The sequence below is a fragment of the Rhipicephalus sanguineus genome, chromosome 11 (assembly GCF_013339695.2).
Source record: "Rhipicephalus sanguineus isolate Rsan-2018 chromosome 11, BIME_Rsan_1.4, whole genome shotgun sequence".
Classification (NCBI taxonomy): Eukaryota; Metazoa; Arthropoda; class Arachnida; order Ixodida; family Ixodidae; genus Rhipicephalus; species Rhipicephalus sanguineus.
The window spans coordinates 121,008,348-121,280,008 of record NC_051186.1 but is presented as its reverse complement, the minus strand read 5'-3'; the positions used below and the strand labels follow the sequence as shown (position 1 = coordinate 121,280,008).

General features: G+C 47.1%; 5 protein-coding genes across 9 annotated transcripts in view; 2 read left to right on the top strand and 3 right to left on the bottom strand.

Annotated features, from left to right (window-relative positions):
- The first annotated feature begins 31,212 nt into the window (after nucleotides 1-31,212).
- Nucleotides 31,213-74,192, top strand: LOC119375591 (kanadaptin). Its single transcript, XM_037645808.2, has 15 exons — nucleotides 31,213-31,818; nucleotides 34,854-35,055; nucleotides 36,982-37,118; nucleotides 37,745-37,910; nucleotides 40,494-40,613; nucleotides 41,488-41,548; nucleotides 41,935-42,077; nucleotides 42,747-42,907; nucleotides 45,724-45,796; nucleotides 47,906-48,095; nucleotides 53,089-53,179; nucleotides 58,471-58,774; nucleotides 62,630-62,703; nucleotides 69,834-69,909; nucleotides 73,852-74,192. Exons 1-15 carry the CDS (start codon nucleotides 31,408-31,410, stop codon nucleotides 73,899-73,901), a joined length of 2,259 nt encoding a protein of 752 aa, XP_037501736.1. The 5' UTR covers nucleotides 31,213-31,407; the 3' UTR covers nucleotides 73,902-74,192.
- A 3,810-nt stretch (nucleotides 74,193-78,002) lies between these two features.
- LOC119375589 (sphingolipid delta(4)-desaturase DES1) lies at nucleotides 78,003-115,165 on the bottom strand. 2 transcript variants are annotated; one of them, XR_007417959.1, is made up of 6 exons: nucleotides 115,001-115,165; nucleotides 84,365-84,687; nucleotides 82,518-82,725; nucleotides 81,436-81,647; nucleotides 79,186-80,840; nucleotides 78,003-78,856 (listed from the first exon to the last, which is right to left on the bottom strand). XR_007417959.1 is itself a non-coding variant. In XM_037645807.2 (5 exons), the coding sequence occupies exons 1-5, from the start codon at nucleotides 115,080-115,082 to the stop codon at nucleotides 80,610-80,612; spliced, it is 1,056 nt and encodes a 351-aa protein (XP_037501735.1). In that variant the 5' UTR covers nucleotides 115,083-115,165; the 3' UTR covers nucleotides 78,003-80,609. The 2 variants fall into 2 exon arrangements, 1 of the variants encoding a protein (XP_037501735.1); XM_037645807.2 differs by having other exon boundaries at nucleotides 78,003-80,840.
- Nucleotides 115,166-115,411: 246 nt separating this feature from the next.
- On the top strand, nucleotides 115,412-157,521 carry LOC119375588 (transcriptional repressor protein YY1). 3 transcript variants are annotated; one of them, XM_037645803.2, is made up of 8 exons: nucleotides 115,412-115,912; nucleotides 123,170-123,296; nucleotides 125,599-125,694; nucleotides 129,735-129,792; nucleotides 130,710-130,868; nucleotides 144,799-144,968; nucleotides 145,396-145,482; nucleotides 154,008-157,521. In XM_037645803.2, the coding sequence occupies exons 1-8, from the start codon at nucleotides 115,435-115,437 to the stop codon at nucleotides 154,075-154,077; spliced, it is 1,245 nt and encodes a 414-aa protein (XP_037501731.1). In that variant the 5' UTR covers nucleotides 115,412-115,434; the 3' UTR covers nucleotides 154,078-157,521. The 3 variants fall into 3 exon arrangements, with proteins under 3 accessions (XP_037501731.1, XP_037501732.1, XP_037501733.1); XM_037645804.2 differs by having other exon boundaries at nucleotides 115,413-115,912; nucleotides 123,176-123,296; XM_037645805.2 differs by lacking the exon at nucleotides 145,396-145,482 and having other exon boundaries at nucleotides 115,413-115,912.
- Nucleotides 157,522-209,381: 51,860 nt separating this feature from the next.
- LOC125760413 (uncharacterized) lies at nucleotides 209,382-210,223 on the bottom strand. Its single transcript, XM_049420494.1, has one exon. It carries the CDS (start codon nucleotides 210,044-210,046, stop codon nucleotides 209,522-209,524), a length of 525 nt encoding a protein of 174 aa, XP_049276451.1. The 5' UTR covers nucleotides 210,047-210,223; the 3' UTR covers nucleotides 209,382-209,521.
- A 58,863-nt stretch (nucleotides 210,224-269,086) lies between these two features.
- Nucleotides 269,087-271,661, bottom strand: part of LOC119375640 (mitochondrial basic amino acids transporter) — a 131,003-nt gene continuing 128,428 nt past the window's right edge. For both annotated transcript variants that reach the window (XM_049420295.1, XM_037645862.2), the window contains 2 exons: nucleotides 270,379-270,701; nucleotides 269,087-269,411 (listed from right to left, as the gene is read on the bottom strand). In XM_049420295.1, coding sequence (XP_049276252.1) covers nucleotides 269,102-269,411; nucleotides 270,379-270,701 — 633 coding nt within the window. In that variant the 3' untranslated portion in view covers nucleotides 269,087-269,101. The remainder of the gene's footprint in view (nucleotides 269,412-270,378; nucleotides 270,702-271,661) is intronic.

The window sequence follows — 271,661 nt, the reverse complement described above, 5'->3', positions numbered from 1 at the left end:
CGCAATTTGCAATTGCAAACGACGTTGACGGAGCACGTGCGCACTTCAGGGACATGCGAAGGGGGGGGGGGGGGGGGGGGGGGGAGAGAAAGAGAGAGAGGAAGCGAGCTTCGAAACAGCTGCGTTTGAAAAGTACGGAATGAAAAAAAACATATATAAAGAACCAGCATTTAATAAACGCATCGCCCCACACCTCGTAAAATGAGCCCGCATCTGGAAAAAGGAAAACTCGCGAACGCTTAACGAGGCGCCTCTGGGAAGTGTGAATAATAAAGGACGAAGAACAGTGCGTCGTTAAACCGAAATCCTGAAATGGCGCGACGGGCGCCTATGAAACGATTCCTCGAGAGCCGGCGTCAGAACGGGCATCTCGAGCTTGTGGGCTCGCGATGACACTCGCAAAAAAAAAAGAAAAAAAAAATCCCGAAGTAATTTCCCGTAAGGAGGAGCGTGATGGTACGCGAAGCATTTAACCTGCAGCACGGCGGGGACGTAGTACTGTACGGGGGTGACTATTTGCACGCCAGTAGCTCTTGGTCACGTGACCTGAGCATAAACGTCACATATGGCATCGTACCGTCGCCTTACAATTTGATGGGAAACTTTGTGCGCAAAAAAAAAAACAAAAAAAAAACAAGACAATTCAAGTCCATTTTCGCCTTACAATTTGAATCGATAATAAATGTTGGGGTTTTACGTCCCATAGCCACCACATGATTATAGGGGACGCCGTAGTGAAGGGCTCACGGAAATTTGGACCGTCCGGTGTCCTTTAACGCGCACTTATGTCGCACAGTATAGACGTGTCTCTAGCATTTCTCTTCCACCGAAATGCGACCGCCGCGACCGGGATTCGATCCCGCGACCTTCGGGTCAGCAGTCGAGCACCATAACTACTAGGCCACCGTGGAGGGTATACGATTTGAATCAAAGGGGAAAGTTCTGCCTAGCGTTGCATAAGTACCGCTGTTTTGCCAATGTCACGGGTTGGCCCGCGTAACTGGGTGGTGAGTAACCTACGCCATGCCGCTTTGATGACTTGAGAAGAAGAAAAAAAAAAAAAAGACAGCGCAAAAGAAACAACGACTGGCCTTTAAAAAAAAAAGAAACGACTGCCACGCTGCAAAACTGCCCATTTGCACTTACAGGCATGCAATATTGTGCTTTCGTCTCTTCCTCATTTCTTTGGTGCTAAAGTTTTTCTTTTCTTTTTTTTTTTTTCGTTCTCAAGTTAGTCAACATGACCCAATGCTAGTATTAGGCCGGCAAATACAGTATGCTTCACATAAACAACACACTTTTGCTCAAAGCTAATCGGTGTTCTAAAGCATACATCGCCTTAAATATATAGTTTTGTACGATAGCTTGTGTATCTTTATTTATATAGTTAGATTTTTTTTTCTCGCCAATGGAAAATGTATACTGATATGCTGACTTACACGCTGCTTCTGAACAGTCAATTTACTACCGGCAGAAGTCCTCGCATTAACATTGCGAGCGCCGAAGGCACACCGCGATGTGGTAAAACATATACGTTTACACGCGTGCCACAGTGACACGGGCCAAAAACCGACAACAAAAAGTACAAACTGCTAAGCGAGCCACTGCGCGAGCCCGTTGTGCGTTCGAGCAAACGTAGTGTGCGCCTCCGGGTGTACGATCCAGTACATGCTTCGTTATACAGAAGAATGCTCCGTTAGAAACCAAACGCCCAGTTAAAATGAATCGGTACCCCGAAAAAAAAATAAAGAAAGAAAGAAAGAAAAAAGGCAGCGTGTACCTGTTTACTGCGCGTCGTCTATCAAGAGGGTACGCGTACACCAACAGCACTTATCGCACCGTGGTCTCCGTCTCCCGTGAAGCAGTAATGCCGCGTCCACACCCAGTGGCCGCGAATAGAAGTGGATGACCGACGTTGTTTTAAGTGAAGCATTATTCGCCTACCCAGACCCTTAACTATAATAACAACACGTAAGAGTATACTTCACTAGGACCGAAGTCGTCCGCAGGCATTCATCTTTGCGCACGTAGCTTCAGGTCGCTTTTAAACGAATGACGGTAAGCGAGGGTCTGTACGTGATGTTCAAGATGAACTTTACTTGAAAACGTGTTTTACTAGCGAATACACTATAGGACACGTACACGAGAAAAAGGCGTTAGACCCGGACGATCGCCGGACTTTCAACGGCGCTTTATTGGAACGTTCACTGCCGCACAAAAACATACAAACCGCGCACACTCATCTCCTCACACGACACGTGAAATTAATATAGCTTTTTATCTATATGCGCTACGTATAGGCACTTTCCTTGGACGCCAAACACACGAACGTATCGCTGATTAGAGGTGTGCACGGGCTCCGGGTAGCCCGAAAGCCCGAGCCCGACCCGGCCCGCGGGCCGGGCTCGGGCGGGCCGACGCATTTTCACCTCGGGCCCAAACCGGGCTCAGGCTACTTGGAGTTTTATCGGGCCGGGCTCGGGCCCGGCGCAAAGCCCGACTCAAGCCCGAAATATAGAGAATGAGCGGGAATTGTTTTCCAGCATGCATACAGCGCCTTTTCCGCGACCGCCTTTTACCGCTTTTCCTTTTCATTCGCTACTTTAAACAAAAGGGGAGCTCTCGATTATCTCTCTATGGAATCGTCCGCCTGTCCATCTGAAGTTTTAGTCTTCTGGAAAAACAAGCAGCAGAGATATCCCAAGCTTGCCAGGCTGGCAAAAAAGATATTAGCAATTTCGGCGACGAGTGCAAGCAGCGAACGCAACTTCAGTTCGGCGGGCTACATAATGCAAAAAAGCGCCGCACTTCGTTGAAGCCGGAATCGTTGGACTGCTTGCTGTTTTTGCACGACAGTTTGTAATCTGCGTAATAGAGACTGTTCGTCGTGTGTCGTTTGATCATATTCGATATGCTCAATAAAATATGCCAAATTACCGGAAAACGATGTTTTGTTTTCGCAGCGAACCTTCAGAAAGCCGGGCCGGGCCCGGCATTGTGTTTTCGTACGTCGGGCCGGGCCGGGCGGGCTCGCAGCCTTTTGCCGTCGGGCTCGGGCGGGCCTTCGACAAAGTCAGCGGGCCCGGGCCGGGCTCGGGTTCAGAAATACGGCCCGCGTGCACAGCTCTATCGATGATACCCTTATCTTTCTGATTTACAATGCGAAAGGCTGATGTCACACTACAATATGAAAGGTATAATGTTCCGCGCTGCATCTAATAGAAGTGAATGACGTTGTTGTTGTTGTTGTTGTTGTTGTTGCTGCTGCTGCTGCTGCTGCTGATGATGATGATGATGGTCGTGTCGTCGTTTACAGCGAAGCTCTATTTTGTCATATACCAGATGTTGATTACCCTTATTGCAAAACAAGCTTTAGTAGAACAGACTTCATCTTCAACAATCAGCGCAAGAACGGCCAAGGGACAAGAAAGGGAACATAGACGAGCGCTGTCTTCCAACTGAGGGTTTATTGAAAAAACGCACATGTGTATATGTCATCATACGACGTCACGTGAGCGCTCACAAAAATCGCGTAACCATCGTGAACAGGTTAAGCAGAAAACGGTTATCGGACATGACGAAATACATAATGGCTGAATGCGCAGAAAGGCCACCGAAAAGCATATCAGTGGTGTGGATTGTAGTTTCCGCTGTCAAGAAAAGCCAGATGGAAGAAAAGCCAGTTGAAGATGGATTACCAACTAGCCCAATCTCAAACTTTGCTTCAGTAGAACAGAATTCATCTATTCCCTGATATATCTTCCCTACACACAACAGCCTCGAACAGGAGTGAACACAAATGTTTTTATTGTTTAGTTTATATGGAGCTTCCTTTGCCCGTACCATGACCCTTAACTGTACCAAGATTGCAAACCGACTGAACTGGAACAGGAGTCATCCGTCCCGCGCTCTAGTAGCGGCATTTAAGGTTAAGGAACGGGGCAATATTAACCAGCGGTGCGAGACACGACTTAAAAGAAACCTCAGGTGCGGTCAAAGTAAATCAGTATCCCGCCGCTACGCGGCGTCAGCGTAGCGCTGCAGTAGTTGCTTTAGGACGTTATAAACGCCGTCAATCAGGCAATCATTCTTGCCGCGCATAGTTATACTAACGAAAAAAACTAGGCGGGGACCAGTAAGCGACAACGAAGAAAGACGTGGTGGCCGACAGCCAACGCAATCTCACCACCGAGAAGCGAGAGCAGTTAATCGTTTTGCGCCGCACCGAAACGTACCGTGACTGATAGCTAGCGGTTATGGTTGAACACGCTGACGGAGACGGATCACGCTGCGACCCGCATAGCGCTTATAGACGCTATATACTGTTTCTCTCTCTCTCTCTTTCACCGTGTCTGTTTCCATCACCGTACCGCGAATTACGGTGCCAAGGCGTATAAGTGAGATATGTAGATGTTAGATAAAATACCCGTTCGGTGCAACCGCTGATCCGCAGAAGAAGACGCTACCAAACTTCCGCTTGTTGGCGCAGTATCATGGAAGAAAGCAGCACTTGTTGAACAAGGTCACAAGAAGATCGAAGTCGTGGTCTTCTTGTGTCGTTTTTCGACCAGCGCTATTTTCCTCCACAAGATGTTAGCAGAGGCAGGAAACTAACAACAAATATTTAATAGCTGTATATTTCAGGTAGCGCTCACGCGAGACACGCGGGTTCGATCCCGGTCGCGGTGGTCGCCTTTCGATGGAGCCGAAATGCTACAGACCCGCGTGCTGTGCGATGTCGGCGCACGCTAAATAACGCCAGATGCTCGAAGTTTCCGGAGCCCTCAGCCACGGCGTGCGCCATAATGATATGGTGGCTTTGGCACGTAAAACCACATAATAATAATTAATTGAGGAGGGCATGCGTGTCAAAACCACGTGGTACACCGGATCAATTTCGGCCACCTGGGGCTCTCTAACGTGCACCTGAATTTAAGCGCACGTGTGTTCTTTGCATTTCGCCCACATCGAAATGCGGCCGCCGTGGCCGGGAGTCGAACCCGCGCCATCGAGCTAAGCAGCGCGACACCCTACGTGCTAACACTGCGGGCGGCACGTAAAATTCCAGAAATTATTATTATTCTATTCGTTATGTTCTTTCCTTTATATTTTCTTCTCCTGTGCCGTCAGCGTGTACTTGTATACATATCCTATTACTCATACATGCGGCGGATCAGATTATTTTTTGAGCATGTGTCAGTGTTCTTACACGTAATCCTGGTCAGTGTTTTTATTCATTTATTTTATACGCGTGCTCGGGCAAAAGCGCGACCGACGCCATGGCAAGTACTTAAGACTTATACAGTTCTTTACCCCGCAAGGCCCAGCTATATATGTGTTTCTACAACGACAACGGTTTTAAAAGGCATAGACATTATAAACAAAGAACGGTATATGCATGCAGTCTACCCGTGTGGCAGCGTAACCGCGAGCCGCCTGGAAGCGTGATTAACACTAACCACTTCCACTGCACACAATTAGGTCACCTGAGCACTAATTTTAACGGGTTACTTGCACCTCAACATATACACGAGACCGTTGCCAAAACTTCGCCGAGCAAATAGTTCAATTCAATGGATTCCGTATCGTAAGTGCATACGTGCCTTCGAGCAATCAACGGAATCGAGAATTTCAACAACATATTAAAAATGCCTTAACATTTTTTCCTTCCGTACGCAGTCACAATGCGATTATCTTCGAGTGCCTTCTCGACAGAGATGATTAAATTGGCGCTGCGGCGGCCACCGCTGTATCATTTAGCGGGAGAGATTACAGCCGCGATTGGGCGGGCTTCAAACAAAAATAAAGCGAAAATAGAGCAAGTGCAATTATACCGACAACCAATCTGGCGGTAAAATGGCAAGCGCTCTCTCGTTTTGTGCGGGACCGCACACGTATACAATTGCCCCGATATCCCTCAGCGCAATGTCCTTCGTCGTTGTATCAGTTTGTGCCCATTTTTGCTGATATTTTTATCGGATCGAGCATAAACGGCTATTACACTTCGATCACAACGTCCTATGAGGTCGGCGAAGCCATGACTACGGACAAGCATTTAGGCAGCTTGCGGTGCTTATGGGTGTGTGGTCGTTTTCCTCATCCGACAAGATCAAACGCGAACAACCGAAGGTGTACGACAAACCGTCTATGAGAAAAATGGCGTGCCTTCCATCATTTATCACTGCATCAAACCTTGAGCACATTGCTTCTTGTGTCCATACATCTGTCCCCACAGGGCCACGCACAACACCGCTATTATACCGCTGTGCAACTCCTTGTTCCCTGGGCTTGCGTTCGAAGGCGATACGTATATATCTTCGGAACGGGTGTACGCAACGGTATAAAACACACCACGGGTAACTGCCACTCGATCCGCAGCTTTCTCTTTATTTTATTTTTTTGTTTGTTTGTTTTGCTCGTGTTTCTAGCGCATAAAATACGGGGGAGCACGGGAAAAGCTATATAAATTAACAAGCCTAAACTGACGTTAGTTGTCCCATTACGCTTATTATACCATCAACTTAGGTTCTTTATCATCGTTCTGGCTCTTAGTACCAGACTGCATTTCTGACCTTGAATTACAGAACGAACGCGACTATAAGCTGTATTGTTCGCATTTGTTCGTATTTTAATGCGTCAAACTTTTGTTGTGCAGTAAGCTGTCGCGGTTCAAAGCGTATTTTTCCTTGCCTCTTTTTGATATCTAACGTAATGTTCGTACGTTACCGCACATGTTACTGTAGCTTTTTTTTGTCCTCATTTCTTCGTGTATTTGCACCCGTTCCATTTGTTTTCAAATTACTGCACACGTTTTAAACATTTTCTAGCATTACCCCCCCCCCCCTTACGCAATGCCTTTAGGGGTCTGCAAGGCACCTTTTAAAAAATAATAATAAACCTTGTGGTATACAAAAACACCTTTTGGCTCCCTCGACAACCGCCGTCTTTTCTTCATTAATCGAGGATTTGCGGTTTTAATCTCCCACGACCAGTCGCGAAAAAAAAAAAATGACGCTTAGCAAAACGGCAGGAACATTTGTTGTCGGCTTTCTGATCTCGCTTTATATATACCCATATACGTATACACATCCGGTTGTCAAAGCAATATTAACTGGAAGAAAGCGCATGCGTCGTCCTCACTTTTCTTTCTTTCTTTTGCCCCTAGTTCGGTGCGCAGGTTCTCCATCACGACTTGACTGTTACAACTTGACCCAGCTCACCGCCTTGTTAAACTGAAACGAGTCTGCAGACTTCCATTCACGAACAACGTTCTTGAAACCCTTCAGCTTTGCGAAATCCATACAGATTTGAAAGCCAGACGCTGCGCTGCCCGTAACCGGCTCCTTTCCCGAGAGGTCTCACGTCATATATATATATATATATATATATATATATATATATATATATATATATATATATATATATATATATATATATATATATATATATATATATATATACGTTTACAACAGTCGTAAATATACAGACGCCCGGCGGCAACCAAGTACATTTACACGCGTGTGCCCGACGACGTGGAGGGAGAGCGCAAGCTGTAACGAGCGCGCCAGCATAAACCGACCAGTTCTCTCAAGACTTTAGTTAGTCGTACTTGACGGCGGTCCTTTTTTTCCTTTTTTTACTCTATACCATCTGAAGTACACCGTCTCAAGGACGACTCGACAACTTGTCAGTGGCGCCGAAACACTCGCTCACACTCACTCCAGCCCTGTGAACATGGATAAGTGCGAGTGGACGGTGAGTTCTGTCCTTACGACATCTCCCAGTGAAGAGCTAGGTGTCCACCGGACTCCTTGCCTGGTCAACTTCTCTCTCCAACTACTCTCTCTCTCTCTCTCTCTCTCTCTCTCTCTCTCTCTCTCTCTAACTCAATCTCCACCCATCCGTCCTTCTACGAAAGTCAAGATTTTAGGGGAGTTACTAATTAGTTCATCAACTTTCTCCTTCGTTTTTCTAGCATAATATCGTATCGTGCCTCGGAATTCTACGTGGTTATACTTTATCCTTTTTCAAGCGAAATACGGCGTTTTGAGGTGAAGTCGAGGATTACGAAGTGACCTCGAAAAAGTCCCGTGTGCATGAGCAGTCGTATAACATACTTCGCGTTAAAACAGGGGCGGCGCATTGAATATAGCCAGCGTCCAGTGAGGGATTTTACAAGGGCAATTTTATCGCTATTTCCCGTACAAAAATGTATGTAGATCGTCTATAGACTCTGTATAAATGTATAAATGGGTTTAGACAGTCTATACACCGTCTAAATCCATTTTTGTAAGGGAATTGTCTGCCTAAATGTGTCTCGGAGGCTACGCAAAGGGCAATGTTGTCGCTGTGAACTACATAGTTATTAACGTGCCTAAAGAGCTCGCTAAATTAAGCGACTTTCTCGCTAAGTTAGCACCCCCGCTGAACGGGTTGTTGCCTAGCTGTCTGCCCGCATCTTCAGAAGCAGTTCGATCTGTCGAGTGTGCTCCGACGTCAATGTTCCAGATCTCAGTCGCGACGTAGGGCGATTCCGTCGTGACAGCGTTAACATCACCAACTGAAACGGGAGGTTAAAACCTCTTTTATAAATACGCGCTACCAGTTAAAGGAAACATAAAAAAAGCGAAAGCAAATCTAGGTCAGGTTAGAAGAACATATACTCCGTTTCATACATCAGGTGCAATGCTACGGAAGCTAGCGAGACTTGTTGCTGTAGATGCGTTCGCACTAAGAAATAGTACAGTGAATTTACCACCCGTACTGTGCTCTTCTTTTTGTTCATGGGCTGTGTAATAAAAGAAGGTGATTTGTGTCCAAGAAATAAACGAACCCCGTTATTTACACATGTCGGTAGTTTGTTCTGGATCGATCAGCGTCTCTTTCTTTTTTTAACACGAAAGTGTTTTATGCCGGGGTCCACCAAGTACATCCGTCACGGATATGACGTTGATAAAATGGACACCAACGGGTGATAAAGAAATCAAGAAAAAGATACCCCGCTGGGAATCGAACCCACGACGTTACGGCCGCGACAGCAAGCGCCCGACGCGGTACCCACTAAGCCATCTCGGGAGATGCTAGGCACGGCGCGAACGCGCCTTATATCTTTCACACATTCTCTTTCGCGGCGGGCGGAGCGGGGCGGTGCCGCCGTCTGTGAGAGGTGAAACGAAGTAATACTTCACGATCGACACTTACTAGCGCTTACTCCGAGATTGCACGCGATATCTGAGGTCATGGTTAAAGCGTCTCGATACCAGAGAGGTAGACTGGCCGCGCTGGCGTCGCCGAGGCACCCTTGACGCAGTTACGTCGGTTACGTTCTTTGCCTTTGGCTTCGTGTTAGCGTGCGTCGGCTCATCGGAGTAGTGCATCTATAGTGTACTAGTACACTATAAGTGCATCTTTCACGTGCACCAACGGGATTTCTCCGCCGCCGACTGCTTCAATTGCGAGAGCACCGACTAACAAAACTGCGGCAAGGACGCGATTTCGACGGGCGAATGTCGTGCCTTGGTGGAGCGAAAGCAGCGCCTGCGAGACAGAGGCCAGCGGGACGCACGCGTTTGCGGCTCAGGCTACGAACCTCTACCTTCCGTGTTACTGAAGCGCAGTGCGTGTTATGTATGCATGAGCACAGGCGTCGGCTACCCATTACTAGAAAGCGCACACCGTGCCGTTTCTCTCTTTAATTGACGACGCTTTGAAGAAGTGCATACCGGGTACCAGTGTTGATTATGAGCTTGTTGATATCATCCTTACGCGGGATTCACGATTCGCTGTGTCCAAATATATGTTCACACCGTCAGCTACAACAACAGTTTAATCATGATCATGGGCGTTAGTCGTCGCGATAGAGAGATGCTGTCAACATGGGTGCATCCACGTCAAACGGTGCTATAGCTGCCAAACACGAATAGACGTTGTACAAGCTCTGATAATCATTACACAATAAGCACTACTTCTGTGAAGACACGTTTCACTTTCGTGTTATACCGATTCCTATGACGGAGGGATCAGCCATGTTTTTTTGTGTCATGGACTCCGCGATTAGCACTGCAGCGCGCAGCCGGAACTGATCGCGGAGGCGAAGCAGAAGACACGCGGATTTACACATTTTGCTGGCCGAACTTCTTGCATAGCTTCCACAGCGTTGCACCTGATGTGTGAAAGGGAGTAGAGATAGTTACGCTTGTAGAATCAGAGGCGCATGTTTTCCCTTTGCCCGGGCGAGGCGACACCGCTGGAGTCGACGGATGGGACGGGGGGAGGGGGGGGGGGGTAGTTGAAAGTGGGGTGTTGCTTACTCCGTCCCCATCTAAAGAGTGCGTGCTATTCCCCTCACAAACTTGTTATTATTTGTAATCAAAATGTGCAAGTCTGTGCGGGGTGCGTTGAAGCGTTATACTACATGTCTAGCAAAATGCGGCTACTAATCGGGGCTGCAAAGGTATGCAGGGTGTGGGGCTCACCACAGACGCCTCTTCGTAGTATAACAAATAACGCGTGTCACTTTCACAGAAGCAGAGTACAAGATTACACGTGGGCACACGTAAGACCGATTGAAAAATGAATGGCGATGCAGTATCAGTAGCAGAAGGAGAGAAAGAAAATGACAAAGCCAGGAAGCTCCCGACACGGAAGATAATAACTGCCAGTCAGCGCACTTTGTTTAGCAGTCATCATCACCCGTTTCCGCCGCATGCACACGTCGTCTCTCTTTAATTATTCACCGTAAATGCCATCAATGCACGCTGTCGCGCGTGACACGTTTGAGGTGTATATCCGACGAGCAGGCCTACAGCTTTTCCATCTTACCAGAAGAAGCTGGAATTATGGCTGATGGCTGATGTATCAAGGACATCGTTTTTTCTCACGCTTATTTTTTTAAAAGTTCATTATTTTTATCACTGATTCATTAGCTCGCAGGAAGCTGCGCCTTTGTTATCGCCGGTATCACAGCGCGGTTACACGGAAGATAAGAAATTTAATAAAGAATTGGAGGACAGATAATTCCGGCATCACAATGCGGTCCCAGCGAGATCAATTATGTCGTTCCTGGCGTGACGAGCCCGTCATTAAGACACATCGTATGTAGGCGGTAGCGGCATTCCGGAATTGTCGCGGTTAACGACGGCTCTGTTGAGTGACTGCAATAAAATGGCCCATAAAAAGCTATAGGGGCCGACGACTGCCAGCAACGTGATTGGATCCGAGGACCGCATACGTAGTTAAGACGTTCGCCGTGCCGCTGGGAGCCTCATAACTGTATCGCGATTTCGGCAGGCAAAACACTTGAATTTGATCACCTTAATTTTTTATTTGCCTCGGCGTTTTTAGTCCAGCTGTCACCGCTGCTTTCTTCTTTTTTTTTTTTCAAAGTACGCAGTGTTTCCGGGTGTTGCGCAATCCCATGATGTCGCCGTCTTCTTTGACTCAGTGTAAAACGATCTTGCTTTTCCTGCAATTATTTTAATTCAAGTGTACATGAATCATCCGTGCCTTGTTTGTTTATCCATGTGAAAGCTCTAATGAGAAATACAGCATAAAGAAATGAAAATGAAATGAAACTGAAAGCTTCTGTGGACATCGGAGGAGTAAAAAAAACGACTTAGGTGAAGAATTCAGAACTTTTTTTACTGGTTATGTGGTAGCCGCTTAAGAGGCGCTTCCAAATACAAAAAAAAAAAAAACCAAGTGCAAGCTCCAGATGTCTCTCAGATGTTTTAGGAGCACGCATATCAGTCAGCAGAAGGGTTATAACTGTACACCCGCGATCGGCCGCTGCAATTAACCAACAAGCTTGATCGACACCGAACTCGCATTCACAAGTGAAACGCTCAGCAATCTCAAGAGAGGTGTAACTCCAAAATCTATATCACCTTTGGTGGGAATATATATATGAGTGACGAACCACAGTGCGGGACCTATGTCCTTAAGGAGGTGACGTCGTTTCAGGACTGCATCCGACCACGTACCATGTAATGTCAGAGACGGTTCACGTGCGAATATCCCGCTATCGGACACAAATATGATTAGATCATTTTCCTTTACCGCGCTTTTGCCCAAGTACATAGGCCTAGGACGCAATGTATAGATGGTAACTATTAATCCAATGCTAACATTGCAAGGTGCATACATCACCACTTTTTTGTTGTTTTAAAACGTTGCAAATGTGAATACATGAATGAATGACTAAATCTGTCGGTAGCACGACATCGACGTGTCCTGCGTACAATTTCGACAAATTCTTTATTGTCGACTCATTTCATTCAGAAATGGCCCTATGAAATAGCACCTTCAGAGATTGTATCATATGGGGGGAGAGGTCAATACAAACGCGGAGTGTCGTAATCATTACAATTGTCGACTCAACTTAACCGCTTCCGTATATAGCATTGCCCAAGGGTGAATCAACCATATGTACAGTCCTGCTGCCGACACAATTAAAGGGCTTTCTCTCGGTTGCACATTCGCTCCGAGCTACGTGCGGTGCCCCTTCACATCCAAGATGCATGTGCAGCGGCGCGGAAAATTTGTTCTCTTTTTTGTGCTTTCTGTCTCACTTTCCGGCGCCAGTGACTAAGTGCGCGTCGCCGGCCGCTGGCGCGCAGATAGCTGCAGCATAGCTCCGCGTTTAAAAGGATTTCCAAGGCGACAGAGAGAGAGCAAGCAGAGGAAAGGTAAGGAGGTCAACCAGATGAGTAAGTCTGTCCGCTGTCCTGTCGGTGATTCATTTTTACTGTTTTATTAAAGTCATTTTTTTTTCACTCAAAATGTTTTGAAGTTCCAGGGACCTCACGGGCGATGCCGTGGAGGTTCGCGCGCGAATGTTGAAAGTGATTTTTTCCTGCTAGTAAAAGTAACCTAATACTGCAAAACAAGAACATTTATTAGGAAAATAAGCTAATAATAACCATAATGAAAAAAAAAAGAAAAATCATATCGCCTTAGCATGAAATAAAAATACGGTTTTTTGTTGTTGATGTTATCTTACTAAACCGTTTCCGTATAGTACCATGGCCGCTATTTAAACGTTCGCGTAACGTTTTCCAGCGTAGTAAGACTACTTCTGTCTCGCGTTCTTTCGTGTTGCTGTTCTTCGAGCTAACTAAACCGTTCTGCGCAGGTTGCTTGGACAGTTGTAGGTCTTCCGTATCAAGGATGGCGACGGCAACACCCAATGTTTATATGTGACACGCTTTTCTATAACCGCCAAGAAAACATCGGTGCCTCCTACGAGCAAAGCGTTGCAGCCTACTATACACCACGATATGCCGCCTCCGTACACATACTAAATGTAAACAACAAGGGCGAGGTCTATACGACCTCGTTTCCGGAAAAGAAAAAAAAAACTAAAAAAAAACTGAATTCCCGAACAGAGGCGCAAAACGCGAGTCAATAGCCGGTGCTGACATGTAACAGCATGTGTTTAACGTCTGTCCTTCTCTTTTCGCTATAAACGCGGGTCAATTAATAATTATCCGACTAAGAAAAAGGGCACGACTGGCTATATGAGAAAAGGCCTGATACATAAGCGCCCATCTTCAACGAAAGATCGCGATTTATTATCGCGATGCGGGGAATTTCTTATATAGAGTTGAAGCTGAGCATCGAGGAAGAGTACCGAGTACGTCAGCCATATCTGCTCTGAACCATATAAGCCATATCAGTCACCTAGAATCTCCCATTTACCTTTATCCCAACTGCGAGAAGTAGCAGGCGCTGTGTGACACACACACACACACACACACACACACACACACACACACACACACACGCACACACACACACGCACACGCACACACACACACACACACTTCCGACCCACATTCCACCCGTTATCTCCAATAAAAGCTTATAGGTCTAATTAGGTAAGTGTCCCGTTAAGACGCCCGCATGCCATGCTCTAGCGACAACGCGCGTTTCCGCATAGGCGGAGATTAGCTACACTGCCCGACGACGGAGAGCGTGCGGATTAACGGTTTCGAAAGTGGAACAAAAGAGACTCTAAGCGACACGGGCCGAGGAAATGAACACAAAACAAGTAGTATGAGCGGTGGTTTGAGGAAAGGAAAGACGCTTATTTCTGAAACCCAAAGCAACACCACCGCACCCAGAACATAGCTTTTTTTTCTCTCTCTCTCTCTCTCTCGACAACCAAAAAAAGCCAGCGCCAGTCGGTCTTGCGCAACTGGAGAGAGATCTAGCACTAAGGATTTGGCAGACGACTGAATCGCTGAGATGATCGTGAAGACAGTGCTTCTGTTATAACAGTGGATCATTCTAACACCGTCCCGTCGTTTTCTTCTCGTTGTTTTTCGTGTTTTCCGATGGTTTTCATCCGTTTTTGAGAAAGTACCAACTCGCCCAGTTCAACGCCTTGTTACTACAAAAAAGAAAAAAAAAAGACAACGAAAACGTTCCCGAGCCCTGTAGCCAAAAAGGATGCGGCGAATCGTGAATAGTTCGCACGAAATGCCGCCGCATTTACCCGGTGAAACCAGTGAAAAGAGAGAGAGAGAGAGAGAGAGAGAGAGGGGGGGGGGGGGGGGGAGAAAGAGAAAACATTCACCGTTTCATTCTCTTCGCATCGAGTGACGCGCGCATGCTAAAACAGCAGCGACAAAAAGAAGCCCCGCGTCAGAGCGAAACAACAACGAGTCATTACAATAAATTAGAATAATAATGATAAAAAGACGCAAAAGAGAAAGAAAAAGAAGCTACACTTGCAGCTGCTGCTGTCCGGTTACGTATATATGTGCTACAGCTTTCGCCGGTCGACAGCCTTTCTGGGCTGTCATGCACTGAAAAATACGCACCCAACCCTAAACCTTTCTTTCTCCGCCGTTCTCCGAAGAACGCGGTATGTATCCGCTAAAGAAGAAGCCCCCGTCACGCTCCAAACGATGCTCGCTTTCGTGCGAGCACGTCAAACACGAGGTTCGCACGAAAACAGCGAGAACATATAGAAAGGGAACTTACTCGACGAAGACGCAGCCGAAAACGAGGATCGAGAAATCGAGTCGTCGATTTTGAAAATACCGTAAAACCGCAGTGTTTGTTCGTGGTGAACCCAGGGTTAATGCAGCTCTAAGTACAATTCAGACGTATGTCTCACAGGCTCGACTGCATCGAAGTTGAGGGTTTAGCGAGAGAGAGAGAACAAAACATTTTTAATGAAAAACCCAAGCGCCGCGACCGCGTAATTCTTACAAAAATATATTTATAAATTTTCATATTTATATATAATATGCATTATATATTTGTAATATTATATATTACAAATTCATTTTTTAAAGGGAAACGCCTCGGCCGAGCGTCAACATGCGAACGAATGCAACAGGATTGTAACTTCTGGGGTTTCACGCGCCAAAACCACGATATGATTACGAAGAAGCATGTCATAGTGGAGGGCTCTGAAAACTTCGACCACATGGTGTTCTTGAACGTGCATTGACACCGAACAGTATACGGGTCTCTAGCATTTCGCCTTTATCGAAATGCGTCCGCCGCGGTCGGGATCGAACCCGCGACTTCCGGGTCAGCAGCCGAGCACCGTAACCACTGTATATACCACCGCGGCCGATAAACACAACAGGATTAAGGTCTTTGGTGAAACTGGGCGCCTCCGAAAATGCGGGGCATCAAACGCGCTGATTCAGCACACGGGGGGCTTGTAATGCCTTGGACATAACGTCAAACGTGCAGCTTCCCACCGTATACTGATGCTCCAACATGGCGGCCATAAGACGACGTCAGTGTATCACATTCAAATGCCACTAGCAACCTGCTAGTGCCACCGAGACGCAATCGAAATGCTGCTGATGTTTGTGCGAGAACTTAAAGCAGAACTCCCCCTGACCAAACAGGTGCAGGCTAGCTACTGAGTACCAACATAGCTGGTCCTCCAACATGGCGGCTAATAAGACGTGAGTGCAAGCGCTACAAGCAAACAAGCGTTGTGGTAGTCCCACAGATTAACGGATAGAAAACTAGAATGCAATCCTTGTACACAGATAAAAGGAACAGAAAGCGGGGAATGGAACAGTTACAGTTCGTAGCAAACGCGTGCACATCACAAAGTCAACGAACAGCTGCAAAGAGTTCAAGTAGCAACTGTTGTGGGTATACTACAACGCACGCGTCGTCCAAGGGCGATACAGTTCAACGGAACCGTCATGAGTCGTTCGGTAATCCGTTCTGCAGCCAAGGTCGCCAGACTGCTGTGACAGACGGCTGCTGTACGAGCGGACGTTCGCACGAAGAGCTGTTGCCTCGGGCTATTGTAAATCACCGCAACTCATTCGTTCGCCTGATTGAATGACGGCCGCTGTTATTAAAAGGAACTGTTGCCGCCTGACCATGAACACTGAGGTATCGTACTTGCAGTAGCGAGCCACACTATAAAGAGCTCGGGGACGCGTGTGTGTAAATATTCGAAAATTTGGAATAACCAATCGAGCTCCCTGCTTTGTCAGGTGTATCGCACTTCTTTTTTTACGTCTTTACGTTTAGATGGACACCTAACAAGACCCAGGACATTCGAAAAAGAAATAATGAAAGAACGTTTGTAACACAAATACCAACCACTCAGTCTTCGAATCAAATAATCGCTATTACGGACGCATTTTTCCAAAACCTTATCACGTGCGCAGTGAAACACAAAATTGGACCAAAAGCGCGATAAACTTAATCGATATAGAACACACTAAGTTAAGCAGTGCAACAAAGCTTTGCAACGTGCAACGTGAGGACGCAAACCTGCTAACGTTGCGTCATACTTCGATGTGAATTTTTCTTGTGGAGAAAAGTCGACAAAAAAAATAATAAAACGAATACTACATATTCAATGTTCTCGTTAGCACCTGAAACGGCGAATACCGTCTGCGAGCGTTTTGCTACAAAAAAGTCGGCGACATCACAAAGAGAACAACGGTCATGATATACGACACGAGGTTTATGTAGCACGTTTCTAAAGAGTCCGGAGGTGAAGAGAAAAATAAACATCAAATGCAACCGGATAGCGCGTTCATATATGAAGGCGCTGGCATGAACGATCGTGTGTAATGCTCCTGTCAAAAAACGGGCACTTTCAAAACTCAATACACAGGCCGAACGCCTCTCCTGCGACGTCATTTGCAAACACGCCAGACTTCGATATCAAAAAAGAAAGTCTGGGAAGCGAATGTACACCGGAGTGTTAACACAGTGGCGAGCTGTCAACACTCTCCACAACGACCGCAATCAAACACAAAAATTTTAGAAAAAACTGTTCCGCGCTTTCGGTTCCGTTTGTTTTACAGAGTTGGGAATCTGTTTCCATAAAAAAGTGAACAGTAAGACCGAAAAAAAAGTCATACCGGTGTTACACGGTGCACTGCTGATCGCGATTAAGCCCGATCTTGATCAAACCGCTCAACAGTGATTGGATCCCTTCTGCAGCTTGCGTAAAGGAGCAAATCATGATAGAGAAATTCGATCCGAATCAGGTCCGATCGTGATCAGAAGTGACCGTTTGACACCGGTGTTACTTTATAGTTATTTATAGCGCAGATCAAAATGAGCAAGTCAGACATCAAAGAAACAACGCGAGTGAACTCAGTAAATTTGCAGCGCAATATTGAAACCTAAACATGGAAACAACGCAAGCGATACCAGCAAGCAACAACAAAACCCAGTTCACTGCTAAACACTCGCACGGCGCGCGTTGCGTCAACCAAGTTTTATAAAGCGGCTGAAAACGAAACCACTCCCGATTTTGATTTCAAGAACCGCATTCTAACTTCAGTGCCAACTTGAAACACCTGGGCATACAGAATCTTTTTTTAACTGACACAGAAATCACCCCACTCGTAGTGAATGACACTTGTAGCCAGTTCGGGTAACATGACAGAAAGGCAGGGGGGCGTAAAAGTTGGCGCTCTGCCCAAGGCTGATCGGTGGTCACATATGTTCTAATACAGTTCCAGACCGGCCGGAATCGATTCTTTAGAACAGCCGGACATGTTATTTCGACTGGGTTCCGCATTTGCTCGTCTATATCGACTCCTCCACGGCCACTGCGGTGACTTAAACACGGAAGAACGCAGCCACGGAAAAACCGATTCTTACAACACAGTCGCCAATGCTACCGAGCACGCTTTCACACTTTCGTTTGAAACCAGCGTTCGGATAGCCCGCTTAGGAACTGTGCTTTTGATTAAAGAAAAAACAAACAAAAAAGAAACGGTTTCGAAACACGGATCGACGTAAGAATGTGTGAACGGCGTGACCATCGGAAACCGAAGATCGTGAAGCGGCGTCTTCGACCTACTGACGCGGAAATGCTACCCCGCGTTCGTTGAAGTAAAAGAAAGATACGAAACAGGGGCAGTACCGCGTTGTCGGTGGCAGTTAAGAGCACTGCTATCTCTCAACGGTCGCGATAACAACGGTAAAAAGCGGCCGGCACTAAGTCGCAGGCGCGGATACGAAAAAGAAAGCTACACGCCAGCGTAAGCGCCGATCGCCGCAAACCGAAGCACAGTTTTGATTTCTTTAGCGCGTGCGCTCGCGTGTTTCCGCACGTATCTGCGTCTCCCCGTGCGGGTGTTGCGAGCTAAAAGATTTGTGAACTGTCGGGTACGATAGAATGCGACAGTAACGCTAAGCGCGAGGTGTAAAAGTAGGAAATGTGAAACACACCGTCGTCCACTTCGACGACCGACTCACCGAGGGGATCCATGTTTTCCATGATCACGCCGCCGATGCGGCTTTCCGTGCCGTAGCGAGCGTCGAGTCTACGCACACCGTCGCAGCCTTCGCGTTTTCGCTAAGCGCTAAGCGTTCACCCTCTGGTTCACCTTCGTGCAGTGTTCGCAACACCGAGATCACTGCGCGGTACTGCTCGTAATCCGCTCTACTGGCATGACGAGCTCTCACGAGTATTCTTCGCGCATCAGCCACATCACAACAGACCACTGCCTAGCGACCTTTCACAACTGGCGTTATGAAACCAGGCTCAAGCATATCCGGTGGTACACGCAGTACACGTAACGTTGTCAGAGCCGCAATACCAGCAATACCGCTTGGTAAAAAAAAGCCTCGAATACTTGCCTTCGCTTCCACAGTTAAAATCTCTGCCAGCTCAAAGCACAAGAGACTGGGCAAACGGATAAACGACGCACAAACTCGCGCTTTCCAAGCGACGGTCATACCAGAGTCTTAGTTACAAATCTCTAAGGCTACGCTTTATGACGCTGTTTACGTCAATAGCAGAGAAGTCTACGTCATAGCTGCCATGTTAGCAAGTACTTTTGAAGTCAACCGGTGGTGGTGCTTCGAGCGCAGTTGCGCGGCAAAGAGGCGGGAATCTGCGAAGCAGACGACAGCAGCGCGCCAAGAAAGCCAGACATGAGTTCTCGACGCAAGGTGACCGTAATTATTAATTATACTAGTAAAGTTAACGTAGAACTCGCAACATGATCTAGTCACCGCGTAGCAGATTGACAGCAGTATGTGTCGAGCAGCCTAGACGTGACATCGCAGATACTTAGCGCGCGCTTTTTTAACGCGCGCAAGTAATCTTCAGCATTTATGTTTGTAATTGTCTAATTACTCTGTTGCGATGTTGTTGTGGTCTTACAGCATAGGAGCAGCGCAACTGCACTCGGCGGCGACCAAGACAAACGGCGTGTGAGGAACTCACGAGAAAAGTAAGTAGAACAAAAAAATCGCTCATCATTCAACTCGCTGCAAGGCGCACAACCGTACCGATGACTCTGATGATCCTAATAGCTCGTTAAGCACGTTTGTAATTAAATGCTGCTTTGAAAATTGCCCAGACATGAAGCTGATAAGCGTCATTTTATGGAATGTATACTCGACGAATCGGCCGGATCAATGTCTGTTGTGAAAATCTGTATCCACGTGTTGTCTTGTTGCCCTTGCAGATTACGTCACAGAGCTATGATGCGGCGCCTTGATGAGCTTGTCTCCCTCGTCCCGTTGGACAGAAACGTCTACAAAACGAGGGTAACGCGCGTTTTATTCGTTTTCGATATGCATTTGTAAACTCGGTCGTCTTTTCCATTTTAGTGCACTCAGGAGTGTACATCTTTTGCAAGAGTGCCTACATATTGAGCTTGTATAACGTGCGTAAAAGTAGCCGATTTTCGGCGCTCCCGCTGTGTTTATATCGCGCGAAAAGCCGGAAATGTGGGAATCTTTCAGAGCAATCCCTCCACCTGTCGAGTATTGACCGTACTAAATGCAAGAGTTATTGTTTCTTCATTGATCTTTCACAGGTGGCGCCACTTTTTAAAGGGCTAACTATATAGTGAACTAGAATACACTAGGTTATATTCCAGTTCACTATCGCTAACTACAAGCTGCTCGTGGCTTGATCGCGACATGCTCCCCAATTTGGTTACATGACATACCTCTCTAGAAATACCACCATTTGTAATCCTCACAATCACAACTGCTACAGGGAGCGCCAATTCGCAACAAAGCTATATACCTAGGCAAAGTTATATTAGTTACCTCCCATTTAATGTCATTGACATTTATCAGTATAGTGTGCTGGGTTTCCAACTAACTATAGACCATGAGAGAGGTAACTCTTTATTAAAGGCAGCGAATTTAGCCTGCGTATACAAGTTGCTGTCTTTTTGCTACTCTGCATGGGGAAGGGGATTGGGAGTGGAAAGACAGGAAGAGAGAGGTTCGAAAAAGTAAAGTGAAAAATCTTCAAATATGATAAAAAATAGATAAAACTCAGACTGAGTTTCCTGGGCGGGGACGTGCGCTGGTAGTCTTTCATTGTGTGCATTCAAGGTGCAACTAAAGTTTGTAGATAGAAATTGCATCGCACGCCTATATTGTGCAAGGCAGGCTCAAGGGCCTAATACACAGACAAATGATAAAGTTCTCTGTGTGATTGAAAGCATGCAATGTTCTAAACACTGCTTATGGAAACGGCTTACTGTACCGTTTCGGTCAAGCGGCAAGTCCATACTGCAACAACTGTGGCTCAATCAAAACTATGGAACATATTTTGTTCGAGTGTAGAGCGTATGCCGATGTGCGTGTGCTCTGTAACCCATGAAAAATAGGAGAAATGACAATTGCCTGCAGCAGTCAGGTTGATCTGGTCAGTTAATTTCTGGTCTTGCATCCCTTTCTGTATCACATATGGAGGTATTGTCACATGTAATAATAATAATATCTGGGGTTTAATGTCCCAAAAATGAGAGACGCCATAGTGGAGGGCTCCAGAAGTTTCGACCGCCTGGGGTTCTTTAACGTGCACTTAAATCTAAGTACACGGGCCTCAAACATTTTCGCTTCTATCGAAAATGCAGCCGCCGCGGCCAGGATTCAATCCCGCGACCTTCTGGTCAGCAGTCGAGCGCCATAACCACTAGACCACCGTGGCGGGGCGTATTGTCACATGTAGCTTAGGCACAAGTCTGTTTATAATACATCTACATGTAGACCTGAGGTAAATAAGATGGGGCCTAGCTGTCTAGCAATTGGAAACACATTGCCTTTCCCCTCCTCTTCAGGGTAGCCACACCACAGTAGTGGTTCTTTATGGATATAATCAACGGATACCCATGTATTAGTTATGCAGAATTCTGTAAAACTTGTTTGCCATATACATAGAGTACAAGCTAATGCTAGGATAGTTTATAACTAATAAGTCTATTTCATGTTTTGTCTTGACAGATTTTATTCAACGAACTATGAATTTCAAGGAGTCAATAGGGAGCTACCAAGTTCGTTCGTTCACATATAAGTACTAGCGCATGTACCAGAAGCACCATATACAATGTTATTGGCCTTTCTTCAATTCACGTGCATGTCTCTTCAAGCGATCATGCTATTCTCTAGGGCTGTGCACTCTTTGTAAAGTTCATATTCAAGCCACGAAATGCTATTCTTCTCTGCAGGCGTCCCAACTCAAGAGGACGATAGAGTACTTCTACTACCTGGAGGACACGGTCCAATCCATCTGCAAGCAGCGAGACATTCCCTTGCCACTGGACTACCAGATCTTCTTGGCCAATCGAAGCTGCCTGTCGGAGGAGAGCTGCGGGTGTCCCACAGCCCTTGTGAAAAGGGCGGTCGCTTCAATAGTAATGCATTCCTTTCTTGACTATTTTCTCTTAAAGGGACACCAAAGAGAAAAGATGATTCTTCTCTTGTTAGTAAATAACTCTTTAATGGTACCAAAACTGCCAAAACCACCACGCTTGCCATGACAAGATGCTTGGTGAGAAAACGCACGAAAAGAAAATGTTGGTGGCGATGCCACCCTGAAATTCTTGCACTAAATGCCGTGACGTCATAGAATTTGACGACGTCTACGAGGCCCAACGCAATTCCTAATCAGTAAAAATGAAGCAGATAAAAAGCACCAAGTTTCAGGAAATTTTGTCGAGCCAGTGTGGCCAAAAGACGAAAAATATGCTTTGAAATTCGTGATGTCATGTGTGCCGATTTCGGCACGAAATTTAGAAATGAAACTTTGACGTTGATTTACTGTTTATATTAATCCTATAATTGTGAAATTAACGACATTAGAGTCCTTATAAACTACAATTTACCAATCTAAGCCGACCCATTGCTTCACTTTAGTGTCCTTTTAAGGCGCAAACAAATCTGAGTAACGTTCAGATTTGCTTGCACCTTAAGATTGCTATTTTTTGTGAGTGTGTGTTTGAGGAAAGAACACTGGAACATATAAGTGCTGTCGTTTTGGCTAGAACGACAGCGCTGCGTGTAATGTTCAATCAATCAACTTTATTTTGCATCTCTGAGGGCAGGGATGGCACAAGTATTTTTTTACTGGGTGGCACCCACGACAATAAGTAAGTTTCGTCGTGTGGGACAGGGAGGCAGGGAACTTGCACATTGTGTTTTGACTGTGTTTGCCCTTGGAAGGGTGAAGGGGAGGCAGGCAAAATTTGGGGGTGGGGGGGGGCTCCCCTGTTGCCGCCTCTGTCTGAGGGGTTGTCAGAAATGTTGTCAAAAAGGCAACAACCACTCTGGCCTCAAATAGTTAATATTTCAAAAAGACTTTTAAAAAGTGTGGCATGGCATTCATTGAACCTCAGTCTAGTGAATGAGTTGTCTATGACATCTGTGTCTTTCAGAAGAAGCTGTGTAAGCACATAATAGTAGAAAGAAGTGATTACATTAGACAGCTCAACATATAATTATCCATAGTTAGGTATATGTTCTTATCAATTTCCGGGCTACCGCTGTAGGTGTTGTGTAAAAGCTTTAACCAGATTATTTTTCTTCGTGTGCAGTAGCTTAGTATGAACCCTTTCCAGAAGTCATGAGTTTGAACTGGGCTGGTTTTTGTGGTTTACCCAGGAACTCCCCTACACACAAACGACGCCTAGCGAAAGCAACGATGCGGTCGTCCCGGACACGGAGTTCCCGCCAGACATTCCCAGCAGCCTTGAGCCGGAGACGGGAGAATGGGAACGTTATGTGAGTGTGGGGGAATTCCCCATCACAGAGGGAGCGCCTTGGCACCCCGTTCTGCGGGCGAGTTCTTGCACAAGACGTTTCGATGGTGAAAGAAATGTATTAATGCCGCCAAGGATGGCAGGGCTTTAAGCAAAATGATCAGCCACGGCACTAGCCATCGTATTCCCAGTGCATCAGCATTTCTGATGGCCACACATAGCAAGGAAGCACCGTCGTCTCTGACAAGTGATAGTTTGAAGGTCCCGTGCGCCAGTTGTTTCGCTCGAAGCACTGTTGATAGTGATGCAATACAGTAATGCATAAGCGCAGTTGTGTAGTTTTATTTCTTATTTTGCGGGCTTTCTTTAAATGCCTCAAAAAATCACCACGCTGCATATAAGTTGCCACAAAAAAAATTGGATTGCTCATTCTGGAATGCCCTCTATGACGTAACAAAATGCACTTGGCCCTAAAGTGAACATTAAAAGTTTTGCATAATTGATCTTAGTTATTCAACTAATCAGACTCAATATAATAAGTACCTTGACGAGTGACACATGATGGCAAATTACCATTGATTTCATTCAATTGTGGTTAAACACTTCTTTTCAAATCCATAGCTACGTGAAACACCCTGTGTGTGTGTCCCTCTACTGCATAAATTATGAGAAGGTCATTTGAAAAATCATCTTTTTTCATAAAATAGACAAAGAAGAACATATGCAAAAATTTTCAGATTCATTGCGACTGTATTACTGAAGATACAGGCTTGTGCCAAACATGGCACACCATGCAGATAGGCAAGTGATATTGCTACCATGGTTGAAAGACAAAATCTCACTGATTTTAGTCTTTTAGCATGATGTGTGCAATAACGCAAAGCAGTTGTTTCCTGCGTTCAGGCATAATAGAACATTTCACTCAGTGCATCTGACTGCCGACATCTATGTGCAAGATGGCCGCTTACACGTTTGCCTGCTCGCATGATGTCGCCTTGTTATGCTTTCCTGCTTGAATTACCAACCACCGACTTCGACTGGGAGCATCAGTTGCCGAGGGAATTGAAGAAGCTAAATATCAACTTGCATTGGTCAGACCTCACATAATAATACTAATGTCATCAATGTGACAAACGATGGTCAGGTACTGTTGCTGGCACCTTAGACTTTCGTGAATTATCTCAAAACCTACCACCACGACCTAAATCGTGCCCAACGGAGCTGAGCTGCGTGATATCAGAGGCCTTGCTTTGTTTATGTTTGTATTGTGCAGCACAACATAGATATGGCAGCAGATTGCACATTTCCTCACTGAAAGGCATTCTGTGCCAAATATATGGCACATACCGATTTCCTGCTGTATACCGTAGGGAAAATGAATTGAGAAAAGTACTAATAACAAGCACGAATCTTTAAGGCTATGAGATATGGCAATATAATTTTTTCATGATTCTGCAGCGAAAAAGAGGTTGCGAGAAAAAAAATATCAACCGCTGTTGTTCGCATGCCGAACTTACATGTGCACAGTGAAATCTATTTCACATCTGTTTTTCACACTGCTCCAGGGATGGCAGCTCTCTTTTATATTTAGTGCGCATAACTATGGGTAACTTACACTACTCTTGCAGTGCCACATTATCAACTGGGTCTTTTGCGCTTGCAATAAAAAATGTTAATCGGTACGTGCCAAATACGGGGCGCCATGCAATAGAGGGATTTAATTACGAAGCGTGTACACTTAAAAAAAAAAACGAAACAAGTTAAATGTGGTGACTTTTTTTCAGGGCATATCCAAGGAGGATTGGATGGCTGCAGGATCATCGCAGCAAAATACCCCACAGTCACCTGACCGCGCAGTCCCAACAGTGCCAGAGAAGACCTTCGTGGAAGTCATCTGCAGTGGCTTCACCTCAACCCCCTTGATGGAAGCACCCGAATATTTCGTCATCTCTCCCAGTGGCGATGTGACGTCCTTGGGAAAATTGCCCTCACAGCCTGAACATTGACACACATGACAAAATGTCCAAATCCACATTGTATGCAAATGGACATTTTAATCCTTCCTTCGTAGTGTTTAGCGAGTATTTTTGTATGCTGGTGTTTCTACCCATGCTGTGCGGGTACAGAGAGTTGTGTTTTTCTTCTAACAGTTTTAAGGAATGTTTACACATAGCTTATCACTCCTTCATTTCGTTTTTAATTGAAATTTTGTGATGTGAGATAACATTTTTCGTATGCATCACCCATTTAAATAGTTTTTCATTAAAATATTAGCACTCTGCATCATTAATTAAATGAGTAATTGCCTGATTTATCTAGGGATTCTTAATTTTAGAAAGGCTGAGACACGTTTTTGCGGTATTTTTGCTTCACTCGAAATTACCATATATTCTCGCATATAACCCACACCCAGACTTTAAAAGCACTTTTTTTTGCTCTTTTTTGTGCATGTTATGTGCGAGAAAATATGGTATTTTTCTGAGAAACTCGCGCAATGTTGCCAGGTGCTTTTTACCAAGAGATGTGAACCGAGTGCAATAACAGTGCCACAATGTTTTATTTACTTGAAACAAGGTATCTAGACTTTCAGAATTTGCTTTTGCAGATTTTAGAACAGAAAACATGTGCCACTGTAAAGCATCGCAGTGTGCTTGCTATGTACATGTACACTGTTAAGCCACTTGCTATAAAAGCCAAAGCAGATGTGTCAACTGTAAAGCTGTGCACCACAAGATTTTGGTGCAATAGCTAGTGAACTGGTTCTCATTACATAGTGCAGGCCATGCTCGTATTTTTAGGTTACTGTACAGCAAATTTTTTTTTTATATTTTTAAACATTTCGATGCGGAGATTTTATTCAGAACCTTTTTTATCTTTAGATTGTTATGCCATTTGTTACAGTTTAGCTTTTCTTATCTTCAGATTTTATCGACACAGATGTTTCTAGCGTTAGAGTTAGTTGTGTGATGTATGTTTGCAATGTCTACTGAATCACACATATTTCTATGCATTCTACGTTCTATATTGATCTGTGATTCCACTTGTTGTACAAAGGCATCATGGATCAGCTTTACTCTTCCTCACGTCAGCATTCTTCATAGAGAGTCAACATTTTTTTTTTAATACCTTTAGCAAGATGCAAACTCGTACCGTGTTGACTTGCATTACATTTTGCTGCATGGATGTCTCTCCATGTGGCACGTTTCATGTCTATAACTGAAGGGAACGAATAACATTTGTTGAAGCATTCATTAGATTAGGCATTGCATAAGTAGGCAATCAAAATATCACTGCAGATATAGTAAGGCAGTGGTGTGATACATCATTACCGGATTTTCAAGCTGTTGTAACGGTGTTTGATTGTTGAATGTGTCTTCGCGGTTTTTTGACGATCATTCCTAGGCTGCTGGTTGAGTGTGCACACATTTCAAGTTGTTCTTCATTGATTACATTCATGGTTATATTTTTAACTTTTATTTATATTTGAATACCTACTCTATTTGTTCCTGTTTAATTGTTCACTGCTCATGGATTGTTGCTCAAAGCATTCTATATTTATATTTAAAGAGTATTTAAGCATAGAAACCGCATATATATATCTCTAACATAAATTGCATTATATATAGCTGGTTGAGTATACATACTTTTTAAGCTACCTGTTTCTAGTCGATGTATTCCTTGTCGGGAACCTGTGGAAGTCCGGTTTTTTTTTATATATCTTGCCAGCTGGTACAAAAATTTGCTTTCATGACATCTGTTTTCTCAAACTGCATAAAATGCACTTTGAGGTTACGACGGTATTTTTGTTGCCCTGCATACTGAGCCTGTGACTCCATAGGTGTTCGGCATGATTGTTAGAAATAGATAAACTAGCCCATTTTCTGGCAGTGAGACAACTGTTGTACAAGTTATGTTTCCTCAGTTTCCTGTTTGAGATAATTTATGAAATGTTGGTTGCTATTTATAGGATACTGTATAATTTATTTATTAGAAATAAATCTGTATCTGGGTCAAGCCACTCTTTCTTCTTCGCTCTCCTCTAACATTTTACATGTACTAGGAATATTATCCAATTCAATTTGAATTGTTGAAAGAGCACACAGGTGCATGATCTACGATGGTGACAGTATTTCGGCATTCCAAACAAAACGGTCGAAAAAAAAAACGTGCTTGTTTTTCTAGTAAGATGTCAGCTGAAAATTAACTTGCGTTCTTTAGGCATGTGCGAGTATTTGAGCGGATGAGCATATATTAGACCGCACATAATTCCCTGTAAAGGTGGTTTCACTGCAGTGTAGGAGTGCTATGCCGTGAAAACATCTATTCAGAAAAAATCCGCACTGCCGCGAAGCCCCACTTCAAGGTTAAATGAACATAGTACCCTCGCAACGATTAATCGTTTTTTAAGTTTAAAAGATTGTTATACAGGCGTATATGTGCTAAGTAAAGTAAATTTTAAACCTTAACATATTTTACCAGTTGTGACTTGCATCCTACTGAAATTCAAATGTTGCTACTATTCAAAGTTGCTTCCACTTTACTACGAACCAAAGAAGTGACATTCGCACATGCCTTATTCCAATTTTTAAAAATATTTGCAGGCTAGTTGGGTCATGACAAACATGCTCATTTTTCTTTATAACATGTGGTATATACTATTTGAGCTTGAAGCGATGAAGAATCCTTTAACAGGGGTCGTCGCTGGAGCCAATGTTTCAACAAGACCATGTGTCAAAACGCTGGCTCTTGCTCCATGTTCAAGGATTTTTCATCTATTCTACTGCGCGAGAATATAAGTGAAGGCATACACTTCGGAGCTGCACAGGCAACAAATGAAACTTATTGCACAGGTTCTTAAGAAAACATTCTCTCCTTGCAATAAGTAGTTTTCAATGAGTTCCTTAAAGTAGTGCTAAAAACAATTTTGTATTTGAAATTTGCTCAATAGGAATAGTATGTACTGATTTACTTGCCTAACATGTGAAATAACGCTAATGCAACTTTCTTAATGTCATTAAGTTTGCTATATTATTTCTTCCCCAAACTGAGTTGTGTTTACGATCTATGCAAGTTTGGTCCATGAACTGTTTCGAGGTTGCGACAACCTTTTTTTTATTTATCTTTTGATATCAGGATCCTTCTCACGGAGCAGATCTTTCTCCAAAGTGTCGAGTCATTCATAGCAAAGACAATTACATTGGGAAGCCAAAGAATCTTTAAGGAAAGAGCTTTAACAAACCTCGACATAAAAAATTTTCGTTTGAAAAAAGAGAATGTTTAAAACCTCAGAGACAAGATTGCCATTCCAATCCTACTTGCCTTTAAAAATTGTTACTCGAAATTTTCCAATAGTAATTCATGTTATCATCATCACCAGCCTGACTACGCCCACTGCGGGGCAAAGGCCTCTGCCATATGTTCCACCAATCAACCCGGTCCTGTGCTTGCTGCTGCCACGTTATATCCGCAAACTTCTTAATTCCATTTGCCCACCTAACTTTCTGCCTCCCCCTTGCGTATTTGCTTTCTAGTGAAATCCAGGCTGCTACTCTTAATCTTGCCTTCATGCTACATGACCTGCCCATGCCCATCCCTTCTTGATATTTCAGCTAAGATGTCCATTACACCCATTTGTTCCCTGTGCACACTCGGCTTTCTCTTTGTCCCTTAAGCCCAGGTGAAAAAATTCGAATTGGTTGTCACTGGTTCCAGCTGGAACCAGATGATTTTGGTTATGGAACAATTCCCAGTTGGAACCATTGCCAACAAATATCAATGACACAAGTACCAATGACCTGGGGCACACACTACATAATCAATCATGAGCCAAATATTTTCACGAGTATATGAATGTGTCAATTTGAGGACACATACAAATCGAATCTGCGTATGATATCAGCCGAACTGAAAATTTTGACTGGCAACCAAACTATTTCAATAAACAAGTATTGTTCATGACAGTGTTCCAATTTTTAACCATAGTGCAAAGAACCTTTGGCGAAAGAAATATATGAACTGACCATAAGCCATCAAATTTCGATTTCTCTGTTAAGGCACTCATTGATGGCTTCCAAGATGTGGGAACATAGCCCGTGTTGCAGTACCTGACTGACTTGTGCACTCGATCATCTGCAAGGCCTTATTTCTGAGCCGTATGAATTCTACATTTAATCCTGGGTGTGATTAGCCTGCGGTGCAGGTGGTTCTACAGAAACAAAAAGGTTTCTGCTAAATGCACTAGTATATACTTTCTGGCTCCAGGCCATTTGGTTTAATTCATTTCCTGACCAACTGGTTCCACCTTGTTACCAGACCGACTTGTTCTAGGCTGTTCAATTCTAGACCATCTGGAAACTGGTTGTTTCCAGACCGACTGGTTCCATCTCCAGACCAACTGGTTCTAGCTGGTTCCATTTCCAGACTGGAGTGTTTCCTGCCGGGGACAACTGGAACCAGATGGTAATTACCAGCTGGTTCCAGTTAGAACCAGCTAGAAACCTATCGAATATTTAAATCTAGTGCTCCTAAATTTCACCGGAAACGTGTAGACAAGCTGTACTCACTCATGTCACGAAAGGGTTAAACTAAATGACGCTTTAGCACAAGGAAAAGAGTGCTACCGTTCTCTTATGACAAAAAGGAATACACAGTAAACCATAAAATCCACAAAAATGAAAGAAAAGTAACCAATTGTGATCCTAAACAAATGTACGCGATATTGCAAATTGGTTGTTCTACTGTAATTATTTTCTGAACATAAGTTTCGAGGATTTCTTTCCGCGGTGCCAATAAAGATGGCCAGAACACAAAAAGAATACTTTAGAATTTATGTCGCCGCATTGAATCAGCAGCGTCAGGTGTTCCGGCCAGGCCAGAATTCCTTGAAAAAACATCACAAGCTGCATTTTCACCACCGAAAATGATCGAGGTGTGTGTGCGCCGTAGCGGAGTGAATTAAGCGCGTTGCGCGCTTGCCTTCCGTGAGCACGCGTATATGGTATGCGCAGCGAAGGTCGTAATTAAAAGGCGGCGCCCGCCTCGTAGCTGATCAGCCGTTGGTGGTTACATAGCTTGGCAAGCCGAGTTGACTGGTCGCTTCTGTTATTTCAAAGAAATGCGTTCGCTCATTTCTGTTTGCACTGTTCATCACGCGCTGTGAATCAAAGCCAACGTTCGCCCCGGTATTCTCGTGAAATATTATATGTTTGTCCACTGCAATTTCAAGCCCAACGAAACAACAATTCTCACTTTAATGGATGTTTCACGCGTTTAAACCGCTATCACCTTTCGGGCAAAACTGTGGCGTTTATGGCGTCATTTCATTGAACCGAGAATTTGTGTGAATAACCGCGTGCTGCCAGCTCCAGCTGCAAGCGTACATGGAATAAATCACACGCGTTGCTTGAACGTATTGATTGTGGTATTGATCTCTTAAAGCTTTGTTGTCAAATATATAATCGTAAAGACATTATTCCGCGCAGCCGTCAAGAAAAACCGAAATCAGGCGTACGCGCACGTGCTCTTTTGTTCGCATTTACAACCGGCGATTTATGAAAATATTTCGAATGACGGTGTAATTTTTATTGCGCGAGTAGTACAGTGCTATTCTGAAACGAAAATCATTCTCCACGCGCACGCCGACGTTGAAGCACTGAAAACTCTAGTAACATCATTATGTATGTACGCTGCAGCACGACGGTGAATCTGTCGGCGAAAAATACCTGCCTCAGGCAACCTTCGCATTACCCAAAATGGCCGCCTCTAGTTGCGAAATTAGGGCGATCTCGCATCAACGCGTACTCGGAACGTTAACTGCCGTAGTTGTGCGTCCGGAGCAACGATCTGAGCGGTTTGGCTTCGCAATGATAGCTTGAGCCAAGATAGTCGCATTCACCCGCAGGGCCATCGACGCCAAAAGTGTGCGCGATCTTTCGCAATGGACTCCGAAGTGTCAACAACGACCGAGTCTTCGCAACTAGAGCACGCCGACGAAGAAGCGACGGCGGTCGCGGACAGCAGCAGCGTGCCAGTGCAGAGCGACAATGGAGCCGTCAGTTCGTCATCAGCGGGTGACAGCAATCCGGAGCCGATGCAAACCGACGGCGAACCCGCCGATGGCTCCGAAGTGTCGTCGTCCAAGACGGACTCGTCACGCGCGTCGTTCAAAATGCCGCTGATCGGACCCAGACCGGGAAAGCAGAAAGTGCTCACGACGGGCATCAAGCCTTTGGCGCAGTGCATCGAACTGCCAAGTCCTTCGTCGTCTGCAGAAAGCGGGGAGCCCCAGGAGACCGCGGAGTCCGCGACGTCGAGCTCGAAACCGACACCTACTGATGCGCCGTACAACGTGTGTTTGTTTACCTTCTCTCTCCTGCTGCTTGATTGGTTACGTGACACGCAGAAGCACGGTGATCCAGGTTACACACACACGAACGCAACTAAAACAGAATTTATCATTCACTGTTCACACTTTTATCGATGTTGGACGCTTACTTGACGAGATAGAACTCGAGTATATTAATGTGACCTAAGTATGTGCAATATGTCGCGCAATACTTTAAAGAATGTGTTGGTGCTCTTGTGCGCACTAAAATGCGATAACTCGTTGAAGCTGGGTCAAAACACTTTACATTTGTGTTGAAAAGTGCCTACGCCGCCAACTACAGGCAATAATCTATGCACTGAACTGCTGTGCAGATACTGCCTGCAAGCGCACTGCGGCGTGCCCCGCGTGCAAGTGCAGCGTAAAAGTACGCGCACAACGAGAAGTATCAATCATTTGACGATCTGCGCTGAAGTTGAGCCTAAAACAATTCCGCCGAAGTCTGCACGGTGGAGGAGTGCAAACGAAAGAACAATTGTCATCTGAAACTTGTGTGAGCTTTTTGTAGGTACGCGACATCTTCATGTATATAATAGTAATTTTCCACCATGCTGCTCAAGTCTTATGCTTCATCTATGGCGTCATTCCATCGTAAACATGCGTTAAAGCTACTTCACCTGCTGTAAAGATTTTGCCATCGTTGGTAGACTTGATGCAGCAAGCGTTAAATACGCAGCATCCTCGAAGGAGAGAGAAAAAGTTGTGTGTACGCCACGTTTACTTGCTATAAAGTCAAGAGGATATAAGTAAATAAGGGACACCCGAAGGTTCTAGAAGACATAGCTTTGCACCAAGCAACATTTTGCCTCTCTCATTTAGGATACGTTTTGCACCTGACATACACTTCCATAAGCAAAAAACAGGGCAGCAGTTGCAAACCAAGAACTAGGTGTGCATAACAGAAGTACAGGGCTTACAACTACGGTGTGTTATCTGTAAAACGGCAGGTGCAAGTGTGATAACAAGTGCGAGAAGTACAGAGCAGCTCGAAACAAAAACATATGCAGTCAGCATGAGTGACACAAAAGAGTGACATGAGCTGATTAACCAGTGTCAAAACCCAAACAACACCAGAGATAAGTCGTGGCTGACACAGTTCTCACTCCCGGCACAGATAGGAGGATGTGTCGTTTGTCTTTTCCATTACTCCACGCGCTCGCTTGCGCTACTTTCGCTAATCATTGATAAGCATCTACTTACCCACCATTCAGTCGCTAAGACAGGGTATTCTGTAAACAATCATAAAAAAAGTTCTCTGTGAGCATATGAATAACCACTGCTTGTTATTATCTCTTGCAAGCTTTATTCAACCTGGTCCCTATATTGTTAATCGGACACACAGCTTTCTTAGTTAAATCTTTACTTGTAGCTAATTGTAAAAATGTCACTGCAATTTGTAAATGTGCATTATATTTTTGCTTTGAGGGACAAGTGATTCGAAAATGAGCTGGCTATTTAATTGAGTTTGAATAGCTGAAGAAGGTGGTTCTCCGAACATGTCCGTCCTGCTTGCTGTGCTACAGCACGAATGAGCATCCAGGACAATGTAAAGATTGTGTTCCGATTCTTTTATTTTTTTGCTTCGTAAGTGGTGGTGGTGGTCTTTCTCATTGCGGCGCGCCGCCATGCTTTGGTGACCAAAACCAGTGTTACCTACAAAGGGAAGAAAAGAAAAGGAAAAGTAATAGTTACTCAAACAGAATATTAAAGTGAAAAGATCCAAGTGGCATTTCACCCATGTTGCCAGATTATCAAGGGCAGCTTTCCATGTGTAGCAGACGATGAGAACGTAATATATTTTTGCATTATGCCTCCTAAAGCCCTATGCAAATGTGCAAAATTGGAAAACTGAACTATAAACCCTCTTGTGGTTCAAGAGAAAATTAATGGTGGAGAAAGGAAAGAAACAACATATAACTATTGCTTAATTCTTGTTTATACAAATACATGCTGTGCCCAAGCTGGACATTACAGTAAAACCTCATTACAACGCATTCGCATCTGTTGCGGAAGTGTCTTTGTTATATCTGAAAAATCGTTATAAACGTATATTGCTCGCACTGTCTGCGTGGCAGGATTATTCTCGCTTCACTCTGTTTCAGCCGATAAATTGTTACATCTGTGTTCGTTATGTCGTGCTTGGACTGTATTATGGGGTGGCAAATCGCGTAAAGACGTACAACACGTCTTGGGTGAGGAGCTTGACATGCCCATTTACTGGCCGAATGTATTCTAGACTAGAACGAAACTCGCATAAACAATCTTCAAATTTTGATTGCAGAATTGGTTAATTCTCCTTTTTTTGCCTGAATACACAGCTACTTAAGCTTTCCATTCCCCCTGGCCTCTACAACCAATATGTACACCCCCCTCCCCCACCATGCACACACATGAAAATGAAAAGCTGCACCTCTCCCTGCAAAGCTAGATCTAGTACACATGCACAGATGCCCAAGAAAGTGGATGAAAGAATGGCTCACTTAGTGCAACATTGCACGCATAAAGTGCAATATACCATATCTTCTTGCATATAACCGGCACCCCTAACTTTACAAAAAGGAAAACAAATATGCATATATAACCCCAGCATATAATCCACAACCCCACTTTTTAAGTGCATTTTTTATTTTTTGGTGTGGGTTATATGCGAGAAAATACGATGTGTATGCAGCTCCCACCTATGAGAAGTTTTTGCCATCCACCTTCCTTCATTTCCAATTGCCTTATCATTTCTACGTACCATTGTAAAAAAAAAAGAAACAGCAATTCAAATTTTGCTTTCCTTGGCTCTCTTGTCTATTGGATTCATGGGGTCACTACCATTTTATGCAACAATTTTGGTCCGTGTTTGCGGAGTCTGACTTGCAGGATCGCTCGATCATCTCTCATTAGATTGTTTCTGTGCTGAAGCAATACCTCGCCTTGATAATGCCTGCTCAATGACTCGTACATGTTTGTCTGCTGGAAGCGACTTTCTACAACCTCTTTTCTGTTTCCAGGAGCCTCCTTGGAGTGGCGTTCCAGACCGGGAGTACAAATTCCAAGTACTCAAGGCGGGTGTCATCGTGTCAAACTTTCCACTGGACAAGCCTTACATTGTCATTGGTCGCAAGGACGATTGTGACATTGTTCTGGAGCACCCGTCCATATCGCGATACCATGCTGTGGTGCAGTTCAGGACTGGGGAACCGGGAACGTCAGGTGTGCAACAGATTCGTCTCTTTTTTTTTAGATCAACCTTGATACGTGTTCTCTTTTCCTCTGCAAGCTTTTGTTTTCTCTTTTGCAGTGTTGGCAGCGCCATTGTGTTTCTGCCATTGGTGCCTCTTGCTTCACTTAATGAAGTGCTGTAGGCATTCCTGGAAAGGCGCTTCTGCCTAATTTAATGCAATGAAGCAACAAATTTTCGAACCTTTGCTATCACTAACCTAAGCTAACCTAAGTCAACCTGAGCATTGTTATTTAAATTGGATAGAAAAGAGAGATTCACTCACTTGGTCTTTCCTTCTGATTTGGACTTTCCTGTTCTGTTTTTTTTTCTCGGAGTTACGCTGTTCTTTAGCAGCAGTATCTTTTCCGTTGTCGCGTGGAAATACACGATCATATTTTCCTCAATTTGGTCATAATTTCTGAGTGGCTGGCCTAATGATATTTCTTTTACCACAAAGCGCTGCATTGTCTTTTAACTCTGAAGTCGAATTCTTTGTTTTGTGCCGAAAATCAGTTACTATTACAAATTTTGTGGTTTACTGTTGCAGGTTGCTAAGATTTCATTAGTTGCTGTGTTCTACTAAGCAAAATCGCCTGTTTGAAAATGTGTTTGAAGGGACACTAAAGAGAAACAATGAATCGGTTTAGATTGATAAATTGTACTCTGAGAACTCTAATGTCATTAATTTTACCATAGGTTCAATAATAGAGGAGAAAATCAAGTTCACAGTTTAATTTTTTAATTTTGCGCTGTAATCTCCGTGCTTGGCGTCACAGATTTCAAAGTATATTTATCGTATTTTGGCACCATTAGCTCAACGAAGTTTCGTCAGACTTGGTATGTTAAAGGGACACTAAAGGCAAATATCAATTTATGTCAGAGGGAAAGCCCAATGTATGACAACTTCTAAAAAGGCAATATTATCAACAGCAGTGCCCTACTTACCGAGAAATTAAGCTAAATGTATCACACGATGAGCGCCACGAGTGGGACATTTTCGAAGTGATCCCGATGACATATGGAAGTCGGCCTACAATAAATCACTAGTAATCAAACTAGCAGCAGTAAAAAAACATTCCGAGCATCAAAAGACGTAATAAAATGCTGTTTGTTTGTTTCCGCTTGATTCATGGAAAACAAAACCTCCGTGGTGTTGCCATGGGGAACGGCGCGCGTGGTTCAAAGGTTTCGTTTTCGCCGAACTGTGCCTTGCCCGTCTCAGTGGTAGTTTCGGGATCGCGTACAGCCGTGCGTGTTTTGCGTGCTCGTGAAAGTCGCTCTGACAGAAAGTTTGACAAAATGCCGCATGCGTGTGATATTGCCGGATGCCCGAATGGTGCACACCGCCAGTGCATGCCGCCGCTCAGTAAAGGTGGGCAACGTTGGGCACGGCAGCAGTGACGTGTGAAAGACCGATTTCAGGCGAGTGGTTTGAAGTGCGCTAACACGATGCGGACCACTAAAACGTGATTTTATTTCAAAATAAGCACTTCCTTGGCATAAAAGCACTGCGAGGTTTCTGGACCGCTATTTCAGCAATCATTGTCGACTTAATATTTGCCTTTAGTGTCCCTTTAAGTCTATGGCCCCCTTAGAGGACAATGTACTTCATTTTTACCGATTAGGAATACATAGGCCCTAATAGGCACCGTCAAAATGTGTGACGTCATGGCGAATTGTGCGGAAACTTTAAAGTTGCGTTGCCACCCACATTTTCTTTTTGCACATTTTCTCGCTTACTAAGCGTCTTCTCGCGGCAAGCGTGGTGTTTTTGGTATCGTGAAACAGTAGTTTACTAATAAGTGAAAAATCGTTTTGCTCTTTAGCGTCCCTTTAAGTTTCAGAGGACTTGTTCTGTGGGGGTTGTTGTAAACTGCTCCTCACCTAGTAACACTTTTCTTCTTGCATATTTCTAGGTTTCTACCTGTACGACCTCGACAGCACACACGGCACGTGTGTGAACAAGCAGCAAGTGCGAGCTCGTTCTTACAAGCGGCTCCGAGTTGGGTACATGGTCAAGTTTGGTGGCAGCACAAGGAACTTCATACTCGAGGTATGGAAGCACTAATTTTTCACTTGTTATGACTCAGGGATTTCAGTGGCGGTGTTGTATGCAAAAAACCGAGCGCCGGTCAGTGTGCAGAAATGCAGTCTGGGAATGTGCGCCGGCCACATGCATATTTGTATGCGCCATTTTCCAATAATTGATGCTTTCTCGATCGCAAGCTTGTCAGCGATCAGCTGTTTCTGATATGGCAATCAGATCTTTTATCGAGCTGACTTGTCATTTCATGTGGCCACATTTGATTGTTGCCTGGATATGAACGCATGACCGTGGTTGTTGCCTGCAGCAACTGAAGCGTTGCGCGGCTAAGCACGTGGATGATGGTCTCATTCCCAGCGTGGAGGAAGGAAAAAGTTAGGAGAGAGCGTTGTGTAATGCAATAGAAAGAAAGAAATAAAGAAAGAAGGAAAAGTAATTCATTAAGCATGCACATGCTAAGCTTAGCTTGTCCCATTTTCCCGATAGGGCAAGGGCTCCTGAATAATTTTGTGTCGTGTATAAGAAGAACTTTGGAAGTAGGACATTAGAGCTTTACTATATGCGCATAGCCAACATAACGGAGTTGGGCTACATTACCGTTGCTTTTCTGCAATGACGAATCTTATCTGCTCCAGGGACCAGACGATGACCAGGAGGACGAATCCGACCTTACGGTCACGGAAATAAAAGAGCTGCGCAAAAAGCAGGAAGAGGAGGCCCGGCAGAGGGAAGCCGAAGCCAAGGCTAAAGCCGAAGCCGACAAGGCCAAGGAAGATGAAGGTGGCGTTGACTGGGGATTGGGTATGTAGCATCAGTGTGTATTGGATAACTTGAACTTGTTCGGAATTTAGGGTGCTTAAAACAAGAATGTACAACTGGAGCCTTGTGCTCTTATCCTCAATAGTAAAGTGTATTACGAGGGGCGTTCAATAAAGATTTCCCCTGACTGACTTCTATTTATTGCAGGATGCTGAAACTGCGCATGTGTAATGACATAAGTCACTGTAGGTCACGTGCCAATGTGCAACTCTAAACTAATAACGGTCTTTCTTTTAGAGGTGCTGAAGTGGTGTGACGTGTGATAATGGATGAAGTGGAATACAGAGCAGCCGTCAAGGTCCCGTACTTGAAAGGCCGCACTCCAAGTGAAACATCTGATAAGATAAAAGAGGTTTATGGGGAGGATTCCACATCATATGATGTAGTGAAGAACTGGCATCGTCAATTCAAATACGGTCTGATTTCAGTGGAAGCGGCTCCGATTGCAGGGCGACCCCACTCCGCTGTCGATGAACACACCATCCAGCAAGTGGAGGCCGCCATTTTGGAAAATCGCCGCGTTAGCGTTCGAGACCTAGCCCAACATGTCAAGATTAGTGTGGGGTCCATGGAAAAAAATCATTCAGGACCATCTTCATAAGCGTAAGGTATCCGATCGCTGGGTTCACCGGCTGCTCACACCTTTCCAAAAGCAGGAACGAGTCGAATGCTCCCAGGCTCTTTTGACCATGTGCCATGGAAACCAGCAGGACTTTTTCAACAGACTGATTACACAGGATGAATGCTGGGTTCATCACTATGATCCGGAGACTAAAGTCCAGTCGATGCAATGGAAGCACTTGGACTCACCGCCTCCAAAGAAAGCACGCACCCAGCCCTCGGCGGGCAAGGTCATGCTCACAGTCTTTTGGGACCAGCACGGAGTAGTCTTGATGGATTTCCTAGCAAAGGGTGCTACGATTACTGGGGCATACTACGCTTCTCTGCTGCGGAAATTGCGAGAGACCATCAAAAACAAGAGACGTGAAATGCTCACCAAAAGCGTCCGCCTTCTGCACGACAATGCCCCAGTTCACAACTCACATGTTGCCCAGACGGAAGCACGCTCCTGCGGCTTTGAAATTCTACAGCATTCCCCTTATTCACCTGACGTCGCACCATCGGACTTCCACCTCTTTCCAAGATTGAAGTCATATTTGAAGGGCAAGCATTTTCCAGATGATGAGACTGATTTCTCAAGTTACAACATGGCTTTTGCAGCAACCTGTCGATTTCTACAATCGAGGTCTTTACAGTTGCATAAAAAGATGGGAGAAGTGTGTGTCCCTGGGTGGCACGTATGTAGAGAAGGACTAATAAGTCTGCAAAGTTTCGTCGCCCTCCGTCCCCAGGAAGTGGGTCAGGGGAAATCTTTATTGAACGCCCCTCGTAGAGGCACAAAAATAGGCCTCTTAAAGTTTCACTGTATCAATTTGAACAGAAGTTAGTGTAATTGCTTAAGTTATGTCGACAACCTCAACATGTGTGAGTGTCACTTCTTGATCATGAAATGCTGACCTTTTTATGGGTGTCACGCCACTACCTGAATGCTTGTGACTTAAAGAAGTTGTCACATTGTGTTGTCTTCTTCCCTGAGACAAAGGGTTGCAATACGTATTCTTTTACCATTTCTTTTATAATAAATTAAATATTGCAGGCTATTTATAGGCATATTTTTTGTTGTGATGTTGTTGTGTATCATGTGAAAAAGGAAGAGATTGATCACGATAGTTTTTTGTAAAAATATATTACTTATGAAAGGTGAAAGTTCGGTGATGATCAGGAGCAAATTGCTTATTTTTGGTTAGTCATGTTTTTTCAGAAGTTGATTGAAGTGAAAAACTTAAAACAAATTGTGGTGAAGCATGCAGTTTGCAATGCTATAACTATGTAGGATGAGCAAATATTGCATTCTAAAAATCACACCTGATGAAGCTCTTAAAATGGCTGAAATAACCATGTTGATTTGCAGTTAAATGCTAGACGGTATTGCATCAGCTGTGGAAGCTTAGTGGGAGACTCATTCACAATATGCGCATAGTTATGCACGAATTTCACTCGTTATATAACAAATACCATATCAAAATTTGGATAGATGATCGAAGTTCATGTGAATATAACTAAAATATAACACTAAACATCGTTTTTTACTCTTTATTCTAGTGAGTTCTTGCTATTTCATTAATCTGAATAGTCAAGTTAAACAAGGTAGTTTTCATCTGTGTGTTTTTTAGCGTTCTAGGAACTACGTGTGTCATCACACTGTATACTGGTATTTGGCTGTCACTCAGAAATGCCCTTGCACAAAGGTTGCTGCTTCTTGGGTGTGCTGGAGTTGTATACTGGTGCTGTTGCGCTTTCAAAGTTAGAAACAAAGTAGGGCACACAGAAAAACAAGCGAAAGATTTCAACTAATATTAATTGAAAATTTTTTTGTTTTCATATACAGCCTATACATCATCACCCGCCAAACGAAGCGTCCTGTTATACTGTGAGGTTGTCGTATTGCTGTAGTACTTTTGCATGACACTGCGTCTGACGATAATCCCTGTTATGGCCTTTCAGGAGATGATGCGGAAGACGAAGATCCATCGTCTGAGAACCCATTTGCACTGGCAGGCAACAACGAAGACTTGTACATAGACGACCCGAAGAAAACTCTTCGGGGTTGGTTTGAACGTGAAGGTAAGAATGCTGTTGATGGCATCCGTAGTGCATTGAGCGCAGTACTTGTGCAGTCCTTCTTCAGAGTTCGAGAATAGCTTGAACTTTCTATTTGTGTTCTTTTTTCTGTTGTTTCTTTAGATCATTTGTTGTGCTCTGTTTGCTTAGAACTTATAAATGTAGACTGACCGCTATGCTATGTATGCTATGAAATTACGTGTTTTTTTAAAGAAGATTCCCCTGACGGTTGTGGAGCACTGGGACCTGTGGTTTCACTAAATTGTATCCCATATGGCCACACATTTAATGCTCAATAAGTTTCAAAATCATGAAAGAAATGAAGCACCATGTAGTAATTTTTATATAAGGTGTACAGTACTCACGGATTGAAATGGGACAGTTTAGGGCTAAGTAACGCACATACATATTTTCGTTCCCACAGTCTTCCCTTATTCTGTTCGGGTCATGTTGGGTTATATCGGGTCGTATCGGCGTAGTTTCGACTTGAACATGTATATCAAAGCCAACATTATCATTAGAGACCAGATTCGTGGTGACATGACGTGCTTATCTCTAGCAATTGTGCATACTATCGTTATACTAAAAAATTTCATGTCGCATTTCAACCCGTGAGTACTGTGCATTTTTCCTGTACTATATACAAAAGGGATATAAGCATCACAAAGAGGACAGTGTTCTTATCACTGAGTTGACCAAATGAACAAGTGATCTATCCTGACGACAAAAAGAAAACTAATAAAGGCAGTAAAAATGCTGAGCGTGTTTTCATCACATGTGAGGAGATGAGAGTGTCCTCTCATCTCTTCAGTTTGTCACTTTGGAAACATACTCTAACAGTGGCATCACTGTATCCCTTTCTTTTGAAAATTTCCAGGATATGAGCTGCAGTACAACGTGGAAGAGAAAGGCTACAGCCATTTTGTCTGCACTGTTGAGTAAGTGTGTGTTAAACATTGAGTACTGTGCATTTAAAGCTGTGCATTTTAAAGTTAAAGCTGTTTTTTTTTTTGCTGCAAGTTGAAAGCAGACATATCCATGTCCATGTCATTCTTCTGTTTTGGTGTTTTCTTTGAGGCAGAGTGATCTTTTGAGTTATGCGACAAATCCAAAGCGTTGAGTGTCACAGGCTGTATTTTCTGATAATGCATCCCGAGAAGTTGATTTGGGGCGGGCCTCAGCTCTCTCCTAGATAAACTTTGCTGGAATTCAAGTAAAGTTGTTTTATTTTGTTGTTTGTCTTGGCCAGTCTTGGACAGCAACTGCTTGGTAGTAACATGTTGCCTTTAGTCCTTCACATATCCACCTGATGCTTCCTTTACAGGCTGCCCATTGACACTGCAAGTGGAGCCCCAGCCATAGCCGAGGCATCAGTGAAGGGCAAGAAGAAAGAGGCTGTCATCGCATGTGCACTCGAGGCATGTCGGATTCTGGACCAGCACGGAGAGCTCCGGAAATCTTGCCACGGTGAGTGTGTTATGGCACGCTGTACTTGTTTTTAATCCTGTTTTTTTGCGACTTGGCCAAATTAAACTCGTCATGAGAAGTTGCGTAGATGCAAGGCAGCATGCAGTGTGATCCGAGATGCCTTCGAACCATGAGACAGCCACCGAGACCCCTGCATTAGCTGCACCTCTAAAATTTTGCAAAGTTGCAATGATGTTTTGTTGCGTTTCCCTTACCGCAAAATGTGTTAACATTATATTTCTCAGCTTTCGAGAAAGCTTTAATTATTTCTTGATGGACAAAAATTTGTGGAATGGCAGCGCATTTTTGTGCACACATTGTGAACAAATACTACTTCAAAACGGGCGGTAGTCTTGGGATTTTTGCTAGTTGTAAATGCTTTGAGCTTCGACTTGCTCCAATTTCACAGTAGCTGTGTGTTTCCTAGTGCAACCGACTATAAGGTCTGTTAATCAGTTCATTTGATTAAGGGAAAAGTGTGAAGGTTGAAAGGCATGGGCACTTTCTGTCTGTTTTATGTTGATTTCGAGTAACTGTTGATAAGAGTGTTGTTTTGGAACACGTAGCATGACCATGCTGCATAGAGCATGGTAGGAGAATATTGTGGGTGGTGTTATGATAAATGCCATGCTCAGTATGAAGTAATTAAATTGATTGATTTGATTGTAGAGGCTCGCAAGAGGAAAGAGAAGAACTGGGAGGAGAACGACTTCTACGACAGTGACGAGGACACCTTCCTCGACCGGACGGGCACCATTGAGAAGAAGCGCGAGATGCGGAAGAAGATGGCACGCAAAGAGGCCCCGGAGGTCGACACGTACGACACCCTGGTGAGATATGACTTCACGCAACCTGTTCCACTCTGTTTAAAGGGGCCCTGCAACACTTTTCCAAGTACTAATTATCGAATAGCTCCATTTAAAGGAGTTTATTGCCTCACGAATCGACTGCCGCAAGAACATTAAAAATCCGTCAAATGCGAGCACAGTTACAGGGATCTGTCGCACGCTCTAAGTGCTTTCTCTCTCCTTTTGTACCGTCGTGCCCGCTGAAAGCGACACAGGGGAGGACGACAAGGGGGTAAGAAGCTACATCCATTCGCCAGTGCACGCCATGACCTTGAGCGCTTTCTTCTTTTTTTTTCTTCGAATGCAAGGCATACTTTCAATGTGATTGTGAGTGTATGCGCGGGCACGTGGAGGTATCTCGTGGCGGCTGCGACAACTATGCAGCTCGCAATGCTCAGATCAGCCAGTGGCCGTGGACTTCATTTGGGTTTATGGTACGATCATTTGTCGAGAGAAGAGCGAGCGATTTCTAGCTGACTTTGAAAATTAATCGTAAATTCTGCGTGCTGCGCTATAATTAGGCCTGGGTGAATACTCGAGCGAATCATACAGTATTTGAATTCGGTTCGATTCGAATTTAAAATATTCGAAATTTCGAAGTATTCAAAATGAACGAATAGGTGTAGTATATTAGTCCGCTTGTAACTCCCCTTTAAAAGTGGTTTCGCTGCAGTGGAGGGGTACTGTACTATGAATACACCTTTTCAGGGGAAATCCGCACTGCCGCAAAGCCCCGCTTCAAGGTTAAATGAACATGTCACCCTCACATCGATTCATCATTTTTCAAGTTTAAAAGGTTTAAAAGCTTGTTGTACCGCCTTATATGCTCTAAGTATAGTAAATATTAAAACGTAACGTATTTTACAGGTTATCACTTGCATTCTACCAAAAGCCAAATCCTGCTACTATTGAAAGTTGCTTCCACTTCTATTGAACCAAAAAGAATGACATTTGCACATGCTGTGCTACAATTTAAAAAAGACATCGTGCAGGTTGGTTGGGTCATGACAAATATGCTCATTTTTCTTTATAATATGTGATATATACTATTTGAATTCGATTCGAAATTATTCGACCAAAATCACTATTCGCTTCAAATTCGCTCTGAACCTAAAATTTATTATTCGCACAAGCCTAGCTATAACGTTTGGCTCACATGTTCTCAGGAGCCTTGACTACTGATCGACAGTGTTTTCAGACCATGCTGAAAAAGTGTTGCAGGGCCCCTTTAAGAAATGACATCAGCTGTATCATTGACTTCTCGTAATTTGTACAGTTCCACTGATATCTTCCTCTGTGAACATGCATCAGCATTCGTGACTCTGTCTTCATTCCTTAAAGGGACACTAAAGAGAAACAATGAATTGGTTTAGATTGATAAAGTGTGCTCGGAAAACTCTTGTGTAGTTTATTTCACCACCATAGTTTTATTATTAGAGGAGAAAACCAAGTTCAAAGTTTCATTTTTAAATTTCGCGCCGAACTTTGTAATTCATGACGTAAAAGGTTTCAAAGAGCATTTAACGTGTTTTGGCGCCACTGGCTCGACGAAATTTCCACAAATTCGTTATATCAAGTCTCTGGCCCCCTCAGAGGACAACGTACTTCGATTTAACCGATTAGGAACTACGTAGGCCCAAGCAGGCGCCGTTAAAAATATGTGACGTCACGGCAAATGGTGCAGGAATTCCAAGGTGGCGTCGCCACCTGTATTTTCTTTTTGCGCGTTTTCTCGCTTATTAAGTGTCTTCTCGCAGCAAGCGTGGTGTTTTTGATATCATGGAAGACTACTTTACTAATGCGAGAAAAATCGTCTTGCTCTTTAGTGTCCCTTTAATTGTAAACTGGCATCAACAGAAATGACAGTGCAACATGTGATGACTTTCCATGGTAAAAGTTGTGTGTCGTGCGACCTTAAAACTGTGTTGCGTGACTGTTGCTTCACTTTTTCTGGAAGTGATGCGACTTCCACAAGAACAGAATTCTTGATGAAACTGGATATATCGAAGGCAGATATATAGAATTATATACCATGCAAAAGTATAGCACTGCACTTCACATTACACATATTGTACTCCTATTCATGTCAGCATTTAATATGTCTAATGTTACAACGCACTATGCCTTTACAAGTGCACATCTACAGCTAACCTGCGTTCGCTTGGCTCATCGGAAATGTTCAGGCCAACAAAATGTCATTGTTTCGGCAGGTTCTGTCAAACAGGCCATTGAATCTAAGGGGCAGCGCAAGTGATGGAAGAAAATGAGCCATGTTTGTGTCATAATAGGAATGGCTCGTGAAGCAGGGATTTTATTTGCGCCTCATAAAATTGAATTTCTTTCGTAAGCTTCGCTACAACACAGCTGTGTAATGAGGTGAAGAAGACAAACACTGGAGGGTCCTATTGTCATGCATTGAAGCATACTAGCTGTGGCCGTTCGTTGTTAGAAAGAGGACTGTGACACCGTTTCAAGAATACGAATGGATTCCTGGTCCAATGCACATTCTGCTGAAAAAGACGTGGATGGAAAGTGAATAATAAGTAAACTTTTATGCCTTCAGTGTGGCCTTAGAGCAATAATTTGGTAAATTCCTGCTTTTCTTGGTCTCACAAAGATGTCCGAGACATCTGAGCTTACATATGTGCTTCAGATAGGCATATTTTTTATACTGTACCTCCAGCTATCAACATATCAAACTATTTCGTCGTGCCTTTTGAGTTCGCAATATCTGGTTTTGATTGTCTGAGCAATGACCTCCTGCTGTTTGTTGAGTGCGCATGTGTGTCTGCTTGCAGTTGGAGAAGCTGCGGATCGTTGAAGAGCAGATTGGACAAGTCCAGGCCAAGCTGGAAGAGAGCAAGAGGGCGTGTGAGTGGTGTTTTGATATTCACTCTGTAAGCAAGAGGTTCGGCCTCATTGCCAGTTGTGTTGTGTCTGTCCCTATCTTCACAAGTGTTTTATATTTGTTACTCTACAGTGACATGTTATCAGAGCAGTACTTAGTTGTTATGGCACTAGTGCACATAAATATTCAGAGATGGCTTCTTGTTTGTGTGGGCTTATTACTAGAAAGCTTTAAAATACGGGCCCCAAACGTTCTGGGGCTCCGAAGAAGTAGTGTCAATGCTCATCCACATGCACGAGGTGCGAACTGCATTTGGGCTTCACTATTTCTTGAACTTAATAAGGAACCCAATTACCAGTTTCAAAATCATTGCGTCACCAACATGGTGGCACCCGTCGAAGCGACAGTTATCGTTTAGGATCAAACTGGCACAATTTCTGCATCGCTTACGATGCTCTTAATTAACAAAATTCAATGTTGGTTATCACTTTCATCTCATGCAGATACTAACAAAAGATTCCATGATAAATTGCAGTCGTTTTTATAATTGCTTGTCGATTCAAGAGCTCGTAGCGTAAAGTAGCTGGCATTTGGATTGTCTTGATTTTTGGTGGCGAATAAACGAGATACAACCAACTGTTGATGATTTGTCAGCAAGTTAATTACCAGTCAGCTATTTTATTAAGCATGTAAGTGAGTACTTGTGCTGAGGGTGATACCCGTATCAGCCTTAATTGCTCGTCATCGTAGCTAGGCTGTCTATCTGCTGTAGTGTTGCAAGCACAAAGCACAAAGAGTGAGCACAGAGCCATATTTTAAAATTTGTACCTGCTGCATGACCCAAAGCCAGCGCATGCAAAGCTCATTGGGGACCCAAACATTTGTTGCCCCTATTCTAAATATCTTTACGGTATGGTTGATTACGATACATTCGCCAGTAAAGGAATAAACTAGGGGTGTGCGAATATTCGAAATTTCGAATATTTTTCGAATAGTGTTTGCTATTCGATTCGATTCGGACTGGAATTTTACTATTCGAACTATTCGAACTTCCTCAAAATAAATACAGTAAACGTCCGATTGAAAGTGACCCCTTCAGATTTTCAATATGCCTCACCTCATTACATTCTCGTATTGCGGCAAAGCTGCCTTTCACGCTCCGTTACGGTCGAACTTTGCCAAGACACAACGTCCGATTGGAAGTGGTCACTAGATTTTTAATATGCTTCACCTCATCACACCCCGGTATTGTGGCAAAGCTGCCTTTCAAGCTCCGTTACGGTCGAACTTTGCCAAGACACAGTCAACGTCCGATTGGAAGTGGTCCCTAGATTTTCAATGTGCTTCTCCTCATCATACCCCCTTATTGCGGCAAAGCTGTCTTTCAAGCTCCGCTACGGTCGTAAATGTATTAACTCAAGAAAACGCTGGTTCCAACATGGAGATGAAAGATGTGGCAGATGTGGGGGCTCAATTAATGCTGTTTTGGACCTGAAATTTGGGCAGGAAGTCCGAAAAATCGGAAGCCGAAGCTTTTTAGCATCCAAAATTTCAGACGTTCTTATATATTGACGTCTACGAGGCAGATTTGGAACTCCGGACTTGAAGGGAGCACACCGTTGTCCGCCTCATCAGTTGGGCTTCCACAGAAGTTGAAAGAGGAGGAGAGGCTGAGGAAATGGCATCTTTGCTCATCACGTGTAAAGTGTTATTGGCAACACTTTGGTTGAACCAAATCATTTACATAAATAGAATTCGGCCTCTACATTGCCTCATTCTTGATAAGACAACTATGAAACACTACCCCGCCAGTGCTTCATCAACCTAGCGAAAAGAAACACTTTCATGTTGCTATCTCATAAGAATATGCTTAGGAATCCTTTCCAACTTTTTTTTTCTGCAATTTCGCTTCGAAGTATTCGGAAAAGGTTCTAGAAATATTAGAAAAATATTCTATTTGATTCGCACTCACACTTCAATGTTTGAATTCGCTTTGCACCCAAAATTTTGCTATTCGCACAGCTCTAGAATAAACGCGAACCATTGCCTGTTATATATATATTTTTTTCAATAGTTTGCCCTTAGGCATAATAAGCCTCCTAATTGATAACCACCTTGTGATGTGTGCACAGCCGAGCGTGCCGAGAACGAAGCCGACGACTCGCTGGAGGCGTTCATGAGTGCGCTCAAGTCTCGCTCGCTGGAGGACAAGACGCAGAGGTCGAGGTGGCGGCAGGAACTGGCTGGCCTGCTGCAAGAGCGGCTCAGGCTCACACGCGTTGCCAACATTGCTAAGCCCGCCCACTTGCCACCGCTGACCGGGTGAGTCGAAAAAGAGAGATGAGACAAATATATAATTATGCTCATAAAGGCAACCTAGATTGGTTGGAGTACTTCATGCAGCACAGTGCTCATGGATTGAAACGTGGCATCATTTTTTTTTCAGTATGACGACTTCTATGAACAATTTCTTGTGATAACCACGTCATGTTGTTAGGACTCTGGTAACTAAAGATAATGTTGGCTCTGATGCAAGTGTTTGTGTTAAAGTTATGTCGATATGGGATGAACTGCAGATGCTAGAAATGAAAATGCATGCGTTAATTAGCCCAAAATTTTCATGTTTCAGTCTGTGAGTAGTGTACTTTGTGGGGTCTGAGGCGATATACCGCCGCCGCCCTCGGAACACACGGACACAGTTCACGCGGTCGGGCAACAAAACGTGGAGGTTTATTAAAACACTTCTTTACATATATGGCGAGCTCGCCGGCCGAATTAGTAAACGTAACACGCTAACAAGGAATACTGGGAAACATATAACACACTCGAGACAACGTAAGACACATTACAATATAACATAAGACATACAATAAGACATACAATAAGACAACATAATACAATACAAATGCAAAGGCGGCGCCGCAGATGTACGACTCACTACGAGGGCCCGAGGGAAGCGAGCCTCGGTACCGACCCCCACGGACCTCGCGGCCGTCGTCCATCCGCGCGCACAGCCACACCCCGAAAGAGAGATTCACTGCTGTTTCTATGCGCCGGCCTAAATTCGCGGCGGCGATGCCGGCGCCACCGTGCTAAACTCGGATTACAGACAGCGCATCCCTGGCCTTGGACGAAGGTCTCCGCTTACGCACAAAGCACGTGCATGCAAACACAGCGGCCGCGCCCAAGTTACGGCAGGCGCCTTTACAGAGGTGATATAGCACCCCCACATCCCCCCAACCTTAAATCAAAACCATATCCCGGAAAACTTAAAAAAAAAAACGAACTGCTACACAAGCTCTACGAAAGAACAAGTGGCGTAAACGTCCCTACAGAATGTCCGTGCACCGCGACACAGCCGCTGGTCGACACCGCTGCGCTGGCTTGACCTCAGTCCCGGAACCGCAAAGGTAACGTGGCCGTCGGCGCGAGAGAACGTTGCTCGCACCGACACGTCTTCTGGTTGCGGGCAGCACTCAACGAGGGCACTGATTTGAAGGCAGCTACGCAGGTCACGGGATGTCGGCCATCGGTGAAGACGATGTGCAGCACACAGCCATCCGCGGGTTACAACTTCCAATGTGTACACTCTCGAAAGAACGGTGCAGTCCGGCTAGCAATGACATCGGCGGTGACTGAGCGACAAATGCAAGTGAACGGTCGCCCTTTTTTAGTTTAATCGTGTGCGCAAGCTAAAATGAGGGAAGCAGAGTGCAACAACTCGATGCCACGATCCAACGGGTTGTGTCTCACGTGCAACAGGCAGCTAAGCAAAGCCTTAGGCCCAACGACTCGCTCGACACAACCGGCATCCAAAAACAAGCACTCGCACAGGCGCAGAGGAGGCAGCCGCGAGGAGACATCAGCTCTGTGAGGTGGCCCTAAGTGCTCGCTGCACACAGCAGCTTACCGAGCGATCGGCGTCCACCGTCCCGGACGATGTCACGATGCCCCGGCGTCGAGCCGCAATGCAAGCAGCAACGACACCCGTGGCCCCTGGCCACCCGGCTACACAAGCCGCGACTCCCAGAGTCAAAGAGACAGAAGATAACTATTTACAGAAAATTCGGACACCCACGAGGCTTCCGTACTCACTCGCTTTGGGCTTGCCTACCATCCACGTTCTCTATGCTTCGCTCCCCAGGATGCGGACCATGTGACTCTCGTACCGACACTCAACGACCTTCTTAAAAATAAAAATGAACCGCCTGCGAACAGATAAAAACTTAGCGTGCCGACAAGTTCGAACACGCCACAGCAACCGATCTCATCACTCTCAAGAAAGCACGCCGCCGACGCTAGCGATGAAAATCCCTCCTTAGGCTTACTCTAAGCTCACATAAATGTTGCCTCGAACCGCGAAAACTGTTGTCCGATGCTCCAAGAGCCCCACGTTGGGCGCCAGTGTGGGGTCTGAGGCGATATACCGCCGCCGCCCTCGGAACACACGGACACAGTTCACGCGGTCGGGCAACAAAACGTGGAGGTTTATTAAAACACTTCTTTACATATATGGCGAGCTCGCCGGCCGAATTAGTAAACGTAACACGCTAACAAGGAATACTGGGAAACATATAACACACTCGAGACAATGTAAGACACATTACAATATAACATAAGACATACAATAAAACATACAATAAGACAACATAATACAATACAAATGCAAAGGCGGCGCCGCAGATGTACGACTCACCACGAGGGCCCGAGGGAAGCAAGCCGCGGTACCGACCCCCACGGACCCCGCGGCCGTCGTCCATCCGCGCGCGCAGCCACACCCCGAAAGAGAGATTCACTGCTGTTTCTATGCGCCGGCCTAAATTCGCGGCGGCGATGCCGGCGCCACCGTGCTAAACTCGGATTACAGACAGCGCATCCCTGGCCTTGGACGAAGGTCTCCGCTTACGCACAAAGCACGTGCGTGCAAACACAGCGGCCGCGCCCAAGTTACGGCAGGCGCCTTTACAGAGGTGATATAGAACCCCCACAACTTGTTACTACTACATGTTACTGCAGTACATGTTACTGTTACCTTGTTTGGGTAGCTCTATTATGTTTTCAAATTTAGAGACCTTTGTGCATTGTTAAATTATGAGACTGAAGCCACCATCACGAAAATCTTGTTGAGATGAGTGGCTTTATATGCTACCGAGACCAAGAGTTACTCAACAAGGAATGTTGCTTGGGCCAGTGTTTCAATAGAAAAAACTTGTGTCTCTCTCGAGCCTGGTATTCTGAGAGAAGAGCGGGTATGTGCACAATCACCTGACAAAGAGAAATCTATTTGTTGAAAGATTGGCTCCAGCAACATTTCTTATTTCATGGTTTCTCTTCCCTTGAAGCCTCCTTCTTCCCCTTAACTTGTGTCTTGTTCGCTTTCTACAAGTGATGCACAAAAATACTGTGCTTGATTTGTAGGCTATCCAGCAATAACGTGAATAACTTTCTTCGGCTTTTTCCTGCTTTGATGATGGTACAGTGCAGTCCACTTATAACGATATCGAGAAAAACGAAAAATATGATCGTTATAACCGGTGATCGCTATATCTGGACTGCCGTCGAAAAAAAAAAAAAAACGCGGGACGTATCTCTGTAGCTCCGATCCCGAATTTACCACTTGCACTAAAGAATAGATGTTCTAGAAAGCAGGATGTCAAAAACAAAGCTTTATTTGAAGCTCCAACGAGAGTGTCAAGCTTTAGGCGCACCTAAATAGTCTCAACATCTCAACATGGTCTAAAGAGTCTTGAAGTATCCGTGCGCCATTGCATGATGTACGAATGGTGCGTGCCGTTAACCACCGCGGCGGCAAGAGCGCACAACACGCAAGCACCACAAAAACTGCACACGCCGGCCAAAGCTCGGTTCATGTAACGGAACATCACGAAACTTCATAGCAAGGCCGGCGACTAGGACGGGCTCCTGTACGGCGGCGGCGGAGCACGGCTGACATAACGACCACTCCGATAAGTCTCAAGAGCGAACAATGACCCGCCAACCACAACGGGAGACTTGCAGCTGTCCGCCAAGCATAGTGTGCCTGCACGGCCAGCCTGGTGCCTGCGCTCGACACTCGCTTCGTGCTACAACGGAACTTTCGAGGAATTCAAACCTAGCATCGCGGCGCGCGCGCGGCCTCCGCGGCCGGCGCGGGGCACACAGCTTTGTCGGCACGGAGAGGCGGGCCCGGCAGGCTGCCATTGGCTGCTTTAACTTTGAATCTCCATCGACCCTAGCGCCAATTTCGCCTTCAGTTACCGCCCCTTTCAAGCGGCCGCTAAACTAGCAAATTATTCAAGATGGTGTCGGTGACGTAATTCTTTGGGACGCCGGAGCGGCGCGGCGCGCCAACTTGCTTTTCGCCTTTTTTTTTTCTTTTCTTCCTCTCCTTTCGGTGCGATTGTGGGCCGCGCGCGAGCGGCGAGACGTGAAGCGGCTAGGGCCATCTTGTGGTGCGCTGCGCAAGCTCGCGATGGCGCTCGGCGCGTGGGCTCCGCGGGCGGGCGCGCGGCGCACGCAGCGCGGAAATGGCGGCAGATACGAACTCGCGTAGGTGAACGTTTCGCCCCGTCTCGGCATCGTTCGTTTCAGGGGAACTTGGAAACGCATATGTAACGATTATTATACACAGAAAATGCCGGCCAGACGGCAAATTTCGATCGTTATATCAAATATGCGGCCAATAACATATCGTTATATATGGTTTTTTTCCTCATAGACTTAATGCATAAAATGACACACATAACTCGACCCATCGTTATAACCGATATATCGTTATATGTGGTATCGTTATAAGTGGACTGCACTGTACTGCTCTGCTGAATGCATGTGCTCTCACCCAATTCAGTTGTGGAGTCGACATATTCCCTTCTAAACACCAACTTAGTCTTTTTTAAGATATGCATGCTGTCACGCAAAGGCTATGTCATGTCTGAATGTTTAGACACTTTAGTTGGTGGTTGTGCAGTGTTGCATTTCTCTGCCGCGTGGGCCGATGATTTCAGGGTGCATTAGCTTCTGGAGTCCGCCATGGACCTCTTGTTGAGATGTCCCATTTCATCTTGCTAGCTCAATACAGCTTTCATAAGAGCAAACAACTGGTCAAGTTGGTACAGATATGCAAGAGATATAAGCAGTGCTAATTGTAACACAGAAGGTAGCATTTGCCTTCTTGTTTTATGTCTTCGTTAAGCATTGCGCTGCTTATTTTCATCAACACAGCTTTACTTAGACCAGCTCCCATGGGGATTTGGATCTGAAAAAAAATATATTTTTCTTGGCTAGAAACTTACTTTTGACTGGCATTCACTCGCAGTGGATTGCTAAAGCCACAAGCCAAAGGTGAGGAGCAAGGTTCAAAGAAGGTTCTCCCAATGACGGGGTCCCTCAAGAACAGGAAGAAATTGGTAAGAAAACTTGTGGACTCATGTGCTTTGAAAAAAAAAAGTGGAATCAGAAATAGAATGTTACGCTTGTTATAGGTGCAAAAATTTGGATGACACTTGAGCTTCGCCTTCAAGAGTAGAACATGATAGCATAATCGGGCCCTGTGCGCATCACCTTCAACCGTGCTGAAAGGAAAGGAACGTTCGTGCGTGCAACATTGGCCGTTTTAAACTATCCTAGAATGTCTATTCAATGTAGAGTTGCTAAGTACCCACCACACAATAATTCCTTCTTTTGCAAATTGGTGAATTACCCACTAGTCTAAGGTGCCGCGTGCACCCTGCGCAGCTGCAGACCTTGTAATAGGTGGCCAGCTTTAAACCACCCATTCGTTGCGTAGTTCACATTTTTTTTTACACCTGGTGCGACTGTACGATTCTGCCACGCAATATTACATGTGTTAAGGATACTCCACCCACTACTTGACATTCTTATAGCTTTTTTTTAATGAAGTAGTTTCAAGCACTGGCATGGCTCCATGGTAAAACACCTGCTTGCCATGCAGAAGGCCTGAGTTCAATTCTCGCTCGGGCCAAAGATTTCTCATGATTTATTTATTTGCATCTATGTTGAATTTTCGCTCATCGACAATGCTGATTTTTCGCTCACAACCAGTGATGCCGACACCGCAATTTCTGCAACACGTGCTCTTTAATGCTGTCATGTTAATAATCATCAGCAGTCTTAAATCTAGTAAGGCACGTGTTATCATGCTAGGAAAAAGATAATTGTCAGGTTCTTTCAGTGACAGGAGACTACAAGTGGCAACACTGTCTCCTGTGGTATGGCATTTGGAGCAGTGGTTATGGCAATGGACTATCATTGGCTCACTTGACTTAACTGTGGATGTTTAGCGTGTATCCACACAATGGATGGCTCCACGGAAATCTCTTCCGTGGACGATGGTTCCGCCGCCCGTCCGGCTACAAAGCACATCCAGATGGCGGATGAAGCGAGTAGAAGAACGCGCCGGAGAAAAAAAGCATTGTGGCACCGTCTGAAGCAAGAGCTGCCCGCTTCGAAGCTTTAAAACTTTCGTGACCGCAAAAAAATCAGTTGTTTTTGGCTAGTCCAGGAAATATTTTTTTCCTGCCACCGAAAATAATTTATTATTTGATTGATATTTGATTGATTATTTGATACCGTACACTAAAGTGTAGGGTATCAAATGATATAGGAAGAAATGTTTTTTCCAACAGTATTAATTAGAGCTGTGCGAATAGCAAAATTTCGGGTGCGAAGCGAATTCGAATATTGAAGTGTGAGTGCGAATCGAATAGAATATTTTTCGAATATTTCTCGAATATTTCTATAATATTTTTCGAATACTTCGAAGCGAAATTGCAGAAAAAAACATTGGAGAGGATTCCTAAGCATATTCTTATGAGATAGCAACATGAAAGTGTTTCCTTTCGCTAGGTTGAAGAGCAATGTAGAGGCTGAATTGTATTTATGCACATGATTTGGTGCAACCAAAGTGTTGCCGACAGCACTTTACATGCGATAGGAAAAGATGCCATTTCCTCAGCCTCTCCTCCTGTTTCAACTTCTGTGGAAGCCCAACTGATGTGGCGGACAAGGGTGTGCTCCCTTCAAGTCCGGAGTTCTAAATCTGCCTCGTAGATATCTATATATAAGAACATCTGAAATTTTGGATGCTAAAAAGCTTCGGCGTCCAATTTTTCGGACTTCCTGCCCAAATTTCAGGTCCCAAACAGCATTAATTGAGCCCCCACATCTACCACATCTTTCATCTCCATGTTGGAAACAGCGTTTTCTTGAGTTAATACATTTGCGACCATAGCGGAGCTTGGAAGGCAGCGTTGCCGCAATGCGGGGCTGTGATGAGGTGAAGCATATTGAAAAATCTAGGGACCACTTCTAATCGGACGTTGTGTCGGCTATGTTCAACCGTAACGGAGCTTGAAAGGCAGCTTTGCTGCAATACAAGAGCGTAATGAGGTGAAGCATATTGAAAAATCTGAGGGGTCAGTTTCAATCGGATGTTGACTGTATGTCTTTGGGAAGTTCGAATAGTTCGAATAGTAAAATTCCAGTGCGAATCGAATCGAATAGCAAACACTATTAGAAAAATATTCGAAATTTCGAATATTCGCACACTCCTAGTATTAATTCCAAACAACGTATTTATTTCGAATATAATAAAAAAAATATCAAAGAAAGAAAAAATGCATCAAAAAGAAAAAAGACTCATAAGAACATCAATGCTACTATGCTAAGAGTAAACATTAAAAAAAATCGAAATATACGTTTTGAACGCAAAGCCCTTGTAGAATAATAGTGGAAATATAAGCTCTGTAAGTACAAAGATTATTTACATAAATACGACAATATAGACACTAGTGCCTATCATGCCAGCGCGCGATGCAGTTTCTCGACGCGGTGAAACAAAGGCTGGTTGTACATGTTTCGGGAAAAAAATTTTTTTTTCTGTTCAGCTTTCCTAGCATAGTTTGCAGTTCTGGTATTTTTCAATTTTCCTGTGTATTCGTTGAAATGAACAGTGTAGCCTGTTCCAAATCTGCAAAGATCCATAATTGTACCCTCATTTGACCCCTTTCTCCCTCATATACTGCCGATTACCATACCGACCTTCAGATTTCACCATTTTCTCATCCACTGAAAGGTTCCGACGGGGTTCAAAAATAGCGTAGAAGAATCGTTCATGTGTTGCAATGGAGAAGACACATAGTGAAGCTTTTCGTGGGATGCGACGGTCATCTTCTTCAGATCAGAGACACTCAAGAAGCCTTGAACCTTTTCCGTGGCATCACTGACGGTGGATGAAGGCCTGGAAACATGTGTCGTCGACACCAACACCAATGCAAGCGCAGGACTTCTACGATTACCATGTACACATGGAGTGCGACGAATTTGCTCATCTTCTCTTCAGTAACCTCCCTCCACTGATCCGTCCCTCTCACTGTATGTTGGCTTTTTGAAAGTATGCATCCACGCATACTTATCTGTGTGGTTGCATGTTTCTCTGACGACTTCTGCGGTAAAAAACAACACGAAGACGCCGCCATGCAGCACACCGGATCGTTGGGTCAAAGTCCTCTCTGCGCTGTCTTTGGGAGAGAACTGTGCTCTTTCTGCAGCCAGCGCCAAATGCCCCTGTCTGAATGAAGTTAACACCTTGCAGATAAGAGCTATTATTTTTAGTAAGCACCGGATATGTTTACATCGGTGCCCGGCAGCGATAAAACAACCCGAGGAGAAGACGAAACTTGCCGCCGGATAGCTGCTGATGTTCCGGGGAGGTTTGACGCACTTTCGCCGTCCGTACTGAAGCCTGGCGAATCGAAGTTGTCTTCCGTCGAAATTCGCCGTTTCTGTGGAGCACCCGCGAGCGACGTTGACGCGAAGTCTGAAACAACGAGCACTCACCTACCTGACTGCGAACAAGTTTTAAAAATCTCCCCGCGGTGGAAAAAGGAAACTCGCAGGCAAACCTGATAAAAAACATCTTATTTTACCCTTTGTATTGCGTTAGCTGTCTAGAACCGCTCAGAGAGTGCCAAAACTTGAACTTGAAGTTATCGATAACATACTATTGATGGGAATAGGTGCGGTTACGAAAGTGTTAAGCTCTTCGCCGTGCATTGCGTGGCCTGTTAGTTTCAAATTGATGCTTGTATTTGCTTTATGTTTGTGTCTGAAAGCTTTGACGGCAGAGTATTCATGACGATTTGCCACTGCTTCCGAGAGCCGTACTCGCATTCACAGAGCTGTAATCTTTGCGAGTGCCTCTATTGGCAGAACATGACCTTGGAGATTTGCAGTGGCTCAAGTGCTAGCAAGTCTCAGAGGCCATAGTGTATGAATGTTTGCTTGTTTCTTTTCTCTCTAGATGGCGCAAAGGGTATAGGAGCTTTCATGTTTTTGGCTTTGTACACAGTGCTCTGATGAATAGTGTTGTGAATGTCCTCACTTTCATCGCAAGATTACAAATCACAAGTGACATTTGGCGGATACGTCGGCATTCACAGTGACCCTGACTTGTGCGGCAACTGCTTGATCAAAACTGGTGTTTTAATTGAGCATCCCTGCCTGCGGCATGGCAGCATGTTTGGCAGTAGGCTGACTGTTGCTGTCGTCCGTAGACGCCGACGTGCCCCACGCCATGCACAACAGATGCATTCCTGAAGGTTGTTGTCGCGAAACCTATACACGTGATAATGCGGAATAAATACTAGTACTTACTAGCATCGTAGGGCCCGTATGTAGGCCACTTCGTGTTCATTTCGTTTACAATGCGCTCCCGTATAGTTTCCTTCACTCTTGTGTCCGCGTACTCTGTGAGTGAACTGCTTAATGAGATAGAGAGAGAGAGAGAGCAACTTTATTAAAAAAAAATGTCCGGCGAGTTCTTCGGGGATTTGGGCTAATATCCCCACCTAGGCATCGGCCACGAGCCCTTGAGCTCTGGCGGCTGCCTCGGCCCGCTGGACGGCCAAGAGTTGGTCCTCAAGGGCGACCAAGCGCACTCGGTTCAAGGCTGCGTCTCCGTCTGGAACCCCACCTCTGTCACACTCCCATAACATGTGTTCCGGGGTAGCCCTGGCCTCGCAAAACTTGCACCTTAGATGCAGAAGAAAAAAAGTTGCGTTGTCGCACGAGTTCATAGTTGTAGTTGTTTGCATTCGCCTAGGTCGAGTGAACAGCCCACGCAAAAGCTCAGAACAAAAGGAGAGAAAAATGAAAGAAAGGTCGCGCCCTTTGCCAGACCCTTCGTCGGCTAAATCTGTGAGACAAGGCAAAAAAAAAAGCAGCGCTTGTTGCCAGACTTATAATGTCACTCTCAGCTGTGTTACTGTGTTAGACGCCAAAATCTGGATCCGAAAAATAGCTTGGCATTTTCCGTCCGCGAGGTTTGCGGACACAGGATGGATGGCACAAATCTGTGACGTGGGGTCACGTGATGCACTGTCCGCAGTGGAAAAGACTGATTTAGTCCGTCGTGTGGATACACGCTTAGGATGATACAGCTGCTACTTGTACAGGTTCTTTGGCAAGAAACCTGCAATAAGTGCAGTTATTTTGCCTTACTGGGCCTCTGTGTGTACAAATATTGGTTATTAAATTCAGAAACAGAAAAGACAAATTGATTCATATTTAACTCTTCCAATGCTATTTGTGCAATGTGTAGTGCAGCGCACCTTGTAATCGGACCTTAGTTTCAGTGCACAAAACACGGGAATGTAATTTAAGAAAAATCACATTTCAGGTCATGCCGGAGCCCGAGAGAAGGGTTGTTGCATGCTCGTCTAGTCAAGACGATGAGGAGGAAGAGGAAGAAGACGACGAACAAGACGAAAAAAAAGACGGAGCCAAAGATGGTGCAGGTGCCAAGTCCGAGGCCGAAGCTAGCCGCAGCACGGACGTAGCCATGGACGAGACGTCGGATGACAGCAAAACGCCCTCGAGTCAAACAACGGATGAGCAGGTTGAGAAGGACGCAGCCAAATCCGAAGACAAGTCCCCATCCAAAGCCAACATGGAGGAAGCAGAGAAGAAGCCGGTCATCATTGGTAAAGTGAATTTTGTTTGAATGTGCACAAACATCCAAGCACACGAGGGCTCAATTTTTGTTAACCGTAATCAGAATGATGGCGAGTAACAAGGATAGCATAGGAGAAATTGTCTTGTTTCTACTTAGTCGAATAGGAAAACAATAAAGAAAAAAATTCAAAGGACAGTAGACTCTGATTAAGTGGAACCTGAAGGGACCAGGAAAATATTCCATTTACTGAAAGATGAACAGGGGTGCAGAATACAAGTACGGAACCAATCATATCATAGGCAGTTGTTCCATTTAGGCAGCAGTTCCATTTGAGAGAGTTTCATTTATTGAAAGTCTACTGTAGACCAAAGAACCAACTGACTGCAGGTGGGTGACAAACGCACGTCTTTGCACTTCACGCGCAATGCTCTTACGCTTAAGCTACCACAGCGCTGTTTTTCTGGACAACTTTTTTGTGTGTTTATGTAATCCTGGAAAGTGTTAGCCAGCGCCACCACTTACAACCATGGCGGTGGATGTGGAACACTCCCGTGTTTTACAGGAATCGTGTAGTACGTTAACTTTTTGAAAGTGACTGACTTATAAATGTGCGTATGCTACCTGAAGGCATCAGAGCTGCTGAAGTCGAGACCGTCAGTGTATGTATAGGTTTGTATCTTACACATCACAATGTACTTTAAGGGGGTACACTGCTCTTGAAATTTTTTTATCTCTTGGTTGATTTTCATGAAACTTGGTGAGTTTCAGAAAGCTATGGAATCAATTGGAATCGCTTCCATAGCTATGGAAGAAAAGCTGTGGAATCAATTTCAAGCTAAGATTTCACTCACGAATGTCCGACATACCATAACTTTTCTTTAAATGGGCTTAGAACATCCGTTTTTGTTGCACTGCACACAGTTCCGATTCCAAATTATTGTGATATGCCGATTTACTTTGTAACTCTCTCTTAATTTAGAAAAAAATCTTGCTCCCCAAAAGGCACATGAAATATATTATATTTTAAAAAGAACACATTATACTAGAAAAATAACTAAAATGTTAGGCATTTTTACTAGAGGTGTGCGAATATTCGAAATTTCGAATATCTTTCGAATAGTGTTTGCTATTCGCTTCGATTCGCACTGGAATTTTACTATTCGAACTATTCGAACTTCCCAAAAACAAGTACAGTTAACGTCCGATTGAAAGTGACACCTTCAGATTTTCAATATGCTTCACCTCATTACACTCTCGTATTGCGGCAAAGCTGCTTTTCAAGCTCCGTTACAGTCGAACTTTGCCAACACACAGTCAACGTCCGATTAGAAGTGGTCCCTAGATTTTTAATATGCTTCACCTCATCACAAACCGGTATTGCGGCAAAGCTGCCTTTAAAGTTCCGTTACAGTCGAACTTTGCCAAGACACAGTCAACGTCCAAATGGAAGTGGTCCCTAGATTTTCAATATGCTTCACCTCATTACACTCTCCTATTGCGGCAAAGCTGCCTTTCAAGCTCCGTTACGGTCGAACTTTGCCAAGACACAGTCAACGTCCAATTGAAAGTGGTCCCCAGATTTTTCAATATGCTTCACCTCATCACACCCCGGTATTGCGGCAAAGCTGCCTTTCAAACCCCGCTACGGTCGCAAATGTATTAACTCAAGAAAACGCTGGTTTCAACATGGAGATGAAAGATGTGGCAGAGTTGGGTGCTCAATTAATGCTGTTTTGGGCCTAAAATTTGGGCCGGAAGTCCGACAAATCGGACGCCGAAGCCTTTTAGCATCCAAAATTTCAGACGTTCTTATAAATCGACGTCTACGAGGCAGATTTGGAACTCCGGACTTGAAGGGAGCACACCCTTCTCCGCCACATCAGTTGGGCTTCCACAAATGTTGAAAGAGGAGGAGAGGCTGAGGAAATGGCATCTTTGCCTATCACATGTAAAGTGTTGCCGGCAACGCTTTGGTTGCACCAAATCATGTACATAAATAGGATTCGGCCTCTACATTGCCTGATTCTTGATAAGACAACTATGAAACATCACCCTGCCAGTGCTTCATCAACCTAGCGAAAAGAAACACTTTCATGTTGCTACAGCATAGACCGCTTATAACGTAAGTCGCCGGAGTCGCGAATATCCGCACTATAAGCGGTACCGCACTATAACCAAAACAACATTTTTGAAAGGTTGCACGTGTACAAAACATGACCAACAGGCAGGCGCGCGATTCCGACTATCGGGGCATGCGACTGGGGCGTAAGTTTGCATCTGCTTACATTTGAAAATGTTGAACTGTTAGCGTCCGCGGACCTGCGGTGCCGACATAACGAACACGGAAAAAATGCGCCGTCACGGGAAGTCGCCGCGGTAACACACTGCGCGTCCGCGATGTCGAAAACGGTGGCGACCACAAACCACCACTCGAGTGTTTTACACGCACGCCCGTGTTTTCATAAAAGATGTAAGTCACCCTTTCTAAATACAACACTTGCAAATTGTTTCATTGACTCGACACCAAACCGCAACTTCTGTAGTCCGCGGCCGCCGACATGGCAGCTAGCGCTCGTTAGGCCTAGCGTGCGCGTTGCAACTTGGCATGCCACCGCGAGAAGCTTGCCCTGGGCAACACGGAGATCGGGAGTAGAAGAGATTGCACTCGCGAGCTAAACCGAGGGCATCACGCTTGAAACGAAGTTTCAGTTCGCGATCGGGAGAACAGCCGCGGCAACTATCCCGAAAAAGTCTTTCAAGCTTGTAAGTCCGCCTGTTGGTGGCAAAGGCGAAAGCTCAATCGCGTCTCAAAGCATTGTTACTTGCGGGGGAATCGAGGTTGCACGCGCGATATCTGCGCTCTACGACGAAGCAACGACGAAGCGCGCATGTCAAGCGGCCGAAGGGGGCAAAGGCTTCTCCGTCGGCCGCGCAACCGCTCCCCCTCCTCACACCACGCACCTGCGCCGGGCTGCTGTCCCCCACAGCCATCCCTTTTTTTTTTCTCCCCCCACTCCTTGTTCGTTCGTTCCGCGTCCCCTCCTCCTATGTAATGCCGTCGCCGCTCTCTCCCCCGCCGGCGCATCTCCACTGAGAAGCACGCTCGCACCCTCGCATCTCTGAGAATGTCACTTTTTGTAAAGTCACTTTTTGTAAAGTTTGCGCAAAAATCATCGATAATCTCTGAGAATGTTCCGGCAGCCGCATTATAACCGGTCTTTCATCTCGGGGGTCTGCACAATAAGCGGTATGCGTATACATGGAGTTCTATGGGAGGGTAAAAGGGAGTCAGAAAAAAACCGCATTATAGCCGGTACTGCACTGTAAGCGGTTACGTTATAAGTGGTCTGAGCTGTATCTCATAAGAATATGCTTAGAAATCCTCTCTAACTTTTTTTTCTGCAATTTCGCTTCGAAGTATTCGAACAAGATTCTAGAAATATTCGAGAAATATTAGAAAAATATTCGATTCGATTCGCACTCACACCTCAATATTCGAATTCGCTTCGCACCCAAAATTTTGCTATTCGCACAGCTCTAATTTTTACTTTTATTGCACAACCTAACTCGGTTATGCTCACATGCACATTCTCGTAAACTAATCAAGTGAATTGAATTTATACTTTTGGTACTTTCTTTTGTTTCTGCTGTCACTTCTTCATGTGATGGCAGCACAATCTCAACTTCTAGAATTACTTTTGGTTCCACACCATCTGTTTGGCAGGAGAGTGTTGCTAATCATTTATTGTAATTTTGATGCGTGAACAATTTTCGCTTTAGGATCTCCTCCTGTATTAGTCTTTCTTTATAGTTCTCTTAATGCATTATATTAACAAGGCAATTGGTTCCTTGAAGAGTGATATGATATAAAATTGCTTTCTAGGTCCCGAGAGGCCCCCCATGGTGCTGGAGTTTGTCAAGAAGACGTCCAAGATCATTCGGACGCCTGAGAAGAAGGCAAGTTCGATGTTCATTTTTTGAGCTACAGAATGTCTTGGTTTAGCGCCTAGTTATTTCGGGCGTGGAGATTCTGAGTGGTTAAAATAAATGTCTCCTTCCCCTGTTGTTAAAACAAACATCATCTTACCCCACGTGTTGCCCCATTTAGCTTTTACTAGTGACAACCAGAATGTTTCAATCTTGTCACCTGTAAAGCTTTCCACATTCCTATATGCACGCTGTAGTGAAAAACATTGTTTGATTACCCACTGGCACTGCGTTTCAGTATGTATATGTAGGATGATTGCTTGCTGGGTTAGTTGGTTCGTTGCAACTCGTGTAAGAGCGCAAAAAAAACAACTTGGAGGACGCTTGAGCTTCGCTTTCTAGAGTAGAACATGATATCGTAATCGGACTGCGTTATTATCTCACTAGCCTGGCTTCGTGTCTCAATGGAGACCTAAACCGTGGGGAGAGCCAAAGTACGGATGCCGTCTGGGTCCAATATTCATGCATGCGGCACTACGAAACATGGCTACACAGAGGGCGATGACGTTTAATAGTGTGGCTGTTTAGCGACCGTGGGCCCTTTTCACCTTGCGCCATCTCGCTGGATTTCTGTCAAGCTGCTGAAAAACCTCTGGAGATGTGCGTACCATCAATGCTAATTGGTGTATATGAATAGCTCGCCATTAGTATGCTAGAGGGTGTACGCGCGGTGGCTGAGTGGCTAAACGCATCACGCCACGGAGGTAAGGGTCGCAGGTTTGAATCCCTGGTCCCACTCGAACCAAAAGATTTTGTTCTTTCTTTATTTGCATCTACCTCGAATTTTCGTTCACGGACAATGGTGATTTTTCGCTGACAACCAAAAACGTCAACACTGCCGACACTGACATCAGAATTTCTGTGAAACGAGCTCTTTAACACTCTTGCTTTGATAAAGGAAAGGACGACAAAAGAGTGAAAAGAGCGCCGTCTTCAAAATGTGTGTACAGCTAGCATGCCAGGTATTATATATGCACACATGCTGGCAAAGCGGATGTGTACATATACCTGGTATTATCAGTACAATAAACATTTGGAAGTCAGTGCTCTTTTCACTCTGTCTCTCTCGTTGTCCTTGCCTTTATTATTTTTTTTTTTGCACTGTTGCACGAAATGTACATGCAGTTGTCAAAAAGCTCTGCTTATATTTGTGTCGCACTTGGAGACAGGAAAAAATTAAGGAGGGAGCATGGTGCAACATGATTGAAGCCACTGTGCACAAAAGGATTTAGTGCTACTGCTCCACAGGAAGTGCTGTGTCACCACAGTGGAACAAGTGCACATTGAGTGAAGTCTACCGCGAACCAGCATTCTCTGCCCTTATGCTCCATCTCATGTCACACGTTAAGGTCATACTGCGAGGAAAAAGCGAAGGAAACTGCATCGTGACAGTTTGCTTGCCAAGGCGGGATGTGTGATCTCGTGCTTTCTCCTACCTCATTTCTTTCTCCACTGGGTCACCTGTGTGACACCGAGGAGATGCTGTGTGACAACTGAAAACAATGAAGCACCGCCTTTCCAGTGTCGCCGTGAAAAAAAAAAGTCACAGTTTCGCCGCAAGGGCGAAGCAATGAATGCGATAGCAAGAAAAGCGGCCCGTGATGGACGTGCTGCGACTACCGTGCGTCCATCATTACCCGGCAGCTACTAGACAGTTTTAATTTCATGTACGTAGGGACTTCTCATACGCAAACGTGAAAAGTACACGTACGTTACGTGCACGACATCTGAAACGCTTTTAGCTACACGCACGCGACGCGCAGTGAGAGCTACCACGTAACTCGATCTGCTGAGAATCATGAACACTGCGGTAGTTTGTTCGAGCGCCCGCGCGAGCAGACAGCGGAAGGGCAAGGTTCTCGCTGCGCAAATATAAGAAGAAGCGAGAGAGCTGGCCGACGCCTTTAAGTGCGCCCGCGCGCTCCTAGCGCCATCTCGCTGGTAATGAAGAAACGCTTATAAGCGCCTCCGTCTCGGAGGATTGCAAACGGTAAAGGGTGTGTATATAACGCTCGCCGTTAGCTGCCAGAGGGACGTACGCTTTGTGCAGTAGTGCTTAGCGCACCGCGCTGCGAATTCAGAGGTCACTGGTTCGATTCCGCGCTTCGGAAGCATTTTACTGATTTATTTTTCTTTGGGATATTGATGTATACAGGGCTGGGCAAAGATACTTTGAAATTGTATCGCGATACGATACAAGATACTCAGGCAAAAAGTATTGGAGATACAGATACAAGATACTGCCGCAATAATTGTATCCGATACGATACTTGGCAATTGTATCTTAAGATACTTCGATACATTCTCAAATTTGTTATTATAGATCCATATAATGTAGCAGCAAACACCTATACGCGAAAATGCCTGCTTGAAAATTTCTTAACTGTGACCTATTTTGTTTCAATTGAATGAAATGTCTTTAGTATCTCAAAAGTTTTGCCCTTCTTGCTCAAGGTACATTAGTTTTCTTCCAAAACATCTTATTGGAGCTTGTTTTAGCTTCTTCACAGGACAACTCTTCATACATTTCGCTGACTGCGGTTACTGCTTGTCATTTTTGCAATTGATGGGAGTCGCTGCTCAGCTTGCTGACGAGCTAGCGGGTTGCCATGTAATCACAATAACATCAATAAGAAGCCTTCGCACGACGGCGCAAATACCGGTGTGGAGTTTTACCTTGTCCGTAAAAGACACACAATACCGTATATCCGGACAGGTGTACAGCAGCAACAACGCTGGTAGCGACTTTTTTTTTTTTGAAGGGGGGGGGGAGGGGGAGGGGGGCGGGAAAAGCAGGGTGTATACGGAGTTTGATACCCTTCGCTAGTCGAGCGGCCGGCACACATGACCGTGTCCGTCCCATTTGCTTTTACTTTTTAACTATGTTCGTGAGCTACACTGGCATGACTGGTCTCAAGCATTTCTTTCGTGAGGAACATGTGGTCCCCATGTGCTGAAACATAACCGTGGAACAAAAACTCTATATTTCAATCCGCGTCCACATTTCGCTCGTTGTGTACATCGGTATCGATGTTTCTCGAATCCTGACTCCAAATACCCTTCAGAAATGACCTATATATGAGATATGGGGAAGGCTTCCTTTCAAATGCCAACGTCATTTTATTCAAACTCTCTCCGACCCCATCATCTTCACTGTCACGGACCTTGGAGCTCAATTTCGCGATTGCGGCCCGCTGGCTATAAGCTGAGATTGAGACCCCTGGTGTATACGTAGATGACGTAAAACTACAATGAATTTCACACTCGTTGTAAATATTTCTATCAGGTTCACTTGCGCATTTCATTTTTTTATATTCTTTCTTTTTATTATTATTTCCTTCCCTCTCTTCTTTAGTCTGTCAATCCCGTTCCCCGTCCCTACACAGAGTAGCATGCCAGCGGTCTAGTGACGCCAGCAAATATCTCTGTTTTTCCAATAAAGTGTCTCTCTCTCTCTCTGCAGTGAATTTCCATGTTCTATTCACTGCTGGCGTAAGGGATTCTTTGTTGATGTACTCACTAACGTGCAAACTTTTAGCAATTTTTCTTCAACGAGAGAGCATGTGCAACACAGAAATGTCTCAGACGTATTGTATAGTTGCACAAAGAGCCGCAGGACATCGCCGCTATTCGCGCTGTTGCCGCTTATAGCTCCCATAACGTGGCGATTAGTAATACGAAAAATATTTAAGGCCTAAAACAGGAAAACAAATATAATTTAAATAGAGAGGTGGTTGTGTATCAAACATTCACATTGAATGAGTACAGAAACACAATACAGCCGGCGCCCTTAGTAGCTATGAGCATGAAGTATCGTCAACTTACCTGTTGAAACAATAGAAATTTCAGTGCCCATGGAGAATTGCCTGAAATGGCTCATTGGAACGCTCATGAGTAAAACGGAGCATTCAGTAAAACAATGTTTCTCGGATACCCTTCCTAACATCTTTAAGATGGCTCCTAATGATTTTCATTATTATAATTCAAACTCAATTTCGCTATTTTCATACGCGGTAAGCAGAATGTTTTGTACTGTATACTCAAGGCACGCCCACAAAATAATATATTTGTTTTCAAAATCGCCTTGGCAACGTGTAAATGTGGAAACAGTCGTAGAAATAAAGCAGACATTTAGAAGAATAAAGCAGCAATCTTATTTTTGGAGTTCGTTACAAACGACATACTGCAGTGACCAGACCGGAAAAACAGTGCAGAGACCTAGGTTATGTATGTGATGCAAAATGACAGCTAAGAAAGCACTTGTGCTAATAATGAAATTATGGTTTCATAAATTCTTTGAATAAATGTAGATGGAAGTGAAAAATACGGTAAGCCAATATATTTTCTGTTAGGTAAACGCTTGCTCTATTAGATCTAGCATCAGGCAGTGGTACAAAAGTTGTTAGAATCTTATTTGCATATAAGTTAATTCATTGCATGCAGGTCAAACTTACATCCACGAGATCCTTCAAATCGCTGATATGTAAAATCCACGCGACGCAAAGCAACCCCATTCTTGCACGCATCACATTTCGTTACGGAGCAAGACGCAATAGAATCTTCAATAACGGCACTGTAACAACATCGGAATTTGGGCGACAGACGCCGCACGCAGTGGAGTACGCGGCGCAGGACAGTGGCTAAGAGAAAGTGTCGCTGCATTGGCGCAACTAAACAGAAAAGAAATCGAGAAAACAAAAGGTACGTGGGCCGGGCGTAGACGTCCGCGTGCTTGTCTTCCTGATGTTCTACCGTCACTGGATAACTCTGGCGTAAAAATAAAATAACGTCACTGCCCTTAGACGTATTCAGATGGCTTAGTGGCACCAATACCAGCTTGAGAAGCGGAGCTTGGCCAACGATTATTGTTTTGCACGGTTGTGTTGCGATAGAGGTTATCTTGTATCTTAAGATACACGATACATTATCGAATGTATCGGAAATACAGATACAGATACTCGTATTTCGAGACGTATCGCGATACAGATACAAGATACCCATAGAGTATCTAAGATAGTATCTAAGATACATGTATCTTCGATACTGCCCAGCACTGGATGTATATATACATACTTATACATATACGCAGCATGACGGCGGCGACGGCGACGGCAAAAATCAGCCGAGACTGTCCATATAATTGCTATCGCAATAAAATTAGGCGTGGCTTTGCTGTCTCAAACACCGATGACCAGCAAGAGCTGAGGGGAAGCCTCAGCAAAGCTAGGTGAAGAAGGGTGCAGTTTAGCAAAGCAGGATCAAAGCTAAGCAAGGTTACTCCTCTCCCTCGCCTCACTCATTCTTTTTGCCTTGACACTCCATTGCTTTACCCTCACTCTTTCTCGCACCATCATCATCATCATCATCATCAGCCTGTCTACGCCCACTGCAGGGCAAAGGCCTCTCCCATGTTCCGCCAATCAACCCGGTCCTGTGCTTTCTGCTGCCACGTTATACCTACAAACTTCTTAATCTCATCTACCCACCTAATTTTCTGTCTCCCCCTCACGCGTTTGCCATCTCTTGGAATCCAGTCAGTTACCCTTAATGACCACCGGTTATCCCGCCGACGTGCTACGTGCCCGGCCCATACCCATTTCTTCTTGATTTCAACTATGATGTCCTTAACCCCCGTTTGTTCCCTGGCCCACTCTGCTCTCTTCCTGTCTCTTAAGGTTACACCTATCATTTTCCTTTCCATCGCTCGCTGCGTCGTCCTTAATTTAAGTTGAACCCTCTTTGTAAGTCTCCAGGTTTCTGCTCCGTAGGTAAGTACCGGTAAGATGCAGCTGCTGTATACCTTCCTCTTGAGAGATAGTGGTAGACTACCATTCATGATTTGATAATGCTTGCCGAATGAGCCCCATCCCATCCTTATTCTTCTAGTTATTTCACTCTCATGGTTCGGCTCCGCGGTTACTACCCGTCCTAAGTAGACGTACTCCTTTACAACTTCCAGTGTCTCGCCACCTATCACAAAGCGCTGTTCTCTGCCAAGATTGTTCCACATTACTTTAGTTTTATGCATATTAATTTTCAGACCTACTCTTCTACTTTCCGTATTCAGTTCAGTAATCATGAGCTGTAATTCGTCTCCCGCGTCACTCATCAATGCAATGTCATCGCACCATCACCTTTCGCTTTCCCTGACCATCAATCACCATTTCCCTTACCTTTTCCCTCATCTTTTCCCACGCCCTCACCCTCTTTCTAACCCTTGCCATGCTTGGCTTATCCTGTGCTTTCCCTCTCGCTACTAAACTGAAAGCCTTAGATGCCTCATCAAACGCGAAATTAGACCGTCAGCGTCGCCATCGGGGACAAGTGATGCAAAAAATCGCGTTACGACGTCACCATATGCGATGTCATCACGTGATGCGCCTGTCCTGTGCATCTGTGTTCCTTTCATGTTCGATTTTGCACTATCCAATTTTGAAAATATGACGTCACGATGACATCACAGATCGCCTAAATTCATGATGTCACTATGATGTCATCATGACGTCACTGTGACGTACGTCACATCATGACGTCATCACATGACATAGCTTGGCCAAAGGTGGTCCGATCACGGAGGCAATGCAAAACCAGGTGAGGTGCCTTCGATCTTGGAGGCAGTGCAAAACCACGTTAGGTGCGAAAACTTTCGAAGGGTGGCAGGGCAGGACAGGATCCGTACTTGGACTGAGAAGAAAAAGAAGATGGCTTCCGCCTTTGAGTGGTCTTAAGTGAATGCATAAGGGACCCTGCTAAATTTTCACTTGCCCCCTACCCCACCTTGGCTATGTGCGAACATTGCTGCGCACGGACCAAGCTTGACTTTCGCTGTAAAAACAAATACCACTGTTTTCCAGCTGAGACTTTGAATCCAGATTTTTCCTTGTAAGCATGGTCGCAAAGGAAACTGATGATGACGATTCAAAGTTTCTTCTTCGTGTCCGGCTCACTTTTAGTACTCAAGGCCATTGCCGTAACACCCACAGATTGATATCGGAAAAAGTGTGCCGACGGTGTTGAAACTGGCGTGGTTGCCTAAATCTGGTGATAACAGTGTTGAATCACTGCCGTGTTGTGAGCTGAGTGGTTTGCTTTCTTTGCAGAATAAGGAGGGCCAGAAGAAGAAGAAGCAGTCATTTGAGAGTTTAGATGACTATGTTGGGTGGCTTCCCCCGGAAGGTGAGCTTGCCTGCATTGCTTGCCTTGGTTGCAACAGTTGAAAAGCTTTCAAGATAGCTGTTCAGAGAATGAGAAAGAGCTAGCTGCAGAAATATCACCTAGTATGGCAGACTTATGTCACCTAATAAAGTAGATTTGATAATGAAACCTTGGAAATCTGTATTCACAGGAACACCTTTGGACAAGCAGGAGCAAAATATAAATGTCCTCAAAACATTAAGCTTATCAGGGGGTGTCTGGTAAAGTGGCCTAACCAGGAACTTTCTTAGGGCTGCACCAGCACTGTCATAGCGTGAGGTGTCCTATAGTACACAGGAATTGCAGCAGGCATGTGCACAAGTCTGCTAGCAGGTACGCACGCTTCCTGCTGTTCCTCCTCGCACGGCGAAGAGACTATGCAATGAATGGAAAATAGCAAAGGAAAGAGCAATATGAGGGAGGGCCGCACCTCAATCATCACACACATGTAACTCTGTTATTACAGCACCTTTTTGAAAAATTCTCATGGCTGTGTGTTCGTTGCAGACTTGCTCACAACTGGAACAAAATTTCGACCGACTTTAGGGCCCCTTTAACAGCAAAACATACTCCAGCATAACGCATTCACTTATGTGTCGAACTTGGCTATAACACAGTGGAGAACAGCTCGCATCTATATCAAGAGACGCAAGGCAACCACTGTGTCCGATGCCGTCGAGCGCATTCAGACGACAGTGGGATGTGAACAGCGCCGCTACAATTTATTGAGGACGTTTAGCTTGTACATATACTTCTTTACGTTACTGTGTTACCGGATACTGGATGGAATCTGCGCATGCGCGAACCTTTACGGAACGTAAGCTACTCGCCGGCAGTGTTGTACGGAACGGCATTCCAGGAACTTGTTCCCTTTTGGAGGAACGGAGGAACACCACTGTTCCATTGAGGATCGGTGGAACTGTAACGGTAACTCGTTACGTTTACGTAGGAACGGCACAGGGAATGGCGTTCCTTCTGTAAACGTTCCTCAGCATTGAACAGGCACCCGCACACAGTACATCATGCAGAACAGCGTGGATGGGCGACCGCGGGAGGCGCAAGAATCTTACCTCTCGCCTGTCACTTGACTATGCTGCATCCTGGTTTTCACTTCAAGGCACCCGCCGGGGGCGCAGGGAAGCACTCGATGTCAAGAGCGTCCATGTGCGGGAGGAACAGTTGATTTTTTTTCTTTTTGTCTGAGCCAGTCTGAGAGTAATCACGGGCCGTTCTGGAGTGTAGACACACCTTGGAGAACTTATACTTGACATTCAAGAATCATCGAACCCAATTGTAAAGCTGCCGCCAGGAAGGGGCGTGCATTTTTTTTTACCTCGGTGACTTCTTTGTTCGGCTAACTCGAAAGTAGCTTTTGTGTGTGTGTGCGTGTGAGGGGGGGGGGGGGGGCTGCGTATTCGGGCGGTTCTGCTGCGCGTCCCTGTGATTTTTCGGCATAGTTAAAAGTTGGGGAGCCGACTTACGGTAGTCGAGGCGCCTACGCGTGGTTCCGCGGAGAACGGCGCGAATCATCGTCGCGAATCTGGTGTTTGACGCGCATGGGACAGAGGAGCCAATCGCAACTCCTGCATTCGCACAGAAACGATCTCTGAAGGCGGCCTTGCACCTTCAACGGGACTCGTGTTTAGAACTGCGGCACATTCTGGGCCCATGGCAAAGCAGTACCTGTGCTTTACGCGCTACGAAAACTCTGCCGACTTTCTTGCTGGCCACAAGCCTGACCGAAATTTCGTAAGCAGTGTAGTCTATGTATGTGTCTGCATTTGTCAGTGTATATATCGTAATAATCACCCAGCACCTGGAGTAGCATGTCAGGTGAATAGCCAGGCACACATCTCCAGCTTTTCATTAAAACATTTCTCTCTCTCACAACTCCAGAGGCCGCAGAAAATGAGTAAAGCGTCGACGTGCTAACCACCGAAATCCCGCGCGGTGGCCTCCCACTGTGCACGAATGGTCTTTGGCCAGGTTCCTAAGTCGGATACCAACATCGAGATGCGACTCTTGCTGAGTGCGAACAAGGGACCTTACTAGGTTGCGAATATGTATCCTGGACATTATTTTCTACTCGAACTGCAATATCGAATCAGCACTCATTAAACGTCTATGTATTGTTATTTTCGGTGTGGTTTCCTGTGCAAGAAACTTATTTATACTGGTGCATGTGTGGGAATTTCTATTTGAATATCTGAAGCTCAGTATTCTGACGGCGCATTTGAAGACTGACGTGGAAAGGGCCCTACGTGTTGCACTTGTAATAGAGCACGAAAGTTGCAGTTGTACATGTCTGTAATATGGCCGGTGGTCTCTAAGAAAATTCGTCTAGGACGCTTATTTATATTCATTTTATCTACATATAACCTACTGCCGACGATGTCAATTTCTTAAAATACATGCAGCTCAATTTTAGCTTTAAATTGCTCACTTTAGGTAGCCTCAGGGTTATCTGGCACTATATGTTTATTAAGTATTCAAATGTAACGTTAATGTAACGACACGTTCCAATTTTCGAAATGTAACTGGAACGAGTTCCTTTCGCATTGAAGGAACTTGTAACGGGAACTCGTTCCAAGATTGAGAAGGAACGAGGAACGAAATTTCGTTCCTGTTTTAGAGGAACGTGTACAACACTGCTCGCCAGATAGGGTTTATGTTTATGGCCCTATTTCGCAAGTCCACCTTCATTCGTGGCTACTCGCGGTATCCGCTTCGCGGAGACTCCAGCGGCCGAGTCAAAATAAGCCGAAGTGCGAGCGCCACTTACGATCGCCTTGTTTCAGCCGCATTACCGAGGCTAGAGCGACCTAGAATACCGAATCCGTGAACGTGAGAGGCCTAAAGCCCCTGACAGGCTGGATAGGTGGCACAATCTAGCGGGGCCAAGGTGAACCAGGCAAGCGCAAAATTATTGCAGAGACACCGGGTGTTCTACTTCTAACGTAAGTGCCTTGCAGCGGCATAATTACGATTGAGTTGCCTTTTCAATCATTTTTTTCCCTCAGAAACACTAAGCAAAAACAAAATTGTCCATGACTGTGGTTGCACGAAGCGTCACACAAGATGTCGACACCATCGCCCGGTAACCCGGTATTGCTACATCCCTTTTGCGTATACCGGGATACTGCACCCGCTAAAAACCTCTGTTATGATTTCGCCGCAACGGTAATTCAGTATTATCTAAATTAAATGTAGTTGAAATGCAGTTATCATCACCATTTAGTAGTTTGTGCAAACGTAAAAGTATACGTTTACGTACATACGTAAACGTTTACGTGTGGTGAGCTAAAACTTTTCTAAAACATGCGTTCCAGTAACACGGTAAACGCAATCCAGTATTCCGGTAACGTTAAAAAGTATACGTACAAGCTAAAAGTCCCTATTGCTAGATGTGCTGGGCTGTGTTAGCGAGGTGTCCCAGCATTCCTTGCATAGAGAACAAGCAAAGTGGGTATTAGGAGAGTTCGCACTGTGTTGACTTTGAGAAGGTTCTTTTTGGATAACATTTACATTAAGACACTTCCTTGAGTAATTGAAAGAGTTTCCCCTCCACTTAAATGGCGGAGATCACTTTGCTATCACAGTGGTATTGAGCGCCCACAGTTACAGCAGGTGATCTTTTCCACGGGTCCTTGCGCATCTACAGAGAGCCGCAAAAAAGCCACAGCGTTGCGTGTCATCTGTGCCGTTGCAGACAGTTCGTAGCGTAGAGTGTCATTTTTGCCAAGCTCGGCGTTGCCGATGTGACATGGGAGCTTCAATAAGCATATTTGGGCAAGTTGAAAACACTGGAGCATAACTTGCCATTTAGAGTTAACGAATGCCATGCAGTGTATGACGGTTTCTCCCTTTAAAGGTGTCTGCACTGGTTTAGAAAAATTTAACCAAATCACGTCACTTGTTGTGCAGGCCAGTCCGGGGATGGCAAGACGCACCTCAACGCCAAGTACGGCTACTGAGCATCGTCGGCTTGGAAAAGGCATGGCAGCTATGTCGTCATGCACGTCCATTTCACATCAACACCTTTTACAAAAGGTGCCCGTGTAAATAAGCAGCAGAAAACACCAGTATCAGGAATAAAGACGCTTTTGTTGGTCAAAAGTTTCTTATTTTCCATCCAGTATTAAACCCCCCACTGAAGAAGCAGTGGGCACAGGGTCCGACTGCATCATCAGACTTGGCTGTACAAGTGTTATTTACATGGGGAGGACACGCAACAGAAAGGAACTACAAGGGCACATCAAGTTATCAAAGCATCTCATCTTTACCACACATTAGGGAAAGAAAATTTAGGAGCAACAACGCTTAAAAGTGCATTGACAGGAAGTACAATTGTATGACTTATCTTGAGTGCCAAATTTGTGCTCTCAGGGCAGCATGCACAAGAACATTCAACACACAATTTTGTGTACATTGTGTTCCTAGGTCAGGGGTTCCCGAGTCAGTGTAACATGACTGGTGTGAATCCGAAGCAATTAAGATGAACAAGAGAATTACACTGCACAAAGGACAGAGAATGATAGTGTGCATATGTGTTTCTGGTAATGTGCAGAAAGCATTTTTTTTTCACGACAGTCTTCACTAGTCTATTTGGAGCCAAGTGCAGGACACGACCAAGGCTCCAGGAAAAGTCTATTAATTTAATACTTCACATACACCGGAATGATGCATCAATGGCGCATCATTTCTTTTCACATGCGTCGTTGGTTTGACCAGACAAACACAACCACCAGAATTTGAAAAATGGGGAGTGAGGAACAATGAGAATGGAAGTTTTGTGAAAGGAGTTCAATGCGCTGCAATCTCTGTTTCTCTATTTGCAATCGTGGTAACATTGAATAAACCGTTTAAAATGCATGCAACAAAACCAACTGTCCAGACACACTCGTGCCTAGCAAGTGCATTGACAAAACAGCCCAGCAGTAGCAATTCAACACCAAGGCATGTTTTTTTGTGAAGTTTACACTGCACTAAATACGACCATGTCGATATATTAGACAGTTTCAGCATAATCGATGCAGAACTCTAGTACTAAACACTACAAAATAATGGGTACAAACTGAGCATGTGTAGCCTGCTATGAAGAACGTTGTGGGTTATGTACACGTTAACTTTTGGATTTAGCATTGTGGGTTATCAGGGCAAGTGCAGCAACATGGTGGCGCTGAGGCCACCCACCTGAAGATTTTGGACTTACGGGTTCTCATTGGTCATAGCAGCAACATGTAAATTGTAACATCAACTTTTACTTGAACCTATCTCTCGTCAAGGAGCAAGTATGGGTGCTGTTTTTCCTCATTCTTGAGATCAGCCATTTGTTTTGAAGCCAAGCCTAACAAGAGATGCTGCCGTTGCTTCACGAGTGCTTTCGCTTCTGCAGGGGCAGCACTAGGATTTCTTAACTGGGGGGGCACTCATGACAAGAGAGTTTGTTCAGGGGGGCAAGGAGGCTGGGAACTTATGCGTTGTGTTTTGAATATGTTTGCTCTTGGGGGGTGGGGGGGGGGGGGAGGGGCAGCGGCCCCCCCTCTGCACCCCCGACCAGTGCCGCCCCTAGGCTTCTAGATGCCAGATGGTGCCACTAATGGCGACGTCCTCAAAGTGACATCCGCTCACTTCACACCTGTTGTCTCGTCCTGCTGTCTTGTGCAACTTGCTTATCCTCACATGATGCTGTGGGCTTTTGCTTTATGTCATCTTGCTTGAATAATATAGACTACAGACAGTAACGCTGCATTGTTTTCAATATGGATTTTGGTTGGTGTGGTGAAGCTTCGCCCTTTAAGCAGCATTCTTTATTTACGCTTTACTAAAAACTTTAAAATAACATTCTGCAAGGACTTGGCGTGAAGAGCACGCTAACACAACCATTCTGCGCTATACTAAAACTGTCTCCTACCAAAAGTGATCTATCAAAAGTACAGCTTAGGAGTGTAAAACTTTTCGTATGCTAATACAGAAACTATACACCAGCTCTATTCACCCTATGGCTTGTGAGCCCGTTTATGGTGATTCAATGTTGTTTCGCATCTTGAGCACAGCCACTTGGCACCTCCTGCACGAGTTCTGCACTAGTACCACTGTTGCAAATTGCATCGAATGCCGTGAACTTGCTCATACACAAAGCTTCCACAGGGTGAAACAAATGGCAACATGCAGATGACACCATAGTGTACTGCCAAAATGAAAAGCAAGGTGCAGCAATCCCTGAAGGTGTCACAAAATGCAGGCAAATTGAGTAAGTATTGAAGCTTCGCAGCGGTTATGCAAGCTTGAATGCATGCCAGTGTGAGAAGCTGAAAACGCTACATCTCCAGAGCACATGTTAAATCCGAACTCAATACTGCATTCCATAGAAGAGATCTCAAAAGGCAGGACCACTCTTTGAGGCTCAAAGGAACGACTGCCATCTGCTTGTTAAGTCAACCTGTATAGTTAACTATAAATCGCACATGGCAAGTCACCATTGCCATTGCTCCACGTGCCATCAAACAGCCTTAAAGAAAACCAATGATGATAAGAAACGGGATGCCAAACACTTTATACTCTCTGCACCCGAGACTCAGCAAAATTAAGACTGACCGCATGCACTTATGCAAATTACCTGCAAGATGGAAGTCTTGCAATATAATGTGAGCAGAAAGAAATATTTGGAAGGGTAATGTCCCAGTGAACACCAGCACAAGTGGGTGAACATTTAACACATAAAAGATAAAAGCATTAAGAAAAGGTGCCACAGCCAAGTAAGGTGCCTTCGTGCAATGAAAGATTTAGAGCTGTGACGATTTAATACGTGACGCTGCTCAACATCACAATTATTGTGGCCCTTGAAGTCCACTGCAAGAAAATACTTTCAGATGCTTATTAACACGTGTCCTCATTAGTCCTCATGGACTAATATTGGTGTTTGCTGGCAGAACATGCAGGATTTCTGTGCCATAACACAGTTTTATATCAAGGATGAGGATGTTGTAGGTTGCCGGCGGATCTAGCCTTGCGAAATTTGCAGGCAAATGCCCCGCCTGGTTTCCTCTTTTCAGATTATATTAAACTAATGTCCTTTTTAAAGGGAAACACGTGCAGGCTACAAGAAGTCGCGTGCAGCGCGATGCAACCGTGCACAAGCCGATGGCCTATGAGCTATTCCGCATACAGTGTTAACTCGATTTCTCTTTTTTATAGTTTTCTCTTGTACTTGTTACGCTGTTGGTTTTTGTCATAAGGGTTTGCTTGATTATATAATTTAAACTCTGTTACGCCCCCCTTATGTAATGCCGTTTAGGGTCCTCAAGGGTCAATAAGTGATGATGATGATAAGGCTTGTTAGCTCCCTCAGGACAACGAGTGATGTCATGCTGCTAAGATCAAGGACATGGGTTTGACTCCCAGCCACGGTGGCTGCAATCTTACGGGGATGAAATGCAAGAACGACCCACACTTACACTTAGGCGCACGTTAAACAACCCCAGGTGACCAAAATTAATCCTGTGTACCTTGCTACAGTGGGCCTCGTAATCATATCGTGGCTTTAGCATGCAAAACCCCAGAAATTACCGTTCTCCTGGGCGACACAAAAATGGCAGCGGAAGGTAGTAGAAATGCAGAATTTGTGAAGACCTTTCTTCTATGTCTTGATAGCAATACAAGGACATTGCCTTTAGTCTTCGCCCGAAATGCAAAATAAAAAGTGACACGCTCAGCATGAAAAAAAAGTCAAGTTCTCCTTAGAGCCACCAACGACACCAGCATACAGTACGCCTTCACGTCCACTGGGTCGAGTGTCCCCACAAGTATTGTCTTTACTGCGATAGAGCACTGACTGTATCGGCAATCTCGCCACCTGGTTATCCAAAGTGTGCCAGCCCATAAGCACTTCGCTCCACACTACTGTCGCAGTGTTTCTTCAATGGCATCTACCATAATCAATCAATCCAAGTGCTCCTACCCACGAGCCGAGGCCTTGGCCGGCTTCAACCTCGTCGATCACCTAAGACTGGTGCGAGGGACCAGGAAGCTGACAGAGCTCAAAGCATCCTGAACCAAGGGTGCTTCCTCTTAGCTACCTTGTAAATATGTTTATTCTCTCTCTCTCCTTTACACAAGGCATTCAGATATGGTAAAAAACAGTGACAGACAGGAAAGGGAACTGGACAACACAAGTGTTTACTCAGGCCAGACAACTACTGCATTGCCCGACTTTAAGAGTGCTGCAATTTGCGAACGCCTCGCATATCTTGCATGCACCACGTGCCTTCGTGTCTATTAACGTTCATCAGTGCAATAAAACGTCTAGTCTCCAGCATAGTGGCTGTCTCTCCCCTTTTGCCCACTGTTCATTTCGCGCAGTTTTCTATGTTAACCCACAAACTACACTCAGCGCAAGTTTTGTCTATAAGCGCAGAGCAAGAACGCCGGCTAAATAGAGATTGTGCACCACGACTCAAATGCCAACAGACTAAGAACGTGATCTCTTCCCTGTCATGGCTACGCTGTACACAGAAACACACGTGAAAACATTAACACTGGGGGATTTCACTAGCAGCTCGGTAGATAAAGATTGCAATAAAAAAGAGAGGGAAAGCCACTGTGACTTGAAATACACTCCAAATGCTTTTACTTCCACGACTACCAGCCAATGTTCATTCCAATGGGAGAAACACGTGTAAAAACATTAACACTGGAAAATTTCACCGACAGCATGCAAGAGGAAGAATGAAATAAAAAAGAAAGCCATTGTGACTTGGAATACACTTCGAACGCTTTTACTTTCCATGACTGCCAGCCAAAGTTCATTCCAATGGGTCTTTCGACTAATTCATCACCACCATCATCGGCATCTTTATCTCCACTAACTACTGCCGCACTAGAAAAGAGGAGCCAAAGTTAAGTAATACAGCTCGAAATTTTAAAACACCTTCACACTTCCCCACTACATCATGCAATGTAAAGGAGTTACAGTGCGAGTCATTTCTCCAAGCTACAACGAGCGTTATCAGATTTTAAGCAGAGGCATGTATATACACACACTAGTGTAGAGCAGCCGCACACTTATTCCCGCATTTGTTTCAAGTGCCTTGACATGGTTTAGAGGCATGAGAGAACTTTGATAACAAGACCATTTAATCAGCTTGGCAATATGGACGTGGAGCCGTCCTGAACTGTCTTCACACGTGGGCCCGATGATTGCACTAAATGCCTGTATTTATTTTTTTTAATGTAAGACAATGCAAGAGTTTTGTACACCGACAGAAATCATCTGCAACTTCACTGCATGTTTGCGCAGCATAGTCAATTAGTACTTGCTTTCGAGTATTGTTGACCTAAAGTGGAGTGGCGCTTGTTACGCGGTAATACCTTCTGGGACTACCGGTGACACTGCTTCTTTCACTTCTATCCCATATTTTCTTTTGTTATTCATCACACTTCCTTCACCTGTTGCCTGTCTAAGCACTTTCAGATACTTGAGAAAAATCTTCTTGTAAACACCTCGTGCTGTAAGAAATCCCTTTAACAGCCTGAAAATAGCAATACACGAGGCTACACCGAAACAAGGGAAGATACAGTGGCTGGCAACTATGACCAATGTGGCGAAAGACAATGCCACACTTCTCGCACAATGAGTTGTAATTATGAACTCGTACCAGCTAGGCCACCTGCAGTGGACTGGCCGCCCCCTTTCCTGGAAAAGCAAAAGCCCGCGTTATCCTTTCGATAAAACCTTAACACGCAGCTCAATGTGAGCATACCGTCACGACATTCTTCACACCACTTTAAAACACACAAAAAAAACTAAAACACTGTCGCACAATCCACACGCCACACCACCCTTGAAAGACGTACATCCCACACAGTTCCTTCAAAAAACAGCAGTCTCAGTCTTTCGCACTTTGGTCCATGCCGTTTCCAACACATTCCCTCGCAGTCCATCCTTTGTCACACACGAAGGCTCGTATTCACAGGCGAGTTCAAAGCCAACATCGTTGGCATGGGGCGCTAGTTTCTCACACTTTGGCTGTTTGCAGATGTGGCCGCGATTGCACGCAGTTCCCTCTGCCACCACCAGTCACCGGCTGTGAAGCTTCTAGGCAATGCCCGTTGCGAGAAGGCTTCGTCGCAGCATTAATAATGCCCTTGAACGATGCACACGGTCGCACAGGATAGTTTCACTACGTCACAGGCACCACTGCTCCAGCAAACTTTCATCGATAGCGCAACATGCGAGCATGATGACTGTACGCACTACTCGACTTGGTCACTACAAGCCTTTCACGCTTTGTGCCTGCCACTGTGCAAAAGCCACAATACGAAACCCTCTCATGTTTCGTCACGTGCTTCCAACCCAGTATTAAGACCCGCCAATCCTAAACCTGTGTTAGCCTTTCATAACCGATCCTCTACATTACAGCCCCTACACACTCGCAGGTACTTTCGCAACCTCAAGTCCATCAAACAATCCAGCTTCCTTGCCAAGCTAAGAGACTTATAAACTCAGAGTCAGCAGTCACCTTTTCTTGTACAGCACCGTTCTTTCAAATCGCCCCCTTTCCATTTCCCTCGTGTGCGTCATGAGCATAAACCCATACTCCCCACCCCCCATGTACGAACTCCTCTCCGTCCCATCCTCCCTTCCCTCTACCCTCCCCCTTGCCCCCTCCTTTCCCACGGCCTCACTCGTGCTTCTTGACACCATTGGAAGAGCCGTTCATGTCGGCAAATGTGACGTCCGAGATGGGTTTGATGACGTCGCCGGAGCCGTCGAGTACGGGCATGGCCGCTCCCTTCCTCTTGATACGGGCGTACGGACCGATTTCGGGGTCCATGATGAAGTCGTAGAGGACCTTGACCCAAGAGTTGTGCTGGGGCAGGTCGTCGTAAAACTCCCCGGCGATCTTTTTGACCTGAAATAGAGGGACAGTTGAGTGATGCAGAAACATCCCCTTCAGGAGTGAATTACGATACACTGTCAGCAATTGTGTCAAATTCACACAGCATAATTCTAAGGCACTCGATATACATTTCAAAAAACAAAATGAAGTATTATGTTGTTTTGTGCAAGTTTCAGTAATTAGCTTGCAATTAGACATTTAATTATTCCGCAGTCATTATGTTCGATTTTTGCATAAACAGAATCAAATCATGGGCTCAAAATGCATGTGCGGTTTGTTGTTGGTTGTATTCATTTCGAGCAATGAAATATAATACTTCTGATGTTGGTCCTCAAGCATGGCACATCAAATGACCCGTAAAACACTGTAATGTCTTCAAAAACAGTGAAAAGCTGCAGTCTTAAGCAGCACAGTGAGGTTAAGTCAAGACACAGTGACTATGCAGAACGTTCAATTCATCCTATGTGCAATGTAGCTTGCTCTTTCTTGGCCACTATTCCAAAGACCTGGCAAAAAAAAAAAAAAAAACGGGACGTCCACAAACGTGGACATTGCACCTCAAGGGGATATAATCAAATTCCTGTGGCCACATCCTCGACACACTCACCAGAGGCAGCTTGGAGCCCGGCACAGCGGGGAAGTCGTGGTGCTCCATGTGGTAGCCAACGTTGAAGGTGACCCAGTTGAGGCAGCCATAGTAGGAGTAGGTCTCGAAGCCCTTCTTGAACATGTAGTGCTCGGAGACAAAATGGCCGGCCACTGGGTGCAGGCCCATGGCCAGCAGGGACCCACCAATCATGTAGAAGAGAACTTTGCCTCCTGCGCATTGCGAGACGGCCACAGCGGAGGACTGAATTCACCTCAATGAAATGTTTAACCTCTTGCAGGCAGTTGCTGCACTTTGACAACCAACCACATCTTGGATTTTACCTCTAAACAGGATGCACAAGTGAAGTTATTTTAATATTGTGTATTCATACGAAAAAAACACGTCGCTATGTCATCGTCCAGGCATCTCTCCGTCAAGACTAGAATCAGAACCAGTCTATGTTAATAAATGGTGATAATTATATAGGTATAGACAGAAGGAGGTCTTGTAGATAAAAACTGAAGTGGGACTTCCTGCGCATGATAATTATTATAGCAAACAACAGTGGCAACATGTAAATTTAACCATAATAAGACCAGTTAGCAGACATGACATAAACAAACAGAAAAACAACAGTTAAATGTACAAACAACTACAAAGCACAGGGTTAAACTATAATAGTAAAAACTACAAAGATAACGTCTTTCAAAGAACTGAAGTGGTCAGAAAAGAACTAAAAAATACGACAATGATAAAGGCGAGTCTGAGAAAGTTAAAAAGAAAGTTCTGAAGCTCAGTATTAAACTTCCGGACATCTTTCCCAAATCCATGCATGCTTCTCCTGATCTTCTTCAGTGGCCGTCGTCTTCAGCGCAACGCTACACAACTGGGATTGGACCGCCTTCCCAATGTAAGCTAACATAGTCCAGAAAGGCATGCCTCAAGGGCTACAAGCAAGACACACAAACAGCATTGTTCATCGGCTGTACAAACTGTGTCTGCTTCTCTGGAAGCAATCTGCTGAAGAATACTTTTTTTTAGCTCTGTGCGCTCAAGAGACAAAAGATGCAGCATGCTCTGCAGAAAGTTTTTGCACTCACCGCAGAAATAGTAGACGAGGCAGTCGAACAAGATCTGGATGACGCTGTTGAGCACCTCGAGCCCAGTGACGGGCTTGGGAAAGACAAACACGGGCCTGAGTGCGTAGAACAGCGGCTGCAAGATCACCCACAGCAGCTTTGTGCCTGTGTGGCAGAAAAGTTTGGCCTCCAGCTCGGTGGGGAGGTCCGCGTCGATTGTGTCAATGCCCTGTGCACAGACAGAAGGACAAAGTGTGTAAGTAGAAGACTGAAGATAATGTTATTCATGGCGGATGACAGAAGAGTTATGTTCGCATGCTGCAGGTGCTTGCATGTCGTGGCTGTACCTTTATTATGGTGGCAACATTGCTGGCTACCGACTATGATGTTAGTAAAAGCAGCCTCAGCAAGTGGCTGCTATCTGTAGTTGAGTCACAACCTGCATTTCAATGTCTCGTAGCTTCCTTGATACAACAAGAAGTGCACAGCCGCTTTCTCTTTTGTGTATGTTTTGATACCGAAGTACAGAAAGGTCACTGATAAATTAAGTTATAGTATGCATTGTAGCATGTGTGCTGTGGATAACGAGTCTAGCACATGTCAGATGAATAGACCAATCTGGTAAACACATAGTACAATAGCAAACTGGTTTCCTGTTGTGCCATCAGGGCCAGTGCCAGGATTTTTTTTTTTGCTGGGAGAGCACCCAAAAAGGGGTTCCTTCTGGGGGCAGGCAGAAATCCGAGGAGGGGGGGGTGCTGTTTTCCGTGCCCTCTCCCTTCTGGTGCTTCCTCTGAATGCTATGCACATTAAACTCAGCCACGGTTCTCCACAAGGAGGGTGACAGCGTTTTTGCCACCCACTGCTCCAGCAGATTGCCTACCTCTACAACTACCTGCATGCCGCCGCCCTACTCGAGAAAAACCTTCTGTTGCCCCCGAGTGCAGTCGACATCCGATTTTCGGGCTCTGTATGGACTGCAAAATTGGCCAAAAAGTCTAGTGGTACAAAAAAAAAAAACTAATGCATTCCTCCGGTTGGCACAGTGTACGACAAGCCACTGCAGTGTGGTCAGTAACTATATTATGCTTTATGTAGACTGTGTCAGGGACCTGTCACAACTATGTTTAATTGATTAATATATTTCAAGCGGGTAAGTATTACCGCTGTTTTACTGACAGACATGCGGGCGCTCGTGTATAATTGTGTCCTGGCAGAGGGCCCCTTCCAATGCTTCAGTGCATACCAGCTATGCATTGCGGCGAAACCAACTTTCGGGACACGCTACGGCTGCAACAGAACTGGCACACGAGGATGCTGGCTCAAGGCTGAAAGATAATTAACGTGGCAGCGCCTGTGGCTTCAAATAATGCAGTTTCGTTGGGACCTGCAATCAGAGCAGAGAGTGCAGAAAGCCCGAAAAATCAGATGCCGAAGAGTTCCTGCCGAAATTTCAGATGTTCCGTGCGTCGTCATAGCAACGAACGTGCGCCGACGGCCGCGCGCGCCTCGAGACCTCTACTCCTGTCACGTGACTTCCGCGCCGGCGAGGGGCGCGGACGCGCGGGACACCGCCGCACGACGTGCTTTCCGCGGCACTTCCTTCGCTTGGTTTAAATGCGTTCGACCACAGCATTTTTTTCACAATTGCTTTGCCAGACTGTCACCCATATTTTTTTTATTCATTGTCAACGCTTACGAGGCAAGGGTGGCATATTGCAGTCGCCTATCTTTTCATGCATATCGGGCAAGCGAAGACGCCACAGCCGTTTCCGCGCGTCTTTGCAAGCTGGTGGGACACGATCGCAAGTGGAAAAAATAACAAATAAAAACAAAACGAGCAAGGAGGTAGGGAATCACTGCCTCACCTGATACCGGTGGTGCTCCAAGTGGTACTTCCGAAAAGATATCGACGCCGGTATGCCGACAGGCAGGTTGGTGAACATGCCGAACAGCCGGTTGGGCAGCCCCTTGCCCTGGCCGAACGCCTGGTTGTGCGCGATCTCGTGAATGCCCAACATGAGCGCGTGGTTGATGACGCCGCCAAAGCAGTATGCCAGCACGACGATCGTGATCCACGACGCGTCGCGAAGTAGCCAGAACATGATCAGCTGGACCGTCACCATGCCCACGATCTGCCACTTGAACCATGGGTCCGTCACCATCAGCTCCTTGATCTGGGGGTACTTCTCTGTGACGGGGCAAGGGAGAGCTCGACGTCAGTTGGCTGATCCCGAGCCAAGGAATTTAATGACTCATCACACGCGAAAAGTGACCGTTGGCATCAACACGAGTGATTCAAAAATCATCATCAACGGCGCACATGGTAATACCAGAAAACGGTCTGGAAACGGACATGGCAATAATAATGATAAATTTTGGGGTTTTACGTCCCAAAACCACGATATGATTATGAGGCACGCCACAGTGGAGGGCTCCAGAAATTTCGGCCACCTGGTGTTCTTCAACGTACACCTAAATCTATGTACAACAGCCTCTAGCAATTTCGCCTCCATCGAAATGCGGCCGAAACGGACATGGCAACGAAGACAATCAAGTATTTTGGAATGAATTGCTTTTAGTTCCTTAATCCCTGCCTATAAAGCCAAAGTGTCTGGCTCGTGCCGCTCGAAGAGGTACTGCGCCACTGTACAAACCAAGCGCGCGGGAAAGCCAGCTTTACAGGCGCTTGAGTAGACTTTCGAAGGTGGCATTCAACATGGTTTGCATTAAGAGCATAATATTCACCCTGGCCAAGTGATCAGTCACAAAAACTACCGTTTCTGCTAAAGAGAAAATAAGAGAGAGATTATGGTCAGCATAACATTATAAGTGGATCGCCCAACAAGACGGTAATCATCTACGCAAAAAGATATCGGATATCGGTAAGAAGAAACATGCCACAGCAGCGTTTTAGCGTTTTGTACAGCTCACGAGCCTGCTCTATACCAGCATGAAACCATAGTCGCGAACTCCAAAAGTGGATGTGTAACGTTTTTCTCTATCATATGCATAGTTCTGCGTGAAAAAAAAAAAAAAAAAGATTCCATTCACCTTTCGCACAGTGCGGCATCGAGCGTGTGAAGCGGAATCACGCTAACATATGCAGTCGGCGTCAAACGTTTACAGACCACTAGGTCTGAGGAAAACCTTGAACTTCCCAGCAATTTGCGAGTGCATTCAGTCGAACTGCACAGCACATGTTAGCGCGTTTTGTAACAGTCCGGAAATTTAAATTCAAGGCTGCCTGCCGAAGCAGCGGGAATATTCAGCTGTTTCTTGTTTCTCGTGATCTGTAAACCTTTGACACTGAATATACGTATGTATACGTATATGTACTTAACGTTATTCACGCGCTGTATCGCGTGCTGCAAGTGGTTCAATTCGTTATCGTGCGAGTGCACAGCCCCACTCCTTTCCACTTTTGCACAAGAAGACAATTCTTCGAAATATCCAAGTTGGACTACGTAACATTGCATACTATTACGTCCCACCGTGCGCTTTGTCCGCCGCTGTGGAACAGTGGTTACGGTGCTCGGCTGCTGACCCGAAGGTCGCGGGTTCGATCCCGGCCGCGGCGGTCGCATTTAGATGGAAGCGAAATGCTAGAGGCCCGTGTACTGTACCGATGTCAGTACACGTTAAAGAACACCAGACGGTCTAATACGGCGATCTGGGCGAGTTTGTGTACTAACATCTTCGGGAGAATGTGCAGCGCGGCACGGACGAAGGACATGAAACGCACAACGTGAGCGCTGACTCTCAACTAAAATTTATTTCGTGCACAAACATAAAACAATAATATTTAAACCACATGGTGATTGCCAGATAAACAAGAGAAGCGCGGGAACATGCCATTCAAAAATTCTATTTCTTTTTTTGTGTAGTTCAGTTTTGTGCAGCCAAACCTCTATCGTTTCCGTCTTTTGTGCGCGCGCCGAAATGTTTCCAAGAATGTCCTCAAACCAACTCGCCCAGCTCTCCATACTATTACAAAACAAGCGAAGCACGGGCTCCGAAACGGCTGGCAAGGCGCTAAGGAAGTGGTTATACAAAAAGTTATGCTATAGATGGCTTGCACTGACGTCATTGAAAAAGCCACGTTGGAGCACCAGTTAACATGGTGGGACGCGAACATTGTTTTCACGTTACAGTATACATCGCATGCTGGTTCCTTCGCTATTCATGCACAGAGGCCCAGTAACGTTCCAGCGACGTCGTTATCACACTGAACCAGGTTAATCGCCACGTGATTATACTGCCTTGACGTCATCTAAGTGGCCATGCTGCGCGTCCTTGACGTCACGTGCAAGCTACCAATAGCAAAGGCGTACATGAACAGCGCGGGAGGGGCACAAAAACAAGGGACTGGCGCGGACTTCCAACTAAGAGAGTCGATGATGGCTAAGAGAGTCGATGATGACACGATACATGCGAAACAAAAACAAAATAGCACACCTGATCACAGCTCATTCATTTGTGCATGAAGACAGGAAGTGAAACAGCAATCGAGATAACAGCAAAAAACAGCAAAATACATCAAGAAACCTAACCGAACTTACGTCTAGGTTACATGCGTAGAAGAACTTAGGTAATATATTTCTTTGTCAGCTATAGAGCAATGGAAAGTTTGCTGATGCAATTGCCTTTAGCGATAGCCGCAGCCTCAATGATGATGCGCGCTCCCACGCTGTTCACGTATAGCTATATATGGAATACCAACTAGCCCCGTCACACACCTTGGTTCAACGTATTTTTCGAACTATATCGACGTCACTAGCCGTTCAAAGCACGTTTACTCAATGACTCGAACAAGCAAGTTTAAAGATCACGACGACGACGATGATGATATTGTAGTAATAATTGTTTGGGTTTTACGTCACAAAACCGCGATATGATTATGAGAGACGCCGTAGTAGCGGGCTCCGGAAATTTCGACCACCAGGAGTTCTGTAACGTGCACTTCAGGGGCGTAGCCAGGGGGGGGGGGGGTTGGGGGGGCTCAATCCCCCCCCCCCCCAACCATACTTTATGGGTTCAACCATACTTTATGTGTCTTCGTGCGTGCGTTTGTATGTGCGCGTGTATATATACGCAAGCAAAACTGAAAAATATCGGGGAGGGGGGGGGGATTGAGCGCCCCCAACCCCCCCCCTCCCCGATATTATTCAGTTTTGCTTGCGTATATATACACGCGCACATACAAACGCACGCACGAAGACACATAAAGTATGGTTGAACCCCCCCCCCCCGAAAAAAAATTCTGGCTACGCCCCTGGTGCACCTAAATCGAAATACAAGGTCCTCAAGCATTTTCGCCTGCATCGAAAATGCAGGCTGCCGCGGCAGGGATTCGATCCCGCGACCTTCGGGCCAGCGATGATGACGATACTAATGATAGTAGGCCTATAGATCGCGAATTCATGAACAGGATGTTCCGGTGGAGCCAGCGTTTGCACAAGAGCTCTTGTCTTCGACAGGACCACTCCTGGGAACGATGGGGAGCACCTCCTTCCCTCCCATCGGTGCGCACGCCTATGATCGTTGTGCAGTGAGACAATTGAACCAGACGCATGAGTCACGCAAGCGTTAACAATAACAAAAGTGCCGAGTGCAGGCATCACGCATATCAACGCCAGACAGATCCGAAGGAGACGCCGCGGCGAAGATTGCACATCCGCATACGTGTCGCGAACGAAAGCACGGTCTGCACAATACGCGAGAGCTTGAAGCAGGCGAGGAGCGTTAAACAATGCTGCGTGCGTGCACAGCGGGCATCTCCAGGAAAACAATGACAAACAATGATCGTCCAATCGTCCGAGTTAACCACGTACGTAGAGCGGCATCGAAGTAACCACACAAACAAACCGTGTGATTGCTGTTACAGACCGTCACGTATAGTTGCCGGCTCTTTGTTACACGCATCAGTGTGACACACGCGGCCCGCTGATCTTTCGCTAGCGGCTGGCGGCCCGACATGACAGTCTCCGTCCCATGATTTTTTTTTTCTTAATAGGTATTGTCCATGAGCTACTCGGACATGACTAGTCTCAAGTATTTATTTCGTGATGCACACCATGCGGTCAACCACGTGTGGAAACAACCGTGGATCAAAAACTGTATATTTCAGAATCTGCGTACAAATTTTAGTCATATTAGAAATCGGTATCGATACGTTTCTCGAATACTGACGCACATGTCCTTTAGAGATTATGGGAATTCTTTCAAATGCTAACGTTAGCTGACGTCTTGTTCAAGCTGCCATAGATTAAGCCGCTGCAGCTGCGCAGAATCTCGGGCGAAAATGCAAAAGACAAAACATATTTACATACCTCTATTGGAATTAGGGCATCTGCACCAATGGTGTAATTCGGTACGCACGCCTTCGCAGCGCAGTAACCACGCTGTACTTCACGGTCGTATAGCGAGTCATTGAATTGTGCTGCTCTTCACGGTGCCATACGAGCAGAGTGACAAAATATACGAACACCACAGGGACGAGGAAGACGACAATGCGTGGTGAACTTCAATTCATCCGTTTAATTCAATGTTTATTTTCACATTTAACATTATCTTCCCTATTAACAATTCGGTATATAATTTGTCGTTTCAATCCTGTTTCCCATTTACGTCTCTCTTTTTCAGATGCGAAGCATCTTATAGCGGTGTTCAAACCGGTGGTGGTGGTGGTGGTGGTGTGCGGCGTGACCACCCTTACCGCGCATGCGCATACCCTCTCCCCTCCGCTCTCCCCTCCCCCTCTCTCCACTCTTCCTTTGAAACGCGGGCTAGACATGCCGAAATTCTCCTGCGCAACGCCGCGATGAGCGCCAGCGCATGCGCATCCCCTCCCCTCTCTCTCCTCTCCTACGCTGCCCCCCTCTCGCGCGCCTGTCGACCGCGTTCCCCGCTCGCCCTGTGAGAATTAACGGCCAGGATAGAGGGAAGACAAGACGCGCGTAGCGCTCCTCTTCGCGTTCCACAACGCGAGGTCGGTAGCATACCCAATGAACGCCAACGGAACGCGATCGTGCAAGTGCTCCGGCTTCGCGTCGCCTCATGGTCCCCTTTAGCGGGAAATGGTGTAATTTTTTGTATTTCTTGCCACTTATTTTTACAAATCAATGTGCCACCCCATTCATAACCTATCCCTGGATGAATTGCGCTAAGTATACGCTAAGGAACCAACCAACCAATCAGCTTCATTCACGCGTGTTCTGGCCAATGCCCCACAGCGCGCACGAGCTATTTGTATGAGGGAAAACAAACAGGCTATATCGGTTAGACTGTGCCGGCAATAGTTTGTAAATAGTAAACCCACAATCTTTTATCTTTATATCGCTGCCCGTATCACCTTGCAGACGGTCTAGTACGCACAATGGCCAACACAGTGACATCCTTTATCTCCATATCTACACCGAGTAAATATATGTTATGTTACACACAAGCAGAGTGAATAGTTCTGGTTACCAGAAGCAGATTATCGCATGTTTGTTGTCTTTGACCTTGCTTGTTTTGTTTGCCTCCGACAGCGTCTATTAGAACTATAAATAAATCCTGTGTAACTCGTTTGAAGTATAGACGATATTAAGTAAGACGCATAATACATTCTTATTTTTATATATCGCGACGTGAATTGATAAGGTCAGGAAACGTCGAATGCACCAAACCAACCGTTTTCATGCGTACGCGTCCACTGTTCGTTTGGTTGTTCAATATACAAAACGGCAAGACGGGAACATGGCGGCACCAAAACCCGTCCGTAAAATAGTCTATACATAATAGCGCACAATTGGCGATTTGAAAAAAAAAAAAAAAGAACAATTACAACGTCGACTCCATTTCTTATTTCAATATTTCGAATATTCGCGCATACCTGCCGGAGCTGTGCGCACGCCAAGTGTGAAAGAAAAGCAATAAAGATGACGAAAAATATCGATATATTTCGAGTAAGTTCGAGTAAGTTGTCTGAATAGCCCGAATAAAAAGAGGTTGGAAGATATAGGTCTTCGCGTCGACTGCGTGATTATGTAGCAGATTTACCAGGTCTCGATGTTTCACATTAGCGAAATATTTTTTTTTCCGCCAAATACCTGAATGGGCGCTCTCGAAATACACTATAGGCACACGGTATATATAATTGCATGTTATGGCATCATGACGAAATATTGTTTCGAAAACGTTGCAAAGTAATAACCAAGAGAAACCGACCGCAGGGCTGCCCAGGTACTCGTATATCCGCGTAGCTGTTAGCGAATGACGCGTACAATTAGCAGCAACGACAAAAAGAACAAAAGTGACGTTCGAAACTTCGCATTTAAAGGGACACTAAATCGAAACAATACATTAGTTTAGGCTGATAAATTACACTCTGAAAACTTTAGTGTAGTTAATTTCAGCACCATGGGCTTGTTACAAGATGTGAGAATCAATGTCAAATGTTTCGCTTTTAAATTTCCCGCCAATATCTCCGCTAGTGACGTCACGGATTTCAGAGTGCTTTTCTTTTCGTATTTTGCCTACGTTGGATTAACGAAATTTCGTGAAACTTGGTACGTTAATAGGATAGCTAGGTGGAGCTAGTTGGTATCGCATTTTGACATATAACCGTGAGCGCAAATAAACAACGCAGGACGAAGGGACACACACACACCACAAGCGCTCGTGCTGTGTGTACCTTCTTCATCCTGCGTCGTTTATTTGCTCTCAAAGTTCTATGTCAAAATTGGTACGTTAAGTCTGTGGCTCAATCAGGAGACAATGCACTTCATTTTTGCCGATTAGAAACCATCTAGGCGCCATCAAAATCTGTGACATCACTGCACGTAGTGCGGGAACTTCGATGTGGCGTCGCGGCACTTTCTCTTTGCGCGTTTTCTCGCTTACCAAGAGTCTTCTCGCAGCAAGCGTAGTGTTTTTGCTATCGCGAAAGAGTGAATACTTACCGATACAAAAAAAAAAAAAAATCGTTTTTCTCTTTAGTGTCCGATTAAGCTAGGCGCCTTTCAACAACTCGCGCGGCCGCCATTTTGCCAAGCGCGCTCCTGCGCGACACCGTGCATTGTTTCACTGATCGATTGTCACGCGAACGCGTCCTTCGAACAACTGTCACCGCGCTGATGATGCATCGACCCTAAATTCAGAAGCACGCCAGACGTAGTGCAGATGGCTATTCCGGGAGGACATTTTTTTTTTCCCGAGGCCAATCGTAATAGCCACTTCCAACAGTCTATTCTGCGGCGGCATCGAGTAACGAATTGATGCGCGGCGTAATCATGCAACTACAATTAACGAACCTCGCGAAAGTTCCCATTCATCGAACGGAAAACACAGAGAGAAAAAAAAAGACAACTAACGGCTGTCGCGTGGTCTTTAAACGTGCATAGTGTGTTGGAATACTTTTGCTAAGCATAACGTAAACGTGAAAGACAAGCAATGGAAACACACTGTGCTCTAGATGTTGAATTAGAAGCAATTACGCGAATAGGTAGCTGTTATCGGCAACTGAAGAAACTGGAAAGCTAATTTCTTTTTCCAGTTTCTTGTTTTGCGGATAACAGGTACTCACAGCCACACCACATGACGTGACGTCAACAACTAACCCTTTTAAAGCTAACACGCATTTGACAGAGATGGGTCCGCTTATTGAAGCGTCGGTCAGCCTGTCGGATCGCACGTTATTACTGTTTATACAAGCTCGTTATTACTGTTATACAAGCTCTTTATACTCTATAGGGCGTTTTGCTAAACATACGTATGTATGGTCGCAATAGAAAGATATACGAGGTATCTAAGGTTAACCGAACTTTAAAAAACAATCGGAGCAATATTGGTGAGAGCAAGTCGTCCTTGCTTATATATTTTATATTTTCCAGCAGGCACATTTCGTCGTTTTAATTACTCGACTAATTTATTATAGTTGCATCAGTATCCCGTGTCCTTCAAGAAACACAAGGATTCAAACAGTGCGCGGCGCGCTTTATAAGATGGACAAGAAACGCAGAAACGAAAACACACACAAACAAACAGTGGCTGCGCCGCCTCGAAATTCCCGCAGCGGATCGCCGTGACATCACAGATTATGACGGCCCATTTTTGGATTTATTCATATGTTTTACACTGTACTTATCCTCTCTAGGGTTGCAGGGTACAAAGGGTTGCAAAAAATGAATTTGAGCAGAGTGTCCGATTAACCCACGCTTACAACAGGAAAAAACAGCGCAAAAACTTTTTGGCAGCGCTGTTGTCGTCTCTTCTTCGTCTTGCGTTCTATTAAAAACAAAAAAAAAAACTTTTTTTTGGTGCCGTTTTTTCCTGTGGCAACCACGAACCAGCCAGCCCAATCTTCGACCTTGGAAAGTCCAATTGGGCCAGTTTGTTCAACTAAAGCCCCTCTAGCTTCGTAGGTAGAGGGGCTTTAGGTTCAACCACGGCCGGCCTATAGACTGCACGCGCGCGCTTCTTTCAGCGAGCGCGCGCGTGTAGTCTAGCCTAGTCTAGCCCGGCCGTGGTTCAACATAGCTCTGCGTTTCCCTCCTATTCGGTATCTGCGCTGTTTCCCTTGACTGTGCAAAAAGTAGCGTCTTTTTCCTTTCCATAGTCACTTTGTATCTCTCTCTCTCATCGACTTGCGCGCGCAGCACTTTCGCAATCGCCCTCCCGAAGGAACAGCCTTCGACCGGCTCTGCACAGACGTGACACACTGGGAAATCCCTCCCCCTTCCCCAATCACTTATTCAAAACATTGTTGTGTGGAAAGACAATGCATTCGGTGTTACACAGTTAAAGCGATGAATTGAGCCGATATCCTACACTCACATAAAAGATGGAGTAAAAAGGGCGTCTTTTTTGTGCCACTACAATAACCGTCATCTGGCTTACTTGCGTTTCCTTTCTCGAAAACTCGGCGCTGGCCACTTTCCTAGCACGAATGCTATGTCACGCTGATAGCGCGCATGCCGTTCGTGACCAGAAAGTGCCGGGCGCGCGGCGATAATGCAAGGAAAGGAAAGCAAAATAAATGACGATTATTGTTGTGGGACAAAAAGACGCCCTTTTTACTCGATTTATTCTGTGAGTGTACACTATCCGGATAAGCTCGATATCTTGAACATAAGTTTTCGAGTTGATTATGCTGATACGTTGATCTTATGTTTATGACGATATCGGACACGTGTCCAGCGATAGCGTCTGTTTGTATTTGTTCTGTATATAGTTCACTATTTGTCTGTGATTACCTCCGTGATTGTGTAGACACATTATATAATGTGTTATATAATACATATAAACGCATCATACAATTACATAATGCCACTCATATATTATTACAGACGGTTAATCTCAACTTGAAGCAGCACAAAAGAAAAGAAGGAAGATTTCCGTATCACTGCCTTCTCTGTATGTTTGCTGCCGCATGGAGCTCAGTCAAACTGCGATAAAGAAGGTTTTTCTCCTGTCACTCGTTTCCGTTGCATCGTGTATGAGTTAGACGGAAATAAACACGCTGAATGATAAAAAGCACGCCAGTGAAGGGAGGCAGTCTGAGTGAATGTTTAGCAAGAGAAAAGAAGGAGGCGATCGCTATGCGAAAACAAACAAAGAAAAAAAAAATTACGAAGAAACAACGCCACCGAGATGCCCACGAATGCTCTCTCCCCTCCCCCCTTCCACTTCCCCTATCTCACTCATGCGAAAAAAAAAGAAGAAGAAAAAGAAGCCCAGCACACAATCTCAAAGGGCTGCCGCTTATCGGGCAGCCGCGAGCGAAGGCTTCGTTTCGCCTCGACGCCTCGAGTTTCCACTTCAGCGACGCGTACCACACTCTGCACGACACCACAAGGGGTGACAAGCAGGTTGCAAACTGGGCGCAATCAGATACACAGTGCTCTTCTTCCACGGCTGCTCCTTGAACATTCACGGTTTCATCGAGAGGGCGTGGATGCGGCCACCGCGGTTTACACATACACGAGATGGTAAATCACTTCACAGAGAGTTTCCCTTCAAAACGATGGCGTATCTGCGCAAGCAGGAAGGAGGGAAGGAGATGGACAGCTAGGAAAGAACGCAGACTTCCGACTGTATCACACTCCGCAGTCTGCCACATTCTTCGCAGTGTGTCTCTGCAGTGTATCACACTCTTTCCTGTCTGTCTGTCTTCTTCTCTCCTTCGTGCATGCGCAGATACGCCACACCACTTGGCTATGAACCAAAATGGCCTGCAAATAGCGCAGAAGTTCATGGGGAAGATGGACGCTTGAAGCGATGAAAAATCATTGATGCCTCGAAGAAGACAAGACCGCTTGTTTAAACGTTGGCTCTAGCGACACTCTGTGTCGAAGGATTTTCCAGAACTAGCGTATAAAAAGGTCTCACTGCTTCCCTACAGATGGGAGCATACGAAATTTGAATTTACGTGAAGCGAGTAAACAGTATGCGCTCCTCGTCATCATATACAGCACTTTGCTGCAACGCAGCGAGTATGCGTCGCACCATTCAGGAAAACACACCCTGGTCGGTTCCCACTAGTAAGAGAGCTCGCTTAATTTAGCAGCCAAGATGGACAACGGTGACGTGTAGCGAGCTTTTCTTGCCTGCTCGAAGTTTTCTACACGACGGTATGTTTCCTGTTATTATTAGGGGTGCGCGAATAGTGATTTTTAGAACCGAATCGAATAGTGATGACACCGAATCGAATACGAATACAAATAGAATACTGTTCGAATAGTTTTCAATAGTAAGTCAACTATTTTCAAAGCAGCCCTGTCACCGGTAAGGTAAGAATTTTCGAAAAAGACCAAACATTCTACAACATTTCATTTGAGAAACAACTATTCACAAACTTTAACAAAGGAACATTACGATTACTTTTTAACCCACAAAAAACAACACGATTAATAAACTGAAGCAAGCTCGTATAAAACAACTAAAGCCTTCGAAATATTTTGTAACTGCAGGATGAAATATAGCAGTGACTACAGTATTGGAGGTAGTTAAATGTTTTTAAATAAAACGGATACATAAATATTAAGCAATTTTCATGGGTTAACATCATCATGAATGTCATGGCGAAGAAAGTGGATGGATGACACTGTCGCTTCCGCAGCACTGGAGTTTTAGGCAGAAACGCCTTGATCCTGCGATCAATATACCGCCGATAGTCCCGCATGGGCTGCGCATGCGTCTGGGTAACTCGATGACGAAAGCGAGAAAAGTTACCCCCCCCTCGATGTTCCGAGGTCTCGTTCCTTCGAGCATTTTTCTTCGTTGCTGATTATTAAAAAAATATTCGGTATTGCGAATATGCATTATTAGATTCGAGTACCTAATCGAATATAGCTCATTCGATTCGTTACTGGAAAGTTTAGAATATTCGCACATCCCTAGTTGTTATTAGAGCTGCTGTGTCAGCATTTTCTATCGACGTGTACAGAAGGGACACCTCGGTAAGGCTAACACAGCGTTTAGCTTCTCCTTCGGTTTTCTGTGTTCAGTCGTTCGTCTGTTAGCTGAAAAGCTCAAGCTCAATGAAGACATAAAAAAAATCACAGCATATCCACGGAGTGAATGATGATGAGTGGGCGAAGCTGCGGAGGTTCATCGGTAAACCGTGAATCTTCCGTGAATTCTGCCCAGTACATCATCACCGACGTGAGATCGGGCGCGTTTATACTAAAGGTTCGATGAGTTATGACGACTTGCAGCTCACTTTAATTTTACATGTACGCTGTGAATTTTCATTGTTTAGAAAACCATTGCTTTAGAAAACATCTGGCGTCTTTCGTTAAGCAGCTGGTGTCTTTTCGTTTTGCTTTAGAAACATCTGGCGTTCTTTCGTTTTGCTTTTAGAAAACATCTGGCGTCTTTCGTTGGTTTATTTCATCAATCAACGGCGTTTTGAACAAAATTTTTATTGTTTAATCACGCACAGGAGAAATCTCACCAGGCACTACCTTGGAGGTAAACAATGGCTGCTAATGGGAATGAGAGACAGAAGAAGTCGGCTTTTAGCTAACACTTACACTTCTACTTCTACTAACGTTTCCTACTGGAACATGCCAATGGCTGTTAATGGGGAATGAGAGACAGAAGAATTCGGCTTTTAGTTAACGCGCACGCTGCGGATTTTTTATTGTTCAACAACGCACAGGAAAAATCTCCCACCGGCACCACCTTGGAGGTCAAAGCGTAAGACTGGTTACGCACTACGACGACTACGACTACGAGGGACGAACGAGTGCCGCCTTAAGGAGCTTCGCCCCTAAAACGAAAGGGACGTCAGTCTAACGAAGACGCCGAGAGTGACAACAAAAGCACACAAGACGCAGAAACCAGCAGCAGGCTCCTCGTGCACAACAGGCGTTCGTGCTTCCACGGCCGCTACATGTTTTTAAATGCGAAGCATTTCTTAGCGAACTTCTGCGACTTTGACCGTATCTATCTATCTATCTATCTATCTATCTATCTATCTATCTATCTATCTATCTATCTATCTATCTATCTATCTATCTATCTATCTATCTATCTATCTATCTATCTATCTATCTATCTATCTATCTAGCCGCCTACGACTTTGTGCTCTCCTGGTCGCTTGGTTAATCGAATGTGCACCAATATTGGTATGGCGTAACATGACTGTATGACGAACATAAATGACAAGTCATAACATGAAAATCATGACACGAATGTCATGTACAGCATGATTTACATGCTACGCTCATGGTGCGCTGGCGGCCGTTTCGCTAGCTTGATATACACCAAAATTGGTATCTTGTGACGTGACTGTGTGACGAACATAAATAACACGAGTTAACATGAAAATCATGACACGCATGTCATGTACAGCATGACTTACGTGCCACGCTCATGGTGCGCTGGCGGCCGTTTCGCTAGCTTTATATACACCAAAATTGGTATCTTGCGACGTGACCGTGTGGCGAACATAAATAACACGAGTGATCATGAAAATCATGACACGCATGTCATGTACAGCATGACTTACGTGCCACGCTCATGGGGCGCTGGCGGCCGTTTCGCTAGATTGATATGCACCGAAATTGGTATATTGCGACGTGACCGTGTGACGAACATAAATAACACGACTTATCATGAAAATCATGACACGCATGTCATGTACAGCATGACTTACGTGCCACGCTCATGGGGCACCGGCGGCCGTTTCGCTAGATTGATATACACCAAAATTTGTATCTTGCGACGTGACCGTGTGACGAACATAAATAACACGAGTTATCATGAAAATCATGACACGCATGCCATGTACAGCATGACTTACGTGCCACGCTCATGGGGCGCTGGCGGCCGTTTCGCTAGATTGATATGCACCGAAATTGGTATATTGCGACGTGACCGTGTGACGAACATAAATAACACGAGTTATCATGAAAATCATGACACGCATGTCATGTACAGCATGACTTACGTGCCACGCTGATGGGGCGCTGGCGGCCGTTTCGCTAGATTGATATGCACCAAAATTGGTATTTTGCGACGTGACCGTGTGACGAACATAAATAACACGAGTTAACATGAAAATCATGACACGCATGTCATGTACAGCATGACTTACGTACCACGCTCATGGTGCGCTGGCGGCCGTTTCGCTAGCTTGATATACACCAATATTGGTCTCTTCCGACGTGACCGCGTGACGAACATAAATAACACGAGTTAACATGAAAATCATGACACGCATGTCATGTACAGCATGACTTACGTGCCACGCTCATGGGGCGCTGGCGGCCGTTTCGCTAGATTGATATACACCAAAATTGGTATCTTGCGACGTGACCGTGTGACGAACATAAATAACACGAGTTATCATGAAAATCATGGCATGCATGTCATGTACAGCATGACTTACGTGCCACGCTCATGGTGCGCTGGCGGCCGTTTCGCTAGCTTGATATACACCAAAATTGGTATCTTGCGACGTGACCGTGTGACGAACATAAATAACACGAGTTATCATGCAAATCATGGCACGCATGTCATGTACAGCATGACTTACGTGCCACGCTCATGGTGCGCTGGCGGCCGTTTCGCTAGCTTGATATACACCAAAATTGGTATCTTGCGACGTGACCGTGTGACGAACATAAATAACACGAGTTATCATGAAAATCATGGCACGCATGTCATGTACAGCATGACTTAGGTGCCACGCTCATGGTGCCCTGGCGGCCGTTTCTCTAGGTTGATCGACCCCCAAGTTGGTATTGCGCGACGTTACTGTGTGACGAACATAAATAATAGGAGTTAACATGAAAACCATGACACGCATTTTCCTCAATGACATACAGGACGATGTATGCAGCTCTTTGCTGGCTGCTTCGCATTACATCGATTCCCACAATGCGTGGGATCTGCGGGCTTTTTCTTTTTTTATGTAGCGGCCGTGGTGCTTCCTACCACCGGGCGAGTGTTCCGGTTACGGATATACAGTTGAGACCACATCTCTGTTACAAAAGTCTTCATAGTTATTGTGGTGTTTTTCTCATGACCTTTTTTTTTGTTTTCAAGATACATTTGATTGACATGCAACTAAACAGCGCGCGATTTTATGTAAAGGATCGCCACCTTCAAAGACTGTGTCATCCTAGACAACGACCATCGAAGCGTTACAGAGTGGAAAAAGTGACATAACGCAACCGCTGCGGTCGCACTTCGGTGGAGGCGAATAATGCTAGAGGCCCGTGTCCTGTGCGATGTCAGTGAACGTTACAGAAGACCAGATGGTTCGCTAAGGTGGGTATGCAAGCATCCGAACGACAAGCTTATCGGAATAGCAGTGTACGCAGCGTTGCATATGCATGGGAAGTCGCTTTACAGATAGCTCTGTGTATCAGTGGCGCTCATTAACGCTTGAAACCGTTGCGCGAAAAAAATTAAAAATCCATTTCGGTAATAATATGTGTATATACGTCAAACGGCAAGTGGATCAGTGTGAAATAATTGGCTTTATTTCAACGCAATACATTGCGCTAACCTCCTCGTTGAACCATAAACCAAGGCGCTGGGAGATTGCACGGCGTTCTGTGCTCTTTGCGGTGGACAGTGGCATAGCTAAAGTATAGGAGGCGGGAGAGTTTCCAAACCCTCCCAAAGCGTAGCCAGAGAAATTTAAACAGGCGCTGCACTGAAGTGATGCATATGGGCGATGTCATGGTAAAAGGTCATTTCCAAACTCCGCTTTCATTTATCCGGTCACGCACGGTTCGCGGACGTCATCTATTCGGTATTTACGTCCACACGGCAGCCTGCAGCCTTTATATGCACGAAATAAAATGGCATATGCCGCCGAATGAAGTGGCTTGGAAACAAGACAGCGCTGAAATGGGGCCCAGACAATAAGAACGCAAAACGAAGGACCGAGTGCCGACTAAAAAGATTTAATTCACGCGGGGCGGCAACATACCCGCTCTTTATTTCGAAGTCGTGTACCCAAACTGCAATGTCGGAATTGACACGTCGCCGGACTTGAAGCGTAGATGCTATTTTTTTTTGTCGAATTTCGCGCTTACAACCTAAGCACCTAACAATATTTGTAGCGGTTTTACGCCCCACAACCACGGTACGATTAGGCGAAGCAGAGGGCTCCAGAAATCTCAACCACCCGGAATTCCTTAACGTGCACCTAAATCTAATAAACACACAGGCCTCTAGCATTTTGCCTCCATCAAAATGCGGCCGCCGCGGCCGAGATTCGATTCCGCGACCTTGGGGTCAGCAGTCCAGCACCATAATCGACAGCCTGAGCGCCTCTACAGGTCACAGTGACGTCAGCAATTTCGAAGGATTTGCTAGAATCAAGGTCATTCTGACGCAGTGAGAGTTCAATCATTCAAATCAACTTTTATTTCTCATTGAGAAATATGGTGGTTAACGAAAAAAATATGGTTGATCCCTCCGTCATAGGAATCGGAATAACACGAAAGTAAAGCGTGTCTTTGCAGAAGTAACTGAATGTTTACTGTACATTGATAAAGTAGAGTTTGCACAATGTATATTGATGTCTGGCAGCTATAGCACCGTTTAACGTGGATGCACCTATTTTGATGATTGGTGGTACATCTCCATTCCGACGACTAACGTCCGTGTTAAATGATTAAACAAACCCTTGTGGTAGCTGTAGTAGTTAACGGTGAAAGCGTAATCCGAGAACGAGGTGTGATAGCCAGAAGAGCAAAATTTGGTCGGCATCCCGCGGCATGTTAAAATGTGATTGAACAACAAGGCCAGACTAGAGGGAAACGCAAAGCGCGTCGTGCCGCCCCGGTAGCCCAGCTGCGATTTCTCTCGGGGCGAGCGCGTGAGTGCGGAACGCGGTGTTACAGGCACTTGAGGCAGGCGCGCGTCGCAGAGCTATTTTTGCTTTGGATCAGCATGATGCTATGAGCGAGGCCAGGCATTGGCGAGGCCGACGCTTTTACGACGCTTGGTCTAAGGTCGCCACCTCGCGGTGTGTCCTATGAGCGAGGCCAGGCATTGGCGAGGCCGACGCTTTTACGACGCTTGGTCTAAGGTCGCCACCTCGCGGTGTGTTAAGGCATTGACAAAATTGAACTTCTATTAAAAACGCGCCGAATGGGACGGACGCGTAATGGGTTGCACGTGCTAATCGCGGAGGCCACAGTAATGACGAATTACTTTACTTTACCGTTCCCAGAGGGCAACACCACCCCGCCTACCGGGAGAGTGGTAGATATAAAAGGCGCGTTTGTAAAGACGCTAGAGTCTGTGACCGTGGCGCAGTGGATAGCGTGCCCGGCATCTGTTGTTGCGGACCGAGCGGACGTGGGTTCGACGCCCGTTGACGGAACTTTTTTTCTTTGCCATCTGATCGTGTAAATTTTTTCGACGTCATTTCCGTGACGGAAATACGTCACTGAAGTCTTGGTGGACCCCGGCATAAAACACTTTCATGTTAAAAAAAACCGCAGTACTGCAGTTCTACAAAAAAATCTTCCAAGCTTTTTTGCTTCCTTTACGGTGCAATGCAAATCCTCCTGCCCAACAAATAATTATACTATACTCTGGGGTTATCTAAATCCGTGACATCTCGATGATGAGCTGTTGCGGAAACACCACTGCAGGGCCCTCACCAGCCCCTCGGGATCCTTGGGGTCTTATACGAAGCCTAGCCCTACCGAAACGTTCCAACAATTCCAAATGTTTCCAAAATTTGGAATTCCAACAATTCCAAATGTTTGATTTTTACGGAAGCATACGGAAAATATGCGGGGTCCGTAAGGAAACATGGGATTACTGGAATAACGTAACGTTTCAGTAGGGATGTATACTTTCACAACACTATAGAGATATGCGAGCGTGCGACGTTAGTAACAAATTCAACTTCGTACGTTCGTTGAAATATGAGAGCGAGCCCACGTCCGCACCTTCGAATGGCACCAGTCGCTACTCTTTTCATACAGTTACAGCAATGGAATTCATAGGGAATAAAAAACAACAAGACAGAAGTACAGTAAAGTCAAACTTCTCACAAATACTCCAAAGACCGCTCAATTACGAAGGTCTTCAGTTTCCCTTTTACGACGGCAACGGTAATATTAATGAAGTGCACATATCCGCAAATCTCATCTCCCGTAAGATCGTTTCCTCGCTCGACAGCGTTCGGCCGTCTGCCACTCATCGCGACGATCGGTAAGTTAGCGACATCGTGAGAAAGGCTCCTTCGCAGCAAGCACAAACGTGGACAGGAACACCCAGCAAGGACTGATTGCAATCTCTGCACCGCTGATGTATAATCTTGCATTATCTTTCGTAATAATGCATCTGGTATACTTATACTATAGAATTCTCAGGTTGTAACTTATCCTTGACTGTAATCTCCGCATCGCTGATGTATGTCGTATTATCTTACGTAATAATGCATATATACTGTAGAAACCTAAGGCTGCAATTTATCGTTTTCTGTTGCACACGTCCCGCCATTAACGTCGAATGAATATACAGCAGGTGAAATACGCTCACTTCGCATTACCGGCGGGCATTCCCTCTCCTCTCGGACCATTTACTGTTTATATGTGGCAGATCAAATCGTCAGTTTTGCGGGAATGGCAAGGTGGATAAAGTATCGGGAATGTAAAAAAAAAAAGCTTGAAGGTGAAATTCCAGCGTCATGCAGGGCTGTAGCCGAAATAAATTTCTGGCTACGGTGTAGGGGAGGGAAGGGGACCCCCTTCTCTCTGGCTACGCCATTGTCCACCGCGTAGTATGTCTCACGGAAGACCGTGCAATCCGTAGAAAGTTTTCTGAGAAAACGTTCTCAGAAAAGTTCGTGATCCCCGGACCAAACTGATCTTCAAGGCCGTGCAATATCTCAACTATATTATATATATATATATATATATATATATATATATATATATATATATATATATATATATATATATATATATATATATATATATATATATAATATTATCCTATAGTTCGATAAAGTGCCTAGCCGGGTATACTGATGCCACGTTCCTTCACTACTAGTACTGAGGGGCCGACCCTGCTGATACGAAGACATAGTATACTGCAGACCTTGCGAAAACACATGGGGCGTCTCTCTCACGTGTTCCCGATATTCTGCACGTTCTCCCGCAGTTTGTAGTATATAGCCCATAAGCGAATTCGTAGCGCGCGAATGCTTCACAAAGGCATTAGTCTGGACTCGAACCCTGTCACAATAATAATAATAATAATAATAATAATAATAATAATAATAATAATAATAATAATAATAATAATAATAATAATAATAATAATAATAATAATAATAATAATTGGTGGCATTTTACGTGCTAAAACCACGTTGTGACGATGCGGCACGCCGAAAATGGGGGACTCCGGATTAACTTCAACCACCTGGGCTTTCTTAACGTGCACCTTAACGTGCACATTTATCTGCATTTCGCCCCCATCGGAATGCGGCCATCGTGGCCGGGAATCGAACCCGCGCCCTCTAGTCTACAAGGGCGACACCTTAAGTGCTACGCTATCACGGCGAGTGGCTCGAACCTCCTAGTCAGCGCGAATCACACTGAAACACTTCAACAACTACAGTCACAAAGAAACCGGTGCCGTGTTTTCGTTTCGCTATACTCTTAGGGCCGACAGCCATTATCTCGTTTTTATAGGGTCTAGCTTTGAGACAAGACATTCCAAGAGCCTCCGCTCCTATTACGCCCTCCTATCTCTCCTCCTGTTCAAGTGTGTGCGTCAGAGAGCGCCCGAAAAAATAAATAAATAAAAAAGAATCTTGCACTGTCCTTAGTGCATTCGCTAAGACGACTCGAGGGCTAAAGCAATCGTCTTCTTTTCCTTCTTACTCGATGTATTAATCATCCCCCCTCGCCACCCTCCGATATCTTTCAACACCTAACGTGGCTTTGCACTGCCTCCTCTCCTGGAGGCAGTGCAAGATTTCTGCACTACATCTAGTTTTGCACTGCATCCGTGATCGGCCTACCTTAGACCAAGTGACCATGTCATGTTATCATATGACGTCATCATGCGACGTCAGGATATGTGATACCACGATGACGTCACAAATTTTGGCGATCTGTCACGTCATCACGTGATTTTTTTTGCATCACTTGTGTTGACGCCGACGCGGGACGCCGACGGGCAATTTTCGAGTGTGATGAGGCATCCAGGCGTTCGCCTCAGTAAATCCGAGTAGAACAGAACACGACGCGCGCGCTGCGTCGACGCGCAAACTTTCCTTTCTTGTCGTCGCAAATTCCGCGCGGCGAGGCGACCTCCGAAGCATCCGGCTGTCGAACCGGCGGCACTGCATGCGTCCACGTAACGACCTCGCGACCACGCCATCGCCTCGGACGGCCGCCGAAGTCGATCGCATCGGTCAAGGACGCAGCAGCGTGACACCACTCAATGGCCGCGGTTGCGCGAAGACAAAACACAAAAATAAAATAAAGAAAGAAAAAGGTGGCGCCGCCACTCGACTGTGACATTGAATGACTGCTTCCGGTTTACTCGCAACCAGCGCGCCAACAAAACAAACGTATCGTTTAATTCCGAAGCGAGCCAGAAGTATAATCTTGCGCGGTCGTGAAAACGCAGTTTTGACTCTCTATAAGAAGAAAGTTGGCGTAGCACACAGTTGCCACATTTTAAACACTTTCTTTCAAGGTCTTTCCGATACTTCGTGCACGTTGGCATCATGCCAGGTTGACGCACGCCCTCCGCCGAGCAAACCAACCGATGACGAATCGACCGCATACCCAGAGTCGTACCAACACCGCCTTGAACAGGGGTTTCAAACACGCGGCCCGCGGGCGTCTCGCTTGCGGCCCGGGGCTTCACAAGGAATAAAATGTTTGTGAATTTGTTAAATGATGCTCGCATTATTTATTCGCCTATTCCGATTGATCACGCTTTGTTCGGGTAAGCAACAGAGACGGGACTGGTCTCAAGCACAGTTTTTTCGTGAGGAACCCCACGCGGTCATTATGTGTCGGAATGATAACCGCGGAACAAAAATCTATATGTCACAATCGGTGTCCGCATAGGAATCACTCCGGAGGTCAGTATATCGATACGTTTCTCGAATCCTGACGCTAAATCAAAGAAATTAAAGAAATTATCTGTATATCAGATATGGAAAATGCGTTATTTCAAATGGCGGCGTTAGGCAGAAGCGTAGCCAGAATTTTTTTTCGGAGGGGGGGGGGGGGAATTCAACTATCCTCTTTGTATGTTTCTGCGTGCGTTTGTATGTGTGCGTGTATATATGCACAAGCAAAATCGAAAATTTTCGGGGGGGGGGTTCAACCCTTCCCCCCCCCCCAACCCTCCCTGGCGTTAGGTGAGAAGAGAAGAGTACAAGTTCTCTCTTGTCCTCGTTTGCATGCATTACTTTCTTTTATGATGAGCCCTGATACCAACTAGCTCAACTAAGGCTTCATTAAGGAAATTTATTATCGGTCTTGCGTGTCGAAGTTTATTGCATTATTGTCATAGCAGATGCGTAGCCAGAAATTATCGCGGGGGGTTCAACCAAACTTTATGCATGTTCGTGCGTGCGTTTGTATGTGCGCGTGCACGTATACGCAAGTAAAATTGAAAATTTTCGGGGGGGGGGATTGAACACCCCCAACCCCTCCCTTGGCTACGCCCCTGCGTCATAGGTTCGGGCAGCCAACATTAGCTACCGCTGGTATTACGCGAGCTAATACGGCATGCTTCACGAAAACTATTTAATCTGGTAACGTACATTTCAGGGTACGAAGCATATATAAACACACGCACCCGGGAAAGCAGTTGCAGCCTTGAAGGAGTCAAGCCCGCTAGCCGAAACGTCGGCTCCAGCGACAGCCCGTGCTCACGAATTTTTCATCTCTCTTCAAGATGCCATCTTCGCCCGAACTTCTGGCTCTTTTGGATTTTCACAACAGAGATTCACATGATACATTGTATGTCCTAATTTAAGCTCAGTAAAGTTTTTTTTCTTTTTTGTTTGTTTGTTATTCTGACCCAAAGGCTCCTCCCGAGACTCTGTGGTTTAGTTCCCACAAAATGTTTCGCATTAAAAGAGAACGCGACGGTGGGCATTGCACTTTTGTTTATCCGGTGCATCGGTCGGGTATATGGGTCAACGTTCGCTCAATAACACGCGCAGTGAAACTAGCAAAGACATAAAAATGCAGAGTGACATATACGTCGCCACAGTTCCGCGAATGAAATTCGCGTCTCATGCTCCGTCTCATCAGTCCGTAATTACGCGTGTATGACAGATGCTCTTTTTTCTTTTTTTTTTCATTCACAGCACTCTACGTGACAGCGCTGCGCGATTGCCTATTACTGCATTAATGAAATGTCGGTCGCAAGCGTGTCAGAGCACGCGGAAACAAAAAACGGCGCATTCGCGCGTGAAATAAGATCGACACACAATGAGAGCGAATAAAAGGAACGAGAGCTCAATGTTTTACACGCAATTAGAGTTTTTGAGAAGTCGCTTGTCTTTGAAACGTATGGGCGGTTCGATGGCAGGAATGCAGAAAGACGTGACAAGAGACGCTCGCTTGCAACCGATGTTTATCGGAAGGTTGCTCACGAAAGCATTGACTCGCGCATGTGCATTCGAACACGTCACGACAATGATTTCGTGGACAACTTTCCAATAGATATCAGTCGCAAGCGAGCGTATGTCCCTGTCACGTCTTTCTTCACTCCTGCCATCGAACCGCTCACACTTCTACAAAAGAATGTTGCAGTGCCGGGGCCTCCAAGCTGCGTGTGAATACCCAAGTTCTTCCGTTCTTTTCTACTGTTCTTGGGGGCGGCTGGCGAACAGAAGAAAGCGGGGAGAGTACAAAACAACGCAGAAGCTTGGGGACCAAGCACTAAAAACGGTCTAAAATGTCGCAACACTTGTTGCAACATCTTATAGCTTCCCAGGGGCGTGGCAAGAAATTTTTGTCGGGGGGCGGGGTGGGGGGGAGGAGGTTCAACCATACTTTATGTATGTTCATGCGTGCGTTTGTGTGTGTGCGTGCACGCAAGCAAAATTGAAATTTTTCGAACCCCCCCCCCCCCCCATCGCCCCCCCTGGCTACGCCCCTGTAACTTCCCTTATCGCTGCAAAACTCGATCACGAATCGCGCGCTGGACAAAACTGAGAACTTGTATACAAAAGTAAAATTTTACGAAGTTTTTCGAACTCGAAAATAAACAAGGTGACTTCCAATACCGGGTTGTCGACGCCTTTGTCATACTTTTATAGGAAGAGTACTGAGGGGAAAAACAAAACAAAACAAAAAAACAAACCTACAGGCGGCATTAATCCTTGACTTAGGTGTCTGGTAGTTGCACTCGCACCTCGGCATTCGTGTGCACTACTTGGATTAACTGTGTTCCGCGCGCTGCCAACGTGGATCTCAGAGGCCACGAGGAAATAAGCGCGTGGTTGACACCTGCGCCGCCAGGTGCCGCCACAACCACAGCTGCTCACACACACAAAGAAAAAACCGTCTGCAGTTCTAATTAACTAATTCAATACATTTTCATTGATTATCCTGACAGTTCGTGGGTGGACCCTTAAGTAAACTTATGCTCCGATATCACATGTATCCAATATAACTCTCCACTTGAACTAGAACCACCGATTTCGTACGAGCAGTTTTATCTTGTTATCCTTTCCATTTAGTTATGCTCTACTCTTCTTTTTTTTGTTCTATTTTGCTGCGCATTTACAAACCACAGAAGCGACATCGAAAACGTAACACGGAATATGTGCGTGGTGTGGTTTAAAAACTCTTACGGTAAATCCTCACCGTGGAATGCGGTTTCCCGCGACACACACACTTGCGTTTCGCAGTAAATACATAGGCAGTGATCAGAGTCCATGCGAAGCACACGAAATCTCGCACTGCGATGAAAGGGACTTCTTAGGAACCCGCCTTTGGTTCAACAAGCAAGCATGTATGGTGAAACTGACCAAGGCTGTAAGGTATACCTTAATGAAAAGATCGAGTAAAAAGGGCGTCTTTTTGTCCCACAACAATAACCGTCATCTGGCTCGCTTGCGTTTCCTTTCTCGAAAACTCGGCGCTGGCCACTTTCCTACCAAGAATGCTATGTTACGCTGACAGCGCACATGCCGTTCGTGTCCAGAAAGTGCCGGGCGCGCGGCGATAATGCAAGGAGAGGAAGGCAAAATAAACGACGATTATTGTTGTGGGACAAAAAGACGCGCTTTTCGCTCGATCTTTTCTGTGAGTGTATAAGAACGGCCAACATATAAGGAGGTATTTAAAGCCTCAAAAGAGAATTTTGTTTCGTTATAAATAAAAAAAGCGTCACTGTGCAACACGTATACATACCCCCCCGCTCCCCCCTTTCGCGCGCGCAGACATATCAACCACGACAAGGTGCCCTTACTGACTTTTTTAAATTTACGTAAAATTACGTAACGAAATACTACAACTATAGAGTAACAAGCGATGTGAAAAGTGCTACGGGATTTAAAAAAAAAATTCGAGTTACAAAACGCACAGGCGCTTGCGAATATCCAAGCCCATAGAGTTTCCTACAATACTTACTAGAGGGAACTCTGGCGCTATAGTGTCTATGAGAGCTGCAACGCATGACGTTTCAGCCAGCATGGGAATGATGGGTAGTACACGGATTTGTCTAAACTTCGTTCTTTCGGCTCCGTTTGGTTCCGCGTCGCCTGCATCCGCTTTGTCGCAAAACAAAGCTCAGCAAAAGTCAGCAGTTCCACTTCACCACTTTAACTTTTTTAGGCTCACCAAATCAAACCTGGTCACGAAGTTCACAACGGCCTATTCTTTTATCCGAAACGAACGCCAAAATAACAGAGAGCTGAGCTAGTTGGTACGTGTTCATTCTAAAAAGAGACAGGACGTGCAAACACGGACACAAGAAAGAGATCAGGACACCACAAACGCCGACTAACAACTGAAGAGACGCACAACGGCTGAAAAGAAAGAAGGCACGAAAACTTATCTGCGCATGCCCATGCAACCGGCGAACCTATCAATCCGGCACGCGTGGCGGTCTACGTGGAAGATAACTGTTAAGGCATTTGATTTCACCTTTATGCAAGTTAATCGACGGTTGGCTCACGCATGCGCTACCACTATTCTCGATATGCCATGCTTCAATCATCAGGCGCGTTTCTTTATTTCTATGCCGGTACAACACTGCGCATTCATCGAATTTTGGCGTGCACTTACACTCTCGACAATGTAAAGATAGATTAGAAGGTAAGCCTCCTGTTAGCGATCTCTTATGTTCCAACAATCTCTGGTTAATGCATCGGCCCGTCTGTCCTACGTAGAAGCGGCCGCAACTGAAAGGGACCTTATACACCAGACTCGTACGGCAATCAGTGAATTTTTCGTCGAAGCACTCGAAGGTTGTAAAAAACGGCATCGCCATGTCTTGCCTTAAGTCAGCCCTCACCAAGTCGTGTGGGCACAAAATGAGTGATAGCTTTAGCGCACAGGTTACGCGTCTTTTAGATGTAGGGTATCTTCGTGATGCAGTGGCCACGGTCGCTGAGCGTTTAAAGAAGTCTACTGTGTTACGTCCGAGCATGGTTGCAGAAAGCGATAGGAAGAAACGTGTCGTAGGTATTCCGTACATCATTGCATATCTCACAGGCTAAAGAAAGTAGGAAGTAGATACGGCGTTAATGTTGTTTTCATGGCTGCCAATAAGCTAGGTAAGATTTGTGCCGCTGTGCAGAGGAAGAATGAGCGAGTAAAAGACAAGAAGCGGACCGATAATTGTTTCGTAAAACACACCAACAAATTCACTGATTGCCGTACGAGTCTGGTGTATAAGGTCCCTTTCAGGTGCGGCCGCTTCTACGTAGGACAGACGGGCCGATGCATTAACCAGAGATTGTTGGAACATAAGAGATCGCTAACAGGAGGCTCACCTTCTAATCTATCTTTACATTGTCGAGATTGTAAGTGCACGCCAAAATTCGATGAATGCGCAGTGTTGTGCCGGCATAGAAATGAAGAAACGCGCCTGATGATTGAAGCATGGCATATCGAGAATAGTGGTAGCGCATGCGTGAGCCAACCGTCGATGGACTTGCATAAAGATGAAATCAAATGCCTTAACAGTTATCTTCCACGTAGACCGCCACGCGTGCCGGATTGATAGGTTCGCCGGTTGCATGGGCATGCGCAGATAAGTTTTCGTGCCTTCTTTCTTTTCAGCCGTTGTGCGTCTCTTCAGTTGTTAGTCGGCGTTTGTGGTGTCCTGATCTCTTTCTTGTGTCCGTGTTTGCACGCCCTGTCTCTTTTTAGAATGAACGCCAAAACACAGCAATAAACAAAGCCACAAGTACGTTTGAAGCCGCAAGCACGAAGACTAGGCAAATTTGTGTACTATACCATCATTCCCATGGTAGCTGAACGATTGCAGCGCCAGAGTCCCCTCTACTTAATTTTAGGAATCTCTATGCCCAAGCCCATGCGTTCCTCTGTATTCTCCTTGGGAGCGGCTGGCGCTGGTCTGGCGAACGCGGGCACCCAACGGCTGTGGTTCCCCGGCACTAAGACTAATACAAAAGAACGCAAGAGCCTGGATACGGAAGCCGCTTGGGTTAAGGCCCTTTAGCTTGTGGGCCCCCGCACTAAAACTCTCTAATCGGTTGATAGAAGTCCGGGATAATACGAAGTCCCGTTTATTACGCCAGCTGTTCACGTGGCGTTGATGAATTCGTTTTCGAATGACACACGATTTGCAGGTTGGGTCACATCCACAAATCCTTCAGCATAGCTTACCACCACCCCACCTCCGCCTTTTTTTTTTCGGGGGTTAGTGTGTGACGTGGCGTGTCTGCGCAAACTGTTCTACTTTTAGTTCAATTGTGTTTGATGACAAACAAACAAACAAACAAACAAACAAACAAACAAACAAACAAACACACACACACACACACACACACACACACACACACACACACACACACACACACACACACACACACACACACACACACACACACAAGGAATATCCAGACGATTACGAGAAATTATGCTAGGCTTTCCAAAATAAATTATACTCCGAGAAATGTGTACAGCTACTGTCCAGAATCAAGCCCAACAATCAAGGCACCTACACAACCACTTAATTCTAACTCACTCGGTATGAAGACGTTCTGCACGCACTGAGAACATAAAAAAGGAAAAAAAGAAACATCGAGTTTAAAAAATGAGTTGTTTATGCATACATCATTGGCGCCGCAAGAGGGGGGGGGGGGACGGTTAACCCTGCCCCCCCCCCCGAAAATGTTCAATTTTGTGCGCGCATTACACGTACTCATGCCAACGCACACACGAAGATACATAAAGGGTGGCTGAACCCACCTTGAATAAAATTTCTGCCCACGCCCCTGGCACCAGAGGCGTAGCCAGCAATTTTTTTCGGGGGTGGGGGTGGGGGGGTTCAACCGTACTTTATGTATACGTTCGTGCGTGAGTTTGTATGTGTGCGTGTATATATACGCAAGCAAAACTAACTGAAAAATTTCGGAGGGAGTTTCACCCCCCCCCCCCCCCCCGCCCTGGCTACACCCATGCCTGGCACGCATGTATGAGCAGTTCACTCACTGCTATTTGATGAACGGTTGCCATAGTAAAGAGTTACTTAGCAGAACGTCTTTATTTTCTACTTGTTCCAGAGTGTAAGAATATAATGAATAAACGAGGAATATTGCCAGCTGAAACGCAAAAGCAGCGTCCTGTCCCAAGGGTCAACGACCGAGGAAAGTTCGATGCCCGCGATCGAAGCTTGGACTTTCGTTTCTACGGCGTATTTATAAGACTGATATTGCTTAAGAAATTACTGTCCCCCTGCCCCCCCCCCCCTCCCGTTTACTTTTGTGTTGGGTCTCTAAACAAACTAGAAACGAGTCTAAAGGTCAGGAATATGGGTGTGCGAATATTAGAAAATAATAGGCACAAGATGAAAAATAAATAAAAAGAAAACGTTGAAACAGAGAGGGGTAATGTTTCTTGTTTCAAGAATTGAATTACCAAGATGCATGCAGCCCAATATTTTACGGGACTTTTCACGCTATAACTGCTCACAGCATAAACGCGTTTTTGCTTAAAGGGACACTAAAGAGAAACAATGAATCGGCCTAGATCGATAAATTGTGCTCTGAGAACTCTAATGTCGTTAATTTCACCATCATAGATTTATTAATAGAGGAGAAAATCAAGTTCAAAGTTTCATTTTTAAATACCACGCCGAAATCTCCCTGCGTGACGTCACGGATTTCAAAGTGTATTTATCGTATTTTGGCGCCATTGGCTCAACCAAATTACCCCAAACTTGATATGTGAAGTCTATGGCCCCCTCAGAGGACAATGTACTTCATTTTTACCGATTAGGAACTACGTACACCCTAGTAGGCACCGTCAAAACATGTGACGTCACGGCGAATAGTGCTGAAACAAAATGGTGCCCACATTTTGTTTTTGCGCGCTTTCTCACTTGCTAAGCGTCTTTTCGCAGCAAGCGTGGTGTTTTTGGCATCGTGAAAGAGTACTTTACTCATATGAGAAAAATCGTTTTGCTCTTTAGTGTCCCTTTAAAACTCCAATGTCGCCGAAGCGACAGTGATCAATTAACTATATTCACCACAACATTCATGGTAATGTTGACTCATGAATATTGTTCAATATTCATAGATGTATCAGTTTTATTCCCTTGAATACTCTACATTTCAACCTACAGTTACAAATTATTTCTCAGGCTCTAGTTGCTGCTGTAGCAAGCTTGCCTCAGTTCAGAAAACGGCGGTACTTTTTGCCGGTTAAAAGTTATTGTAGTGTTCCTTTCTTAAAGCTAGTGAATATTTGTTTCAAATAAAATGTTGTGAAATTCTTGGGTTGTTTCCAAAATGGTTACATAACCATTCTAGGGCTGCTCTGAAATTTGTTGCCTTACTATTCGATACGATTCTGAAATTCAGTATTCGCACGCTCCTAGTCGGGAAGCAGCATGACAATTCTTCATTACACAATAAGAAAGTACGAGTCTGCTTTCAATTTTATAATGAGACGCTCACAACATGTTAGTATCTTACTTAGCCGCCAAAACTTATTTCAAAGATAACGCCTTATCAAGCAACGCTAAAGAATTTTACCAGCTCAGTCACCAAGCCTATTCAAAACTCCTCAGAGCCCGAAAGAGCACCGTTTCACATGAAAATTAATTAAAGCAACGTCTCCACATTATTTCTTGCCAATCAGAGTAAAATCGCGTAAAAACAAGATAAAAAATTGAGTAGCTTAATTAGTACTGTAATTATGTGATTCGAAAATTTAGTTCGATGAACTGCACAACTGAAATTCAGCGTATCAAAAAAATTATACGATGAGCTTTGAAACAAAAATGACAAAGCGACGCCGAAGGACTCATCAGCCCAGTTGCAACGTTATTGTACAGAAACATGACAACATATTAGTTAACGTTAAATAATTTTCTCAGCTGAGTGAGAAGCGGCTAGAGACATGATCCCACTGACAGCTGCCGAGGGATATCGTAACGAGAAACGGACCTCAACAATTCGCAGCTGCGTTCAGAGCACTGCGGTATAAGTGTAGTGTTATCCAACTAACGATAAGGCTAACATCCATGACAGGCCATGCCCGACTATTCTGAGGGCAAATCTTGACTAAAGAATGCGAGCGTTGTGCAGTGAACAGCGCACTCCGTCGCCACCGTTTTTAAAGCTGCACAGGCACAAACTGAAGCGTTCGACGGCACAGTAGAAAAAAAGAGGTAACCACGAGAACACGTCAGAACATTCGAAAGTATTGCAACATTTGCCACACTATCGCTCACATGGTATTTTTTTTTCTCGATTTCAAGACAAGATCGGGGTATGAAAACGTTATACAGACGATTCCGCAAGTCAGAAACAAACGCGCATATTACTAAATTAAAGCCCATCCAAAATCGGCCACAAAATAAGAAAAAAAAACGAAACTAAAGACAAAGAAGAAAAACGCGTCAGCTTCAAGAACACATACGTATAAAACAAAATGGGCGGTAACGGCGTTAAAGCGATTAAAGAGACAACACACCATACTCCCGCCAAGGTCAACGCTTCGGGGGCTGTCCTACTTAAAATGAGGCATATGCAGACTCCTTTTTTCTTATTTATTTTTAGAAGCCCGAAACTTCCGCCACCCAGAGATGACTCGAAACCCTGAGCAACAAAAAGACACCGACGACACGACAGTAACGAGAACACCAATAAAATTTAAACAACGGAAGCAGCGCGGAACGCGCAATAAGTCACGTCGACGACCAACCCCTTTGATTGATACATAGGGCTTTTTACGCGACAGCTGCTCAAGTTAGGCGAGCCGACGTAATTTACGCCATCAAAAATAAAGTAGCAGCAAGAGCAGGGGTGTGTAAGCGTGCGTTGTAATGGCAATCGTCGAATGCTGTCTCTCGGAAGACGGGGCGGTAGAATCTAGGCTAAAAAGGCGTGAAGCGCCGCATGACAAATCAATTGACTCCCAGTGAGACACCGCACGAGCACACACCTCCGCGCGCGCACTGCTCCTTGGGGTACCGATCAGCGAAATCCGCACGAGAACGGCTACGTCGGCGGGAAGGGGCTGACCGCTGAACAAATAAAACGTCTTCGAAAACCCGCACGTCGTCTAAGGCAACCCGTCACTGCTAAAGCAGCCGGCGATCTCGGTTGTCTAGTCACAGATTCGGCGTTGACAGCGGGGACAAAACGGAGTGACCCAAATTTTCGTGACGCGGGGATGGTGGTGCAGCAGGCGTGAAGACTTTAGGGGATCAGGTGATGCCGCGAGCGTGGAGAAGGTGAGCTCCAGACACGCCCGGCCATTCAACCGATCCCGCCGCAATACCGGTGCCGAACGATTGAACCACGAATAGATCGAGATGGTTGAGTGAGTGGGGGCACTTACTGAGGATCACCTTCCGACGAGTGGCGTGAGGTTCGTCGCTGTAAACCCACTCGAAGTCGGTCCTCGATACGTGAGCACCCATCGTGAGAATGAGTCGCACGGCTCGCACAACACGACACAGCACTCGCCGCAGCCGGCTGCAGAATGAGTGGTGCACCGGAGCGGCCGCGAGGGGGCGCGTCGGTTTTCGCTTCGAGTCGTCGTCGTCGTCGTCTACTCGGCGATTTTCGTCCCGCAGTCGTTTGCGACTCACTTTACGTTAGGAAGAAATAAGATTTTTGAAAAATGTTATGGTTATGCCGCAAAAGTTGGCTCACCGGACGGGCCAATCAGACCAATAAAAACGCACAAAAAAGCCAAACGCCCACTTGTCAAAAATTGGCGACGTCACGCGAACAAGCGTTATCACGTGGTTTCTTCCTCCATCTTTGCAGATGGGCAAGATGGCGTCCTCGGATGTGGTTACCGAGGTTGAGATTCAGCCCGAAATCCAGGAGGTGGAAATCGAGGCGATTCCCGTGGAGATGCCCGTCGAAACAGTCGTGACGACCGTCGAAGCGGTCGAAGGTCAACCCATGATCGCGTTGCAGCCGCTGCCAGAGCCCGGAAGGGAAGAGATCATCCTGCAAACCCAGGAGGAGATCGTCGGAAGCATAGACGCCGATCACGAAGCGCTCGCGGGATACGACAACATCCCGGTGCCGACGCCCGAAGTTCTCATCGAGACGAGTCCCAGCACGTCGGGCAAACGCGGCAGGAAAGGCAAGCGCGGCGGCAAGGGACGCAGCTTCGGCGGCGAACTGACGTTCGAGACGGACCGCAGTACGCGCAAGTGGGAACAGAAACAGGTGCAGATCAAGACGCTCGAAGGCGAATTCTCGGTCACCATGTGGGCCTCGGGCACGGAGGACGGTAGGTGCACGCTTCACGTACTGTCTCGCTCGCCTCATTTCCCTCTGTGCGCCGTAAACACACGCTTATCGCCGCCAATGCTAACGCGAACCCGTAGCTCAGAACGCCGAGTATGCTTCTCAAAAACGCCTGTCGCGCCTCGACTGAGTCGTCCAAGTACGGCTTTTGTCGCGGCGCGGCCCCTGCAGCGCCCATTAGATCGCGTGTACCGAGTTTGGACGCTTCGGCGGCTGTGTTTTGAATGAAAAACCGGCCATGAAAGCCTCCATGGGCGCCGCCATGTTCCTCGGAGCAACAATATGGCGTCTTTTCGAGTATGGCGGAGGTCGGCCATCTTTGGACGGCACGGAGCTCCCGAGTGCGGCGCTTTTCGGGCCGAAATGCTCGGTTTTCGGGCCGCGGGCGTTCGTTTCGCGACTCGGGCCTGACGACGGTGACGGTCCGCCGACCCGACGCGTCCAAGTTGCCCGGGCGCGTTCGGGGTGCCAGCCGGGCGGGCATTTTTTATCGTTCAAGGTCGCGAGGGGAGCTGCCGTGGAAACAAGCTAGCCCGGTGTCGCCGCGCGGCGCACCGCTGGCCGTCTGAGCGCCGTCGATAAAAAAAAAAAAAGAGAGAAAAAAAAGCGCTGGTGTTTGTCTCGTGGCGATCTTTGTCGTCGCCTGTTCTGGCGATTCGTGCGTCTACATATCCGGCGCGGTAGTTAAGCAGTGCGCGAACCGCGAGCGGAATAGAAAAAAAAAGAGCACGGACCGTTTCGGCGTGGGTACAGTTATGAAGCAAACTGGCGCAAAAGATCGCGCTACGCGCGGCTTTGGCTGCGGGAGGCGAGAAGCTTTGAAGCGGGCTGTTGATGAAGCCTCGCGTGCGCTTGATTGCGCTGTCGTAGTACTTAGCGATCGGTGAATAGCGTCAATAAACGAGTTTAGCGCAGAAAAGAGCTCGCGATTGGACTCTCCGCGACGTTCTTTTCTTTTTGAGTTAACGGCTTATGTGCGTGCGGCGGTTTGAAAACGAGGGTCGATTGGTTTTCTCAGACACATTTTGTTAGCTACGTCGGGCGTTTCGAGTTGCACACTTTCATTGGGGCTCTTTGATTTTCGGACTTCTGGCAGCTTTCTGGCAGCCAGAGATAGCCAGAGGGTCAGCCAGCTAGTTCCGGTCGGGACAGGAAACAGCGTCTTGGTCACGTGTGTGGGAAACCCGAGACAACCCGAAGCTGCCCCAAGATTACAAAATCGAACGCTGGGACAGCCAGCCTAAACGTAAACAAACGCTACCGCCGTGGCAGCAAACGAAACTTTGCGCCGCGTGCGCGTTGGTTTTTCTGCATTGCCCGCTTGAAAATATGTGGCTAGGTTTTCTGAAGAGCTGAAGTGATATTCTCGAGCATACGGATTTGGGATACGATCACGTACGTTCGCAAAATCGTGCGCAACTCGCCCCGTCCGCGAACAAAACAGCCAGCTGGCGCACGGCGCCACGAAAGCGATGCAAGGTGAGCTGCCGCGCCGCTAACGGCTTAACCAGCTCACGTCTGCTTAGTACGTGTAACAGTCGCTGCACAACACGACGCGAAAATCTCGCGAAAGTGATCGTGTCCCCAAAAGAGCTCGAGGATCTATCGCGTACTACGTCGCACACACGCGTTGACCAGCTTGCGTTTTGTCATAACTTGAGACGTGCGGCGGAGTGCGTGTTATATCTAAAATAAACTTCCGTGTGACGCGTCTTGGACTCGTTTTGGCAGATGTTGCCTGAGCCTCTTTTCCAGTCCTAAGTGGCACTCCAAAAATCTCATGTACTAGCTCAGCTTTTATTTGAGCTACTAGGTGATAACCGCGTACATACTGCATGGAATTATTACTAAGAGGTGGAAAAAGACAGAGCCGACGATGAAATAAGCAACAAAAGGATGTATACATTTCTGAATTCATCTTCGTTTTTTCACATCGACGCGTCGTAGCATAACATTATACCATACCTCATGTACTGGCCCATAGATCGAAGTACGCTCGCACGCCGTTCGCGACCAACGAGCATCACACAAAAAACAACGTCGCGATCGCTTTTATTCGATCAGTGCATTTTATCAACATCGATGACCTAGTTGAAATACTTAAGTTCTGACGGGGTTCACGCACGCAAACATACGACGGAGCGAAGTATATCGATCACAATCGTCTCAGCTAAATGCACATAAAGCACACAAAACACCACAATCGAATACTACTACGAAAAAATGAACTCGAAAGCGGTCTCCATGCGTTCGTACGAACGTGTACATAACTTTTAAGACATGTGCACGACGCAGTTAGAATGGTTAGAACGCGACAGTTCGCCGCGTTGTTCACGGAAGGAAACTTCGCGGGACACATAAGAAAAGCAATAAACATTAGCTCCAAATGCTCGCCGCCACTCGTAATCGCGCCATCTCGCACGGCGGAACGGCGCCGAGCGGCCCGAGCGTAAGGACAAGCAAAGGTGTAGCGCCCGCATTGCAATCCGTCGAGTCCTCACAAAGATGGCGGCGAGCGCGTATCGTCTCTTTTCGGCGTCTGCTAGCCCGAAACCTTCCAGAGAGCTTCCACGACTAAATTGTCCTGGAAGGTTCTGGCGACCCTCGGGCTCCCCGCGGGTCGCCAGAACCGTCTAACCCGAGAAAAACGAACGCCAACCGGAAGTGCGCCGCGGGGGGGTCGGAGCAACCCGAGAAAAACGAGCGCGCTCTGGCTGGCTCTGGCAGCCCGCGGGTAGCCAGAAGTGGAAAATCGAAGAGCCCCATTCTTTGACTCGCGCAGCCGCATTTTGTTAGCGCATCGTTCGTAGGCGCTCGAAGCGTTTGCCAAGTCGGAGCGGCGGCTTTGATCGAGCTGCGCTCCGCATCACAAGTGCTATTCTACGTTGAGATTGCGTCACGGAGTAGCGGGGTAACAATTTCTGATATGCCTCGCGGTGCGATAAATTTCATCATTGTCGGGAGTGGAATTGGCAGCTGCGCGCGGCGACTGGAGAGGTGTGCGAATTGTTTCAAATGTGCCGGAAGCGGAATAAACCGGATTTTTTCACCGTTACGTTAGGCGCAGACGTGTCTTTTCGTTATGCGGTCGTTTAGTTAAAGCGAAGGAAATCAAGATTAGGGCAGCACTCGGCATGCTCCCTCTGAATCACTCCCACAACGTGGTTTCATATTTAGAATATCTTGCTGCGTTTCTGGATTCCTGGCTGCACATTGGTGCCTTTCGGCACAGTTTATTAATAACGTACTGTTCTATTTTTAATTGAAATATTCATACTATGCTGGCTATAAATATGGTGACTATGAATTCAGTTTTTTTTTATTTTTACACGCAGAGGATTGTTTCGCACCAAACAATGTCTGAGCATGCCTCCTTGTGTTATTTCCGTCAATGACGCGCAGATTTTCACTAGGGGTTATTTGCACAGCTTATTTCATAAGAAGCAGTTCCATTGTACATTTCTGTGTAACTCCAATATGTAATGTGCATGGTTCAGAAAAGAAATCGCAAGCAGAATCACACCACGTGAAACGCATTATACCATTGGTTGGTTTGTTAGATTGGTTCAGAGGACTGGAAGTGTATTGGATAGCTGGTTTTACAGACCAAAGTCTGAACTCTGTGTTGGGCTCTAAGGCTCACTGTTTAGGCACTGAGGAGAGGCATTTTCACCTAGTGGCAAAGCAGTTTCTCGTTCTGTTTCGTGTGCAGCAAACGTAGTACCAAATCACATCTGTCTGCATCAGCTGTGGCAATATATTAATCAATCCATCACTACGAATACCTTTGTTGTCAGTTCATCCTTCTATTATACTACCCCGCTGCTCATTACAAGCAGTGTCGGGTATGAAGGAGGTGCCTGAGCATGCATTGCAACAGTTTAGCAAATAAAGCTTCAGGTGCTGATCAATGCAGAAACAGATGCGTGAAGAGGCATACGAATAACCTTTGCTAACATTTGAGAGGATAAAAAATTTGCTCAATCCACGCATACAGGAAGCACAGTGCTATACACAAAATTGGGAGCCGCTTAAGCTTCGCCTTTAAGAGTTCAACGCGATAGCGATATCCTGCCCCTGGTGCGCACTTCGAACACTACGAGTGTTTAACAGAATGCGCGCACTAAGGTGTGTGCCTTATGTAATGGGTAGCATGCTTTAAACCAGAAACTTTTTCGAAGTTGCGATGCACCCACTATGTGGTCTTAAGGGAATACGCGCAGTAATGTGTGTGCCTTTTGTATTGGGTGGCTGTCTTTAAACCACCAAGTCTTTAGGATATTCACATGGTGTGACGCCCGATGGCAATGCACGCTTGTACCATGCAATATTACGGCGATATTACATCTCGTACTGTGACACCTGTATACAGGACGCGTATTTTTGGGAAGCATGAAAGTTACTTTCAGTGCAGCTCCAAGCAGAGGCGTGGCTGTGTGGTAGACCACCTGCTTGCCACGCGGACGGCCTGGGTTCGATTCTCACTCGGACCCAACGTTTTTATTATTTATTTTATTTGCAGCTTTTTCGATTTTTCGGTAACGGACAAGATGATGATTTTTCGCTCACAACCAACGGTGCCGACGCCGACGGCGGAATTTCTGCGATACGAGCTCTTTAACGCTATCGCGTTAATATACATATATACGGCACTCAAGACATGGCAAATTTTTTGCCATGTATCGGATCAATGTCTAGTTTGTGGTGACACTAGTAGTTTCAAAGCATCTGTCAATGAAAACATGAGCAGAGCGTTTTTGAGAGAATACGTAATGCTATTTCCGACTTTGTGTCACTTCGATATTTTGTGCAAATGTTGATAGCTACCACGAAAAAACGTAGGGAAAAGTATTACAGTTGGTTGACATGAAAGATGCCAAAGCTGCACATACAAGATGATAATGTGTTCATACATTGAAGAAAAAAGATGTAGTGTGTTCATTTACATTCTCCTTGTCACAGGAGACCTGCCATGTTGAGATGCAGTACTTGTAGGAACCTGGCTAATGACTGCAAAAGGAATACTCACTGCTTTACCATTACTGCTGAAGCTCTGATACTGACAAATAATAGTTAATGATTTTGAGGAACTGGATGTGGCACTTCGAAAGCAGCGTTTGACCAAATTAAAGGGCGTAGATGGCGCAGCTGCAAAATGGCACTGCGTTTTACTTCTGCCAGATTTCAAACTCAACCTCTGCTCAATGAGGATTCTGACACTTTTTTGTTAGTTATAACTTGCCGTTACATAGCTTTATATTGAAAGAATATGTAACTTAACATTACTTCGGCCATATGTCATCATTGTAACTATGTAATTAACATTTCTATGTGATGAAAATTACGTAATTATATATGTTTAGTTACATATTTTGTAATTGTGTAACTTAACATACTTCAGGCATGCGTCATCTGTGTGAAATTTCAGAACAACATTTGTGACCATGTTTTCGCATTAACATCAACAGTTCTAGTGCAGCACAACGCAGTATTGGCGATTCCACAGCTGGATAAGGCTTAACATCTAAAAGACTGGTGGTGCATGGGGTAACAATGTGGACTGCGAACTGAGTGCTGTAAAAATTACACTTTCTGTGGTGTATCTTGATGCCACAGTAAGTGACTGTCATCCATTCTAGCCTGCCTATTCTTTCTCGACAGCTCTGTGCCCACTGCTCCTTTCCTGCTGACTCATGCTGATTGTGTGCTGTTCATGATCTTGGAAGTACTGGAGTTACAGCGTTAGAGACGGAAAAGGCATGCATTAGTGATGACGATTATGCTTTAGGGACAAGATAAGCTCAAGACTAAATGTTATTTTAGGGTACTGCTTTGGGCAGTACTGTAATCATGCACTGTGTGCTTTGTAGTTGTAGGATTGGCTTCTCTTCTGAAAATTGTACTGGTGCCGGATGGTGCTTGAGAAAAGATTACAATAGAGGATTCTGGGAAAAAACAGACATGGAATTGTTTGCTGTGGGAATGTACGCAGGAGTAGTGTAATGTTAGGCTAACTTCTACATTTTAGCGCACCACGCTGCTGCTGCTAAGCCGTAGCCACGATAACACAAGCTACAAAGGAAGCCTATGAAGTCTTCTCAGAAAGAGAGCTTCTTAGTCGACAGAGAAGTTGACGCAGTTGGATATTTGAAACCAGAACGTCTTTGAGGCAGTCACTCTAGAGCACCATCTGAGCTAAGCACTTGTCTAGCAGATGGCAGTGTTCATTGAGTACATAACAGATCCCACAAACCACGTACGCAGGAGATATCGCACACGCATACTCATCAAGAATTATGCTTAAAGGGCCCCTAAACCACCAAGAGGTTGAAATTTAGTTATGGTGTTGCAGTTGTGCATGAGCATACAACAAACTTAAAGCTGTGAGAATTTTGCGAAATGGCGCCATAATAGCTGAGTTGCCCTCTTTCCTTCGCTATGCTCAGTTCATCAGCTCTTCTCTCCACCTCTCCAAGTGCTCCTCCTCACCTTGCAAGGAGGAAGCAGGGAATGCATGTACTTGCTTTGCTAGCACATGAAAAGGTTCTTGGGATGTCACTATCAGCGTATAATACTGGTGACATCGCGGCCAGTGCTGGCGATACCAGAAAGGCCTAGAGAACAGTGTGAGGTTGTTTTCTTTATTTTGTAGTGCTGCTGCGTTTGGCATTGTTGGTCATGACAGCATTCTGAACTTGATGCGTGCATTTGCCTGAAATGTAAAAAAAAAAAAAAAAAAAAAAGTCGGAGGTGGTTTAGGAGCCCTTTCAAAGCAACTCTCCATTTGAAAAAAAAAAAGTAGTAGTGTGAGTGCTAGCCTTCTGTAGCTTTCTGCTACAAAACGTATTAATTAGAATTTTTCCCTTTCGTGAACTTTCTTCCACCATGTGAGTTTCCACAGGATTGATGTGCGCTATTCAGTGTCCCTGCTTTGAGTTGACCCAATTATTTGCCCTTACAATGTGGTTACCTTGCCTTTTCATTAGTTCAAGCAGTACAGGACAGGGTTTGAATCCTGGTGGAGGACAAATTTTTCGTCAACTAAGAGGTCTTTCCTTCTAAAGAATTGGTACATATTTCCTTTGGAGCTTTGTGCCTAGAAAACATGTATGTGAGAATTTTCTTCCTTTCAAGACCCAAGTGTGAAGCACATCTGTCTAGTCTTTTTTTTTTTCGAAGCCTGATTCTTGCTGCAATGGTTAGGACGAGCGTGAGTGTTTGAGTGGTCTTTTTGTGTCAGCTGCAGAGGAGTCGACACCCGAGCCGGACCCCGATTACACAGAGTACATGACGGGAAAGAAGATACCGCCTGGCGGCATCCCCGGCGTGGACCTCAGCGATCCTAAGCAGCTGGCTGAGTTTGCAAAGTGAGTGTGCAGCTGCGTCCACAAGAGGTGGAAAGCTTTAGACATATTATGCAGCTTCCTTTACTGAGTCGCGATTCTGGTATTATCAAGGCGGCAGTAGGTCGTTTCGTTGTCATTGCCGCTTCCTGCTGTGGTTCCTGAAGTATGAGGAACTTAATGCCGCAGCAGCAGCGAGTGCTGTAATTATGCAAGTATGTGGCACTGGGCGCATAGGGTTAAGTAAGGTACTAAAACTGAATATAATCGACCTCTCTGCAGGGGAGAAATTTATAAACGGAGGAGTTGCTGCTAAGTACTCCTCTGTCTCCAACTACTCACTCTGCTAGGCAGTGCTTGCTGCATAGTGGCCACAGGAGCTTGCGATTTTAGTTCTTATTAGTCAGCGAGATATGAATTCAACTAGAAGCTGGGAGTGTTTGTACAGGTTGACCATTGGAGTTCACCGTCAGACAGAAAGGTGAATTACGCTGACGATGGCGTCGGCCAACAGTGATGCAGTTTTGGGCACTCCTGTTCTGGCATTGCACCTTAGTATTCTAAGGTACAATGTAACAAAGTACATTGTAGCGAAGTACAGTGATACAAATCTGCTTTAGTGCAATCTACTTTGGTTTCTTGTACCAGAGGCGTTTTTTTTTAAGTAGCCAAAGCAGGCAGCTGACCACTGCTTTATGCTGACATTGGCACTATCACGGACTGAGTCTGTCAGTTTCCTCTCCGGCCTGTCTGTCCTTTCAGCACTCTTTGGTGTGCGTGTTCTAAACACCTAAGCAGCTGCTGCACCAGCGTGTAACATTGCACGTGGAATGTCTGCACAGCTCAGTTTGTGTGCATGGCCCAAGTAATCCAGCCAGTGGCCTTGCACAGACTGCACTTTCATATGCAGAAGATTGAGCCAGTGATGATGTCAACACGTCACGTAGTACTGGTTTACATTCTGGACTGTTAGGCCAGAACGCGGTTCTGCAGTTGTCTTTAAAGAGGGTTAAAACTGGCGTTATGCTGTTTTGGGCAGCTTTTCTTTTTTCAAGTAATAATGGGAAAACTGCAGAGGCAAAGCACACGTGTAACAGCACTTCTGAAAATGCTAGCCCTTTGAGCTGCACAAAATAAAACAAATATCTTACCTAGCATATGCAGTACTTATAGTGAAGATAGGACGTAAAGTACACCACTTTGAAATATATTTTAACTTTATTTCTTTACATTACTTTTCTGTGTTCTGGCGAATGTTAGATTGTCACAAATATCACGCTGCATTGCTTCAGTATCGGCTTACTGAAATTGAAGTAAGGGCTCTTGAGCTCTGCTTTTTTGCTCGGTGGAGTAAGGCAGATACAGAAGCTCCACTCTTGTTGATTCCCATTATTGCCACAGCAGTAGTTTGCCTGTAGCCTTTAAACGTATGTGACGAATATGGGATTCATCACTGTAAAGCTGTCTCGGGACAGTCATTTCACATGTTCACACAGCACATTGCTCCCATGGGTGCTTCGTGCGTTGGCCCTGCAGTCAGTGCTGCCAGGCTTCTTAAACTTGTGCGTGTGTGTGTGCATGTTTAGTTTCTTAAATTATTCTCGCAACAGTACCACATTGACATGTGTATTGCAGCTTTTCGAATCACTCCGATGTTCCTGTATTAGCTTCATGTGCAAGACGTGCTACCCATGACCACATAAGTGGGCCTTCTCTGAAAGGCCAAGTCTTCAATGTTAATGTTGCACCTCTTGCATGGTGCTACAAGAATCTTTGCAAAGGGCAGCAGGGTTATTGAATGTTCTTGCCACGACTCAACGTTTTATGAAGCCCGTTTAACACATGGTAACCCTGTGCTGCTTTTCATTCGTGTAGTTAAATTTCAACTCCTCATTCACTAGCTGCTACAGATGTCAGTGCTGTTTGTGGACGTAGGGCAGAGGCGGAAGCTAACACAATCGCTACACTGAGTGATGTCTTTACTGACAGCCCTGGAAACGTTTGGAGGTACCGTTGGCACGCATTTGTCACTGCAACAGCGTAAAAGTGATGCTTTTATTTCGTAGTAGGGATGCGCTACCTCAGAACTTGTAAAGGCTGAGCTCATTACAAGTTCTTGAACATTATCTCGTACCATTTTGTCTCTTGCGTCATACCGATAAGGCACCTTATCACGCATGCGTTTTCGTTGAGATGTGTGTTGTATGTGTGTGCGTGTGTGAGAGAGAGTTGTGCCGTGCTAGCTGGTCTAACCTCACTTGCCCTGCTCTGCCCCTCTCGCTTTTCTCTTGCTGCGGCTGCTCCCGTGTGGTGGGGGTTCCTGCAGTTCCACGCCGGACAATGGCATGAAGCAGTGGTGGGAGCAAGTGCAGTGCACCAGTGTCTACTCCCCCGACAAAACAAAGGGTGGCGCCGGCCAGAGGTCAGTGGCCTCTTGCTTTCTTACCCTCCCTCTTCCCCTGATGCCCCTCCCACTGTGCCACCTACCCCTCTGTCTCAACCCAAACGGTGCCTTTGGCCTGGTGAACCCACGAAATTCCTCTCCCTTTAGTTGAAGTTCCTTGTAGCGCTCTTTAATATTGTAGAACTTGGTTGACTTGGTCGCTACTATAATGTAACTCTGTCTAGTGTTTCCGTTCCGACTTCACCATCAGGCATCCTCTATTGGTTGAATTGGTCTAGTACATTTAAATCGAGACCATTTGTCCTGTCATTCAAAGGGTGACTGGACACTGCAAAAACCTGTGACCACAAAATGATGCAGATGCAGAATTCATGCTAAACTGTGTTGAACAAATTTGAAAACGTGTGAAATAGTGGGCGAGTGCCCTCGTTCCAAAATGAAATCAAGAATGGTGGGGAATTCTGTGCTGAGAGGAAAGAAACTGCTCGAGCGCCCTAAATGTAATCATACGCACTTAAATCCACTCTTACAAGGAACCAGTATTGGAGCAATTGGCAAACAGCCATCTTATATTCCATCCGAAATCGGGCACACTCCACCTATTCCTAAGGAAGTTTTGGTTTTGTACGGCATGTTAATGCAAATGGACCTTCTCCTCATTTTTGTTGCATGCTGTGGCAAACAAGCATAGTAGGCATGGCCGAAGAATTTCGACCAGTCACAGAGTGCTAGTGGTAAATTTGGAATAGAAACGGAAGGGAATACTTTTAAGTTATCCCATCCCTTATAGCATCGAGGATGGGAGCTCTGCTTGCCTTTACATGACGCACTGAGAAAGCTGGAGCCTTTACCACAGTCAAGTTTTAGGCCTGTAGAGCTGTGATTGGGGGGGTGTAGGGGAGGCAGCCATCTGATGGCAATGCATTGCTGAAAAATTAAGCTCTACAGAAGTAGCATGGCAGCACGTTGTCGGTTAGGCTGGGATTGTCAAAGTTAATTTCAAGACAGTAAGTTGAGCTAGTTTGTGGGGATTTATTGCAGAGTAGGTCGGAAGAAAAGGGGGAAAGAGGTCACACAAGCGCAGACTATCAACTGAAATGGTGTACTGTGGCAAGAAAGAAGGCAGGTGCAAAACTCGCCTGTGCAAGCTCGTGAATAGAAGCACCGCTGTCAGTATTTGACGTGCATGCATGTGCCAGCTTGACAGTGGCGCTTCTATTCCTGAACATGCAGAGATGAGCTTTGCGCTTAGCTTCTTTTCTGCCACAGCACTACATTTCAGCTGATAGTTTGCATTTGTGCGGCCTCTTTCCCTTCTTTTGTGTCTGTGTCTGCTTGCCTAACCTTTTTCACAATAAAGATTTAACTTGCATGCAGATTGCAAAGGATTGCTTTCTACTGCCGTCTCCTTAGTAGCAAAAAAAATTTTAGCGTCCCGCTTTGACCTCCGCACCGCCATATTTAAGTAAAAGGTTTTCTCTCTCTTCTTTTTCTCTTGTTGTGTTAGCCATCTTGCTGTAGGCAGGTTCACCTTGTCAAAGGCATCACTGCCTATGTGAACACCCTCCTCTGATGCTCAGGCTGGAGCCTCCGGGGGTTTTCTAGGTGCCTGCCTTGTAGGCAGTGGGTCTTTAAACAAAAGTGCACATATCACTAGAGTTGGTTGTGCCTAGTTTGAAGTGTGCTGCTCGCAACTTAGCCTGGACAGGCTGTCAGCGTCATCTATGGTTCTGGGCTGGCAATTATACTCAACCAATATTTAGCATGTTGGGCAGTTTTTTAAACATTTGAGGGATTCACTCGTCTTAGTGCTTTTCAGGTTGTGCATATAGTGGGAGAGACAGGCTCTCACACTAGAGCCTTCAACAGACCTTTTTCATGATTGTAAAGCTAGCTTTTCTGCAAAGCAGTTAGCTCAACTAATGGCAGCTAGCCACTACTGCAAACAGAGTGTTCAAGCACAGTTTGCTTGCGCTATGACTAAAAAGATGTGGAGTCAGCTCTCTTGAAATAAATACGCATAATAGACAAGCCTCAGCACGTGCAACTAGGACCTCCTCTCCACTGGAAGCGCAACGGGTGCTGCCATTAGTTGGGTGAATACGCAGCACAGGGAAGTGCATTTGTGGATTATGAAAAGAGTATTGTAATTGACCCTCTGGGATAATATGGGAACCATGGCGTGCACTTTGCGACAGGGATGATGTTAATGCAAACACAAGTGTTCGTTGCGAGCATTGAGTAATACCCTTGTTATACAAATGAACTTAACCTCTGATGACGTAACTGCTACTATTGCAGGACACGGTTAATGCCATTGCATGACTGGCCAAGCGGCAGTTAGAACGTGGAGTTTTAAAACATCGTTTTAGTGTAATCAATGTTTCGCGAACATGCAAGATGTAGATGGTGCATCGCGTTAGTGCAGTGTGGGCCCTTCACACTGCAAAAAGAAAAAAAAAACAAAGAAAAACGTAATAATGACATTTCACGAAAAATTATTCCAGATTAAATATCTGTAAATCAGCGGTCATGTGAGATGTTGTTACACCCTTACTGTAAACAGCACAGCCTGTGTAACCCTGGCAGATCGCAGTTGGCATTATTTGCGATTCAATAAGCTAAACCCCCATTAAGTTCAGCTGTGAGGGAGCTGCTTGAGTGACAAGGGTGATAAGTTGTATCGCTGTGCCGTCCACTTGTGGTTCTTCTGGCTTCATGACTGTGGATTAGCACATGCTGTGCCCCTTCATTGGCCATTGTTGGTATGGTGTGTTTTGCCGCCCGAGTTCTCCGCAATCTGGACAATTTTGTTGCCTTGAAGCCTTCCCACCACTGCCGGGTAAAGAAATGCACTGCAGTGCTTGGCATAATGGCCTTTGATGGCACCCTGCACTATTCTTGCCTGTGCAACTCACAAGCATTAATACAAAATCAAAAGCCATTGCTAATAAAGTGTAGATCATCATCATATCTTGATCATGTATGTCTGTGGGTGGTGTGTGCTTGATGGGCTATACCTGTCTCTCACAATGCAAATGGCGTGTACAACTGGTTGTTTAGAGTTCTCCGATAGCTGGATGTTGCAAGAAACATTGAGCACTGATCCAGTGCTGGACAATGTACAGTACTCACGAATTGAAATGCGGAAATTTATGGCTAAGTAATGCACACACTCTGGTTTTTGCTGTCTTTAGTTCGCACCATGTCTCTGTATTTTCGACTCCAGAGCTTAGACCAGAGCCCACGTTATCTTTAGAGACCATATTCCTAGCAAAATGATGTTATGTTGAGGAATTGCGCTTACCAGTTGTTCTACTGAAAATTTTCATGTGTTTCAATCCGTGAGTACTGTACAGCTAGCATGGTAGTGAGAGCATTCCAATGAAGGGCCATCATGGTCCTGTAGTGAACCGGCATTGTCGTTTTTTTCTTGTTATGTTGGCATAACACAACAGTGGTGACAATGAGGCCCAATTGGTGCTGTCTGCCCCACTTAATCTTGCGTGGCGTTACTAGCACTTCCATACTTTGGCATTGTGTGCACAGTAATTAGCAGTTGCAGCGTTAAGTGGGCTGGTTGGTTGCTGGAACTCACATTCATTTGAACACTGCAAATTAGATAAACACATACATACACAAAAGAAGACAAGTAGACCCTTGCTTGTGTAGTGTTTGCACATTCGCACTTCTACGATGTTTCTGTGTATCTGGGAATAAACTCGGTTGATGTATGGTGCGCATCCAGCTTACTTGCTTTTCTAAGTGTATGTGTTTTTCTACTTTGCACTGTTGTAATGAATGCAAGTGCCAGTTGGCTTACAAGTGTTTGCCAGATGTGTTATGCTGCAGCGCTGTGATACTTCCTGAGCCAGTTCATTTCAGCTGATTGCGTTGTAATTGGTGCAACTTCTTCAATTGTCGTGTCTTTTGATTTCGCATTGTAATTCATGTCTGCCAAGCTGTCAACAGATGCAGTGGCTTCTGAACTGCTAGCTTGTGTTGCAGTGCGTGGCTAACATTGTCTGCCCATGTGTTTGCTTTGCCAACTGGAACAGAATGAAGCCCAGGAAACAGAGTGATGACGTAGCAAGGACGATAGCATGTCCACACAAAGTGAGTACACATTTGAAAAGAGCTTCCGCTCCGGCATGTTGGTGTTGTGTGGCAACTTTTTCTGTGCACCAAAAACTCTGGACAAAAGGTGCATGAACACAGTGCTGTACAGACATTGTGTGGTGTCTCTGCAGCCTTTGTTCTGCGTTCTGTGGTGCAGTAAAAAAGCTACTACAGTCAAACCTCTTTATAAAAAAGTTGCATATAACACAGAAATAGCTACATTATACAGTAGACTCTCGATAATTCAAACTTTTAGCTAATTCAGACAAATTATAAATTTTTGGTTCGCCTAATACGTTTTTAATGTTTTGTAAAGCCGCTTAATTCAAACTGCTCCATTGCATAAATTCGGTTGTGCCTGAAAATATCTGCTGCCTTTGTCACATTTAGCTGAACATTTGCATTTTGATATCACTGACAGTTGCGAATAAAGCTGATTGGCTGCCTATAAACTGGCCAAACTAGCCAAACTGCGTGCACCAACATTCGTCTGTTGACTGAGGAGGAAGAAAGAAACAAGAAAACGCGGTGGTCAGGCCTTGTTCTATCACATGAAAAGCGTGTAAGTCGCTTTTGCCGCAGTACACTGGTGTGCAGAACACATTTTGTCCCATAATTACACGAACGCACACGCGCCATGTAATAATGAGCACCAGAATGATCGCTGACATCTATGACGTTGCTGCAGCCCCAAGAAAAAAATAAACGTCACATGTTGTTATGTTAACCTGACTCATATTTATGACAACCTCTGATAATTCAAACAATATTCTGGGGTCACCCCGAGTTTGAATTATCGGGAGCCTACTGTATTAAAAAATTAATTATAAGCTATAGGCGTGTTTTTCTAATACTTTACTAAGGGACCGTCTGTGAAAGCCTCGTCTTCCTTGTGCGTGTGTGGTTAACTGCAGGGCTGCACCAAGATGTTCCGAGACAACTCTGCAATGCGGAAGCACTTGCACACGCACGGGCCCCGGGTCCACGTGTGTGCAGAGTGTGGCAAGGCATTCGTCGAGAGCTCCAAGCTCAAGCGACACCAACTGGTCCACACAGGAGAGAAGCCCTTTCAGGTGTGTGTCACTTCTGAATCGACAAGCTCTATCCAACATGGCATTGTGGGTACGCTGTGCTAGCTGAACGGTGCATTGAAACTGGCCAGTTTTAACTGTTGCAGGAGTTTAGTGAATGCAAGACCACATTTTGGCTAACATGCAAGGCAGTGTAGGGACCACTTGAAGTTTAGCGGAACAGACAACTGGGCAAATTGGTCACATGGGCGTCCGTGGGGAGGTTCAAGAGGCGGCTGCTGCCCCCCTCCTTGGAATTTCAGATGAGCTTTTTCTATGCAGTAGCAATAAGCTACACAGCTTGATTAGCACACTCGGGTCCCGCATATCCGTGTGAAACGCCCTTCAGGATTGCGAGCAAACTTTGACTAATCTTGCCAGTCATGTCACGGCAGTGAAAGAAAGGCTGGCTGTTGTGGATGCTATCCCCCCCCCTGCGGATGCACCCTTCTGAAAAATGTTCTGCAGACGCCCTTGGTTGGTTAAGCTTCATCTTGAAAACAGTGCATGCACCACATAGACTGAGGAAGGCAAAGGAGTCTGCACTCATTCTATTTGTCTTCGTTTCTACGTGTATTGTTTGTGCTGTTTTTAAGATGTAGAAAGAACACCTCATGCTTAGCATGAAATGCGCAGCTGCAGACTCTTGAATTTCCCAAGTAAGAGGCAGGGGAACAGGAGAAAATTAGGGGGTGTGCGAATATTTGAACTTTCGAGTGTCCTTCAAATAGCGTTTGCTATTTGATTCACACCGGAATTTTACAATTCGAAGTATTCGAACTTCCGGAAAATAAATATAGCGGTTTTGTGTGCCTAAAATCAAATCGCAGTGCTTCTAAACGATGCATGCAAATCCAAACCGCCTCTTTCATTTTCCTGTGCTGCCCTCTGCCGTTTTTGTAGGGTTTTGGTAGGGGCCGAGACAACCAGTATGGCCAGAAGCAAAGCCTCCAAGATGAAGAGACATTTCGCGATTTTACCGCATGCGCCGGGGCGTTATGAAAAAGGTGGATTCTTACGAACTTTGACCTATCGAAAGGTTAACGGCCGTAACCACACCCTGACACTATTTTAGGCAAGGTAGCTAGACCACCGCGCACAGACTACCGTTTATACTCGCATAATGATTGCACTTTTTTTTTCAAAAAAATTGACGCCAACTTCGGGGTGCGATCATTATGTGGGGTAAATTTTCCATGAAAAAGTGTTCTGAGCGCCGAAAACGCAAAGAAGTCGCTAATCAGAATTCTTGCGATAGCTATCATGAACATAATCAAAAATAAAAGTAGAGTAAGGCTTATCTTTGTAATAAAATGCACGCATTACGCAGGAGGTACATGCATGGCACACTGCCCTTTTATTTTTTAACTCTCTGACCCCCTAACGTTCATTGAGAGTCCGAAGCGTCACTGTGTCATCGCCGCACGATTCCCTGTCGGAACCGGCAGTGTCTTCACTGTCCCACAGACGGTCATCTTCCATTCCGTTGAGCGCGTTGGAAATGCCAGTCTTCTTGAAGCTCTTGCCGTCTACCTCGTCGGAAATGGTACTCCACGCTTCGAGAATCCATGAGCAGAGGACTTCCACGGACGGTCTCCTGATTTTGCCACTTGGCGTGAAATTGTGGTCACCCGCCGCCATCCACTCTGCATACAGCCTCCGGACGTTGTCCTTGAACGGTTTGTTCAGTGACACGTCCAGAGGCTGTAGCAGCGAAGTTAGATTCCCAGGGATCACTGTGATTTCCGTGCGCCGCTCCTTCAGCTCGGTATGGACACTGTCAACGAGATAGCCTCGAAAGCTGTCCAGCACAAGAAGTGAAGGAAGCAGAAGCGCTCCTGCTCTTCTCCCCCAAACAGTCTTGATCCAATCGACCATGAGGTCTGCCATCATCCACCCTTTCGCTTGAGCGCGGATGTGGATGCCACAGGGAAAGTTTCCCTTTGGAATTGTTTCCCGCTTCAGAATAACATACGGCGGCAGCTTCTGCCCGCCCATCTGCCGTCACTGCGAGCATCACGGTGCATCGCTGCTTCTCCGCACCACACATTTTCACGAGGACACTTCGAGCACCTTTCTCGTTCACAGTAGTGCTTCGAGGCATGTCGAACGTCAACGGCGTTTGGTCGGCGTTGCCTATCTGTAACAGCAGGAAGCCATTCTTCTGGCGTATCCTCGGTACAAACCTGTGGAAATCGACCCCCTTGTCTTCGTACGCGGATGGAAGTCGCTGGCACAGCGACGTCCGCCACCTCAGCGACAGTCCATTCCGCCGCATGAAGCGTGTCGTCCAGCCGGAACTGGTGCTGAAGTCCTTTGTGGCTATTCCCAGCCTCAGGGAAACTGTGTGCACCTGCGTCCGTACCATGTCTAATGACACGGCACAACCGTCCTTGCACATGTCCCTCACGTATTCGAGGACTGCCTTTTCAATGTCAGGGAACTTGCGAGTTTTGGGTCCGCAGAAAGTCCGGCGCGTGCTGTTAGTAGCCATGAGCTTCTCGCGCTGTTTTTTCCAATATTGGATCCGGATTTCGTCGACGCCGAAATGTCTGCCGGCAGCGCGGTTGTCGTGCTCTAGCGTGTAATTAAGCGCCTTCAGCTTGAATGTGCCAGTAAAGCTCGCATACCGCCCCATGGTGAAACGGCGCTTCAACAGACAATCACAAAGCACACCAAAAAAAAACGTGGTGTCAGGTGACGCCGTGACGGCTGGCTGGGATGGCGGCGACACGGCTTTTTCAGGAATTATGGGAATGCGTCAGCAGTTTGTTGCTGCGGGATGACGACAGGTCGACCAACAGGCGGCCGCCGCTGTAACAGTGCGGAATATTAAAACAAACATGGCGGCTGGCGGAGCGAAGCGACCACATTTTTTTTTTTCTTCTTTTCGTCAGCCATGGAGGTTGTGAGTACGTCACGCACGTCAAAACAGTTTCTTCCGTCTAAATAAGGAATGCTTTCATTTCAATCAGTAAATTTACGGCATTAGCGTAGTGATGCCTGCTTTCAGATCACAGAAACAAAGGTGGGGGCGTTCAGCTGCCACAGACATAAAAACACATGGCGGGCATTCAGTGAAAACTGCGGCATTTGCCTTTACTGCAATTCTAAATCGCACGTTTCCGCCAACGGTGGGCAAAAATTAAGAATATGTTTGGTGCGTGCAGTTCACTTGGCAAGTTTTGAAGAGTTATTAACGCAGCATTCGACAGATGATAAACGCGATGATCATCGGCTATACAGTAGAACCCCGCTGATACGTTTTTGAAGGGACCGTAGGAAATAAACGTAAGAGACGGGAAACATAAGAGCCGAAAAACAGGAAAAATGGCGAAATATTTAGTGGTACAGAATTTTATTTCAATTCTTACGAGCAGCACGAAAATTGGCGCGCTCAGCCGCGATCTAGTCGATGGATAGAAACGCGGAGCTTAGGACGGCCTCATCCACAGAAATGTAATCAACGTATGTGATTTTTTTAACACCAACAGCTGTAGGCATGAAATAACTAAGCACACGCAATCACGACCGGCGCGGCGAGTCCAACCGCGAACCGCACGCACGACCATGCGAGCTCCAACCAGCTCGAACTCCTCCCGTTCTCCGACAAATAACGATGATGATGCGTCTACGCCAACGCGATGGCAGAAGTAAATGCCAATCTCGAAGGCCTTGCTTCGAAAGCAATTACGTCATACACGCCATGTTTGTGCAATACAAACCTCAAAGACTATGCTTTTGTCAATAGTAAATGCCAATCTCGAAGGCCTTGCTTTCGTGAACAGTTACGTCATAGACGCCATCTTTGCAATTTGAATCTCGAAGGCCATGCTTTTGTTTGCATCAATTGAAAGATTCTGTTGCTTGCACCTCTCATGTGGCTAATATTACGGTCAAACGAGGCCAAGCTGCGTGAAAATGCACCATGGCCGCTCTCTTTGGTAGTCACTCAGTCGGCTCCGAGCGCACTTCGCGACGTATCATACGGGAACGGTCCGACAGTTACGACGTAACAGTGGGGTTCCCAATACATTGTGTCCTATGGGAGCTATGCCGGGACCGGCGGAAAACGACGTAACAGCCGGGAAAATGCAGCAGTGAGGAACGTAACAGCGGGGTTCCACTGTACTTGGCACACGACATATCGATGCGGCAAGTTCGGGGTGTGATCATTACGCGGGGGGAAAAAAATCGAATTTAGACGACAAAATTTAGGCGTGCGATCATTACATGAGTGTGATCATTACGCGAGTAAATACGGTAGAAAGAGTGAAGAGTAAAAACTAGCAGTTGTTCCATGTACGAATACAACCGATGAGCGAAGCTCCTTAGAAATGGGATGCAGACGACTATGCGCCTGATCTCGCTGCTGTCTTTCATGAAGGCAGTAGGGTGAGGAGAGCGTCTGCTGCGCTCGGTGGCAGGAATTACTGAGCGAGTGAGTGTGGTGCGAGTGGTGATGCGGCGGGGAGCTTCAACGGCGGCGACAGAATGCCGCGCGCAGCGTTTCATTGTCTTTTTGCACCTGTGCCGGGTGAGGAGACGGTCCGCTACCACCTTCGACAAAGTGCCCGTAGTGCGCTAGAAAAATGATTGTCATTTCACAATCAAAGGTGGGGGAAGTGAAGACGACCATTATAACGAGTTGTGCACAGGGCTTATTTCTTTTACTCGCTCAAGTCCTAAACATTTCCTCTTAAATCACTGGCCACTGCAACCTAAAGCGATGCTTAAGAGAAGGGAGCTTCAACGGCGCAGAGGGGTGCGGGCCTAAGGAGCTTCGCTCCTAATAAGTGCGAAGCGCAGCATCTGCTTGTACTCTACTTAAGTGGGGATATGGTACCTGGGGCTATCTTGTTCATTTTCTGACCAGATTCAGTTAAAAAGCACAGCTATATATGTATTTCTTTTTGCTGATTTTAAAAGTGCAGGAATTTTTTCTTTGGCTCAAATAATTATTGACATAATTAAATCTTCATTACTATTATTCATTGAGACAATATACAGTAATAAACTGAGCAGAAAGTTGTTTAATGCACGAATGGAAAGCAGAATGAATAAGAATTGAACTGCTGCAAGCAGTTTTCAAATCCAACAACAATTGGCAATTTAGCAGCCCATTGAAATTTAGCGTTTACACAGTGTCTACCCACCGGGAATTCTCAGGGATTTTGCATAGTCTGGAAATACTCAGGGAAAACTCAGGGAAACTGTGCTCCCATCAGGGAGAATCCACAGTAACATTCACAGTAAAATCGAAGGCAATGAAAGTCGCGGTAACGCTGGCTCGAGATTTTGTGAACGCATTTTTTCAAATGGAACGGCTGCTGCAGCTGTGGGGAAAGGGCGCACCCAATGCTCTCCTTGCCTTCGGAGCGGTGGAGTGGGAGAGCATACGCTAATGCGGGACATGCGGGAATCATGAACCATGGCATATCGTATCGGGCAATGTTTTCAGGGTGTTCTGTGCCTACGCGGTGTAGTTCTGTATTCTTCGTCGTGCACGCCAGAGCCATATATACCCTTCAGGAGAGTTTGGCGATTGTTTCATCTCGCCGCTCTCCGAGCTCCGCCCCAGCGCCGCCCTCTTCTCGTGACATAACCGCTCTCTCCTCGCCGGCGGCGGCGGGCGGCAGTGGCGACAGCGCCACAGCGCGGCGCGGAGTCCGGCGCTGCCGCGATGGAGAGGCGCCGGCGCGCCGCACTTACACGGCCGCTGAGGAGCGCGCGTAGGTTACGAAGCTCTTGTGCGAAGCCGCGCGTATTCATTGCGACTGCTCCTCGCATTCAAGCGTGAATTTGTTGCGTGCGATGGGCTGCTGTTGCGCGGTTGGCTGTTCAAACAGCAGCGCGCAGGGTTTCCGCCTTTTTAGGCTTCCGAAGGAAAAGAAGCGACGATGCCTTTGGATCAGAAACATCAGACGCAGCAAATGGACCCCGATCGACTGCTCCGTGCTATGCGAGATACGTACTTGAGTATTTAGCTTGAATTTTGCTGGTATTATAAACAGCGTACCATTAACACAAACTTATTTGTTGTGCAATGGGGCCCTTTCAGGCGCCAAAACTTTAAAAATAATTTTGTCACGCTGAAAGAAAGGAGTCTTATGGTTCGCGTTTCGATCACTTTGGCAGATTGAAATTTTGCAGCGATCACGCTGTAAGTGTCAAGCGTGATGTGTTGCGTTTACTTAATTTATAGCGCTTTCTGAGCACGAGCTTGGGATGTTACCGTGATGTTATGAGGGGAAGATTTATTTCGATATCGCAGGTTAGTTCCGCCGCGCGTCAGCAGCGGCGTTTATCTGGCACGTGTTGTACGTTATGTAGTCTGCATTTCTGTGGCTGTCAGCCTATGGTGTCATTTACCGCTGTGTTGCCGCTTGTGTACATGCTACCAGTTTCACGTTTAATTCGCGCTTGTAAATTAATCTGCGCCTGTGTGCTAAGCGAATGTGCCTTGCGCTTTTGAGTCATGCACGTATAGTGCACGATGTCTGTGCTCGTGCAGGAAGCTCTTCCACTATAGCAAGGGGCCCTTATGTGCTCGATGAAATTTCGTGATTAGGAATTGTATAGAGCGCGAAGAAGTTGAGCAGAAAAATGGCTTTGTAAAGTAAACCAACAGGATGTCCGCAATCAGACTAGCCGAACGAGGTATTGTTTTCATTTAACACGCGCCTACTGGGGGCCCTGCACCTGTTCTGACGAAAACCTTAGATGCCTCAGCAAACGCGAAAATTGACCGTCGGCGTCCTGCGTCGGCGGCGTCAACACGAGGGATGTCAAAAATCATCACGTAATGACGTGACCATACAACCAAAGATTGTGACGTCATCATGACGTCGAATAACTTTACTTCACGCGATGACGTCAGCACATGACCAGATGTGGTATAGATAGATTGCAGTGCCTCCGATCGTGGAGGCAGTGCAAAATAATGTTAGGTCACAAAGCTTTCGAGGGGGGGGTGGGGTGAGAAACAATACATCAGCTGAAGAAAAGGAAGACGGCTTTCGCCTTCGAGTGGTCTTAGGCGAATGCATAAGGGACCCTGTGAGTTTTTCTTTCTCTCTTATTAGAGGGTTTTAGTGCCGGGGACTCCAAGCCGCTTCCTTATTCACCCTCTTACGTTCACAAACAAAGGAACGTAAGGGGCTTACGTACGCAAGGCACTTTGGGGTCCCGGCGCTAAAATTCTCTAAGAGGGAATTTCAGGGCTCGAGATCCCTGAGCCGCTTGTGTAGCCCGCTTTTGCGCTTTTGTGGCCTTAATATACAATTACGTGCGCTGGTATCTCTGGTTCTTTTAAGGGGGGACGTGGCTTTCGGTACCAACTTTCTTATTTCTTCATGGATTTTGATAAAAATTGGCACACTTATTTGAAATGTTGTTTTAATGCTACTGTAGAAATTTCATGAATATATCTTTACAACTTTTTGATTTACAATATATTTCACCTTCTGCTCTTGTTCCGAGTCTGACTCGCTTAAAAAATGCGATAGGAAACTCGTTCAAAGTGCTATGCATTCTAAGATGTCTGATTGAGGGCAAGACATTCTTAGATTTTTTTATTTGCAACAAAATTTTTTTAAGTTTTCCTTTTTCATGAGGTGACTGCGCACAGGCATCGAGGCTTTGTGCAACTCGTCAAATAGCTAATTATCAAAACGCCATACTGAAAAAGCAAGAATGTCACGCCCTGAACTGTGCTTCAAGGAATATAGAACAAAAAACGGAACTGAAATAGACCCAGCGGTCAGTGAGAAATCAGTGGAACAAGCGAAGCAGGAAGCAAGAAAAGTCGTTTTGAGAAAACGGCTTTTAAAGTTGTACCAACGATATTACTTCATCAAAAGGCACTGGGGTCGTAATCTTTTGAGTCCTTCGTAATGTGCACTTTCTTGAGTGCCCTGTCTTTAGTTTGAGGTGCCTTGCTTTAAAACACAAGAAGATTGTGATCTTTAAGGTGTTTTATAAGGTTGGACCTCCTGCACATGTGGACTTTCATCGGTTGTGCCTTTGTTTTCTTTCTTTTTTCTTAAAATCCTTTTCTGATATACAAAGAACATGTAGCATGAATTTTAAACGAAGTTATGAAGTGGTGTAATAGACATGACAAAAAACAAGATATTGTAATTCAAGTAGGTCATGTACTATGATGATTTGCCAGCTTTCTTGTATTCAGCTCTCATTAACATAATTAACAGTCTTGATTGCAATTGATCATTGAATCATTTTTATAGGATACTAAAAGCGGCTCTCATCATGGCAACCTATCACTTCCTCCTAAATAACAGGCAGTTATGGCCAAGACATTGGTGGAATAGGAATTCCTTAGCAGTTTATTCAAGACGCGAACTGGGCAAATATGAATTCATCTCCCTGTTTCACTCGTCAAGCTAATTTGTAAACCTCGCCTGCGATGCGCTTCATCATTCACCCGGTCGCGGACACGGTTTTCTGCGAGGCTTTTATTTTTTCAGATGATTCATGAGCGCTTACGGCGATACCACGCACGGCTCCAAGCGCGCCTAAATTGAATCAACAGTGCTTTATTTCACCTCTAAGTGCTCGGCCGCATAGTCCGGGAAGTCAGCACGCGATGTGCTGGGTGGCGGCATTCGGTGACGATGCGCAATATGCCTAGGTGCGGCGACGAAAAATAGGCGCGCAACGTGTTTGGCCTCGCATTGCGGGACGCCCGCGCGCCCGCTGCGCGACGAGCTTGGCCGTGGGTTCCGCTGCCGATGCGTAAAATGACCATCCGCTGTACCGAGAAGCCGGCGGGGGAAGCGCTTCGTTCCTTGCGAAGAAGCACACTGCCGCGAGTCCGCTAACGCGTTGCTCTTGCCCGCAAAGTTCGAGGTTCGTCTCGCGTGCCGACGCCGTGAGCGGAGTTAGGCCTAGCCAGCCACGACTCCGAGCAGTAGACGCGCCGGCCGCGGTGCCCGATGTTTCAAAGTTCGTAAGGCGTGGTCGCGAGTACAAAGAGTCGTCCTGCGATCATCTTCGTCACGACGTCCGAAGTGCGCATAAGCAGAACCTCCAACCACGGATCCGACGAGTCAACGCTAGAAAGTCGGTCCGAGACGCGCGTTTGCGATGTTCGCTACGAGTGCGGCGCGCCATCGTAATCCCACCGAGCTTCCGCTAGTAGCTCCAAACTAAAACGTAGTTCTTGTTCAAAGTTATCGTCGAGCCGTGAACACAGAGCGATTGCGAACACGCAACGAAGTAGCGCCACTTTCGACAGCCGTGAGCTCGAGCGCTCGAGACGCACGAGCTGCAGACGACGATCTCCCGGAGCGAGCATCGGACCAATGGCGAGGCGCGCTGGGGCAACATGGCGGACGCGGCCAATCGGAGGGCTCGAAACGACCTTCGAACATTTGCTTTTTGTGCGCTTGTTTTCGAAGGGAGGAGCTAGCTGCGGCGGGGAATTTGAAGACGGAGAAATGCGCTTTCCGGTGAGCCCAAGATATCGGCGCCCGGTGGCGTCGTTGCGGAGCTATGATTTTTTGAAAATTAGTGTTTTTTTTGCGATTTCCCCAATAATTTTCGCCACCTCGGTAGGCGCAACAATTTTTTTATAGCACTTCTACGCGGTTTTCGGTGAAGATATTTTGGAATCGGATATAAAAAGGGCTACAGAAACTGAAAATGTGATTTTCAAAAAATCGATTTTTTTGCCATTTTTCGCGATACGAAAGCCGCGTCCCCCCTTAAAAGCAGAGCTGTTTAAGCTTGGAGAATCCCCGTTAGTGGCGAATAAAAATTGTCATCATCATGAACCGGCACGCAATCCGTCCTCTTCTTTATCTTCTGCTTTGCTGCCAAAACACGTGCACAGACTTTTCTGGCGTGGCATGCAATGATTCTCACGTAACACTTGTCATGTGACATGTTCCAAAAATCACACCTGTTATATATGCTCGTCAAAGAGTCACATCACGCAATACCAATTTTGTTGTATATCAATCTGGCGGAACGGCCGCCATCCATCGTACCATGAGCGTGGCACGTAAGTCATGCAGTACATGACACGCGTGTCATGATTTTCACATTAACTCCCGTTATTTATGTTCGTCACACAGTGATGTCGCGCACTACCAATTTTGGTGTATATCAAGCTAGCGCAACGGGCACCAGCGCACCATGAGCGTGACACGTAAGTCATCTTATACATGACACGTGTGTCATGGTTTTCGTATTACCTCCCGTTATTTATGTTCGTCACACAGTCATGTCGCACAATACCAATTTCGGTGTATATCAAGCTAGCGAAACGTCCGCCAGCGCACCATGAGCGTGGCACGTAAGTCATGCTGTACATGACACGCGCGTCATGATTCTCGTAATAACCGCTGTTATTTATGTGCGCCATAGACTCTTGTCAAGGCATACCAATTTTGGTATACATCAAATCAACGAAACGGCCGCAAGAGCACCAAAACTGTGGCATGTAAATCATACTGTACATGACATGCGTGTCATGATTTTCATGTTATGGCCAGTCATTTATGTTTGTCACACAGTCACGTTATGCCATACCAATTTTGGTATACACCCCGTAAACGAAACGGCAAGGAGAGCACAAATTCGTAGGCGGCTAGATAGGTAGATAGACAGATAGATACGCTCAAAGTCGCACAAGTTCGCTAAGAAATGCTTCACATTAAAAAAAAAACAAGATTGACGGAAACCCACAGGTCTTCATAGCTCGAAAAGTCACCGATGATCACGATACTCCCTCATGCGAATTCTGATCGCAGCTTTGTGTGGAGGCAATGCGAAGTGTGTTTGAATTTCTGGCTGTCCGCATTGGAACATCCCTTAGATATTGCCACAGAAACTGCCAGTGCTCGAGTGCTACGCACGCCACTCTGTGCATTGCAGGCGTCATCAACATCCCCCTCACGACAAGCGAGACAGCAGCGCACCCACCAGCCCTGCATGCGCACGAGCTCCGAGCAAAGGGCGAGCACGCATGACGGAGGTAGAAAGCGATGTTAGAGGCCAGTGGCTCGTGATATCGACAGAATCCACGTTCGCCGTCTTTCGACCTCGTTCGCTCTATCGGTTACGCCGACTACACCAACGGCGATGCCGAACAACGCAGGAACAGACGCCTAAGAGCTGCGCTCTAACAGCACAGCGCGTATCGTAGAACGTCGTGGACTCGAATCGGCGTGCACTACTCAGTTTCACGGTGATTTGGACACGTTTAATTCACTCCATATTCTTCATTAAATTTGTATAACAATGTTCTTGCACAATTTCGCTTTCGCAATTTGTTTAGGAGCGCTAGATTTCACGAATGAACAGCGCGTACATAGCCTCAGCCGTGCGCCCGTTGCGCGGAAAGACTATATATGGCGGACGCCGCCGAAGCGGAGGCGTGGCGGTGACGTGAACAGCGTCATCGCCGCGCCGCAACGTCACTGCCCCGCCCATTCGCCAGACTCTCCCCATCGACGGCTCTGGTGCGCGCTGTCCGTAAGCGCCCCATATGGTGTTTTTGTTGCAGCCGCTTGTCAAGTAACGCATGAATAGTTGTAGAGGCAGCAGCAGTAGATGCAACGAGCTTGCTTTGCGTTATCTTGCAAGCGATCGCGATCGTCGAGAAAAATGACGACGCTTGTTGCCGGTTATCGGAAAGCTCACTCGCTCTGATGCCGAGCTTCAAAGATGCCATTCAGGACTCCGTGAAGACTAGAATAAATTTCCAGGCGAGAGCGAGTGTAACTCTCAAGCGCATTTACAGCAAGTGAAAGCTTATTTTTTCTTTCTTTTTTTCGCTGGAGGGCACTGCTGAAAGAAGTTTAAGGCAGTCGACCAATATTTTTTAGCGCTGCAGCTGGCAATTACCAGCAGCAACACTGCTTATGTGGATGTTTTGCTGCAAAGCCGAATTACAAGACTCTTCGGGGCCAATGTATAGCAGCAACCGAAATTCGCGACACCGGCACGGGTCCCACTTGCTCGATTTGGCACGCGATGTCGGAAAGCAGAAACGTGGCCACCATAATCGGATGTGCTGTAATTCAGCCTCTTGTCGTACTTTCACGCGATCTTATCCCGCAGCTATTCTGCTTTTTTTTGTTTTCGATAGCAATTATATAGATACTCCAGGCGAATTTTTCGCCTTCGCAATGATCTTTCATATGTCAAGTCCAATGAAAGCGCGAGCACTGTTGACGAACGGGGCTCAAGCAGAGATGAAATGACCCGACCATCTCCTTCGCGATGGGCACATGGAGATAGGAGCCGGAGGGTTGGGGATGGGGGGCGTGAGTCCGACAGGAAGTGCGTACTTTGTACCACCGGGTGTGGTCCCGTGTGCGGCAGTGTCTTTGGAGGGGATCAGCTGACGGCTCATACCTTTGTAGATGCTGTGCTCTTATGGAAAACTTTCCATTGAAGCCATATCTCAGTGGTAGATCCAGAAGGGGGGGGGGGGGTAGGAAGTGCTTGAAGAAGTCAAGAAGTGCTTGATTTCAAATGCCCTTATAAGCACTGAAGAGTTGCCATAGGAGGGCATCTCTGACAAGGGAGTACAGGAAAAAAGTGCGTCAGACGACGATGAATAAGTGTGTAAATAAATGTATTCAGTTTCTGTTTTTGCTGGGCTATATTCGGGTGAAAACTTTTTATCACGTTTGCTATCCCCAAAATACACCTCGAAATATATGCGGGTCTGAGCTATACGCGGGTTTTTACTATATTCTAATTTTCAGCCCGTAGAAACTTATCCTGCTCAACATGCAGCTGAAGATTTCCTTCCTTTGTTTGCAGCACTCAGGGACACGCAGAATTTTCGGGCACAAAGAATAGACACGGCGTAGCTGTCCTCAGCATGCGAAATAACTTTCCTTGGATATGAGCTTCTATAATGAAGGGGGCGCGTCACCATTTTTACTTTGCTGGAAACAAATTTCACACAAACAGAGCGTAGTTGAGCACGATATAAGCCTTTGCGGACTAGCTCTTCCGTTGCCATTTTGTGATGGTGATGTCACTATATCTGCCACTGGCTGTCGACTGTTGCCACTGCCGCAAACGTGGTTTCGGTTTCATACTCGATTGACTTGTTTTGCGAAACGTGCTTTCCGAATTATGTCTTGGTGCCACGAAATGAGCCTGCAATATAAAATTTATGAGTATCACCCTAAAAATGGCGAAATATCAAGTTATCCAGGCTCGTAGCAATACTGCACGTATGTCACCTGCGTCACTACGGTGACAGCTAGCAGCATAGTTTTGTTTTCATGCACTGGACAGCATGCTGCCGCCAGGTCTATGGGTTGCCGTCCGGAAGGAATTGTTTTCCTTTTGGCCATCTTTTGTACTACATTTTAACACAAAAGCGTTATTTGGCCAGGTTTGCAATAGCACGCACTTGTCTGGCGTCTGCAAAAGCCGTGCGTGGAAAACACGTGACCTCTCCTACTGGAACTGACGCCAGTGGCAACAACAGCCGTAGAGTAGGTGAGGGAAATCCACGCAGTAGATGAGGAGCTCCTGACCTGAAGGTAGCACACCCTTGTCCGCCATATCAGTTTAAGGGGGGACACTGCTCTTAAAAATGTTTTTTTTTGTTTCTTGATCAATTTTGAGTGCTTGTTGCGTGCATTGTTTCTTCTCCTATCAGTCTGCTCGTTTTGCTGTGTGCTTTTACATTGCAATATGATCCGACACCAGCTCGTCCAAGTTGCAGTCTTACTGCGTATTCCATTCGATTCACACTCAAACTTTAATATTTGAATTTGCTTCGCACCCTAAATTTTCCTGTTTGCACAGCTGTAGAGAGAATGTACAGTACGTGTGCGCCGGGAGTGACGACACCACAACGTCTTGACTGTTAGTACCACAGAGAACAGTTTTATCACCTCTGAACGTTGCCTTTGTCTCTTCTCCCTCCCTGCAGTGCACATTCGAAGGATGTGGCAAGCGGTTCTCTTTGGACTTTAACCTGCGGACGCACGTGCGCATACACACGGGCGACCGGCCGTACGTCTGCCCCTTCGACGGCTGCAACAAGAAGTTTGCGCAGTCCACAAACCTCAAGTCACACATCCTCACCCACGCCAAAGCCAAGTGAGTGTCCGGCCAAAACGCATCGAACCTTAAGCTTTTCATCCTTTCTCATCGCCTGCAGTATCCGTCTGTACCCTACCTGTGGCAAAACACTTGTTGTGATCTGAAATCAGAGTTGGATAACGTGCAGGAGTGCGCTGAGCTGAGTATCGCTGTTGAACGGTACCAGGAATTCAAGGACCGTGAGAGTTTCTTAGTGTCACATAGAGGGAAAATCTAGCGCCACCATCAATCTGTGTTTCTCTAAACCTTGGAATGTGGGGATATGAAACTCTTGAGCTTGTCTTAGTGTAACTAACTCAGACGTGTTCGCAGCTTTGAGGAAGAGAGTTTTATTTTTCGAGTGGATGAAACGATCTTTTAAAAAAAAAAAGGTCTCAGTACTCCCGTAACACGTCTTTCATTAATGTTTACTTACATATGCTAGTGCGACGAGCAAGCGAAGAAAATGGAAAACTTCGATTGAAACTGACGATGCACAGTTGAGCGCAGACCTCGTCTTTCCTGATGATATGTAAGTGACCCGCCATTACTGTTCACGTTTCACGCGACTCTTTCTACATCCCAGCATGAGTGCTATTGTTTTAGTAGAACATTTTTTCATATTTGAGCGTTTTTGCGTAGTGTTTTAACGTCTTACTATTGGCGATACTAGCTGCCTCGAATGCGAATGTGTGTGGTTTGCGGGGATGGGTTCGGCCAGTTACAGTGGTTACGTAAGAGCATTGCATATGTAGCACAGGCTGCCAGTTGCATTGAAATTTTCAGAATCACAATCAAAATTTATTATTCTTCCATGTTATAATTAGAGAAACACCTGAGGAGGTCCAAGAGTCATAGCATCAATTTGTATCCCCCATTGAGTGATCCCGATTTGATCCTTAACCCTGATTCAGCCATGTAGCTTTCTGTTTGTGGTGAAAGCAACAAATAAATGATAAAGCCAGCCATTACTTACTATTATTATGCACTAAGGACAAAATGTAGTTGGTGTATTGTAATTGTTTTTACGGAGCTCAGTTGTTTTGCCTTGACATTGCTAGGCCTAGTGAGATGGTACAGATGTGGGAAAGTTTGTCGACTTATGGGGCTGTAGCATTTAGTATTGGACCAACTGTGCAATGCTGCCATATGCTGAGTGGAAATCGGCACAATACTTCACTGTGGCTCTGTGTCTCTAGGCTTTGCGAACAGAGCTCCAGAGTAGCGGCAAATTACTTTTAAAGCATTTCTTCACTCAGCTTGAAGCGAAAACTAGAGGCGACTCAGCCTACTGTTTATTTCTTGCTTTCATGGCTGTGACCAGGTAACACAGGTGAATAAGGATTGGAGTAGGTGGCCTGTTCTCTGCAGTGCTGTTACACAATCAAAATAACTGATTGAGCCATTCTACTAAAGCTTTCAAGAACCTGGTAAACTGTTCCAAGCGTTTTCATGGCATCCAGTATCGGTAATGATTAAAGTAACGCTATGACAAAGCCTTCCGATAATTCAGGAAGAACAGCCTTATAAGTTGCTTTGGCATTGCGCTGCCGAATTCGAGGTCATGGGTTCATCCTGGCCATGACAGCTGCATTTCAATGGTGCTGAAATGTGGAAATGCACAGGTGCATGTTAAATAAAGAGGCCTACATTATAAAAATTAGTCATTAGTCTTCCTACCAAACATGCTTTGTAATCGGATTGTTGTTTTTAAGTGTGAAACTGTAAAATCAAAATTAAAGACTCGGTTTTAACAAATTCGGCCAGCTACACCTCGAGGTGCCCTGATTCTCCAATTAAGACACCAATTCAAAGTCGTAACTCGTCCCTCTAAGTGACTGTAAGAAGCTCTGTGACGGCAATGGCACTGCTGCCCTTTTGAGGATCCCTGATGAACCTGGAGCGCGGAACACTTGATGAACCTGATGAACCTTGACATCCTAAATTTTAGAACGTGCTCAAAACATAAATGCGTGTTTCTCTGTTTTGTGCTTCCGAAACGATGTAGCTCAGCAGCATTTCCTGCATGTTGCGTGACTCTTGCTTCGTTCTGCGTACAAGTTTCTGAGTTTGCAACCGGCGCGGATGTGCACCTTGCTTCAGCCACATTTCGGCAGAGTTATGATGCACTTTGTGCTGTGTTATGACTAGCAGATTCCTTGAAGCCTGTGCGTTAGAGGTGTGACAATGTCCCGTAAGAATAGCAGAGCCTGATGAGCTTGACGTTTTTTGTCAGCTTACAGCCATATGAATGAAACAAGGTTGTGAAGCCAGAGAAGGGATAAGGGAAGTTGACTGTGTAATTGAGGCGTATCAATAATTTTCAGAAATTCAAAATGAAAGTCGACGAGAGCACAAGTTATTCAACATTGGAGCTGAATCTGCATCTTGTGCCTTACGTCTGCAGTGCTGTATGATTTACCAATAGCAACGGCCATCCTGCAGGCTGTTTATTTGTTTGTGCATGCATCAAGGTTAGCGTTGAAAATGCTAGCTAGTGCCATTCACAGCTAAAGGTGTAGATGCAAAATATCCATTTAACCACATGCATCACATATTACGTGAACTTAGGAGCAGGCAACTGGCCTGCCTGCTGGCTTCATTGTGCATTGCTTTTATCGAATGGTGGCAAAAGCATTACAAGGACAAACCCGGCTGACGTTGCTTTTTTGGGCAACTTTGTCTAGTGCATGCCTTCATTGGTTACTGTAGTCGGATACAACTTAAGACAGGAGAGGCCCCGCCAAGATGTTCAAAGCACGGCAACCAATTGCCTTCACAACTAAAGAAATAGTCCTGCTCAAGTACTCGGCAGTGTTCTCTGACAGCGGGGTCACTGACTGGCTGGCTCGTGATGCCAGTCTAGAGCGCGCACTAATTGCTGCAGGCTTGTGTGCATCCGCCTTTAAGGCGGGAATGCCGCTATCCCGTGAAGTTGTATCCGATTATAGTTACCATCGTTTTTTTTCCCTCGTTCTCGGCACACAGTATGTCATCTCTCTATGCAAGTTTCTCAAGTTTTGTTTGTTTGGAAAAGCCACCAACTCGCTCTGAAAACTGCAATGAGAAATTACATACCGCTTTGGCAGCATTCACTTTTTTATCCCATCAGAACGCAACGGAAGAAATCAGACGGGCCGATTCACGGCTCATTAAATATGTGCCGCAATCTCGGGCAAATTGCTGCAACCAGCAGCAAACTGTTGGTTCTAGTTGTGCAGTCAGCGCTCTCGGAGGTGTTCTGCAGTCCATAGCCAGTTTTGCCAACGTACGAAATTCGTTCCTACTGGGCAGTGCGCTGTGCAGAAACGTGTTGCCTGTAATTTATTAACATACAGTAAAACAAAATCGGCAGTAAAAAACAAAACGCAGTTTGCGATTAGCTTGTTTGCTAACTTTTAGCAGACATTGTCCGCGTGTTTGGCTTGCTGCTGGCAGAGTACTGGGCTGACTGTCTCTCTCTCTCTCCCTGCTCTTTCCCTCTCTCCTCGTTTCCTTCCTGCTGTCTCGCTCTCTTCCCTGGCTGGTAGCGGATCCCAGGGAGACTATCAGTGATGATGATGATGATGATGTCCCACCAGCCCTCTCTTTGCCTTTGATAGCCACTGTTGTTCTGTCTTTCACTTTCCCCAACCTGACGTCTGTGTCTTGCTTTTCACACGACCTGTCTCTTCAGCCACAGTGCATAGGAATGGAGTGAAAGGGGCCCTGCAACATTTTTTCTGCGTGCTCAGGAAATGCTGCCAATCTGTAGTCGAGGCTCCTGAGAACACGTGAGCCAAACATTATAGCGCAGCACGCGGCCTGAAATTTCCAATTAATTCTCAAAGTTGGCTAGAAGTCGTTCCCTCTTCTCTCGACAAATGATGCCGTTAACCCAAAGGCCACATCCATTGGCTGATTTGAGCATTGTGAGCTTTATAGTTACCGTGGCTGTCGCGGGATGTCGCCACGTGCCGACGCGCGCGCTCGCGATCGCACTGAAAGTGAGCCGTGTGTTTGAAGAAAAAAAAAAAGTGCTCAAGGTCATGTCGCGCGCTAACGAAGGGACCCATCTTGCCCCCTTGTCATCCACCTCCCCGCTTAGCTTTAAGTAAGCTTGCTGCTACGAAAGGAGAGAGAAAGCGCTTAAAGCGTGCGGCAAATCCCTGTAAGCCCACTCGTACTTGATGGATTCTAAAAAATTTTGTGGCGATCGATTCGTGAGGCAATAAGCTGTTTTACTGAAGCCATTTGATGATTACTTCAAAATGTGTTGCAGGGCCCCTTTAAGCTCAGGACCTTGAATGTAGTCTGGGTGCAATCATTTTGACCATACATGCGGCTGGTTCCTACTGCCTTGCAACTTGAATCACAACAATGTGAAGCCTGCTGTAGCTTTAAGACAGATAAAGCAGGCCCAGGCCGATTGTGCAGCCTCTCGCGCGAGTATTCGGAAAGGGCAAGTGAAACCAAACGGGTTAGTGCTGCTGTAGGAAGCAAAATGTGGCAGAACAAAGGCCCTTATCCGGTATTGCGGACAGCAGTGGACACTTAGACAGCAACAGATGTGTGTGGTTACAATTCTGTCACATCTCATTAGCACTACCAGGTCGAGTGTACGTCTGAGCGCTCTGAGAGAACTAAGCAATCGTTTTAGAAATGCTTGATTTTGATGAGCAAGATCTGGGTCATTCTAGTGCGCTCAAAGGCTACCCGCCAAATGTACCACTAGTGCGCTAGTTTCCTCTCTCTGTGTCATCACGCGAAATGTTGAGCGCAATCTTAGTGAATTGAACGGGCACTTGGACCTTGGATGTATGGTGCTAGGGTGCTAAAACACTGCTGCCTGTTTTGAGAAATGCGCTGCGCTGAACTTGCCATGAGCTACGTTGCTTTCTCTCACAATATATTTTCTGAAGTGCGGGAAAAATAGTTTCACGGAATAGGATCAGGTGTAAATAAGGTTACGTCGTGTCTTGATACTCTTCAGAAAGAACATTCCTGTGTACTGTGGCCTGTTTTTCTGACTGTCATTCTCCGAACAATCGCAGTTCACTCGTTTCCGCCCTTATCGTGAAAACACTCTGCCCACATTAATTTGCATCCGTCGAGTTTCCTGCAGGTACTACATGAGAGCAACTATTGGAAAGGCCGCAAAAGAGAGAACTGCTAAACGCATCTGCGCTTGTGTAAGCTTCACCACTTGAACTCCGTGCTTTGACAATCAAATCGTCGCAGTTGCATGGGGAGACTGAAGACATAATTTTGATTTGGTACTACATCACCTCTCGATATTCTCTTGGCACGATGGGATCCGTGGTTACGGCATTGAAGGCCAACTCTGGCAACTATCTTACCCGCGCCTGTCCTGCACCCGATAGTAGAAAAGCTCAGCAAATTCAAAAGTAGTACTAGATACACAAAAAGGTGCAAAAATAAAACCGAAACAACCGAACAGTGCTGTCCTCGCGTGATGTATATAAGGGGCACAGATCGAAAGTCGTGCATGGCATGTCAGCCTGGCCAGCATGGAGGCGGATGACAAAAGTCATCAAGAGGAGACACTGAGCAGAAACGTGACCTGGTCGCAACATTCGTGCCATGTCTCTGGTTGAAAAAGATCTTTCTTTCCTTGACGTATACCAGGTCTATCCATGTACATTAAGCATCACATCATGTGAAAGGTGGCTCGTACTTTGCTTGCATTATATTTTATTAATCCTGTCGTCAAGACGTTGAATGCTACTGTCCACAAACTTCTTAGTGTTTTACCTGATTACCATGGCCTGGACAGGTGGTGCCATCTGACAGTGGAGAGATAAACCAGGCAAGCACATAGCGTAAACAAATGGATTCTGCTTCACTGATGGTGTAAATTTTCGGTGCCAGGGTAATTCCAAAGTTGCCGACCCTAAAACGTTTAAACGCCAAGGACATCAACCAGTGAGATGCTGCCAAAGACATGTGATCCTGGCCTTCTTGACGCTACAGTAGTTTGTACGCTGCATTCCCGAACACCTGTACTGGCACTTCTGTCGCTATCATCGCTGTGCCCTGGCTGACATCACACGCCATTTGGCCAAAGGTTAAGTGAGCGGTTCGAGGTGTTCAATAAATTTCGTTTATAAGCCATCTGCACATTGCTGAAGTCTGTGATTTTGCATAAATAATAAAAGTGTGCAAGGGACGTACCCGGTGAATTTCATCCAGATCCACAGACCTCTGCCGGAGTTGGCCTTTAAGTGAAGATTACACTACATTACCGTATGAACCTGAATGAACAGCTGGGACTACTGAGAGGATTTGAACCAATACCTGTGGTTCAGCTTGCTGGTTTGCCTTGTCATGCGAGCCTTTATTCTTTTGAAGTACCTTGGAAACTCGATGGTTGCTGCAATCAGCCCGTGAGCTGCATGTACTGTCGTTTCGTTATGCAAGTGCTGGTTTAGAGCAACACCCTTATGATACGGGGTGCAATGCATGTCATGTGACTTGTGTCACTTGGGCATGCTCAAAGCTCTGGCACTTATAGTGTGAGATGTGGTTGCGGTCTGCAGTTGTAAAATTGTGGAACTTGGAAGTCACTTGAGGTTGAATGAACGGAACTGTGCAGGAAAGCTTGTTTTATATGCTGTTATTTTGTGTGTATGCGGTTATTATAACAGACAAATGGGAAGATAGCTGACTAGTACTACTGTTCAAACTAGTATAGTCAGGCCTGCTTGTAACGACCCAGCGCCTGTTCGGTTCTTGAAAATTTATGCAAAGGGACGCAAATCCGGCTCTTAGTTCGATGGGACAGACCTGACGGTGGTGACGTTTCATTTTATGAACTTTGAGTATATTGTCTTCGATGAACACCTTGTAGTTTACTGGTTGCCTAACACCCTTGTTACTCAGGCATCCTTAATCGCATTTGAACTCAATTGTAGTTACTGTATTGTCTTGTGTAGAAGCCACACAAAATATGCAGAGAATTCAGAGCTGCAGTTGGGTTGTGGGTTATACTGTATGCGAACTTTGTGGTGCAAGGTGGCTTCACGGCACTGCTTCACGCTAATGCAAGGAAGGTGGCTTCACAATATGCGGAAATTGCTTTTCTTTCAAGTTTCCCTCATTTCTCGTTGAAGGGTCCGGTTTGTATGCAGGGACAGGTTATAGGCCTTGCGGTCATCTTGCCAGCTGTGTTACAGCTTGCTTAGGGCTCAGCACAGTTAGTGTGTAGTGCTAAGTGAGTCATAGTTAAGGCTGCCTGTGTAGGTAAAGTATAAGATACTCATGGTCTTTTAGGCAAACTTGTGCTACCACACTTCTTTTTCACCTGGCCATTGTATCTAGAAACCAGTAACTACTACCAGACATCACACATACAGGTCAGAGGCACCTGCCGGCCACTCTGAGCACGCATACCTGCCAAGTCTCCCGGATTACCCGGGAGACTCCCGGATTTTGAACGTTTCTCCCGGTTGTACGGGTCATAGGAAAATCTCCCGGAAATCCAGTTTTGCCCTGCGCGTCCAGTGCTTTGTCTGGCCACATGAGCAAAGTTGTCTGGCCACATCCTAAATGTGTTATAGGTTATATCAGCCGTTAATATTTCGTAGATGATGCGTTTGTGTACACACAAATCTATCCCACAAGTTATCTTGCCTTCAAAATTTTGTGTCGATTACTACTGCTTTAGGTGGAGAGCCCAGCACTTTTAAGTGCTGGGCTCTCCACTTAAAGTAGCCGTTACCGATGTCTGTCGAGATAGCGTGTTCGCCAGTGCTTGCGACCGTCCCCGTCTCAACGGCGCCCCTTATGGTCCCTTGCCCGATGAAATAACTGGTAATCAAGCGACGACAGGCCTCGCACGCGGAGCGATGTTATCGCATGTGCCCTTCGCGCGACGGTGACGGCCGGGTCGTTTCATCTCTGCTTCAACCGCGTTCGCCCCTAGCGCTAGTGTGCATTTACTCGCACGTGAAACAGACAATGCGTAAGCGATGTTATCGGTTTGGACCCTGTACAGATCAGTGGCAACCGCAAAATCCCGCTGACAGTGTCCATATAATTGCTATCGCAGTACCCCCCCCCCCCCCCCCCGTTGAGTAGATCTTCCGGATTCCGTTTCTCCAAACTTGGCAGGTATGAGCACGTATGGTTTGTTTATGTGCCTTTTAAGTGCTGGCTTCCATTCTGCTGGCATATTTAGTTTCAGCTGGTACAGTTTATTCCGTGTTGGAACGGTTAAGCCGTCACGAGCAGGCTCGACCATACTCGTTAAATTGTCAAGCGTGTAGCAAATGCTTAGTATAGTTCCTAGTGGTAGCTGTCACTGCCCATCTACGAAATGTCATGTGACACACTTGCTACCAAACGTATGTGCCGAGTGTGTTTGTGTGATTGTGCTAGGAAAACAGCTCCTCTTGTTTTTTCCTGCCTTAGTCTGAGTGTCAGCATGTTAAGCTACATCCAGCTGTGGGGTTGTGGGAATTCGTAAGCACTTGTGCATTCAAGTGTGGTACGCAATGTGTGCTGCTCGTTTAGGAGGCTTTGTTTACAAGCAACACGTTTTCGCCGGTGCTGGTTGCTTACAAAAAAAAAAAAGCTCTTATTATTCTTTTTTGACTGTGATGCTGCCAACGTACGTTGCCGTCGATATGCGAGATACACATCCTTAGATTCAAGAAAGGAGGTGCCCTGCTTTACTAAGATTAGTTTTTTGTTTCCTTTACATTTATTTGCTCTGGATGCAGTTGCCTTTGATTGAAATTGCACTGTTTTTCATAAAAGACTGCTTAATAATTTTAGTACGACGTTTGAAACCCTTCAGCCTGTTATGCAGTCTGTCCTTTTTTAGCCAAAGGATGCGATCGTATTTCGAGGCCTCTTGGAGAAGTTTCACATATAAATTTCGAATCAGAGGCACCTGTACAGCGCATGCGTACCTTAAATTTTGTGTAGAACCAACTGAACCGAGTGTTTTTATTCTCTCTTTCTGTTCACCTTATTTGCCACCTGCTTCTTTCCCCCTTCCCGCTCACTTCATTTTCTTTATTTTATTTTCTATTCCCTCTTTTTATTTTGCAGAAACGGCACGGGACAGAGGCTGTCGGATGTTGAGTCGCAGAAGGTCACGTTCACCTTTGACCAGGATTAAAAACAAAAAACAAAACACGTGTACACAGACAAGAGAAAACAGGAACATCATGTTCATTTTTTATTTTGTTCACTTTGTTTTTACAAGGAAGGCGGGCAGCAAAGCAGCACAGAGCCACCGTGGATAGTGTAGTTGCAGCCGTTCCAAATTAAAAAAAAAAAAAAAAGAAGAACCCAACTTGGTGCCGCTGCATGTGCTCACGCCTCCTGTGATTATTGTCAAGTCAGATGTTGCCAGTTGTCTTGTTCATTTTTTTGTCATTTGTTTTGTTCATATTTGAATGGGATTCCTTTTGACTGCTTTTGAAGTGTGTGCAAGAGTGCGATTTGTGTGGAACGAGTGTTAGTTCACACATTTTTGCTGGTTTCATGGAGCAGGGTGTCATCTTTCATCAGTCAGCCTTTATTTTTGTTTTGTTTTAAGCTGGTGTATTTCCTCGTTACCTTGTTTATGCTGCTTTACCCTGAACAGCAGCAGGTAGACATACGTCATTATCTTCCAGAATACAGTAGGATGTATGCTTGGGGGAATCTGCGCCAAGCTGTTGGTAGACATAAAAGGCTGTACTGATTATGTAACATCCTGATTATCATTATTTTTTTACGTTTGCGGCTGGTGTCACGTCACTTCAATCATTGTGCAGCTGCTGAGTTGGCTGTTCTAGTGGTGTCGCAGTCACGTGCGTGCTGGGAACAGATGCACGACATGCATGCTGCTTCAGGAGGAAGACCATGTTTTGTGTAGCTTGAATAAGAATCCAGGAACGCAGATATTCATTTGCAGCTTGAATAAGTATACGGCAATTCTGTGGTGCCTTGTTTTCTTTCATTCGGGCATCATTTTCTCGTTGAACTGGGCTTAGCGCCGCTATTATGTTCGGAAACACTTCATGCGTGCACACTGAAAAATGGTCCGACTTGTAGAAACCATGCAAGCCATTGCCAAGAAAACAGTGTCGGAGCTTTTCCAACATTGGGTTGCATCTGTTGCTGCTTTATGTGGATGTTGTCAGCATCAATGTGCATCACAAGAAGTTTGAGCCAAGATGTCGATACAAGGAAAAAAACGCAATTTATGTCGTCATGTGTGCAAGCTACGCTGTTTGGTCACGGCACAGCATTCTAGCTAGCAAGAGCTGCTGGCACAGGTTTAAGAGAGCAATTTCTTTAATGCTCCGAGATGTTGCTTGGGAAGTTTTAAAGTCTGCTTCGCCGCAGCACTACATGTGAAAGACGTGGTTTCTGCGACGTGTTTGCTGCTCGCCTTTCTCTCGCGCATTGGCATGTGCCCGCTACGTGCACATGTTTTTTTTTTCCATGTGAATATCGAAAGTGTGCTGCTTCCTGGCGTGTGTGGGCACACGCACCAGTCGTCGTTCATATTTAGCACATCTCACTGTACATAGTACCCATGATCCTTGACACCAGTAGGTTGCAGTACTCCTGCCCGCTTTGCCATTTTGCTCGCCGTCCATTGTAGGGGACGGCGACGTTTATTATTTTTCTTCTCTAGGCGTAAGACAGTCGTTTGAGACACCTCTTTCCTTTGTTATTCCTGTAGTCGATTATCAGACTTCCCTCATCCCCAACCTCGTTTATTTTGAGAAATCATGGCACGCACCTTACTCGACATTGTCACCGACACCTGCAGCGACGAGGGTCGCACCGGCTGCGGTCTTTGCCAAGAGGGCTACGGCGTTCGGATGCACGGTACAGTCAACGTTGTCGCGTCAAGGTGTATATTGAGCCTGCGTGTGGTTGCTCTAGAAAGCTTTGTGAATCGAGACGTGCGTGTTGAATCGTCCAAGATGGCTCTCCACGCGCGGTCGGCGAGTCGGGTTTGCATCGTCGCCGGCATTGTCGACTTTTGTAGCAGAGAATGAAATATTTTCAGACGGCTTCGTCCGCAGGAGGAGTGTGTACAGAATCGCGATACAAATTCCTGAATGGGCATTGACGGTGTCTATCTATATAGGTGGTGTAATGCGACATCGCTAGTTTTTTGCTGAATACGTGTTCTTGTTTTTGCTTCTGTTTGTGCTTACAAGGGTCTTTGTTGTGCTTCGGGGGATCTAGTACTCGATTATCGTAGAAGAACCTTTGGTGGTTTGTGTTTCGCATCTGAGGCCTCAGCACTGGAATTTCTCAACGAAATGACCTGAAAAATATGTTGCCTTGCAGACGTGTATTGCGCAAATGTTTTGTCCACTTTAATGACCAACTTGTACCTAGCGAGTCAAATTGAAGTTTGTTTTCATGAAATGGTGCACTGTTTCTCGTGGCATATTTGACAAATTGCACTGATATGCACTATGACAACCTAGTGCACCGTTTCGTCCAATCATCACAGTGCCTGGGCACCCCGGTGCACATCAGTGCGATTTGTTGAAGAAGCTAGAAGACACTGTAGCCCTTGCTTAGGATAGTTAACTTGACCGGTGTTGGCAGCTAACAAAATTGTTGCAATGTTACCAGAAGTGTATGTTGAGTACGAAATTGGGTGCACATCGTTTCTCTAATGTATTTGTTAATAAACGGCAGTCTGTCACACTTGTCTTTATATGTGAAGTACTAGCGTTCAAGTAAGTTTTTGACTGAAGGCCTTGCTTCGAGACTTGCTGTTAGACTTGCAGTGAACTAATGAATCGTACAGTGTTTCGATTGGTTATCCTGAAGGAAAGGTGCTAGAAATTCTTGCAAAATGCACCCAGGGCTGCCATTTTGTAGCAGTGCCGTTCTTGATGCTAATACCCTACTGGTCAGAGTGGTGGTCCATCGACTTTATTAACATGACCAGCCATCAGCGAGTGGCGAATGGTAAAACCAACATGGTATTCAGCCGAAGGAATTGCAGCCCAGTAGGATGCTGTCCCCTACAACTGCACAAGGCTTTCTCTTCAACATTTGAAGCTTGACCATATTCAGCAAGTAGCTACTCTATCCAGTGCACGTTTAGGCTGAGGCAGAAGAGTGTGATTGGGGGAGGCACGCTTTGCGACAGCTGTCATGTAAATACATTGTTTTGTGTTCAGTGCTGGGTCTCTCTCTCTTCTTGCCTATGTATTTTTCTTTTTTCACGTAGCAAATTGTTTTTCGTCGATGAAGTGGTGTATATTGCGGGAAATTCAGATACGACGGCCTTTGTATTGAGCTTGAGGAAATAAAAGAAAGTGTATTATTGGATATATGTACATAGCATGCGCGTGTAGTCATAGAAAAGCTCATCACACACTTTTTGTTTCCCTTCGATTTCCTTGTCTGTTTGTACTGACTGCACACTGCTCGTTAGCAGGGTGTTTTGATGCTGTGCTATTCTCTCGTTCGGCGCGTTCAGACACTTTCTTTGGTTTGGTGTGTGTGAAGAGGCACGTTTGTCTGTTTCTGTACAGATTGCTTTGTGCAACAATAAGTAATGAGAATAATAAAAAGGGACTTTCTATTGTGACTGTAGTGCTTGTGTGGTGCCTTAGTTCTTAATAAGGTGCTTGCTCGCTGTTAGTACACACTGTACCGACAGGAAAGAGAACACTTCATCTGACTTCTATCAGCTGTTCTTATAAATGTGCTATTCAGAATATTTTTTCCACTTGTTTTACAATTCTTAATACAGTCAAACCCCATTACAACGAAGTCTCATAGCTGAAACGAAGATAGCTTCGTTATGAAGTCGAGGCTTTGACGGAAGCCCGTCTGGTCGGGAAGTAACATGATAGAATAAAAGCAGGACACTGACCATGAAATTTCATGGTTGGTGTCCTGCTTTTATTCTATCATAGCTTCGTTATATACGAAAATTCCTTATAGAGGTATATCCTAAGTACACTACATGGCAACACAAATATTCACTTACTTTGTTATAACCGACAGTTCGTTACATCCGTGTGAGTATCGACTGTATATTTCCACGCGCACTTCTTTCTCTATTTTTATCTAAGCGGTCCGTTACACATGTACCCACTGCCTTGCGCAAACCGCGCCCGAATCTCCAGGAACATTCCCGATTATTTTAGAATCTTCCGATAAGATTGTGCGCCCAACTCGAACAATAAAGTTTGGAAAGAGAGAGAGAGAGAGAGCTCTTTCATGAAGAACAGAGAATTGTGCCGGCGTATACGAAGGCGCCTATATGCTACCATGTATAGGGATTGAGGACAGCAAGGCCTAGAAGGAGGAGTGCATCACGTATTTCGCACTCGCCGCCATGGCTATGGACGGCGCTGACTAACACTCCCATGTTTAATTGCACAGATATCCGATAAAGTGTACGGGAGGACGACCACCGCCGTAGCTCAATTGGTAGAGCATCGAACGCGTTATCTGAAGGTTGCAGGTTCCGCCCCTGCCGGCGGCAAGTTGTCTTTCACGTCCACCTTAATATTTTCACATTTATATCATAATTACTAGAAATAAAGTCCCCTATACTTCCCTTGGCTTGATTGCCTGTTGGTTGTTATTAATGTTGTGTCTAACAAAAAAAATTAAATAAACGAGCCCTTAAATTTCCATTCTTTCGTTCATTCTGCACGTAATATGGTTTTGCATTGCAATGCCTCCAGGTTAAAATGAAGCAACTTTCTAAATGTGGCGGACACGCTGTGTCAACATTTGGTGCTAATGGACAAGGCATTGCAAGCTTTCTGCACCTGAACTGGTTTCTCACTGCCTCCGAGATCGGCCCACCTCTGACCAAGCGACGATAATACATGAACAACGTTCTCCGTCACCCGTCGTCTGCTTTCCGGAAGGGGTGAAACGATGCCTTGCTGTCTTTCCACCGCGATGATACGCATTTTAGCACTACAATAAAGTCTTGAGGCATCGCTCCTAACAGCTAAGCTGTTTAAGCTATCGTACAAGAGCAGACTGTTGGGCGAGTTGGTAATGCATTCTGTAAAAACTGCGCGAAAAACGTGGACAAAGGGAGAAACGGAGTACAAGGAGGTCGTCGTGCAAAACTCCACAGGTGGGTATGCGCCACAGTAATTGGGCAAGCCCCTCTACCGAGTGCAGCATGGGCGAGCGTTAAACGAAAACTCTGCTCGGTGAAGTGGAGCACGTGAAACTCGTGCAAGAGAGAGATAGAAAGAGAAAATAGAGAAAGAAAGCGATAGAAAAAAAGTACAGAGAAATAAAGGGAATAAGGTCATAGAAAGTTGGAAAGAGAGAAAGAAACGGACGCGAGAAAGAAAAGAACAGAACAAGACAGAGAAATAAAGAAAAAGAAGTGGAAAGAGCAAGAGAAGGTGAATAAAGATATAAAGAGCGAGAAAGAGAAAGAAATAGAGAGAAAAAGGAATAGATATATTAAACAGAAAGAAAGAAAAAATTAACGAGAAACAAGGAAAGCCACCCAGCTCCGCTGTTTCAGGCTTGACCACACTAATGCGAAGCTGCCGTAATGTTTTTTTCTTCTTTTTCAGGATTGTGCGCAGCGGCACGGCAACATTTTAACACGATAGCTTTAGAGCTCGTTTCGCAGAAATTCCGGCGTCCTTGGTTGTGAGCGTAAAATCATCATCTTGTCCGTGACCGAAAAATGGAGAAAGATGCAAATAAAATGAGTAATAAAAACCTTGGGTTCGAGTGGGAATCGAACTCAGGCCTTTCTGTTTGGCAAGCAGGTGTTCTACCGCCAGGGCTGGGCAAAGATACTTTGACATTGTATCGCGATACGACACAAGATACTTGGGCACCAAGTATTTGTGATGCAGATACAAGATACTATTTCTGTATCCGATAGTACGATACTTTCCAAATGTATCTTAGATACATGATACATTCGCAAACTTGTTTATATAGATCTATATGTGTGCACACGTGTGTGCGCAAAAATATTTGCTTGAAAATGTCTGTTATACTCGGCGACAACTTTCCTTGACAGCACTGTGGAAGCTACAGAACCGAAATGCATGCCTGCTACCGCGCCAAGAAATAGTACTTACGTTTACTGATAATTTTCTCGTTTTTCTTCCTGAAATAAATGTTGCTTTATTTATTATGAGACTGAAACAGTTGCGGGAAGTCGTAGGTAAAATACAGTTATTGTTCACCTCGCAAGAATGCCTTCCTTTTCTTTCCATTTCTTAGACAGCACCACCTTTTCAGCATGCCCGTTTTCCAAGGTAAACATGGCGTCCGTGACGTAGTGGGTCAGTGTGCGGCCGCAAACGCACCGTTTAGTTCTCCAAGAAAAATGTACTCGTAATATGACACTAAAATGTACTCCGAACAATCGAAATGTCTCTCCCGTTCACATTCCCTTCACATTTTTCGTGAATATGTTTTCTAAACGCGTTAACGATGCGAGCGAGCAAAACCGAAATCAGCCGTAAGCTGCCGTACTACTTGCGGAGCAACACGAATGTGCGGAAGCCCCGCCTCCGTACCCTTCGCTCCAATGTCAAGATAAGTTGTCGTCGAGTATAGTATCTCAAAGGTTTTGCATTTCTTGCTCTAAGTATATCTGTGTCATCCTGACTCGGCTGGTTTGGGTTGCTTTAGCTGCTTAACATGAGAGCTCTCCATACACTGCAGTGTCAGCTGTTTTTGCTTGTCGTTTTAGTAAAGGATGGGAGCCGCTGCTATGCTTACCGACCAGCTAGTGGGTTGCGATCTAATTACAAGAACTTCAATGAGAAGCCTTCGAACGATCGCCCGAAGACCTGTGTGCCGTAGTAACTTGTCCGTAAACGTGCTCCTGTTTACGCAACTCTGGATCACCGGACAGGTGTACAGCCGCAACACCGCTGGCTGCGACATCTTTTGTAATGCATCATGCATATGTGGAGGACGTAAAACTGCAATGACTTTTCATATTCTACTTATCTGCTAGCGTAAAGAGTTCATTAGCCACGCGCTCAGTAACGTGAAATTTTTTAACAATTTTTCTTGTACAAGAGAACATGTGCTGCCCAGAAACCTCTCAGCCGTATAATGTAGTTGCACGAAGCGTCCCAGGCAACAGCCGCTATTCACACTGTTGCCACTTATAGCTCTGATTGCCTGGTGATTAGTAAAAGAAAAAAATTATGAAGGCCTAAAAAAGCAAAACAAAAACATCTAAGTAAAACGCAAAGGCTGTAAGAGAATAAGTACAGAAACACGATACAGACTGCACTTTTAATCGCTATCACCATTAATATCGTCAACTCGTCTGTTAACGTAAGACAATAAACAATTGAGTGCCTATGGAAAACAGCCTAAAACGGCTCGTTAGGACACTCATGAGAAAAACGGAGCATTAATTTGGTATAGCAATGTTTCTCTATAACCCTTTACGACATGTTCAAGATGGCTCCTAATAATTTCCATCACTATAATTCAAACTGAATTTCGCTGTTTTACTGAGCAGAATTTTCGTTATATTCCAGTCACACCCAGATTATTATATGTTCGTGCTCAACATCGCCTTGACGTAACATTGAACTCATGTGGAAGGTGACTGTGTAAACAGTACTAGAAATGGTGCTTAGAGTAAGAATAAAGCAGATAACTTAATTTGGCAGAACGTTACAAAAGACATATTGCAGTAAGGAGACCGAAAAAAAAATGCGGAGACCTAAGAAATGTGTGGGATGCAAAAGAAGGACATCTAAGGAAACACTTATTTTGTTAACAATCACTCTTTTGAACAAAGATAGCAGGAAGATAAACATACGGTTTGCCAAAATATCTTCTGTTAGATAAATGCTTGTTCTGTTAGGTCTAGCATCGCTGCCGCTGGTGCTATAGTTCTTAGAATCTCATTTGCATATCAGTCAATCTCATAGCGTGCAAGTCAAGCTTAAATCCACGAGATCCTTCATATTATTGGCGCGTGAAAGCAAAAGCAACCCCATTGTTACATTCTTCAGACTTCATAACGAAACACCACGCAAGAGAAACATTGATTGCGTCAAAATGTGCGAAATAGACGTTCCACGCATTGCAGACGTGGAGCAGGACAGTGGCTAAGAACAAGTGTCGTGGCATTGACACAGCTAAAAAAAGTCACAGTTTCGCCGCAAGGGCCAGGCAATGAACGCGATAGCAAGAAAAGCGGCCCGTGATGGACGCGCTGCTACGCTGCAGAACCCCCCCCCCCCCCCCCCCCGGCAGCAACTACCGCGCGAGCAGACAGCGGAAAGGCAAGGTTCTCCCTGCGCAGATATTAGAAGCGAACGAGCTGGCCGACGACTTAAGTGCGCCCGTTGCGCTCCTCGCGCCATCTCGCTGGTAATGAAGAAACGCTTATAAGCGCCTGCCGTCTGTGAGTCCTGCCAGCGGTAAAGGGTGTGTATATAACGCTCGCCGTTAGCTACCTGAAGGATCTGCGCTTTGTGGCATAGTGGTTAGCGCCTCGCGCTGCGGATCGAGAGGTCGCTGGTTCAATTCCGCGCTTCAGAAGCATTTTTCTGAATTATTTTTCTTTGGGACGTTATATATATATATATATATATATATATATATATATATATATATATATATATATACGGTGCATGACGGCGGCGACGGCGACAACAAAAACCAGCTGAGACTGTCCATATAATTGCTATCGCAATAAAATGAGAAATCAAAAGGCCAGCTGGGCGTAGAAGTTCGCCCGCTTGTATTTTTCGAGATGGCGCGAGCGCCACCACGTGACTCTGCCCCACCAATAGAGACGCGCAGAACTCATCGCTTGACATCGCTGGAGGTCTTTGGCAGAAACATAGAAGGATATCGCTGCCTTCAGTTTTATTCAGGTGGCTTAGTGACGCATTATCAGCTTGGGAAGCGGAGTTCAGCCAACGTTTATTGTTTTACATGGTGGTTTTGGGATTGATTTGTATGTTAAGATACACGATGCATTCTTTAATGTATCAGAAATACAGATACTGATACACATCTTGCGAGACGTATCTCGATACAGATACAAGATACTCAAGAGTATCTAAGATACATGTATCTTCGTACTGCCTAGCACTGTCTACCGCAGAGCTACGATATTGCTTGAAAGTGCTTCAAAAATTATGATTGATTACAACTGTTTTTTTAAGTGAAATCCACTTAGGTTCGCTTTGTTCCCTTGAAATTGTGCGCAGTTTCGGTTTCTCGATTTGGCGCTTATAGAAAAAAAAACGCCACATATGTGGAACCCTTCCTTGCATGTATGATTTCTTTTCACCTATTTCCCGTTCATTTAGGGCAGGACGCCGATGCTGTCGCCGAGAGATGGCGCCACGTACAGATGTCCCCAAATCCTGGGAATGTGCATTGGCGTATAAAAGAATAAAGCAATCGTTAGTCAGCGCTTGTGTCGTACGTTTCTTTTCTTCGTAAGTGTCTTGTGTGTTTGCGCTGTAATTTTAGCCTCAGGATTCTGGTTGCGTTGTAACATATATACTGTGATTCTGGTTCAGCCGTCTCGTTTCTTCCCTCCTGTGGCATGAGTCTACAAGAGCCAAAGCGTTCTCACTAGATCGCGCCACCACGAGCCACGGGGCACTCTTCTTTTTCCCTGGCCGACCAAAATGGAAGACTGGCGTGGGTCGCCAGCGATACGACAAAACCGCAGCGCGGGCAACAATGCAGCATGGCCCGCGTCTCGCATAATTTTAATTTCCCCACGTGTGGCGTCCCGTGCGTTTCACCCAACGCCGCGCGCGTTTGTATTCTGCCGTTAGTATCCTGGAGAACGAATGAGGCATGGCGTTATTGTCTAAGGCACCGGTCGAGCGCTTCGGAATTTTTTTCTTCTGACTTCTTTTTATTTGTGGCTTTTATTTATATATACATACATATACATATTCGGGACGTGACGGCGACGGCGAGGCGGCAAAAATCCGCCGAGTGTGTCCATATAATTGGCAATAAAAAACAAAAAAAAGAAAACTAGGAACTGGGGCCACGTGACAACCTTGAAGCCTAGTCATAAAGGAAGGAAGGAACAGCAGAGAGAGGAAAGGCAGGGATGCGAACCAGTCAGTAGTCATAAAAAGTTTTATGGAGAAATAGGCCCTGGTCACGTGATACGCAGGCGCTACTATATATTGGTCGGCTTCCTATGACTGCACCTGCTGCGCGTGCGGTGGGGGCCTAATCCTATCACCGCGCACTTGGGATAGGCGGCGTGGAGGTTGGCTTGCCGAGGCTAGCTGAATCACGTGACGCTCCCTCCTAGCTTATTTCTCTCCGTGCTTAAATCTGCAGCGTCCTGATATTGTCACGTGGTTGTGACGGTGAAGAAGGCTGCAGCAAGACTGGGAAATACAGTACGCTTTAAATGGACACTAAAGGCAAATAGTAAGTCGACGTTGATTGTTGAAATAGCGGTCCAGAAACCTCGTATAGTGCTACTTTTGTGCCAAGGAAGTGCTTATTTTGAAATAAAATCACGTTTGAGTGGTCCGCATCGCGTTAGCGCACTTCAGTTCACCCGCCTGAAAGCGGTCTTTCTCACGTCACTGTTGCCATGTTCAACGTTGCCCGCCTTTACGGCGCGGCGGCGAGCACTGGCGGCGTGCACCATTCGGGCATCCGGCAACATCACAAATGCATGCGGAATTTTGTCGAACTTTCTGTCAGAGCGACTTTCACGAGCGTGCAAAACACACGCGGCAGTACGCGATACCGAAACTACCACTGAGACGCGACCGCGTGAGCGAAGCAGGGCGCCGGGCGTAGCGCCGTTCCCCATGGCAACGCCAAAGAGGTTCTTTTTTTCATGAATCAAACAGAAACGAACAAGCAGCATTTTATTACGTCTCTTGATGCACAGAAGGTTCTTTTTTTATTGCAGCTAGCTTGATTACTAGTGAATAATTCTAGTCGGACGCTTTCACGTCATCGGGATAATTTCCAAAATGTGCCACTCATGCGCACGTCGTGTGATACATTCAGCTTAATTTCTCGGTAAGTAGGGCACTGCTGTTGATAATATTGCCACGCGCTTATGTCAGCGAGAAAGAGGCAGACGAGGACGCAGGAGCCATGCAGTAGAGGCTACTACTACTACTACTACTCTCGCGCCAGTGCCTCTGTTTTGGCTGTGCTGTGCCGGCCCTTTTGGGACTTGGGCCTTGTATCGCCGCCTTCGTCGCCTTTCTCTTGAACGTGACAATATTGCCGTTTTAGACGTTGTCATACATTGATCTTTCACTTTGACATAAATTGCTATTTGTCTTTAGTGTCCCTTTAATTGTTTGGGCGAACTTGTGCCCAGAAAATGAAAACTCAGTATACAAGCGATACACGCTGTGCACTGATAGTGGCGAGAACAGTCGTCGGCCGTCGAGTAATCTGATCGTCGGTGGAACGCGTCGTCTTCCATACATCAGTCGTCGAACCTTCCAGAGTTATCGCTGGTGCTCGCGTAAGCTCTCGAATAAACTTGACTATTTGCGTCCTGCGCGTAATCTTAGCAGAATGATCTAAACAATCACGAAGCTTCTCGAACATTGCTAACAGTCGAGCGTTGCTAACAGTCTTCGTGGGTGAATCCCGATTAAATCAAAACAAAGCAATAAACACACGTGGCTGTATTGTTGACTCAACTGACATGAAAATTCCATCGAAATGCTACTTATAGTAAACCTAATAAAATGCTTTGCTGCGCGCGCTGGTTCATAGTCCGGAGAATATTTGAGCGCAAAAAGACGGGACACAAGAAGACAAGGGCGCTCGTTTACTCACCATGTCTTCTTGTGTCCCGTCTTTTTGCGCTCAAATTTACAATAAACCTCCTGACCTATTGCATTTATTGGGAGTTTGAAGAGATATTCGGCTTCACAGCATGATGGCGGAGAGTAGAATGGTGCTTATTGAGTGCACCTCCCATGCCGAGTGCTGGAGAGAAGCACTTGAGTGAGGGGCAGCGGAAGCACCTAATCGAGTGGGGTCGCTGCCTCGATACAAAGAAGAAGAAGAAGAATGATTTATTTTCACTGAAATGATGTTCAAAAATTTCTGCAAAAACATCCGCATCCGATATGGCTAGTTAAGGATCTGTTACAGACATAGCATGTTGTGGTTCAGTATTAATTAGTGAGTACAATGTTTGCCTATAAAATAAATCATCACATTTTCAACTACGCTTGTGTAAGGAAAGAAAAAAAAACAAACAAAATTAATGGGACAAGTACACACATTTTTAGTAGTACCACGGCCGCTCCATGCGGCCTGCCGATTCGTCTCCCGAACAAAAGAGCTCGCGTGAAAGCGGAAGTTGACTGACTGGCCACAGCGGGAGGTGAGGGCGCTGCATATCGGCGAGGTAAGAACAATGCACGTGCTGTGGGGAAGATACGGAAACGACGGAGCATGTTCTGATTGAATGTGTAGATATCCACCCAGGTGCACGTTTGGGCACGAGCCTACATGAAGCCTTGGGTTCATAGGTCGGCACTGTAAGAGAATACTCACTCACACTCACTCACCCCAATTTTTTCAGCCTTCGCACTCACTCACGTTCATACTCACACCTACTCACACTCATAGGCACTCACTCACGTTCATACTCACGTCTACTCACACATATAGGCACTCACTCACGTTCATACTCACGCCCACTCACACTCATAGACACTCACTCACGTTCATACTCACGCTTACTCACACATATAGGCACTCACTCGCGTTCATACTCACGCCCATTCACACTCATAAGCATTCACTCACGTTCATACTCACGCCTACTCACACTCATAGGCTCTCACTCGCCTTCATACTCACGCCTACTCACACTCATAGGGTCTCACTCACGTTCATACTCACGCCCACTCACACTCATAGGCACTCACTCACGTTCATACTCACGCCTACTCACACTTATAGGCACTCACTCACGTTCATACTCACGCCTACTCACACTCATAGGCACTCACTCACGTTCATACTCACGTCTACTCACACATATAGGCACTCACTCACGTTCATACTCACGCCCATTCACACTCATAAGCATTCACTCACGTTCATACTCACGCCTACTCACACTCATAGGCTCTCACTCACGTTCATACTCACGTCTACTCACACATATAGGCACTCACTCACGTTCATACTCACGCCCATTCACACTCATAAGCATTCACTCACGTTCATACTCACGCCTACTCACACTCATAGGCTCTCACTCGCCTTCATACTCACGCCTACTCACACTCATAGGGTCTCACTCACGTTCATACACCTACTCACACTCAGGCATTCACTCACGTTCATACTCACACCTACTCACACTCATAGAAACTCACTCACGTTCATACTCACGCCTACTCACACTCATCGGCACTCACTCACGTTCATACTCACGCCTACTCACACTCATAGACACTCATTCACGTTCATACTCACGCCTACTCACACTCATAGACACTCATTCACGTTCATACTCACGCTTACTCACATTCATAGGCACTCACTCACGTTCATACTCACGCCTACTCACATTACAGGCACTCACTCACGTTCACACTCACGCCTACTCACACTCATAGGCACTCACTCACGTTCATACTCACACTTACAGGCACTCACTCACGTTCATAAACACGCCGACTCACACTCATAGGCACTCACTCACGTTCATACCCACGCTTACTCACAGTCATAGACACTCACTCAAGTTCATATTCACACTTACAGGCACTGACTCACGTTCATACTCACGCCTACTCACACTCATAGGCACTCCCTCACGTTCATACTCACGCTTACTCACAGTCACAGACACTCAAGTTCATATTCACACTTACAGGCACTCACTCACGTTCATACTCACGCCTACTCACACATATAGGCACTCACTCGCGTTCATACTCACGCTTACTCACAGTCATAGACACTCACTCAAGTTCATATTCACACTTACAGGCACTCACTCACGTTCATACTCACGCCTACTCACACATATAGGCACTCACTCGCGTTCATACTCACGCTTACTCACAGTCATAGACACTCACTCAAGTTCATATTCACACTTACAGGCACTCACTCACGTTCATACTCACGCCTACTCACACTCATAGGCACTCACTCACGTTCATACTCACGCTTACTCACAGTCATAGACACTCACTCAAGTTCATATTCACATTTACAGGCACTCACTCACGTTCATACTCACGCCCACTTACGCTCATAAGTGCTCACGTTCACACTAAAGGGTACTAACACTTATGGGCACTCGCTCACGTTTATACTCATACCTGATCATACCCATCGGTACTCACCGGCCCATTCACACTGGTAAGTACTGACTCACACCTATTCACACCGGTGCTCACCTTCATACTCACACCTACTCACAGCCATTTGTACTCACGTTCACTCATGTCTACTCACTCCCATGGGTACTCACTCACATTCATACTCACACCTATTACACTCGTATGTTGCCTTCATACTCATGCCTTCTCACATTCCTCGTCACTCACTCATACTCACACTCGCGCCATTTAAACGAGTCTACTCATGAATGAACATGCCAAGCTTTCCGTTCTACTCACACTCACATGCGGCCCCTGATGTCCATATTGAAGTACACTCCCGTTCACAGATACTCGCGTTTACACGTCTAATATCTCCCATCTTCGATCATTACCACTCACACCTACTCAACCTCGCCGGGTCTCATTGACATCTCTCTGTCACACTGGACAAAAGTTTTGTATGCATTCGCATCTAAGATGATCATCTCTCATATATTCTCGTTATATCCGAACGTGCAGATTTGTAAGTTTGTAATGGATAGTCTCAGGGACAAACCGCGGATGTTAACACTGGTTCAAGGGAAATGTGCTATGTATATGTATTCTTATTATTTTTTAATTTGAACTTTATTCAGACAGACATTGTCTGGGATGAAGGGGCTAAAGGCAGATGCAACTCCCTGACAAAGGCCCCCCTACCCATGCATTGCTCAGGAGATGTCATATGGGATGTCGGGACCGCGGAAAATTTGTTCGAATTAACCGAATGCCGAATTATCGAAAGTATCAAGGAAACAGGGGCGTAGCCAAGGGGGGGGGGTGGGGGGGTTCAAACCCCCCCCGAAATTTTTCAGTTTTGCTTGCGTATATAGGCACGCACACATACATACACACGCACGAACATACATGAAGTATGGTTGAACCCCGCCCCCCCCCCCCCCCCCCCCCCCCCCCCCGAAAAAAATTTCTGGCTACGCCCCTGCAAGGAAACGTTTATTGTTGTGTCTATTACATCAATGCATTCGCATTTTCTTGATGATCACTTAAATTCATGGTACATATCTGGCATAAGAGCAATGTATATGTCGCAAATTTCTTCATTCGCAACTCCGTTCACAATGTGACCGCGGCTCAAGACAGCCGTGTCTTAACACTAAACGTGATCTGGCCCCCTCCCTTATTACGTACCGCCACCACGCGCACGTGAAGATAACTTCTGCGCCGGAAAAATGATCGACAAATGATCGTTCGTTCATCGTAATGTCGCAACCGAATTTTATACCAGCATGCGCACTGCGGCTGAATCTCTCCACCTTCAACAGCTTCCACTATGTTCGAGTTGCGTGACATAGCGCGAGCATTTCCCGAAGTCAAAACGAGGCTACCGAGTGCTGCATCCGCTGTGGACGAAAGTGCGGGCCCTAAATTAAGGCACGATCATAGCGACCACGAAGTTCCGAAGGCGCGAGCGCGGCCTGCGCCCACAGTCGAAACGAAACTGCTCGGCACAGCATCCGCTGCTGAATAAACCTGGCTCGCTAATGCACAATAATGAATGGCTACTACACAGTTCTGAAGCGACGCGGCGAAAACGAAACTACTGCTTGTCACAGCTTTGACCCGCAGTCGCCGCTGGCGCTAGGGACGCGATCATAGATATATCACCCACGCAGTTCGCGTGCGCCGAGCAAAATCGAAGACAAAGCAAGTGGGCCGCAGCCGTCGAAGTCTTTGTCGCCAACAACGTGATTATGGCTAGATCGTGGACGGCGACCACGCCTTTATGAAGGACCGCAGCCGTTTGAGTTGTTCGCGAATGCCGTTTTTCCTCCTGTGAGTCGAACTCCGAGTCGAACCTCGGATTGCTTGGTGCGCTCCGAGGATCGCCCGAATTAACCGGGTTGCGGGCAAATATGACCGAATTAACGAGAGTTTGAAACCATTAAACAATGCATAAGCTTGCCGCGACTAGAGGACACGCCCGAATTATCCGATTTTCCGAATTAACGAGGGGCGAATAACGACCTTTCAGCGTATAACCTTTCATTTTCGTCGATTGAGCAAACAGCAAATGTATGGCGCGCTTATTTGCTAACTCCACCTTCACTGCTTATGCCAGGGGTTTAAAAGTCACGTCAGCTAACGAGCCGCAGTCACAAAAATTTATTTCCGCAAAGGCCAGGACATAATGACGAAGGTAAGAGCGGGGGGCAGGTAGGAATAGTTTGTACAAAAAGTCAGGCCATGCAAAAACATGTTCCGCCGCTATGTCAGGGACAATTTTCTCCCCCCATGCTGAACGCCAGAGTCGCGGACATTTAAGTCCAGCGCGATCACCACCAAATCTCTCAAGTGGTTCCCCGCGCATGTGGGAGAGCTTGGCAACGAAGACCCGACCTCCCGTCGAACCACAACAAGCGCGCCCACCGCGTCGCGAGACTGCTAACCCGCCGCGATGCGGACGAAAGGGCCACCGCTGTGCGAGACATCGTCGATGGCGAGTAACCCATGGTTGGAGGACATTCTTCTGCGACGATGATAACAGACCCCGAAGCCTTACAGGACTGCATGGACATCATGGTCACGTAACACGAGATCTTCAGCCACTTCAGGAAAACGCCACCCCACAAGCAGCTAGGGAGGTCTCAGGCGTCTGACCTGAGACGTCTGCAAACTGACACATTCGAATATCCCCGGCATCTGAACAGGCTGTGTCCGTCGCTCCACCCGTCACCCGGCTGTCCGTGGTGCGGGCACGAGACAGCCGACGTGGCACACATACTTTGGAAGTGCGAGTGCGGTATTCGCCGCCACTACGCGGACGAGAGAGTGTGTACCCCATGACGACTGGCTGAGCGGTGTTGAGCCGCCATTCTCAGCCCACATCTAGTGGACCAAAAATCTGGGCTGTCCACCGAGCCAGGGCTATCGCCGAGGACGTCGCACAATGTTCCCCGGACGACGGCTCCTGGAGGCCTAGGCCGGGCCAGTGATTCCTCGTTGGATTCTAAATAATATAAAATTCGTTACCTACCTACCTCATTATGCGCAAGGGTCAAAAGGTCATCACAAACTCATAATTTATTAAGGTGAAAGCCTTTTATGTCTCACGCGAAGCACGAAAGGCTGGCTCAAAAAATCTAGTGACCTCTCAAGCGCGAAATTACGCGCCACCTTCGCCTTTGCGGCCTTTGTGTGAAAAAGAAAAAGCAAGAAGGCGCTTGTGCGATATAAATTGCATGGTAAAATAGTCGCACCCGATGGCTTTGGTATTCAAGCCGTCTTAGGAGAATGCATCAGGGGCACTGTGAATCTTTTTCCTGGTTTCTAGGATATTCACGGTCCCTCGGTTCCTTCAAAGCCATCGTGCTGAGGTAACCAAAACTTCTTTATCATATTGTCGCTACGTCAAGACAGAGGCCGTGACACACGGAATGATCGCGTCTTTTTTTTCTACAATTTTTGCTTTTAAGTACATGTGAGAAGTCTGGGATGCGTGAGAAAGTATTATGAAAGAAGTAAACTTACGGAGCAGCCCGACCTCTACGGACTACGAACTGGCACAGATACAGGTTGTCCTGTGATGTCATTTCCGGCTTTTAGTTTTCGCAGTTTGCGGAGTATCAACGTGAACTATTTTTGCTATAGCCAAAGTAAAATGTAGTGATTAGTGATGCCGAAAATTGCGCTCAATCTGAAGAGAAAAAAAGTAAAGTAAACCGGACAGGCTAAGATAGGTATACAGTCAGGATCAAAACAAATTTAGGATTTTCTCTGACAAATCACACAATGCTTTAGAACAAGAAGAAAATATGGACGCGGAATGATGAACAATACCTTAACCACACTGATTTACGAAACAGCAATTTGAAGGTAAATCACAAAGGCAAGCATTAAGTAAATTCTCCAAAACTACAAAAAAATAATAAAGAAACGACAACGCGTCAGTATTACCTACTCCAGTGATCAAGTAGAATTAGTAGACCGTAAAACTGGAACACCACTATGTTAGTTGGGGAAATCATTTACTGTTGCTGAGCGCTCACTTATTTTCTCTGATAATAATATGTGAGTTTAACGCGCCAAAACCACGATATTATTATGAGGCGTGCCGCAGTGGAGGGCTCCGGAAAGTTTGACCAGCTGGTGTTCTTTAACATGCACTGACATCGCACAGTACACGGGCCTCTACCACCACGCCTCCATCGAAATGCGACCGCCGCGGCCGGGGTTGAACCCGCGACCTTCTGGTCAGCAGCCGAGCACCGTAACCGCTACACCACCGTGGCGGACTCTTACTTTCTCTAGTATTAGCAAAAAGGTTGCTCGTGGTGGTGTTGCACACGTCACCGGTCCCAGGCAAATTAATAGTCGAAACAGTGCTACACTCCAAGAAAAAAAAAGGTCAAAAGGGGGTCACGGCAACCGACTCTCTTCGGTAATTAATTTACCTCTTTTGGAAGGTAGAATCAGAAAATGATATTTACCTTTTCTGCAAGAGTCAGTTGTCACTCTTGCAGCGCGTTTCGATCGGCTTGCGTGTCGAAGACGCCGCCGTATGCATCATATATATCGCGTGGTCGCGTGGCTGCCTGCCGTTCGGCGCGGTTCACGAGTTCGCGTATGCTGCCTGGCGCGGCGCCGGAGCTCGCCGTCGCGTCGGCACTGGCTATGCACGAATGAAAGCACTTCTTTTCTGAGAAATCGCTTCAAAATTTGGTTTCAGAATAAGCACGGGTTTGCGCCAGCATATTCCGGCACACAAGCACATCCTCCGGCAGTCAGGGGCACGCCGTGAGCGGTTACTGACCGCATGTTTTACAAACGTAACCCATCCTTAAATACTCAGCAAACACATTCGAGTACGAGCACCCGAACGACACCCAGCGCGCGCAGACGCCGTCTACGTCGAGATCAGACATGTCATATATGCTAGAATTAGCGCACATAACTCCCACAATCACGTAAACTCACTTGATTCTGTTATGGCGTCATCGCAGATGTTGGTGAACCACGAAAACAGCAAACAGAAACCAAGGAAAAAAGTGCACGGCGGCGACCGCAACAACGCGCGCCGTCGAAAGTCTCTCGCTTTTACACCTTACCGGCGAGGCGTGTCTAACTTAAGTGACCAACGCGTACGTGCTGGAAGCATATCCTACTATATCTGCACCTCAAACTAACGTCTTTAAGCCAAGAAAAATCATAATATATAGTGTGTCTAAGCGTTCTGTAGACGGGCATTTTTTTCACGTTCCCACGCGCGGAAGCACGCTGTACACTCAAGGTTGATAAAAATGTTGTTATGAAGTAGACTAAAGCGCATCTCAAAACGATATCTTGCACCTTCAGCAGTGCAGACACAATGTGCGATCAGCAAAAAAAAATTACCCTTGATAATTGTTTGCATCGCTCATTTTATGGGAGCTTGTACAGCAACGCGCACAACGGTGACAGCTTTTGTTGGGCATCCGCAACAGCCCCGCGGACGCAGGCTGCTGTTGGAAATGGCTGGCAGATAACTTCCGCAGAGCTGCTGCAGATGCCCAGCTAAAGCTGTATATATGTGCCTACGAAAGCAGTACACTCACCGTTAACGGGCGCACGTTGTCCGTGTCCGCGGCTCCATGAATATTCCGCCCTCCTAGCGTGACTTCGAGCACGGAGCCTGGCGTCAACGCCACCGAAGATGCGCATTTTTGATCGAACACAAAACTGCTCGACAGGCAACTGACGCAACCCGCGCAACCGACGCAACACACAACGCATTCCAAGAGACCGAGCAGACTGAGAGAGAAGGCCGAGGCACGGCGCCAGCACGTCTGGCTCCGTCAGCGAGGGAGGCGAGCCACCGCGCCAGAACGGCGCCGAACGGCAAACGCGCGATACGTATGGCGCATAAGACGGCGCCTTCATTGCGGAAGCGAATCGAAACGCGCTTTAGGAGAGTCCCGTGACCCCAGCCCAAATGCTCTCCTTTTCTCATCTACCTCCCAAAAGGGATCAAATGAACACCCTAAGAGAGTCACGCGGCCGTGACCCTCTTTTGACTCTTTTTTCTTAGAGTGTACTCAGTTACTCACACTAATAGTACCCTGATGAGTGCTCACTCACGTTCAAACTCACGACTACTCACACTCATGAGCACTCACTCACGTTCATACTCACGCCTACTCACTCTCATGAGTACTCACTCACGTCCACTCACACTCATGAGCATTCACTCATGTTCATACTCACATCTACTCACACTCATGAGTGCTCATTCACGTTCACACTCATGAACACTCACTCACGTTCCTACTCACATCTACTCACACTCATGAGTACTCACTCACGTTCACACTCACGCCTACTCACCCTTATGAGTGCTCACTCACGTCCACTCACACTCATGAGCACTCACTCACGTTCATAGTCACATCTACTCGCACTCATGAGTACTCACTCACGTTCACACTCACGCCTACTCACCCTCATGAGTGCTCACTCACGTTCATACTCACGGTTATTCACACTCATGAGCACTCACTCACGTTCATACTCACGCCTACTCACCCTCATGAGTGCTCACTACGTTCACACTCACGTCCATTCACACTCATGAGCACTCACTCACGTTCATACTCACTACTACTCACACTCATGAGTACTCACTCATACTCACACTCACGTCCACTCAAACTCATGAGTACTCACTCATACTCACACTCACAACGTTCAAATGAGTGTGAGTGAGTGTGAGTGAGTGCACTCATGAGTGAGTGTGCCGAGCTATGCTTGGGTTTTAGGGGACAACATTGGAAAGCTGAACACGCCCGCGTTAGAAATAAGTAAGAGACGGTTAGAGTATTGGTGGCAGAAAACTAAAGAGAAGAGACAAAAATAAATAGTGCGAAAAGTAATGACATTCTGCCGTAAGGGGCAGAGAAGTGGGCTGTGAATTTTTTGCTCTCTCTATAGTGAGATTGATTTAATGGTAGTAGACGAGGCCTTACGCCAAGTTAAGAAGAAAAAAAAATTACAGCATATCCACGGTTGAATGATGAAGAGCTTGGGCGAAGCTCCTGAAGCAATCATGGTCTCGGGATCGGCTTCTCGTTGAGCCCGTTTCGCAGCAGCGTCCTTGGCGCGCACCTTCCCGGGATCCGGCTGGCTGCCGCCAAGCGAGCGCCCGCCGCTGCGCATCGTTCATGCTCCACCAACGATCCGACACGTAGGCGACGATCCAGGAGAATAAGAGAGGCGCTCGCTCCCCGCGCATCCCCGCGCAGCCCGCGCAGCAGCCAATCGGAGAGCAGCGGCACTTCTAGCGCCATCTAGTGTCGATTCACACAAGCGCCATATTGCACACATTTCTATTGGACCAACGCCATCTAGGAAATGAGACGAGAAATGGTGATGACGACACGGATTGTGTACAGCGCCATCTAGAATATCGTCCCTGAACTGCAGTATGCATGTACTTCTATGAGACAGCGCCATCTGCCGTTTACGCCGGACAGAGATACTGCCATTTACGCCGGACAACGGAGACGTGGCAAGGTTAGACTAAGAGGAGCTACGCCACTAAAAAGAAGCTGTTCCTTATTTTGTAGAGCTTGGTGGCACACATGTCACCGCCCCGTTATAAAGGGGACGCTCATAGCATCCATCCGCAATCGCCCTTGCACCTGCTTGCACCGCCTCACGCGAACGTGTAATCCCACTAATCCTCCTTATTTTGTGAAATTCGCATCCTGCCGTCATGCAGTCAGCATGCGATGCCAGTTTGTTTTTCTGCACGGCTCTTAGCTTTTAAAGTCCGATCTCTTTATCAAGAAGCTGCTGAGGCCACTCTTGGCCAACTGGGCTAGAGATCTTCACAGCTCGTTAGAAAACATACTCACACTTCCCCGGAAACCCCTTTCCCGCAATGTACTCCACTTGTGAAATCTTGCAACTATGTAACATTTGAGTAACAAACCATGCGTATCTGAGACTATTTGCGAATAATCATTACTGCATAATTGTCTGATTCATATTATCCAGAGATGTATGTCGCAGAAATCAATACGTCACGACGCGTAAACAAATGCGCTCAGTACATTTATAAATAAAATATACATTACACCTCAGCTATTTAGTTAACATTGAAGTAGGAGTCACTACGTTTTAATCATCCACAATAACATTATTAATACAACGTTGAGTTACCGTATGAGCGAGAGCACGACGAGGATCGTGGTTCCTCGTTGCCTCAATCGGGCAGCTTAAACTCGCCGCGTGCATCTAATTGAGCGCATGCATCAGGTGCCACCTACCTCTCAAAGAATTAATTGTTGGGCTAGTTGGTGGTGCATAACTGGCTAAGACATATTACCGCAAGGATATTAGGCGCTGCTTCACTTAATTCATACGCATCATCGGTCTAACGGCGCACATCTAATGCATATATACACACAAAATGTTATGCCTTAAAAGTCTATGTTACAATAAAAAGAAAAAGAAAGAAGACGAAGACGAGCGTTATCCACAACTGCGTACATGCAAGGAAGGGTTCCACATATGTGGTGTTTTTTTTTCTATAAGCGCCAAATCGAGAAACCGAAACTGCGCAAAATTTCAGGGGAGCATAAAGCAAACCTCAGTGTATTTCACTTAAAAAAACAGTTGTAATCAAAATTGGGCAATATTCCTTATTGTAACGAGAACTAAAAAAATGCAGTTTCGAAAAAAAAAAAAGAGCCGAATCCTGTATCTATTAGGGTCAAACTGAGCCAGATCCATGAAACCAGCGCCGCACAACAATCGTGATCAAAACAACCAGCATGGCCGCATACAATCTGTTTTGTTTGTGTTCTAGTTGCTTTCCTATCGTGCTTGCGTTCCACAATGGGTTTTTCTTGGCGATTTGGTACTTGCTGAAGGACATGATGTTGTAAGGCAAAACTCAAATATGCAGCGTAAGAGGCCGAGTCTCCTATTTATTTCTGCCCCTTAGTGTTTCTTTTCCAGTATTGCGCTGCAGTATCCTGTCCTTCTTTCGCTCCAAGACGATAAATTTGAAATAGAAGACAAATGAAATAAAGATATTGGGCACCGATCTAACAACCGTTGGACTAATAAAGTTTATTAACTCAACTTAACTATTTCTTGAATAAATGATCCGAAACGACACGGCATAAGACGCGTTAAGAAGAAGAAGAGCAGAAACATTTCTTTGAAGGCTTTCAAAAGCCGCGAGCCGCCTCGTCCGCATGTAGGTTCCCAGTGACGCCCTCGTGCCCCGGTGCCCAGGTCGCAGTCTGGACGTATTTCACATTGGGGTCCTATCCAGTCCCAACCAAGATTCGGAGCGCCTGTGCTCCAATTTTGCCCTTTAGATAGTTTCTGCAAGCTTTTCGCGAGTCAGTAATGATGGTTAATGGAGCGTTTCGCGTCCACCCCTCTTTTATTGCAAGGGCTATATGGCGACCTCTTCCGCTTCTGTTGTCGGGGCTGGATCTATTGAAGCACAGAGTGTGATTTTCCCTCTACGGTCTTTGACTACAGACACTGCCTTCCTTGCATCGGTCTGATAAGGCGCAGCGTCAGTGAATCGCGCCAAGCTTGTTCATATATGTCATTTTGTCAATGTATTCCACCTTGGCCTCTTTTCTCACAGCATGCAGAGTAGGATCCATGTTCTTTGGTAATGGCGATACCGTGTACCATTCTCCAAATTCGTTTGGTACCTTCTTAGTTTCTTGATGGTTTTGTATTAATGCATCGCGCCCTAGTTTTGTTAGGACTGCTTTGCCAATTGGAGTCTGGAGAAGGCGATTTTCTTGTGCTTGTAGCTGTGCCTCAATTAGTTCTTCAATTGTGTTATGAAGACCAAGCGCCAATAGCTTGTCGTTTGAAGTATTCCGCAGTAATCTTAGGGCTGTGTTGTAGGGCATTCTTATTATTTGGTTTGCTTTTTCTTTCTCTTCCCTGTTCATATTATGATACCGAAGTGAGTATGTAATACGACTGATGACGAGATTTTTGACCCATCGGAGGGTATCTTGTTCTCTCATGCCCTTACAGTTGTACGTTATGCGCGAGATCATGCGTGAGATCGGCTGTATCATTATGAGAGACCCCATAGTGAAGGGCTCCGGAAATTTCGACCACCTGGGGTGCACCTAAATTTAAGCACACGCGCCTCAAACATTTTCGCCTCCATCGAAAGTGCGGCCTCCGCAGCCGGGATTCGATCCCGCGATCTGGGATTTCTGGACTAAGGAGACTGTAATGACAGCCGGGCTAGTTGTTCTTGAGTCATCTCGAATTGCCTTGTGCAGGGCAAAATACAACTCGGGCGGCAAAGAAGCACACACGCGCAGCGCTGTTCATTTCTCTCCCTCTCTCTGAGCAAGGATGAGATCACAGAGGTGTAAACGCGCACAAACAGCTCAACATCGTTATACTATACTGCTGAAAATATTTATTATACTCATATGCGCGCTCTTGTTGTGTCCCACGAAACACGAAACTTTTATAAAACATTTTATAGAGGTTTATAGAGGTTTTAAACATTTTAAATACATTTTATAAAGGTTTTGTGTTTTGTGGGGCGAGACGGGGCTCGAAAGATGGCGCCAGGCCACGACCACTGTGCGAGCCGAGCCGGCCGGTGGCCGGAGCTGTAATGCGACACCGAAGTGAACCCCCTGTGGTGAGCGCGGGTGTGCGACTGTGCGCGAACCCCGGGAGAAGAGGGACGGCTGTGCAGCTGGAGAGGCACCGTATTCTTGTTTTTCCAGCAGTTCACTTTATCTAAATAAACGTTGTTCTGTTAAAGTAACCGTTGTTTTTGCCAATATTTCTCTCGCGTCTCTCGAATCATCATCGTTGCATCTAACATTCATATGAATCCATCTCGCCAGCTACTATAAGTAGCTGGGCAGCCTTCTTGAACTACATTCAGAATGAGACACTCTCCGGCTATTCCAAAAAAATGTTTCGTGTTCAGCATAGTAATGCGCTGTTTAGTGTGCGCACATCTTCTTTAACACCACGAGATTTCACAGATTTGTGACGTCGCGTAACAAGCACGCGATTTTAAGACGCACCGAAAATGTTTGACGAACGGCGATGAACCAATAACCAAAAATATGCCGTATTGAAAATAGCGCACTTACTTATTTTTTATGTAGTCATACTTGAGTGGTCATTACGCAATGGACAATTTTGGGGTCATTTGTTGCGTCGCGTTACGAGCAGGTGCCGTGTGTATGACCCAGAAAATTTTGACCAATCATAAACAGCTAATGACCAATGCGGTAGGAAAAAATGCGTTTTTTTGCGTTATGATCACCCATATCTTTTTCAAAAAAAAAAAATCGGTGCTTCCACATTTAGCATAGGCGTGCTTACTTGGAGGGGCCGGAGGCCTTCCAAGGAAAGTAGAAAACAGCGCAATATAACGAAGGCAACGACCAAACAGGGCCAGCGCTGTTCAACGCTAGTCCTGTTTGGTTTTTCTTGTCGACTATTATTGCGCTGTTTTCTGCTATGAAGTTCGCACGCTCCAAGTAAAGTTGCAAATACAAATACGATGAGTATAAAGAATGTACTACGCCCATATTAGCACAAATTCTTACTTAAAAAGAACTTGTGGCTGACATGTCAACAGTAATAGTAATATAAGAATAGTATAATAATAATACCAATGCGCCAGAAACACTATTTCGACTAGGAGCAAACAAGGTAAAATATAAGATACGCAAACCGAAATATCTGCATGAAAGTGTAGTACTAATTACGGAAAAGGAAATGTACAGTCACTATTGCCTACATTAAAAACGCAATTATTAGTGAGCAGCTTCTAGACGTTAACGAAATTTCATTGAATGATACAGATATATACTAAGGGGAGGCCGCCATCGGCATAATTGTATTTATGCATGAAGTTCAATAAAACTTCTGTTGGGCCTGGTTGGTACATAGCTTTTAAGATTAAAACTTCAGCGCAAACCCGGACGAACCACAAAGAATAGATGAGACAAGTATTGGCGCTGTGCTTATCTCATCTATTCTTTGTGGTCCGTCCTGGTTTGCGCTGAAGTCTTTATCAAACGTAAAGTAGTGTGGGTAATTTATAAAAAGTGTTGGTTGGAATACTATTACATGCATAGCACGTATATGTATGGTTGTCCCAGTGTATGCTGCGTAGGACTGACTGTACCTTTTCTGTAATGTTATTGAACACTGCTAACCAAATTTTATCTTGTATATGAAGAATCACATGAAATTTAGTGCGAATTATATATATATATATATATATATATATATATATATATATATATATATATATATATATATATATATATATATATATATATATATATATATATATGTTATAGCCCTCCCCTCACTCGCGAACAAGTTGGTACGCCACTGACTATGGCCTCTTGCATCGGCCAGCGCATTGCTGCAGCTTGCTGTGCTGGCTCCGGAGGCGCTCGCTCCGGCTTTCACGTTGTTGGGGGCTTGGACGCCACCTGGTTGATCGCGAGCCAACGCTCACTTTTCAAACTTTCGTTTTTCCAACGCTCTGGTTCCGAGCTTTAGGTTTTCGCACAACCACATGTACAGTGTCGAAGGTAACACTAAGTTACATTCCACTTTTCTGCTGCGGTTATCTAACAACAGCGGGGTCACGGGATGCTCCCGCATTAAAAATGTTCCGGCGGTGGAATTAGAACTCTGAAGCTCTAGCACCGTATAGCTCTAGCCGCTGTGCCACAGGTGGGGTGGCCCGGCGGGGTCGAGAAATTGCAGACGCTGACTGGCTACTATTAAACGTGTTATGCTTTATTGATCCGAGACTTAAGGAAGCGTCTTTCTCATTTTAGGGGAGACGCTCCTTAAGACCAAACCTTGTCCGCCGTACGCGTCCGTCACGGTACACGAAACCGAAACTGAAAAAAATAAACGTGTGTGAGAAAATAAGTACATGAGAAGGCGCATCGAAAAATCGAGAAAAAAAGAACATCTGTGAAAAAAAACAATGCACGAGAGGCTGCACCGAACACGGAACAAAAATCGAAACTGAATAAAAAAAATAAAACATCTGTGAAAAAAAGAATACATGAAAGGGCGCCCTCTCACAACGGAGAACACGCTTCAATAAAACTAGCCAACGGAATCGTCGTCATGGCAGTATACCTGGTTCCGAATCTCTCCCGAGGAAACGTAGAAAAGTACTGCATCGATCCAGCAATGAGCGATTATGAAACAAAGTACAAGAACAACACCTTCATGCTAGTCGGTGACTTGAAAGTTGACATCATTGACAACGACTGGCTTGCGCAGTATATGACGTCTAGATACGCTCTGCGATGCATTTCGTATGACTGTATACAGCCAACAACCACTAGGGGGCCGCGCATAGACCTTTTCTTTGCCAACTTTAGGTTAGATCCGATCGAAGAACCATTGGCTCTATATTTCATATCATAAAGCGCTGATAATGAAAGGAAAACGGAATATAGAACTCAACACGGCAAACGAATTATGACCAATAAAATGTATATACTACACATGTTGTCACTCATTTACATGATGAAGAGTGGGTAATGTCACGGGAGATTCACGGTTACCGAACAATCCGAGCTTCGCCCCACTCTTCATCATTCACTTCGTGGATATGCGTGAGGGAGTGAATAAACTTTATTAATATGCGTGGATTTTTTTATTTACATGGTTCTTTGTCTTTGTTACTATCATTATTGCTTCATCCAAATACCACCAGATACGTGGCCTGTCCCCGATAGTGGGTGCGTACCAGTAGTGATAAGGAATCATCCTCATCGTCATGTGCCGTATCTCGAAGCAAGAAGAAGAAGAAGAATAGTTGTTTCCGCCCGCGAGCGGCTTCGTCGCCAGTGCTCACTCGAAGGCGACTTCATCGGGCCGTCCGCAAGTCAACATCCGCCGAGCGACCGCATACCGGGCTGCCTGTCCCACACGTTCTCGCTGTCTGTAAAAGAATAGGCCATGATCACCTACACTGCGGAGCCAGATGACTTCGACGACGAGGATGCCCCAGCCTCCAAGCCTGCAGCGGCCGAGAGTTCCGGTCCGACGCTCGACAAGATGAACGCGAGCGCTGCCCAGCGCCTGCAAATGGACGTGGCTCGCGTGAAGGAACGCAAGATAAGCTTGATCCTGGGAGCGGTGGTGCTGGTCACCCTGTGCACGATCCTGGCCGTCACCTGGATGGCGCTCTTCGGCCCCGAGCCGAACATCCCGTTAAAGCCGCCTACCCACCGCCTCATCACCACGGAGAACACGAGCCACTTCGCCGACAACGAGACCGTCGAGTCCGCACAGGTGGCTCCTGGCGAAGTCTACCATTACCAGTGGGAAAGGTCGCTGACCGACGAAGACGACTCGAACGCCGCCGAGGCGTTCTGTGGGACCGCGGACTGCCAGGACGTGGTTCGCTTCCTGGAGCATCAGCTTGATAAAAGCCACGACGCGTGCAGCAGCCTTTACGACCACGTTTGTTCCGGTTGGCAGCGGCAGTACAAGAAACAGGCAAGCGGCGACGGCATAATCTCTGTGGATGACGTCGTCGCTGGAGTGTACCGGGACAGATTGGCTGCTCTGCTGTCTGATAAAGGTCACGCCTTTCCGAAAGCGCGTAGCCTGTTTTCCAATTGTGCCCGTGAAGGCTTGGCTAGTGAACAAGACGTGTCGCGCATCCTCCATACAATCCGGACGATTGGCAACGACTCTTCAGAAGAAGGAATCGCCCGAGGTATTGCCAGAATGGCGTCATTGGGCGTGTCTCCGTTCTTCGATGTCGTCGCCAACGTCACAAACGACACTGCGTACGTCAGGATCCTCGCAGCGTCGTCAACGGACGTGAGAAGATTGAACTACGACGTCCCGAATACGGAAATTGGTGCGCGGGGACGCGTGTCAAGTTCTGGTTCTGAACGCAAGGCAAACTCTGTCTTTCTGAGTGCCTTCAGACGCCAGCTATGCCTCGAAGTCAAGCAGGTGGCCAGCGACGTCAAACATTGCGTGCTCATGCTATCTCCAGACGTCACTGTGAATTGGAGCCGGCGCTGGTTCGAAACTACTGGTACCCAGCGCTTGCTCGAAAGCGCTGTGTCGCTGCTTAAGCCGGTCTCACCTCAAGCAGAAGGGACCCACGGAAAGGCTAAAATTGTAAACCCCCAATCATCTTCGCACGTTAAAGTAAAGAAGGAACGGTCACTGGCCTGCTTACGCTTGACGGACGCTTACGACAGCGCTTCTCTGGCATCGTTAGCCGCAAATACTGTTCCTCCGTCATTCAAAGCAGTGGCCGAACATACACTGGGCGTTCTAAAGGCGTCTCTGGTGGAGATATATCCCGGGGCGCCTTCGATTTCCTTCAAACTGGGTCCGCCACCACCGCTGCACACTTTCGGGAATGAGACGCTGATACCTGAGAACAAGAATGACGTTTACGGCAGTGTTCCAATGAATGGAGACGGCAAGCTGGAGAAGCTCCTGCGTGCAGCCACCTGGAGGCTGTGGCTGAACCACGGTACCAAAGAACCAGCGGCATTTTCGACGGTTTCGAGCTTCGTGGAAAGCTCCTCCACGTTGCACGTCCCTCTACCAGTGTTCAACTCGTCGACGGGCAAAGATCCGTGGCTACGAAGTCTAAGCCTTGCCAGGGTGGGGCCTCGAGCGTTGAAGACTCTATTTCGAGGCAGGCTGGCCGCGGAGCTCGACGACTCCCAGTTGGCACGCTGCGTCTCGAGGCGTCAGACTGGAGACCTCCTTAAGGTCGGCACAAGTCGCGACTTGGACCTGGAAGAAGTGGCCTCCTTTTACACGTCTCTGCGGGCATACCGCGGGCAGGTCGGAGACGCGGTGATGGTTACCGGCTCCGACCTGAACAGCGATTCGCTGTTTCTGCTTTTCTACGCTTTTAACAACTGCGAGGCCGTTTCTACCGAACCCAGCGTCAACGAGACGACGATGAGCAACCGTGGCAGGCGACGGGTTGACTCTGTCGCGGCGGTGTTCTCCAGCGCCCTATTGGAACGGTGTGAGGGACCGTCAGAGGTTCAGAACTGTGACGTGTAACTTGAACCGTCGATACTTCTCGCTGCAAGAAGCCAGAATAGTTATGCGCTACAATGGCAATAAACACAACATGACTAATATACTATAGTGTTCATGGTCTTTCCATATTAAATAAGAAAAAAACTAGCATATCTAAAGGGCTTTTTTTAAAATGAAACTTGCTGCACTCATTCGGTACATTCGAAAACGTTCATTTTGAACCAGCGCGACAATTGGAGACAAGGAGGCAGACACAAACGTGGCACTGGTTGAAGATGGGTGTTTTCCCAACTCACCCAGATTTCGCCACTTCTGTAGTTTAGATAGAAGGGTCATAATAATAGACACCCTATGGCACATGCGCGAGACACAGATGACTATTTAGCTTAACGTCGATCATGTTATCAGCCCCATGCTGTCCTCTGCGTCAGCAAACATTGTGCACGAAGGGAAGCAACTGTTATGCAATACTACTAAAACCTCGTGTTAAGTGCTTCATTTTATGCATATATTCAAAGCAGACCAGTGCAAGGTATCTTCAGCGTGTTACTAGAGAGGCAAATTGGCACTTTCAGGGTGACGGTCACGTGCTCTTGTTTGATGTGGAGAAAAAAGTCACACGGCATGCATTCCCCTAAGACGGCTGGAAGACGAAAGCCATCTTCTTTTTCTGCTCAGTCGATTGTATTAACACGATAGCGTTAAAGGGAAGCTGAAGCGCTTAAGAAAAAATACTTTCGAGCGTGTATGGACAGTTCGATCCCTGCTAAATTCGAAAAGCCGTGTGACAGTTCTCAAAAGTGGACGCAAACAGCAATTTTTGCCAAAAAACAGAGGCTGTGGCCGTAGGGCTTCTTGAGATGGCGTGCGAACGTGGTGACATCATACTCAGTATGCCGCATTATCTGCAACAGCAGCACTGCTGAAGCGTGGCCTCCTAGATCAACTCCGGCAACGGCACGTCACGAGTTAGTCACGGAGGCCACGGTTGAAGTTACGAGATACGCTTGTTCAGCTTGCGCTCGGCTGTTTGTCGTTATTCCAGATTAGAGGTGTGCACGGGCTCCGGGTAGCCCGAAAGCCCGACCCGGCCCGCGGGCCGGGCTCGGGCGGGCCGACGTACTTTCAACTCGGGCCCGGGCCGGGCTCGGGCTACTTGGAGTTTTATCGGGCCGGGCTCGGGCCCGGCGCAAAGCCCGACTCAAGCCCGAAATATAGAGAATGAGCGGGAACTGTTTTCCAGCACGCATACAGCGCCTTTTCCTCGACCGCCCTTCACCGCTTTTCCTTTCCATTCGCTTCTTTAAACAACAGGGGAGCAGGTAAACCACTGCCTCTGATGTACTCCGACAAACAGCGAAGTAACACCACCTGAGCTAGTGACGGCGCCACGCGACTGTTCGCGTTAGATTTAAGGCCAAATCCCATATGAGTGAAAATGCACGCGACAGCGACGAGCGACCCGACGTATATCGCCTTCTTGCAAGCTAACGCTTGCATGGGCATACCCCATACACGTGACGACTTTGGCGAGCGAACTCCATTGTTGCTGGCATGAGGCCGTATACTTGTATAGCAAAAGCGCCGCACTTCGTTGAAGATCGTTGGACTGCTTGCTGTTTTTGCTCGACAATTTGTAATGTGTGTATTATAGACTGTTCTTCGTGTGTCGTTTGATCATATTTGATATGCTCAACAAAGTGCCAAATTACCGGAAAACGATGCTTTGTTTTCGCAGCGAACCTTCAAAAAGCCGGGCCGGGCCAGGCCCGGGATTGTGTTTTCGTACGTCGGGCCGGGCCGGGCGGGCTCGCAGCCCTTTGCCGTCGGGCTCGGGCGGGCCTTCGACAAAGTCAGCGGGCCCGGGCCGGGCTCGGGCTCGGAAATACGGCCCGTGCACAGCTCTATTCCAGATATCGTAATCCAGCTGCAAAACTTTCAGCTTCGTTATGCATAATGAAATGGTAGATGCGCTAGCAATATGACATCTTTGAATGGCCCGGTTATTCAGGTACCGCCGGCATCTACATTCATTATAGGGGTTAGATTAAGGAGGAAAATGATGTTAGAAGAATTTTCTGCACCGTCAGTAACGATCACATTAGAATTTCAGCATTTCAATCATTATTGGAATAGTAAAATATGTCAAACACGAGCATTTGAAGTCGCAATCACTAGACTAACGTTGTCAGACTCCATACCTAATTTTTTATTTACACAGACCTGGTCTGGCAGCTTCCCCTACTTGTTCGTTTTGCGGAGTACATGAGACAAAATAACACTATCTGATTCGCTGTAATAGATACTCTACCTTGCGCAAATTTACTTTAGGTACCGTCTACCGACTCCTTAGATTATTAGATTTAAGTGCACCAAATGTTCTTTCTTTCGGGGCTTTGTCCCTTGGATACTGTGACGGGAATATTGCCGACGCCCTGCAGGAGTTTTAAAGGTTCACAGAGATTTAGGCTATAAAATCAATCTTTACTCCTGTTTTTCTTGTTTTCCAAATTGCTTTACTTTTTTATTCAAGTTCTCCGCTTCATTGCTTATATTATAATCTACGCTCTTAACCCATATATGCCCAAGCTCAGAAAAAATGACAAAACAAATATTTTTTTTACAAGAAGTGTACTTCTGCCCTCAAAAGAAAGCAGAAGTTCTTTATTTACTGCTAGGTAAACGCAACACCGTTTTTCAAGCCGTCCTACACATATAGGACACTGGCCATTAGGGGTGCTATGTGCACGTGCGGTAAGCCTTGAAACATTTCACGTGCACACTGACATTGTACTTCTTCCTCTCCATGACGTCTTTCACACAAAACACGCGTTTGCCCGGAGAAAGCGGTCGGCACGTGGCAGCATGAAAAGGAAGCAATGTCTAGGCTTGCACACGTTGAGAATGAGGCCTGCTTGATGTGCTGTAGGTGGCGCTAGTCATCAGCTAAAGAAATAGCGATGTTAGAGTGCGTGAAAGAAGCGTCCTATATGTAGGACACTAGGAATATACGGGTTAAAAGAATGTTAAGAAAAAGCTTCTAATCACGAGCAAATAGTAACAGCAGCAGTTACTAGTCCTTTGGACCATTGCTAACTTCTTGTTGCCTTTTTACTACTTACGTTAGCAGACACCTAAAAGTTGCAACGGTTACTTACTCTTGCGTACCATTACTAACTTTTTGACATGCACGTGTTAAGCGAACTTGTTAAAAGAATCTTAGAAGTTACTGTTACGAGCTTTTTAAAACCTATTTACTAGCACAGGGATCCATTCAAGTTCATTAAAGTGATATTAGTAAGCTTAGTACCCCGTCTTGGGCCATGTCGAGACGATATTACGCAAAATAGATATAACATATTGTTTCTGTTAATATGCTGGATTGAAAAAATTACAGCATATGCACGGGTGAATGATGAAGAGCTTGGGCGAAGCTCCTGAGGCAATCATGGTTACACCGTGAAATGTTCAGTGGTTTCGCCCAGCAGTAATCAAAGCGATACGCCGCTTTGATTACTGCACGCCATCTAGCGTGCAGGGTGCCGCTGCTTTTTTTCTTCTTTTCTTTTTTTTCCTTTCTTTCTTCTTTTTTTCTTTTTTTCTTCTTTTTCTTTTTTTGCAGACATACTGCACACATCTCTATGGGACAGCGCCATCTAGTATATCGTCACCCAACAGCAGTTTGCATGCATCTCTATGGGACAGCGCCATCTATTGAATGATACGGGAGACGCGATGGCGGAGACACGCCGCATGGAGCGACGACCGACCAGGTGATGCTATAAGGAGCTTCGCCCCTAAAAGTCCTACGCTACATTACCTCGCGCACCTAATAAAATTGTACCCTATATAAATATGGGCGCATAACTTAAACTATTCATCCTAAAGCCTAGCTGCTCACCGGCGCTATCTGTGTATAGAACTTTTTGTTGGGAGAGTTGGCGAACGTTCATAATTGATTTTTAAGGCGCAAAGGAGGACATACACAAGATAGGACACGGGACGTTGTTAGTGGCGCTCCGTCCCGTGTCCTATCTTGTGTATATGTCCTCATTTGCGCCTTAAAAATCAATTATGAAGCTATCTGCGTACCTCAGAGGTAGGGCTATAAATACTCCTGGAACCGCTTATGAATTATACGTGTCGCGTAGCCTTGTCGTTGTGTATGTGTGCTGTTCTAATTCATTACATTCTGTGCATAATTTCCTAATAATATATCGCAATGTTGATGCTCACGAATTCGACCGTTATAAACAAGTCAGGCGAAAAGGTGACGGTTCCTACTTTTTTTGGTTAGCAACCGTTACTACCTATATTTTCCTAGTTAGCAACGAGAAGAGTAGTAACTGATACTAATTGCGTTTTCAACGGCGAGGGTAGTAATGGTTACCAACCTCCCCGTTACTAACCGCACTTACTAACAGGCTAGTAACATATGCGACGAGTAGTTAGTAAACGGAAGTTACTAAGTACTAGATTAAGTACTAGTATTATTCTATTCTTAATATTGTCACGCGCTATAGGCGTTGTAGGGCGTTGTGCGAATGACAGACACGATCCAAAGGCTACCGCTCCTCGCCTTCGTCTTCTTCGCCTTTTAGGCTTGCCACGGCATGCTGGCTCAAAGACCAGGTGGCAATATTTTTTGTTTTATTTTCACTTCTTTCATCTTAAATAGACAAAATTTAAGCTGCAATTTAAGAATTATATTTTGAAAACTATCCGGTTCTTGGCCAATTCCTAAGCGTGTGTGTGCCAGGGTTTTAAGGATCTACTCTATATTCTACTTGAGCCTTCGTCGCATAAACATCGCTCTAGCAGTTCGGATCACTTCCGGCGGAAACCTTCCGTCGGAGTGCAGCACGGCTCCGCCAAATGAACCGAAGATGACGTAGGTTTCCGCGCCCACACATTCGGCGCGCTCGCCGTGGGCGGGGCAAGACAAACTTTTCTTTCGCGAGTTATAAAGCTCCTACGGCAACAACGACGGAAAAAATTACGACATCGCCGACAATAATGTCGGTTCCTTGCTAACCACGAAGTTTTGTCGAATTCTAAAACCTCTTCAGCTGCCCTTTGAAGATCTGGTTTCTCAGAAATTCCAGCATCGGTGTTGGTGTCAGCATCGGCGGTTGTGAGCGCAAAATCGAGGTAGATGCAAATAAAAATCTCCGGTTCGAGTGGGAATCGAACCTAGGTCTTTTGCGTGGTAAGCAGGTTTTCTACCGCAGAGCCAATCCCGTACTTGAAACTGCTTAAAAAAATCCTATGCGAACATAGGCGTATCTACCGGCGGGGGGGTGGGAGGGGGGGAGGGGGGCAAGGGAGGCGCTGCCCCCCGCCTGAAATTTACGTAATCGGCCTGGCCTGAAATTTAAGTAATCAGCGACGCAAATATGGGCGGGAACCAGTAAACGTTTTTCCCGATCAAACGCTCTCCTTTTTCGGGAAATTCAGTTTCCTTCTTTGAAAACGAATAGCATCGCCACTGCTCCATATCCAAGCTGCTGTGAGTTGATGAGTGTGCAGGAGTGTCCGGTATTTTAGTTGCGCCTAGCCAGGACAGCTAAAATAGATTCCCACTTTAGTGTCCGATTAACCTGCTTCACTTGGCTTATCATATGGTAGCCTGCAGTAATCGTAGCGGCTTGTAACAAGGCAGTGGACTCGAGCGGATTGAGAAGCCCAGCTTTGAAGTTTGCCCCGTTACTTGATCTACCTCACCAGGGAGATGATTAGCGTCCACGGTTTCCTGGATTAAGAAGGCTGCCTACTTGCAAAAGATTGTGTCTGTTCCTCATAATGTTTATTTCTCTCTCTGCCTCGGTGTCGGCAACGATGAGTTCACAGAGAGCTGTACACGCGCAAAAACAGCTCGACATCGTTATACTACAACTGAAGGTATCTATTATACACATATGATTCCATCTCGCCCGCTGCTATAAGCACAATGTGATCGGCGGGCAGCCTTCTTAAATTACGTTCACAAAGAGACACTGTCTGGCTATTCCAAAAAAAATAAGAGTTATTGATCAGCACAGTAACGTGCTGCTTATTGGGGAACGCTTCATTTTAACGCCGCTAGTCTTCGCAGACTTGTGACGTCGCGTTAACAACTGGAGGCGATTTTATGGCACATTGAATATTTTTGACGAATATCCAAGAACCAATGACAAACAATACGCCGTATTGAAAATAGTTCATTATTACTTTTTTACGTAGTAATGCGTACGTGGTAAGTACGCGGCGGATCACTTGCGCGTCATTTCTTGCGTCGTTTTACGAGCAGGTGCTGTGAGCATGACCCAGAAAATTTCGACCAACCATTGCCAGCTAGCGACCTAATACGAACGGAAGCAATACGGGGTAGTTTAACGTTATAATCGCCCACATTTTTCAAGGAAAATTTGAGCTTACACAATTTACGTGGGCTATTTATTTGGAGGAACCGCAGGGGAGGAGTAAAGGGCCACTTCATCGCTTTTCCGTCCAACCCCCACTGAAGCTGGGAAAAGTAGGAGGGCAAGGAACGACCGTAGTTGTTTAAAATGTTATAACTATGCACAACCAGCTTAATGTGGTTTGCTTAAGTATTAATCGACTAACAGTAAAGATATTGGCACTCGGCTTATCCTGAAGACTTCTGCGAAGTACCTTGCTTTGTCAGCCACATGTTTTGTTTAATAAGTGTGAATTTAAGGTACTAGAGTCATAGCAGGTTCTTCATACTCATCGTATCTACAACGCTGAACTAAGACTGGGAAGTTTGTTGACGCAATGCTCAGATGATCAAGTTAAATTAGGGTGTACTTTTTAAACTTCACGGTAATATTTCCAAAATGTTACTAAACACTGCTGTGTTGTCGTGGCGTAGGGTGGCCCAGCCTGCGCAATATGTTTGTGCAGATTTTTCCTTGATTTAAAAGAAACAGTTTTGAAAATCAAGTAGCCTGATCAGCTCTAAGAATATAAAAAAATCACCTGAACTCAATGTATGTATATATATGCGTGGTGGAGAGAGTGAGCGACGCCAGCCCCCCCACTCGCGATCGAGTTGGCACGCCACTGTATATGAATGTGGCGTAGCGCAAGGAGTCTTTTTAAAGTACGTAATATATTACGTGGCAGAAGCGTAGCACCTGGTGTCAAAACATGCGAATTGCGCAACGAGTTGGTGGTTCAAAGGCCCACCCATTCAAAAGCCCTCAGGCGTAATTACTCATCATCATCAGCAGCAACAGCAACAACAAAGTGTGCAGCTGCATGGTGCGTGTGTTGCCTTACGGACGCGTAGCCATGGGTAGTTCGCAATTCGAAAAAGAAAAAAAAGTATTATGGCGTAGCGGACGAAATTATTTCTTATCATGTAACCGCTTCAATTTACTGAGAAAAAACATTCTCAAAGCGGCGTTTAATCGAGTGTGATTGGATTTCATTGCTTCTAATAATCTATCCTTGAGATGAATTTCATCACTTCGAATATTCCATCCTTGGGAGCCTCCTCATTAGGTCATTGTCACCTGGATGTCTGCTCCGCTGTAAAAAAAAAATCCTAATTGAATCAGGGCGGTGTTGATTCTGAATTTTTAAATTAGCATTATTAATATATTCTAACTATTATATAATTAATTTTCATATGTGACCACTTCTACCTATAAATTATTCGTTTCTTGGCCAATCTCCCAGAGTGGGTGTGAGCCATTCATAAAGTTCATAATCATCATCATCATTAGTGGACCATTCGCAGCTTTACTTGCAGAAGGCATTCGAGGGTAGTTCGAAACTGCCACTGTTACGCGCACAAACGATGATTTCCTTAAGGCACCGGTGAGGATTACTCCGAGAAGCGTAACCAGGCTAGCGGTTGAGAAGGCGATGGGAACGGGGCCAGTTTACGTTATCGCGTCGTACTCTTTAAGGCGAAGCTCAGGTGTCATCCACGCCTTTGATCCCTTTGTGAAATTGTGTTGATCCCACTTTTCCGTTAATTTCGCGCTTTGAGCGCAGTGCCTAGTGAAAAAAGAAAACAAAACAAACAAAAAAAACCCGGTACGCTTAGTCAATATTCCCATCAACAAGAAGTGAAATGCAATCTCACGAGTGTTTTATTTTCCTCTGCTGTCGAAGACTTTTGAGCAAAAAAAAAAAATAACGTGGTAAACGCCGCAAAATACCTGTATTTCAGGAATTTATTACTGAAGACAAGTTGAACAGCATGACGCAGCCTCATGATAACTTCACAAATGTCGCGAGTACAGAAAACGGCATGGTTTACGTTCAACTCCGTTTCACCGTATCGCATAGCCATTGCTCGAGCTCGAAACCCACGCTAAATAAGGGCTCAGAAAATCTCAAGACAAATAAATCCAATAATAAAGAAAAAAGAAAGGGGGGGGGTGGGCACATATCAAGAGCCATGGCATGGTATAGGAGGGCACATACAACTCAAAAGATGAAACAGCGGACGCTGCATAGATTGCGCCGCTATAAAGCGGCGCTCTAGGAAGTCTCCGCTGTCATTTGCTGCGCGCGTGACAAATAGCGTAGTCTCAAGCGACCGCGGTTATTACGCGTAGAGCAGTTTTTCATATGCACTGCTATGTAACTCGCGTGGCTTCATGGCTGCGTCGGAACCGAACATGGTGCAGGTCTCGTTGGCCAGCATGGCACTGTCCGGTTTGCACTGGAACGCCTCGCGAAATGCAGCATTCCAGCGAAGAATGTGGCTACACAGCACTTTTCTAATGTCCGGATCGCAGTGCAGGTAGCAGCCAGACACGAAGAACAGCTGCAGAGGCGACATGTTCGGTAGGCCTGGAAGCAGGCTTTCTCGAAGCTCGCCTGTGGAACAGAGTGTTGTTGATTAGCGGCACGGTCGCCGATGACATTTCATAAGGGTGTCTTGCTGGGCGAGTTGGCACGACGATGTCGTCGTTAAGGGTAGCGCAAACAACACGGACACAGAGAAGGAGCACAGGTACACAGCGCTATCAACTCAGATTTATTGAAGAATACGCACGCATATACATATACTCATGCAAAGAAACACGTGATCCCAAACAACAAGAAAACAATTTGGTGATTGGCAATGACGAAATTTGCAATGACGAAATTTAACTCGATCGGATGCAACAATAGTGACGGCTTCGCGACACGTGCTTCACCAAATCGGCTGATAAAAAATGCCTATTCAGTCTCTCGTGCCATTTTTTCTTGTTTCTCTTCCAAGCATGTCCACGTATCGGAAATCCAAGTATATCGGAAGTCGATGTTTCTGGTTCAAGTTAAGAGTTATATTAGATAAATATGATATCGGAGCATACGATGAGGGATACTTAACTGTCGGGATAACTAATGAAAATGAATTGACTTCATTGAAACTGCGTTGGCAGCTGGGATCGCTGCGGCACCTGGCGAAGAAGATCTCAGTCACGCGCTTCCTTTTATGTGGCCTGTCAGGTTTGCTTTGGCAGCGCGCAAAACACAGTTAAATAAAGGAATACAGTAGGGGCACACGAATGCCGACGAGTGATTGCCGCTACTGCTGGACACCCATGTGACGGATTAGAGTCGCCTCCAATTTTTTCTCTGCATCTTTGTTACTTGTAGCTGAGCGCACGACTGCGCCGTTCTCGAGACCCCAACAGGCAGAATAACCACTGCTCTCGGCAAGTGATCTCAAGTGACGAATGAAGGAAGACAGCGGTGCCTGAAATGACTTTGGCAACACACAATTAAAGATTGAAATTCTGGGGTTATCTGTAACGCTATATTTACATAGGCACGCCACATCGGGGGATGTTGGGTTGATTTTGACCACCTCGTATCCTCTAACGTTTACCTAAACCCAGGTACACCGGTGTTATTGCATTTCGGCCTGTGGCCGGGAGTCGAACCCGCGTCCACGAGCTTGCAGTGCCACATCTTAGGCCAGGGGTCTCAAACACGTGGCCCGCGGAACGCATGTGGCCCGCGGACCTTTCGCTAGCGGCCCGGCGTGGACATGGCTGTCTTCGTCCCATTTTTAAATTTTATTAATAAGTAAGTCCATGAGCTACACAAACACGACTAGTCTGAAGCATTCTTTTCGTCAGGCGACCCATGTGGTCAACGTGCGTTGAAATATAACCGTGGAACGAAAACTATATTTGAGAATCGGCATCCAGATTTCATTCATTCTGCTTATCAGTGTCGATGTTTCTCGAATCCTGACTCCAAATCCCGTTATAAATGACCCATATACGAGAGATGGGAGAACCTTCCTTTCAAATAGCCACGTTTCAAATAGCCAAGACCTCCACTCCCTCTCCCCGCTTTAACCTTCTGCACTGCCCTGGCCCTTGCGGAACTGCATTTAGTGACCGCGGCCCGCTGGCTAAGGCGAGTTTACCTAGCTCTCTTAGGCGCTAAGCTAGCACTGTGGGTGGCAATATTGTCACGTGGTCGTGACGTCGACGAAGGCAGCAGTCAGCACGTCAGAGATGAAACTCTTTATTTGGCCGAACTTGTGGCCGGGAAACTGAAAGTCAAACTACAGCTATACACTGATAGCGGCGAACAGAGCGTCGACCGTCGACCAGCTGACAAGCGGTCAAGCGCGTCGGCTTTTATACAGGCGCTATCGAACTTTCCAGCAGTATCGCTGGTGGCGGCTTCATCTCTCGACAAAGCTAGAACATTCGCGTGCGGGGCACAATCTTAACAAAACGATCTACTACAATCGCGAAGCTTATCGAACACTGCTTCGCGGACAGCGTCGAGCGTTGATAACCGTCCCTGCCGGTCAAACCCGAATACATCAAGACAAAACAAGAAGTGGGCGTGGCAATATAGTTATCATTGCACTCCTGAGTAGGGAAGGGGGTGGGGGGCACGTAAGGTTATAGTGACGCTAATTAAGTGTTGGATTATATACGCACTCAACCCGACCTCGCTTCAAGCAGTAATGTGCTTCCATTTGAATTACCATGATATGCATCCTTCCTGGTTTTTTGCTTATCCGGCGGGTAGTTTCTTATGATTTTTGTTTTGATCGTGTTGATATTAAAGAAAAAGCAAATGGATACGTCCTGCTAACGCTAAGGTGATCACAGGCGAAAACCTATGCACTGCGAGGCGTTGATTTCACATGAATCATTCTTGATTTATATTACTGCATGTTGATGCACTCTTGATTCACTTTAATGTTAGTATTTCAATTTACTTGATTCATTCTTGATCCAATCTTAGTGCTCTTTAGTACTTCGTGATTCACGTTAAGATTAAAGGTAATCAAGAGTGATTCAACGAACATTAAAGTGAAGTGAAAGCGAATAGACGTACAGTAACGTCAATCGCGAGTTAATCAAGAGGACCAAGTGTGAATGAAGGTATATTAAAGCTTAATGTACGCTGATTGCCACTTGTTACTTGATTCATTCTTGATTCACGCTTATTTCACTTGATTCACTTCACGTTGACTCCGTGTACAATCACCGTGAATTAACTTCCATTTGTACACTTACTCATTTGGCATCATTACATCTGCACTTAACATCACGAGAACTTCGGCACCATTGTGTCCGCGACGCCGCCGGACGGCGCCGAACGTCGGATGTTTTGACCGTTGAGCCGTCTAAGGCTGTGGCTTTAAAGGGCCCCTGCAACACCTACTCAAGTTATCATCGAATGGCTTCATTGAGGGAGTTTATGGCCTCACGAATCGACTGCCGCAAAAATGTTTAGAATCCGTCAGGTACAAGCGGAGCTACGGGAATTCGCCACACGCTTTAGGCGCTTTCTCTCTCCTTTCGTACCAGCGAGCGCGCTGAAAGCTACGCAGAGGCGGGAGGAAAAGGGGGCAAGAAGCTACGCCCGTTCGTCATCGCGCGTCATGACCTTGAGCGCTTTTTTTTTTCTTCGAACGCGCGGCCTACTTCCAGTGGGATCGCGAGCGAGCGCGTGGGCACGTCACGGCATCCCGCGGCGGCCGCAGTAACTGTGCAGCTGACGATGCTCAAATCAGTCAATGGCCGTGGACTTTGGGTTTATGACGCGGTCATCTGGGTTTATGGCATCATTTCTCGAGAGAAGAGAGCGATTTCTGGCTGACTTTGATAATTCTAAATTCGAGGTCGCTTGCAGGGCTAGAATGTTTAGCTCATGTTCTCAGGAGACTCGACTACCAATCGGCGGCGTTTTCTGACCATGCTGACAAAGTGTAGTAGGGCCCCTTTAATGAATCTTATTCTCCATCTCCAACTACGAGACACGTACCCTTGTTCGACGTGGCGCCTTGGTACAGGTTCACGGCTGCGTCGAAGGCACTGGAGTATAGTACAACAGAGGCGTTCGGGCTGGGGCTAAATGAACGCAGGACACAGGTGTAGTACTGCTCCGCCGTCTTCGACTTGTGCCTTGCGTAAACCGCGGCAGTGGGACGTGCAAACGACGTGGCGAACGTGCCGTACCTGCGAGATCCGTAAAGATCGCACCGGTCAGGACATCCTTGTCCTGTCAATTATACGCAGTGAAGGCGTGCCATTGCCTGCAGTGCTACCATAGGCGAGCGCACAGGCGGGGGGAGGGGGGGGGGGAGGGCTGGAGCCCCCCTCCCCTACCCCTTATAATGTAAGGGTGGTGCCTAGTCCGCGCCATACATTTACCCAGCCAGTCTTGTCCCGTAATTCTTTAATGTGCAGGGCTATTGGCCAGGGGCACCCAGGAAATTCTCGTCTGCCACGCCCCCCTTACCTCCAAAAAGCTAAAAGACATAGTCAAAACACAACGGATGATTAATTTCCCCGCCTCCCTGTCCCTCCCGCCCCTGGCTGTGAACATGCAGGTTTTTGACGATAATGGCGGCCGAGGACCAGTGATGTTGCGCTGACCGGGTACCGTAACTTTCATTTTTGCATCCATTACGAAGGTTGTTTTCTTTCATCTCTGCTCCGCTGTCCCTTGATGTAGACGGGAGGGAGGGTGGAGGAGGTACTTGGCTCCTCCGCCTAATAGAGAACCGTGGGCGCACCTTTGAGCGCTACAGTTTGTGGGATTTTCTGCATGGTTGTGTACATGAAATGCGCACAGGGTTTGAAGTCGCCCGTTGCTTAATGGGGGAATCAACTCCCGTGGGCGGTGTAACCCAAAAGGGCTGTTTGGGTTGCATGTATATATATATATATTTGTGAGGGCGGGGTATGTACAGTATGTGTGCATGGATGTGTTGCTGTGACAATGTTTATTTCTTTATTTAAAGTACATGTTTTTCTTAATGTCAATTGGGACATTGGCTTCCCCTGTTTGTTCTCTGGTACACTGTGCTGTCTTCCCGTCTTTCAGTGCGGCGCCTGTCACTTCTCCCTTTTCATCGCATGCTGCGTGGTCTTGAACTTCTCGAGTAAGACTTCATTGTTGCCGGACGAGTTAGCTTATGTCGAAGGAACACGTGTTAGTGCAAGAAACAAAGACTCGAGAAAGAAACAGTACGAAGCAGAAAGGGCGAGCGTCCGATCTTTAGTACTTGCTGTTGGGCTAGTCGGTTCATAGAGTGTATCGACTGTAAAACTATGGTCACTGAGCGCAAAACGACGAAAAAAAGATGGTTGATCCCTCCGTCATGGGAATCGGAATAACACGAAAGTAAAGCGTGCCCTTTCAGAAGTAACTGAATGTTTACTGTACATTGATATAAGAAATTTTGCACAATGTCTATTGATGTCTGGCAGCTATAGCACCGTTTAAAGGGACCGACAACTGGCCAGAACGGGTGATTAGATCCTGGTGGAAATGAAAAGGCCGTGAATTATAGTGACAGATTCCAGAATACTTTTCGCGATCTGAGTAGGATTTATATTTTGAAATCACGTTTAAAAGTAACAAAAACCGGTATGTCGCGCAGCCTAGCGCGAGCGCCATGAACTAGACGTATGCAGTCTTAAGCGCTCTGTTGTACGTAGTCCAATGCTTTTACACGCACCAGCACGAGGGCTGAAATTTTGAATATGTATGTTATTGTCAAATCCCGTTTGTTTCTAAGGTAAAAGAAGTAAAGCATGAGATGCGGCGCTGCTTTCGTGGCTTCCAGTGAAACGGAGGCTGCGGCGCATGCGCGCGGCGTCCGGCGGCGTTTCCCGCGTAGCTCGACTCTCGCAAAATGCCATCGACTTAATGTCCTGTGGAGGATTGCTACACTTCATGAACAGCACTGCTGGTGTATCCTACCACTTGTTTCGTTTTCGAAGGCTTAGCTTGGCTTGGCTTGACTAAAATGTGATAAAGCGACCTGTGTACGGCCAAAGTACTTCCATAAGAAGCCCCAGAAAAACGCTATAACTATTGTAAAATAATTTAATAGGCTAGAAAGCAGTATACTCGCGGCACCGCAGGCTTTGCAAACGTAACATTGCCTTTTTATACTTAGGACATAACTTGTCACCACTGCTGGAGTATAATCGCTATCGCAGTCACCTCTCACTGTTTGCAGCATGTGATATTAAGACTGCATAATCGCTGCAGATCGAAAAACTCTGATTACAAATGTTTTACGGCGTTCTCCGCGTTACTACTCCGTGATTAGAAGCTCTGACCGGTAAGCTTCCCGTTGCACTCAAGAAAACGGGTACCACAAAAGTTGGTTGTCGGTCCCTTTAACGAGGACGCACCCACTTTGATTATTGGTGGTACATCTCCATCCCGACGACTAACATCCATGTTAAATGATTAAACAAAACCTTGTGGTAGCTGTAGTAGATAACGGTGAAAGCGTAATCAGAGAACGAGATGTGATAGCCAGAAGAGCGTCGCATATTGGACGCAGAACTTGGTCGCCATCCCGCGGCATGTTAAAATGTGATTGAACAGCATGGCCGGACTGGAGGAAAACGCAAAGCGCGTCGTGCCGCCCCGGTAGCCCGGCCGCGGTTTTTCTCGGGGCGAGCCCGTGAGCGGGCAACGCGGTGTTACAGCCAGGTGAGGCAGGCGCCCGTCGCAGAGCTATTTTTGGTTTGGATTAGTGGGATGCCATGAGCAAGGCCGACGCTTTTACGACGCTTGGTCTAAGGTCGCCGCCTCGCAGTGTGTTAAGGCATTGACAAAATTGAACTTTTATTGAAAACGCGCTGAATGAGACGGACGCGTAACGCGTTGCAGGTGCTAATCGCGGAGGCCACAGTAATGACGAAATACTTTACCGCTCCCAGAGGGCAGCACCACCCCGCCGACCGGGAGAGTGGTAGATATAAAAGGCGCGTTTGTAAAGCCTCTATAGTCTGTGACCATGGCGCAGTGGATAGCGTGCCCGGAATCTGTTGTTGCGGACCGAGCGGTCGTGGGTTTGATGCCCGCTGACGGAACTTTTTTTCTTTGCCATCTGATCGCGTACATTTTTTCTACGTCATTTCCGTGACGGAAATACGTCACTAAAGTCTTGGTGGACCCCGGCATACAACACTTTCGTGTTAAAAATGACGCCATCTCCCGCTAAACGGGACCATGAGGCAATGCGAAGCCGGAGCACTTGCACGATCGCGTTCCATTGGCGTTCGTGGCAAGCTACCGACCTCGCGTCGTGGAACGCGAAGAGGAGCACTACGCGTTTCGTGTCTTCCCTCTAGCCTGGCCGTTAATTCTCACAGGGCGAGCGGGCAACGCGGTCGACAGGCGTGCGAGAGGGGGGCAGCGTAGGAGAGGAGAGGGGGAGGAGACGCGCATGCGCTGGCGCTCATCGCGGCGTTGCACAGGAGAGAATTTCGGCATGTCGAGCCCTCATTTCAGAGGAGTCAACCGAAGCAAGCGCTGGACAACGCGTGCAGCGCTCTACCCGCTTTATATTCACACCTGAAGTAGAGGAGACAAGAGGAGGAGAGTAGCGCATGCGCCGCGAGAGCAGAAGCGAGAACGCAGGAGAAGCGCAAGCAGGTGCTGGGAGAGAAGTGGAGAAAGTAACGCGCAGCTGTTGGAGAGAGGGAAGGAGGAGAGTTGCGCATGCGTAGTGTGAGTGCGGACGCCAAGACCGACGCCGCAGTACATACCCTCGAGCAAGAGATGCTTCGCGTCTAAAAGGGAGGGAAAAGGGGCAACATTACTCCTTTTCCTTTGTTCGTCGTTTAGCGCTAAGTGACCATAGTTTTCTGGTCAATACACGTCAGATCTTATTTCTGCTTCCAACCCGTTCTTTCTCGAGTCTGTTTCTTTGTTTGAGCTAACATGCATACCTTCAATTTCTTCTGGAGCTTCTGCTCCACTTAAAGGTGGCCTGCAACACTTTTACAAGCAACCATCAAATGACTTCACTAAAGGAGCTTATTGCCTCACGAATCGAACGCCGCAAAAATTTTGACAATCCGTCAATTAAGACGGGAGTTAGAGACTTGTCGCATGTTGTGATTGCTTTCTCTCTTCTCTCGTCCCGACGAGCACGCAGAGAGGGACGGCACGGGGTAAACAAGTTACGTCACGCACGCGTCATGGCCTTTAGCACTTTTTTCTTTTTTTTTTCGAATGCGTGGCTTAAGGCCTGAACACACGTACGCGTTGCAGCGTGCCAGCGCGTGACTTTTTGACGCGGCGCCGCGCCTTCTCCCTATGGGGGAGAGGGTGCGCGGCTACGCGAAGCTGCGCGCCCTCTCTCTCCATAGAAAGAGTGCGCGGCGCGGCGTCAAAAAGTCACGCGCTGACACACTGTAACGCGTACGTGTATTCAGGCCTTTACTTTCAGTGCGATCGAGAGCGCGCGCGCGGGCACGTGGCGACTTCCCGCTGCGGCCGCAGTAACTATAAGCCGCTCACAATGCTCAGTCAGCTAATGGCCGTGAAATGTGGGTATATGGCGCGGTCATTTGGCTATATGGCATCATTTGCAGAAAAAAAACACCAGGTCTGCGCAGAAAGCGTAGCACAGTCGCAGCGCAAGCTGGAAGAGCGGTATTTCTAGATCCCGTTGTAAGCTCTCTTGCGGCTACCAATACAAGTACACTAGGTACCCACTACGCCATAAATTATAATTTCAGCGAAGTTCGAAGCACCCACTACGCCATTATTCGTCATTGTGCGGAGAAGTGAGGTACCAGGTACTCATCTGTAAGGCATCATATGCACTTTGTTGATGCGACGGCTGATGACGATGAAGAATTATGGCTGAGCCCTTTGTAATGGTTTAGAAGTTTTAAACGACCCAATATTTAGGTAATTCACATTGTCTGACGCCCGGTCGCTATTTCACTTTCCCACCACACTATATAAAATACGTTAACGCGAGAAGGGGAGACATAGAGGGAAGTAACTTTATTGAGACCTTGAGGCTTGAGGAAATGGATCATGGGGACCTTATGGGCTTCCTTGGCAACCAATAAAGGTGCACTTGCGAGGAACCCACAACGCTATAAATCATCATACTTTTTGTGAAGTAGGGAAGCAGCCACAATACCATTTTTCGTCATTATGCGGACAACCGCGGTACCCGCTAAACACCTGTAAGGCATTAGAGTGTTTGAGAATTGGGGCCCAGGAGCTTGGGGTCCCGAGAAACTCGCAAGCCACCAGGGCGCATCAGCAGAACCCAAGCCACTCTTGGGCTGTTGCGTTCGCGTTGACCCAAGGCCCAAAAATCGAAAACTAGCGTGGGTACCCAAGGCGTCTTGGGTTCACCCAACGCAGCCTGCGTTTGGCCCAATTCTCAAACTCTGCTGATCCTCCGAACGCAAGAGCAGGCTGCCCAACGCAGCTTGGGGACCCAGCGTCTTGGGTCCCCAATTCTCAAACTCTCTATTATGTTCACTTTGTTGATGCTGTGCCTCATGAAGATGAAGTTTATGGCAGAACCCCTTGTAATGGGTTGGAAACATTCCACAACCCACTTGTTGCGCAATTTGCATTGTGTGACGCGTGGTTACAGAATTCGCGTCGTGTGACGCCTGGTTGTTATTTTACTCTTCTACCACGCTATATTACATATGCTAATGTGGTTCCCGACATGAAGCCTGTGTTGAAACTCCGTTTTGCAACGGAGTTTCAAGCACCGGCATGGCTGTGTGGTAGCATACTGGGCTCCCACGCAGAGGGTCCAGGTTGGAACCTCGTTCCATCCTGTATATATTTCCTTATTTAGTTTCTTTTTCTTATTTCGCGCGATAGCGGTTACGGACAACGGCGGCGGACAACTACACGGCGCCGAAAACGGCCGTTGTTGTGATCTCATAACAGCTTTAGCTGTAAAAGAGGGAACGATTTTTAGCCGACTTTGAGAATTGCAAATTCCAGGCCACGTGCTGCGCTATAATGTCTGGCTCACGTGTTCTCAGGAGCCTCGACTACCGATCGGCAGCGTTTTCTGACCATATTGAAAAAGTGTTGGAGGGCCCCTATAAAACTCAGTTTACACAATAATTGAATCGTCAATTTTCATGACATTAAGTCTGCCCGGATGGCCGGACTACGTTCCTTGGAGCGCCATCCGGCCGACAAACCTCAGGTAAGCTGGCACGTCCTCTCGGTAGAAGGGAAACGACAGGGCCCACGGCAGTATGGGTGTGGTGTCTGCGGAGACGGTGAACGGCAGCAGCCAGTCTACGCCGAGCTCGGATCCCAGCAGCCAAGCCATGTCCTCGCCAGCCTTGGTGTACGCGACGGTCATGGTTCGGTAGTTGGCCACGATGTCGAAACCGATGTCGCCCACGTCGTCCAGGATCTGCAAGCGGGACGCGGGCTATTACGAAAGCGACGATGTCTGCAGTATTAAGTTGAATTGATTTTTATTCAACTGTACAAAATTACACTAAGGAAGGAGAGGGCAGAAGACACTAACGCCTGCCGAGGTTCACCCACCTGTAACAACAGCTGTTTGCACACAAGCACTGGCAACATGAACGGAAGTGATTGAAAACTTACATAAGGAAACATACAGAAAAGTAAAAGTGCATGTACAATATTGAATACTTATACAAAGATAAAATAAAAATTTACAGGAAAGATAAGAGTGCAAAACGTATTGTTGGAAACGCAAATAATTAAGCACAAATAAAAAAGCAATATACACCGGACTTAGCACAACATAGACGTAGTCCTGAGTGATACTGAGTGATATTGCCATAGGTGCGATAAAAAACTATTTAATCGGAAAATCCATGGATCTCGGAAAAACTATGGACCTCGGAAAATCTCGTCGCGGACCGTTCAATCTCGAAACATGCGGAGAGATTGTCGTGTCCTTGTTTTCGAGCTACTTGGTCAATTATGAATTTCTACAAACGCGCCCAAATTAAAGCTCATGCAGGGAGAGGCGACCCAAGTCTAAATGGCACGTGCATACGCCATGCAGGCTGGTCATATAAGCGTGGCCTCCGCGATTAGCTCCAGCAGCGAGCAACGGCGAGCCGCCGGAGCTAATCGCAGAGACCACGGTGTAATCTAAGAGAAGGAAGTTACGGAATGCGTCCTGGGAACGTACATGCAGAGATGCTCCTTCGTGTCTTTCGCCGAATACGGAGATGCGCACCAAACGATTTCTGCAACCACTTTCTGCAATTGCGTACGCTGTCCACCGTCATAATGATGTAATTATACGCGCAACATAGCCCCTCTCATTCACGCACACGTCAACACAAGCATATTGTCACGGGGTCGTGACGTGGACGAAGACCGCAGGCGACGTGTCCGAGATGAAAGTCTTTGTTTGGCCGAACTTGTGGCCGAGAAACGGAAAGGTAATTTACAACAATACACACTGTATGCACTGATAGCGGCGAACAGATCGTCGACCGTCGATCAACTGACAAGCGGTGAAGCGCGTCGGCATTTAAACATGTGCCGTCGAATATTCCAGCGTAATCGCTGGCTGTCGTGCAAATTCTAGAATAAGCTCGAGTGTGCGCGTCTTGCGCGCAGTCTTAACAAAACGATCTACAATGATCGCGAAGCTTCTCGAACAATGAGGCGCGCTTCGCGCTGAGCGCTGCTGACAGTCTTTGTGGCCGAAAACCGAATACAGCAAAAGTGATAAAGAAACGCACGTGGCAATGCCCCCCCTCTGAAAAAGCATCGTCCCGATGCTTAAAACAGAACACGGGGAGGGGGGGGGGGGGTGGCCAATACATGGAACAATGCAACAATAAATAACAAGAATAAAGCAACAAAGTACAATAAACAATAAGCACAAGCAAGAAATTACAATAATAAAGCAAAATGACTGTCCTCAGATTCGCTAACGCGCGTAATATGGTTTGAGGCGCACGACATGGACGACTTCAGGTCGTGCACGGCGCCGCTGAGTTCGTAATGCCGTCAGGGACAACCTCGTAGTCGAGTGCGCCGAGGCGTCGAAGTACCCTGTACGGTCCGAAGTATCATCGAAGAAGCTTCTCACTAAGTCCCCGTCGGCGTACTGGCGTCCATACCCATACACGGTCACCGGGTTGGTATTCCATGTGGCGTCGTCGAAGGTTGTAGCGACGGCTGTCAGTCGTCTGCTGGTTCTTGATCCGTAGGCGGGCGAGCTGTCGTGCTTCTTCGGCGCGCTGTAGGTAGGTGGTCACGTCGATGTTTTCCTCGCCGGTCACGTTTGGTAACATGGCGTCGAGCGTCGTTGCCGGGCTCCGTCCGTAGACCAAACTGTATGGCGTCATCTGTGTCGTTTCTTGTACGGCCGTGTTGTACGCGAAGGTCACGTACGGAAGGGTGACGTCCCATGTCTTGTGTTCAACGTCGACATACATGGCCAGCATGTCGGCGATGGTCTTATTTAGACGCTCGGTGAGGCCAATGGTCTGCGGGTGGTAGGAGGTGGTGCGGCGGTGGCTCGTCTCGCTGTATTTGAAGATTGCCTGAGTTAGGTCCGCAGTAAAGGCGGTACTTCTGTCTGTGATGAGGATCTCTGGTCCGCCATGACGCAAGACAATGTGCTCCACGAAGAACCTCGGCGGCACTGCCTTTGGGTAAGGCCTTTGTCTCGGCGTAGCGGGTGAACTAGTCAGTTGCCACGACGATCCACTTGTTTCCGGTAGTGGACGTCGGGAACGGCTCCAGTAAGTCCATCCCGATTTGCTGGAACGGCCGTCGAGGTGGCTCGATAGGCTGCAGAAGTCCGGCTGGCCTAGTGGGCGGTGTCTTGCATTGCTGACAGTCCCGGCAGGTCTTTACGTAACGGGTGACGTCGGCGGAAAGGCGCGGCCAGTAGTACTTCTGTATTCTTGCTAGCGTGCGAGAAACACCCAGGTGTCCAGACGTCGAATCGTCGTGGAGAGCCTGGAGGACCTCTGGCCGCAATGTCGAGGGTACCACGAGAAGGCAATCGGCTCGAAGCGGTGAGAAGTTCTTCTTTAGGAGAACACCGTTGCGCAAAAAAAAACGACGTCAGTCCCCGCGTGAATACCTTCGGAACAACGGTGGCCCTGCCCTCGAGTTAATCCACAAGGCCCTTCAGTTCCGGGTCGGCTCGCTGTCGTTCGGCGAAGGTGTCGGCACTTATGGCTCTCAAGAAGCTGTCATCATCCCAGTCGTCGGGCGGTGGTGGGTCGACGGTGGCACGAGACAGGCAGTCGGCGTCGGAGTGTTTCCTTCCGGACTTGTACACGACGGTAATGTCAAACTCTTGAAGTCTTAGGCTCCACCGTGCGAGGCGACCTGAAGGGTCCTTCAAGTTAGCTAGCCAACACAAGGCGTGATGGTCGCTCACAACATTGAAGGGCCTGCCGTAGAGGGAGGGGCGAAACTTTGACGTAGCCCAGATGATGGCGAGGCACTCCTTTTCTGTTGTGGACTAGTTGGCCTCTGCCTTAGACAGCGACCGGCTAGCACTGATAACCCTTTCCAGTCTACCCGTCCGCTGCACAAGGACGGTGCCGAGTCCTACGCTGCTTTCATCGGTGTGAATCTCCGTATCGGCGTATTCGTCGAAATGCGCAAGTATCGGAGGTGTCTGCAGGCGTCGTTTGAGTTCATGAAATGCTTCGACTTGCGCTGTTTGCCACCTGAATTCGACATCGGTCTTCGTGAGCTGCGTTAGTGGCTCGGCTATCCGTGAAAAGTCTTTGACAAAGCGTCTGTAATAGGCGCACAAGCCGAGAAATCGGCGCACGGCCTTCTTGTCGGTGGGTGGCGGGAAAGCGGAGATGGCAGCTGTCTTCTGCGGGTCTGGGAGCACTCCAGTCTTGATCACGTGACCCAAAAACAAGAGCTCCTGGTACGCGAAGCGGCACTTTTCTGGCTTCGGGTTGAGACCGGAGTTCTTGATTGTTTGAAGTACGGATTGAAGTCTCTGAAGGTGTTCGTCGAAGTTCGAGGAAAACACAACGACGTCGTCCAAGTAAACAAGGCAAGTCTGCCACTTCAAGCCAGCTAATACAGTATCCATGACTCGTTGAAAGTCGCAGGTGTAGAGCAAAGACCAAAGGGCATGACCTCGAACTCGAACAGGCCGTCCGATGTTATGAAGGCAGTCTTTTCTCGGTCTCTCTCGTCGACTTCGATTTGCCAGTAGCCGGTCTTGAGGTCCATCGAAGAAAAATACTTCGCGTTGTGGAGTCGATCTAGGGCGTCGTCTATACATGGTAGAGGGTACGCGTCCTGTTTCGTGATTTTGTTCAGGCGACGATAATCGACGCAGAAACGCAAGGTCCCATCCTTCTTCTTCACTAACACCGGTGACGCCCACGGACTCTTTGAAGGCTGGATGATGTCGTCGCGTAGCATTTCGTCGACATGTTTCTTTATGGCCTCACATTCTCGCTTCGAAACTCTGTACGGGCTCTGACGAAGTGGCCTGGTACTTTCTTCTGTTATGATGCGATGTCTTGCGATCGGTGTCTGCCGAAGTCTGGACGACCATGAAAATCAGTCCTTGTATTGCAGGAGCAGGGTTTTGAGCTGGTCTTGCTTGACCTTCGGAAGGCTCGGGCTGACGTCGAAATCTGGTTCGGGACCTCGACTTGTCGAAGCAGGTTCGGCAGCATCGAAGAGGGCGAAAGCATCGCTGGCGGCTACACATTCTTCGATGTAGGCGACCGTCGTACCAATGTTGAGGTGCCTATATTCGTGGCTGAAGTTTGTCAGCACTACCTTTGCTTTACCGTCACGCAGCTCGGCTATACCTCGTGGGACGCAAATTTGACGGTTCAAGAGTAGGTGCTGATGGCCCTCGATGACGCCTTCAAGGTACGCAGGTTTGTCGGTGCCGACGGAAATAATGACGCTGGAACGACGCGGAATGGTCACCTGCTCTTCTATCACATTCAATGCATGGTTATACAAATGGGATAACTGCGCTACCTGACACACACACGTAAGAACCATAGACACACACAGGCGCAGATGGTTGTTACGTGTGTGTCAGGTAGCGCAGTTATCCCTTTTGTATTAAGATGCACCAACTCGCCCACCAACGAGTTCTTCCAGTGCATGGTTCCATGGCGTCGCGCGGGGCGGGAGCGCTTTATCTGAGGTTAGTGTTATCGACTCAGACCTCAGGTCGATGACGGCGCCGTGGTCACTTAGGAAGTTCATTCCAAGTATTACATCCATGGAGCAGTTTTGTAGGATTTCAAAGCTCGCAGGATAAGTCCAGTTATTGATGGTGACTCTCGCCGTGCAGACACCAATCGGCGTTATCAGGTGGCCTCCAGCTGTCCGGATTTCGGGTCCACTCCAAGCGGTCCTTACTTTCTTCAGCTTGGTGGCGAATGGCCCACTGACGACGGAATAGTCGGCCCCAGTGTCGACGAGAGTGGTGACGTTGTGGCCGTCGATGAGAACGTCGAGGTCGCTAGTTCGTCGTCTTGCGTTGCGGTTGGGTCGCGGCGTAGGGTCACGGCTGCGTCGGTATGTTCCGCTGCTTCCATGTTGCGTCGTCGGGTCTTCTTCGGTCCGCGAGGTTTCGTCGGCAGGGCTTCGTCTGCTTTGCGTCGTGTTCTGCAGGTCTCGTCGCGTTGTCGTCGGCGGCGGCCGCGGAGGATCTTCGGCATTTCGTCGTACAGCAACCGCACCTCAATCGGTTGCTGCTTTAGTTTCCCGGATACGGGCTAGGCGATCGGCCCCAATTTGGGCCAGTGTACAGCCGGCGGTGCGGTGACATGTAGCGGCCCGGCGAAGGCGAGCGGGAAGGTCGTCGTTCTTGCCACTGTGTTCCGGTGAGGCAGTCGTCGATGTCGCGAGGCCGTTCGCCTTGCTGCGGGCGCGGCGCGTTGACGGCGAATCCTCGAAGCCCCATCTGTCGATAGTGACAGCGGCGGTACGTGTGGCCGGCCTCCCCGCAGTGGTAGCAGAGCGGGCGGTTGTCAGGGGCGTGCCAAACGTCGGTCTTCCTTGGCGTGTATCGCTGCCCGGCTGGCGGGCGGTATGACGTCGGTGCTGGCGGCGGTGGTGCCCGGTGGCGGAACTGCTGTGGCGGTGTGGCGTCTTGACGTGGGCGAGGGGCGAGGAGGGGGGGGCGTTGCGTCGGGCTGCAGCAGCATAGCTCACTGCTTGGAGCTGCGGCGGTGCCGGCTGAGGAACTCCCAGTGACTGTTGGATCTCCTCGCGTACAACGTCAGCAATCGACGTCACTTCGGGCGGTGCCAAAGGTGCGAGCTTTCGCAGCTCCTCTCGCACGATGGCTCGGATTGTTTCACTCAGGTCGTCGGAGCAGAGTGGTTGAACGTCTGCGTACGCTGGCGTCGAGCGGCGATTGAATTGTCGGGTGCGCATATACAGCGTCTTTTCAATCGTCGTCGCTTTGGAGATGAATTCCTGGACAGTACACGGTGGGTTCCGCATCAGTCCCGCGAACAGCTCCTGCTTTACTCCTCGCATGAGGAAGCGAACTTTCTTGTCTTCCGGCATTTCGGGGTCGGCGTGGCGGAAGAGTCTGGTCATTTCTTCTGTGAAGAGCACCACGTTTTCGTTTGGGAGCTGGACACGGGTTTCCAGTAGAGTTTCAGCCCTCTCCTTGCGGACGACGCTTGTAAATGTGGCGAGGAACCTGGTGCGAACAATGTCCCACGTTGTCAGGGTTCGCTCTTGGTTCTCGAACCAGGTCCGCGCGGCGTCTTCCAAGGCGAAGTGTTGAAGTCGTCAGGGACGAGCGAGAAGGCAGGAGGCTGAGTTACGTGGACACAGGTTTATTCCAAAACGCGTTCTAGCCTAGGAGCCAAGCCACGCGCCACGCGCACCTCGAGCACACGCTGTCACCAGCTTCGCCTGGCTTGTTCTAGATGGCAGCATCTACAACATCTCCCAATGCAATCAAGCGAAGTTCGCTGCAGCAGGCGGCTTAACGCACCTGCCACTTCTGGTATGCCAGTGGGAAGTGTCCTGGCAACGCGAGCGAGTGTCTATAGCACAATCACTGGTACTGGCGCTGTCTGCGTTGTTGTGACTTCGGGAATATGGAACTAGCTGCGTCCGGTTTCTACGTACAGCACCAGTGTCGGTGTTGACCCAATAAGATCGAGGCTCATCGGCTGGGGCTTGTACTGTCCCTTTGTTCTTGAGGTCTGTCACCCACACGGCATCTCCATAAAGAAGTTCCGGCAAGTCGCGGACTCCGTGACGTCTATCGAAGTCTTTCCTTTGACGTTTTCTGTATCTTTCCTCAAAATTCCGAAGGCTGTCATGATCTGGCAATTGGGGTGTCAGCTTGGTGGGACAAAGAGGAAGCCTGGATCTCAGCCGACGACCCATGAGCAGTTCGGCAGGGCTATATCCATTCTTCAAAGGAGTCGACCTGTAAGCTAGAAGTGTCAGGTAAGGGTCCTTGGTCTTCGTCATGGATGTCTTGATGATTTTCACTGCAGCCTCTGCAAGTCCATTACTTTGAGGATAGTGAGGGCTAGATGTAATGTGCTTGAAACCATAGTCTTGGGCGAAGAGGGAAAAATCAGTCGACGAAAACTGCGGGCCATTGTCGGAAACCACCTCCTCGGGAATTCCGTGGCGTGCAAAAATTGACTTGCAGTGGTTGACTACGGCTGCGGAAGTGAGCTTCTCAAGTCGAAATAGTTCGGGGTATGTTGAATAATAGTCTGTAGCTATCAACCACCACTGGTTCTTGAGGTGAAACAAATCCATCGCAATGCGTTGCCAAGGCCTCTCAGGGAATTCGGAGCTTATTAGTGGCATTTTCCTGTTGACTCTTGTTTCGATGCATTGCTGACATCGCTTCACCAGGGACGAGACGTCAGATCCTATGGTGGGCCACCAGACACAGTCTCTGGCTCGAGCAAATGTCTTTGTTATGCCAAAGTGTCCTTCGTGCAAGAGTCGTAGGATTTCTTTTCGGCATGAGTCGGGGACGACAACTCGCGAGGCGTAGAGGAGTAGATCATCCTCGACAGTGAGCTGGTGTCGGTGGTCGTAGAAGGGTTTTAGGTTAAGTCCTAAGTCTCTCCTGGAGGGCCATTCTTTCTCGCACAGCAGACGAAGTTGTGTGCAAATAGGGTCTGCTTGTTGGGATGCCTTTAACCATTGTAAGCAATGTTGCTTTATCGGAATAGAGGTTGTCATAGAGCACAGGAAAGCTTCAACGTTTTCTTCGAGCTCGCTGTCTCCCGTCTCTCGCAGAGGCGCTCTCGCTCTCGAAAGTGCATCTGCGGCTATAAGTTCTTTGCCTGGAACGTATGCAACCTCATATCGATATCGCATCATTCTCATCTTTAGCCGCTGTAACCTAGGCGTCAAGTCGTCAAGACTCTTCGAAGTGAAGATTGGAACCAACGGCTTGTGATCCGTTTCTAGCTTGAAGAGCTTGCCAACAAGGTAATCGCTGAATTTATCGCATGCCCAAACTAAAGCAAGAGCTTCTTTTTCAATCTGAGCATAGCGCTTCTCGGTTTCTGAGAGCAACCTCGAGGCATAAGCGATGACAGAAAACTTGCCGTTCTTTTGCTTCTGCCGGATTAATGCTCCCAGTCCGAAGGATGATGCGTCGGCGGTAACGACTGTTTCTTTTGATGGGTCGTAGACTCCAAGGACAGGACGAGATGAGAGCACCGACTTCCACCTGTTGAATGCCTGCTCTTGTGGAGCACCCCAAGCAAATTCTATATCAGAGAGATTGGGAACGAATCTCGCAAGGTATGTTGCCATTCCGAGAACTCTCTGCAGCTCGGTCCTGTTTTTGGGACTCCCCATTTTCAGTATGGCTTCAACCTTCTTTTCGTCGGGTCTTATTCCGTCTTCATCGAGCCAGTGTCCAAGGAATGTAAGGCGTTGAACATTAAACACGCACTTCCTGTCGTTCAGTGTCACTCCAGCCTTTGCAAGTGCCTGCAGCACGTTTCGGAGTGTCTCATTGTGCTCATGGCTGTTGGAACCCCAGATGAGGATGTCGTCCATGTGACAGACAACTCGACTGATGCCTTGTAAAATGTACGCCATCTGCTTCTGGAAGTGTTCAGGAGCTGACGCAATGCCAAATGGTAGTCGGTTGAAGTAGAAGCGCCCAAAAGGTGAGATGAAGGTGGTGAGTTTCCTTGATTCTTCACAAAGTGGAATTTGCCAAAATCCAGAGTTGGCATCGAGTTTGGAGAATACCTTAGCTCCATGAAGAAGTCCGAGAGTGTGCTCCACGGAAGGAATAGGATGCCATTCTCTGAGAACGTAGCGGTTCAGCTCTGTAAAGTCGACGCATATTCTCACGTCTCCGGAGGGCTTTGGGACGACTACCATTGGTGCACACCACTCGGTCGGCTCATCAACAGGTGATATGACACCGAGTTTCTGCATCCTTTGAAGTTCCAACTTTGTCTTCTCGTACAGTGGAATTGGGATGCGCCTCGGGGAGCTGAGTGCGAAAGGTTTTGCTCCTGGTTGAAGCTGAATCCTGTGTTCTTTGAGCAGCTTGCCGAGTCCTTGGAACACCGCTGGAAATTCTTCTTTCGGGTTCACTTTGTTGGCAACGGCGTTTACGAAGGTCAGCATCTGTAGCTTTTTGATGGCTGGCTTGCCTAGCAACGGAGTGCAGATCTGATCTAGGACGTATATCTCCTGAGTAGTCGCGTGGTTGCGGTAGACGAGCTGGAGTTGTGCCACTCCTGCTGCTGGAAGAAGCTTTCCATCTGGGCCATGCAGCTGACGAGGAGGAGCTGATAGAAGCGGCCTGTCCTTGAGCGTCTGGAATACGTGCGTCGGGAGGACCGTTTCGTCGGCACCAGTGTCAATTTTGAAGTCTACTGGCTGGCCTTGAACCAAGACTGTTGCTTCCCAGTTTCCAGCATCCGTCGTCTTGACTGCTCCAAGAAATCGTGCTTCTAAAGTTCCGTGCTCGGTTTCGACACAATCGAGGCGTCGCGACATGCATACGGAGGCGTAGTGACCTTTCTTCCGGCAATTCCTGCAGACTCCCGAGCGTGCTGGGCAGAGAGTGCGAGAGCGACGCTCTTGACCACACCAACGGCACGGTTTCTGCTCTCTGTTTTTACCGGAGGGTGAAGATGGCTTACTTGCCCCGCGTAGATAACTGCCGCTTTTGTCTTGCATTGAAGCACGTCGACTGGTCTGCGCACCGGATGCAACTTTGTTCAAAGATGGCAGTTCCTGGTGGAGCTCCGCTTGTTGCTGACGGACACTCTCGATCTGGCGGACGGAATCGAGAGCCTTTTGTAGTGTGAGCTCTGCGTCGAGCTGTAACCTGGCGGATAGCTGCTTGTCTTTTATCCCAACCACGAGGCGGTCGCGCACGAACTCCTCTCGAAGAGCACCGAACTCGCAATCTTTCGAAAGCGTGTGAAGCGCAGTGACGAAATCTTCGGCCGACTCACCATCTTGTTGCAGTCTGGTGTTGAATCTGGCTCGTTCGAAGATTACGTTGCGTCGCGGAATAAAATACTTGTCGAACTGCTCCACGACGGCGTCGAATTTCTTGGAGTTCTCTTCAGATAAAGCGAAGGTGGCGTAGATTTCCTCGGCTTGCTCACCCATGATGTAGAGTAGGGCGTCTACTTGATGTTGCTCGGGCTTCACGGACAAGCCTGAAGAGGTTCGGAAACGTTCAAAAGGCTGTTTCCACTTCGGCAACTCGTTCGCCGACGAAAAGTTGAAGGCGTCCGGCGGTTGAATAACGAATGACGCCACGACCGGTGCTTTCTTGCTTGCGGTGCCCTTCGCAAGGATGATGACTAGAAGCCGATGTCCACTGGTAGCACCTGTTCTTCTGACACCATGTTGAAGTCGTCAGGGACGAGCGAGAAGGCAGGAGGCTGAGTTACGTGGACACAGGTTTATTCCAAAACGCGTTCTAGCCTAGGAGCCAAGCCACGCGCCACGCGCACCTCGAGCACACGCTGTCGCCAGCTTCGCCTGGCTTGTTCTAGATGGCAGCATCTACAACACGAAGTATACGTGCCGTAGCTTGTCCTCACTGGTCCATTTATTGAAGACGGCGACGCGGTCGTACGCTTCTAGCCAGCTTTCCGGGTCTTCAAATGACGATCCGCGGAACGCTGGCGGCTCCCTGCGTTGTTGTGGTACGACTGCCGTGGGCGATGGCACAGGGGCTGTCATAGTTGCCGCCGTCGTGGTCATGGCCTATGTCTTCCGGGTCTTATCAGGTAGAAGCCCGTAATCTGGTGCTAGACCTCGTTTTCTGCGGCTGGCTCGCTGGTCTAGGTCGGCGTCGACGTCTTCTTTGCGACTTGGACTGGGTTCACGGCTTGACGGGGGCGTCCGGAACATGAAGGAAAAGCACCTCCACCAGATGTCACGGGGTCGTGACGTGGACGAAGACCGCAGGCGACGTGTCCGAGATGAAAGTCTTTATTTGGCCGAACTTGTGGCCGAGAAACGGAAAGGTAATTTACAGCAATACACACTGTATGCACTGATAGCGGCGAACAGAGCGTCGACCGTCGATCAGCTGACAAGCGGTGAAGCGCGTCGGCATTTAAACATGTGCCGTCGAATACTCCAGCGTTATCGCTGGCTGTCGTGCAAATTCTAGAATAAGCTCGAGTGTGCGCGTCTTGCGCGCAATCTTAACAAAACGATCTACAATGATCGCGAAGCTTCTCGAATAATGAGGCGCGGTTCGCGCTGAGCGTTGCTGACAGTCTTTGTGGCCTAAAACCGAATACAGCAAAAGTGATAAAGAAACGCACGTGGCAATATACTCACGACCACACACGTGTGTGTATTCTTGAGTATATACGCGTATTTTGAGCATCTTGAGTATATGCGTGTGCGGATGTGTGCGCGTATGAGAGAATGCTAAGTTGCGCGTAGTCACTTCATTGTGACGACTTACCAGCTAGCCCAACAACAAGCTGTATTAAAGGGGCCGTGAAACGGTCACTCAACAAAGTGCGCTTTTCAGCGAAAAATAGAAGTAGAGGGTCTATTGTGCCTGTACGTATATAAAAAAGATTCACAGCATATCCACGGGTGAATGATGAAGAGCTTGGACGAAGCTCCTGAAGCAACCATGGTTACACCATGAAATATTCAGTGGTTTCTCACAGCAGTAATCAAAGCGATAGCCCAGTACATCATCAAAGACGTGACAAACACTGTGTATATTTATACAAGAAATTTTATTAATCTTAAGTGGTAGCTAGACGTGGCTTCCGTTCCCCCTTCATTATAACGGCTTTATGGTCGGTGAAGTGATGGATCGGTGATGGTTCGTAGTGGGATGTTTGCAAAGACGAAGTAGTGGGCAGTTTGCAAAGGTGGCTTCCGTTCCTCCTTCATTATAACGGCTTTATGGTCGGTGAAGTAATGGATCAGCGATGGATCGGTGATGGATCGTAGTGGGATGTTTGCAAAGACGAAGTAGTGGGCAGTTTGCAAAGGGTCAGTGATGGGTCGTAGGGAGATACTGCCGGTTACGCCTGACGCCGGACGCGTGACAGGGTTAGACTAAGAGGAGCTTCCCCCTAAAAAAACATGGCTGATCCCTCTGTCATAGGAATCGGTATAACAGGAAAGTGAAACGTGTCTTCACAGACGTAGTTGAGCGTTTGTTGTGCGTTGTTTCACCACAAGGGCGAAGGAATGAATGCCATAGCAAGAAATTGTAATGCCACGCGAAGAGCGGCAAGCAGCTCGAAACTTGTAACGCGCTGCTCAAGTAGAAAGGACGCACGGATAGAACATACACAGGATGAGCACGAACTGACACAGTTGTAACTTATTTGTTTGTTAGCAGCGCGCTCCTTTCGCAAAAGCAGCCGCTGCAGTGAACGCAGTGACCTTCGTGCTCTCTGTAACTTCAACGCAAACTTGTGGTGAGAGCACAAGACGTACAAACCACCACCATCACGAGATAAGCGCGCGCGCACGAGCGACGACGCCCTGTAGAGGCGCGCGCTCATCGCAACGCGTGGGGCGACGACCTTTAAAACGCGCCCTTCGAGCTCTTCGCGCCATCGCGTTAGTCATAACGAAAACACGCTGAAGTACCACCGTTCTCCGAGTACCGCTACCGGCAAATGGTGTATGTAAATAGCTCGCCGTTAGTATGGTGAAGAACGTGCCTGCTATGGCCAAGTCGTTTCGCGTCGCGTGCTGCGGAGCGAGTGGTCTACGTTCGACTCCCGGTGACGGAACTTTTTCTTCTAGTTTTTTTTTTGCAATCTGTTAGTTTTGTCAAGACGTTTATTAGCAGGCACTCGGCGACGGTGACAGCCAAAGCGGGGCCGACTCTCTGCACGAGGGGCGTGCTCTCAGAGAAGAGGCGACCCACTAGAAGGCGCTCGAGAGGACGACCCATTACCGTAGGGGATAAACGTCCTTACGGGTGATCTTATTGAGTCGTCGGTAGTCCACACAGAACCGCACAGAGCCGTCCTTCTTCGCAACGAGAACGACAGGAGAAGCCCACGGGCTGTTGGAGGGTCGAATAACATCGCGGCGAAGCATGTCTTCGACTTGCTCGTTAATTACACTAGTAGAACTCGCTGTCGGGCTAGTTGGTACGTCTGAATTAAATAGTCAACTTCGCGCCAAAATCACATTCACACAGAAGAAGAAACACAAGACAGGACGGGCGCATTACACGTTAATTACACGACGCTCTGCTGGCGATACGCGATATGGACGTTGCCGCAGTGGTGGTTGGGTGCCAGTGTCAATGTGATGCGTGACAGCAGACGTGCGGCCGAGAGAAGTTTGCGCGACATTGAACGAAGAAGAAAATGCTCCCAACAGGCATAGAAGCTGGGAACGCTCGACCGATGTAAGGTTGTCAGCAATCGAGGAACCAAATACATCAGCGGGTGACGAATCATATGTGGAAACAGCACTGAGCGGACGGGAGCTGGCGCAGTGCGTGTCACCCGGTGCATCCATAACTTGTGCGTCTTCGAGGGCTTCCGCTCTGCCGAGACATTCCCCTCGCACCAATGTAACAATGTACGGGGATGGGTTCGTAACAAAAATATCGGTGTCGCCCTGAGTGACTTGTACGGTCGCAAATGGCCCCAGCAAGCCTTTCCTGTTGAAAACGCTGTCAGATGGAGAAAGGAGTGCAACGGTGTCAGCGAGACCGGTGCGATAGACTGACGCAGCCTTTGACGAGTTTGCAGGAAGTGTGGTGTCGTCTTTGACGAGTACCTTGGTCGCAGCCGGTAGACTGTCCGCCGGCGTCAGATCTGGGAATGGTGAGAGCTCTATTTCGGCTGGTGCGCACCGAATAACGGCGTCGTGACGTGCGAGAAAATCGCATCCCAGGATGACGTCATGGGAGCATGAACAAATTATGATGAATTCGACGGCGTACAGAGCGTCCTGAATCATGACACGGGCTGTGCACACCGCTGTCGGGTGAATACCTTGGGCGCTGGCTGTACGGAGGGAGAGCCCGGAAAGTGGCGTCGTCACTTTTCGTAGTAGTCGACTAAATTTAGCGTCCATAACGGATACGGCAGCTCCAGTGACTCAAGCCGCCTACTTAGGGAGCTCTCGTGGTCGCCTCCATAACTTGGTATAGACCAAAATTGGCATAGGAGGGCATGAGGGTATGACGAGCATGACTATGTGGTGATGACATGATTAACTCGAAAATCCAGTCGTGTACGTCATGAAACCCTTTTCTCCAGTCACGTGTGGCACATACCCGCACAGCACGGGCCGCGGTATACGGATGTGCGGCACAAGTTATTCAAAGTTTATATCTACTCAGGAACGGCGAGAACAGACATCGTTAATTTAAAGGCGAAAGCGTTAAGAAAATGCGGCATCGGCCACATGGACTCGACTAATGCAAGTAATGAATATCAAAATTCGAGAAGGAATCGAACCCAGACATTCTGCGTGGCAGTCACGTATTCTGCAGAGTTACCCAAGGTCTTGAAACTGCTTTGTAAAAAGATTCTATGCAGGCGTTATGTCGATGCAACATGAATTGTGGTTACAGTGCTGGCTATGTAATTTTATAACAAGGTAATAAACATTATTTATTTACTCCTATAATACAGGCGTCATGTCGGGTTAACATCGACGGTGATTCCAGTGTTCGCTCCGCCTTTTTAACAGTCTATTAAACATTAAATATGTACTCCTCTATCTCGGCAAGCTATACTCAAGCGCTGCTCGAACCCAGAAGAATATGCTAATGAATGCTACGTATGATAATAATGCCATCGCACCTTAGCGCGCACTTCGTTTCAATGAAATTGACGTGTGTGCTCTAACATGAGTGCTGACGTTACGTCAGACTACAGGTTACCCTTTAAACGGCAGTGCAGTCGACGTGCCTGGTAAGTCCAAAATGTGCACACAAGTACTCTATTTACACAGTCACTAAATCACATCGATCCACCTCGCAACGCTTGACTCAAAGCCAAAAAATATGCTGCATAGACAGCTACTCACTGATTGCTTCGCATGAAATTGATTCCCAGAATGCGTGGGATCTGCGGAATTTTTTCGACATTGAAATCAATTTTTGCGTGCCGCACCCGCTCACATCGACACTGTCGTGACGTACGTGAGGCTACAGCGTAAATTCTGGTGACTTCATGCACCAATATGGCTAGTTATGATGACGTCAGGTACGAAAACGTGCGAAATGACCGCCTGTGCGTCTTTGCCGCCAGAATGACCGCCTGTGCGTCGCCAACCGAACAACGGAGCGGAGCGGCCGTGGAAACGTCACGATATCTTGCGCGTGCGTGTAACGAGAAGCCAATACCGCGTTGTGACGTCATGACACAGTAGCAACCGAAACAAGCTTTCAAAACATGTAAATAATTTTGTAGGGCGCATTCACGCCTACCGGTACAATTGTAGGCTCTCGAGGCTTGTAAAGCTTTCAAGGCTCTCTAGGCTTTCAGTTGACGCCAGAAAAAAAAAAACAGCTGAATATTTCCGTGTCAGTACCTGCAGTGCGTAGCCGGAACAGTCAAGAAACATCGTAGTCGGGGTCTAGCGTTCTTCCAAAACACTGTGCGCGTCGATAAACACTGTAGCTTACCTCCCTGACGCGGATGGACTGCGAGCGCGTCAGGTACACGAGCGGGCCTGCGAGCGAGGCCCAGTCGTACGTGGCATCGGTCAGTGTGGCGAAGTAGGACCGCCGAACGTCCTTCGCCATGGCCTCCACTTGGTCGCGCACGTGTTCGGTGAAATGTTCCTTCACGTACAATGAGAAGGTAGCGACGCCGTACAACAGAAGCATGTTTTTGAAGCAGAATCGCTGCGACATGAGGACAATCAATCAATCAATCAATCAATCAATCAATCAATCAATCAATCAATCAATCAATCAATCAATCAATCAATCAATCAATCAATCAATCAATCAATCAATCAATCAATCAATCAATCATACCAGGGGCGTAACCAGGAATTTGTAGATACTTGGCCACCTAGCTAGAACCGCGTAAAACCTACCCATGTGTACAGCTTCGCTGCAGAGGGGCGAATCGACATGATAGTTAAATTTCGAAACGCTCAGGCTGTCACCCCGGTGTAGCATTAGGAATGTGGGTACGGGCCCCGGGTGCAAATGCAGCTGACTCACCCTGTGCTTAAAGACTGTATCCAGCGGCAGCACGCTGAAGTCGTGGTACGCAACGGCCAGCTCTCGATTGGTGATGGGTGCCACGTAGTGCACCACGTGCCAAGCCATGAGCAGTTCGAAGTCGCGCGGCGCTTCGACGATGCCAGTGAGCACCTTGTGAACCAGAGTCCAGTACCGGGTGCTGAAGCTCAGATCAGCCAGCCGCAGCGTTTGCCACGGTAGTCTGGAGAGCGCGTGCTTCAGCGCTCGTGTGGCCTTCAAGATAGACGGCTCGGTGGTATTGCTGAACGTCACCTGCAAGCAATAAGCCATTCGCCTCGAAATTAAGGCGCCCTACTCGAGATCTTTGAGTGGCGCCCTCTCGCTTGTGACGTCAGAGAGAGGACTCGGGCGACTCGGGTGCCGCTCTGCGCGCGCGCGCTCGCTACGTGAAGAGTGCTCGAAGCTGCCGGACAGTCTGTCCTGCTCGAGTTATTAGAGAGTTTGAGAATTGGGGCCCCAAGGAGCTTGGGGACCCAAGAAGCTTGCGAGCCACCAGGGCGCATGCGCAGAACCCAAGCCACTCTTGGGCTCTTGCGCTCGCGTGGACCCAAGCCGCAAAAATCGAAAACTAGCGTGGGTCCCTAAGGCGTCTTGAGTCACCAGCAAGAAAACACAGACGCAGCACGGGCCACGGCGCAGTATGGTCGGCGTCTCGCATGATTTTAATTTCGTCACGCGTGGCGCTCCGTGCGCTTGACCCAACGCAGCCTGCGATGGCCCAATTCTCAAACTCTGCTGATCATTCGAACGCAAGAGCAGGCTGCTCCACGCAGCTTGGGGGCCCAGCGTCTTGGGTCCCTAATTCTCAAACTCTCTATTGAAACATTAGTGGGCAAGTTCATGAAGCAATTTGTACTGAATGTTCAATGGTTTACTAGGGTTAAGGCTTGGGCAAGTTGGTTCATTGTGCAAAGAAGGGAAAACAGCGCTGAATTTTGGCCCCAAGCTCGAAGGAATGAATGCTACAGCAACAAATTGTAATGTCACGCGAAGAACGGCAAGCATCTCGAAACTTGCAACTCGCTGCTCAAGCAGAAAAGGGTGCACGGAACGAACATAGATAGGATGAGCGCGAACTAACTGTCACAGTTGTAACTTCTTTCTTGCGGTGAGAAGCTTGCGGTGAGAGCACAAGACGTACACACCATCGCCATCACGAGATAAGCCGCGCACGAGCGACCACGCACTGTAGAAGCGCTCTCATATACGTGGGGTGACGACCTTTAAAGCGCGCTCTTCTAAAGTCACCGTAACGGGAAAAGTACCGCATTCGTTTTCTCTTCGCCGCCGTGCCCTTTCGGCGGCTTCGCCACATAAATGGTTCAGCTCGCTCGCCTCGCTAGTGTCTACCGGCCGCCGACGCACGGCGCTTTGGAAGGCAATTGTTTTTATAGCCTCAGAAAAGCGTGCAGGAGCATAACGACATCTCGTATCGTATTGACACTTCATCGCAAGCCTGTCGAGGCATCGAAGAACGCCTGGGTGCTGCGCTGGGTGATGCCAAGCGACGGGCTGTGTGGCTGCAGAGAATACTGAGGGAAAAATTTGTTCCCCCGACTGATACCCGCCTTTGTGAGGCAAGCGTTTCATTGAGAATTCGCATATGTTGTTTCGGGGAATGTTTGAGTCTCCCCTGCACTAGTGCGGCTTGTTTCGTGCGGTTGCCGCAGAAAGTTCATGACGCACGATAACATTGCTGGGCAGCTCTTAATTATGTTTGTCGTAAAACTGACGCCTTTGGGCTCACACATAACATTCAGCGCGCCATGAAAACTGACTGCTGCAGATTGGTATTGTGTGACGTGACTGTATGACGAACATAAATAACAGGTGGTAACGTGAACATAATGGCATGCATGTCATGTGAGGCACGATTTACATGCCATGCTCCTGGTGCACTCGCGGCCGGTTCGCTGGCTTGATTGCACCAAAATCGGTATTGCGTGACTGTATGACGAACATAAATACCAGCCGGTAACATGAAAATAATGGCATGCATGTCACGTGAGGCATGATTTACATGTTGCCACCTGTCACTAACGTTCGTCATACAGAAATATCTCGTCATATCAATTTTGATATATATGCAATTCATTAAACGACCGCGAGCGCCCCGAGACCATGTCATGTAAATCATGTTTTACATGGGATGCCTCTCATGATTTGCACGTTATAACCAGTAACTTGTGTTCGTCATACGCTCTTGTCACGCCATACTAAATTTGCTATGTATCAAGCTAGCGAGGCGGCCGCGAGCGCACCATGAGCGTGGCGTGTAAATCGTCCCGTACATGGCATGCATGTCATTATTTCATGTGATCACCTGTAATTCATATGCGCCATACAGTCATGTTATGCCATACCAAATTTGGTGTACATCCCATTAACGACGAAACGGCCAGGAGAGCACAAATTTGTGGGCGGCTAGATAGATAGATAGATAGATAGATAGATAGATAGATAGATAGATAGATAGATAGATAGATAGATAGATAGATAGATGGATAGATAGATAGATAGATAGATAGATAGATAGATACGTTCAAAGTCGCAGAATTCGCTAAGAAATGCTTCGCATTTAATAAATACCGACAGCAGAGCGCGTAAATGCCGCGCAGTTCGCATTTATTTATTGCGTTAGTACGCGTACGTGCACGTGTAGGCAAGTGAAAACTGCCGCTATTTCTTTCCTAATCAGAGAACAACGGTATGCTTCATTCGGGGCTGCAAAAGCGCACGCATTGCGTAAAAAATGCGTTACTCCGCGTGAAATCAACACCGCGCCGCCGCATATTCGGCCGTGCTGGACCAAATATGGCGGCAAGCAGGACTGTCGCGATACTTTTTCCGTTCCAGTGACTTTATGCTCTTCGAGCCCTTCGCGCCATCTCGCTAGTGATAACGAAAACACGCTGAGGTACCTCCGATCTCCGAGTACCGCCATCGGCAAATGGTGTATATAAACAGCCATTAGCATGGCAAGGAACGTGCCGTCTGTGGCCGAATCGTTTCGCGCACCGCGCTGCGGAGCGAGGGGTGGTAAGTTCTACTCCCGGTGACGAAATTTCTTTCTGTTTGTTTTTTTTTTCTTTGCCAACTTTATATTTACAGCGTGTCTTTATATTCTACAACGACATATCCGTGACGGAAATACGTCAGTGGAGTCGTGGTGGACGCCGGCATAAAACGCTTTTGTGTTAAAAAGAGCAAGCAAGAAATAGAGCGAGAAGGAGAAAGAAAGGAACGAAAGTAAAAAAAAAAACGATAGAAAGAGCGGGAAAGAGATAGAAACACAGAAGGAGAAAGAAAGAGATCAATAGAAGCATAAACAATAATGAGATAGAAAAAAAAACAGACAGTAAGAGAAAGAAAAGAGAGGAAGAAAAAATGAAGAATAAAGAGAAACAAGAGAGGCCTCCCATTCTGATTCGGCTATCTTCGCTGTTCCTTCAGGCTTGGAACCACGAGTGCAACACTGCCTTAACTTTTGTTTAGTCGCGCAGGGAAGCGGCTGCAGTGCCTCAGCGATTGAGCGGGGCCTCTTCATTCTTAAAACGTTTAAATGAGAAATAGACCCTGGTCATGTGATAGCTAGCGCAGGAGCACGTGTGCGCTCTCTGCCTTGCGCATCGTGTAGTAAAGTTTGTCACTTCTCGCCCATAGTAGGTGCTACCATATCCAAAGGTCAACGCTCGTGCGATATTATTCAAGGGAGACTAAAGTGAAAGAATGAATTAATTTACACCGATAAATTGTACTCTGAGAATTTTAATGTCGTCAGTTTAATTGCCATAAGTTTTTAATAGAGGAGAAAATTAAGGTCAAAGTTCCATTTTTAAATTTCGCGCCGAATGAGCCAGTGAGAATGACTTTATTCAAAATATCCTGAGGAGGCCGACCCAGGGCCGTTAGGCACCCTAAGTGAGCCTGATGGCTCCGCCGAGGATGCCGCTGGCAGCCGAAGGCTTGTAGCGATGTCCCGGGCCCTCTGGACCGCGCCGAAATCGCCGCACGTGACGTCACAGATTTTGAAGTGTATTTTTCGTATTTTGGCGACATTGACTCAACGAAATTTCCTGAAAACTTGTTGTGTTAAGTCTATGGCCCCCTCAGAAGCCATTTTTACTTATTAGGAACTACGTAGCTCCCAGTAGACGCCGACAAAACCTATGGCGTCCCGACGATTGGTGCAGGAACTTCGATGTGGCGGCGCTACCCGCATTTTTTTCGTGAATTCTCTCGCTTTCTAGGCGTCTTCTCGCTGCAAGCGTGGTGATTTTGGCATTGCGAGTGAGAAATTTACTAATATGACAAGAATCGTTTCAAGTGCGGCGCATTTTTGGGATCCGACTTGTCGTTCATCCATGCACCTCATGTGGCGTGATCACGTTCACAGTAAAGCACTCAATACTGGCCATAACAAGGCTAGCAATGCTCAAAACCGGGGTAAAAATGAACGAACAAGGTCTCAAATAATATAATTAACAGAAATAACCAAGAAGTAATCGCAATAATTAACTAAATATCTCTAAAGACGTTTCGGACACCTGCGGCTGACTCCGGGGCTGCGCAAGAGAGGGCGCCACCGCCTCGCCGAGCGAGCGAATGCCCCTCCCCCTATGCTTCGCCGGCGCTGCGTCGCTACATATGAAGGGGGAAACAACCTGACGGAACTCGCTGCAGACGACGCGGTATCTTAACTGTCGTAACAAGCAGGGACTCGATAAAGCGCAGCAAAAAATAGCGCGCATGTCGCACACCGAGTTTTCGAATCTCCCTAACAAGATTCTACTCGTGCCTTGGAAACCTTACATGCTTACCTCAGACATATGCATCATCGACGCTTTGGTAAATGGAGCAGTGGGAACTCTATGAACGGGAATCGCTGGGTGCCCGTGCTGCGCACTTCCTCAGATTTCACAGTAGTCGAGCTGCCATACGTTCCCTTTAATTAAGACATTGCAAGGGGGCACATTGGCCATGTACTATGTACCTTCCCACTACCATTTCGTTTGGTCATCTCGAATTTAGGCATGGCTCTTCACGGAGGCACACAAGTTATCAAAACCTTTTACAGCGTATATTGTACTCTCACCGCATCTCCAGGAAGAGCCACGTAATCTGAAAACGAGGTGCGACGTTGCTCGGCGCTCATGACTTCCTCGAAGGTGGCACGGGCGCGGGGGGCCTTGTCGGCCACACGCTCGTAGTTGCTGACCACGAGAGCGAAAAAGCTGCTGAAGCCCTTACTGGACTTAAGCAAAGAATCACGTGACACCATGTCCATTGACAGCCGGGATGGGAAGACTGTCACCTGTGCAAAAGCGTCAGTTGTTGACAGGGGTTTGATTGCTTTCGATCAGTGAAACTCGTTCACGAATACATCATCTTCTAAGTGATAACTCGTTTTATACGCATTGTAGAGGATGTTAACGGGGCCCTGCAGCATTTCTTCAGCATGGTCCGAAAACGCTGCCGATCGGTAGTTGAGGCTGCTGTGGACATGTGAGCCAAACATCATAGACCAGCAGCAGGCAGCATCGAATTTACAATTAAATTTCAAAGTCAGCTAGAAATGCACCTCTCCCTGTTTGCAAACAGTGTGACGTCACTGGCAGTGTCCCGCCCACAAGTCCCGCCTTCGGAGCAGGCGCTGGTTGGCAAGAAAGTTCCGCCGGCGGGATCTCTCTCCATAGCAGCGCTGCGTGTGTCTGCGTTCCTTCAATAAAGTTTCTGCAAATTGCTATTTTCTGAACACACAACTGTTATAAGGAACAGTCACGGCCTATTATGCTGGATTCTCATGATGATTTGCTCGTTTTGTATGACAGCCACAATTAAAATCTTATGCTCTTCGAAAAGCGAACGCTGTACATTTTCACGATGACTGGTGTTTGGAGAAATATTTGCATAGCATGGATATGAACGTAGTACATTTCCGTCGCGACATCTGCACTGCAGTTTTAAACGACGTACAGCGTTGGCGGCAACATGGTTTCGAGCTGCTTTGCGCGAGGTCACGGATTAGATTCTCTCTCTCACGGCGCAATATTCTGATCGGAGATGAACGAAAGAAGAAGAAGTAGAAAACACTCGTTGGGAGCGTTCGGTGGAGGTAATGAACCCCCGTGAATATTAAAGCGAAGTTATCCCCTACGGCGTTGCTCATAACGGGACACTAAAGGCAAATGCCAATTTATGTGAGAGTGAAATTTGAATGTTTGAGAACGCCTAAAACGTTAGTGTTATCAACAGCAGTGCTTACTATTTGAGAAATTAAGGTAAATGTAGGAAGCGATATGCGCCACCAGTGGGACAGACATTTTGGAAAGAGCTCGATGACGTCAAGAGTCCCGAGTATAATTAATCACTAGCACTCAGACTACTTATAATGAAAAATAACATTCCGCACATTACAAGACGTAATAAAATGCTGCTTGTGCGTTTCTGTTTCATTCATGGAAAAAAGAACTTGGCGTTACCAAGGAGAACGGCGCGGGTGTTTAAATGTTCCGTTTTTGTCGGGCTGCTCTCCGCTCGCGCGGTCGCGTCTCAGTATAGTTTCGTTATCGCGTACTGTTTGTTGCGTGTGCTTTGCACGCTCACGAAAGTCGCTCTAACGGAAAGTTCGACAAAATGCCGCGTCCCTGCTATGTTGCCGGATGCCTGAATGGTGTGCGCCGCTTGAGCAACAGCAGCTGCAGCAAAGAAACGGGTGCCGCAAATAAACCCACGCCGAAGTGGTTGAGTGCCGTGCTTCTGCGGCAGTGTGCTTAACCACCGAGAAATCTGCGTGTGCTCGTTGCACTTTCGTGCAGAGAATTACGAGATCACCCGCAACGTGGGCAAACCTTGTAAGGCCCCTCAGAGCAGAAACCGCAGCGTCGGCTACCGGGCAGCAAAGGCGGGCAACGTTGGGCGAGGCAGACGCTACGTCAGGAGGCCTTTTCAGGCAGGCGATTTGAAGTGCGCTAACGCTGTGCGGACAACTAAAACGCGATTTTCTTTCAAAATAAGCATTTACTTGGCACGAAACAAGCACTGCGAGGTTTCGGAAACGTTATTTAGCAATCAACGTCGACTTAATATTTGCCTTTAGTGTCCCTTTAACCCACTGGGCAGTTCTGCGATATTAAGCGCGATAATTTAATTATGTAAATAATCTCTTGCGTGGTTACTTTGCTGTATCTGATGCCTATAACGTGTTTGCATATTTCGCTGCTTTAGACTTGATACAAAAACTCGCAATGTGCAATGTCACTTCATAAAGATAGAGCCGTAAAGGTAAGCTAACAAGTATATGACAAACAAGAAGCTCCACTCCATTAAGAGACGTGCTAGATCTCCGATAAAACGCGATACCTCTTTAAGGGGTTTCCATAATCTCCGTGGCAAACCATACATGCAGCTTCGGGAATGCTAAAACACGCTGGGAGCTCATGCGTATAGTCGTACCTTTCAGCCCGGACACTATATGCACTTTTTTTTTCTGCATGCAGCCCAAACGCTGACATGTACGCAGTCGCAGATCATCGCGTCAAATTCATTTTTTACCTTCACTGAAATGCCAAATGCCGGTGTTCCGTCTACAACCGGTCACTGTATGTGGCCCTCTTAGACACAACGCGCGACAATGTTTTCGCAAACAAGATGTACACGCCAATGTAAACGCGGCACTTGAGCTCGGTTGACTTTCGTGCGCTCCGTAACATCAGCGCGGACATCACGGTGAAAGCTCGAAACATCCCTCCTCCCCTCACCACGAGATAACCGCGCGAGCGGACAGCGGAAGGGCAAGGTTCTCCTTGCGCAAATATTAGAAGAAGCGAGCGAGCTGGCCGACGACTTTTACATGCGCCCGTTGCGCTCCTCGCGCCATTTCGCTGGTAATGAAGAAACGCTTATAAGCGCCTGCAGTCTCGGAGTACTGCCAGCGGTAAAGGGTGTGTAATAACGCTCGCCGTTAGCTACCTAAAGGATCTGCGCTTTCTGGCGTAGTGGTTAGCGCCACGCGCTGCGGAACGAGAGGTCGCTGGTTCGATTCCGCGCTTCGAAAGCATTTTTCTGAATTATTTTTGTTTGGGACTTTGATATATATATATATACACACTTATACGGTGCGTGACGACGGCGACGGCAAAAAGCAGCCGAGACTGTCCATATAATTGCTATCGCAATAAAAAGCGTGCGCCAAGCACCGTGCGACTGTACCACGCTGAGGCGGCAGCGCGGATGTTTTGCCAACCGCCGCCTTTGCACGTGCGCCGGTGATGTCACGTGGTGCCGTAGACACCGCGGTGTGACGTACAACGGGAGAGGTCTATTGCTCGCACTTCTCTCGACAAATGTTCACTTCAATTCAGTTCAATGTTAACTTATCTTGAGGTCAACCCCCCCCCCCCTCCCCACCTAATGCAGAACCTTGCGCACGACTATGCCCCAAAGAACCCTCCAAAGGAGTGAAAGAAAGGGAATTGGAGTAGTAGTGCCTATGTGTGTTACGCCTTCGTGTTCCTTAGCGTTCCAAGCTTATTTCATAGTGCACTTTATACTAAAGTCGGATACAACTTCAGAAGTCCGCGACATTTCCTCCTCAAAGGCGGATGCATCCAAGCCTGCACCAATGGGCCTGCACTCCAGACTGACGTCAGGAGCCACACGTCCGGAGACCCCGCATTCGGAGAACTTCGGTGCGAGGCTATTTCTTTAGTGTAGAAGGCGATCGGCTGTCTCGCTTCGGTCTTCTGGGTGGGCCCTCTCCGGCCTTCTTAAGCTGTATCCGACATTTTAAGAGCGGAGCTGTTCAAGCGGGGCGTAAGACAGCAAGCATAGCCATGTATAGTATAATATAGCAAGGGGTGGGAAAAGGAAGTGAGGGTGACGAGGAAGGAAAGGGGGAGGTGAGAGGGCAAAGTATAGCACATTCTTTTATACTATGCTATAGCAAGGGGGGAAAGGAAGTGAGGGTGAGGAGGAGGCAAAAGAGGAGGGCAACGCCACCAGCATCGTGGTATACCTGTGAGAATTGCTGGCCTCGGTTTTCGATGGAGAAGCCCAAGAGGCTCGGCCAGCCCATGTTCTCCGAGAAGAGCACCATGGCTTCGATCAGTGTGATGGCGCGAGCGCCCCGCGGCGAGGGCCAGCGGATGCCGCCGTCTCGCAGGCCGTCCAGCACCGTGCGCGTGTTGTCGACGCTGTCGGTCTCCACGACGTCCACGCAGGACCTGAAGAAGCGCATCGTCTTCTGCAGCTCGTTCTGTCCCGTCGCAATCAGGGTCTCGTTGCGCGATGTGCTCGCCAACTCCAACCGGAACTTGGACAGCGCTGCCTGCGAGTTGTTTTCCACATCGAGTGTTAGGCTCGGGAGCGCGTTCCTTTCCAAACTAACTATACTTTTTGGCAAGTTGGTGCTTAGCTTGAATGTACAGTGCTCGGAGATTGAAACGCGATACTCGGAGCGCGCGGCTGCTGGCGGTGATGGTGACAGCGAGGGCGAGAGCGTTCTTGAGGCATGGTGGCTGCAGCCGGTAAAGCAGGGGTCTCGAACACGCGGCCAGCGTTCCGTTCGCGAGTGGCCCACGGCCCGTGGCCCGCACATAACTCTCTGGTATGTGAGTGGAGGACCGAGACATATTAAAATAATACACCATAGTTAGACAAACCATGTCCCGTCACCACCGCCGTTCTCGCGAGAGGAAGAGGTGGCACTCCGCACTTCAAACGAGTACTTTCCCCAACCTCCTCTCTATGGATAAATTCTACCCTGACCGCTACGCAGACTCTTGCCCGGGCTGTGGCAGCTCCCCAACGGCGTTGCATGTCACGGTGGAGTGCACCGCAAAATTATTCCCTCCCCTTCCAGTCATCCTGCGCCCCTTCCGCACCAAAGAGCTGTGACACGATGCCCTCTGCGACGGGCCTCCCGAGGTCCGCCAGGCTTAGGTTGGACGGGCCCATGTCATCGCTGAGATCATCATAGGGACCCCGGACCAGGGTTCCCTCCCACACGCTTGGTTTATATATTTTTAATAAAATGTTTTCTCTCTGGCTGTCTTCGTCCCGTGAATATATTTTATATTTTAGATGCGAAGCAGCTTTTGCGCTAGGCTTTGTCAGTAGTTCCATTGGCGACCGTCCGCTTTCTAAAACCTAACATAGCCATCTGTAACATATTTAACGCGCTAGCGCCAAGGAGAAGTCTTCTTCATCTTCTTCTTCGACCGCCTTGATGATGATACGTGCATAGCGCGCGCTCGCGCCAAGGAGAAGTCTTCTTCGTCTTGTTCTTCGACCGCCTTGATGATGATACGTGCATAGCACTTTAGGGGCCCTGGCTGCCGTATGCTGTCCTATCTTGGCGTGACGCAGACAAAACCACGTGTGCTGGCACGCGCTAGCGCGTTCGGGCCTGTGTAAGGGGCTGGGTAAGACACTGTGGCCTCCCCCCTTACACTCTCTCAGCAATCACGTGATGGCGTCGGCGAACGAGATTCTGCAGACGCGCGATGAACCCGCGTGGCGTGCTCCAACTAGAGTTCGGGGCGAGTAACAGCAACAGCAACTACAGTGAATTCACGGTGTGCTCCACATGCAAGGACGCTTTAACATCGGGCAAGGTGCCCGTGATGAACGGAACTTTAAGTCGACCCATGCGCTCCTTCGCATCCCCACATGGTTCCCTTTAGTGGGAGATGGTGAAATGTTTTTTTTCATGAGTGACACAGACAAGGCTGGTCTCAAGCGTTTTAAGGCGAAAGCCTTAAAGGCCTCATGGAACGCGAAATTTGACCGTCGGCGTCGGCGTCCCGCGGGCGTCGAGGATGAGTGATGCAAAAAATCATCAACACGTGATGACGTCACCATATTACGCCGCGATGACTTCACATATCGCCAAAATAAGTCGTCGTTATGACGTCACCATGACGTCACGTGAGGTGACGTCATCACATGACATCGTAACTTAGTCAAAGGTGGTAAGATCACGGAGGCAATGCAAAAACGCGTTTGGTGCATAAATCATTCGAAGGCTGGCGGGGCAGGGTCATCAATACATCGACTGAGAAGAAAAAGAAGATGGCTTTCGCCTTCGAGTCGTCTGAAGTCAATGTATAAGAGACCCTATGAGTTCTTTGGATGGCGACCGTACGGGGTGTACGGGGTGCTGAGGCACCCCGTACGGTCGCCATCCAATCAATCCGGAGATTAGTATCGATGCTTCTCGAATCCTGACGTCAAGTCCCCTTCAGAAATTCCCCATGTATGAGGTAAGGGAAAGGCCTTCTTTCAAATGGCAATGGTAGCTCATATTGTCTTCAACCTCCCTGTCGACTAACAACTGAAAGAGCGCACTGCGGCGGAAAATCAGACGGTCTGATGCTTCAGGCCTGACATATCTGTAGTGGTGTTGGCGCGTGCGTAAGTCAGCATTCGATTAACTTACGTAAACAAGAAATGAAATGCCTGACTAGTTATCTCTCCACGCCGACCCTGAGTGCTCCGGATCGACAGGTACAGCACTGCATGCCTGTGCATGTGAAGATAAGTTTTTGTGTCCACTTTTGCGCCTCAGTGCGCTCTTTCAGTTGTTAGTCGGCGTTTGTGTTGGTCTGAAATCTTTTCTTGTGTCCGTGTCTGCAAGCCAACTTCTTTCACCCTGAACCTGTAAAAACTATAGTCGGATAGAATTGAAGTTCGGAGGGGCCCCACCCAGGCGACCGAAGCGCGGCAGCCGATCAGCTCGGCGACTAAAGAAATAGTCCCGCTGATGGATTCGGCAGTGTTCTCCGAAGGCGGGTCACTGGCCGTCCGGCTCATGACGTCACTCTGGAGTGCGCGCCTATTGGTGCAGGCTTGTGCGCATTCGCCGTTGAGGAAGAAATACTGCGGACTTCTAAAATTGTACCCGACTATAGCCAAGTTTCTGTCGTTCGAATCTCTTACCACGGCGTGTTTTGACGAATTCGGACACTTCGAAGACAGTTGAGCGCATATACAAGAAAATGGAAGGAGAGACAGTGAGCGGGACGCCCTGCTGTGTATACGTACGTTTACGACGCTCAGGTTCTTCGGGTGCGAGTACCGGCCGCACACGTATTGGGAGAATTCCTCGCACGGGTTGGCCGAGGTGTCCATGCTGGCGAGCAGGGCTCCGTTGTACATGAGGCACCCTTCTGTTCGGCAGGTCGCCTTCCATTTGCGAACTATGGCGGCTCTCACAAAAACGCCCATGACGGCCATCAGGAGCACGATCGTGACTATGACGGCGCAGGCCACCAGCATGGTGGTAAGGTTGCACTGCAGCAGCCCCGATGTCTGCTGCTTCAGGCTGGGCGTCTCCTTCGACCTGCGTATGTGAACATTGTGTCCATAGACATAGGCGTGCGCCCGATGGAAGCAGCCAGCTTCTAATCATCTGATGGGGGCGCCAAGCCTGCCTCGTACCTCTACGTCATAGTTTAAAGTGCAAGGTTATGGCCATGCAGATTTTTGACGATAACGGCATCTGAGGACCACTGATTACTTCCCATTTTGACCCCCGGAAAGCCGGGGACCAACGACAGACTGTTGTGGGAAGCACGTCATAGATTCATTTTCATTTTTGCATAGACCTGTCAAGTTTGTTTTCTCTCAAACTCGACCAACGAAGGTGGGGGGGGGGGACGCGCCCCCCCCCCTCCCCTAATTGGGACCCTGCGCGCCCCTGTCTACATAGACTATTTTGCGGATGGGTTTCCGTGCCGCCATATCGGGCTGTTAACTTTGCCGTTTTGTATCTTGAACAACTAAACGAACAGTACTATGGTAGAGGCATGCGCATGAAAGCGGTTGGGTTGGTGCATTCGACGTTTCGTGACCTTATTATTTCATGTCGCGGTATAAAAAAATAAGAAAACATTCGTTTAACAGCCCATGATGGCGGCGCCCATGCATCTTACGAAAAATCGTCTGTATTTCGAGCGAGCCAGTTGATGGGATGTAGAAGGGGCAGGTGACGATTACGTGTGCGATTTGACTCAAACAACGTGACGTGTCCGCCCGCTATCACCGTGCGGGCACTATTATTTTGTATGGGAATGGATAACCGAAAAGCCAGAGTTTCGCGAAGTAAGGCTAGCAGCTAACTCCTTTAGGATCCGATCTCGCGTAGCTCTATCCGATCTCGCGTAACTTTAGGATCCGATCTCGCGCCAGGGAGCGAAGCAGTTTTTCGGGCTGTCTGTCGCTTCAGCGCGAAGTAAGCGGCGAGAGCACAGTACGTACAAAGGTATGAGCCGTCTACTGATCCCCTCGAGAGATATACGGCGCGCACGGCCGCGGGCGACCACGCCCTGTAAGTTAAAGTACGCATTTTTCTCCCGGAGGCACGCAACCCCGCCACTCCTGCTCCTCTCCCCATGCGCCTTTCGCGCGACGAAAGACAGGCGGGGTGTTTACTCTTTGCTTGAAGAGCGATCGACGGCAGCCTCCACAAGATCTCGCGATGCAATCGCATCTTCCTTTAGCACGACGAAGATGGCCGGCTCATTTCATCAGTGCTTCAGCCGCTTTCGCCCGCAGCGCTCGCGCGCTTTCACTCGTGCGTAGAACAATGTTATTGATTTGGACTTTATACGGAACATGACGGCGACGGCAAAAATCCAGCCGAATTGGTCCATATAATTGCTACCGCAATAAAACATCGCCATCAGGAGGCCTGATGCATGCGATAGCAGAAATGTCACGGACCTGAGCATCTCTCGCTGTCATCGGTTTGTGTGAATCGATACCAGTAATAGCGCTAGAGCCCGGCGCACCGCCTCTGACGACGACAAACGCCTCTGAAGTGCCATGGTGTCTGTCCGCACCTTCCAGGCGGTCCGCTATTTCGTATGTACCACGTGCTCCTTGCTTGAAGCTGTATAAAATACCCGAAGGCCGCAGCACGAAATCCCGGCCGCGGCGGCCGCATTTCGATGGCGACGAAATGCCAGAGGCCAATGTACTGTGCGATGCCAGTGTACGTTAATTAAAGAACACCAGGTGGTCGAAATTTTCGGAGCCCTCCACTACGGTGTCCCTCGTAATCAAATCATGGTTTTGGGCTATAAAACCCCCGTAATTATTATACCAGTTATTTGCTGGAATTATCCGAGGTATTTCACAGAATATTTTCAAATGATGGCTGTTTGGTCACCGTAAATAGGATGTCGTTCACTGCGGAGGGCATGAGAGCACAATATTTGTTTATAAGAAAAGGCAAATAGGTGCATGGTACCTGCCGCGAGTGACATTGTTTTACGAAACTCTCGTCGAAGCTCGTAAATGTTATTCAGTGAGGCGTCGGTTGAGGCCCGCCCCTTACAATTAAAAGAGGACAATGAATCCAATCTAATCTACTCGCGTTTTCGCCTGCTATACAAACGCCAATCAGTAGTGGAACGAACTTGCAGTGAGCATTGAGAACGTACTTAGAAAGCGATCATGCCTTACAAGTGCCCTCCATTCTGATGAATCTATGATGACTGTAGATATAGGCGTGCAAACACGGACATATTAGAAATGTTCAACACAACACGAGCGCCTCAAGAACACGGCGGCGGTGTTGCTAACGCGACAGCCTTAAAGACCTCGCTTCGCAGAAATTCCTGTGTCAGCATCGAAGCCGGAAGCGGCGGCGTTGGTTGTGAGCGATAAATCAGCGTTGCTCGTGAGCGAAAATTCGAGGCATATGCAAATAAAGAAATATTAAAAAAACTTTGGTTCGAATGGGATTCGGTATTCGCGCCTGCTACCACTCGCTCCGTGGCGCGATGCGTTTAGCCGCTCGGCCACCGCGCATATATCCTTAAGCATCCTAAGGGCGAGCTATTTATATACATTGTAGCGAAGCATTGGAACTCTGTAATGGGTCGTCCTCTCGAGCGCCTTCTAGTGGGTCGTCCTCATCAGCTCTTCAGACAGAGCGCTCAGAGTCCGCGCTCTGTCTTGACTGTCGCCGTTGTTCTTCGTCGACTATTGTCCTCAATAAACGCCTTTATAATTTGGTGGAGAGTGCTGCGCCGTCCAATCAGATTCGGTCCCCGATCGATGCCCCCTGGCACTTCGATCCCGTGCCGTGCCCTCTACCATGCCTCAAGACGCTGCCCAGCAGACGCCTCCCCCTGTACCGACGCCATGCCCCGGTGTCCTCCGCATCCGCGACACTCCTGTCTTCACCGGCGCGGATGGCACTGACGTGGAGGACTGGCTCGCGATATACGAGCGCGTGAGCGTACCCAACAAATGGCATGAGGCAGGAAAACTGAGCAACCTGGTTTTCTACCTCGCGGGTGTGGCAAGCTTGTGGTACAACAACCACACAACTGATTTCCTCACATGGTCTGATTTCAAGACCGCAATCATCAACGTGTTTGGCCGCCCTGCCGTTCGTAAACTGCAAGTCGAACAGTGTTTACGTGAACGAGCGCAGCAGACCGGCGAGTCTTTTACGAGCTATATCGAAGACGTCCTCGACTTGTGCAAGAAGGCCGACGTAACCATGTCTGAGTCTGACAAGATCCGCAACGTTCTGAAAGGCATCGACGACGATGTCTTCACCATGCTGCTCACCAAGAATCCTCGTACTGTGACAGAGGTGATCACGCCCTGTCAAAGCTACGAGGAGCTGCGCCAGCAGCGGTTGCTTACCCGTCGACCTCCATCACGTACAGGGCGCCGATCTCGCTGGCTTGTCGGCCATTTCTGATCACTAGGCCTTGCTCGCCGAGATCAAGTCATTTGTGCGAGAGCAAATCGCTTGCCAGTTTTCTCTACTGGACTTCCCTCAATCGCAGCATGTTGAACAGCCGTCGACCCCACAGATGTCTCCTTACGCCAAGCTATTCGGCAGGAAATCGCGGAGGTCATGCCCGAATACCACCAGTCACCTCTGGCGCCTGCGCCGCTCAATTACGCGCAAGTTGTAGCCAGGCCACACCAAGCGATCCCTGTGTCTTACGCTGAAGTCGTCGCCAGACCACAGACCTTCGAGGCGAGTGTGCCGGCTGCGTACGCCGACGTCATTCCCAAGCCACTACAGCAGCCCGTCATGCAGTCCTATCAGCCGCCGCCCCGTCCACCGCGTCTTGGGCCATGGATGGGACCTACTCCGGCAAACCGATGGCGCACTTCCGACAACAGCCCCATCTGCGTTGCCTGCGGTTGCGCCGGTCACGTCGTCCGCTACCGCATTCGCGTGCAGTCGCCTCGAGTCGCCTCAACCATCCCAAGCCAGTCAGGCCGCCCGTACTACGATTCACCGCAGCCTATGTCACCGCCGTCTCGCCCAGCTCCCTCTACCCGCCGTTCACCGTAACCACGACGCCGATCACTGTCCCCGATGCTGCCACGTCTGGTCCCACGCGACCAGGAAAACTAGTCGTCGCAGTCCACGAGGCAAGGGCTGCGACGCTATCGAATTGCGAAAGCCCTCAGCGAAGCCTATCGAACGTGATAGACGTGTTTGTGGGCGGTGTTCGCGCATCTGCCCTTATAGACACTCGAGCCGCCGTATCCGTTATGGACGCAAAGCTTAGTCGAATACTGCGAAAAGTGACGACGCCACTTTCCGGGCTCTCCCTCCGTACAGCCAGTGCCCAAAGTATTCACCCTACAGCGGTGTGCACAGCCCCCGTCATGATTAAGGATGCTCTGTACGCCGTCGAATTGATCATAATTCCTGTATGCTCTGACGGCGTCATCCTCGTATGGGATTTTCTTTCCCGCCACGACGCCGTAATTCATGGCGTACCAACCGAAATAGAGCTCTCACCATTATCTAATTTGACGCCGGCAGACAGTCCATCGGCTGCGAGCAAGGTACTCGTCAAAGACGACATCAAAGTTCCTGCAAACTCGTCAACGGCGGTATCAGTCTACTGCGCCAGTCTATCCGACACCGTTGCACTCATCTCGCCATATGACCGTGTTTTCACGAGGAAAGGCTTGCTGGTGCCTTTCGCGACCGTGCAAGTCACTCAGGGCAGCACCTCTATTTTTGTAATCGACCCCCTCCCCGTACAGTGTTACGTTGGTGCGAGGGGAATGTCTCGGCAGCGAGGAACCCCTCGAAGACGCACAAGTTATGGACGAACCCGATGACACGCACTGCCCCAGTTCCAATACGCTCAGTGCTGTTCGACGTCTGCTTCATCACCCGCTGACGTATTTGGTGCCTCCATAGCTGACAACCTTACGCAGCTCCAGCGTTCCCAGCTTCTGGACCTGTTGGAAAAATTTCGCTCTCCTTTCGATGTCGCTCAAACTTCTCTCGGCCGCACGTCGGCCGTTACGCACGACATTGACACTGGCGCCCACCTGCCTCTGCGGCAACGTCCATATCGCGTATCTCCCACAGAACGCCGTGTAACCACCGAGCAAGTCGACGACATGCTTCGACGCGATGTTATTCGACCCTCTAACAGCCCCTGGGCGTCTCCTGTCGTTCATGTTGCGAAGAAGGACGGTTCTGTGCGGTTCTGTGTGGACTACCGACGGCTCAACAAGATCACTCGTAAGGACATGTATCCACTGCCGCGAATAGACGACGCTATTGACAGCCTGCAAGGAGCCGAATTCTTTTAATCTCTCGATTTGCGCTCAGGGTACTGGCAAGTACCTATAGCTGATGACGCTCGACCGAAGACCGCCTTTGTCACGCCCGACGGCCTGTATGAATTCAACGTCATGCCGTTTGGGCTGTGTAATGCGCCCGCCACCTTTGAGCGCATGATGGATACCGTTCTGCGCGACCTGAAATAGCACACGTGCTTGTGCTACCTCGACGACGTCGTCGTTTTTGCTCCGGACTTCTCCATGTGCACGCATCTTCAACGTCTACGGCATGTTTTAACGCGTTTGAGCGCCGCCGGTCTGCAACTGAATCTAAAGTGCCGATTTGCAGCACGGCAGCTGACATTCCTGGGCTACGTCGTGTCGAAGGACGGAATTCTCCCCGGTTCAGCCAAGCTTCGGGCCGTGACCGAGTTCCCCAAACCTACGTCCGTCAAAGAACTGCGCAGTTTCGTAGGACTGTGTTCCTACTTTCGGCGCTTCATTCGAAACTTCGCGACTATCATATTGCCACTGACGAAGCTCCTCAGAAGTAACGGGCCCCTCAATTCTTGGTCGTCAGAGTGCGACGACGCTTTTGCAAAGCTCCGCCGTTTGTTGACGTCGCCTCCCATGCTTCGCTACTACGACCCTACGGCCCCTACAGAGGTACACACAGACGCCAGCGGTGTTGACCTGGGCGCTGTCCTTGCGCAGCGTAAACCACGATTTTCTGAAGATGTCGCTGCATATGCAAATCGTACGCTTACTAAAGCCGAGACCAATTACACCGTCACCGAAAAGGAATGCCTGGCCATCATCTGGGCCCTTACAAAATTCCGACCTTATTTGTATGGTCGCCCATTTGATGTCATCACCGACCATCACGCACTATGCTGGTTTTCGTCATTGAAGGATCCCTCAGGCCGCCTCGCCCGCTGGGCACTTCGCCTACAGGACTACGATATCCGCGTGCTGTACCGCAACGGAAGCCAGCATGCTGACTTCCGACGCACTCTCGCGCTCCCCCTTGCCTGACGACAATACACACAGCTCAGTGTCTCACAATGCTGTTTCTTCCATCAACATTCACATCATCGCTACTGAACAGCGCAAGGATCACTGGATTGCCTCACTGATAGACTTGCTGACTGATTCATCGGCAATGCCATCCACTCGCGCATTGCGTCGTCTAGCCCACCATTTCGCCGTTCGCGACGATCTCCTCCACCGACGCAATTACAGCGACGGCCGCCAGTGGCTACTCGTAATACCCCGCAGTGTGCGTTCTGACATATGCGAGTCGTTCCGCTCTGATCCACAGTGTGCACACTCTGGGGTATCGAAAACCTAACACCGCATTCGCCAACGGTACTTTTGGCGAAGGATGTACCGCTACGTGCAGAGGTTCGTTCGCTCCTGCATCGACTGTCAGCGCCGCAAAACTTCAACGCATCTGTCGCCGGCAGGTCTGCAACCTCTACCTTGCCCTGGCCGGCCGTTTGGGCACGTTGGCATCGATTTGTATGGACCACTCCCTCTAACGTCGGCTGGTAACCGCTGGGCCATCGTCGCTGTTGACCACCTTACGCGATACGCCGAAACTGCCGCCCTCCCATGGCGGCTACAGCGCGCGATGTTGCCTCCTTCCTGCTGCGCCGATTCATGCTGCGTCACGGTCCACCCCAGGAGCTGCTCAGCGATCGAGGTCATGTCTTCTTGTCGGAAGTCGTCGAAGCCATTCTCAAAGAGTGCAACGTTGTTTACCGGAAAACTACTGCTTACCACCCGCAGACGAATGGCCTCACCGAACGCTTTAACCGCACGCTCTGCGACATGCTCTCGATGTAGTACGTCGCCGCCGATCACACAAATTGGGATGCCATTCTGCCTTTCGTCACCTACGCCTATAATACCGCCCCTCAGAGCACTACTGGTTTCTCACCCTTTTTCTTATTGTACGGCAGGCACCCGTCGCACACAATCGACACAATCCTTCCATACAAGCCGGATCTGTCTGAGTGTGCGACTATTTCTGTCACAGCCAGACTTGCTGAGGAGTGTCGTGAGCTTGCCAAGACATTGACTACGCATGACCAAGAGCGGCAAAAGAGCATTCGCGGTGACACCACCACTTCTGCGCCCACATTCCTCCTTGGAGCGCTCGTATGGCTCTCGGTCCCTACCAGTGCAACTGGCTTTTCCAAACTACTGCCCAAATACGAAGGCCCCTACCGTGTCGCCGAACGCACATCTCCGTTCAACTACCTGATCGAACCCATTGAACCATCTTCGGACATGCGCTGTTGAGGGCGCGACATTGTCAGCGTAGAGAGGCTGAAGCTCTACCATGACCCGCGCATAGTGACAAGCAGTTAGTTCGCCAGGCGGCTCCCTTTTAGATGCGAAGTATCTTATAGCGGAGTTCAATCCGGTGGTGGTGGTGGTGGTGGTGGTGGTGGTGTGCGGCGTGACCGGTCCTTCAGCGGCGTGACTATCATCCGCGAGATGGTGCTAAGGGCCCACAGGCGCGCTTTTGAACGGGATCGCCCCGCTGTGTGGCCGTGTTTCGTCGCGCCGCATGCATAGATATAGAAGCCGGAGAGCGTCCGCACTTTGACTTTCCTTGCGGCACTGTTTTAGTGCCAACCGAGAAGCGAAGCCAGGCTAGCGATTGGGAAGAGCATACAAACATGGTCCGATTACGTTATCGCGTTCTACTCTTCAAAGCGAACGTCAAGCGTCCTCCAAGTTTTTAAAAAATCTTTTCTCTTGTGTCTGTGTTTCCACGCCCAACTTCTTTTATCGTGAACCCACACCAACTATACTCCGTTTCATACATCGGGTGCACGCAATAGAAGCTAGCAAGACTTCTTACAGTAAATTCGTTCATAGTTTGCCACCAGCAATAAAGGTTTCTTTTTTCGTTTTTAGGCTGAGTGATAAATGACGATGCTTTGTGCCCTAGAAATAAACAAGCCTCGTTATATATGCGATTGTCAGTAGGTTATTTCTGGATCGCTTAGCGTTTCTGTTTTCCTATTGTGACCTCCGCGATTGGTTCTGGTTGCGTGGACTAGTACATTTTCCTGACCGTACTTCTTGCATAGCTTCCAAAGTATTGCACCTGGTGTATGAAACAGAGTATAGCTTAACTTTCTGTAGTTCTAAAGCGAATCCAAGTTTACTTCTTTCCTCCGTGGGCTCACCGCATGCAGTAGTCAAACATACATGCCCACGCGTTCGGAATTACCGTACCCTAGTGGTGAGATTGCAGTTTCGAGTTGGGCTTGCCCGACTTGGCCTGCGGTGCCAACTTCCTTCTGCCATTGCGTCGCAAGCGCCTGGCCCGCTTCAGTTGCTGCGCTGATTGGCTGTTGCGGCACGGCAATCGCTGCAGTTTCATCGGTCCTCTCCTGCTTCTTGAGGACGGTCATCTTGGAGCCGCTCTTGTCACCCAGTTGCTCGGACATCCTCGGGCGCTTCTTGACCTGCCTTTTATCAATGCTCTGCGCTTGACGCTTGAAGTCCTCCACCAGGCCGGCGTACTGTTTCTGCGCGAGAAACGACCAAAGGCAGGCCTCATTTCAGGTAAAATAACAGGCCTCCTGATGTGCTCACACTGAAATGCTGGCGTTTTCAAGCGAAAATTTAAGTGTCCCGTTGAGCGGCCCCTTGAGCGAAATACGGCAGGCTAGTGAAGTGGTAGAAAGGCACACGCGACCTGTCACGGGTGACGCCATGTTGTGACGTCGTCATGTGGCGTCGTAATGACGTCACAGAATGCATAAAATTTAGACGTCAACATGATGTCATTGTTACGTCACATGACGACGTCATCAGATGACATCGTTGATTAGTCAAAGGTTCGCCGATCTCAGAGGTTGTGCGATATCACTTGAGGCGCAGAAAGCTTCGGGTGGGGGAAGAACATTGCAGTCAACTCGGAACGTAAAGTTAACTTGATGCGTGTCTTTCACACTGTGGCTCGTTATGCCTTGCAAGAAACGTAGTTCCCGATTGTATATAGGTTGCCGAGTCAACCTTAGCTGTCCCTGTAACGGACCCTAAGCCCTTCATACGAAAGCAGCTCAGAGCCTACTGGCAGCGCCTGGAACGCCTGGAGCTTACTGGCAACACAAAATAAATTACGTCTTAGTAAGCCCCATCTTGGTAACTGGCCACCGATACCTAAGACACGCCATACAGAAGTAACACTTTGCAGACTTAGGATAGGACACACACACAGTTCACACTCATACCTCTTGTGCGGTAGTGACCCACCCTTGTGTGATAAATGTGGCGAGACTCTTACTCTGCTTCATATCCTGCTGCGATGTACGGAGCTAGACGCTATCAGAAGAATGTATTTTCCATTATCATACCTACATGAAATCCGGCTCCATTCTGGTGTTTATAGGCATGGGACCTCTGTTTAAACACGAGTGACTCTTTGGATTTTTAAAAGACATACATATTTGTAACGCTATATTCCCCGGCATTTCGTAACGCGGCCTCTCAACAGATGTTGCTGCTGCGTTAGTTGTGTCAAGGAAGCACCTGTATCACGGCCTTTGGATTCAAAGGTGTTGAAGAAACAGTTGTGCTCATAAGGTCTCACATGCTGAAATCATGATCACTCGTCATTGGACACCCATACATCACTACGCGTGTCCCTGCCATTATTTTATACCATATTATATATAATGTAGTAGTGGGAAAAGAATGACGCGGACACCGATAGAATAAGAAATGAAGAAAGAAACTACGACTTTCGTTGGTTCGGCACTGTATATTCTCACTAACGTTTCGTCTGGTGGACCAGACTTTGACAAAAGTCTGGTCCACCAGACGAAACGTTAGTAAAAATATACAGTGCCGAACCAACGAAAGTCGTAATTTCTTTCCTCATGTCTTATATATATATATATATATATATATATATATATATATATATATATATATATATATATATATATATATATATATATATATATATTGTGATGGCGAAAAGCGGCACCGAGGCTCTGGCGCGCCGGGAGCTGATCGGGGCAGAGGTAGAAGAGGTTAGACAATAGAACAGCTGGCCCAGGATCAGGTGTTGTCTCTGTCTCTGTTCATTACCATGACGCAGTCTACGAAACCAGAACCGTAAGGCTGAAGCCACCTGTCATCGCGGACGTCGGCAGCGCCGATCTGTCCACCTAGGAACGCCGTCCACGCTTCCTCACTTATGGACACCACGGCCCGACCGCTGCTGCAGCTACCCATCAAGCCATGCCAGGACGACGTCCAGGCCTCCTCGGTGGCCCAAGGGCACGCTTACCCCGGCGCCGCCAAGACAGCGCAAGGCCTACCATTGCACGGGAATGCCGCTCACGCTTTCCGTTGCGAGAACCTCTCGCTCAGGAATTCATCGGCACCTGAGCTACTGAGGGGTGCTGAACAAGCTCCCTTTGGCAAGCATCCCGCCGCAGTGAGCACGGTGACCACCTCGTTCTCGGACGTCGCCGTTCGCTCCGCGTGCGGATCGCCCGAAAGTGCCGCCGAGCTTTTCCGTACCGTCGCGCGAATCCGCGTCACGGTAAACGCCATGACAGCGTCGAGCTCTGCCGCTTTTTCCTGTCATCTTGCCGGCGTTGAGTGCTATCAGTACCATGTTGGATGTAGCTGTCTCAAAAGACCTTGAGGCCAGCCCACCCGAGAACCGCAGAGAGTTGCGGCGTACTGTCACGCTGCTCTCAAACCAAATGGGCTGCTGGGCGTCGGCATACTCCGGATTTTCGCCTGTCGTACCACCATCGCCGGCTTTCTGCGAATTACCGGAGTTCCACGGCTTCCAGAACGACGACGGCAAGTCGGTGGCCACCATCAGCGCCCTCGGAGCTCGCGAGGCCTGGACGGACCAACAGAAATGGCGGGTGGCCATAGACCGCCTTCGAAACGGTGCCGCGGCGTGGCACAGGTACGAGGGCGTGATGCAGCAATCCTGGGACGAGTGGAGCACCAGGCTCATATCTGCCTTTGGACCGATGGACTATCACCTCTCTGCCACCACCCAGTCCATCCTGACCGCCACCACCGACGGAGCTCAGGAGAGATTTCACCTCGATGCTTCAGCTCTGCGCTACCGTTCACCACTTGAGCATTCAGATTCCGCGTCGGTATCTGACGCGCGTTCATCACAGCCAGAGACCACTACCGAATGCGGACCTCGGGAAGGGCGTCACTCCGACCACGCATCAGCCGGGTACGTTCCCGACTGTGCCGCTGTGCCCTGCAATACCCCCAGGGACTGCTTGGCGTTCCGCCAAGCGGGAGGCACAAAAACAGGCTGCAAGGTGGGCTTCGCGGTTCGGATCTCCGATTTCGCATCGGGATCCACCTTACGAACATCCGTGCAAGCAACCAATACCACCTCAAAGTCGGTACAGTCGGAGCCGCGGGCCCCCAGTTTATTTTCGCTCGTAGACATGGAGCTCCGACCGCCTGTACAATTACGATTACACAGATCAGACTTCGCAATGAATTTCCATAACCGGGTGGACGTTCCAACACCACAACTTGACCTGCACGCAGATAGCAGGAACATCCTCTCTGACCAGTTGCCGCCACATCTGCAGACTTCACGGCAGTCATTGGCCGAGTGTGGGAGCGTTTCGGCAGACGGAGCCGGCATCGGCCATTCCAGCTACATGGTGTGCGAGCTTCCTGAAGATGACAAGCGCGCCATTCTTACTCCCTGAGTATGGCCTGAACGCCGCATTGAGGACAACGAAGGTATTCTCGTCGCCATGGAACTAACCACTGATCGTTCGGACAGTGACGAACTCGGCCAAAGCATCGAGGTTCCGGCGAACAACTGCAACAACTTCGGCGTGGGATCCAGTAATGATTGCGTTCACACGTACAAATGTGGTACGGATACACCAAAGCTCATGCTTCGTTGTGGTGACCGCAGAACAAAGAAGGGCGATGACAGCAAGGAAGAGAGAGATGCGTCGCATCACGATAATCACATCCCGCAGTCTCTCCGAGCTTACACGCATTCTGTGTTGCGCAAGTATTTTCCGGCTCGGCATGCAAACATGGATAAACACCACGCCGCCAAACTGAGACGGTATAGTCGTCTGCTAGGCGTGCGACGACCGCTGCATAACACCCAGTGTCGCCAACCAGAGACACTTCTGGCCGATCCCCAAACCAAGTTCCAGCATGGTTGGGACCGTCCATCGCGATGCAGCCAGCACTGTCCACCAGAGGCACTGTCAACAGCTCCGCCCGCTCGCAGTCATGGCCGAGTGTGACGGCGAAAAGCGGCACCGAGGCTCTGGCGCGCGGGGAGCTGATCGGGGCAGAGGAAGAAGAGGTCAGACAATAGGACAGCTGGCCCAGGATCAGGTGTAGTCTCTGTTCATTACAAGATATATATATATATATATATATATATATATATATATATATATATATATATATATATATATATATATTGTAGCGAAGCATTCCTACTCAGTAATGGGTCGTCCTGTCGAGCGCCTTCCAGTGGGTCGTTCTCTTCTCTGAGAGCACGCCCCTCGTGCAGAGAGTCGGCCCCGCTTTGACTGTCGCTGCCGTGCGCCGTCGCTGAGTGCCCGTTAATAAACGTCTTGACAATTTGGTGGAGAGTGCTGTGCCCTTTAAACAACTGCGGTCCGCATTCGATGCCCTTGGAGCTTCGATCCCGTACCGTGCCTGCTACCATGACTCAAGACGCCGCCCAGCAAACCCCTCCTCTTGCACCGACGCCATGTCCGGGTGTCCCCCGCATCCGCGACCCTCCTATCTTCACCGGCGCGGATGGCACCGACGTCGAGGACTGGCTCGCGATCTACGAGCGTGTGAGCGTCCCTAATAAATGGGACGAGGCAGGCAAACTGAGCAACCTCGTTTTCTACCTCGCGGGTGTGGCAAGTCTATGGTATAACAACCACGCATCTGATTTCGCTACGTGGTCCGCTTTCAAGACCGCCATCATCGACGTCTTTGGCCGCCCTGCCGTTCGCAAGCTGCAAGCCGAACAGCGGTTACGTGAACGAGCCCAGCAGTCCGGCGAGACTTTCACGAGCTACATTGAAGACGTGCTCGACTTGTGCAAGAAAGCCAACGCAACCATGTCTGAAGCCGACAAGATCCGGAACATCATGAAAGGCATCGACGACGATGCCTTCACCATGCTACTCGCCAAAAACCCTCGCACTGTGGCAGAGGTCATCACGCTGTGCCAAAGTTACGAGGAGCTACGCCGGCAGCGGCTGATGACGCGTCGACCTCCATCACGCGACGCCGATCTCGCTGGCTTGTCGGCCGTGTCGGACCACTCCGTCTTACTCGCCGAAATCAAGTCATTCGTCCGGGAGGAAATTGCCCGCCAGTTCTCCTTACTGGCCTTCTCTCACCCGCAGGATGTTGTACAGTCGTCGACCACACTGCTGCCTCCCCTACGCCGGGCTATTGAGCAGGAAATCGCTCACTGTCACCGATGCGGCCTCGTCCGGTCGCACGAGACCAGGAAAACTAGTCGTCGCAGTCCAAGAGGCAAGGGCTGCGACGCTATCGAACAGCCAAAGCCCTCAGCAAAGCCCATCAAACGTAGTAGACGTGTTTGTAGATGGTGTGCGCACATCGGCCCTTGTAGATACTGGAGCTGCCGTTTCCGTTATGGACGCTAAATTTAGCCGACTACTACGAAAGGTGACGACGCCACTTTCCGGGCTCTCCCTCCGTACAGCCAGCGCTCACAGTATTCACCCGACAGCGGTGTGCACAGCCCGTGTCGTGATTCAGGACGCTCTGTACGCCGTCGAATTCATCATAATTTCCTCATGCTCTCACGACGTCATCCTGGGATGGGATTTTCTCGCCCGTCACGCCGCCGTAATTCGTTGCGCACCAGCCGAAATAGAGCTCTCACCATTCGCAGATTTGGCGCCGGCGGACAGTACACCGGCTGTGACCAAGGTACTCGTCAAAGACGACACCACACTTCCTGCAAACTCGTCAACGGCTGTGTCAGTCTGCTGCACTGGACTCACCAACGCCGTTGCACTCCTCTCTCCATCTGACCGCGTCTTCACTAGAAAAGGCTTGTTGGTGCCATTTGCGACCGTGCAAGTCATTCAGGGCGACACCGACATTTTTGTTACGAACCCATCCCCGTACATTGTTAGGTTGGTGCGAGGGGAATGTCTCGGCGGAGCTGAAGCCCTCGAAGACGCACAAGTTATGGACGCACCGGGTGACACGCACTGCGCCAACTCCCATTCGCTCAGTGCTGTTTCCACATCTGATTCGTCACCCGCTGATTATTTGGTTCCTCGATTGCTGAACACCTTACGTCGGTCGAGCGTTCCCAGCTTCTATGCCTGTTGGAAGAATTTCGTTCTTCGTTCGATGTAGCGCAAACTTCTCTCGGCCGCACGTCTGCTGTCACGCATCGCATCGACACTGGCGCCCAACCACCACTGCGGCAACGTCCATATCGCGTGTCGCCAACAGAGCGTCGTGTAATTACCGAGCAAGTCGAAGACATGCTTCGCCGCGATGTTATTCGACCCTCAAACAGCCCGTGGGCTTCTCCTGTCGTTCTCGTTGCGAAGAAGGACGGCTCTGTGCGGTTCTGTGTGGACTACCGACGACTCAATAAGATCACCCGTAAGGACGTCTATCCCCTACCTCGAATAGACGATGCCATTGACAGCCTGCAAGGAGCAGAGTTCTTTTCATCGCTCGATTTGCGCTCAGGGTACTGGCAAGTCCCCATGGCTGATGACGCTCGACCGAAGACAGCGTTTGTCACACCCGACGGCTTGTACGAATTCAACGTCATGCCGTTTGGGCTGTGCAATGCGCCTGCGACCTTTGAGCGCATGATGGATACCGTTCTGCGCAACTTGAAATGGCACACGTGCCTATGCTACCTCGACGACGTCGTCGTTTTCGCCCCGGACTTCTCAACACACCTTCAACGCCTCCGGCAGGTTTTGACGCGCTTGAGCGATGCCGGACTACAACTGAATCTCAAGAAGTGCCGATTTGCAGCACGGCAGCTGACGATACTAGGATACGTGGTGTCCAAGGACGGCATCCTCCCAGATCCAGCCAAGCTTCGGGCCGTGACAGAGTTCCCCAAACCTACGTCCGTCAAAGAACTGCGCAGTTTCGTAGGAATATGCTCCTACTTTCGGCGCTTCATCCGAAACTTCGCGACTATAATATCACCGCTGACGAAGCTCCTTGGAAGTAACGAGCCCCTCAATTCGTGGTCGTCAGAGTGCGACGACGCTTTCGCAAAGCTCCGTCGTTTGTTGACGTCTCCTCCCATTCTACGCCACTACGACCCTACGGCCCCTACAGAGGTACACACGGACGCCAGCGGTGTTGGCCTCGGTGCTGTCCTTGCGCAGCGCAAACCTGGGTTCCCGGAATATGTTGTCGCATATGCAAGTCGTACGCTTACTAAAGCCGAGACCAACTACACCGTCACGGAGAAAGAATGCCTGGCAATCATTTGGGCCCTTACAAAGTTCCGACCTTATTTGTATGGTCGCCCGTTTGATGTCGTGACCGACCATCATGCACTGTGCTGGTTGTCGTCATTGAAGGATCCCTCAGGCCGTCTTGCCCGTTGGGCACTTCGCCTGCAAGACTACGACATCCGCGTGCTGTACCGCAACGGACGTCAGCATGCTGACGCCGACGCCCTGTCGCGCTCTCTCTTGCCTGACGACAATGCCCACAACTCAGCGTCTCACTTTGTCGTTTCCTCCATCGATATTCACACCATCGCTACCGAGCAGCGCAAGGATCAATGGATTGCCTCACTGATAGACTTGCTGACTGATCCATCGGCCACACCATCCACTCGCTTTTTGCGTCGTCAAGCCCACCATTTCGCCGTTCGCGACGACCTGCTCCACCGACGCAATTACAACGGCGACGGCCGCCAGTGGCTACTAGTAATACCCCGCAGTCTGCGTTATGACATATGCGAGTCGTTCCACTCTGATCCGCAGTGTGCACACCCTGGGGTATCGAAAACCTACCACCGCATTCGCCAACGTTACTTTTGGCGAGGGATGTACCGCTACGTGGAGAAGTTCGTTCGCTCCTGCATCGATTGTCAGCGCCGCAAAACTTCAACGCACCTGTCGCCAGCAGGTCTGCAACCTCTACCTTGCCCTGACCGACCGTTTGGGCGCGTTGGCATCGATTTATATGGGCCACTTCCCCTGACGTCCGCTGGTAACCGCTGGGCCATCGTCGCTGTAGACCACCTCACGCGATACGCTGAAACTGCTGCCCTCCCTGCGGCTACAGCGAGCGATGTGGCTTCCTTCCTGCTCCACCGATTCATGCTGCGTCACGGTCCACCCCAGGAGCTGCTCAGTGATCGAGGCCGTGTCTTCTTGTCGGAAGTCGTCGAAGCCATTCTCAAAGAGTGCAACGTTGTTCACCGCAAAACTACTGCTTACCACCCGCAGACGAATGGCCTCACCGAACGCTTCAACCGCACGCTAGGCGACATGCTCTCGATGTACGTCGCCGCCGACCACACGAATTGGGATGTCATTCTGCCCTTCGTCACGTACGCCTACAATACCGCTCCTCAGAGCACTACTGGTTTCTCACCATTTTTCTTATTGTATGGCAGGCACCCGTCGCACACCATCGACACAATCCTTCCCTACAAGCCGGATCGATCTGAATGTGCGCCTATTTCTGCCACAGCCAGACTTGCTGAGGAGTGTCGCGAGCTCTCCAAGACCTTTACTACGAATAGCCAAGAGCGGCAGAAAAGTATTCGCGGTGACACCGCCAGTTCTGCGTCCACGTTCCTTCCTGGAGCGCTCGTATGGCTCTCGGTCCCTACCACTGCACCTGGCCTCTCTTCCAAACTACTGCCCAAATACGAAGGCCCCTACCGTGTCGTCGAACGCACATCCCCGGTGAACTACCTCATCGAACCCACCGACCCATCTTTGGACATGCGCCGTCGAGGGCGCGACATTGTCAACGTGGCGCGCCTGAAGCCCTACCATGACCCGCTCATAGTGACAAGTTGCTAGGTCGCCAGGCGGCTCCCTTTTCGTAGCCGGGGAAATTGTAGCGAAGCATTCCTACTCAGTAATGGGTCGTCCTGTCGAGCGCCTTCCAGTGGGTCGTTCTCTTCTCTGAGAGCACGCCCCTCGTGCAGAGAGTCGGCCCCGCTTTGACTGTCGCTGCCGTGCGCCGTCGCTGAGTGCCCGTTAATAAACGTCTTGACAATATATATATAAATTGTGAAAGACTTCGTACTACGAAAAGGAAACAAATATTTATTTTACCCCGACAGTTTCGGCTGGAGGACCAGCCTTCTTCAAAGGATGTAAGGCTGGTCCTCCAGCTGAAACTGTCAGGGTAAAATAAATATTTGTTTCCTATATAGTAGTACGAACTCTTTCACAAAAAAATCACACCATCTCCCGCTGAAGGGGACCATGAGGCGACGCATGTAGAGCCCGCGTTTCAGAGGTGGAGTGGTGAGCGGTAAAGGAGAGGGGGAAGGGAAAGGAGAGGGTAAAGGGGAGAGAGAAAGGGAAGGGGAGAGGTGATGTGGAGAGGGGAGGGGAGAGGGGAAAGGGGGAGGGGAGAGGGGAAAGGGGAGGGGAGAGGAGGAGTGGAGGGGGCAGGGGAGGGGTGGGAAAGGGAAAGGGGAGGGGGAAAGGTGATGTGGGGAGGGGAGAGGGGAAGTGGAGAAGGTTTGCGCATGCGCAGTAAGGGCGGTCACGCCGCACACCACCCCCACCACCACCACCGGATTGAACTCCGCTATAAGATGCTTCACATCTAATATATATATATATATATATATAGCGCGTGATTTGAAGGCATCTTTACAGCCACGTTACATTCCATCATGGAAAGCATTGGTCAACGCCAACACCACATCAAAAATCCTACATCCTAACATTGCAAATCACTGGCCACCGTAAATATCCCATCGTCATTTCTGGCGCTCTTTGGCCAACAGCGGCCGTTGTGCCATGAAATTTCATATATCATCATCATCCGATTGTATATAGAAGGAGTGTTCAAATGAAAAGGTACGAAACATCGTAACAGCATGACCGTTTACATAGATGCCTATGGCGCTATGGGAGAATGTAACGAGATATCTAGGGATGCGATTGGAGTCTCAGCCGTGGATCGGAGCATGCGGGGGCGCCCGCATGCGCAGGAGAGAGCAGAGGCTTTTATAAAGAGCGCCGTTTAATTGACGTGGCAGTGCGTGTGAAGACAGGATGGTGTTTGCAAAATTCGGCGATTGAGGAGTAGCGGGGCGTTATTCGATTTCTGACAGCGGAAGGTTTAACACCTCGGCCACCATTCATCGGCCACCATTCATCGCCTGGGATTTCCACGTGTTCGGTCTCCTGGCAAAAAAAAAAACAAAAAAAAACACACACACACACACATGAAAGGAAGCGCTTCGACTAGGACGGCGAAATCAAAGACGCTGTGATGGATTGGGTGGAAACAGGAATTCTGGAAACAAAGAATCTTTCGGCTCTTTCATCAATGTGATCGTTGCGATCAGGCACATAGTGCATACTCTGAACAAATTCTTCATTTATACCCACAGTGTCGTTTCGTACCTTTTCATTTGAACACCCCATGTATAACTTAATGCATTACTAAGTGTGCAGCAGGATTTCGCCTTCATGTGTTACATATCGAGTGTGAGATGATTTCGAACTTTTTTTTTATAGAGAGACCGTCAGAGGCTATTCTGGATCCTTGGATAACAGTGTTCTGTAACATCTATTACATCGCTTTCTGTGTGAATGCTCTGCATTTCACCTGTAGCTATAGCTATAGAAATATGTCCAAAGAAAATATTGCTAGGCCCAAGGCTCCCATCACTGTAGCTTACAACCCCTTCAGACATACTGTTTAAATATACGCTGTAAATCTGGATACTTATATGCACCATTTGAACTCGCTCTTTTACCACGTTAGGACATTGCAAACAAGTGAGCACAGAAAAAAGGACGACGCCGATACAATCACGAATGCCAAAAAATAAAGACAAGCATTGATCGCTGATGATATGCGGTGGTTTTCGCCGCAAGGGCTACTGGGTATTATAATTAGGAAAAGCGGCAACATGTAGCGGCTTGTGTTGCCTTTGTGTCCCGCGTGGATTTGCGGTTATCTTTCCAATCATGAATCACCAAATGGTCTGCACTCACCCGCCACAGTGGTCTAGTGATTACGGTGCTCGACTGCTGACCCGAAGGTCGCGGGATCAAATCCCGGCCACATTTTCGATGTAGGCGAAAATGCTTGAGGCTCGTGGACTTAGATATAGGTGTTCGAAATTTCCGCAGCCCTCCACTACGGCGTCCCTCATACTCATATCGTGGCTTTTGGGACGTTAAATCCCCACAATTAAATTAAACTGGTCTACACCCATACTATTCTAAGCTACTGAGTATTCCTTTTTTTCGACGTAGTGAAGCTTGTCCTAAGTTGCGCGCTTATCTACCCTTAGCAGAAACCGACTACCCCAGCAACATGACCTGGGTGTGTTCAGATAAGGACAGACCAAGGGGGGTCCCGACTATTTTTTGTTTTGCACGAAATTTTTATATGGGCTGGGCAAATGTCTCTATAGAAAGGAATGAACCTTCGTTTTGCGGAAATTATCACGGATTTCTAGGAAAAAATTCGCGTTTCACAACAGGTGGAAAAAGGCAATTCTGCAACTTTCAGATTTCACAACTTTGGAGGCCTATCACTAAAAACTTAACGCATTGTGGACATCAGTGTTAATTTTTCGTAAATCTTCAGCAATAGTACGATCGGCCTACGGAAATTTAAATTTGTGTGACTGACAGTACATTTTTGAAAAATTGCCAAACTTTGATTTTTGAGCGGCTGCCTCTGGCTGACCCCAAATTCAAGGGTCTTTTTTCGCAGTTTTCGCTAAAGCGCTGAAGCTGAAAATATTTCTCGCAAGTCTACGAAAGGTTTTTCGCTAATTAAGCAAAACGTTATGCGACTACACTGCATATTTATTTCGTTATAAAATCCCAAAAATGCCATAATTCCAAAACTAGCGAAAATTGCAACATTTTAGGGTCGTTTTAAAAAAAATAATCATCACCGATTTTTATGAAAATGATGGACTATACCCGGCCATGACTGCTAAATATTGTGCTGCAAAAATATGTTGCATTATTTTGTTTGAAGTGAGAAAATTGAGCTTATTTTAATACCCATGTATGGTCTTAACATCAATGTGTGGCGTTCTTATGATAAAATAAATTTAATAGACATATTTAGTTCGTAGCTCGCTTTTCTGGTTTTAATAATGACGATTGACCCAGCTTGTGTCTTTTTGAGCGCTTTGAGTCACAGAAAAGCTGAGCTTGAATTTTCAGAGCTCCCCTGTCGGTGTCCCTACCAGTACATTGAGGCAGCCGGCGCCCGAGAGCGCGTACAAATGAGAGCTCGTGGTGTAGAGTGCAAATTTTTCTGCACGTCAACCATTTTAGTTCACATCATACCACCTGTCTAACGCAAAAGAGATTTAACTAGTATTTCCCTAACAGTACGGGAAAATGTTATTGTTGCGTTAGTGTGCCTAGACCCAATTGCTCGCTGCTGGGTGGTAGAGAAAGGGGGCCCGAAATGTGAGGTTCGCGTTTGTTTCTTTAAGGAATATGATTATAACTTGCCCTAAGACTACTTGAGGGCCATATTTCGATGAAAATCCTGCAAAAATATCTTCCTATACTTTATTAATAATAAAAGCCTTCGTGTTACCATCTTCAACTGCGTACTTACCCTGATTTTCTTCCATCAAGCAACGAAATTTATGGACTAGAGCTGGTTACAATAATGTACAGGTGGCTCGAGCATTACCATTGTATGGGAATATTAAGACCGTTGCGGTCTTAATATTCCGATGAATTTATCATTCGCAGAAACGGGTTGAGATGGTGGGAATGAGGGAGTTATGAATCTACAAGAAGCACGTTCATGTTGCGCATTAAATAGTTTATTCACGTCACCTAGAATGAGTAATATCCATTCGGGCAATCAAATTTTGCACACTGCAGATTCACAACTCGTTCCACTCTGTGTCTGCGCACCGCGCTACGTACAGGAAATTCCCTTGGTCCGATTTCATGTGTTTGCACATGTGGGTTGCCTGAATACCTTGAACCCGTCTGGCAAGTTTCCATTCCTCCTTCTTCAGTTCTCTGAAGGCTTCCACTTCACTCTCGCTTTTTTGGTTTTAATAATGACACCCAAAAAACTGCTTTTCAGGGGTGAGGGGAACGCTCTCTCCTGTCTGGGTCCGAGCGTTGCAGGCGCACCGCGGTGCGTCTCGCATTTCACGACGGTCACGTGTTCTCCGTCACATGTTCTCGGAGTGCTTGGCTGTTATACGTACTTTTGTTTCCCTCTCTTGCGGGTGGCATTCAATTACGCTCTGGTCTTGCTGTACGCGCTCTCGCGTGCCTGCTGCCTCAATGTGCCGTAGTATGGATACAGACAGATGAGCTCTGAAAATTTAAGCTCAGCTTTTCTGTGACTCAAAACGGTCAAAAAGACACAAGCTGGGTCCATCGTCATTATTAAAACCAAAAAAGCGAGAGTGAAGTGGAAGCCTTCAGAGAACTGAAGAAGGAGGAATGGAAACTTGCCAGACGGGTTCAAGGTATTCAGGCAACCCACATGTGCAAACACATGAAATCGGACCAAGGGAATTCCCTGTACGTAGCGCGGCGCGCAGACACAGAGTGGAACGAGTTGTGAATCTGCAGTGTGCAAAATTTGATTGCCCGAATGGATATTACTCATTCTAGGTGACGTGAATAAACTATTTAATGCGGAACATGAACGTGCTTCTTGTAGATTCATAACTCCCTCATTCCCACCATCTCAACCCGTTTCTGCGAATGATAAATTCATCGAAATATTAAGACCGCAACGGTCTTAATATTCCCATACAATGGTAATGCTCGAGCCACCTGTACATTATTGTAACCAACTCTAGTCCATAAATTTCGTTGCTTGATGGAAGAAAATCAGGGTAAGTACGCAGTTGAAGATGGTAACACGAAGGCTTTTATTATTAATAAAGTATAGGAAGATATTTTTGCAGGATTTTCATCGAAATATGGCCCTCAAGTAGTCTTAGGGCAAGTTATAATCATATTCTTTAAAGAAACAAACGCGAACCTCACATTTCGGGCCCCCTTTCTCTACCACCCAGCAGCGAGCAATTGGGTCTAGGCACACTAACGCAACAATAACATTTTCCCGTACTGTTAGGGAAATACTAGTTAAATCTCTTTTGCGTTAGACAGGTGGTATGATGTGAACTAAAATGGTTGACGTGCAGAAAAATTTGCACTCTACACCACGAGCTCTCATTTGTACGCGCTCTCGGGCGCCGGCTGCCTCAATGTACTGGTAGGGACACCGACAGGGGAGCTCTGAAAATTCAAGCTCAGCTTTTCTGTGACTCAAAGCGGTCAAAAAGACACAAGCTGGGTCAATCTTCATTATTAAAACCAGAAAAGCGAGCTACGAACTAAATATGTCTATTAAATTTATTTTATTATAAGAACGCCACACATTGATGTTAAGACCATACATGGGTATTAAAATAAGCTCAATTTTCTCAGTTCAAACAAAATAATGCAACATATTTTTGCAGCACAATATTTAGCAGTCATGGCCGGGTATAGTCCACCATTTTCATAAAAATCGGTGATGATTATTTTTTTTAAAACGACCCTAAAATGTTGCAATTTTCGCTAGTTTTGGAATTATGGCATTTTTGGGATTTTATAACGAAATAAATATGCAGTGTAGTCGCATAACGTTTTGCTTAATTAGCGAAAAACCTTTCGTAGACTTGCGAGAAATGTTTTCAGCTTCAGCGCTTTAGCGAAAACTGCGAAAAAAGACCCTTGAATTCGGGGTCAGCCAGAGGCAGCCGCTCAAAAATCAAAGTTTGGCAATTTTTCAAAAATGTACTGTCAGTCACACAAATTTAAATTTCCGTAGGCCGATCGTACTATTGCTGAAGATTTACGAAAAATTAACACTGATGTCCACAATGCGTTAAGTTTTTAGTGATAGGCCTCCAAAGTTGTGAAATGTGAAAGTTGCAGAATTGCCTTTTTCCACCTGTTGTGAAACGCGAATTTTTTCCTAGAAATCTGTGATAATTTCCGCAAAACGAAGGTTCACTCCTTTGTATAGAGACATTTGCCCAGCTCATATAAAAATTTCGTGCAAAACAAAAAATAGTCCGGACCCCCCTTGGTCTGTCCTTATCTGAACACACCCACCTCTTAATATCCCTTCTCATTGGCTTGCCGAACCTATGTAAAAAAGGAAGACGACGACTGCGATTAGAGACGACAATTCCTAGGTGTACCACTCACCTGGGGCGGCTTCCTTTTCGAAGTCCTCGTTGACGCCATTTGTCCGAGGAATGTGCCTCGCGAAGACTCCGGTCACGGCCGTTCGGGTAAGAGGGCGCTCTGAAAATACACCGCAAATGCATTTTGACGCGTTGTTCTCGCTCTCATATGTACTCAAACGGGGTACAGTCAAACGCTTTATAACGAAGTTCTCGGGACCTGGAAGATCCCTCGGAATACAGGTGAGTTTGCGTGCACGTGCGCGGTGTACTCCATTAAGTGGGGAGGGGGCAAGCTTTACCGTAGCGCTCCCAGTCTCCAGTTAGTCTATCCTGAAGGAAAGCAAGTTTCGTAATGGGTGCAACAATGAAAATGATGCCATGATGAGCTTCTCACAACGGCCTGCCTTTGGTTCCCAGCTTTCTGAGGGTAAAATGGGAAGTAAACCGTACTTGGAATGCAACATCAGTCGCCCTCGGCTGCCGTTATCGCCAGAAAACCTGCGTAACAAAGTCAGGGAATGGGGGCATATTGGGTGCACACCAGATATGGTGACCGAGGCGACCGAGAGATGTCGGTGGCTAGGGCATTAAGGCATTTGTACAGAGAAATTAGCGCAGCTTGCACTAGGTCGCTTGCACTAAGTCGCCAATTCATTTATGTTAGGACACAAGTGAATCGGCGATTGGGTCTAGTAAGCGATGGCTGAAAAAAAGAATTCATTGTGCAGCAACTCTCAGAATGAAAAGGTCTTAGAGTTCTAGAGGGGGGCACAGGGGACTGGTCTGAACTGTCAACACAAACGGTGGATCATAAAGATAGCCAATAAAAAGCTTCGTGGCATTATACTCGAAGACAACTTTTCTTGGCAGGGCTATGGAAGCTACAGATCCGAAACGCATGCTTGCCAGCGCGCTAAGAAATAGTGCCTAATTTTATTGATTATTTTCTCAATTGGTTTAAATAAATACTGCTTGATTTCTTATGAAATTAAAACAGTTAAAGGGAGTCGTAGGTAAACTAAAAAGGATCACTCTACAAGAATTCCTTGATTTTTTTTCCATTTCTTAGACAGCACCACGTTTTCTGCATGCTCTCCGTAGTAAACATGGCGTCCCCGATGTCTCTTGGTACGTGTGCTGCTGAAAACTCCCCGTTTGCTTCTCCAAGAAACATATCATCAAAATGTGACCCTGAAACGTTCACTGAACGATCGAAGTGTCACTGTACCGTTCACATTTTTTTTGTGTATACGCTTTTCTAAACGCGTTAACGCTGCCAACAAGAAAAACCGAAACTGGAACTGAAATCAGCTGCAAGGTGCTGTACTAATAACGAAGTAAGAGTAATGCACGGAACCCCCGCGCCTCCGTAGCCTTCGCTTCACTGCCATGAATGATGTCCACTGCTAAGATGAGCTGTCCCCGAGTTTAACCATCGCTTTGAGGAAAAAATTTAGACGCACAAGCACTACCAGAAGAGGAAACACATGCTCCTAGGGAGCACAGTTAGGAAGCACGAACTTTCTATTCGAGACAATTTGTCGGCACATTTGCGTGAACATTTTAATTCCAGCTAGTGTGAGGCGAGGTTTTCCAGCGTTTCCGTTCTTGCCAAACGCTTTGATGCTCTCGCCCGGGGAAATAATGGAAGCTTTTTGGATAATAAAGAAAGGCGAATTGTGTTTTCGTGACACACCTGTGGTTTTTGCGCACGTCTGAGTTTGAATTTCGTACTTCTTTGCTGGATTAGAAATGGCTTTGCAATGTCCTCGTGTTTGATGTTCACTGGCTAAGTGAGGCAGTGCTGCTTGCTCATCTGTCGTGTGGTCTTATATATTGTTTACTGTTCTCCTGCGAATAACATCAGCTGTGAGTGACACTCTTTTCTTGCGTTTCGCATTTTTTAGTGGTGCTTAGGCGTATAAATGTTTCCTCAAAGTTATGTACCAACCAGCCCGGCAACAAGTTCTTCTAAGTTACTTTTAACCGTCGCCCAGAATCAAAGGGGATACTCCTATTATACATCCACACATGTGAGTTATTGAGCGGTGAGGGAGATGCAGCCGAAAGAGCTACAGCGAAATTCAGAAAAGGGTAATTCCCCCCCCCCCCCCCCGCCCCCCAGAAAAAAAAGAAGTGTCACCTGAAATCACGTCCTGGACTTACCAGTGCGTTCCAAAGCTGCGGGACACCTGAATTGAGGAAGCCTTGCGTCTGCAAGCTGCAGGCCGACGTCCAGTGCGGTTGAGTCGGCGAGCACGTCGCTGCCGTTGACCGAGGCTCGTCAGTACGGCAGCGAGGTCGAGGGTGCCAGAATTGTATCCGACACTGGCAGGACGCGGCGGCACTGTCGGCTTCGCTTTGGACTCGTCGAAGGCTTCCGAAAGAAATCGGGAACGCGGAGAGCAAAAACGATGCACCCGTCGCCAAGGGTTCTCTTCTTCTTCTCTTCCTCATGCGTCAGCATGCGGCCAAGCATACATTAACGTTCGGCGATAGTGGTGATGATTACATATATTAGTACACGCACGAAGCGCGAGAGAAATAGGCAGTACAACAAGAAAACAAGCTGGTAAAAATCGAATCGTATGTTTGTTGTGGTTTTACAAAGGATATGCGCACGGTGTTTCATTAAACCTTCGCCTGGGCGCGTGGTACCGCAGCGGCGAGGCTCCGAGCGGGCGCAGCGGCGATGCCTCTCCGCAGCAGATCACGTGTCGTGACGTCACGCCTTTCACACTTGCGCTCCGGCGGCTCAAGGGTCATTGCGACGCGATGACCTTGACGTAGTGGAGCTTTCGGTCTAAAATTGAGTAATGTTCCTAAGGGGAAGGGTCGCAGTGTGCGAATAATTCAATGGAACCAGTTATTTCCTCACTTTCGTACAACAGTGGACAGCGAACCGCAGAGAACATTAGCCAGCAGTTAGCGCAGAGTTCGCCATATTTTGAGGCCCGTGCAGTTTCCCAATGAAATTTTCTTTGAAGATCAATTAATTTTGTAGTTCATATCTTGTGGTTTAGCCATGTTTTACACCATACCTTTTCTTTGTTAATTTATTTGAACAGTGTTTCTTCCCTAAATTTAGTCGCGCAAATGTTGTGCTTTGGGTGAAATAAAGAAGGACTTTGTATAAAATAGTATTTAACGTTGGGGGTGATAGGCGAGCAAGAGCCGCTTTAAATGATCAAAAAAAAAAATCGAAGAGCCTCTTTTACAAAAGCCAAATCCACTTAGCTGTCACATCTACGCAAACTTTACGCCGAAATTGAATCTACAGACCTTTTATTCTTATCCCGTCGAAGATTCGTCTCAGAGAAAAAATTCGATCAATTAAATATATCAGCAACTTTATCACTTGCGGGTACTAAACTGGGTTATAGTCACCGAAACGGCAGTGCGGCGAAATATTCCCTCGTACTGCGCGAGCGCGCTGAATAAAAACTTTGTCGCTGGCTATGCTACTCCTCAACGGAGGCTGGTCTGCACGCTTCATCTTTGTGTTCGTATTAAAGGGCCCCTCACCAAGCCACATAGCAAATTTTAGTTAGACGCTGGAAGTTGTTGTGTGCCGAATAAAGAGCAGTATGCCGCAAGAAGTTTTCAAATCGGTTCATTACGAGCTGAGAAAAACAATAATTTGTAGCGGCGCAAAACCATGATGCGAGGAGGCGAGTTCGAAACCCTTGCCACTCGCCTCGTGTAGCCTTAGCAAGCCAAATCCCTTCCTTGCCCTCTTCACTTCACACATACGCATGAACACGTCATGCGCATGTATGGTCACGTGCGCATGACGTGCCCGAACCAGCCCGAGCACGCGAGCGGCGTTGCACGGCAGCTACCTTTTTTTTATGTAGCGGCCATGGGCGTTTTGTCGGCGTTCTCTGTGGTGTACTGCCTGTTTCTGCGGGACGGGCATGAAAGTTGAGACATTTGCACGGGCACGAGAGTGGCCGTATCATGAGCCAGTGCCGCATTAACGTTTACTTGGACGCGGTAGAATAAATGAGCATAACGAGTGCTCGAACGCGCCAGAACATTACTTTCGTTTCCAGGGCTGGCGTCTGCTCGATGCGCTAACCGCGGGGACACGAACGCATGGGAAAGGGAGGCACGTTAGCCCCGCATCTCGCTGCAATTCACGAAAAAAAAATGAAAAAGACGCACACATTCCCTATGTGTGTCTCATTATTTCTCTCAAGTTTTATTAATCTATTCAACCAACAAATTACACAAACTACACATGCCGTGTCAAATAATTATCGCAGTGTCACGTGCTACTGCTGGCGACGTCAGAGCACAGTCGTCTACGTAGAGGAGCGACGTCACAGCACTACCATCTGCGTAGGGCCATTTTCTCATGTACGTCATCCCCTCATTCTCTAAAGCGCGCGCCCGCGAGAGGAAGGGCAAGCAGCGTTCACCTGGAAATTTGACCCATTTCCGCGGCGCGTAGCGTTGCAAATTTTGGCAGACGTGATCGTGAACGCCCAGAGTATACATTGCGCTCGTCAGATCAAAATTGTCAAACCTGGTGAGGGGCCCTTTAAGGCGAAAACAATGGATGCCTCATCAAACGCGAAACTTGACAGTCGGCGTTGGCGGCATCAACACGGCTGAGGCAAAAATTCATCGTCACGTGTTGACGTTACCATATGACGTCATCGTGAGGTCACATATTGCCCGACTTGCAACGTCATCATGACGCTATCATGACTCCTCTATGACGTCATCACATGACTCTGTCGCTTGGTGAAAGGTGGGCCGATCACGGAGGCAGTGCAAAACCACGTTCGGTGCAGAAAGCTTAAGAAGAGTGGCGGGGCAGGATGAATACATCGACTCAGAAGCGAAAGAAGAAGGCTTTCGCGTTCGAGTTGTCTTAAGACCGGGAGAGTGGTAGATATAAAAGGCGCGTCTGTAAAGCCTCCAGAGAGTCTGTGACCGTGGCGCTCATTCCACCTCCGGCTCTCGAGCGCATCGGACGCGGGATGTCTTGCTCCGTTGGAGCGGTGTTGGCGGCCCAGGCGGGTCGCGGTAACAGGATTTCTTCAGCAAAGGGTGAAGATTATCAGGTGATTTTGCCTTCTCTGCCGACAGGACGCATCGTAGCCAACACGGTGTTTATGCATGGTGACCCGAGGGCCAGACCTTTTCGCATCGAAGACTACAGGGACACGCTCGCTAAACTTGGTGCGCTCCCCGACGTTGTTGCGTTGGGGGCTTACCAGATGAACCACGTGTGGGCTGTTACGCTGAAAACTGCCGAGGCAACGAGTAAGCTCCTGGCTGCTAAGGATGTAAAAGTGAAAGACCGCCCATGTCTGCTCATCGACCCCGACAACCAGGGCCTGCGCATCAAGATTCATTGGGTGCTGCACGGCGTCTCTGATGAAGATGTGCGCGTTGCATTTTTGCCTTATGGAAGGGTGACCGAAGTCACGCGGGAAAAATGGCGTGCATATGGCGTCACTGAGAAAGCGTCCACGACGAGGACCGCGTCGCTGAAGCTGAAAAGCGGCATTAAAATTGATGATATTCCGCATCAGCTGAAGATCGCGGGCGAGATGGCCTTGGTTGTCGTGCCGGGCAGGGCGCCTTTGTGTCTACGATGCAAGAATACAGGCCACATACGTCGAGACTGTCAAGTGCCACGTTGCAACCTGTGTCGCCGTTTCGGTCACGATGAGGCGCAGTGCACTAATTCAGTCGCATCATACGCCGCCGTGACAGCGCCTGCTAAAAACGATGACCTCGCAGAACACATGATGGACGAGGCTGACGCAGAGGAAACAGCGCGAGGGACCGGTAACAACGTTTCGACAATGACAAAACTAAGCCCTCCCTCGGATGAAGGTGAGCAGATCGTCAGTAAGGAGACCATGGGCGAAAGTTCTCCCAGTGGCGGCGACGCTTCGCGCGTTCCCACGACCACGGAGGCAGCGGGCAGCGCAAGTTCAGAAAAGAGGATGACAAGTTCCCACGAGACGCTATCTATGGACGTAACGGGGTCTGCAACTCCTAGTGCTGTCGTGAAGAGATCTCGGGAGGACAATTGCGACGCGCATGATGCTTTTGACGACGCCATAGGCGGCGAACCACCGGCGAAGACAGCGACGACGCGAAGGCTTCGTTATCGACCACGGCCGAACATCTCGGTCGAGGCCGAACGGAGTGCGGCGGATGAGACGCCGCCGCATACCTGATGTTCCGCTCAACTGGACGCTGACTGCCTTGTTGTTTTGTAAGGTAAGCGTCTTGCTCCCGGCCTCCCCTTTTTAATCAGCCATGAATTTTAATAAGACGCTTCGTGTAGCTACTATAAACGTTAGAGGGCTAGCTGCAAAAAGAAAACAGAATCAGTTGTACCGATTGGTCAGTGAATATGAACTAGATTTAATAGCGGTTCAAGAAACTAAGGTTGCTGGTAAAGCGGAGGCCGAGAGCATGGTGCGGCCGTTTCTAGCTCGGTATCATGCTTTAGTTAATCATGCAGTTGGCACATCGGCTGGGTGCGTGTTATTTGTACGGCAGGCACTAAATGTTAAACTGCAGGCAGTGACCACCAGTGTGCCAGGACGGATCGTGGTATGTGATTTTGTGTTAGCGTCGCTTGAGTGGCGAGTTACCTGCGTTTACGCTCCCACTAGTGCAGAAGAAAGGCGCGAATTTTTTGATCAAATCAGACAACATTGTGTTAGTGAAAAACGAGTTATACTATTAGGGGACTTTAATTGTGTATTGTCAGCACAAGATAAATCAAGTAAACGGCCCTTCAGAGACGCTAGTACGGCCGTTCTCAGTGAGATATTGGAGTTGAGCAACTTGGTAGACGTTGCTGATTGTCTTGGTGGTGGGCGCACACCCCGTTTCACTCATTTCCAGGGGAGCAGCCACGCCCGCTTGGATAGAGCCTATGTTGGGCCCGAGCTCATACACCTGTGTCAAGAGTATCGTGTGGAGTGCGTGTCATTTAGCGATCACTGCTTAGTCAGTTTCTTCATTAATGGCCGCAAAGAAAAAAAAGTTTGACTGGCACCAATGGAAATTAAATTCTAAATTGTTAAATGACGACATCTTTTCTGCGGATGTCGAAAACAGCTTTGAAAAAATGGAAAGTGATAGACCAAAAAGGTGGGGAGAAAAGTGGGAATTGTTTAAACAAGAAATTAAAATGAAAGCATTGGAGCGTTCGACCGCCATAAATCGAAAGGCAAGAGAAGAAGAATCACTCCTCAAGGCTAACTTGCAAAAATTGTTAATCGAAGAGAATGAGAGACCAGGCATGTTTGCTGATGACATCCGTGTAGTGAAACGAAAGCTGGAGCAGTTTGACATAAGCAGATATCGTGGTGCACTTGTGCGGGGAAGAATGGAACGCATAATGGCTGGTGAAACGCCGACAAAGAGAGCACTGGGCGTAGAAAAGTGGCATGCGCGACGCAATCAGATTACAGAAATCGAAATTCAGGGTGAAGTCACGGAGGAAGCCGATCAAATCGGGAATGCCTTCTATGAACACTATCGTGGATTGTTCGCAAGTTCTACTGTAGAAATGGCGCGATATGAAAAAGAGTTTTTGCACATGATGCCGAGAATTAGCGATGAAACTAAGGCAGTCTTAGAACATCAAATCTCTGTAGAAGAAGTTAAGTACTCAATAGAAAAAATGTATGCTGGGAAATCGCCTGGGCCGGATGGATTAACGGCAGAGTTTTACAAAACATTTAAGCATGCTATTGCTCCAGTTTTAGCGGAAGTGTACAATGAAGCTTTTGGCCTTAACTGCTTGCCACCGTCGTTTTCAGGATCGCACACTATTCTAATTCCAAAATCAGAAGACCCGATGGTCCTCCGTAGAGTGACAGCATACCGCCCCATATGTTTAACAAACTGTGATTATAAAATTTTTATGAGAATTCTAGCGAAACGTCTCCAAACTGTCATTAAAGAATTAGTAGGGCCGCATCAAACATGTGGCATTAAAGGTCGATCAATTTTCACGAATATACATACAGCACGCAGTGTACTAGAGTGCTGCGACGTAATGGAAACCGCGGTGGCAATGCTGCAAATCGATTTAGAAAAGGCCTTTGACAAGGTCCCTCATGAAATACTTCTCTGTCTTCTAGATTATGTCAATGTAGGAAAAGTAATTAGAGACGGAGTGGCTATGGCGTACCGCGATTGCTCAACACAACTGATTGTCAATAAGGTTGCCGGTGCGCCCATCAGTGTTCAGAGATCTGTGCGTCAAGGGTGCCCCTTATCTCCGCTGTTGTTTTGTTTATATATTGAACCATTTTGTCTCAGCGTTATAAACAGTGAATGTATACGTGGATTTAAACTGCATGAGGTCGAAGTGCGGCTTCTCGCCTATGCAGATGACGTCGCCATTCTTTGCACTGACTATGAGAGCATTACACATGCGGTAGAAAAGGTCAAGCAATACTGTTCTGCAGCCGGAAGTACGGTGAACTGGGGAAAGTGCATAGGTTTCTGGCATGGTGAATGGTCCGCGAACCCCGAAATTTTTGCTAATATCCCTTTCGTTAACAAACCCGTGAAATATCTCGGGGCGCCCTTACATCGCTACAAAGACAGCGACCCATACTGGCAGGAACAGGCTGCTGAGTTGCGTGATCGGACGAACAAATGGAATGGATGGAAATGGTCCATATTTTCTAGAGCAACTGTATGTAACTTATTTTTGGTCAGTAAGATTTGGTATGTGCTTCAGGTTCTTCACTGCTCGAGAATTAACATCCAAAAATTTCACCGTGTTCTTGCAGTGTTCGTGTGGGGGTCAACATGGGAAAGGACAAGTCGGACTAATTTGTTCTTGCGAGTCAGAAATGGGGGGCTGGGATTGACACACCTCTTTTTGCGCCAGGTTGTAAATCGCTTTCTGTTCTTACGCAATGTACAGGACCCTTTTCTGCGCACTGTGTGCCAGCTTCGCCTGTGCAAACGGTTGCCGAACATTGTTGTATCCACGAAATATTTTGCCTGGAAGCTTACATGGATTTTTAAAAGAAGTAGTTTTAGCTAGTGATTTTTTGTCCGCTCGCTTTTCTCTCGATTATCTTTCCACTGTGACACGGAAGAAATTGTACAAAGACCTTTGTGACGTTGTACTACCTGTACCGCTGTATAGAACCATGTACCCTGAGGGTCGATGGAGAAATGTACTAAAAAGGGTCAAAAGAATGATGGTACCTGCAGGAATGAAAACATTCTTCTTTCAACTACATTCAGGTACACTTCCTGTCAAACCTTGGCTGGAGGAAAAAGGCATGTTTGTGCCATGGGGAACCGATTGCTTAATATGCAGAAAAGTAGAAACAATAGACCACATGTTCCTCGACTGCTGGGACGCTGTGTTTTTATGGGACGTACTGCAGCGTACCATCAAAAAAGATTTCCCCTTAGACCCCCCTGGAATTCGATATCTCTCTGTTGAAAGTGATGACGGGACACCTTTTGATCTGATAATGTTGATTGCACTCCACAGCATATGGAAGTGCAGGATGGCCATACGGCACGCTGATGCGGACGCCCGTCCGGCGCGTCAATACTTCAAAGAAAGCGTAACCCGTTTTGTTGAAGAACAAAAACTTCTTGAAGATGTTCCTGATTGGTTAGATCGTGTAGAGCTTCTTTTGCAAATGAAGGAGGTTTAGAGCGTCCTCATTAGTCCCAGTATGGCCTTTCCTTTTTTTTTCCTGTCGATCCCTCTCCCTTTTTACGCAACCAGTGTTTGTATTGTAAATAGCGTTTCTTCTTGTTTTTGTTTGTTTCTTGTCAAAAGCAGGCAATAAGAAAAAAAAAAAAAAGACCGTGGCGCAGTGGATAGCGTGCCCGGCATCTGTTGTTGCTGACCGAGCGGTCGTGGGTTCGATGCCCGTTGACGGTACCTTTTTTTCATTGCCATCTGGTGCGTCACTGCTAACAAAACTTGAAACAAAACTTTTGCTTACTTCAGCAAATTTATTAAGTGCGTTGCACTTTAGGGGCCCGGCTTGTCGTCCATCCATGGATCTCATGTGGCGTGATCACGCTCAAAATCAATCAGTCAATACATTCCTCAAAGAAGGCTAGCAGTGCTCAGAACCGGTTTAAAATAAACGAAGAAGGTCTAAAATAATATAATTGGCTGAAATAACCAAGAAGTAATCGCAATAATTAACTTAAAAGTGCTAAAACACTTCGGAAACATGCGGCTGACACCCACGCCTCGCAAGAGAGGGCGCCACCGCCTCGCCATGCAGGCGCGCGATTGCTCCTCCACCGGCGCTATCTCTATGAACTCCTGCGAAAGATCACTCATAGACAGAGACTAACAACAGCGCCAAGGGAATCGCTGGGTGCCCGTGCTACGCGCTTCCTCAGGTTTCACAGTAGCGGAGCTGCTTTTAGCGCAGGATTTGGAACTACACCATTCGCTACACTAGAACACGACACTACCGCTCGATTATTGAAATATAACTATACCCAGTGATAACAACAAGAAGTGAATCTGATTTAAACGACGTTCTTGATTTATGTAAGCTATCGGCGAATAGCAGCAATCTGCTAAATGACCTAATATGACAGCAGCTAGGGAGTAAGGGCGGGCCTCTGTATGAAGAGAGGGCGCTTGAAAAAGTGGCGACTCCGTGCTCGGCTTGTGAACTCTACGTGTCGCGCACGACAGCAAAGTTAGGATAGCAGTGTTATAGCAGTGCGTGGAATGTTTTTCCTACATTTCTGAGTCGTTCAGGACCACCTTAATGAAAACCGGTATGACGCCACAGCGAAAAGCTGTGGTGTAATACTGTTACAATATGATATGGTAGTTATGCTCGCGTCGGCACCCGCGTTTGGAGCAAGCATACATAATATTTACCCCAGTGATTACCCGTCGGCACGCGACGGGATCTATCTATCTATCTATCTATCTATCTATCTATCTATCTATCTATCTATCTATCTATCTATCTATCTATCTATCTATCTATCTATCTATCTATCTATCTATCTATCTATCTATCTATCTATCTATCTATCTATCTATCTATCTATCTATCTATCTATCTATCTATCTCTCTATCTATCTATCTATCTATCTATCTATCTATCTATCTATCTATCTATCTATCTATCTATCTATCTATCTATCTATCTATCTATCTATCTATCTATCTATAGCATAGCGGAGGCAGCCTAGCTGCCGTCATGAAAGGACGGCAACGTTGATGATTCCGTGTCAGCCGACAACAACCAAAAGGCGTTATTGCACGCATATATATATATATATATATATATATATATATATATATATATATATATATATATATATACAAGTAAAGTGGAAAGGGAAAGGATGCGACAGAAAACAAGGAACAGAAACTTGGCGCATGCGCAATGACAGCGCGCACATCACGTGGTGGTTTGACACCGCATTTACAACACTATCTATCTATCTATCTATCTATCTATCTATCTATCTATCTATCTATCTATCTATCTATCTATCTATCTATCTATCTATCTATCTATCTATCTATCTATCTATCTATCTATCTATCTATCTATCTATCTATCTATCTATCTATCTATCTATCTATCTATCAGTCCGTCTACCTTAGCAAAATATTGTTTGGGAGCGACTCTGTCCTAGTTTCATTTATTTCGCCGACTTATTGCCAAGCGTCGGCAGAATCGCCATAGGGAAAGGAGACAAACAGATTCGAGGAACTCACACACGTATAAAATTTTTATTGAGCGCACAACACATATAAGACAATGGGAAAGTCTTCGTGCGAAGATCTGTATCATACTTAAAACCACTGTAGCATCAATCGCTACTTTGCATCTATCACAACGTTCATATGCACCGCGGCCTGTGGGTACATTTTTACATCTGTACAGGCGCAGTTAGCAAAACATGTAATGCAGAAATCGATCAAATGTTCTTGCCCGCCCGTGACGTTGTCTCCGTCCATGAGGTCACGCATTCTGCGCCTTTTTTTTACAACTGCTTTCGCACTACGAACTGCTGGAAAGCTGTATTTGCACCTCAAGAAATCAGGGTAACGTGACCTGAGCAGAAACATCACGTGTGGCGTCATCAGCAGAGCTCGCACGTCGCTGACGACCGCGGCTCTGGCCGTAGTGATGCAGGAAAAATAGCGAGAACCGTGACGCTGCAGGGCGTAGGTTACTGGCCTCTCGAGTGACATGGGCCAAACACTTACACTGGCAAAATACGGATAGTTATGCCACGCCAGACAGTACATTACCGTTCATTCATATTTTACGGCACTGGTATGACGTCATACGTGATGTTTCTGTGGATGTCACGTGACCCTGAGCTGCTGAAACGAAAATACACTCTCCCGAAACTGACACCATGATAAGGTACAGTCGTGAGCAATATGAGATAGAACACTTAGTTCATGTTTAATAAACGATTACTTTTGATATACCGATATGAATGTGACGTATTGACTTGCAAGAGATGCCTTTCCGCTTGAGCATTTAGTTTTAGGAACACTTCTGCGCGTTTTGCAATATGAGAGTGTTCCCTCTCATATTGCTCATGACTGTACGTGCTATGACAAGAGGTCAATAGCACTTAATCGCGATACTTTGATTCAGTAATTATATCTCAATTCGATTCACGGTGATCGATGCTCTGCAGAATGTGAATGCGTCAACTAGATTTTGTTGCCATGCCAGCAGCCTGACTTCAGGAATAACTTATATAAACTTTTGTACAGAGTCTCTGAGGGCTGCGTACAGCTGTCTTAGTGCCTCAGAAATAACACGAACTCAATATCCACACTTTATAATGGATACCACTACAGTTGGTAAAAAAGGGGCAACCTCTCAAAGTATTCGTGCACTTTTCCTAGGAATCTACAATGTCGGTGATATATTCGTCTTCATCTTACACATTATCTGTTACGTTTCCACCAAAGGCAGCCTTTCTTTAAAAAATAAACTTGAGAAACTCATGTTTACAACTGCGACACACTTCGTTACAATAGACTACGTCTGGAAACGTGACGTTTTCCGACGCACAACCGCACTTCTAGAAAGAGTACACATACATTTTTGAATATAGAGCGAGGCGTGGCACAACCAAAGAAAATTTCAAGCGTTTGCACAACATCCATCAGCTTGTATACACACAGACACACACAAAAAAAGCGGTTACGCTAGGAATTCTTTCGATAAAGAGAACTCCAATAAGTCTTTGTGCTGGACATATGGCGAAGAGGCGAGCCACTATCAAAGAGGACTTCAGTACAAAACTCTTCGTGAATTCGACCCCTTGTCTGTGCACAAAATGGTTCGACCACCTCGTCAAATAGTATATATATATAGCCGGAATAACGCAAGGACTCATTTCGTTATATTCCGTTCCTTTCTAATCACCCTCCATTTCTCAATAGGTAGCTTTAGAGTAGGATACGCAAAGCTTTGCGTTAGCGTTTGTCGCCACTGCGCATGCGTCATACGCTATACCCTCTTGGGTACCCACGTTAAGTGACGGAAATAGCGTATCGTACCCAGCGAACGCTATTTGTGCGTACCCTATTCTAAAACTACCTAATGTTATCTTCAAGTACCATAACCGAGGTGATAACTCAGGCGGAGGGCCACTCGGACCAATGACGAAGAGATAAAAAGAAATGAAGCTTACATAGAATCCTTAAATTATTCCGGCCTCGCACACCACACTGAGGGCGAGGAAAGAAGCATCATAGATTAGATAGTGTAGATAGAGCAACGCTCAAAAATGATAGTCCATGTCGTCCCACGCCATGGCCACGACCCTGCTGACGTAAAGCTCGGGGTCGAAGTGCACGACGTGGTGCTGAGGATGAAAGTGATGGTGGTGCGGCGTCATGGCCAGATGGGTGACGGGCTCCATGGCGGGCCTAGCGTTGGGGTCGCACAGCCGGAGCACCCACGTGACCACGGTGAATGTGGCGGCGTTGGTGGGAAAGGCCCGCAGGAGGGTGGAGTTCAGGCCACGGGTGAAGACGCGCAGGCCTTCTTGGCGGTAGCTCTGAACGGCGCAGTCCCAGAGACCCTTGTATCTGCAGCGTGGAAAAGCTTTCATGTTATTTATTTAACCGGACGAAAAGACGGAAGAGAATGGAAAGGCAAGAACGTCAACCAGACGCGCGTCCGATTTGCTATCTTTCGCTGGAGGAAGGAGACTGCAAGATAGAAAGAAGGGGGCATACAAAAAGTCCGCTTGAGGATAAGCAACACTGCTGGGCTCCATGAACGTCGAAGAAAAATTGGTTCTTTCGTACCTTGACAACTTGATAGTATCTGGACGTAGGATTTAAGGCGTATCACGCTCCACTCTAGATTGTTACGTTACTGCGCATCACTTTGAGGACGAAGAATAGATACCAACTAGCCCAAGCAAGTACCACTCTACATATTGGTACATGTGTGGCCTCATTACTATCGACAGCATTAGTCGGGTCATGGTGCCTACTCAAGGTTTGCTAGTACTAGACATATAACATCCTGCACCTTTTGTACAGATTGAACGTACGGTGGTTTGAGCTTGCCGATGAACACGCGAAGTGCATCTAACAATGATTGCAGCACTATGATCATCGGTTTGTTTTCTTCAGACAGCTTGTCAGTCGGAGGTTCAAAGTTCAATGCTGCCGAGACGCAACTCAACTCCCTCTCCGCTCCGGTGCCGTCATCGACACCCACCTTATCCTGCTTTAGTATCTATTCTTACACAAAACTTCTTTACTCTTGGCGTATACCAAGAAGACCGAAAGATATGAAGCGTAGTTGTTCAGTGTCTGTCTTCGGTCCTATCTTAAAGTGCACATTCGTTAAACGCGGAAGCTTTTATGGCATTCATTCACTGAGAACCAGACAACGGGTTCGCTTTCCTTCCATAGCGGTCGCGAACATGCTCACACATTGAGTTCTAGAAGTGTGTTGAAGAACCGCGTTCAAGGCATCGGCGATGGTGCTTCTCGCAACCCCTGCGTTGTTGAGATGTATTAGGTTTGAGGGTGCATGTACCTTCGCGGTCCTCTCATGCCGTCCACCTGGAGCCTGGACTTGAGGACGTCCATCGGGTAGCAGGCCATCCAGGAGAAGACGCCCGCGAGCCCTCCGGCGGCCATCAATGCGGCGGTACCTTTGGCACCACTGAAGGTACCGTCGGCACCTAAGCGCACCATCTGCTCGTAGCTGGCGAAGTAGACGGCGAAGCCCGGTGCGTCCCGCAATAATGTCGGCCCGAATCCTCGGAAGGCACCTCGGAGGCCTTCCACCCTGAGCACCTGCCGCAGGCAGTCCACGGGACCCTTGTAGAGGGCGCGACGTCCACTCTGGCCTTGGATCTGCGTTAGCGCGAAGTGAGCCTACCTCAACTACACGAATCACAGACTGTTCTACATCTGCAAAAATTGGAACAACTTGTTCGCCCTTGTTTTTTGGTCAAGTTAAGTATATTCGTACGAAAAACAGAAAATAACAGCGCACTGCTGCTTGAGTTACACATAATTATTGTATATCCAAATTAGGCTGAAGATCAGAGAAAGATGGAAACTTTAAGAGATGAAAAATACTTGAACAGGCGGTGCCACTGGAGTGGACGTGTCGAAACACGGGCTCCTGCGAAGCCCCTGTTCAAGAATTTCACGGAATTATTGTGTGAGTTTATTAGGTAGTTATTCGTTTTCTGAATTATCCATAATCAGATAATTCGTCAAACAATATACACTCAAAGAATGCTCCGGTGTATCGAGAAGGAAAAAAATAATTAAAGTAGGAACTCCCCTATTGGAGATCGTTCAGGCACCGCATAAGCACCCGGATGAATTCTCTGGGAAGTCAGAATCGGTACACACAGCGAAGTTTCTAAAATTTGCTTGGTATATATTGCCACAGGGAAAAGTGTCGTCTTAGTTGGCTCTTTGAGCCAGCACTGTCATCTCTTATTTGCCAGCTCTTTTGCGATAACGGGGCAAGATGCGTCAGTGAGTCCGCTGTTCTCGCCAGCAATAGATGCTTGCGTACCCTAAGGTAATATACCACTGCTACTGCAGATTGCGTGATCCAGAGCCATGGTTACTTCCCCCGATGTCTGGTACTGTTGCCCAGGCACGTAGCCAGAATTTTTTTTCGGGGGGGGGGGGGGGGGGGCAAGGCCTAATTGTTCGAAAGAAAGTATTTCCATGGCAAAAATAAAACAAAAGTTGCCGGGAATATAGAAGGCCGGACGAATTTCGGGGGGGCCCGGGCCCCCCGGGCCCCCCCCTTGCCTACGTGCCTGCTGTTGCCCTATTTCATTTGACTAC

What these genes read in the sequence shown, in the direction of transcription:
- LOC119375591 (XM_037645808.2), top strand. Translation starts at nt 31,408, where the DNA reads ATGGACTCCGAAGTGTCAACAACGACCGAGTCTTCGCAACTAGAGCAC. An exon ending in TCAAGAACAGGAAGAAATTG is followed by an intron (nt 53,180 to 58,470) that starts GTAAGAAAACTT and finishes ATCACATTTCAG; the next exon opens with GTCATGCCGGAGCCCGAGAG. An exon ending in TGGGTGGCTTCCCCCGGAAG is followed by an intron (nt 69,910 to 73,851) that starts GTGAGCTTGCCT and finishes CTTGTTGTGCAG; the next exon opens with GCCAGTCCGGGGATGGCAAG.
- LOC119375589 (XM_037645807.2), bottom strand. Translation starts at nt 115,082, where the DNA reads ATGGGTGCTCACGTATCGAGGACCGACTTCGAGTGGGTTTACAGCGAC. An exon ending in TCGTCGGAAGGTGATCCTCA is followed by an intron (nt 84,688 to 115,000) that starts GTAAGTGCCCCC and finishes GCCCCGTCACAG; the next exon opens with AGAAGTACCCCCAGATCAAG. An exon ending in CCTCGTCTACTATTTCTGCG is followed by an intron (nt 81,648 to 82,517) that starts GTGAGTGCAAAA and finishes CGCAATGCGCAG; the next exon opens with GAGGCAAAGTTCTCTTCTAC.
- LOC119375588 (XM_037645803.2), top strand. Translation starts at nt 115,435, where the DNA reads ATGGGCAAGATGGCGTCCTCGGATGTGGTTACCGAGGTTGAGATTCAG. An exon ending in CTCACCCACGCCAAAGCCAA is followed by an intron (nt 144,969 to 145,395) that starts GTGAGTGTCCGG and finishes TACATATGCTAG; the next exon opens with TGCGACGAGCAAGCGAAGAA. An exon ending in CTCGTCTTTCCTGATGATAT is followed by an intron (nt 145,483 to 154,007) that starts GTAAGTGACCCG and finishes TTTATTTTGCAG; the next exon opens with AAACGGCACGGGACAGAGGC.
- LOC125760413 (XM_049420494.1), bottom strand. Translation starts at nt 210,046, where the DNA reads ATGACGAAGACCAAGGACCCTTACCTGACACTTCTAGCTTACAGGTCG.